This window comes from Dromiciops gliroides, chromosome 3, assembly GCF_019393635.1.
Source record: "Dromiciops gliroides isolate mDroGli1 chromosome 3, mDroGli1.pri, whole genome shotgun sequence".
Classification (NCBI taxonomy): Eukaryota; Metazoa; Chordata; class Mammalia; order Microbiotheria; family Microbiotheriidae; genus Dromiciops; species Dromiciops gliroides.
Window position 1 is genome coordinate 533,729,066 of NC_057863.1, and position 288,358 is coordinate 534,017,423.

At 40.7% G+C, this 288,358-nt stretch overlaps 7 protein-coding genes across 13 annotated transcripts in view; 3 read left to right on the forward strand and 4 right to left on the reverse strand.

Moving 5' to 3' along the window:
• Positions 1–337: 337 nt before the first annotated feature.
• ALG9 (ALG9 alpha-1,2-mannosyltransferase) lies at positions 338–155,933 on the reverse strand. The gene is made up of 15 exons (XM_043995048.1): positions 155,800–155,933; positions 151,392–151,530; positions 146,763–146,897; positions 142,549–142,619; positions 141,243–141,331; positions 139,308–139,443; positions 133,491–133,578; positions 132,353–132,458; positions 95,242–95,364; positions 92,760–92,914; positions 88,529–88,658; positions 86,336–86,483; positions 74,993–75,122; positions 43,089–43,219; positions 338–6,340 (listed from the first exon to the last, which is right to left on the reverse strand). The coding sequence occupies exons 1-15, from the start codon at positions 155,931–155,933 to the stop codon at positions 6,217–6,219; spliced, it is 1,839 nt and encodes a 612-aa protein (XP_043850983.1). The 3' UTR covers positions 338–6,216.
• A 5,682-nt stretch (positions 155,934–161,615) lies between these two features.
• On the reverse strand, positions 161,616–167,800 carry FDXACB1 (ferredoxin-fold anticodon binding domain containing 1). Its single transcript, XM_043991152.1, has 5 exons — positions 167,579–167,800; positions 166,540–166,696; positions 165,187–165,390; positions 164,870–165,028; positions 161,616–164,083 (listed from the first exon to the last, which is right to left on the reverse strand). Exons 1-5 carry the CDS (start codon positions 167,748–167,750, stop codon positions 162,898–162,900), a joined length of 1,878 nt encoding a protein of 625 aa, XP_043847087.1. The 5' UTR covers positions 167,751–167,800; the 3' UTR covers positions 161,616–162,897.
• On the forward strand, positions 167,664–172,318 carry C3H11orf1 (chromosome 3 C11orf1 homolog). 2 transcript variants are annotated; one of them, XM_043991153.1, is made up of 4 exons: positions 167,664–169,279; positions 170,232–170,462; positions 170,896–170,959; positions 172,020–172,318. In XM_043991153.1, exons 1-4 carry the CDS (start codon positions 169,187–169,189, stop codon positions 172,184–172,186), a joined length of 555 nt encoding a protein of 184 aa, XP_043847088.1. In that variant the 5' UTR covers positions 167,664–169,186; the 3' UTR covers positions 172,187–172,318. The 2 variants fall into 2 exon arrangements, with proteins under 2 accessions (XP_043847088.1, XP_043847089.1); XM_043991154.1 differs by having other exon boundaries at positions 167,664–167,957.
• Positions 172,319–206,535: 34,217 nt separating this feature from the next.
• Positions 206,536–209,982, reverse strand: CRYAB (crystallin alpha B). The gene is made up of 3 exons (XM_043995216.1): positions 209,646–209,982; positions 208,109–208,231; positions 206,536–206,885 (listed from the first exon to the last, which is right to left on the reverse strand). The coding sequence occupies exons 1-3, from the start codon at positions 209,841–209,843 to the stop codon at positions 206,682–206,684; spliced, it is 525 nt and encodes a 174-aa protein (XP_043851151.1). The 5' UTR covers positions 209,844–209,982; the 3' UTR covers positions 206,536–206,681.
• Positions 209,896–270,436, reverse strand: LOC122749041. 4 transcript variants are annotated; one of them, XR_006355656.1, is made up of 4 exons: positions 269,774–270,436; positions 230,397–230,532; positions 230,232–230,280; positions 211,795–211,860 (listed from the first exon to the last, which is right to left on the reverse strand). XR_006355656.1 is itself a non-coding variant. In XM_043995212.1 (3 exons), exons 1-3 carry the CDS (start codon positions 270,433–270,435, stop codon positions 209,965–209,967), a joined length of 822 nt encoding a protein of 273 aa, XP_043851147.1. In that variant the 5' UTR covers position 270,436; the 3' UTR covers positions 209,896–209,964. The 4 variants fall into 4 exon arrangements, 3 of the variants coding, with proteins under 3 accessions (XP_043851147.1, XP_043851149.1, XP_043851148.1); XM_043995212.1 differs by lacking the exons at positions 230,232–230,280; positions 230,397–230,532 and adding an exon at positions 209,896–210,031 and having other exon boundaries at positions 211,768–211,860; XM_043995214.1 differs by lacking the exons at positions 211,795–211,860; positions 230,232–230,280; positions 230,397–230,532 and adding an exon at positions 209,919–210,031.
• Positions 210,369–212,627, forward strand: HSPB2 (heat shock protein family B (small) member 2). The gene is made up of 2 exons (XM_043995215.1): positions 210,369–211,336; positions 212,093–212,627. Exons 1-2 carry the CDS (start codon positions 211,243–211,245, stop codon positions 212,545–212,547), a joined length of 549 nt encoding a protein of 182 aa, XP_043851150.1. The 5' UTR covers positions 210,369–211,242; the 3' UTR covers positions 212,548–212,627.
• The window catches only part of DIXDC1 (DIX domain containing 1), a 32,522-nt gene continuing 14,435 nt past the window's right edge, over positions 270,272–288,358 (forward strand). For all 3 annotated transcript variants that reach the window (XM_043995209.1, XM_043995210.1, XM_043995211.1), the window contains exons 1-8: positions 270,272–270,411; positions 273,088–273,200; positions 275,501–275,649; positions 278,057–278,146; positions 278,241–278,294; positions 279,222–279,272; positions 282,830–282,934; positions 283,279–283,332. In XM_043995209.1, coding sequence (XP_043851144.1) covers positions 270,389–270,411; positions 273,088–273,200; positions 275,501–275,649; positions 278,057–278,146; positions 278,241–278,294; positions 279,222–279,272; positions 282,830–282,934; positions 283,279–283,332 — 639 coding nt within the window. In that variant the 5' untranslated portion in view covers positions 270,272–270,388. The remainder of the gene's footprint in view (positions 270,412–273,087; positions 273,201–275,500; positions 275,650–278,056; positions 278,147–278,240; positions 278,295–279,221; positions 279,273–282,829; positions 282,935–283,278; positions 283,333–288,358) is intronic.

A 288,358-nucleotide genomic window follows, 5' to 3' on the forward strand; every position in this document is an offset into this window, starting at 1 on the left:
AAACCACTTAATAATTGGAAATTAACCATACTCTTATGTCTATACAGACTGAACTTTTATATTAAAAAACTATAGAAGAGACTGGGACTTTAGGTATTTAGGCATATCACTTAATACTACTACTGCCCTTAATTTCTCTCCAGCTAAAATAAAACCAGATGGTGATGGAAGTTCCAAAGGGCTTCTCCCTGAACCCTTCTGGATATTTTTTTTTTGCTACCTGATTCTCTGGAAGCCAGTTCCATATAATGGTGAACAGTCTTCTTTAGCTTCTAGTTTCCAATAAGGAATTAAAGCCTAAGACCAAAGCAGAAAGCATCACCTCTTTAAAAAAAAATTCAAACCAAGAGGATTTATTTGACTTTCATTTCACAATAAATACAATAAGAATACAATGTAAACAGTGATACATGAAACAACAAAACAACCAGGACCAGGGAGAGGGCAGCACTGGACAATGTCCTTGCTTCCACGCTATTCCTCTTGTTTCCTGATTTCATTTGCAATATGAATCACACAGTTTAAAACATTGGGAAGATTAAAGCCAGAACTTGTTTAGATTCAATGACATACCAGAGGGCCTCTAAAATCCAATGATACTGTACAGAAGATGCCTGTCTATTACAAAAGATTAAAGCTAGACACATGTCTATTTGAATCCACCAAATAACATTAAATCCATTTACTCAAGACATTTAGTGGAAGAGCATAAGAATACAGCAATACATAGAATTTTAATGTGTCAATGGAGGGACTGTCAGATTAAACTCTGTCTCCCCTGTGCTGGGAAAAAAAAAACCCAAACTATGATTATGAGAATATGATGTGAGAATTGCAGTTGCCTAATACCAACCTGAATACTTTAGGCCCCATACAAATCCTCACCTTCACTATACTCACATTAAATGCATAGCTGAGCACCACCTGTCTCCCCATATTCCTCACCAATGACCAGCCCTTCCACCCCTCCAGAATTGTGCTAGTTTTCAAGATGCTTTACTTTTTCCGGCCTCAGACACTTAACACTTACTAGCTGTGTGACCCTGGGCAAGTCACTTAACCCCAATTGCCTCACTTAAAAAAAAAAAAAGATGCTTTACTTTGCATCCCTAGGAGCAGTATAATATAATGGAAAGAGTACTAGTCTGGATAGCTAAAGCTTTGGGCTCTAATCTGAGCTCTGCTGAGGTGTGGGACTTTGTCAAGTCACTTCGACCCTCATTTGGTTTTACTTTTCTCTGCTATTAAATGAGTCTTGGGATAGATCATCTTTAACATTTCTTCAAGTATAAAGAGTTTATAGTTATGAGGATTGTGTAGAACTCAAAGACTTATCCTTTCCCCAAGTCTAGGAAAAATGACCCAGATAAATTCACGAGATACCACCTTGGCTTAAAATGAAACAGTTTGCTTCTTAGTTTGGTGTTCAGTTAAGCACGGGTATGGTGGGAATATTCATTAGCTATGAATATTCCAAAAGGTTAAAATGATCTCTCTTACTAATGTTTAGAGGACATGAACAGATTTCAAAAGTATAAATCCATGCTAACAACAACCATGTTCCAAATTACTAAGAAAATGAAAATTAAAACAACTTTGAAGTTTTACCTTACACCTAGCAATCTGGCAAAGATGATGATAAAGGATGGAAATGTCCATTATGGAAGGGGCTCTGGAAAGACAGGCACCCTTATACACAATTGCTAGAACTGTAAAACTGGTCCATCCATGCTGGAAAACAATTTGGAATTATTTGATAAAAATGACCCAGAGATCTCACTCCTGGGCAGATATCCCGAGGAAAATAAAGGCAGAATTGAGTGGTCTCATATATGCCAAAATATTCATAGCAGATTTTTTGTAGCTGTGAAAACTGAAAACAAATTCAATGCCCATCAGTGGGGAATGGCTGAACAATCATGTAATATATCAGTATAACAGAATGTTATTGCACCATAAGACATGACAGATATGAGGAATTCAGAGAAGCACAGAAATATTTGTAAGAATTGATGGAAGGCAAAATAAGCTGAACCAGAAAAGCAGTTTATATTACCATAATAATATAAATAAAAGAACATTAAAATAAAACTGGATGCTAATGTCAAGCCAAATCAACAATAACTTATTAAGCACTTACTATGTGCCAGGCACCATGCTAAGTTCTGAGAATACCAGTACATGCAAAAAGAAAGACAGTCCCTGCTCTCAGAGAGTTTACATTCCGAAGGAAGAAGACAACACATAAAAGGAGGTTGAAAGAGTGGGGAGGAAAGGTAGCAAGAAGCTAGTAACATTGAAGTATGGATTCTGAAGTAGAACCTGAAAAGGAAGAAAGACATTCTTGGCCTGGGCACTTTTCTTAAAATGGAAGTTCTAGGAGGAATCATTCAATTAGAGGAAGAAGCCACAGGGACAGTGTAATTGTAATGATCAGTCTTAGCCCTGGAGAAAAGATAAGGAGATACATCTCAAACTTTTCTTTGGAGAGGTGGAGAATTATGGGTATAATTATGGGTATATGCATACACTGTCAAACATGGTCTCGGTTGGTTTTGATGAACTCTTTCTTTTGTTTCAAAGAACAAAGTAGGGAATGGGAGAGTAGAGGAGCATATATGAAAATGGTGTGGTAAAAACAAAAGCCATCAATAAAACTTATAAATTAAATTATGTGAATGCTTTCATATCAGATTAAATCTACCAGATATAAAATAGACATTGAATATAGGTGCGACAATGTTGCTCTAAGCCACAAAGTCAGAAATTAAAATTAGGCTGTTAGAGGGCTTTTGTGCAAAGAACAATTAATTATTCCATCAGAAACAGGTCCTCATATCTATCAGTCCTCAATCCAAAAATATAAAACAATCAAAAGCCTTCTCTTCAATTATGCCCAACAATCTTCTCCAATGCAATAATAATACCCCCCAAAAAATACCCAATCTACAGAAACAATTTTTTTTTTTGTCATCACCGTGAATGGATCAGCCACCCAGAAAAGTAGCTAAGATTCTGCTGCACATTGGTTCTCTGTCTGAGGAATGCTACTCACCCTGGTTCCTGTCACACTTCTCCCTTCTTCCCTACAAACCTGTTACAAAGACATGGATGTCTTTCATTTATCTGTGCCTTGTAGCCCAATTAGATTACAAGCTTCCTGAAGCCAATAACTGTTTTAAACTTATCTCCTTATATCAGGTACCTCTAGCACTATACTTTGCACACACCAGGTACTCAATGGATATTTGTTGGTTTGATTATATTAATAGATCTACTACAGAGAAAAATGAACAAGTATCAAAAGGAAGGGCCTGATGTTTCTGATGTATATATCTTAGATTAGGCTTTTTGCATTTTATACTTCTTCAAGCAGACTAAAACCACTCTATACCTCCATCAATCATCGGTATAAATTAATATGGCCCTCAAAAATCCACCCCCTTGTGACCAACCCTCTGATAAGCTTCCCCCAATTTAGCTATGCTGGTTTTCAGATGATGAGAGTAGTCTGCTGCTAGAACCACACTTTCTTAGCTAGGAGTTCCTGCAGGAACTTGGCCATGTGAGCATGACCTTTGAGAACTGAGGGTTATCTCCTGGCCCAGATGAAACATCAATATATTATGGTTGTGTTTTTTTCAATTTAATTCCTCAATCTGAACTGCTTAACTTAACTAGCAAATGTCTACACATGTAACACATGTAAGTGTTGCAAGGTCTACACTGCATCTCCCTAAGTGGCATCCATCAGTAGCCAATCCTTTAACCTTTTCAGTAATGTTGGAAGAAGGCAGAGGCCTTACCTTAAGGTCCTGATGCTTTCACCTCTTGGCCAGGCCGGTATGGTGCCAGCATAGCCAAAGAAATTTAAAGTTAGGAGCCACAGAAGCACCTCAAGGGAACCTACACTCAACTCCTTCCATGTCACTTGTAAGTCTTATCTATTCTTCTAGCTAGACCTATTCTTTTTTTTCTTTTATAAACTTATTTAATGTGTTTTATGCATTAACAAAAATGATTCTGAGAAGCTTTACATTGGTTTCACCAGGCTGCCCAAGAGGTCCATGGCACAAAGAAGGTTAAGAACCCCTGCTCTACATTCCAACCCCTCTCACTTGACAGAGGAAGAAACTGAGGCTTAGAAAGAAGTTACTTGTCCCAGGTCACTTGGCTAGTTGGTGTCAGAGACAGGACTTGCACTCTGATCTTTTAACTCTAAATAAAATGAATGCTCTTTCAACTATATTCTGTTTACTCCTTTCATTGTATTGGGCACAGGGCTCTGTATAGAGAAGGACTAAGTCCTCCAAGCAATGTATTTCCTTGGAGCATGAGGCATCTATCTGCCTCATTGCCTTCTTCACTGAGGAGGATTTGAAACAAATGCAATTAAGGTTAAACCTAAAAAAGAACTTCCACACGGATGGAGTTGGTCTATGATGGGGAAATGGGAGAAGGAAGGAGACCTATTGTTTCTTAATGCTTCTGCTCCGTCTCAGATAGTCTCTGAAGTAAGCAACCAACTGTTCCTTCTCTCAGCTCTCTTTTCCTCTCCTAAGTTTGGTCCTGCTGAGAAGTCATTCTAGTTCTAGAAATTTCAGAAAATTAATTTACCTCAATTGCAGATACTGGAAACTATCATTTGTAAAGATTTTTTGGCACCTTATTTAAACCTAAATGTTTAGGTCCTGACACTGACCCTTGTGGGCCCCAGTAGAGGAATTTGACTCAATAATGTCCTCTTTGTTCTCCTGAGACAGGGGAGCCCATGGCTAGTGAGGGAGCAGCCCAAACAATACCAAAACAGACACTCCCACACACCATGAATATAGCCTGGAAGGAACAGCTTTGGCCCAGCAATCTGAGTCATGCGCGGCCCCACCCAAACTCACACCCAAATAAAATCACCTCCTTAAAATGGAAAGTTCTAATATTCATCTGAACCCACTCCTATCTAGATCTTTCTGGCTCTCTCCAGTTTTCTGGCTCTGCTTCTCTGAGTGCCATATACAGGCACCATCCTTGCTCCACCACCAAAGCACCCTGAATGGATTTGCTTCCCAATGGAATTGCTAGAAATGCTCTGAAGACTCAGCTCTCACCTCAGCTTCTTGCTTCACACTCTTCCCCTTCCTCCCCACCCTGCTCTTTTCAGAGTTAGATGCTTTTTCTTTCTCTCAGAGTCTGTCGGAAACTCTGTCTCTCAATCACTTCTTCCAGAATCTGTTATGGATTCTACAAAATACATTTCTTAAAACGATAATATGGGGCAGCTAGATGGCGCAGTGGCTAGAGCACCGGCCCTGGAGTCAGGAGTACCTGAGTTCAAATCCGGCCTCAGACACTTAACACTTACTAGCTGTGTGACCCTGGGCAAGTCACTTAACCCCAATTGCTTCACTAAAAAAACCAACAACAACAACAAAAAAAACCCCCGATAATATACAGAAAATGAAGAGCAGGCACTTTTCCCCAAATATTCCCTATTCACTTAGCATTCAAGGGAATGTACACTGCTTCAACTTATAGAAACTCCATGAATTCACACTTTAAAAGGGAAATGAAAAAATGGAAATTATAGGTAATTACAAAAGAACAAAAATTATATCATAGTTCCAAAAAAGTTTGTCTCCTTCCTGAGCTACATCTCCAGGACGGACATCCTGGTCTAGTGAAGTACTTAACAGAAGTATGGTTTTGCTGGGGGGAACAAAGACATATGGATAGGTGTTTGGTTGTTCCAATTCCCCTGCTGAGAATAAGCAGGAGGAAGAGTGCTGGGAGATGCCAAGCAGCAATGGGTGGAGAAGCCCCAGAGTTGCTGAGTATTTCTCTGGTGCTCAGCTAGAGTAGAAGAGAACAGATGAATAGAGCCAACCAGTCCACAGCTTTTCAAATCTTCCTGATAGCTCTGTTCTTTTTTCAGTCTCATAAATAACTCAACAGAAGAAAATACACTTACAGGTATCATATAAGTCTTCCACTGCCATAACCCATGTTGCTCTAGTTCACACAACTCTAGAAGCAGAGCAGAGATACAGGCAAGAACTGAAAGAATGGAATTAACTTTGAATAGCCCGAGGCACCTGGATTCCAGTATTCTTGTTGGAAAATCTTTATTATGAATGTTACAAGTGATGATTGGAGGAAATGATGCCCGTGGAGCCACTAGTTAGCAGTAATGGCTGGTTCTTTGGGACCACAAGTGTGCTGCTAACCACCAGTCTTCTTCCTGGCTTGCTTTCCTTTCCGGGGTTTGAGGATGGTGTAATTTACATACACTGTATGCTTTTCTGACAGGAAAGGAACATAGAATGCTCGCAGTAGTTTTGAAGATCTGAAAAATTAAAAAGGGAAAAATAAGGAGAGAATTTTATTATTTAATAGATTTAACAAAAGTGACCAAAAAAGATTTTCCAGTGGTAGCCAAGATGAGTGTGGGGGAAAATATCAATAGACCACTATTAAGCACTTACTATGTGCCAGGCTCTAGGAACAGAAAGACAAAAATGAAACAATGCTTGTCTTCAAGGAATTTTCTTTCTATCTGGATAAAACAATGGACACATATGCAAAATAAAAGGTCCTGTGGGAGAAGGAAGCCACTAATGGCTGGAGGGATCAGGGCATGCCTCATGTAGCTGGCACTCAAGCTGCACTCTGAAGGAAGTGAGAGGGGATTCCAAGAGGTGGAAGTGAAGAAGGGAATGGTCTAGGCCAAGGCTGGCAAGAATAGAGATGGAGTATTTGGGGGAAGAGAGAATTTGGCTGGACCACAGAGTTCATGGAAAAGAGTAATGTGTGAGAAGGCAGGCCAGAGCCATACTGGGGAGGGGTTAAGGGCCAACAGAAGAGTTTGTATTTTATCCTAGAAACCATCATCTTGGGCTTTTATGAAGCAAAACAAGACAGTACCTTGGTCAAGAATACATTCCCAAGGGGCGGATAGGTGGTGCAGTGGATTAAGCACTGGCCCTGGATTCAGGAGTACCTGAGTTCAAATCCAGCCTCAGACACTTGACACTTACTAGCTGTGTGACCCTGGGCAAGTCACTTAACCCCCATTGCCCCACAAAAAAAAAAAAAAAAGAATACATTCCCGGAGCAGGAGCAGAGTTTATTACCCAACAAGATGGCGTTAAGTGACCTAATCAAGACCTGACACTTCACCCACCCACTCCAAAAAACATCCACACCAAGAACTCTGTTACCTCTTTCCAAAACAGCTTTGATGGGGCTATACTACTTTTGTATAAGGCTGTTCCACAGAAGTCCTAGATCAAATGAAAAGGTTCATAAAGACTAATATAATTTCATGACATTTATATGGTCAAGGCAAAAAGAAGCTACAGATGTCCAATCCTCAGTTGGCACAAGCCTCTGGCTCTTACTTTCCTCAGGAATTAAGGGCACCTGTGTGGTGAATTCTGTAGGGCGCTTTTGAGTACAGGACTTAAAATAAAAAGTCTCTAATCACTTTGACACTAGACTTTTGCAACAGCTTCCTAATTGGTTTCCCTGCCTCAAGTCTCTCTCCTCTCCAATATATCCTATCCTCAGCTGCCAAAATGATTTTCCTAATGCATAGATCTTGACCATGTCACTCCTCAGTCAATAAACTCCAGCAACTATTTACTTTTTATGGGCTTTGACTCTTAGGTCAGGTATTATATCACCTTTCTCATACTTATAAAATTTCCATTTTTATGAGTTTTCTAACGCACAAAATTATTACATGAAGAAAAAAAAATTCATGGAGCCTGGGATTTAGACAGTTTGGAGACCACTGGTGTAGGGTACTGAGAAGTTAAGTGACTTGCTCACTTAACAGCCAGTGTGTCAGAGTCAGGACTTGAACCCAGGTCATTTTAATTCCAAGATCAGTCCTTGACCCAGGATACTACAATGTCTCTCACCCTGCACACAGTAAATACTTAATATTTATTTTAATTGAGCTAAATTGGTCAGGCAAGGTGGTACATGCCTATAAGCCTTGCTACTGGGAAGGCAGAGGCTGGTGGACTATTTGAGCACAGGAATTCTGGGCTACAGTGTGCTAAGCCTAGCAGATGTCTGAATTAAATCCAGCATAATATGGCGAGTCCCTACGTGTGATAACCCATCCCAGGCCAGAGCAGATCAAAACTCTCAACGCTGATTAGCTCTGGGACTGGACCCATGATAGACTGCTGCTGTCTAGCCTGGGCAAGACAGGGAGACCTAATCTCAAACTAAATTGAATTCTTGAAACATAAGGAAAACTTGCAAACTGTTTTTTTTTTTGGTGAGGCAATGAGGGTTAAGTGACTTGCCTAGGGTCACACAACTAAGTGTCAAGTATTTGAGGCCAGATTTGAACTCAGGTCCTCCAGGGCTGGTGCTTTATCTACTGTGCCACCTGTCTCCAGCAAACTGAATTTCGGACGAGTTTCCGAAGAGTGTGAACACATCAAAAGGGACTTCTACTAGTAAATAAATAATTAGTAATAATGATAATAATGATATCGTACCACCTTCTACATTAGTCAATGTTTCCTATAGTAATCATTTCTGAGAAAAACCAAATTAGAGAACAACCTTTTCTCTACTACACCGAATAGGATGGATGTTCTACTGACTATTCTTCCTTCAAATCCCAAACTAATAAGTGTTAGTGTGGTATCTGCATTGGCATCATAACCCCCAAGTCTGGCAGACTACTGCAATAGCCATACACAATCCTATCAGGTTCAGCCCCTAGACTTCCCAGTTTGAGAGCTGACAGGAGTCTCTACTCAATCAGAACTGCATTTCTACAATCAGCAGCTCAGAGGCTTTAACAGAGAAAACTGGCTCTAAAGAGTGAACGACAAGAGAAGATTGAGCTCTTATAAAGACGGGCTTTAAACTTGGGAGATCAAAACCAAGGGAATCAAGAGAAGGAAGTACTTTTGTTTGTCCAGAAATTATCTGTTCTATCTGTGCTACGTGGCTCAGAGAAGGTCAGAATGGAAGGCAGGAAGCCAGTGTAAATACCTAAAAGCCAAGTGTAGGGCACATGACTAGAACTGGGCATTTCACTGAAATGTCATACTCCACAAAACACAAATCAGTACAAAACATAATCAGTACCTTGTCCTGATCAACTTACCAGGATAGGAAAAGATCAGGCTTGTAATGGCCAAAAGACCCCCAAAACAACCCCAAAACCAATTTCAAAAGATTACACTGGGTTGTTTATGGGATTTGTTAGGTGTAGGGCACTTTCAAGGTCCAGGGGATACAAAGAGATATAAGACACGATATCAGAAGATCTGGGTTCAAATTTTGGTTATGCCACTTATTATTTGTGTGACTATGAATAACTCACCAAATCTCTAGAAACCTGTTTTTTTTCCAACTGTCTCAGTCCTATGTACTCTGCTCTAAATAATAATCTGAGAGGCCTGGTTATTTATATAATAAATATAAAGTTGCAGATGCCAACCAAGTACTGGATGAGTATTATAGATTTCAGAGAAGTGATCACTAAGACCTTAAAATGGTCCAAAAAATCTTTGCAGAGGAAGGAAGAGGAAGCAGGAGGAGGAGGAAAGTGAACTGGAACATAAAAGGGGTGGTGGGTGGGATATTCCACGTGGGAAGAACAGCATGGCCAAAAGCATGAGGCAAGAATGTATATGATGTATTTAGGGAACAATGAGTATATCAGTTTGAGTGGAAAGTTTCCACGGGCTAGTTAGAGAGGCAGAACTTAAGCCCCTGGTGGGCTCTATATCCCTAGTGCCTAGCCTAGTGCCTTACCCATAGGGCTAAGAACAAGGACTGGGCATATCATTTCACTAATACAGGGAACTTCTGGATGAAGAAACTTTCTCTACCAATGAAGGTCAGCACCTTCTCAGGAACTTAGACTCTTAAACAATCTTGCACATTGTGGGTAATTATAAAACAGATGATGAACTAATAGGCGGAAGGAGAAACATCCTTTGGGATATTGTCAATATGGGAATTTGTTTTGCTTGACTATGTTTACGTGATGAAATAGTGTCTTTTTTTCAGTGTGTATGTGGGGTGGGAGGAAGGAAAAATTAGTGCTTGCTCATTTGAAAAAAAAATGTTAATACTTGGATTGGAGGAAAGCAGGAACTAAATTGTAGGAGGGTTTGAATGTGAGATTCAGTAATTTAGACTTTATTCTATAGGCAAAATAAAAACTACCCTTAATACTACCTTTCCCTGATTCATAATTAGGTAGTTCTAAAAAGCACACAAGACCTTGAGGGGTAGAGAGGTTACATATTTTAGACAGACAGCCACACTAACAAAAGATAGACATTCTATTCCCATTACTAGAATAATTTAAGCAACAAGAATGAGATCTTTTGTCCTTAGCAGTAAATGACAAATGGCTAGGCAAGTGCTTCTCCAGCCTCCTGAGCATGTAGCCTTGGCTAAGAAGCTATCCCACCGAGGACAGACTTTGGATTTGACTTAGACATGTCAGGACCTCCTCACCAGAAAGAGCAAGATCAGGTCTTTCTCATCTGGACCTACTTAGTCAGGGAAGAAACTCATCCTCACTATGAACTCTACCACCAACCCTTAAAAGATTTGGCCCCGGGCATTGTACTTAATAACGAAAAGGAAAAGAAACTTCTAAGATCCAAACATAAGGTTATGTAAGAGACAAAGATGTAGGTGGGAGGGGGAAAAAGGGGAATTCGAGGAGGAAAGCAGAAGATGTCTATTTGTCTTCTTATCTCAGATCTGAATGGAGCAGGCTGGCAAACCAATTTCACATTGTTTTACTCAGGCAACTTCAACCTGTGACCCATAGCAGGCCAACACTGTCTATCTTTAGCACATGAAATCACCAACTTTCACCAGAAGAATAAGTGAGAGAAACACTGGGCCTGCTTAGCTCCCTTCCCACCTCTGGGCTGGAATGGGAGTCTGTGTTGGGTTGTTTTGTTTTGTTTTTTAATAAAGAACAAATTAATTTGAATTCTTCATCTCTGACATGGCAGCTGGCATTCTGGAAATCTCTCTCACCAACACCTTTGATATACTATCTAAACACTGACCTTTTCAGTTTCTGGTGAGTGGTAGGGTTGTTGTGAAAGAAGGGAAATCAAATTGATTATTTGCCTTCATGAGGGAGATAAGGGTCTGGCAGCTAAAATAGCAAGTTTATAACGTAAGTATATGTACACATACACAAGGTTGTATGCATATGCCTCCATGTATTAAAAAGAACAAAACATGTGCCTGTAGAACTAATACAATCAATGGTCTGAAGGTTTAAGAATCTTACAACACAAAAGCCAAAGTCCAATCGTGTTGGGGGAGCACAGGCAACCCAGACCAAGGAGATATGAAATACAGCCCCGTCTCATGGGAGCTAAGACACAGACCCTCCCAGTGAGAGAGTCACTCATGCAGTAGATGGAGGGAAGATGAAACAAACTTGGACAAAGCAGTTGCCTAAACAGCATAATTAGCTGATGGCTCAGAATGTTTTCTAATTCAATTACCCGACCCATTTATCAGGGCTGGGGAGCATTCTGCTGTGGAGATTGAAATCTGCTCTTGCTGACGTCAATGGAAGACTGGCTGCCAGTCCCCGATGTCTCCAGTTCAGCAGGCACGAACAGATCTGGTAGGTCCATTTTTCACTTAAAAAAGGAAACAGATCTAACACATTTAGAGAAGAGTTTCTTTGATTATTTTTTTATTTTTTAATTTATTCTTCCAACATTTAATAACCTCTGTGAGCCTGTAATCTAAAACCACTGCCAGTTTTCCTCATGCTACTCCTGCTTATGTGGCTTTGTGAAGGCAGTGTGTTCATGCCACTTACAATTCACAAAACTGAACCCTGAGAGTACTCCTGGGTTTGGAAAAAGCGTCCACTTTCTCATTCAGGTCTCAGGTCACAGCTTACTCCACAGTCCCTTGCCAATAAACTGGGAAATCTCAAAAAGAGGTAGACCTGATCAAAAATGTCATTGGTGAAGTTTGGGGGAGTACTCTTAAGGAGCTGGGTAGCACAGTACATAGAGTGTTAGACGTGGAGTTAAGAAGACCCAAGATCAAATTCAGCCTCAGACACTCACTAGCTGTGCAACCCTAGCCAAGCCACAACCTCTGTCAGCCTCAAGTTACTTCAACTGTGAAAAGGGGATAATAATAGCATCTACTCCCCAGGGTTGTTGTGAGGATCCAATAAGATGATATTTGTAAAGTGCTTACCACAGAGCCTGGCACATATGAAGTGCTTAATAAATGTTCTTTCCCCATACATTTTAATGAGGGGAGGGGACAGGGAGAGGGAAGATCACACCTAAAAGAGAGCTAAGGCATGGTGGTCAAGTCCAAAAAGGCAGAAGCAGAGTTGAAAGAGACATGAAAGATGGCTGGTCTGGGCCCTCTATCAAAGTGGAAGTTCCAGAAGAAGGGATCCCAAGGGATGTTCTGGGATGAGAAGGCTACTGGCTGAGCCATGGTGGACCAGTCTGGAGGATCAGAAGCAGGGGCAGGAGAGCATCTGCTGGTCTTTGTCACTGTCATACACCAGCTTCCAGGCCACTCTCCCACTTTCTCCATAATGTCAGCACCTCAGCTCTGATGTCTTCTCTGCCCTATCTCCAGTCATCACAGATCTCATGCTGTCCATAAGCCACACCTAATTCAGAAGAATTTGGTTCCCCACATGGCATTCAAGAATGGGTCTTCCTTATTCCACATCTCTGCCCATGGAATCCATCCAATGACCTCTCAACATTTTAATGCTCTCTGAGACCCTCTCAACTTAGCAAATTAAACTTATTTCCAACTTTCCCTTATGTTACTTCACAGAATTATAAAGAGCTGGAAGGTACCTCAGAAGTCATTTAGTAAGTAAAACCCCCTTGTATTACGCATGAGGAAATTGAGTCCAAGACAGAATAAGTGACTTGCCCAAGGTCACAGTAGTAGTAACTAACAGAACCAAAATTTTAATCAAGTCCTGACTGTAAATCCAGTACTCCTTCTACTGCATCAAGTCTAATATTAATGTAGCACCCATTCTGGGCTAAGTCTTCTAACTCAAACTGACCATGACAGGTTGGGTGCTCAATGAGAACCTGCTCCCTGGCTTCCAGGGGGTAGTCCTGTGGCTGACTATGCCCAACACTCCAGCTCACAAGTACCCACTGCTTTACTTCTCATTAGTAATCAGCCAGTAGACTTAATTTCTGGCAAAGGCATTCACTCAAACAACACAGCAAGAATAGTAGTTACAAAGCCCTTTCTCCAAAGCCGTGTTTAGGGAACCCAACTGGTCAAAGTGACTCACAGTTCTGAAAAAGCAAGGCCTCATCATCTGATTTTTATTAGGAGGGGGTTCATTACATTCACATCAAGGCAGGGCATGCCAGAGTATTGATATAGGTGATAAACAAGTCACTCTATTGCTAGGATGGGGAAATAATGATGACAATGATAACAGCTCGAAGATTTGCAAAGTACTTTGTAAATATCTCATTTTATTCTCAGAATCACCTTTGATGTTAGGTGCTATTATTATCTTCATTTTACAGATGAGGGAACTGAGGTGGACAGAAGTTAACTGACTTGCCCAGGGTCACATAAGGAGTCATAGGCTAGATTTGAACTCAGATCTTCCTGACTTTGGTCTAGCCCTCTATCCACTGTGCCACCTAACTGCCCTCATTCCTCATGAGGTAAATTTCATTGAATAGGTTGATTCAATGCAAGACTGGGCTAGGTAAGACACTCAGCCATTGAGCTTTTCATAGATCACAGCATCTCTGCTGGACAGGTTGACTCATGGACTTCCCACTCTTGCAACCGCAGTCTCTACCCTATGCCTCTGACATTGAATATTATTAGCATGCTCTCTTCTTCTGAAGAATAATTGGGTTCTTTTAGTAAAACCAGTAAGTAACATTTAACCAAAGATTGGAGACTTGGCTCTGAGATTTGCCACCCTAACTCATGCTGGAGGTTGGAGAGATGTAGTCTTTCCTGTATGACCATTTTCCCTAGTTAGAACATGGATTCTTGGGGGCAGCTAGGTGGCACAGTGGATGAAGCACCAGCCCTGGATTCAGGAGGACCTGAGTTCAAATCCAGCCTCAGACACTTGACACTTAATAGCTGTGTGACTCTGGGCAAGTCACTTAACCCTCATTGCCCTGCCAAAACAAAACAAAACAACAACAAAGAACATGGGTTCTTCATTGAGGGACCCCATCCTTACTTATGGTGACCATTTCCTAGACTGTATATGAAGAGTCTAATGCCCATGGGCATCCACAGACAAAGGTATGAAGGTAGTCTTGCCCTGGGGCAAGTTCATTGTTTCTGGTGGTCTTTTCATGGGTAGTTAAGTTGCTCAAATCTAAGATCCTTTCTTGGGTATAAAATGCTTCCTTTAGGGGCACTTAGGTGGTACAGTGGATAAAGCACTGGCCTTGGATTCAAGAGGACCTGAGTTCAAATCCATCCTCAGACACTTGACACTTAACTAGCTGTGTGACCCTGGGCAAGTCACTTAACCCTCATTGCCCTGCAAAAAAACAAAAAAACCAACAAAAAATGCTTCCTTTAGATCTGAAAGGACTTTCCCTTTTATATTTCAGCTTTGCTGAAGCCTCAGTGAAGTACATTCTTACACTGGGGTTTAGCCTTAGAAGCTTGCCATTCATTTTTGGCTATATTCCCAAGCAACTCAACTCTGGGGAAGACCTACTTCAGCATGCTAGGTGGCTTCTCTATGGGCTCCTGGTCACTTTAACAATGGCACTAATAATACTTAGAACATCCTGGACTCTCAGTTTGTCAACTTCCTCAACTCTCATTACAACCATCTTTATTTGTCTTTGGCAATACACAAAGGTAGTTAAACTTCAGACCAACCATCACTCACAAGTGCTCTAACAACAAGATCCTGAGATCTGAAATTCCCTCCTTTGATCCCCAGTTCATGTACTACCTCCCCCAAAGTATCATTATCTCTTTTTTTTTTAGTGAGGCAATTGGGGTTAAGTGACTTGCCCAGGGTCACACAGCTAGTAAGTGTTAAGTGTCTGAGGCCAGATTTGAACTCAGGTACTCCTGATTCCAGGGCTGGTGCTCTATCCCCTGTGCCACCTAGCTGCCCTCCATTATCTCACTCTTATGTTTCAGTATCACTGTAGTTTTAGGTACCTTGTTTTAGGTACTCTTCCTTTCAGTCTGTCTCCTGCACCTAATCCAGATTCCGGTCATGGTTATCTATTGATCCTCCTCTCACCAAGGATATTATCTTTTCTTTCTCAATGATTTAGTGCCTGGCTCACAGTCTTTCTCTCCATCCTAATTCCTTTTATTCTGAGAGATTTCAACAATCATTTTTAAAATTAAAAAAGTTTTCCCCCAAATAACAAGCATCTCCCCTCTTTCCCTCCAACCTCCCTCCCCATGCTCAGAAGAAAAAAAAAGAAAAAAAGAAAAATCCTTGCAACAAACACACATTGTCAAGCGAAAAAAATCACCACATGGCCATGTGCAAAAATATGTCTCACTCTGCATATCTAGTCCATCACCTCTCTTTTGGAAGCGAGTAGCATTCTAAATCATTGACCCTTTGGAACCATAATTGATCATTGAATTGAATATTTCAATTCCTCCCCCCAGACTGTTCATTTTTATATCTGTTCCCAGTTCTACTCTCTTCATTCTACACCAGTTCAAAGTGAAATTCAAAAGATGAATATGAGGCAGAACCTCCCAGAAGTGTTTTAATTTGCATTTCTCTACTAATGATTTGGGGCAATTAGGTGGTGCAGTGGATAGAGCACTGGGTCTAGAGTCAGGAAGACCTCAGGAAGTCCAGCCTCAGGAAGTCCACACTTCATAGCTGTGTGACCCTGGACAAGTCACTTAATCCTGTTCACCTCAATTTCCTTATCTGTAAAATGAGCTGGAAAAGAAAATAGCAAATCCCTACAGTTTCTTTGCCAAGAAAACTCCAATGGGTCACAAAGAGTTGGACATGACTGAAATAACTGAACAACAACAAAAAGTAATGATTTGGGGAAATTTTTATACGCTTGTTGATTACTTGGATTCCTTCCTTTGAAAACTGCTTGTTCATATCCTTTCACCTATCTATTGTCTTATAAAATCTTAAAAATTGTCTCGGCCTTATAAATGTGAATCGGTTCCTTAAATGTCTTGAATTTAAGACCTTTCTCAGGGAAGTTTACTTTAAATATTTTTTCCAGTTACTTTATTTCCCTTTTAATTTTAGGCACATTAAATTTTTTTCTTTAAAAACTTAAAAATTTTATCTAATTGTCCATTTTATCTTCTGTGATCCTCTCTGTCCTTTTGTTGTCCTTGAAGATCCTTCCTGACCCATAGATATGAAAGGTAATTCCTTCTTTGTTCCTCTTATTTGCTTATGATCTCTTTAACATCTAAGTCATGCATCCATTTGTAGTTTATCTTAATGTGTGGTATGAGATGTTGGTCTATGCTGAATTTTTTCCAAATAGGAATCCAGTTTTCTAAGCATTTTTGTCACTAATTGTCTTTTCCCTAGTAACCGGTGTCTTTGGGTTTATCAAACAGTATGTGTGCTACTGTGTTTGTTTGCTTCTGTACCTTGTGGACCTCATCTGTTCTACTGAATGTCCTCTCTTTTTTGACTGGTAGCAAATCATTTCATGATAACTGCTTTGTAATATAATTTGAGATCTTCTGATGAGTACTCTTTCCTCCCACTTTTTCATTATTACCCTTGTGATTCTTGACCTTTTGTTACTCCTTGTAAATTATATTGCTGTTTTTTTCTAATTCTATAGAATAATACCTAGGTGGTTTTGTGGGGGAATGAATATATACATTAATTTAGGCATGATTAACATTTATTGTACTGTCTAGACCTGCTCATGACCAAATAACATGTCTCCAATTATTTAGGTCTGTCTGTGCTTTTGCAAACAGATTTTTATGGATAAATTCATATAATTCCCAAATGTCTTTCTAGCCCTTCCTGCCAAGTTTTGTTAGTATTTCACAGGAATGCTGATTATTTGTGTGGATTTATTATAAGACAAATCCTGCAATTCTGATGAATATATTGCTTCAATCAATTTGAGGTGACTTTTTAGGGGTTTGTAGGGAAATATAAATTTTTAAAAATAATTAACTAGTATTCATATAATACCTTATGTTTTTTTGCAAAGTGCTTTACAACTATTATCTCATTTATCATCATAACAATCCTGGGAGATAGGTTCTCTTATTATCCTCATTTTGCAGGTGAGGAAACTGAGACAGACAGTGGTGAAACCCAGATTCACAAAGCTAGGAAGTGACTGAAACTGGATTTAAACTCAGGTCTTTCTGACTCCCGGTCTAGTACTCTATTCACTGTGTCCAAGCTGCCTATAATCATCATATCACCTTGCAGCAAGAGACCATTTTGTTCCCTCTTTGCCTAGGTTTATTTCCTTAATTTCCCTTTCTTATCTTATTGCTGTAGCTACCATTTCTAGGACTACATTAAATAGCAGTGGTTAAATGGGCATTCTTGCTTTACCTTTGACCTTATGAGAAAAGCCTTTAACTTTTCTCCATTATATATTTGTTCTTAGTCTTAGATGTTTTTTGCCATATTAAGGAAGGGTCCATTTATTTCTAGCCTTTCTAGTGTTTTAAATAGAAATCGACGTTGATTTTTCAGCATCTATTGCAGATGTGTATGTGTAGGGAGAGGACAGGTTATGAAGGACTTTGAATATCAGAGGATTTTATATTTGATCCTGGTGGTGATGGAAAGCCAATGGAGTTTATAAAGTTAGAAGGGTGATATGGTCACTTTAGAAAGATTACTTTGTCAGCAGAGTGGAGGATGGACTGGAGTGAGGAGAGACTTGATGCAGGAGGACCCACCAGCAGGCTACTGGAATAGCGCAGGTGTGATCTGATGCTTAAACCACTGTGGTAGCAGCGTCAGAGAAGAGGGTATATATGAAAGATGTTACAGAGGTAAAATAGACATTGGCAACAGATTGGATAGGGGACGTGAAAGTGGAGAGTCAAGGATGACGCTATTTCCCCTTGAATTTAATCTATTTATATACCATTATCTTTAAATATGTATCTGTTTATGTGTAATTGTATTCAGTCTTCCTTTAATTGGTTCAGATGAAGGTGAGGTTCGCGAATGATCATTTTCCCCCAACACTTCTTCTGTGTTTAAATAATCTTACCCACCTCTAGCCCCTTCCTCTTCTCTTATCCATCAGAGTCTCCTATCCCTCTCATTTCTGATTTCTCCAGAGACCATGAAAACAAGGCAAATCCACCTACAGGTGTATCCACTGCAGTATATCATGTGCACCTTTCTCTATGACCCTTTAAGGTATTTGGGTTTTAAGAAGAACTCTATTATCTCTCTATTGGTATGTAAACAATCCATCCCTACTTATTCCCTGTTCATTAAACACATATGAGTGGGGCAGCTAGGTGGCGCAGTGGATAGAGCACTGGCCCTGGATTCAGGAGGACCTGAGTTCAAATCCGGCCTCAGACACTTATTAGCTGCATGACCCTAGGCAAGTCAATTAACCCCAAATGCCTCATCCAAAAAAACAAACAAACAAAAAAACCCAATAACACATATGAGTACCTTTCTATGTTTATTTTGGCTTTTACATTTCCATTTCTTTTTTTTTTCTTTTTTTTTTTTGTGAGGCAATTGGGGTTAAGTGACTTGCCCACGGTCACACAGCCAGTAAGTGTTAAGTGTCTGAGGCCAGATTTGAACTCAGGTACTCCTGACTCCAAGGCTGGTACTCTATCCACTGCGCCACCTAGCTGCCCCTACATTTCCATTTCAAAATGCATACTCAGTTCTGGCCTTTTCATCAAGAATGACCAGTGGCAGCTAGGTGGCACAGTGGATAGAGTACCAGCCTTGGAGTCAGGAGGACCTGAGTTCAAATCCAGGGCTCAGACACTTGACACTTACTAGCTGTGTGACTCTGGGAAACTTACTTAACCCCAAGTGCCTCACCAAAAAAAATTATTATTAAGAATGACTGGAAATTCTCTATTTCACCAAAGATCTATTCCTCTCCTCTCCTCCCCTCTCACAGGATTATATTTTGCCAGATAGGTAATTTTTTATTGTAAACCTTTGTCTATGGCCTTTTGGAATAGTGTAGTCTAAGCTTTTCTCCCATTTAAAGTGGAAGCTGTCAAGTCTTCATCTGTGAGACTCACTGTGGCTCCTTGGTACTTGAACTCTTTCTTACTGTTTGCTTGTAAGTATTTCTTTGACCTGGAAGCTCTGAATTTTAGCTAAGATATCAGGATGTTTTCACTTTGGGGTTTCTTTCCAGAAGTGACTATATTCTATTTTCAGTGTGCCCTCTGTTCTAACAATTCTGGGAATTTTTTATTTGTAATTTATAGAAATATGGTATTCAGACTTTCTATTGGTTTTGATTTCCACAGAGTCAAGCATTTTTAGATTCTTTGATCTGTTTTCCAGGAAGGTTGTTTATGACAATAATTTGTTATATTTTCTTCTTTTTCTCAATCTTTTGGTTTTATTTTCATGTATCTAAGGTATCAATTCTCCTTGCCATTGTTTCCTCCTTAGCTATTGGTTTGGTGTTTTTTTTTGGCAAGACACATTTTTTTCCCCACTAATTCCCTTGATATCTTTGAACTTTTGTTCTTCCACATGAACTTTATTATATTTTCTAGCTCTTTAAAATATTTTTGATAGTTTGATTGGTATGGCGCTAAATAAATAGATTGATTTAGGTAGGGTTGTCATTTTTATTATATTGGCTTGGCCTACCCATGAGCAATTAATATTTTTTCAATTTTTTAGATCTGATTTTATTTGTGTGAAGTGTTTTATAGTTGTGTCCATATAGTTCCTGGGCTTGTCTTGGCAGGTAGACTCCCAAGTATTTTATATTGTCTACAGTTATTTTATTTTATTTATTTTAAAATGTAATAAACATTTTTATTTATAGGTTTGGGTTCCAATTTTTCTCACTCCTTTCCTCCCTTCCCTCCCTGCTCCCTGAGGCAGCAAGCAATCAGATATAGGTTATACATGTATGATTCTGTCTACAGTTATTTTAAATGGGATTTCTCTTTTTACCTCTTCCTGCTGAACCTTGTTGGTATTACATAGAAATGCTGATGATTTATGTGGGTTTATTGTGTATCCTGCAACTTTGCTAAAGTTGTTAATAATTTCAAGTAGTTTTTTAGTTGATTCTCTAGCATTTTCTAAGTATAACATCATATCATCTGTGAAGAGTGATAGTTTTGTTTCCTCATTGCCTATTCTAATTCCTTTTTCTTATTGCTATAGCTAACATTTCTAGTACAATATTAAATAACAGAGGTGATAATGGGAATCCTTGTTTCACCCCTGATTGTACTGGGAAGGCTTCTAGCTTATCCCCATTACAGATAATGCTCACTGATCTCTCTGACCTATTTATTAAGCCCTAGCGTCCCTCTTAAGCTCCAGTTCCTCATCACCAACTTCCTGTCAGGTATTTCAGAGTAGATGTCCCGTAGGCATCTCAACTCAACATGTCCAAAACAGGATTCACTATCTTTTCCACCAAGTCATCCCCTCTTCTGAATTTCACTATGCAACCTTGGTGTCATCTTTAACTTCTTTCTTGCTCACCCTACACATTCAATCAGTTGCCAATCTAATCAATTACTTCTCTACAACATCTCTCACACATGTTTCAATCTCTCTACTCACACATCTACCCATGTTCAGTTTCTTATCAACTCTCACCTGGACAGTTATAAAAGCCTTCTAATTGATCTCCTTGCCTCAAGTCTTTCCCCACTCCAATCCATTTTCTACTCTGTAACGACTGGAATGACTCCACCTGCTGGAGACTTACTGTAGAAAAGCTCCACCATGAAGTCAAGGTCTCTGAGGGCAAGACCATATGTCTTTTCTTTGGCGTCAGGAAGTGACGTTTGCTTGTGGGAGGAAGAAGGGGGAGCCCGGTGCTCTGACTGGGGCTCTTTTTCCTGGGGACTCTGGCAGAGAGGGGAGCTAGAAATGTGCTCTCCCTTTAATAGATAGATGAATGTAGGCCTTTCTCTCTCTATTTACCAAATTCTTATTCTCCTTAATAAATGCTTAAAAGTCTAACTCTTGCTACAGCTTATAATTTATTGGCGACCACTCATTAGATATTTTAGACAGACTAGTTAGAATTTTAGCCTTTAACAGATGGCTGACCACGAAGAGGAAAGCTGAACCTCACTCTTCTGATCTTCCAGTTGGGTAAGAAATTTCCCCTACCCTGTCCCTTTAAATTGCTAAGTACTGGCGTGCTGGCTGGTTTTTTCCCTTTAAATTTTCAAATGGGCTTTTTCAACTCCCTAATTACCCTATTTTTGATTTTAGTCTGTTTAACCAGACAAATGGGAGATAAGATCATGTTAATGCTTTGTTTTTGTGGATTTTTTATTTTTATTTTTGTTAGAAGAGCCAGCAAGGTGCTCACACAAGAGAATATCTCCCCCTCTCCCAGCCATGCTTTTTCAGAGAAACCTCTAACTCCTGCACTTTTTTCAAATTCTAATGCTGGTAGGACCCAACCTCTAGAAGCCTTTAATCCCCTAGCAGTGGAGGAAGTGGGGGAAGAGGAACCCAGGCCTGAGTTCAAAGTCAAGTCTGATTCAAATTGCCCTGGTCCCTCCCTTCCTCTCCAGACCCCACCTTCTACTCCTCCCATGGCCAAGCCCCTTGATTCCCCTGCCCAGGAAGTCCAGAGATCTAATGCGCATGCGCAGCTTTCTCTAACTACATTTGCAGCTTCAGGCTCAGTCCTTCCCCAGCTTGGCTGTGCTTCTGAGACAACCTTAGAAAACCCTTTAAATTCCAGATATGCTCGCTTTGTTCATAATTTTGCTAATCTGCTTTTGTCTTTAATTAGTAACCTTCTAAAGCATTTGTATTATGAAAAGACTGAAACAAAATATAGAGGGGTTAAAGAAGAAAAACTTAAGCTGAATAAGAATGACAATCATAGTTCAAGACAACTTCTTTTGCCATGGAAGGGTACATATTTTACAGAAATGTAGAAGTAAGCAGCAAGGTATTGATATGAGTATTGGGGATTTTAGATATCAGAATCAAAAGTGTTCTAACTTTACTAAGAGTATTAATGGCAGTTCAGAGGTTACATAGGTTTTCTATGCTATTACATATACATTTTGAAATTAATGGTATGGGTTTATTTTCATAAAAATTTTCATGTTTTTGAGATTGTGTTTTATACTTAGGTTTTTTTTAAAAAAAGAGAATATTTATAAAAGCTTTTTATAGTCATGTGATCAAGTTTATATTTTATAATACTCTCATAAATATTAAGTTCATATTCATTTAGATTTCCCTAGTTTGAATTTCATTGTCTTTTATGCTTTCATGTGTATTTTCTTCTATTCATTCATCTATTTAATTTTGAAAAATGCAAGATGGTTTTGATTTCATAATACAATGTTAATTCTAGGAGTATTGTGCTCCCATATTCTGAGTTGTTTGTTTTTGTTATTTTTTTCTCTCAACTGATTATTTGATCAAACTCTTTAAAGCATTTCCCTGGCAAATTGGTTGCCATGGCAAGTGTAAATTGATTCTGGAAGTATTATTTTTGATAAGCATATTCCAAAAAAAAAAAAAGAGGGGAACATTTGTAAAAGTTTCTTTTTTTCAAAAAAAAAGTTTTCGTTGAGATTGTGTTGTGCTTTAACTTGTATTTAAATATGTTCCGATTTTTCACAAAAGTAATTGTATACTAAGTAAAAAAAAAAGGTATTATTTGAAATTGTTGCAGAATTGCATATTATATTCTGAGTCAAGGTACATTTACATTTTTTGAGATCATTTATTATCCTCAATTTTAAAATCCATATGAGACTTGGATTATGGGAACTTATCATTTAAGACATTAATTGCCTTTATTCTGAGTTATCAGATGCCAGTTGGCCAAGATGCCATCCAATCACAAGAGCAATACATGCAAGAGCAGACATTGAACTGTCACATGAGGGGAGACATGCATGAAGTCAAGGTATGGCCGAGGGAATGGCTTTTGACAAATGTTGAGGTTGGATCCTCTTGGTTTAATATTTTATTTTATTTTTCCTCACAATACTGTACAGATGGCTGGAAGTTTTGATCCCACTCACCTCTTTCTTCACCTGGCTTCTATGCCCCCTCCTATATGCCTGATGCCATGGACATCTCAATCCCATGCATCTGATTAAGTCTGACTCAGTTTCCTCCAATATGTTCGGTGGCATGGACATATATTCCATCCACCTATTTTGCTCAAGTGTGGGAATGCTCATATCCCATCATTTCTCTGTTCTTTTATGGTAACCCCCATAATTATCTCAGGTATCATGATAAATACAGTATTGAATTTGGCCTTGACATCTGTTACCAATTATATTAGATTTTTTAATTTCTCATAATGGCATGAGGACAATTAGGCAGATAATGCAAAAAGTGATGAAACAAAGATAAAAATTATTTTTAGAAATTAATATGGTAGCAATTGTATTCTCAATTTACCCTCCATAAGGGGGGACTATAGTAATATTAATTTTAAAGAATGTTTCAAGGGGCAGTTAGGTGGAGCAGTGGATAGAGCACCGGCCCTGGAGTCAGGAGTACCTGAGTTCAAATCCGGCCTCAGACACTTAACACTTAATTAGCTGTGTGACCCTGGGCAAGTCACTTAACTCCAATTGCCTCACTAAAAAAAAAAAAAAAAGAATGTTTCAATTTTTGTTTTATTATGTTTCATGTGTAACAACTAAGATTCTGAATTCCCTTGGACATGTTTTTGAGAACTTTCATTGTTTGATTTGATTATTGACAAAGCTATTTTAAACTTGTGTTAAGCTCAATTTTGTAGGACATTTTCCTGGCTGATTACCAGCATCTACACATCAACCCCTGAAAAGACTTCCATTCCACGACTACACCTAGAGGACATCTGAGAAAAGACTTTCAGAGACTTTAAATGAAAAGTTTTGTTTTGTTGTTGTTGTTTTTTCTTTTTCTCTTTCTGTTATAATATACACCATCTGTAACATGTACTCTCTGCAGAGGCCCTCCCTTTGCAAGACCAATGTCAAAGCGCCAGTTCATGAGGACAAAAAAAAAAACCCGCCCCTCTGGACAAAACTTTCCTCTCTCCCTTTTCTATATTGTTAATAACATATTGTTAGTTAGCATAGGTTATTATATTCTGTTATTTTTGACTATTTCATCAAGGAAACACCCCATTTCTTTTTTTTCTTTTTTTTTTTTTTAGTGAGGCAATTGGGGTTAAGTGACTTGCCCAGGGTCACACAGCTAGTAAGTGTTAAGTGTCTGAGGCTGGATTTGAACTCAGGTACTCCTGACTCCAGGGCCGGTGCTCTATCCACTGAGCAATCTAGCTGCCCCATTTCTTGAAGAAACAAAGCGGGGACTGTAACGATTGGAATGATGCCACCTGCTGGAGACTTACTGTAGAAAAGCTCCACCATGAAGTCAAGGTCTCTGAGGGCAAGACCATATGTCTTTTCTTTGGCGTCAGGAAGTGACGTTTGCTTGTGGGAGGAAGAAGGGGGAGCCCGGCGCTCTGACTGGGGCTCTTTTTCTTGGGGACTCTAGCAGAGAGGGGAGCTAGAAATGCGCTCTCCCTTTAATAGATAGATGAATGTAGCCCTTTCTCTCTCTCTTTACCAAATTCTTATTCTCCTTAATAAATGCTTAAAAGTCTAACTCTTGCTAAAGCTTATAATTTATTGGTGACCACTCATTAGATATTTTAGAGAGACTAGCTAGAATTTTAGCCTTTAACACTCAGCTACCAGCTATTTTCTGAAAAACTAGGTCTGAGCACAACTTCCTCAATAAATTTCAATGGCTCTTTATTACCACCAAGATCAAATGTGAATAGTGTTTTGTTGATCCTTTAAAATAAAGCTCTTCCAACTCACAGCTATGGGTAGGAGAGGTATCTTAACCAAACAAGGATTGGAAGCAAATGACAAAACATAAAATAGATAACTTTGATTACATGGAATTGAAAAGCTTCTGCATAAACAAAATTAGTGTATTTAGGGTAAGGATAGCAGTTGATAGGAAGACATTTTTGTATCATATTTATCTGATAAGGGTTTAGTATCCAAGACACATAAATAATTAATGTGTATATACAGATACAGATATAGATATAAAAAACAAAAGTAATTCCCCAAATAGATAAGTGGCCAAAGAATATTGATAAATAGTTCTCAAGATAACTGCAAACTATTAACAACCACATGAAAGAACGTTTCAAATAACTAGAAATCAGAGAAATTCAAATCATGAGGTTTTACCTTATACCCTGCAAATTAGAAAAGATGACAAAAGAATATGAGAATAGTCGATGCTGGAGGGGTTGTGGAAAGATGGAAATAACCATCTGGAATGCAATTTGGAATTATACAAAGTGACTAAAATGACCATATCCTTTGACCCAGAGGGTTTATTACTAGGCCTATAATCTAAGGAGGCCATTGATCAGCAGAAAGTCCACATATATGCCAAAATATTTATAGCAGCAAAGAATTGGAAACAAAGTAGATGTTCACTGATTGGGGAAAGGCTAAACAAATTGTGTTACATGTATGTAATGGAATATTACCAAGCTGTTAAGAAATGATGTAGTTGATAAATATAGAGAAACATGTAAAGATCTATACAAGCTAATGCAGAATGAGGTAAGTGGAGCCAAGAAAACAATATATACAATGATAACAATAGTATAAGTGGAAAGAACCACACACACACACACACACACACACACACACACACACACACACGAATGTTGCAAAATTACAAAGAACAAGCATGATTCCAAAAAAAAGAGATGTAAGAAGACAGTCCTACCCTTCCCCTTTGCAGAGGTAGGAGGTCCATGAATGTTGCATAAGGCACATGTTTTCATCAGCTATGCTGATTTTTTTCATCTCCTTTTTAATGGTTTTGTCTTTTTCTGTGTTTTTTTTTTTACTGGCTATTACATATGCCTGGCACATTCCTATCCTAACCCTGGACTCTTAGAATCCCAGCTTCCTTAAGACTTCATACCACCTCTTCCATGAGTCCTTTCTGAGTCCACAGAGCTGTTAGCATCATCTCCACCAAGGTTACCTTCCATTTATTCTGTATTTATCTTGCAAGTTTTGATTATACTTGTTGTCTCCCCTTCTTCCCTCATTAGAATATAATTTCCTTGTTGACTGATCCCTTCTTTCTCTCCCTTTCCAAACTGCACAATGAGTTGCTCTCCAGTCTCATTCTTTCCTCTCTTACCTCCAAACCTCTGTACAGGTTATCCCCATCCCTGGAAGAACTCCCTCCACAATTGAGTCTATTGAAATATTGCTCCCTGAAGTTTCCCTTTCTCTGATTCTCTCAGGAAGAAATAACCACAACCCCTCTCTAATTTCATACCTCTTTCTGTTTGACCTTTCCTAAATACCTGAGATACTCCAACTTGTCTTATTTTTTTTTTAAATTAAAGAAAGATTTTTATTAAGCAGGGAAGAAAAGAAAAATTTAACATGCTGCATGCTGAATAGGACACCACGTAGCTATAGCCAAGGAGTAGATTGTGTGGATTTATATACTTTTTTTTTTTTTAACAGGGCAATGAGGGTTAAGTAACTTGCCCAGGGTCACACAGCTAGTAATTCATATACATTTTAAACAAAGGCAGTTAAGGAATTTTGGAAGAAAAGGTGGGCTTTGTCAGTGGGTTCCATCCAACTTGTCTTATAATTATTTCTGTGAGTATCTTACTCACAGAAAGTGAGTAGTGCTTTAAAGGCAAAGATTCTGTTGATTTTCCTCACTGTCTCCAGCACCTAACAGAGTGTGTTGATGTCACTGGCAGCTACTGATGTAAGTACAGTTTCAAGGCAGAAACCTTCTACTGACAGCGAGATGGAGTCAGTTTCACCTTCACAGCAGTGTATATAAGAAATTGGGTTTATCATTTTTTTAAGTGTCTGTAAATCACAAGTGTAAAACACTGACTGCTGACCATTAATGCCCATTAAGCACTGCAGTGTGCCTCTTTACAAAGTGAGACTGACTGGCATTGCCATTCAAGATGGAGGATCTCAAGGGAAAGTGGAAGGAGCAGAAGCTGATAGAGGGAAAGGCAAGGGGAAGCAGAAGAAAGTGGCACACTGGTAAAAGAACTGCAAATTGCAGGAAGCCAGGCCTTTTCTCTCTTGTCTCAGCATATGTGACTAATATTCAAACAGCATAAATGAAGGAAAGGCAGGGGGAAGGGAGTGCTATTGTGATTGACACATGAGGGAACAGAAGGGAGCATTTCAATTACTGGTTGGGAGACAGAACTAATTCTATCGAAAGGACTCCAACACTCACTCGGGCATTCTGAACTGTTGGCATAGAACCAAATTCTGTCAAAGGGGCATAATCTTACTTCCCACCTGGGTAGTGAGAGCTGCAGATGGGAACAGCTTGCTGGACTATTCTGTGAACCATATGTCTATTTCTTTGAGAAATCTCCTTAGGTAAGAAATTGTTCAGAAATGAGCCAACACATGTGGGAAAATGCATCAAGAGCTATCCTAACTTGGTTCTTTACAGTGGGATCTGCATAACAATTTCTTCAAATGTCTTTGGAGCACTGAGACAAGGGGCTTAGATGCTACTACCCCTCAAGTTGCCACACCGTTCTTAAATGGCTACAATTGCCATGGCCTGGCCACATGATTCACAGCTGAGTGTCAGGCATCAAGGCAATGGGATTGGGGAAAGGTGACAGGGAGAGCTAAAAAAAAAGTACAACCCCATGATTTTATATTCATTCTCTATGAAGTACCTTTGTTTCCAACCTTAGGACATCTTTAAAATCCACTTGATTAACAAGTTCCCTGAGAACATACATCCATGTTTAGAAAACCTCCACATTTTTTCCCCATAAAAATCATTTCTCAAGGCAGAGTGGAGAAAAGGCAGTTATTCACCTGGGCTCTCCCCCAAACCCCTCTGAACACCTTTAAATAATGCCATAAAACAATTCCTGGAGTGGCGGAACACACAAAAGGGCAGGGTGAAATCATTTTCCAGCCAAAGACAACTTAGAAGGTCAGCAGGAAAGATGTGCCGCACCTGGGTGGGAGTGGGGCACGGTTCAAGTGCAGGCCTTGCTGGCAGGCCAGCCCCCAGCAAATGAGGAACAGGCCTTGGGAGCCACTTAATCAGCAGCAGCAGCTACTTCTGGAACTGTCAGCCCCCAGATGGTAAGGGGGTTGAAAAAACGGTCAAAATGAGATTACAGGGGTCTCTTTGCTAGCACTAAGGCAGGACTCTGTTGCTTTGCCCATATTTAGATATGGGTCATAGTTCTCACTGGCAGTCAGTCTCAGAGAGTTGAGGAGCTAGTGTACAGCAGAGTTTGTGGCCACAGTGGAGCAAGGACCCTCGTCACAGTTCCAAAGCAGAAAAGAGTGCTTGTGGTTGTAAACACACGTCTCCTTAGATCATACCACCTTGGAAGAACTGAAAACATATAGGTTCCTGGAAGTATTTTTGAAAACAGCTGCACAAAACCCCTGAAGCTTGGGACAGTGTGTCCTCCAACCTGGAAGCAGAGCCCTACTTTAACAAAGAGTTAAAAGTTAAGAAATTGGCTAAGAAAATGAACAAACAACAGGAAAAAAAATTTTGACCTTAGAAAGTTACTATAGTAACAAGAAAGATCAAAACACACACTCAGAAGAAGACAACAAAGTCAAAGCTCCTCCATCCAAAGCCTCCAAGAAAAATATGAATTGGTCTCAGGCCATGGAAGAGCTCAAAAAGGATTTTGAAAATCAAGTAAGAGAGGTAGAGAAAAAATTGTCATGAGAAATGAGAGGGGTACAAGAAAATCATGAAAAAAAAGTCAACAGCTTGGTAAAGGAGACACAAAAAATACTAAAGAAAATAACAACTTAAAAACAGATTAGGCCAAATGTGGAAAGAAGTACAAAAAGCCAATGAGAAGAATGCTTTGAAAAGCAGAATTAGCCAAATGGAAAATAAGGCACAAAAAATTTTTGAAGAAAAAACTCCTTAAAAAGTAGACTTGGAGGGGGCAGCTAGGTGACGCAGTGGATAGAGCACCGGCCCTGGAGTCAGGAGAACCTGAATTCAAATCTGGCCTCAAACACTTAACACTTACTAGCTGTGTGACCCTGGGGAAGTCACTTAACCCCATTTGCCTCACTAAAAAAAAAAAAAGTAGAATGGGGGTGGGGGGGGTGGGATCTAGATGGTGAAGTAGATAAAGCACCGGTCCTGGATTCAGGGGGACCTGAGTTCAAATCTGACCTCAGACACTTGACACTTACCAGCTGTGTGACCCTGGGCAAGTCACTTAACCCTCATTGCCCCACAAAAACAAAACAAAAACAAAAAGTAGAATTGGCCAAATGGAAAAGGAGGTACAAAAGCTTACTGAAGAAAAAAATTCCTTAAAAATTAGAATTGAGGGGCAGCTAGGTGACGCAGTGGATAGAGCACCGGCCCTGGATTCGGGAGGACCTGAGTTCAAATCCGGCCTCAGACACTTAACACTTACTAGCTATGTGACCCTGGGCAAGTCACTTAACCCCAATTACCTCACCAAAAAATAAAAAATAAAAAAAATTAGAATTGAGCAAATAGAAGCTATTGATTTTATGAGTAATCAGGAAACAATAAAACAAAACCAAAAGAATGAAAAAATAGAAGATCCAGGGAGGGGGCTATAAAACCATGCATATATGCCCTTTGACCTAGCAATACCACTACCAGGTCTGTATCCAAAGAGATAAAAAACAAAAAGGGAAAGGACCTATATATACAAAAATATTTAAAGCAGTTCCTTTCTGTTGGCAAAGAATTGGAACTTGAGGGGATGCTCATCAATTGGGGAATAGCTGAACAAATTGTATGTGATTATGACAGAATACTATTGTGCTATAAGAAATGATATGCAGGGTGCTCTCAGAAAAACTTAGAAAAATTTACATGAGCTGATGAAAAGTGAATTGTACTGTGTACAAAGTAACAGTAATATTGTAAGATGATCAGCTATGAATGACTTAGCTATTCTCAGCAATACAATGATCCAAGACAACTCTGAAGGACTTATGATGAAAAATGCTATCCATCCCCAAAGAAAAAATTGATAATATCTGAATACAGATTGAAGCATCATTTTTTAACTTTATTTTTCCTGAGGTTTTCTTTGTCTGTTTTTTCTTTCACGACATGACTAATATGGAAATGTTTTGCATGGCCACACATGTACAACCTATATTGAATTGCTTGCCTTCTCAATGGGGGTAGGAGAGAAAGAAGGGAGGGAATTTGGAACTCAAATTTTAAAAATGAATGTTAAAAATCTTTTTTTACATGTAATTGGGGGGAAATAAAATGCTAAATAAGTTAATAAATGTAAAAAAATAATCATTCCTCTTTGCATCTTCAGAATTTTATTCATGAAGGTTTCCATCCCTCTTGGGCTGACTTATCCTATAAAATATTAAACCATGAGCTCTCATATGCCAATTCTTTGTACCTGGTGAAATCTCCTATACCAAAATCTAATGTGTATGTCACTCTGGACTGATCTCCTCCCTCTCTCTGATGAAGTTATCACTGTCCCCAGAGTTCCCATTCTCATTCTGAAAAACAAGGTCCTCCTTTGTTGGTCAGAATCATGTTAGGAAGGGAAACTGCTCTGCTTTACCATTCTGAAGGATGATATTATCATTCTGTCTAGTCATGAAACTATTAACTACTTTGATTTTGGCAGGGAGAACTCCCACAGAAATCCAAATCCTTCATGTTTCCTGACTCTATTATGACTTATGATCTATTGCTCAAACTTCTCAATTTCTTCTTTCTGTCTGGTTGGTCTGTAGTATAATCTGATATTGCTTCTGCTTCTACCTCCATAGATGTTCACCCAAATGTTCTTTATGATACAACTCTTCTTTAGTTTCTAGATTTTCTCATGAGCATGTAGTTTCCTGATACTTAATGTTATTTTGTTCCTTCTGTTTTTATTTTTTTTTGTTTTTTGTGCAATGAGGGTTAAGTGACTTGCCCAGGGTCACACAGCTAATAAGTGTCAAATGTCTGAGGCCAGATTTGAACTCAGGTCCTCCTTAATCCAGGGTGGGTGCTTTATCCACTGTGCCACCTAGCTGCCCCCTACTTTGCTCCTTTTGAATAAGGAAAGCATTTGTGTGTGTGTGTGTGTGAGGCAATTGGGGTTAAGTGACTTGCCCAGGGTCACACAGCTAGTAAGTATTAAGTGTCTGAGGCCGGAATTGAACTCAGGTCCTCCTGAATCCAGGGCCGGTGATCTATCCACTGCGCCACCTAGCTGCCCCGGAAAGCATATTTCAAAGTTATATACCCATCATAAAATTTCAATATTATATATGATGTAAAATCTGCCTCTTTGACCTGGAATCTTGTTTCCCTCCCTGTTTCCCCAAATTTGTGCACTTGCATACAGATATGTAAGACTATAGGTTTGCTTATAGGCTGATTCCTTGGATTTTGTCTTCTCTGAATTCTAGACAATTCTATTGCTGTTTTCTTTCCTAGGTTTTTCCTGCTTCCTTTTTTAATCTAGCTGCTTTGATTATGTATGAGCAAAAAATTTTTAGTTTTTGGCTCCCCTTCCTCCTACCCTTTCAGTTGAGGACTTTACCTCATATTTATCTAAAAATAGTAATAATTATAATAATACTTATGGTCATTTGCTGAGAACTCCCCATTTTCTACCCTTCTTTCTCATCTCATCACTCAGATGCCTTCTGTCACAATCTCTTCCATCATCCCTGTTTCACATGAAGAGGTGGCCCTTCTTGTCACAGCAAATCCCTCTATATGTACAGGTGATCCCATTCTATGCCATCTTCTCCAGCAAATGGCCTCTTCTGTCATCCCTGCTCCCTCACTTATCTCCAGCCTCTCTCTGTCTACTGGTTCCTTCCCTAATGCCTACAAATATTCCCACATGTCTCTCATCCTCAAAAAATCTTCACTTGATCCATTTATCTTCACTAGCTATTGTTCCATAAACTCCTTGAGAAGACAGACATCTATAAAGGGAACTCCCACTTCCTTTCCTCTCATTCTTTTCTTAACCCTCCATAGCGTGGCTTCTGATCTCATTATTCCACAGAAACTGCATTCCCCAAAGTTACTGTTTTCTCAATTGCCAAATCCAATGGTCTTTTCTCAAGCCTCGTCCTTCCTGACCTCTCTCTAGTCTTTGACGTAGCTGATCACTCTCTTATTTGGGGGGGGGGCAGGGCAATGAAGGTTAAGTGACTTGCCCAGGGTCACACAGCTAGTAAGTATCAAGTGTCTGAGGGCGGATTTGAACTCAGGTCCTCCTGAGTCCAGGACTGGTGCTTTATCCACTGTGCTGCCACTCTCTTATTCTTGATACTCTCTTCTTTCTATGTTTAATGACATTCCTCTCTCCTGGTTATCTCCTATCTGACTACTGCTCCTCAGTCTTGGTTGCTGTATCTTCATCCAGATCATGCCCACAAACCGTAGTTTTCCTACAGGGCTCTGTCCTCCTTTCTTCTCTCTCTATACTATTTCATTTGGTGATTTCATCAGCTTCCATGGATTCAAATATCATATCTCAGCTGATGATTCTAAAATCTACTAGTTCTGCCATAACCTCTTTCCTGATGCAGTTGGGCTTGCATCCCAACTGCCTAGTGGACATCTCAAATTGGATATACAGTAGAAATCTTAAACTCAACATTGCCAAAACTAAACTCATTATATTTTCCCTCAAACCCTCCCCACTTCCAATTTCCCTATTACCATTGAGGGCACCACCATTCTCCCAGTCTCCTAGGCTTTCAACCTCAACCTCAATTTCTCACTCTTATCCTCCATGTCCAATCTGTCACAAAGCCCTTTCAATTTCACCTTTGTAGTATTTTTCACATTTGTCCCCTAACACTGCCACCACCCTGGTGCAGGCCCTCAACACCTAATGCCTAGGCTACTGCAAAGGCCTGTTGGTTGGTCTCCCTGCCTCAAGTGTCTTGATCTAGGGTTCATCCTCTGCTGAGGTGCAAAAGTTATCTTCCTAAAGTGGATTAAGGAGGACTGGGAAAAGCTTCTTGTAGAAGTTGGAATTTTACACAGAGTGTGTAGAGGGGAGTACTAAGGTTTCTCCTGGTTTTGACCATGTCACTACCCTATTCAATAAACTCCAGTAGCTTCCTATCACCTCTAGGAAGGATCAACTATAAAATCCTCAGGTGTTAAAAGCCCTTCATAACTTGCACGTGTGCGTGCACACCTCCACACCCCCATACTCCTTTCCAGTCTTCTTGTACCTTACTCCTTTTCACATACACTGTGATCCAGTAATACTGTACTTCTTGCTATCGTTGTATAAGACACTCCATCTCCAAATTCTGGGGGTTTTGACTAGCTGCCCTCCATGGCTAGAATTCTCTATGTCCTCAACTCCATCCCCTGCATTCCTTCCATGCTCAGATAAAATTCCAGCTTCTCCAAGAAGCCACTGCCAGTCCTCTTTAATCTTAGTGCCTTCCCTCTGAGATTATCTCTAATTTGTCATAGACAAATATAGACAGACAGCTAGGTAGATATAAGGATTTCTATAACCTATGCAGAAACAAGATTAGATATAAGCATAATTATAGCAATCTATGTGGATTTGTGTGTTTTCTCCTCTATTAGACTTCAAACTCCTTGAGATCAGGAATATTTTTTTGGCCTTTCCTTGTAGCCTGTATTTAACAGTGATTGCTAAATGCTTCTTGACTTGAGTAGTTAAAATTTTATTTTCTTTCTTATTATCTTCTCTGCCCCTTGATTGGTTAAGAATTCTCTGTATTAGCTACTCTTGTAAAATGGTAAAACTCCTTTAATTATCGTTTATTAAAAAGAATGTGACCTTTCATATGTAGGTCATATCCATTTGTAAAATTATTGTGGTACATGCTATAAATAGTCTAAGCCTATTTTTTTTCTTTCTTCCTTTCTTTTTTTTTAGTGAGGCAATTGGGGTTAAGTGACTTGCCCAGGGTCACACAGCTAGTAAGTGTTAAGTGTCTGAGGCCGGATTTGAACTCAGGTACTCCTGAATCCAGGGCCGGTGCTCTATCCACTGCGACACCTAGCTGCCCCCTAAGCCTATTTTTTTGCTCAACTAACTGCATTCCAATTTTTCCAGTAGTATTTGAGGAATAAGGAGTCCTTCTTCAGGTAATTTATGTTCTTGATTTATCAAGCACTATTACTTCATGAAAATAGTGGAAACAAAACCAAATCTTCAGAAAACTTGGCTTGAGACCCAACTGACCCATGTCACCCAAGAAAGCATACATAACTGAACCTGGCAGGAGGAATTTGCCAATATTTCCATAACAAGCTATTTTCACCATCAGTGAAAGAAGAAAGAAAGGTATTATCACTGAAGAGGAAACATGGTGCCTTAGAAAGAATACTGGCTCAGTTCCCTAGGTTTTGCTACTAGTTATGTGTACCACAGCCAAGTTATGTTAACCCCTCAACTTCATTTTCCTCAGCTATAAATGGTGGGAATAGTAGTTGTGCTACCTGTTTCATCAGGTCATTAGGGTGGCTAAATGGGATAATGGTTTAATTATAAACCATGAAACATTATATGAATGTAAATTATTATTATTAATTCATGAGTATGCTGGGGTCTTTTGAATTTGATTATGGGAATAGAGAAGGTCTCCCTCGAGGAAACTGAGAAATCATATGGCTCCTCAATATGCCCTATTTCCATCCATTCAGTGTAAAGAGCACTTGACTTGGATTTGAAAACTGAACAAGTCCTAACTCTACGTCAAATGTCTAAAACTGGGGCAGCTAGGTGGTGCAGTGGATAGAGCACCGACCCTGGAGTCAGGAGTACCTGAATTCAAATCTGGCCTCAGACACTTAACACTTACTAGCTGTGTGACCCTGGGCAAGTCACTTAACCCCAAATGCCTCACTTAAAAAAAAAAAGTCTAAAACTGAGCTTCTCTTTTCCATGTAACCCACTTACCTACCAGCTATGTGAATGTAGACAAGTCACTTAACTAAATGCTCTGAGACTTCATTTCTTCATTTATAAAATGGTGATAATAATACTTTCCTTGCCTACTTTTCAGGGTTATTGTGAAGATCAAAATGAGACAATGTATGTATGTAACAGCATTTTGAAAACTGTGGAGTCCTATACAAATAAAATGCTATTATCATTATTATGAATCTGCAAGGGCTACTGCTTATTTAAGGCCCAAGTTCTAGTCTCAATTTGTTAACTAGACAAGCCTAAAGTTCTTTCGGACAAGGCCAATATACCCTAAAATAGGGAAATTTAAATCTTACACTCTATAGATCCAGAATAAAAGCAAAAAGCAGGGGACCTGAAAAAGAGCTAGTCTCCTTCTCTACAGGAAGGTAGGAGGAAAGTAATTGTTCAGAGAAGCAACAGCATCACAATTTGCTTCAGTAAATACAAGTAGACTGGAGTACAGGAACCCAATTCTAGTGTTATGGAAAGGCATTTCTCTCCAGACACCAGGAGCCATATATTCCCACCACTGTTAGAGACTAGTTCACCAGCAAGCTGGTAATTTATTGCAACACTCCTGCTTCACTCCTCCCTGGGGAATCTCAGAGTTGGCATTACGTCCGCCCACTTGTCAAGCTATTTTATACAAGTAGCAATTATATCAAGCTTCAAAGGAAAAAAAATACTGTCTTATTTTAGAATGTATGTAATGCAAGACAGCCACAGAGTGACAAATGTGCCTAGTTTTTAAAGTGATACTGTCAACTAGTTTAGATTTCCCCCCTCAAAAAAAAAAAAAAATTACCAGCAAACTACAGTGGCTTATCCTAGGAGTCTGGATGGCCTTTATAAAGTTAGATAATTACAGGCATGGTAGAGGTGATGAGGAAAGGGATGGGGTAATCACCTCCAGCATCATAAAAGATGGGGAAATGGTCACTGGTGCCATATAACTCTAGGTTTCACTCAATCTTATTGCATCTGTAGTCTCTAATGCTCTAAGAAAGAGAGTGGAGCCTTTAATCCAGTTTGACTAGAACAAAAAAGATGGGGCATTTAGGCCACCACTCCCTCTCCCCAACCCAGTTGTCCTAGGGAAGTTGCTCCAACAGGAGACTGGGACTTCCTTATTCTCTATTTATTCTCCTAACAATTCCAGCAGAAAACAACCTTCTTACATTTGTGCTAAGCAGAAACTCCTGCACCATTTATTCTCCTGTCCAATAATTTTGAGGCTAGTTGTTACCCTTGAGTCCAGCAATGAATGCTAAGGACAACAAAAAGTCTGTTTTTACTTTTTAAAAAAATTTATATTGGTAGGAATAGGAAAATCAAAGATTGGCTAGAACCACTGTTAGGGGAAGATGGGCTGTTGAGTGTGGAATGGAAGGCACAACTACTCAAGTCAATCTTATATTGCTTCCATTTTCTTTATCAAGGAAAACTATCTTCAAACTGGAGAAAAAAGATGAAAACTGAATAACAGGGACCTAACACTGAAATAAAGAAATGGTAAGGGATTATCTAGCTGCCTTCAATGGATTTAAGCCACCAAGGTGTTATCACCGGTTATTATCAAATAAACTACATTCTAAGATAATGAAAGAACTGAGGATAGGATGGCTGAGTCACTGTTGGTGATCTTTGGAATATGAGAGAGAATATAGAAGCAGTGCCACAAAACTGAAGAAACGTAAATCTTCTTGATTTTCAAAAAGGAGCAAGGGCAGAGATTTTCAAAGAACCAGCATGGGTGTTTGAATCCAATTCCTTGAAAAATGCAGAAGATATTATTATAGGGTGATTTTTGAGCATTAATTAAAAAAGGGAAGTCCCAACCACTAAGAATCAGCATGGATGGATTAAGGACAGATTTATCAGACTAGCCTCATTTGCCCCCGAGATTTTAGTGAGGCATTTGACAATGTCTTATGATATCATTGTGAACAAAAGGGAGAGATATGACCTTGGTGATGGTCTCATTATGTGAATTCAGAACCAGATAAATGCTTTAGTACATCCTTCGACATCTTAGCTGATGGAGTAGAAAGTTGGTGAGCAGAAAGAAGACTAGAGATGATGCCATAAGAGGACTGTTTAGTCTAAAGAAAGAAAAGATTTAGGGCAGAGATGTCAAAACACATGGCTGTGGCCAGAACCAGATTAAAATGTAACTGGGAAATATTTAACAAAATAAATACAAATTAAATGGATTATAATGTTACTATGTGGTTTTCTAAATTAATATGCAATATGCAGGAACCCTTAGGAATGATTTGCCCCATTTCTATCTGAGTTTAGTGCCACTGTCTTGGGGTGAATATGATAGCTATCTTCAAGTATCTACAGGACTGTTGTGTGGAAGAGGGATTAGACTTGTTCGACTTGGTCTTAGGTGGCAAAATGAGGGGTAATGAATAGAATTGGGAAGATCAATGAAGAAAAACTTCCTAACTCTCAGAGCCATCCAAAAGTAGAATGGGCTGCTTTGGAAGGTAGTAGATTTCTCATCACTATAGGCTACAAGTGGCAGCTGGATGATCACTTGTAGAATTAATTCCTACTTAAGTAAGGATTGAATCATATGACCTTTGAGGTCCTTTCCAACTTAGAGGCTCCTTTGTTCTAAATATTCCTGGTTACAAACTCTGGTTCCTAATTTCTGAGGACCACTGTTACTAATCATCGAACCTGAATTCCTTCCCATTCATGAGGCCAGAACCGACTCTTGTTGGATCCATTGCAACACACAGAACAAGAATGTGAACAAATTAAAACTTTTGAGTAAACCACATTATGAATATAGATTGTGGGAAGTGATGTTCAGCTATCTATTCTTCATTTTAATAGTCCTGATTAAAAAAAAAACAAAAATAAACCTGGGGCAGCTAGGTGGTGCAGTGGATAAAGCACCTGCCCTGGAGTCAGGAGGACCTGAGTTCAAATCTGGCCTTAGATACTTGACACTTACTAGCTGTGTGATGCTAGGCAAGTCACTTAACCCTCATTGCTTCCCTCCCCCCCAAATAAAAAACTACCTCCTTATTTAGGCACCATCATTATTTTAGAATAGTGTCATTTCATAAAAAACAAAGTTAAATACATAGTAAGAAAAATCATGAGGACATTTCCTGTTTACCTTATATATATACTATTCTCTAACTCTGCTCCCATTGCTCATGTTATATGCAACCCTCCATGAGCTAGGGAAATTATCTAGCCTCTTCTATCCCTTTAAAATCCAACTGAAGTCAGGGGCAGCTAGGTGGCGCAGTGGATAGAGCACCGGCCCTGGATTCAGGAATACCTGAGTTCAAATCCAGCCTCAGACACTTAACACTTACTAGCTGTGTGACCCTGGGCAAGTCACTTAACCCTAATTGCCTCACTAAAAAAAAAAAAAATCCAACTGAAGTCTCACTTATACCATCAATTGAGCCCCATATTCTTCATGAAACCTCCTTATTCCAGCTTATCTCTCTCTTCTCTGAACAATGCTTATAGTTGGAAACACCCCCATACCCTCACACCCCCCATGAAGTCATGGTTTGTGTCTAATAGAGGGATTCACAATATGGGGTCCATGGAAAGATTTCAGCAAGTCCAGAAACTTAGATGGGAAAAAAAACCCATTTATTTTTTACTAACCTCTAATTGAAATTCAGCATTTCCTTCAATTATTTAATAATCTGTGAAGGGGCTCATATACATCACCAAACTGCTAAAGCAGTTCATGACAGAAAAAAGGTTAAGAACCACTGGGTTCATTTTGTTTTTCCTAGGGGTAGCTAGGTGGCACAGTGGATAGAGCATTGGCCCTGGAGTCAGGAGGACCTGAGTTCAAATCTGACCTCAGACACTTAACACTTACTAGCTGTGTGACCCTAAGGCAAGTCATTTAACCCCAAGTGCCTCACAAAAAAAAAAAGACTGATCAACTGATGGCTGAAGTTGTGACACCACCCAGTATTTGGTCTACAAAAATCCAGACATTTTCATGCTGGCTCCTTACAAATTCAAAGTTAATGGTGAGGGCCACTGATTTGCATTTAGAAATGCATACAAATAGGCCACATTTGAGAAATTCCTTTCCTAAAAACAGCCTAGAATTTGAAATATGAGAAGCTTCTTCAAACCTCCTCTTTTCCAAACCAAGAGCAGAAAAAGAGTTTGCTGTGGCACTATCTAACAGAGAAGTATGTTTTGTATATGACTATGGCAAACCAGTGCTAGGGTTGTCTCTACTTGTTACATAAGCTGCTGTAGTTCTAAAGCCACAGTTATCTCTGTTGGCCTCAGGAAGAAGGCTATAAGCCATTCTAGAATCCCCAAAGTACTCAGGAACTCCACAGATGCCACCAAATTGTAATAGTTGGGCCAAAGTCAGCCACAGAGATGTCAAGATACATGGCAGATAAACAAATTGTCATTATATCATGTAGGATCCAGGATTATAGTATTTTGTTGTTTGTTGTTGTTTGTCCTTCTTTCTCAAAGATTACCATGACATCAGGGAGATGTCATGACTTGCACTGAATTGGATATAAGTGAGGGAGGGTTGTGCAAGGTTACCAACCTTACTTTCTCTTCCAGAGCCATCTGGGTCCAGTGGCAAGATACACATCAGGACTACTGGAGATGGCCCTGGATGTTTGAGGCAATTGGGGTTAAGTGACTTGTCTAGGGTCACACAGCAAGTAAGTGTCAAGTGTCCGTAGCCAGATTTGAACTCAGGTCCTCCTGATTCCAGAGCCTGTGCTCTATCCACTGTGCCACCTAGCTGCCCTATTTTTTGTTGTTTGTATACGACAGGTCAATGCATGCCATCCAATACCAAGTAGAAAAAATGCAAAGAAAACCAGTACAGAGAACAGACAGGCTAGGCCATCTGGGGAACCCATAGGAAGCCTGGGCCAATGACTTGCACCTCCTCCAACAGGTTTCTCCTTTTGAACTTAGGATGTGTGTTCACTGAATCTTTGCCTTTACTGCAATATATGGGACCCAAAATGTCTCCATGAAGTGTACTACTTTTCAGTGACCTTCTCTGCCCTTCTATCTATCCAAACAAATGTGGCAGACCAAGTAGACCAGGAATCCCACACATGCAGGTGTGGGAAGGGGTTCCCAGTATTTTTATGGCATTATTTTATGCAGTAAGTGGCTGCTCACTTTGTGTCAACCCACAGCAAAAGCACTTTGTGGAGGATGTGGAGATAATAGAAGATACATCTCAGTTAGAAGAAGAAATCCATAAGAATTATACTCCTAATACAGAATGAAGCCTGAAATAAATTCTTAAGGGAACTGGAAGAAAGGTACCCAGGATCCCTTAGTTCTAAAGGTATGGCCTGCACAAAGGTCCAGTTTAATTTCTACTCTCTGCTAGCTCCTAAGGGAAGCAGTTAAGTAGTATCTCTGAGAAAGGGTACTCAGATTTCAGGGATTCCCAAATATGTTCCCTTAAATACTTTCATCCAGGAGGAATGAGAGAGGTCCATATAGAAACCTAAAAAAGTAGCACTCAGTCACATTATGTGTGTACATTGGCCCTGTGTAACTAAGGAGTTGATGAAGAGGTAACCCATATAAACCATTCCTTATTCTGAAGGCTTTAAGATCTCCAGCGACCAAATGCACAAGTGTTTTATCCCTCCCCCTCGTCCTGTGGCTCTCCATAGATATGCACTACCTGCTGGGCCATTTTGCCATCAACGGAAAAATAAATACCCTTCACTTCAAACTTCAAAGGTGATCTATCTGGCTCAAATGTGGAGAGGAGCAAGAGATCCTCCAATGATACTTCCTAACCTCATTCATCATTCAATTTTTTTTTTTTTTGCTTTGACCATGGCACTAATCAGCAAACTGTCCAGCAGTGTCTTTCATTATAACACAGATTGTGGCTGGAGTCCAGATCCTGCTGCCACATCAGCACAAGAGGATGGGCTAGGCCTGGGGCCTCAGGCGACTTTAGTTTCCTTAACTGTAAAATGAGAACATGACACTGAACAAACTTAAGGTGCCACGTAGAGTAGTTTAACCCACCACCCAAAAGAAAACAAAGCACACAGAGCTTCTGTGAGATCTGGGTCTTACTACAACTAGGTATGTGGGAGAGAATTATAGCACGCATTTCCTCTACATGGACACAGCTGCCTAGACACTGACTGTTTCACTGAGATGAGACATGTAGACACTTGCCTCATCTGCCCCAGGAAGAGAGGGGGTTTGTAGGACTGCAATGAGGGTCAGGATTCCTCATTTGGGAATCCACCTAAAACTCTCACCACACATCCCCTATGGCATCACGTTTCTACTTCTGAGGTTATCTAAGAAGGACAGTTTCTGAGAAACAGGTAGATAGTCAGGAGAGACCTGGCTCTGAATCCTACATGTAACACTTACTAGCTGTGTCAAAGGCTGTCTCTCTCTAAGCCTCAGCTTTTTCATCTGTAAAATGGGGCTAACAACAGTACATACTCTAGATGCTGCTTTGAGGATCAAATGAGATTGTATATGTGTGCGTATGTATATACATGCATATATGCATGCATAGGTGTGACTATGGGGGAGTCACATCATATTTCAACATCCCCACATACAGCTCTAATATTACATACATAATTATAGCTGGCAATCTGCTTGGGTAGAGGGAGTTTCCACAATGGGAGTCCCTCCCCTCCCAATTTTCTTTTTAAACCTGAACCAAAATTAAAAACAAACAAACAAATAGAAGGGGGAGAAAAGTGTTAACTAGTTATCTGGATTTCCTTTGGCAACTGTCTGCTCCTTTCTTTCCCTATTTTGCTGATGGTAAACCATACTTCACATTTTCTTGATCCGAAAAAGGAAGCTGAACCAGGAGAACATTGTACACAATATCAACAACACTGTGTGATGATCAACTGTGATAGACTTGACTCTTCTCAGCAATGCAATGGTCCAAGATAATTCCAAAGGACTCATGATGGAAAATGCTCTCCAAATACAGAAAAGAGAACTGTGGAATCTGGATGCAGATTGAACCATACTGTTTCTACTTTGTTTTTGTTTTTTCTTTTTTGAGGTTTTTCCCTTTTGTTCTGATTTTTCTTTCTCAACATGACTAACACAGAAATATGCTTAATGTGATTGTACATGTATAACCTATATGAGATTGCTGGCTGTCTTGGGGAGGGAGGGAGAAAAATTTGGAACTAGAAATCTTATAAAAACAAATGTTGAAAATGATCTCTATATGTAACTGGAAAATAATAAAAATACTTTTATGATTAAAAAAAGGAAAAAAAAGAAAAAGGACACCTTCATTTATATTTCCAAAGCTAAAGAAAAGGAATTAGATAAAGATAAGAGGAGGTGACTGGACACATCCTATCAGAAGAGGTTAAACATCTGGCTCAGCAATGTGAGTCAAGGACTGAAGATAAGGAGGACCTGGACTTGAATCTTAAACCCAGTCATCTAAACTAGTTATCTAAAATGTGGGGTATAAGACCAGAGGGCAGGGGGAGAGGACACAAAACCCTTTCAAGGAGGGACAATAATTGGCAAAATGCTTGGATTTTTTTTAGCACAACTCCTGAATAAATACATCCAATTTTTCCAACAGTCAATGACAGTGGGTTTATGACACAATGAGTTGTAATGAATTATTAATTTTATAATGAACAAGCTTGGCCCTGAATAAGACATGAAAAAACATACCTTTCTCCCCTTTTTGCAAAGGGAAAGGGTGTCTATGGAACACAGCATGTAATATCAGACTCAATGGATATATTAGTTTTTTAGAACTAGTATTTCTTTCTTTCCTTTTTTTTTAACCCCCCCTGGTAAACACTTCCTTCTTTGATGGTTAAAGTCACATACCTAGAAGTATCAAGGAATGGTTTGTAAGCAAGGATGATCCACTCTTCTCTGTTGGATGAATACCTTGGCTCCCGAGGTGTTTCTGATACTGTATCTAAATCCACCAAATAATGGCATTTGCTGATGTCAACCTGGAATAGAGACAAGATACAATTCTTCAACAAGATTGTAAAAGGCATGGGGGCAGCTAGGTGGCGCAGTGGATAAAGCACCGGCCCTGGATTCAGGAGTACCTGAGTTCAAATTCGGCCTCAGACTGTAAAGAATTAATTGTTATTTGAGGTTTTTATGCCTCAGGGAGCACTGGCACCTCACGTCTACGTGGGCCTGGCAAAATTATAATGATTGGAAGCCTAGTGAGGGCAGTCATGTGACTGTCACAGTAGCCATCCCATTGGCTGGGACTGTGTGGGGGTGTTTCTAGGTTTGGGGGAGGAGAATTGGGCATTCTAGGTGGAAGCTGGAGAGCGACAGGCATTCTGCTGCGTATTTTCAGCTGATTCCTGAGCCGTGGTATTTTTCAGGTATTGTAATTTCCCTTTCCCCATTTTTATTTCCTTTCCCTTGATTCTACTGATCCCATTTGTGTGTTTTTTTAAGTTCGTTCTTGTTAAAATAAATCTTGTTCTGTTTTGAGGGAGGCTGCCGGTCTCCTTCCTTGCCCCAATATTGCGGCGAGCCGCTTAGCTAGCACTCCCCAATTAAAAATTGGTTCCCACAAGACACTTGACACTTACTAGCTGTGTGACCCTGGGCAAGTCACTTAACCCCCATAACCCCGCAAAAAAAAAAAAAAAGATTGTAAAAGGCATATAATATATTATCAACTGAATCCCAGAGGTTTCCAAAGGGTGTCAAGAATGAGAATCATCCACATCCTCCATAATAATAGACTGACACAAAGATCACAAATGTTCCCTCAACCATATGAACTTGTATTGGATTATGATGGGTTAGAAACCTGAAGAGGATGGATGTATATGTTAAGCCAGTTAAATGGGCTGGCATATTCAGCATGGGGAGACCTCTGGCTTAGCTTCCCTCTGGAAATGCCTACACGTGCAGAGGACTCCCAGCCACCACAACAAATGTTACCATGCTTAGAATTATCCTAAGTCAATGTGCCTACCCCAACAAACACATCATTGCCCTCTCACTTCCAATTCATCCAATTCCAATCTTACTACCAAGTCCCCAGAGGAGAAGAGGTGGAGGAATAATGACTAAACACAAATGGCTCCCTAGGTGTGAGGGAAGAATCAATTAGACAACACAGTTCACAGGTGTGTGCACTGCAAACCCCACACAGCTTTTACTTCAGAAAACGAGTAGGGCTCAATGAAACAATATCACTGCCATCACAGCATCTATAATGACACAGGTAAAGGAAATAGTGCCCCCTGGCCCCCAATACATACTAAGCACTGGCCAATCACCAGTGCTCACAGAAGAATATGAATCCAACTGAAATTCTACATTTCTTTTTAAATCTTGTGGGGATTGTTATTTCCACAAAACTCATCAATTTAGAAGAGGATACTCTCCAAAAGCCCTATGACTCTTGAGAAAGAGGGAGGGAATAAGTGTTTATTATGTGTCTACTATATGCTGAGTACTATTGCTGTACACTTTACAGATATTATCTCATTTGGTCCTCACAGCAAATCTGGGAGGTACATGCTATTCTCATTTTACAGTTAGGAAACTGAAGTTAACAAAGGTTAAGTGACTTGAGCAGGGTCACACAGCTAGTAAGCATCTGAAACCAAATCCGAACCCAGGACCTCCTGACTCCAGGCCCAGGGCTCTATCCTCTGTGTCAGGTATCTGCCTCTAAAAGGTAGAATGGCAACTGAGAGCTGGGAAACTACCAGCCCTGGTTTAGGATTCGTAGGAGGATTTGTTAAGGCAGCAGTGTCTCACTGAGACGTGGAAGAGGTAAAATCATAAGAACAGGGCTTTCCAGAGTTCAAACTAGAGGTCTTTCTGGAATTTAAGAGAGAAGCCCTCCTGGACTGTCACCTTCGATTTAGGTGACGATCATTAGGAAAAGTGGATGGAGGACTTGATTTTCTCTGGCCTAGCAGTGAACTCTGTCTTTCCCATCCTCTTTCCCCCTTCCCTCCAGCTCCCAGCAATGTTCTCATCCTCTCACAGCATTATTTATATGTAAATAGGACTTCAGTCTCACATCTGTCTCTACATATGGGCTATTCCTCCAGGGGAGAGAAAGCACACTGAGAATTGACGTCAGAACCAATTCCATTCCGCAGAACTCTCTAAAAATGATCCTTTGCATAAACACTCCTGGCAGCAGTTTTTATTGTCTGAACACCCACTCCAGGGCTCCCATGCATTTTACAAACATGAAATGAGTTTAGAAAAACTTCCCAAGAGCCATGTCTGTCCAATCAAATAGAGCCAGCAAGAGGTAGGGACATCCTGCATTGCTGCTCCCCTATTCCTGTGGATGCCTCTGAAATGCTAAGCTGATATTTCTGCCCTTAGCTCCAGCCCAGCTTCTTTAGATTACAGTCGGTGAGGGTAGATGTCTAATCCAGTTTTATACTTGACCATGGCAGCTGCCCAATTACAGGTGTGACTTGCCATGCTGCAATATTCTAATCACTCCAAGTCCTCAAGCCACTCGGACCGATACTATCTAAGATGACAAAACAGATCATCTGGGTTTAGCATAATCAAATCAATCAATCAATGGCTATTTACCAAGTGATGCCCACATGTTCTTCAAGAGAGTAAGGCACTGAAGAGAATACAGAGGAAGGAAATATAAGGCATGGTTTCTGATCTCAAGGGACTAACAGTTATACTGCAGAAGCAAAATGGACATATTAAAACAGACTAATTAATTGTTATAGTAAGTGGTAATGAGTATAAATGCAACAGAACTATGAAAACTCAAAGTTCACTAGAAAAATGGACATCATTTCGTCCAATTCCTTCATTTTATAGATGAAGAAAATGAGGCCAAGAGGGGAAAAGCAAAGGCCTGTGCCTCATAAGGAGGAATTTCTTAGTCAATTCTCTTTCCACTACATCATACATCCCCCCAGTGGCTTAAAGCTCAACTCAAAAGCCTCTTTCATTAAGCCATTTCTCTAAACCTGTTCCTCTGTCTCTTTCCTTATCTATGATCTCATGTAGCACTTTATTTTACACCTTTGTAATGCACATATTATCGTCTGTTAGTTACCTGTGTAAATATCTAAACTGTCTGTGAGACTATCAGCTCCATGAGGGTACATGGTGTGTGCCCAGCTAGACTCTATCTCCTCCCAAGACCTAGTTCATTGCTTTGCTTTATAAAGCAGGCATTTATCAAAATGAACTGAGTGTTGGGAAAGGTTTTGTGGAGAAAATGGAAGTATTCTGAAATGAAGCAATAGAAGAAGGGTATTCTAGGTGGAAATATAGCATATCTAAAAGCAGAGGTGGAAAAAGCATGGTGTCTATCTATTGGTGGGTGAAGTGACAAAATCTAACAAAAATGAAAGTTATATATGGGTTATGAGTAGGGGAAAACAAGATCAAAGGTGAGGATAGATGATGGAAAAGCTTGAACATCAGCAAAGGGGACTGAACTTTAGCAATCAATCAATCAATCAATCAATCAACAAGCATTTATTAGGTACCTACTACACTCCAGGCACTGTGCTAGAGACAGAAAGACAGTCTCTATCTTCAAGGACCTTAAATTCTATTGCAGAAGACAACATGAACATATAAAGGAGTATTGCATGATGCACAAGCAGGGCTCCCCAATGGCGAGGGCCCTCCCTTCTAAGGTCACCTACTATCTATTTTCCATATGTAATGGGTCCTGCCCTCTTGGCCATGTATCTTGTATCCCCATGATACATACAAAGTAGATACAGAGCAACCTTCGAAGGGAAATAACTAGCATTTATGTGGGGAGTGAGAGATAGTAAGGAGTTCAGGATGACAACTGGGTTTCAAGCCTGTGGCACTGGGAGGCTGATGGTATTCTCAACAGTAATAGGGAAGTTAGTAATGTGCAAGAGTTTAGGTGGGAAAGATGAGCTCTGTTTTGGATATGTTACGATGTCTACTGGACTCCAGTTTGAAATGTCCAATATGCAGCTGGAGATGAGAAATTGGAAGTCAGGAGAAAAGTCAGGGCAGGATGGATAGATTTGAGAATCATCAACATAGAGATGGTAATTAGAGCTATGGGAACTAATGAGATCATCCAGTAAGGTAGTATTGACGGAGAACAGGAGCCAGGACATACATGATCCAGCAAAGGAGGATCCAGTAAAGGAGACAAGAGGAGTAGTCAGAAAGGTAGGAGGAAAACCAGAAGAGAATAGATAGCATCCTGATAACCTAGAGAGAATCAAGTATCAAGAAGGTGAGAGTGATCATCAGTGTCAAGGAGAATGAGGAAAGAGAAAAGGTCACTGGATTTGGCAATTAAGAAATCATTAGGGGCAGCTAGGTGGCACAGTGGATAGAGCACCGGCCCTGGAGTCAGGAGGACCTGAGTTCAAATCCAGCCCCAGACACTTAACACTTACTAGCTGTGTGACCCTGGGCACTTAACCCCAATTGCCTCACAAAAAAAAAAAAAAAATTAGTAACTTTAGGGAAAGGAATTTCTTTTTTTTAAAACATTTTTATTTAAATTTTTGAGTTCCAAATTCTATACCCCTTTCCCTCCCTGAGGCGGTAAACATTCAGATATAGGTTATGCATGTGCAATTATGTAAAACATTACCATATTAGTAATTTTGTATAAGTAGATTTGAATAAAAGAAAAAATGAAAAAAGTAAAAAATAGCATGCTTCAGTTTGCATTCAATCAATATCAGTTCTTTTTCTGTAGGTGGATAGTATGCTTCATCATTAATACTTTGGTATTGTCTTGGATCATTGTATTACTGAGAATGGCTAAGTTGTTCACAGTTCTTCATCAAATAATATTGCTGTTACTGTGTACAACATGCTCCTGGTTCTATTAACTTAACTATACATCAATTCATGTAAGTTGTTTCCAGATTTTTCTGAAATCATCCTGCTTGTCATTTCTTATAACACAATAACATTCCATTACAATCATACACCACGGCTTGTTTAGCCATTCCCTAATTGATGGGCATCCCTTTGATTTCCAATTCTTAGCTACTACAAAAAGTTGCTATAAATATTTTTGTACAAATAGGTCCTTTCCACCCCACCCCTCTTTTTTTGGATGTCTCTGGGATATAAACCTAGCAGTGGTATCACTGGATCAAAGGGTATGCACAGTTTTATAGCCTTTTAGGCAAGTTCCAAATTTCTTGCCAGAAAGGTTGGATCAATTCACAACTCCACCAACGGTACATTAGCATCCCAGTTGGGAAAGGAATTTTGGTGGAATGATAAGGTTGGAACCCAGATTATTAAGAAGAGAGCAGGAGGAGAGAAAGTGGAGGCACTTATAACAGACAGCTTTTTCAAGAAGTTTAGCCACAACAACAACAAAAGAAGTTTAGCCACAAGGGAAAGAAGAGATATAGGATGGTAGTTGGTGGGGATGAAAGGATCAAGTGATGTTTTTTTAAGGATGGAGGAAGACATGGGCATGTCTGTAGGCAGTAGGGAAGCAGCCAGACTTAGGCAACATTGAAGATAAGCAAGTGATAAAGTGGATATAACAGAGGGGACAATCCACTGGAGGATATGAGATGAAATGGGATTGCTTTTTCAAGTGAAAGGGTGAGTGTTGGTAATAAGTAAGGCTATGTCTTTATGTGAGAAAGGGGTAAAGGAGGATATAGTGGCAGAAGGTATCTGAGTGATAGGAGATGAGGAAGAGGTGGGAAGAGGGAGCTTAAAGCAAATGGCCTCATTTTTTTTTCTTTTTTTTTTTGCAGGGCAATGAGGGTTAAGTGACTTGCCCAGGGCCACACAGCAAGTAAATGTCAAGTGTCTCAGGCTGGATTTGAACTCAGATCCTCCTGAATCCAGAGCCAGTGCTTTATCCACTGCGCCACCTAGCTACTCCTGTGGCCTCAATTTTTAAAATAAAACATGAAGTGAGGTTCTCTGCTGAGTGGGTGGGAAGGCAAAAAGGGTAACATGGGAGGTTTGAGAAGGGATGAAAAGATTGAAAGAGCTGTTGTGGAGAATGAGATAGTGAGTTGATAAGGGAGGTACAGAAGAACTGCATATCAGCAGTGAGAGCCCAATTGAGATTGTACAACATAAATTTGTAGTGAACCCAGTGAGAATGGTTGTGTGATTTTTGTCACCAACAATCCATAGCATTTGTGTAGGAGTGAAGGTGATGAATGTTGGGAATGATCCAAGGCTAAGGATGGGTATGATGTAATCAGCAATATGATAAGGGAGTCAGGTACTCAAGAGAATAGTACAGAGTTAAATTGATTCACCAAGAGGTCAATATGGGGAAAAGAGGAGAGAGTGGCTAGTGCAGGGGAGATGGCCTGGGAGAGAAGTGAGGGTTCTAAGGACTGGAGGTCATGGTAAGGACAAAGAGTAGGAAATAGCCTCACAGAGGGAGCTCTGGAACGAATGTCACAGAAATATTGAGCAGACTAAGAACTCAGAAAAGACTGTAAGGGTAATGGGCATAAAAGCTGAACTAACAGAGAGCTGAGCTGACAAGCTGGGCTAAGAGCACTGCAGGACTACAAGGACACTAACAACCCGGCTTCTTGGATCTCCCTTCTCCTGATCCTGCTGTCAGCACAGCTGCCTGAGCTAGAGGCCTATCTGTTACAAAGAAGAAAAGAATACGGATTTACATTGAGGCATCAATCAGCTGGAACAACAATGACGCAAGCTGAAGTAAAAATAGATGCCTGATGAGGGGCAACATGGAATCCAGGGGAGAGCATACAGAAATCATCTCTGTATACAAAATAGATCTCATTTCCCGTAGAGCACTATAAATTTTTCTGCGTACAAAGTACAGAACCCATCAAGGTTTTTTGGGGGTTTTTTTTGGAGGGAGGGAGGATGGTAGAAGGGAGCTAAGGAACCAACCACAACTAACTGTCCTTTATATAATCACCAAAACAAATAATAGGATCACAATGGGAAACTATGAGGCTATGATAAATAACAGAAATTGTATCCCCAGCTAAATGTGTTATTTAGTCATAATTGACATTATAACTCCCTGGAATAAACTAAGTACTTAAAAATGCTTTAGTCATCTTATTCAACAGAATTTAATGATGACTGATTTTTAACAATAATTTAATGCTCAAGAATCAACCATCATTTGGAGTATGTTTGTGTGTATGTTGTATGTGTGTGTGTGTGTTTCTAAGGTATCCAACTAACTTTGATTCCCTGAGGCCTCATGCAATGAGGTCTAGAAGTTTCCTACAGGACGGTCTTCATGACTGGACACAAAGCATGGAACAGCTTTAAATCTTGAGCTTTTGGGCATCATGAACACCTGTCATTTTTCTCTTCTAAAACTGATGGTATTTCTTCCATTATATCACATAATTTCAATCAAGAAATTACAGCAAATTCTGCAACAAATATCTCTGTATAACCAAAACACTTTCAAACTCCAGTCAAGTGCTCAGTTATTTTATTTTTTAAAAATGTTTTATTACTGCTTTTAAAAAAAAATAACAGTGGGCCAGCTAGGTGGCACAGTAGATAGAGCACCAGCCCTGGAGTCAGGAGTACCTGAGTTCAAATCCAGCCTCAGACACTTAACACTTACTAGCTGTGTGACCCTGGGCAAGTCACTTAACCCCAATTGCCTTGCTTAAAAACAAAAAACAAACAAACCAACAAAAAAAACACTGTTGCTTCCCAAAGTCTATACCCTGGCTCTGCCCTCATAGAAACTTTCCTCGTAACAAGCAAACCTTGTCAACATATTGGCCATGACTGAATATACATGTCTCATTCTGTCACCTCTCTATCAAGAGCTGGAAGGCATACCATCTCATCAGTCCTCTGGTGTTAGGAGTGGTCACTAAAATGATCCAAGTTCTACAGTCAGTATCTTTTTCTTTTATATTACTGTGGTTACATTGTTCTTATTTTACTCTGCATCAGTTCAAACAAATGTTCCCAAGTTTCTCTGAATTCTTCATATTTGCCATTTCTTACAACATAATAATACTACATTATGTTTGCATATCAATATGTTTAGCTGTTCCCCGTCAAGAGGCACCTGCTTTCCTTCCAGCCTTTGTGATGAAAAAAAATGCTGCTAATTTTTATGTAAGGGAGGATGTTCCATGTGTCCACCTCCATGTATTCTCAGGAAAATATAAAAAGAATAAGGAAGGGGGTTATCTCCCTGCCCCAACTGATAGCAATTGTGGAATCAATCAATCAACATTCTGTGATGACATAACATCATCACAAAATGTAAAGTAGAAATTAAGGAATTTTCCTGAACAAACATGAAAGAATTATATGCCTTATAGACGTTGGATAAAGGCAAATTATACCACATAGGAAATATCTAAGAACTGTCAGAGAAAATCAATCATGCCCCTTGGGCCTATGCATAAAACAGCAAGTTAGGGGGCAGCTAGGTGGCACAGTGGATAGAGTACTGGCCCTGGAGTCAGGAAGACCTGAGTTCAAATCTGGCCTCAGACACTTAACACTTACTAGCTGTGTGACCCTGGGCAAGTCACTTAACCCCAATTGCCTCACCAAAAAAACAAAAAACAAACAAACAAAAACAAACAAACAAAAAAACCCAGCAAGTTAGCTTAGGGGTTCCTCAGTCCAGTGATGGAGGATTCCAGTTTGGGAGCTGAAAACTTGGTGATCAAGTTCCAAGCCAGAGCTAGAAGTGGAGAGCAGGTTCTTAAAAGGGAACATTTCTTTTTCCCTACAAATACTGGATATGTTATCTTATATATAGACCGGTAACAGAGACAATACATCTAATCAGGAGCAGAGAGATACAAGGACTGGTATGGATAAGGAGAAATAGTCACTTGAAGGCAGAGGAAGCTTCAAGAAGCATGATCCCTCACACTTGAAAAGAGTACTATCTGTGCATTTAAGAAAGAAGCTTTGGACTTAAGAAGTTTTCCTCTATTAGAATTTAAACTTCTTAAGGGCAGGGATCATTTTGCTTGTTTGTATTTTTATCCTTAGTATTGTGTCTGGCACATGGAGGCACTTAATAACTGCTTTTGCCATTCATTCATTCATTCATTCATTCATTCATTCACTCACTCACTCATTCACGGAAGGGAAAACCAAAATACATAATGTTTTGCTTTTGTTCCTGGGAACTGATGATGAAACATGCTTCCCTCCCTTTAGAGGAGGCCACAGACTGTGGATACAATCCATATGGTATCGAATGAAGTCATTGTTTTGCTTAACTCAGTCAACAAACATTTATTAAGTGTTCAGTCTTCAACAGGCACTGTGCTAAGAGTTGGGAATAGAAAGAAAAGCAAAAATCACTGTCCCTGTTCTCAAAGAGCTCACATTCTGCGGGGAGAGTAAACATGCAAACATGCACATACAAGCTATATAAAGTATAAATGAGTGGTAGGGAGTGCCTTACCTCCCCCTCAGAGAGTGGGGAGAAGTAAGGGGAGACCAGAAAGGCTTCTTGCAGAAGGTACAGGGGAAGGGAATAAACATTCATATAGCACCTAATGTATGCCAGGCACTATGCTAAGTGCTTTACAAATACTTCATTTGATCCTCACAACAACCGTGCTAGGTAGATTTTGTTACTATACCCATTTACAGAGGAGTAAACACAGGCATAGAGAAGTGACTTGCCCTGGGTCACACAGCTACTAAGTATCTGAAGCCAAATTTGAACTTGGATCTTCCGGATTCTAGGTTCAGCATTCAACCTAGCTGGCAGGATTTGAACTGAATCTTCAAGGAAGCCAAAAGGTGAAGGGAAGGAGGGAAAGCATTCCAGAAATGGGGGGCACAGAATCAGAGGATCAAATGTCACGAGGGAGGTACAGTAAGAAGACCAGTGATGCTAGATCAGAGTACATAGGTAGGAGTACAGTAAAAAAACCAAAAACTGGAAAGGAAAATATTGTCAAGGGCTTTTAAAGAAAGGATTTTATATCCTACAGGAAACAGGGAACCACAGGAATTCAGACCTGTACTTAAAGATCATTTTGGCTATGAAGTAGAGAGAGGCTGGCCTGGAGGAAAGAGAACTGAAGCAGGGACACTTGTTTTTCTTTGTTGTGTGGGAAGGTTCTATACAACATGGGAATTTGTTGGGAGGTGACAGTACTGTTAAAAAAATCAACAAAACATGTTTTAAAAATAAAGAATGTGACAACTAAGTGATTTCCCTATGGCTTGATATGGAATTAAACTCAGCTAATCCTGTTTCTTAAGACTGTGTTCAGCACTCTATCTCCAGATGTGGAGATTTTAGAACTCAGAGAATCACATTTAGGTGAAAATGGCAACAATTTCAGATGGATATATCCAGCAGTATGCTGACATTTTCTACTTATTCTCAATTCATGGATTTGATAGGATAAAAATACACATATATGTGTATGTATACACATACATACATACGTGTGTGTGTGCTTGATGTCTGGAAAAAAACTTAACGATTAGAGTGGTCTAAAAACAGAATGGCCTTCCTCAAGAAGTGGTGGGCTCAAGGGAGGGGGCAGCTAGGTGGCACAGTAGATAAAGCACCAGCCCTGGATTCAGGAGGACCTGAGTTCAAATCTAGCCTCAGACACTTGACACTTACTAGCTGTGTGACCCTGGGCTTAACCCTCATGGCCCGACCAAAAAAAAAAAAAAGTGGCGGGCTCCTTCTTTTCCTACCAGTCATTAAGCAGAAGATGAACAACCACTTGTAGGGTATATCATAGTGGGGATTCCTTTCATATACAAGTTGGGAGACAGTTGCTGGGGTCCCTTCTGACTTTCAGATTCTGGGATTCTGTGAGCACAAGTCTGGAGTCAATGAATCACTGTATCACACCACAAATACAATAACTGATGTTGAAAATGAAGACCCAGTATAAAAGATACTTAAAATGAACTTTTATTTGCAAATTGTGGAAACAACCTTATTACTTTATAGTTGCACTGTCTGCTTTCTAAGAATGAAAATACATTTTTAAAAAATTTCATTAAAATAGTAACAAACTTATAAAAGTTCAGAAATTTTTGAATACTTTCAGCCCAACAAATATTTTAGTCCCTAATATATGCGAATATATACCATGCCTGATACTTTTATGAAGATTAAATGAGATATAACTGTTCTCTTGAACTTTGACACTGAAAGCATATAAATATTAAATAAGATATGGCCACCACCCTCTTGGAACTTATATTCTGACAGACAGATATAATACAAACACAAATAACTAGAATGTTATGCAAAGTGTGAGAGAGGATGGATCATTATTGACTTAGAGGTGGAAGAGAATAGAGGAGTGTAAGTAAAAACTTAATGAAATAAATGGCATTTGAGCTAGACCTTATAAAGCAAAGCTTCTTAAACTGTGGGTCACAACCCCATATGGGGTCATGTTACTGAATGTGGGGGTTGTGAAAAATTTGGCAACAGTAAAAGGTTATGTATATGTATTTTATATACTTATATACCCAGGGTTGCATAAACATTTCTTTGGCAAAAAGGGGTCGTGAGTGGGAAAAGTTTAAGAAGCCCTGTTATAAAGGATGGGTAGAATTACAAGTGGAAATGGAGAAAAGTGGGAAGAGTGTGGAGGCTGAGCATTCCATTCCCATTCCAGGCATGAAAAAGGTGTGGAGGCAGGACACCATGGGACATTTCTGGACATTTACTTACTACAGTAAGTAATCCAATTTAGTTAATGCATGACTCATTTGGAATGGAGTAATGAGAGAATAAATTAGAAAGGGAGAATGAAACCAAAAGCAACATGTAAGGTAATTAGTGGAGTGACATGATCAAATATATGCAAAAAGAAAAATCAATCTGTCAAACACATTACTGTATAGTCTGAAATTTTGTAATAAATGTTTTTGTAAGAAATATATAAATCTCTAGTCCCAAATCAGCATAATGAGTTTTCTAGAGATCCCTAAAATTATGTTACTTGAAATAATGTAGTAATGCCAATCTGAAAACTGAAAACACAACTCAGAATAATAATCTTTCCCTAAGTCAAATCTTCCCTCAAAACAGAGTAATGACCTATTTATTTAGAGGTCAAATAAATTAATGCTTAGAAAAACGAGACTGACAAGAAGGAAGACCAGACATTTTCTCTAGTAAGAATAACAACAACAACAACAATAATTGCTAGCATTTATATAGTATTATGTACCAGGCTTCGCAAATATGATCTAATCTTCATGACCCCTCAAACCTCTCCAAAATAAGAATAATATGTAAGTGATAAAGCAATTTTGGTTCTCTCCACAACCTAGGACACTAAGAACCCAAAAGAGCTAACAATTCAATAAACAAATAGCAGAGGCAGGTACTTGCTGCTAGCCCCTAATGCACTCATTTAGCAACCTCTCTACCCCACAGTTCACAATGCTCTGGAAAGAATCAAAAAGGCAAAGTTTGCTCAGGTTTTGAAGCAGCGTTCAATGCCAAAACAGAGCTTAGCCAGAGAACTGAGTTGCTGAGGGAACTGGGGGGCAGGAGAGGTATGGCTGTGTGGCATTTCACTAAGTCTGAGGGAAAGAGGCCAGAATCCAACTGGGGACCATACTAGCACCCTACCCCACCCACACTGGAAGATACTTAGGACACAGACTAAGGATAGTGAGCCATGAATTTCCCAGCATGGGACAAAACTTAGATGGTTTTGAGGTCTGGGCCCTAGAGAAATCACCATCAAAGAGAAAGAAGTCAGAAAGTGAGCAACAGGGGATTATGAAAGGGGAAAAATGACTGAAAATGCCAAAGATTTAAGGAGAAGAAAACTCAATTAAAGATCTTGCATATAAGCATTTAAACCAAAGGAGGAAATACTGATATTAGAAGGAAATGTGGCTTCCAGATGAAGCAAAAGAGTAGAGACATTTTTGATTAAATACTGTAAGACAAAGGAAAATGAATCAATACCTAATGAGGCAGAGGATCCTGTGGATTCTCAAGAGAATATGTAACCAAAACAGAATGTTCCTCAATGGTTAAAAATAGAAATAAAAATTGTGGGAGCAGAATTTATGGCCTGCATAGAAGAAATAATTGGCAAAATAGAAAAACTAATCTGTGGTAGCAAGTTTTCCCAAATTAACAAGAGAGAATAACTGATTGGGAATGCAAATATCGAGAAATAAAGGACAATATAGAAGAAAAGCAAAAGGCAGTAACATTAAAAGAAAACATGTTCTTCATATAAGCAAAACATATTCATCTTGAAGACAGGATGTGCAGAGACAAGTTAAGGAATATAATTCTCCCAGAAGAACATAAAAAGTAAAAAAACTTGAATACCATAATACAAGAAAATTGTTCAGAACTTTTGAACACAGAAAACAAAGTGCCAATCAAAAGAATCCCCCCAAACAACAACAAACTATATGCTACAAACTCCTAGATACATAGTGTTATATTTAACAATTACACTGACAAACAACAAATTCTGCAAGTGTCGAGAACAAAGATCTTTAAATATAAAGGGAAACAAATTCAAATAAAACCCTCTGGGAACCTCAAGATAGAATGGAGTAATATTCTCTGAAAAGAAAATGAGCTTAAGATACAACCCAAAGTGACCTATTCTGCAAAACTGAGCCTAACTATTAATGAAAAAGGAGGCATTTGAAATATTCATAGTAAGAGAACCAGACCCAAAGAAATAATTTGCTTCTCAAACACCTCAGAGAATAGTAACATAAAAGTAAATAAATACAACAACCAAGGATAACAACAACCACAAAATAATAATTGAAAGACCATTAAGGGACTTCTTTCTAATGAAGACAAGGATGAAAGTAGAAGTCAAATAGAAGTGTTGGTAGAGAAACAAGCTGGAAATACTATGGACTAAACTTCACAACACTTCACCTACAGGTGGATCAAGGTTTTTTTGTAAGGCTAAATTATAGAATGGGAAGGCACATAAAAAGGAGGAAGAGAGGAAGAAGACAGAGGAAAATATGTGATGTATCCTAATCAAATCAATGACGAAGAATGAAGGGAAAATAACTCTTGTAGATTTTGGAAGAGGGGAGCAAACAGGAGAATGGAAAAGATGGCAAAAAGGAGGGATCAAAAAAGAAGGAAAGAAATCATGACAACTTATTCAGTGGCGGGAACGGGTACCACTGACAAATGCCCTCTTGGGAGAAGAGATATAGTCTATAAAGGGAGACTGGGATGTCATAGGCATAATCTAAAGGGATCATTTTTCTTGCCTTAGAAGAAGGGGAATCAGACAGAGCTCAAGTGATACTCAGAAGACTGGGAGGGTATAGATCTGGAGAGATTTGAAGGCAAATGGGGGGAAAAGTGATAATGGGGAGGGCAAAGGTCAATAATGAACTACACAATCAGGGACAAAGGACCTACCATATCAGGGAAAAATTCCTACCATAGAGCAATATCCTCTCTATCACCTGTAACAATTTATGTATTTCTAAAAGGAAGGCCAACACAAAAAAGGGGTCTGGGGTTAAGATCTATAAGGCAATAACACCTTAGAATAACACCTTAATTCCATGAGGAATAAAGAGACTAGAGAAAGACTAAATAAGTATAAGGGACATGAATCAAAGAATAAAAATCTAGAATAGACAGAAAGAAAGATAAATAATGAAGAAAATGAGAATTGGATATCCTTTTTAGAAAAAAAGAGATTTTTAAAAACTAATATCAAAATAAGTTTAAAAGGCTAGGGAGGAAGCTTTTATTTTACCTACCCAGGAGGGGAGAAAAGTGAAGAATTAACTAACTAGTTAAAAAACAAATAAGAAAAAGAAACTGATAAGTGCCAAAATTAGGGAAAAGAGTAATAAATAGGAAGGGGTAGTGTTTAAAGGTGAGGAGAAGAAAGTTAGTGGAAATAGGGTTACATTAAAAAAGATTAAGCTAAACAATTGAAGAGACACAGTACTGTGTTTAGAAAATGAGAGAGGGGAAAATCCTAATTTGAAAAAAAATAAAGACAAATGGAGAAAAATTATGAACTTAAATCCCATAACTTTCACTGTAAATGGACTAAATAATCCAATAAAATGAAAAAAATGACAGACTGGCTAGGAAAACAAAACCCCACAATCTGTTCCTTACAAGAAACATATTTATAAATAAAGATATACAGAGAATAAAAATGAGGAGCCAGAAGAACAGTTTGTATCAGATAAATGAAAAAAGCAGAAGTAACAATCTTGTTATCAGACAAAGCAAAAGCAAACATTCAAAAGATTGATAAAAAAGACAAACAAGAGAACGGCGAAAAAGAACCATAGACAACAAACCAATATCAGTATTAAAGTTACATGCTCCAAATGCTTTAACATCTAAATTTAATAAGTGAAAGATTAACTGAATTAAAAGAAGGCATAGAAGTAAAATAATAATAGCAGGAAATTTTAATATCTTTCTCTCAATTTTAAATAAATCTAAACAGAGAGATAAATAAAAAGGGAAAACACAGAACTCAACAAATTGCTAGAGAAACTAAAACTAAAAGATTTATGATATTTTCTAAGGGGGAAGACTAGAATTTATACATATTTCTTAGCACTAATAGAACTCTTACAAAAACTGACCATGTATTCAGGCATAGAAATATTGCTGACAAATGCGGAGAGACAAAAATAGTACATACATGATTTAAAAGTCACAATACAATGAAAATAGTAGTTTAGGGAGTATGAGGAAAAGTCATATACTCAAATGGAAATTTAACAATGAAATCCTAAATAAACTGGAACCAAAAAAGAATTATATAAATAATAAATAAAATTTAAAGCAGGTTCTTTGAAAAGACTAATAAAATTGATATATCTTTAGCCAATTAAATTTTTTAAAAGAGGAAGAAAATCAAATCAACAATACAGCAAAGTGAAATCACAAAACCAGATAAGATAAAAAGAATTATCATAACTTATTATATACAGTTATGAGCTACCAACATTGAAAACATAAAAGAAATAGAGGAATACCTTCAAACATGTAAAATATCCAAACTAACAAAAGACCAACACAGGATCTTAAATAATCCAATTTCAGAAAAATAAAAAGAACTAGTTATAAAGGAACTACCACTAAAAAAAAAAAAGCTCCTACTCCTGATGGAAATGCTGGAGAAATCTATCAAATTTTAAAGAACAATTAGTACTAAGACTTCAAAAATATCAAAATTGAGAAAGCACTCTACCATGTTTCTTTTGTGTACCAAATATAGTTCTAATATTTAAACCAGAGAAGGATAAAGTACAGGAGAACTACAGACTAATGTCATTAATGAATATAGATTTAAAAACTTTAAATAAAATCTGGGGGCAGCTAGGTGGTGCAGTGGATAGAGCACCAGCCCTGGATTCAGGGGGACCTGAGTTCAAATCTGACCTCAGACACTTAATACTTACTAGCTGTGTGACCCTGGGCAAGTCACTTAACCCCAATTGCCTCACCAAAAAAAAAAAAAATTAATAAATAAAATCTTGTCAGACTTTAGAAATTCATCCAAGAAATCATTCATTATGACCAAGTTGAATTTATGCCAGGGACGCAAGGATGTTTCAACATTAAGAGTAAAAAATCATGGAAAGGTCTACATGAACTGACACTGAGTGAGGGATGATGCAGTCAAGGAAACAACATATAACAAAGACAACATAAATGAAAAGAACCACACACAAAAAAATCTAAAGTGAATGTTGCAAATTTTAATAATAAATATGACAAAGGGCAGCTAGGTGGTGCAGTGGATACAGCACCGGCCCTGGGGTCATGAGGGCCTGAGTTCAAATTCAGCCTTAGACACTTGACACTTATTAGCTGTGTGACCCTGGGCAAGTCACTTAACTCCAACTGCCTCACAAAAAAAAAAAAAGAAAAGAAAAGAATAAACATGACAAAAGAAGAAATTTGAGAAGAAGTCACCCCTCTGCAGATATGGGATGTTCACAGGTGTTGTATATTGCACATATTTTTAGACTTTCTCAACATATTGATCAGTTATGCTGATTTTTTCCCTCTTCCTCTACTTTTTATCTTTAAAAAGCACTGTTATATGGAATAGCTCTCTGAAAAGGGAGTGGAAAAGGGTACTAAAGGAAAGTATGGTGATGTAAAAAAAATCATCAATAAAAACCTTTTTAATAAAAGTACATTAAATTAAAAACAAAAATGAGCAGAGTTCCATGGACCAGGAATCAAACTTTGATTCCCAGCCTAGCTCTGGCCCTTAACTAGCTGTGTGACTTTGAGGAAGTTTTATTACTTTTATTATGTCTCAATTCCTTCATCTATTAAAAAAAAAGGTATTGGGCTATATGTTCCTTTAAGCCCTATAATTCTATAACCTAAAATAAATCAGTTGAAACAAGAATAAGAATTTCATTAACAATTGAAAATAAACCTCACTAGTATTCATTCTATCCTCCATACTCCTGATCCTCTCTATCGCTGATAAAAACATTTGCAAAAGCACTGGATTTAGCATAAAAAAAAAATACACATTCTAGATAGAATCTACAATGATCCATGGCTATAGATGACTTTGTACCTTACTTTTTTCCATTTGTAAAATAAAGGTGATAATAACTACTTACAAGGCAAATGAGATTACCTATTCAGGACTCCTTTGAAACCTGGTGTGAAGAAACTACTAACACCAAAGTATGATTATTAGGACACTGGCAAATGTAGTAAAGGTTACTGGCAATTTTATGGGCAGTTGGATAATGTTCAGAGGCCCGAGGGTTTTTTTTGGTTTCGTTTTGTTTTGTTTTGTGTGAGGCGATTGGGGTTAAGTGACTTGCCCAGGATCACACAGCTAGTAAGTGTTAAGTGTCTGAGGCTGGATTTGAACTCAGGTCCTCCTGACTCCAGGGCCAGTGCTTTATTCACTGTGCCACCTAGCTGCCCTGGCCCAAAGGTTTTTGAAATCTATCTATGAATCTGTCCTCAATTCAGACTGGAAATACTGCTCTATCCATGGATAACGGGGAGCTTAGTTCCCCTTCTGTCCATCTGAACCTGATGTTCAGGTTGTGCAAATATATCCCATTTTAAGGAAATATAATATATCTATTATAGTACATAATTTTAACAGAATATTATTGTACTCTAAGAAATGATAAATGTGGAACAGGTAGGTGGTGCAGTGGATAGAGTACCAGCCCTGGAGTCAGGACAACCTGGGTTTAAGTCCTCAGACACTTCCTAGTTATGTGATCCTAACCTCAATTGCCTCAAAAATTAAAAAAAGAAAAACAAAACAATGAATGTGAAAAATTCAGAGAAGCATGGGAAGACTGACATGAAATGATGCAGCAAGAGGTTAGTAAAACCAGGAAAACAATATATATGATGACAATAGCAATGTAAACAAGAAGAAAAATAACAAAATCCTAAATGTTGCAGAATTATAAATACGAAGATTAGCCCCAGAGAAAACTAACCTCCCTCCCTCACTTTGCAGAAGTAGGGATCTATAGATGTCAAATATCTGCCAGACCTGGAATCAAGAAGACCTGAGTTCAAATCTGGCTTCAGATACTAGCTATGTGGCCCTGGACAAGTCACTTAACCCTGTCTACCTTAATCCACTGGAAAGGGACATGGAAAATACTACAGTATCTTTGCCAAGAAAACCCCAAATGGGTTCACAAAGTGTTAGACACTACTAAAATAAATGAACAATAAAAATAATCAGGAGACCTTTTTGGAACAAAATTTCTTAGATAAATATTTATATCTGATCATACCAACTGACTATTGCCTTATGTTTAAAGATCAAAATGACTTTACTTAAGAAAAAAAATCAAGTTCTCCTTAAATCTACCAGAACTTCAAGTTGAAAAGTCCAAAAATCCTTTTCTACAACCGGCATCATCAGCAATTCAAAAATCAAAAGATTGGATTAGACTTCAATCTGACTTAAGAGTTATACCAAAGAGATTATTTTGGTGTTTCTTCAGCTTTAATCATTCTTTCTTGCATCAAAAATAACAAAATTGTAGGGTGACATTAAAGCATGATCATGAAACAAAAATGTGCTTCATTTCATTAGTCACAGGCTACATATCAGCCAGCTGTCGAAGCTAAAAATATGCTGCACTTAAAAAATTTGTAAACCATAAGGCCATAAGATATAAGACAACACTGAGAGAAATGTGCCTTCTTTCTGGTTCTGACAGTTATGCTTTAAAGAATGTTTAAACCCTTCAGGACTTTCCTCCCCACAAAAGATAATCTTATTATAACTTACTGATAGCAATGTTCTGATTATGGCTTCTACATCACCTAGTCCTGGAATTCCAGAGTTGTAGAGGGCTTCAGGTCACCCACTCTGACCCTTACCTAAAGCATCCATTTCTAAGTTACCTAATTATAGAAACCTCGATTGAAAAGGGACCTGAAATTTGATCTTTCTAACCTAGCCCCCTGCCTGAAAAATAGTCCATCTGCAACACATCCAAATGGTCCTCCAATGCTTTCAAGGGTAGATAGACCAGGGAACTAACTACATCACAAGCTAATTTCATTTTCAGACCATGTTACTGCTTAGCAAGTTCTTCCTCCTCTAAAACCCACTGGTCCACATCCTCCCCCCCAGCACCAAGCAAGATGAGTGTAATTCTTCTTCCATCACTCCCATCATCATGGTAACAACAGTAACAACAACTAGCATTTACCTAGTACCCCAAAGTTTTCAAGGTACCTTAAATACACCTCATGTGAGCATCACGATAACCCTGAGGTGTAGGAACTATGGGATTTTTATTCCCATTTCACAGATAAAGCTGGGAGTGGTTAAACGACTAACCTGTGGGCAACAGTTAGTAAATATTAGGTGGGATTCGAAGCCAGACCATTTGGGCTGTAAGTCCAGCACGCTACCTATTGTCTACATTATATCAAAAAAAGGCATTCTGGGGCAGCTAGGTGGCGCAGTGGATAGAGCACTGGCCCTGGAGTCAGGAGGACCTGAGTTCAAATCCGGCCTCAGACACTTGACACTTACCAGCTGTGTGACCCTGGGCAAGTCACTTAACCCCAGTTGCCTCACAAAAAAAAAAAAAAGAAGAAGAAGAAGGCATTCCATGCCCATCAACTAGGGGATGACTAAACAAGCTGTGGTATATGATTGTAATGGAATATTATTATGCTATGAGAAATGACGAGCAAGATGATTTTAGAAAAACCTGGAAAGACTCATGTGAACTGATGTATAGTGAGGTGAGCAGAACCAGGAGAACACTGTGCACAGTGACAGCATTATTGTTCCATGAGCAATTGTGGATGACTTAACTACTCTCGGCAATGCAATGATCCAAGACAATCCCAAAGGACTAATGATGAAGCATACTATCCACCTCCAGAGAAAGAACAGACGTTGATCGAGCACTGAAGCATACTGCTTTGTGCTTTCTTTTTTTTTTTTCACTAGAGTCATTTTGTATAAAATGACTAACATGGTAATGTTTTACATAATTACACATATATAACCTATATCTGGTTGTTTGCAGCCTCAAGGATGGGAGAGGGGAAGGGGGAGGAAATAAGAAAGGGGGAGGAGAAGGAGGAGGAGGAGGAGGAGGAGGAGGAGGAGAAGAAGAAGAAGAAGAAGAAGAAGAAGAAGACAAAGACGACTATGGCATTCCAGGGGCAACTAGGTAGCACAGTGGATAAAGCACCAACCCTGGATTCCAGAGGGCCTGAGTTGAAATCTGACCTCAGACACTTGACACTTACTAGCTGTGTGACCCTGGGCGAGTCACTTAACCCTCATTGGCCACCCCCCCCTTGCAAAAGGCATTCCTTCAGATATCTGACAGCAGTTATAATAGCTGAACTTTCTTGCAGTTGTTCAGGAGTTCCAGAAAATCCAGAGACCCTGAACATTGAACCACACTTGGAGCTTCCCAGATTGGGGACAGAAAGCAGCAACAACCATCTTGAAGTTTCAAAACTACCCCTGGTGGCATGCTCCTGCCCCTTTGGAGATTCAGAATCACAGCTCTAACTTAAAAAGAAATAGCAATAGAAGTATTTTAAGATGAGGCAATACTTAGACATCCATTTTGTCTTAGTGAGGGAAAATGAACTTGCCTGGCCAAGTATGCCTGCTCCAGTGAGTGATTTGGTTGAATTAAATTGTTTATCAAATCAAAGCAGACTTGGCTGTAAACATTTGAATACTTAAAAGGAGTTAGAAATACACAAAGAGAAAAAGGATCTACCTCACATATATGGGCAAAAGAGCTGAGGCCACTCTTTTTTTTTTTTTTTGTGACTTGCCCAGGGTCACACAACTAGTAAGTGTTAAGTGTCTGAAGCCGGATTTGAACTCAGGTCCTCCTGAATCCAGGGCCAGTGCTCTATCCACTGTGCCACCTAGCTGCCCCTGGGGCCACTCTTAAGAGATCAAACTGGAAAAATGAGTTAGGAAAAAGTTCATTCCTGGTCACCTTTGTAAGACTGGAAATGAATATGGTACCAAAAGATTGGAAAAGGGCAAATGTTAAGCTGATTTTCAAAAAAGGGAAAAGAATAGAGTTTGCAAAACAACAGACCATTGAGCTTGGCTTTGATTTTTGACAAAATTCTAGAACATACTCTTAATATGATGGTTTATGAATACCTATCTAGAGAAAGAAAGCAGTGATAACAAAGCTAGCATGGTATCATCAAGAACAGGTCACAACACCAGATGAACCTTGGCTCCTTTTCTGACAGGGTTATTGACTAGTAAATCAGGGGAATTCCACTGGTATACAGAGGTGAAGTGACAGGACATAACTCTTTAGGCAAGGTTTATCACCAAGTGCAGAAGCACTTGGGGTGAGAGACAGCACATCACCTGTCAGAAATGGCAAGTTGGCCAGTCTATTTGTATCTTGAAATGCATGAAACTGAGTAAAGGACAAGAAGGCTATCAAGGCAGGAAGAGATTAAGTTATTAAGAACTTTAAATGCCAAAATATTTTACAGTTGATCCCAGAGGTAATCTGTGGAGCCACTAGAGTTTACTGAGGGAGAAGGGAAGAGAGGAGAGGGTAGTGACATGGTCAGATCTTCAGCAGATGAGGGAGAGATGGGTTAGAGTGAGGAGAGATGTGAGACAGGGACATTAGGTAGAAGGCTATTACACAGTCCATGTGGGAGGTGACAAGGGCCTATGTTAGGGGTGTGGCTATATGAATGGAGAGAAGAGGCACACACAAGAGAGGTTGTGAAGGCAGAAATGATAAGATTTGCTAATAGTTGAGATATTAGGGATGAGTCAATGTGCAGAGTCAAGGATGATGCCAAGGTTATGATCCTTGGTGAGTGGGAAGGTGGTGGTGCCCTCAATATTAATAGGAAAGTCCAGAAGAGGGGAGCGTTTGGGAGAGACGAGAAGTTCTATTTTGGACATGTTGAATCTTAGATGCTTACGTGGCATCTAATTCAAGATGCTTAACAGGCAGTTGGTGATTTGTAACTAGCTCAGAGGAGAAACAAAAGCTGGATATACCCGTGTGAATCATTTATATAGAGATAATAATTGCACCCATGGAAGCTAATGAGATCACTATGTGAGATAATATAAGGCAAAAAGAGGAGAGTCAAGTTCAATATTCTCTCCTCTCTCAGCAGTCAAGATACGAATCTTTCTCAGTTCTCCTCCTACCTTTCTTCCATATCCTTTGCTGGATCATTATCTGTCTTCCATCTCCTATGTACTGGTACATGCCAAAGTGCTATCTTGGGACTTCTTTCTTCTTTTTTACATTCCTTACCAGTGACAGCAATTGCTCCTATGGATTCCATGCACATGACTGCCAAATTTCTATATCCAGTTCTAGTCTCTCTCTTGAGCTCCATTCTCATATCACCAACTGATAGTGGACACTTCCAATTAAAGGTTCCTCTTGTACCTCAAAACTAAACACACACAATATGGAACTTATCATCTATTCCCTTAAACCTATTTCTCTTCCAGAGACAGTGACCTCTACAGAAATAGGAAACTATCCGTGTATGGCCCTCCTGTCGTGGACATCCCCTCCAACAATACAGACTGGCAACTTGTTAAGAACTTCTAGTCTTGGGGAGCTTCCTGTGGCACTGAGAGAGGGTGACTTGCCAGTACTCACACAGTGAGTATGAGTGATTAGCAAGACCTAAACCCCAGCCCTTCCTGACTCCCAGGCCAGCTCCCTCTTCACTGTGCTGCTGCCTCTCAACAGTGTGATGGCGGTAGGCAGAAAAGCTAATGCAATCTTAGGTTGAACTAAGGGAGACAGGATGACCAAGGCAATATCAGTCTCACTGTCTTCTTCCATGGTCTGACCACATCTGGAGTGCTGTGTAGTGTCTAAGCACCACATTTTAGTAAAATAAACTCTAAGATACAAAGTGTCCAGAGGCAGGCGAGCAAGACGGTGAAGATAAAATGAGAGCTAACATTTGTGTCACTTTGAGGTTTGTGAAGCACTTTACAAACATGATCTCATGTGATCCTCACAACAGCCAAGGTGGTGGGTGCTCTTATTAATCCTATGTTACAGATGAGGAAACTGTAAAGAAGCTAAAGAGTAAAGCATAAAGAGGATCCGATGAAGGACACGGGGACATTGGGCCTGGAGAAAAGACCTAAAATGGACAAGGGAGCTCTCTTCAAGTATCTGAAGTTTTGGCCTGTGGAAAAGCTTGGATGATCACTTGCTGGAGATGCTGTGGAGGGAATTTCTAGACCTAGATAGCCATCTACCGTTGCTTCCAATTCAGACATTCTGTGATCCCTGCTTTCCCTCCACCAATCCCCCCCCCCCAATATTTTCTTCTTCTGGCTAAATATTCCATTTTTAAAAATCAATGCAGTCACGTCAACTTTCTGAACCTCAGTTTCCTCATTGGCAAAATGATGGAAGTTAAGTCAATAATACCTGTAAGGGTCTAGGACTCTATTGCAGATGCAGCACAAACATACCATCTCAATGAAGAAAGGGGTCTGGATGATACAGCTCATTATGGTAGAAAAATGCACTCTGGGGATGGATGAGGACACTGCTGCTTAATCACAAGTAGCTAAGAATGTAGCCAGAGCTAGACAAGCACAGTGCTAGATTTCCATCTCTAGTCATCAGGCCCCTCCAGGATACTGATGACTATAGCCTATGTCTGAAAGGAAGCTTTTAGCTCAATAAAAGACCTGATTAGAAACTGAAATTAAGGGATGGGGGCAGGCTGAAATATAAACATTCCTATTAGGAGCTAAGTGATTCGTGCTTTGGTTGCCTCTCTAAGGTGCCACCCCAGGCAGCTATTAAATTTAAAAGAGCCTCTAAGTAATTTATAGAGCCTAAGAGATTCGTGAGACCACTCAAAAGACAATATATTCAATAAAACTGGAAAAAAAAAGAATTTCCCCATTCCCAGTCCAATGATTTCTATATAAAGTATTTTCTAAACTATGAAGAGCCAAATACATGCAAATCATTGTCACTGTTATGATGCCATTCATCATGAAGTGGCTTCACTCTTCTCCGGGGATGTCTCCTGAATTCTGAAAAATAGTTGGGGGGTGGGGAGAGGTGCTATGAAATGTCTGCAAGAGAGAAGTCTTCAAATATGTCTCTGTACTGTTTATAATTCAATTCAAAAGCATTTCTCGTGCCTTTTAGAAATGCAGTCAGTCCTGTGCTAGGCACTGCAGAGGACTTATGGAAATTCTATTGCCCGGTCCCTGCCCTTAATAAATTCACAACTCAGTTGAAAAGAGAAAATTTACACACGGGAAATGATGATGGATCAAAACAGAGAAAGAGAGTCAAGCTCTAAGAAGGCAGAGCGGAAAGAGGACTTGAGAGAAGATCCAGGTTCTAGTTGCAAGTCCCATAAACTAGCATCATGGTTCTGGGGAATTTGACTTCGGTTTCCTCATCTATGAGACACTGGGTGTGATGATTTCTAAGGTTCCTTCTTCCTATGATTATATGATTCTTTTTATCAGTTAGAGGAAATGCTTCAACTCTACAGAGCCAAGGGCACAGGTGACTGATTATATTCCAAATGGAGAAAACAAAAGCAATTTAATCGATAAACTAATTTATATGCCAAGAGATAGGAAAATTTCCAGCAGGGGAATCAGTCACAAGAAAGTTGGATCTACAACCTCACTCCTAAGTGATTGACTTCTTGCTAATATAAGAACATAACACTTAACCAGGTTTACATAATAGAAAGGAAATTATTCTCTTATTAGTTGTCACAGATTCAAAGAAGTTTAGAATTGCAAAGGAACTCAGAGATCAGGGAGTCTCAGCCTGACAGATTTAATGACTTGTCCATAGTAACTGTTCATGAGTGTCAGAGGTGAGACAAGAACCTTGGTCTCCTGACTCCCAGATCAGTCTTTTTGCTACACTTAAGTTGCAGGGTAACTGTTCCCCTAGAAATGGAGAACTAGGGTTTAGGTCTGTCAGTCAATAGAAAAGGACATTTTCTAGGTTGGCTCCCATGCCATGGGTTTTCTAAACTCAAACATTCACAGTGACATCAACTTTGAGAATATATTGTTGTAGGCGGTAAATATTATCTTCTCAACAGTGGGATTTCCAAGTATATTAAACATGGGACCTCCTGTCTTCCTAGCAAAGGTGAGGGAATATGAATGTGCATCCTATATGTATATGTTTGTATGTGTATGAGAGTGTATTTATTATATGCATATGTATATAGAGATATACATATACACAGAAAGAATCATATATGGATGGCTCTACATCTCTATAGATATCAGTATATAGAGGCAGTAGATAGATACTGTGTGTGTATATATATATATGTCTATCACACACACACACACACACACACACATATATATGTACACAAATATATGGGGAGAGAGAGAGAGAGAGAGGAGAAAGAGAAGCTGGTTAGCTCTTCTAAGGACTGTACCTGTAATTTCATTAATATAAGGAACTCCCAGGGGCAGCTGGGTGGCACAGTGGATAAAGCACTGGCTTTGGATTCAAGAGGACCTGAGTTCAAATCTGGCCTCAGACACTTGACACTTACTAGCTGTGTGGCCCTGGGCAAGTCACTTAACCCCAATTACCTCACCAAAAAAATAACATAAAATAAAAAACCAAACTACATCTTGTTCCTTCTTAACATTCTCTAGAAGAAGGCAAAGGGTAAGCTATAACTTGTACAAATTGTGAAATAAAGGCCAATTCAGACAAACAACTTTCCATTTTAGCTGTAAGCAATGAGTTGTGGCCAGTCTAAGCTAGGATCACAGTGTTGAGGCCAAGGGCCAGATAAGACTAAGAGTCAGATGAAACCTGCTATCAGTCTGCCAAGGAAAGTCAGAGGGCAGCAATGCCTATTCCTGATAAAGTTACAATAAATTAGAAGAAGGATCAACTGCAATGAACATCTATCTGGTATATGCTAAGTTACCACAGATCTGACTGGAGCAACACTACTTGACTATTAGTAATGATGCTGGCACAATTTCTTAAGGAGCTAATCACATTAAATTTAAAAGCTAATTTGGAAAAATGAATCATTGTTTGTGTAGAATTCAATAGTAAGACAGCAAATGTCTCCTCTGCCTTACAAAGTACAGTGTGAATAGCCTGTTGAGACTATGAGCCACAGAAATCAAAGACAATTTTGAACAAAAAAAAAAACCCAAAAAGAAAAACAAAAACACCACAACTTTAAATCATAAAGATGTGTGAGTAAGTCACCAGGACAATAGGTCTAGCTTGATTTCTCATGATGTAGAGCTTTCTGTCTGGTATTCTTGCTTCCTCCAGTCAACATTTTGGGGCTATGAGACTTTATGTCAAGAGTTCCCAAATTGGGGAACTTTTAAAATATTTTGAAAACTGCATTTTCACATTACTGATTTCCTTTGGTTTTGTTTGTTTGTTTGTTTTCTGCGAGGGGCAATGGGTGTTAAGTGACTTGCCCAGGGTCACACAGCTAGTTAAGTGTCAAGTGTCTGAGGGCGGATTTGAACTCAGGTACTCCTGAATCCAGGGCTGGTGCTTTATCCACTGCACCACCTAGCTGCCCCCACTGGTTTCCTTTGTAAGCCTAAGTATCTTACACACAGAAAGGGGTTCCTAGGATTCACTGGACTACCAAAAAGGTCCATGACACACAAAAAAGGTCAAGACCTCCTACTGTAAAAACTGAGTAAAACCCAATATCCTGAGTATCCTGGGGGCACAATAATAATAATAAGAGGTAACACTGATATAGTGCTAACCATAGGCTAAGAGCTTTACATTATTGCCTCATTTTGATCCTCACAACAACCCTGGGAGATAGGTTTTATAACCCCCATTTTACAGATAAGGAAACTAAGGCAAATAAAGGCTAAATGACTTCCCCAGTATCACACAGCTAGTAAACACCTGAGGCTCGACTGGATCACCCTCATTCCACACCTAGGACTATGCACTGTGTCACCTCCTGGACTTAGGAAGCCCTCAACAGAACATGAAACTGGACAGTGTCTGGGGTCAGGAAGTGTGATGGTCAGAGCTCAAGGACTTGGGAACACAACCAGGCCCATCACAACTTTTACGGACAGGTTTTTCTACAATCAGCTTTCTCTCAACTTTAGTTTTCCAACTGTGGCAGGGAAGGGAAGATATGACACACCTTTACACCTGGGCATCTATTACACACTAGATGCTTAGAGGATAAAACCATCTGAAATCTCATCAGCATGAAGACTGATCCAGCTTTGATGGCCAACACCTCAGCACCCTCAGGTGCCTTTCCCTTCTGGTTGGAGGGCAGCGCAATAAACTCCTCCAAAAGCCTTCCTTTCGAGAGGGCATAGAACTCTCCAAATAACTTTATTTTCCTTTAACTTCTCTGCTTGGTCTCTATGCCATGAACATCTTCCTTTCATCCTCATGAAAGGGGATAGGTGTGGGGGCTTGTCAGCTACTCTTTGTGTACTGTCTTTTCCATTAGATCATAAGCTCCTTGAGGGTGGGGGGGGTGTCTTTTTTTTCTTATTTATACCCCCAGTGCATAGTATAGTGCTGGGCACTTAATAAATGTTCACTGATAAAAAAAAAAAAGAACTCATTTACATTTACACTGATCATCCATTCCAAGTTCTAGGTCTTCTATGCCTCCTCAGGCGCTCTTTTTCCATGTGGAGGTTCAAAAACGTTCCATTCAAATGTATGGTATGTAGTCCAGGTATCTCTTCATTGCTCCCCAAAATGGGCATTGTGACATAAAATGGTATCAGGACCCAAAGCCTTCACAGTCTCTCAAAGCACTGCACAGTTCGGGGCATCCCCTTCACACTTAGACGTGACATTCACTTTCCTCCTGCTCCTTTAAACAAGTCTGAACCCCCCTACTTTAGTGGTCTACAAAATGGGTTACATGGACCCCAGGGGGGGATCAGTACAACCATTCGATGGAATACAGGAAGAAGACAGAATTTATATGTATATTTGTTTTTATCTAAAAAAAGAAATTGTTTCATTAATATTAAAAATATATAGTCTGAGCCTAACTCAGACTATACCTCAGTCATATATCTGAGGAGAGTTCATGAGGTAGAGCCTAGGAGAAGAGTGGAAGTTTCATAATGCAGAAAGGTTGATAATAGTGCCCTTAGTCATTCATTCATTTTTAGCATTTTGCAAAATATCCATTTGCATATGTTCAGGAAAGTGGATTTGTGGATTATATTACTGATTTTTAGTTAAACTAACCCTCACAAAATGGCTTCACAAGATTGCTGCTAAGAAACTGCAGATTAAAAATAATACTAATAATGAGAGCAGAAGAAAACAAGAAAATGGGATCCTAGTGAGATCTTTGTCAGCCAAATTACAAGGTAAAAGAAGTGACAGTTTCATCAGATCTGCCAAGAAATTGGCCAAAAAAAATTATCAAGGTTACTTGAAATTTGGATTTATATCCATTTATATTAACAATTAAACTCACCCTTTGTGAGCATATTGAGTCTTCCCCCTAAATTATTTATTTATTTGTTTGTTTTTGGTTTTGTTTTTGGTGAGGCAATTGGGATTGAGTGACTTGCCCAGGGTCACACAGCTAGTAAGTGTTAAGTGTCTGAGGTCACATTTGAACTCAGGTCCTCCTGAATTGAGGGCCAGCACTTTATCCACTGCGCCACCTAGCTGCCCAAGCATATTGAGTCTTAAGACATAAGCTAACGATAGAACAAAGCCATCACAATTGGCAGGACATTTAAAATCCAAGCTTTTGTTACCAAAAAAAAAAAGTTGAAGTGTGTCATCCAGAAAAACTCTCATGTCAGTATACTTTAGAAACCTGAAAACAGATTTTTGAAATGTTTAAAATCTTCCAAAGAAGGAAGTACAGTGGGTTTTGAACTTGTTTCTTAAAAGCATAAAAATTTAACATCTTCATATTAGTTTTATCATTAGTTTGTTTTAACCACAAAACCTGATCTCTGGAAAGAATCTGATGATCTTAGAATCACAAGACATATTTTCAGCTGGAAGGGGCCTAGAAATTATCTAGTTCAATTCCTTCATTTCACAGATGAAAGAACTGATATGCAGTCATGTGACTTGTTCAAAGCTAACCAGGTAGCAAGTAGAAGAGCCAGGATTTAAAACTATTTTCTGACTCTAAATTCAGGGCTCTCTCCACTATTCTACACAACTTCTTACATCAAGACACAAATAAACTACCCTAAAGTAATAGGTTTCAAAGTCTAAAGCTAAAGGAATACAGCTTTTGGAGGTATCTTTTTTTTTTTTTTAGTGAGGCAATTGGGGTTAAGTGACTTGCCCAGGGTCACACAGCTAGTAAGTGTTAAGTGTCTGAGGCTGGATTTGAACTCAGGTACTCCTGACTCCAGGGCCAGTGCTCTATCCACTGCGCCACCTAGCTGCCCCTGGAGGTATCTTTTTTAACACTAAAGCTTTTGGTGATTCTGAACTTAACATCTTGTAGAATGCTGCATAATCCATCCATACAAAGTTTGTCTCAGGCCCATGAATTAAAAGTGACCACTTTCACAACCTGATGAAGGTCTCTCTCTTCAGGATACAAGGATTTTGTGTATCATTGTCTATCTCTAATCCAGAAGATGAAAAGCAGCACGCTTTCTTAGTTGGGAGATTGGAAATGCCAGAATTTTACAATTTCCACAGATAACACTCAGAAACTTAACAGAAACAGTTTTTTGGAGGGTGTGTGGCAATGAGGGTTAAGTGACTTGCCCAGGGTCACACAGCTAGTAAGTGTCAAGTGTCTGAAGCTGGACTAGAACTCAGGTCATCCTGAATCCAGGGCCGGTGCTTTATCCACTGCGCCACCTAGCTGCCCCAACATTTTGACATTTAGGCTATGAGATGCTTCTATAACAGACCACTTGCCAAAATATGTGCTTTCTAATAATCTGATAGAATAATTTTTCCTTTTCACCAGGATCCAGGAGGAGTATTATTTTTGCTCTTCTTGTCTCTTTCAGCACTGGAACTTAAAAGGTATAAGGTGTCAAACAAGTCATCTATCTTCCAAAGAAAAAGAAATGAAACACGGATGACTATCATGAGTCAAGATAAGAAGAGGAAGTTTAACAAAGCACTAATACCAAAAGTATCCCAGAAAAAGGACCCATATGTACAAAAATATTTATAGCTGCTCTTTTTGTGGTGGCAAGGAATTAGAAATTGAGGGGTTGCCCATCAATTGGAAAATGGCTAAACAAACTGTGGTATAAGAATCTAATGGAATACTATTGTGTTGTAAGAAATGATGAGGCAGATTTCAGAAAAACCTATATATGAATTGATGCTGAGTGAAATGAGCAGAACCAAGAGAACATTGTACACAGCAGTATTGTGTGATGATCAATTATGATAGAGTTAGCTCTTCTCAGCAATACAATGATACAAGACAATGCCAAAGAACTCATGATGGAAAATGTTCTCCACATCCAGAAAAAAGAACTGTGGATTCTGAATGCAGATTGAACCATACTGTTTCTACTTTTGTTTTTTGTTCCTTGATGTCTTTCCCTTTTGTTCTGATTCTTCTTTCACAACATGACTAATGCAGAAATATGTTTAATATGATTGCACACATATAACCTATATCAGACTGCTTTTTGTCTTGGGAAGGGGGAGGGAAGGGAAGGAGGGAGAAAAATTTGGAACTAAAAATCTTATGAAAACAAATGTTGAAAACTATCTTTACATATAACTGGAAAGTAATAAAATACTTTTATGATTTAAGAAACAAACAACAACAAAAATGAATGTTGAAAATTATCTTTACATATAATTGGAAAAAAAAAATACTAAGAGAAAAAAAAAGTGTCCCAGAGCAGCCACCATGAAAACAACATTGAGTGGCTATTCAATCCCCACAATCCAAAGTACAATATAGTAAGTCAAAGGCAGAACCTAATAACCTAAAGGTCTCAAGTACCTTTTAGGAGACAAAGGGATGACATAAGGGTTTCAGAATTCAAAATAAGTAAAAGATTGCTCCAAGAGAAAAAAAGTGCACCCCTTTCAAAAGCTTACTCAACTGAGAGATAAAGACAAGGCTGTATGTTTTACAGAGAACAAATTGAGGAACAAGGCAGTTCAAAAACAAAGTGATGATGTTTATACAATGGAGGTTTCTTTGTATAAGCCTACATGCTAAGAAATCCCCATTTCATAAACACTTTAACTTTAGGAGTTTAGGTCTTTTCAAAGGAGTAAAAGGAAAATGTTGCCCTTACATATCTGGATGTTTCTTCTTGGTTCTGGTCATTCATGTCAGTGGGAACAATCCGTGTGGCCATTGGTCCCTGGGCAAAAGGTTTCGGCAACTGGCCCCTGAACTCTGATGGAATGAATTGGAGTTGCCAGCTGCCAGAAACACAAATAGAAAAGAAAAATAAGGAAAACACATTGCAAAATTCACTTTAAGTAAGCAAAAAGAATCAAGTAAAAGGATTGCACTTGGGGAAAATAAACATTCCTGCCATGTTCAGCAATGATCAGACCACATATGTGTCATGCCCAATTCTGGGTACCAGAATTTAGGAGAAGGATTACCTGTAGCACATTCAAACAAGGCAGGCGAAAGCACATGAAATCATGCTATCTAAGGACTGGTTAAGGAAATGGGGACATGAATAAGTTCAACCATATGCAAATGATCACAGTATAGGCAAAGAGAACTAGAAATCTTAATTCAAGGAAATAGTTTCAACTTCATAAGTTTTACTGCTACCTGTTGTTTGGTTGGACTGGAATTTCATTGGTATAATGAAGTCTCAGTGAGAAAATTCTCTCTAACAATATATATATGCAAAAGATTAACGGGAATTATAGGCTGTATATTTATTTAAAAGAACAGATTACTGTGAGAAAATGCACAAACCAAAATGGAAATGTGGCAGAGAACATCTGGGTAAGGATCAATGGAAAAAGAAACAGAAGATTCTGTAGTGGGAGTATAAAAAAGGATACTCAACCAAGAGGAAGAAGTGGATAATGAATCTGAGAAAAATGCCATGGATCTGTCAGGGGTACATAATATAATAGTGAAGCTACATCCATGATAGAGGCCTTCAACATACTGAACATCTGCTGGAGTCCTTTCTCAGCTAATAGCTGAGCAGACAACAGAGTCTGCAAGTGCCTTAATGATCATTTCATTGTTCAAAAGACGTAGCAGTAACTAGTGGAAATGCTATTCCAGATCTTGCTGTGATCAATAAGGAGAAACTGGTTGCTGGAATAAAAAAGAAGAAAGAAGAAACCTTGCCATCTTCAGGTTTGTTGTAGATAAGGAAAGGAAGCTGAGGGAGAAATAGGACTGGTGATTTCACTGGGATAAGGAACAGCTCCGAGTGAGTAAAGTCCATCTACCAATAGAGACTAGATCCTGCTAGGCTTAGAGCCTCAGCAAGTTGCCTGGGACACTGAGAGGCTAATCGAATTTCCAGAGTCGCACAGCCAAGTCAGGTCAGAGCAGGGAACCTGAGCCAATGTGTCCCTGCCACTGAGGCTGGTGCTCCATCCACTACACCATGCTGCCTCTCTAACTTTTCTTTCTTTTTTTCTTTTTTGCAGGGCAATGGGGGTTAAGTGACTTGCCCAGGGTCACACAGCTAGTAAGTGTCAAGTGTCTGAGGCCAGATTTGAACTCAGGTCCTCCTGAATCCAAGGCTGGTGCTTTATCCACTGTGCCACCTAGCTGCCCTGCCTCTCCAACTTTTGAAGAGATTTGTAGAGAAGATGGAAACAAGAGCAGATTAAGGATAAACCCAGAAAAGGCACACAATCCACATACTCCTGTCGAGAATGTTAAATCTCAAAACAAACTGAGGCTGGCAGTGAATGGGAAGGCAAGGGACAGAGCAAAGACTGGATGGAATTGCTGCTTGCAGTGTCGAGAAGATAAGAAGGCAGAACAATCTTTGGTCTGGGAATGGAATAAAAATAGCTAATAGGTCACTGAAGTTCAGTATTCTCTCCACTTTCCTTCCAGCAGTTCTTCTTGGCTTATCTCCTTTGGAGCATGATGCCTTCACGCCAGCCACCCTCTGGTATCCCTCTGCTTTCCAGATTCTTCTTGTGTGTTGTCTTCTCCCATTAGATTATAAGCTTCTTAGGGCAAGAACTGTCTTTCTTTTTCTTATTTGTATCTCCTGTGTTTAGCAAAGTGCATGGCATATCGTAGACACTTAATACTGAACTGAATTGACTAAGGAGCTAGTAAGAGAACACTTAGTTCTCTGCAATTACTTTATCAGGCTCTTATGAGGCCCAAAGATGGGGAAGAGCTCATGGATGTCCTTGCTGAGCTGCTGGAATAGGAATGAGGAGGATATAGCTGCACTTGAGGCAAAAAGGGCTCCCAGCCACTCAAAGCAGTGAATTACTCCCCACACTATAATAGTTAATAGCAGATGTAGGAAAACCCCAGGATGCTCTTACTAATGCTGGTCATCAATGGAGGAGGTGTGTGAGGAGGCCAGGCCTGGTGCTTGAAAAGGATGTGTTACCAGCAGAGCCCACATGGCCAGAGGAAGGAGAGTGAGTGGTACATTCCCTACAAAGCTGCGTGGATGCAGAAGTGTGAGTATGGGGGACAGGGCTGTGCTCAGATCCAGATTTCCAGGCAAAACCTGAGGGTGTGTTAGAGAGTCTTTGAGTGTGGATCCCTACAGGGCTTGCCTGCAGACACGTCAGAGTGTGAGGCAGTAGCAGAAGCAGGCGTGCCAAGGCTTCAATCTACGTGCAAAAATGAGAACAAATGAGCACATCCCAGGCCCTGCTGTTTATCACCAAACAAGTCAAGGATCTGAGGACAATGATGATGCAGCCTCCAAAGAAATAAGCCATCTACCTGATGTAGTTTAGAGTCTCTATGAGGAAAAAAGAGCCAGAGAGCATCAGAGCACATGCATAAATCTATGTCAAGCTGTCAAGGAGTAGAAGATTGAACTGATTTCAAAAAAGAAAAGGTAGATTTTTTTAAGATATAGGCCAGTGAATGTAACTTTGATTCCTCAAAAAATTCTAGAACACATGATCAAAGACATGGTTTGTAAATATTTAGGAAGAAAAGCAATGACTATTAAAAGTTAATGTGGGGGTAGCTAGGTGGCGCAGTGGATAGAGCACCAGCCCTGGATTCAGGAGGACCTGAGTTCAAATCCAGCCTCAGACACTTAGCACTTACTAACTGTGTGATCCTGGGCAAGTCACTTAACCCCAATTGCCTCACACACACACACAAAAAGTTAATGGGGGGTAAAAAAATTAATGTGGGGGCAGCTAGGTGGTGCAGTAGATAGAGCACCAGCCCTGGAGTCAGGAGTACCTGAGTTCAAATCTGGCCTCAGATACTTGACACTTACTATCTGTGTGACCCTGGGCAAGTCAATTGCCTCACCAAAAAAAAAAAAGTTAATGTGGGTTCATGAAGAAGCCATGTAAAATTAACTTCTTATTTTTTAAAGGGTACTGGACTAGTCTATCAAGGAATATATCATGTGAGTGATTTCAAAAAGATACTGGAAAAGCCTTCAGGAGGTAGGTTTCCACTAAGTACTAGAACCAAAGGGTAGTGATTAATAGATTGCTACAAACTTGGAGGGAAGTCTCTAGTAGAATATCCCAGAATTCTGCCATGGATGCAGTTTTATACAACATTTTTATCAATGATTTGGAAGAATGTATGAATAGTATGTTCATCAAATTTGAAACTGTCATGCAGGGAACTTTCATGGGGGTCCAAAAAATCTAAATGGATTAGAACATTGGATCAAATCTAATAACATGAAATTTTATATGAATGAAATTAAGGTCCTACGTTTGGGTTCAAAAAAATCAACATAAGTTGGTATGACTCAACCATCAATCTTATCAAAAAAAGACCTAAGGGTTTTAGTGTATTACAAGTTCAATGTACATCAACAATTTGACATGACAGCTAATAATACTAAGCAAATATAACAGTGCATCAAAATAATACTATTCAAAATAGAAAAGGCGATAAACTGACCATATTCTTTCTTGGTCTGACCACATTTAGAGTACTGTGATTAGCTCTGGACAATGTATTTTGGAATAGAAACTGACAGCTTGTATTCTATCTAAAGAAAAGTGACTAAGATGCTAATAGACTGGGAAACTAGGCAAATCAGGGTCAGTATGAGAAATAGACAATACTTAGCCTAGAGAAGAAAAGATTTAGGGAGAACATGATAAAGTATCGTTAAATATTTGAAGGATGGCTCTGGGCCATTTGCTCTTTATATTCTCTCACTTAGTGACTTCATCTGTTCCCATGGGTTTCATTATCATCTCTATGAAGATGATTCCCACATCTATAAATCTAACCCTTCTCTTACCATTAAGCTCTTGTATCACCAACTGCCTACTGAACAACTGTATATCCTGTAGGCATATCCAATGCAGAGTGCTTTCTTTCCACCCAAACCCACTTCTTTTCCATTACTATCAAGGGCACCACCAACCTTTCAGATTTGTAACCTCAATGTCCCCCTTGACTCCTTACTCTCTCTCACCTCACATATCCAATTAGTTGCCAAGTCTCATCTATTCTACCTCCACAACATCTCTTAAACCTATCCTGTCCTTTCCACCCACATAGCAACCACACTTGTTCAGAACCTCATCAACTCTCCCCTGGATTACTGTAATAGCTTCCTAATTGATCTCTCTGGCTCGAGTCTCTCAGTAACCCAGTCCATCAGCCACAGAGCTGCTAAAATGATTTTCCTAAACCACAGATCTGACCACTTCACCCTCCCCACTCAATAGACCACAGTCTACCTATTATTTCAAAGCATTTAGTCTTTCACAACCTAGCTCCAACTCACCTTTTCAGCCTTATTACACAGCCTATGGTCCAATCAAATTGGCCTTCTCCCTGTTCCTCATCTACAGCCCCTAATTTCCTGCTTTCAATGTCTTTGAATGAGCTTTTCTCCATACCCAGACTGCACTCTTTCTTCAATTTCACTTCTCTGAATCTCTAGTGTCTTAAGATTCAGCTCAAGTGTCTCCTTCAAGTGAAGCCTTTCCTGATTCTTCCAGCTACTAGTGCCAACCACCCCCTCCATCACTTTGTAGCCATTCTGTAGGTATATGATGTTGTTTCCATTGTTAGAATGTAAGTACCTTAAGGGCAGGGGCATAGTTCATATTTGTTTTTGAATCCCTAGTAGCTTTCAAAATACCTAGCATATAGCAAATACTTAATAGGTGTTTGTTGCCTGACTATTTAACTATCAGTAGAAAAGGGATTCAATGTGTGAAAGCTGAAGAGAGGCAGATGTCAACTGATATAAGAAAACATTTCCTAGTAGTTAGTACAGCCTAAAAGTAGAATAGACTGCTTCAAGGGATCACGGGTATGGGATCATAGACTGCAGAGCTAGAAAAGACCTTACAGGCCATTAAGTCTAATCCCTTCATGTAAAAGATGAGGAAACTGAGGCATAGAGATATTAAATGATCTGCTCAGGGTCTTGATGGCTCCAAGTCCAATACCATGTTCATTCACCATATCACACTGACTATAGTATGAGCCCTCCATTACCAGAGGTCTTCAAGTGGAAGCTGGACACATGGAAGGGGTTATTTAGATAAGAGTTGTACTAGATGACCATTGAGGTCTCTGGAAACCATGACTGGTGATTTTGATTTGCCGAGAGAAGAGCTGTCTTCAAATGTTTGAAAGGTGGTCATGTAGAAAAGGCATTAGGCTTGTTTTGTTTGGCTCTGTAGGGCAGAATCTCATGACTAGGTGAAAGCTAAAGGAAGGTAGATTTTGGCTCAACACAGAGAAAAATTGCTAACAATTAGAGCTGTTAAAAAAAAAAACTGGAATGAGTTGCTCTGGGAGGTAATAATTTCCACATCCCTGTAATGGAGGATGGATGACCATTTGTCCAAGATACTGCAGAAAGGATTCATGCATCAGGTAGGGTTTGGACAAGATGAACTCTGAAATTCCTTATAACTCTAGGATTTTTATTCTAAAAATCCAAATAACTAGTATCAGTGGAAAATGAGATCATAAATCAACTCAGGGCCACTAAGTCTAAGATCCCAAGGTCATTCTTTTAACATATTCCACTGCATCTCATGAATATAATTTGCAAATTAATCATCATATTCTTAATTCCACAGACCTAAGATCTAGCACTGAAAAAATGTAGCCTTAAAAGTTCTGAATAACCACATTAGCAGAAGGAGTTCCTAAAATTGCACTCATTTCATATCATAGACTAGGACAAAGAACACGTCAATAATAAAGAAAATTCACTATACGCCTAGAGGAATAAAATTAGTATTTATTAAGCACTTACTATGCACCAAGCATTGTGCTAAGCACTGGAGATACAAAGAAAGGCAAAACCAAAAACAAACAACCTAGTCCCTTACTTCCTCAAGGAGCTCTCATTTCTTTTTTTTTTTTTGCTGGGCAATGGGGGTTAAGTGACTTGCCCAGGGTCACACAGTCAAGTGTCTGAGGCCGGATTTGAACTTAGTTACTCCTGAATCCAAGGCTGGTGCTTTATCCACTGCGCCACCTAGCCGCCCCAAGGAGCTCTCATTTCAAAGGAAAAAACTTACAAACAGCCTCTACTCCATCAAGGTTATAATCAGTGTTTTGTTTCTAACTTTTCTTCAAAAGGACCTTTAATTAATAAGCTTCAAAATATGAAAGTAACAAGTTTTGCAGGAGGGGAAGGGCAATGAGGGTTAAGTGACTTGCCCAGGGTCACAGGGCTAGTAAGTGTTAAGTGTCTGAGGCTACCCTGGGCAAGTCACTTAACCCTCATTGTCCTGCCCCCCCCCCAAGTGTCTGAGGCTGGATTTGAACTCAGGTCCTTCTGAATCCAAGGCCAGTGCTTTATCCACTGCACCACCTAGCTGCCCCGCTACGTAGCATTTTTAATAAAGTATTCTCTTCACAATAACATATTGAAATAAGTAGCATAAGTATTCAAGTTCTATTATCTATTTTTTTAAAAAGATGAGGAAAATGAAGCTCGGAAGTGAGTAAATTGTCCATGATCACAAAGCAAGTAAGTGTCAGAGCTGGGACTTGAACTCAGAGTCCTGCGTTCTTTTTTTTTTTTAATTTTAATTTTTTTACTTTTTAGTGAGGCAATTGGGGTTAAGTGACTTGCCCAGGATCACACAGCTAGTAAGTGTTAAGTGTCTGAGGCCAGATTTGAACTCAGGTACTCCTGACTCCAGGGCCGGTGCTCTATCCACTGTGCCACCTAGCTGCCCCGTTCTGCATTCTTTAAGTTCTGAGGTCTTTCTACTATGCCACATTGTCTATTGAGTATAATTAAAAAAATAAGATATCAGCTGCTGGATAAAACTGCTGGAAATAGTACTCAAAAGAAGAATTATATGACTCAGACTTCCCTCATGCACATTTCTTTTTTTGCCCTAATATGACTCGGTAGCATTAGCAGTATTAGCAAAAGGAACTCATAGACTCATAATCACTTTTTATCACATGCAATATAGACAGAAGAAGGGTGATCTGTTAACAAGATTCAAGTCACAATTTCCAGAAATATACAAATGACTTTACGTCAGCTAAAGAGGTAAAACTGCTTTCATAGACATCTCCTAGACCTGATGCTACCAGGCCCTTTACAGGACTGGATATGTTTTATCTAAGTACAGAAATAAAAAGGAAACCATATTAGGAGCTAGTTTTCAAGAAGCTTTTATGTAGGACCTAATCTGTTTTCCCAAGATCCTAGCCTTGGATTTCTGACTAAAAGGCTGACTGAACAGTCATATAACCTAGCTCCCACAGACCTAAATTCCGCAAAAACCTGAAATTTGCACCAAACTTAATAATGGTTAAACATTAGTCAGTTCAAGAATCTAGGAGTCTCCAAAAAAAAAAAAAAGAATCTAGAAGTCTCAGGATGAGACCAAGCAGGGCTGATCACTCTACCCAAAAGAATAGCAAGGGGTAGAGCCTGGCCCTAGCACAAAGGCCCAATCCAGGAATTCAATCTAGAAAGATGAGTAAATCAAACAACATATTGACCAGTATAAAAAATGTATATAGACCTAGAGGTCTCTAAAAATCCAGCCAAGGAGAAAGTAATTCCCTAATAATTACAAATGGAAGCTCATAAGGAAAAATGGATTTTCCATAAGAACTACATAAATGGGGGCAGCTAGGTGGTGCAGTAGATAAAGCACTGGCCCTGGATTCAGGAGGACCTGAATTCAAATCTGGCCTCAGACACTTGACACTTACTAGCTGTGTGACCCTGGGCAAGTCACTTAATCCCAACTGCCTCACCGAAAAGAAAAAAAAAAAGAACTACATAAATGTCTAGAAGAAATGAAGCAAAAGGAAAAAAATGAAATAAAAGTTCTGGAGGAAAGAACTGGAATGAGAATAAGTAGTTTAGAAAAGGGTAAACCCTACCTCAGTAACAAACTGCCTGAAAACCAGAATATTCCAAACAGAAAGCAATGAGTCAGTGTGAAAGCAAGGAATATTATGTTAAGGGCTAAAATTCTAGCTAAACTGTCTAAAACATTTAATGAGTGGTCGCCAATAAATTATAAGCTTTAGCAAGAGTTAGACTTTTAAGCATTTATTAAGGAGAATAAGAATTTGGTAAAGAGAGAGAGAAAGGCCTAGATTCCTATCTATTAAAGGGAGAGCACATTTCTAGCTCCGCTCTCCACCAGAGTCCAGAGGAAAGAGAGTGAGCCCGAGCGCCAGTCTCTTCCTTCCTCCTCCCACTAGCCCGCGTCACTTCCTGACGCCAAAGAAAAGACTCCTGGTCTTGCCCTCAAAGACCTTCGCTTCATGGGCGGAACTCTTCTACAGTAAGTCTTCAGCAGGTGGCGTCATTCCAATCGTTACAGTTAGATCAAAAGTTTGAAAAAAGAATGTCATGGAATACTATTGTGCTGTAAGAAATGATGAGCAGGCAGATTTCAGAGAAACCTGGAAGGTCTTACATGAACTGATGCTGAGTGAGATGAACAGAACCAGGAGAACATTATACACAGTATCAACAACATTGTGTGTTGATCAACTGTGATAGATTTGACTCTTCTCAGGATTACAATGGTCCAAGATAGTTCCAAAAGACTCATGATGGAAAATGCTCTCCAAATCCAGAAAAAAAAGAACTGTGGAATCTAGATGCAGATTGAACCATACTATTTCTATTTTTGTTTTGTTTTGTTTTTTGAGGTTTTTCCCTTTTGTTCTGATTCCTCTTTCATGGCATGACTAATGCAGAAATATGTTTAATGTGATTGTACATATATAACCTATATCAGATTGCTTGCTGTCTTGGAGAGGGAGGAGGGAGGGAAGGGAGGGAGAAAAAATTGAAACTAGAAATCTTATAAAACAAATGTTGAAAACTATCTCTACATGTAACTAGAAAATAACAAAATATTTTTATGGAAAAAAAAATTTTTTAAGTTTGAAAAAAAATTGAAAACATAAGAAAGTTGACATGATAAACAATAGAACTAGAAAACAGGTGAAGGAATGATAATTTAAGAATCACTGGCCTCTTTCAAAACTATAGTAAAGGACAAGGCCTGGACACTTCAAGAAATGAGATGAAAACTGTCCTAATCAACTAGAGCCAAATGTCAAAGTGAAAATAAAAACAATTTACCAATCAGCTACTAAAATAGAACCCAAAAGGAAAAATCCTTAGAATGTCATAGCCAAAATTCAGAACTCCCACATCATAGAAAAAGTACTACAAGCAACTAGAAACTTTGAAAAACAAGCACAAGAATCCACAAATACCAAGGAAAGTAAATTTATTTGAGCAATTCATAGGAGACATACAATATAATGCTAATGTTTGTTTGTCTTTTGTTCTCAAAGAGGACCGTGACATCAGGGTGATGTCATGACTTGCACTGAATTGGATTTAAGTGAGAGAGGGCTGTGCAAGGTCACCAACCTCACTCTCTTCTCCAGATCCCTCTGGGTCCAGTGGCCAGATATAGATCAGGATAACTGAAGATGGTCCCAGATGTTGAAAACAACTGGGGTTAAGTGACTTGCCCAGGGTCACACAGCTAGTAAGTGTCTGAGGTGAGATTTGGACTCAGGTCATCTTCACCCCAAGGCCAGTGCTCTATCCACTGTGCCACCTAGTTGCCTATTAACATTTAACATGGAGAAAAGAAATAAATATCTCTTGAGAACCTTAGTGTCTTCAAGGGTAAGTCTGAGGAAGTTAAATGAGAAAAATTGAGGCCCTGGGGATGAACTGGTTCTGTTCTGTGGGTAAAAGGAATACTAAAATTGTAAGAAAGAAGCAAGAAGGGGCAGCTAGGTGTCACAGTGGATAGAGCACCGGCCTTGGAGTCAGGAGTACCTGAGTTCAAATCCGGCCTCAGACACTTAACACTTACTAGCTGTGTGACCCTGGGCAAGTCACTTAATCCCAATTGCACCAAAAAAAAAAAAAAAAGAAAGAAGCAAGAAGTAGAACATGTTATTTCTTATAATTGGGGTGTACAAATATACAAACATGGAGGAAACGGTAGGAGACGTAAGTATCATGTGAACCTCATTCTTATTTGAAGCAGACAAAAGAGAGCAAGAGAGAGAGGGGGAAATAACAAGACTAGATACTAAGGACATGGGAAATGCCTGAACAAATGGTGGTATATGAATGTAATATTATTGTAAAATAAGAAATGATGAAAGAAAGTATTTCTGGAAATCCTGGGAGTATTAACTGAGACAGAGTGAAGTGGGCAGAACTAGGAGAACAATTTAAACAAGGACAACACTGTAAAGAAAATAATTTTACACAGCTTAAGCATTGAGATCAATGCAATAACCAACCGTGTCTCCAGGGAAACTACTATGATAAAACATGTTGGAGACCTTCTGACAGAGAGAATGGACACATGGTGCAGAAAAAGACACAGATTTTTAACCTGACTGCTGTGAAGATTCGTTTTGCTTGCCTATGCTTGTGTGTTGTTATTTTCTTTTTGTCTCCAAACTTATTTGGGGGCAGGGAGAGTTAGCAATAGTGATGACCCTCCCCCAAGGGACACTGAAACATTATTTTAATGCATAGAAGAGAATGAAGTTCAGAAGGAAAGCAAAAGCAAAAGTAAAATGTGAAAATTATAGATTCTGTTTTTAAAAAGCAAACAACATAAAATGGTGATGCAAGAGTATCCTTTTTTTGTGTTCTGCTCTATGGAAATGTTCTCTGTTATGTTTTTAAGTTCAGAAACAACATTTATATTTAAAAAATAGATCCCAACCCCATGTGACACAAGATAAAGCAGGGAACATAACTAGACCAAACAGAAGCACTTGGCTCCAGAAAAGCCCAGTGCACTGTTGGTGAAGACACAATAACTCATTTCTTATTGGGAGGCCTGCAGATATCTATATAAAGGTTTGACAGTTGATTCTAGCCTTTGGCCAAAGTTGCAAAATAAAGAAAAAACTAAGGACACAAACTAGCAGGATTATCATTTCTACTCCCCAATGTAAGAAGTGGGTTTAGGGAAAGGAGATTGCAACTTACTTCTCAGGTAGCAGAAAGCTGCTGGGATATCGGTACCACTCTTTGCCCACACAGACATTCACCGGCCTCCCCTCTGGGACTGTGTGGATAGTGGGATCAGTAGCAATTCTGTGGAATTCAGGATACAAATCAAGGGGTCCATGATACCCTGAAATAATTATCAGAAAAGGGAAGATAAAAGAACTGATAGTATCTGAAAACAGATAGAAACACATAAAAATTTTTTTTTCCTCTTTGACAATTCCTTAATCTGAAATTTTGGGGTTTTTGACTGTTTTCTCTCACAACTAGCTAATATGGGAATTTTTCCATGACTACTGTAATGACTGGAATGACGCCACCTGCTGGAGACTTACTGTAGAAGAGCTCCGCCATGAAAGGAAGGTATTTGAGGGCAAGAGCATGCATCTTTTCTTTGGCGTCAGGAAGTGACGCTGGTGGGAGGAGGAAGGGGGAGCCGGGCACTCTGCCTCTCTCTCTTTTCCTGAGGACACTGGTGGAGAAGGGAGCTAGAAATGCGCTCTCCCTTTAACAGATAGATGAATGTAGGCCTTTCTCTCTCTCTTTACCAAATTCTTATTCTCCTTAATAAATGCTTAAAAGCCTAACTCTTGCTAAAGCTTATACTTTATTGATGACCACTAATTAGATGTTTTAGACAGACTAGCTAGAATTTTAGCCCTTAACACTACTCATGTATAACTTATTTTGAATTACTTGAGTTCTTGGGGTGGGAATGGTGGGAGGAAGAGAAGTTGGGACACAAAGTTTTAAAAAATTGATTTTAAAATTTGTTTTTACATATATTTTGGAAAATAAAATTCTATTCAAAACAGAAAAAAATAAATAAAAGGACATGTACCAAAGGTGAAAGAGAAACACCTAACCAAAGACTAACGGTACAAAATAACTCAAAGATATGATTAGAGCAGCAAGAAGACTAAAGGCATGGCTGAGCTGAGGATTATTGTGGGAAAATGCATTTATTTACATTGTTGTCATCATTACACACATTGTTCTCTTGCTTCTGCTTACTTCACTCAGTATCAGTTCATATAAGTCTTCCCATGTCTTTCTAAGTCCCCATATTCAACCCATTTATTACACAATATAGCCAGTGTTTACATAGCACTTCAAAGTTTGCCAACCACTTTACAACTGTCCTCTCATTTTATCCTCACTACAACCCTGGGAGGTGGTCACTATTATTATCTCCATTTTATAAATAAAGAAATGGAAGCACAGAGAAATTAAATGATTTGCTCAAGGCCACACAGCTAGTATCTGAATATGAACTCATGACTTTCTGACTACCATTGTTTCTGTTGTTGTTCAGTCATTTCAGTTGTGTCCAACTCTTTGTTACCGCATTTGAGTTTTTCTTGGCAAAAATATTGGAGTGGTTTGTCATTTCTTTCTCAATTACAATGGACTCCAATGACAACATTGTTATCCATTGTACTACCACAGTTTGTATAACCCTTTCCCAACAAACGGATGCCTACTTTGTTTCCTATTCTTTGCCACTATTAAAAAGTGCTATTATGAATAAAAAAAAAGAAAGAAAAGGGGAGATACTGCAAAGCAAGATTCAAAATTTAACTGTAATACATTTTAAATTCTTACTGAAATTCCTCAAGCAAAGGAAGAGTTTGAAGATTCATGGTAGGCAGACCTGCTCAGCAAATGCCTCTTCCAAGGGTTAGATGTTAACCTAACATATACCAATTAAGTTCATTTTGCTAAAAATCCTTTGCTCTCATGCCTTTTTCTACCCCACCTTACCTTTTGTCTTGTATTAAAATTGTGATTTCTAGAAAGAATGTCATCATAAGAACTCAGCCTCATATTAGCATCTTCCATTTTGAAGCTTTCTTAATTTAATACCATCCCCTTAAAAGAAAAAGTAGATGTATGTAGAGAAACAATTTACAGCTAATCATACTAAAAAGAATTCACAATCCTCTCTTCTATTAATATTAAGCCAAATTACTCCCAAAGTGCAAAAAACCTGGACATTAAAGTAATCACTATCAGAGGTGTCAAGGAAGATATAAGAGGAAGCTATCCTCACCCAGGGAAGAAGTTTCCTCTTAGCACAAGCCATAAACATATCAAGTTACCATTCATCAGCTAAAGTTTTAGATGATATATCTCATGGACCCAATTTAAGTTGTTCTCCAGAACACTCACCTCTGAATAGTGCCACAGACCGAGAAAGGGATAGCAGCCCAAAGAGGAACACGGTCCCTAAAGCCAACCAATTAGAAGAAACCGTGTAATGTTCTAGGCGGTAGCGTTGAAACACAAAGTGATAACATTTCTAGAAAATAAAAATATTTTTGAAAATTTTAATAATATTTAATTTTCCCCCTAGTTACATGTAAAGACAATTTTTAACATTAATTTTTTTTGAAGTTTTGGGTTCCAAATTTTTTCTCTCCTTCCTTCACCTCCCCCTCTCCCTGAGACAGTAAGCAATTTGATGTAGGTTATACATGTTCAAGCATGAAAAACATATTACATTAATCATGTTGTGAAAGAAGACCCAAAGGAAAAAAAACACACACACAAAAATACAGAAAGTGAAAAACAGAATACTTTGATGTGCATTCAGACTCCATCAGTTCTTTCTCTGGAGGTGGATAGCATTTTTTTATCATGAGTCATTTGGAATTGTCTTGAGTCATCATATTGCTGAGAATACCTAAATCATTCACAGTTGTTCATTGTACAGTATTGCTGTTACTGTGTGCAATGTTCTCCTGGTTCTGCTCACTTCACTTTGCATAAGTTTATGAAAGTCTTTCCAAGTTTTTCTGAAATCTGCTAGCTCATAATTTCTTATAGCATAGTCATATTCCACTATAATCAAATATTACAATTTGTTCAGCCATTCTCCAATTGATGGGCATCCCCTCAATTTCAAAAATTTTTGCCTCTACGGTGTAATGATTGGAGTGACGCCACCTGCTGGAGAGTTACTGTAGGAAAGCTCCATCATGAGGAGAAGGTGTCTGAGGGCAAGCCATGCACCTTTTCCTTGGCATCAGGAAGTGACATTTGCTCGTGGGTACTGTCTATCAAAGCTACCAGCCAATTAGCTTGGAGCTGTGTGTGCATGTGGATGGGATGTTCCCAGTTTCACAGGAGGCTTGTGGGAGGAAGAAGGGGTGAGGCTGGCTCTCTCACTCTCTTTCGTCAGGACTCTCATGGAGAGTGAAGCAGGAGACGCTGGCCCTGAGATAGACAGCTGAATCTAGGCCTTTCTCTCTCTCTTCACCAAATTCTTATTCTCCTTAATAAATGTTTAAAAGTCTAAACTCTTGCTAAAGCTTCTAATTTAACGGCGACCATTCATTAGATATTTTAGACAGTAAAGCTAGAATTTTAGCCCCTTACAATGGAAAGAACTGCTACAAATATTTTTGTACAAATAGCCCCCCTCCCCTTTTAAATCTCTTTGGGACACAGACCTACCAATGGTATTGCTGGATCAAAGAGTATGCACAGTTTTATAGCCCTTTGGACATAGTTCCAAATTGCTCTCCAGAATGGCTGGATCAGTTCACAACTCCATCAAAAATGCATTAGTATACTAGTTTTCCCACATCCCCCCTCCAACATTTATTATTTTCCTTTCCTGTCATATAAACCAGTCTGATAGGTATGAAGTGGTACCTCAGAGTTTTTAATTTGCATTTCTCTAATCAACAGTCATTTAAAGCATTTTTTCATATGACTATAGATAGCTTTGATTTCTTCATCCGAAATTGCTGATTCATATCTTTTGACTACTTATCAACTGAGGAATGATTTATAATCTTATAAATTTTAATCAGTTCTCTATATATTTGAAAAAATGAGGCCTTTTATCAGAGATACTTGCTGTAAAATTATTTCCCAGCTTTCTGCTTTTCTTCTAATTTTGGATGCATTGGTTTTGTTTGTGTAAAAACTTTTTAATTTAATGTAATAAAAATTATACATTTTACATCTAGTAATGCTCTCTATCTCTTGTTTGGTCAAAATTTCTTCCCTACTTCATAGATCTGATAGGTAAACTATTCCTTGCTCTCCTAATTTTCTTATAGTATTACCCTTTATGTTTAAATCATGTACCCATTTTGATCTTAGCTTGGTATACAGTCTAAGATACTGGTCTATAACTAGTTTCTGCCATATTGTTGTTGTTGCTGGTTTTTTTCATTTTCCCAGCAGTTTTTGTCAAATAGTGAGTTCTTGTCCCAAAAGCTAGGGCTATGATGGTCAAATTAACTACTGAGTTTTATGTACCTATCTATTTCACTGATCTACCACTCTATTTCTTAGCCAGTACCAGACAGTTTTGATGATTACTACTTTATAATACAGTTTGAGATCTGATACAGGTAGGCCACCTTCCTTCACTTTTGTTTTCATTAATTCCCCTAATATTCTTGACCTTTTGTTCTTCCAGATGAACTTTGCTATTATTTTTTCTAGCTCTATAAAATAATTTTTGGTAGTCTGATCGGCATGTCACAGTATAAGTAAATTAATTTAGGTAGAATTGTCATTTTTATTGAAAAAAGATATTATTGATGAAGAAATGATATGTCCCCATGATATGAGTGTCATAAAAACTCATCTGCCACCTATGTGAAGTATAAAAAGAGGCTTGACAGATTATTAGATCCAAGGATATATGGAAATACCCCATCTTCTTTTTGTTTGTTTGTTTGTTTGTTTGTTTGAGTTTTGTTTTTTGTTTTTTGTTTTTTTTTTTTTGCAGGGCAATGAGGGTTAAGTGACTTGCCCAGGGTCACACAGCTAGTAAGTGTCAAGTGTCTGAGGCTGGATTTGAACTCAGGTCCTCCTGAATCCAGGGCCGGTGCTTTACCACTGCGCTATCTAGCTGCCCCCATACCCCATCTTCTAAGAAATGAAGGAACATTTCCAAAACTGTCTATACACTAGTATCAAAATATGATATCTGTGATTATCTCAGTAGTTTGGCAGAAGCAAAGACTTTCTCTAGGCTCATGAAAAATTTCTTTTAAAAATATTTGAATTAATGAACATATTCATTGTGTTTTTCCTCCATACCTTGAGGGTTTTTTTTTTAAATATGAATTGGTACTAAACTATTGGTTCTAAACTGGACTGTTCAACTTTAGACTACCTTCTGCTTTGAAATTTTCTAGCTCCACAATCTTTGGCCTAAAACTCATATAGACAAGATGGGACAGAATGGGATGGGACAGGAAAGAAATAAAGGAAGGAAGGCAGGAAGGCAGGAAGGAAGTAAGGAAGGAAGGAAGAAAGAAAGCATTTGACAGGATATCAAGGAAGTGCTTTTAATTATCTCCCAAGACCATTTACAAAGTATTAAAATGATATTAAGGGGACGGCTAGGTGGCGCAGTGGATAAAGCACCGGCCCTGGATTCAGGAGGACCTGAGTTCAAATCCGGCCTCAGACACTTGACACTTACTAGCTGTATGACCCTGGACAAGTCACTTAACCCCCATTGCCCGGCAAAAAAACCCAAACAAACAAACAAAAAAATGATATTAAGACACATGGGTCACATATTTATATATAAGACATATGTGGATTCTGTTAACTGTTCATGAGTACTATTTCTTCAGGATCTTCCCATTTTGATTCAGGTATACTACTACTTATCATATAATGAGTATTTTCTTTCATTTATGCTAAAAAAGGAGGTGGAGAAGAAAAGAGAAAAAGACAGAAACAGAGAGAGATAGAGAAAGGAAGGGAGGAGGGAGGAACAGAAGGGAAGAATATGTTCAAAATAGTGATATCATAGGCTAAAAATGCCTAAGGAAAATAAATAAATTTTATTTTAAATTTAAATCTCCATCTGAAGCAGGTGTAAAGAATGACCAGGAGCCTAAAGATGTCATGAAATAGTGGGCACAGCTGAAATGTTTTAAAAATGCACTGAAAAAAAAATGCACTGAAGTGGAAAAATATTTTGAGTTCAGGGAACTATTCCTGATATAAGTTTTAGTCCACATCACCCAGTGGTCTTCAATGGCTAGTTATTTAATACTATCACAAAATGTAGACTAAAATTCTACTCAAATCCAAATGTTTTAAGGAGAGATATTCAACTAGCTATGCTACCCGATCATCATTTAATCGGGATCTAATTCTCTTTAGTGACTTAGAAAATGTCCATAAAGTAAACTGAATCTATGTTCTGAAATAAAAGGAAAGTTATTTATTTGTGGGGGAAAAAATCATCAGCAAATTACAAATAGCTAACCAAACACACACAATTACCTATATAGTTAATTATACTATATGGATGAAATTATCTTAGCTGTAAAGATTCTACAACTGGTTGTTAAATTTCTATGATAAAGAAGTTCAAAAGGAAACTCTTTAGGATTTCTGTTTCCCTGACACTCACCTGAAGTGCAGAAAGAGCCACAGCAGCACAAAGGCAAATAAGAGGGTATATGGGGAACAGAAATCTCTCCTCTTTGTGAGGCTGAGCAAAGAAGATAATGATCCAAATGTACATTGGAGACAAGGTAAGCCAATAGGGACGGCCTAAATTCTGAACTGTAAGAAATAGAAAAAAAGCATATTTCACTATAATAGAAAAACTGCAACCTATCTAGCCTTTGTGTCCCCCAACTCTGGATTTGGGATAGTGTGGCTCTGTCCTTAGCCATCCTGTATTCACTCACAAAATGGTCCGAGACATTCATACTCCTCTTAACCATGCAAGGAAATATCAGCTAATAAGGGAATCCTATTCTGCTGCTTTCTAAACAGACTGGATGTATATCACCAGACCCAAATGGTTTATGGGTTGTTACTAAAATAATTCTACCTTAGATAGAGAAAGAAAAGCCTTTTCTACTAAGGGGTCCTGACACTAGAGGCCCCTAAGATTATCTGCCACAACCTAAAATTTCTTTAAGTTTTAATCCTATGAAATAGAATATTTTATAGACTATGTTCTAGGTAACACGCTTCCTCCTTTAGCAATCAGTCTTCTTTATTACACCCAAGTAGCTGTAAAGAAGAGTCACAGACCACAGGTTAAAAATAGAAGGAAATGATGGGGGAACCAGCATTCTCAAACCCATTAGCTATAGTTTTTTCCCCAACAAACAGCCACTGACAAGTAGCTTGCTGCAAAGCAAGAACAAAAACAACCCTGGTAAATCTTCCTCTCCTTGCCTCCTACAATACCTTTCAACTCCAAATCCCTAACTGGAACCAAAATTTTAAAAAGAAAGCATGTGCAACTACTAAAGGGATTTAATGATCACTAAGGCTCAAACCCCTGCTGGAAAGTTCCTGTGGTTAGGTACATGAGCACTGAGTGATAAGCTTGCAACCCCACAGCGAGAGCATCTCCTCCTGTGCTTGTATTAGTCATAATGAGCAGTGCAGCAGGAATTTTGTGTAAAGCCTATAAACACAGTGCCCTCTGCTGCCCACTAGATTTATTTACCATAAGCTGCCGAGGGAGTTAGCCCTGTAATCAAGGGCCATATCTGAGTAATACCTAATTGACAATTTTTAGGATGTCAATACCTTTACCAAAGAGTGTAAGCTCCTTCAATTTAGGACAGGGTAGAGACTGTCTTTTGCCTTTCTTCATACCTTACTTTGTCCCAGGGGCTGGCCCACAGTGAGATGCTTGTTGACTGAGTATTCAGGGATAAAAATTCTTAAGCTACAACACCAGTTGTTTTAAACTTTTGTCTGCAACTATTTTAAGATATTAGGCTATGTTTTAGATTAATACCTTGCCATTTAACTATTAAATTGGAATTTTCTCAATTGTTGTAGTATGTCCCAGCATAAATGAACCTAACCTCAGCAGGTGAAAATTCTTTTGTGCCATAATAATCATTTCTGAATTATGATTTTATGTTTTACATATTTTTTTAAATGTAAATTTTGCCCCCTGGGGTTGATTTCATGTTCTCCTATCCCTAGCAAAAGTAATGTAAACACATTTTTAACCTGGTCAGTTCTTTATAAGCAATTTACAATACAAAAAATAAGTACAATGGAAGCATTAGCTGACTGTGAAAAAAAATCACTCATAACCCTTCAGAATCAGGAAAACAAATCTAGAATGAATTCTCTTCCCAAATTAAGAGTTCTGCTTAAATCCGACCCTTCTAAAAAGAAAGCCAGAAGCACCCGATTAATTGATAACCTGAATTAGGACAGTGGTGCAAAAACAGCTGCTGAGAAGCAGAAATAAATGACTAGGTAAACTCTTACAGTGCCTTACAACCAAAGTGGTACTCCAGAGGACAGCATCAGACTTAGGAGCAGCTCCTCCTAATTCAGCTCTCCAGTTATGGGGAAAACTGGGTAATTTTTTAACTCAGCAGAGGCTATTTTCACCAACATTTTTGCCTCCAATATGGCTCATGAGATGTACTCCACCCTTTGAACAACATATTCTTCATGGGACAAAGGACTCTAAAGATTGTGTTCCCCTGAGATCTTGCAAATGCCTTTTCCGGTCTAGCTGGTTAGCAAGCCGGGTAGGCTTCCTTAACTGTGAAGATGTAAGGTTCTTCCTGTAGTCATTGAGCATGGTGGCAATTAATGGGTTACCCTCACACTGTGGGTTTCTGTAGATTTTTACTGATGTGGTTTCATTTGCAATAAATTAAGAAGACCTTCAGATAGTTCCTGCATGTCTAGTGCAGCCTTGCAAACACAGACTGCAAAAACAGACCAGCCTTCCATTTCCCTAAGAACATAGTGAATAAAAGAAGGGAACTCTATTTTTCCTTCACAGTAAACACTGTCACCCCAAGTAACTATTTACAAGGCTGGCTAATGTTTTCTAAGGCACAAGTCTTCCTGCCACCAGGCAGACTGGAATCTTTCATAACTCCACCACTTACCATGAAATCTCTGCAACAGGGTCTCCATGAGGGAAGTCAGTGGTAAGACCAGGAGAGCCAATACAAAGGCCACATTGAAATTCAGAAACCCGTTAATTAAATAAAAATACCAGGGTTCTGTGCCTGAAGGAAAGAGAGACAAGGGACTGTTAGGGTGAGCCCTACAAACAGTAGTGCAGAGGCTTAACACACCATGCTCTGTATTCATTAAAGGTTGGTCATCTGCTAACTCAAGTAACTAGCAATTTACAAAGTACAGGGAGAATAAAAACAGAAAATGGAAAAAAAAGAATGAAAACAGTGCTTGTATACATATAAATGATACACCTAAACCTCAAATGACAAAGTGGGGGCAGGCATGATCAATTGGTGAAAACAGCTGGCTATCATCACTACCACTGAGCCTTACACTATGAAAACCCTAGGGGTTTTTTAAGCTCAACCAACTAATTCTCTCTCTCTCCCTCTCTCTCTCTCACTCACACACACACACACACACACACACACACACACACACACACACACCCATAACAATCACAAATTTGCTTGTTCCTCAAAACATATCAATCAACAAACATTTATTAAGTACTTACTACCTGCTAGATAGTAGGGACAGAGAGACAAAAAATGAAATTATCCTGCCCTCAAGGTGCTCACATTTTATGATGGTAACTAGTACATGCAGAATAAACAGAAAATAAATATAAAGCAGTTAGATATAAGATAGTGAAGGAGGGAACTAGCAGTTGCAGGGATCAGGAAAGGTTTCCTGGAGAAGGTGGCTTTTGGGCAATATCTTCCAAGAAATAAGGGACTCTTGTAAAAGGAAAATAAAGGAGGAGGAGGTGGCAAGGAGAGTGCCCTCAGGGCATGGCAGACAGCCAATCTTCCCTGGGAGCTGGGAGCCGGGAGATGAGGAAAGCATTAGAAATCTCAACTGGGCTACACAGGGTCACAAAACCCTCTGCTTTCATCTTCTGGTCCTGGTTTCATCCTGTCATACTTAGAAGTCAATTCTCAGGTGCCTCACTCTTGTTTTTCCTATAATGCAGAGGGGTGTTATGTGGCCATTTATTTAATAAACAAAAACATTTCTTCCTGCTTAGGATCAACTTCAGTGTTAAGTTTCACTCAGCTACCTTGAAGATCAAGAATGAAGTAAAATGATGGAAAACATAAATCTCACTCTCAGTTTTGACTCCTCAACTTGAGATGCTTAAGCCAAAAATGATTAAGAGTGGCAGCTCCCTCTGCACATTTAGCAATTTTCCCTCTGCTTCTCCCCTCCCTGTGATTATTTCAATCAGCCAGTAAATGACACACACGGGTCTTAATCATTGTGCTGTTGTGACACCCACCACGCACCACAGCAATTTCCTGCAATCAGCACTGCTTAAAAGGGTAATCAGGAGGCTGAGGAGCACTCAGGAAAACCTGACATCTTTGCAGCTTGCACAGCAAAATAAGACTGGAAACTAAACTCAAAATGTCAGAAATGTTTGAAAAAGAAGGAAAGAGAGAGAGAGAGGGAGGACTTCGGTTCCAACAAATGGACTAGAGCCTCAGCAATAAGGCCTCCTGCGGGAGCCTGAATTCACTGAGGACAATGAAATCTTATGTCCTTAAGAACAACCTTTCAGACTAAGGAAGAATAACAAATGAATGTAGTTTCAAACAGAAATTCACTCTGGGTTTCTGGTAACATTTTGCTAACCTGTTTCTCTCAAAAGGGAGGCACTAGCTCCTCGACTGGCCTACCTGACTGCTACCTTCAGAATTCTGGAAACCTGTAGGCTTTGAAGAGAAACCATGAAGAAGAACAAAGGGAAAGTGGGTCTGTCTTGGGACCTACTATTATCTATTATGGTCAGTAAGCCTTAATGGACACACTTGGTCATTATCATTTCACAGCATTCAGTTTCAATTGTTTCTACTGCTGTGAAATGATATTGCTTGCTTGGACCCCAGAGAAGAAATGTGAAAATGCACTTCCTGTCCTTCTTTGAAGAGGTGAGGCGGGGATTATGCATGAGGAATACCGTTAGATTTAGTTGATAAATTCATTGGTTTTCCTGAACTGCGTTTTCCCCCTCTTTTAAATTTTGTATTAAGGATAGCTGTCTGGAAGGAGTAGGGAGAAGAGATATGTTGGGAAATGTGGATCATGTAAAAATAAAAGATATCAATAGTTTTTTGGAGTCTGAATAGCTGGGAACCCTTTTTTTCTTTCCAGTACTTGCAAATATGTTTGGAAGTCAATGGAAACTTTAAATAAATATAATGGATAAATATTTAGGAAAGAAGCTCTTTAGGGTTCCACAAAGATTTGTCTCCATCCCAACCCGGCTTACCTTCCATTTTGCAGATTAACATTATAATGTAGACAGTACTTTGAGATCCTGCATCAAAATTACTAATCACTAAAGCCAACTGTCCTTATTATTAGGAACTCAGACATCAGATTCACCACTAGGCCATCTGTGAACATTACACAACCAAGTATTGCCTTGCTGAAGGATGGGGAAAAGGGAGAGATGAGCCAAGAGAGAATAAGGTTCAGCCGAGGCAGTCTTAGAAATAAGAGCAAAGGTTATAGAAAAAGAGAGCAGTTAAGTAAACTGCTACTAGAAGGCTTTCCCTGCTTTGATGAGACACTTCCCTGAATAGAAAAAGGGAGAATTTTTATCTCTGGCCAGGGAAGTATTCAGAAAGTCTTGACGCAGAGCCACACAGATTTTGCGTCAGAGTGGTAAGCCAAAGGCTTCCCTGATGCGAGGTGTAATGTAAAAATGAGACGGGTGCAGAGCCTCTCCCCTATGAATTACCAATTCAAAGTCATGCAATCACATACCATCTTGACAGAAAGCACCTCAATTTCTCTCCCTTCCTAAGAGCTAATGGGGATCTTGAAAGAGTTTGCTAAGATAAGAAAAAGAAGTCATTCCTGATGTTTGCTGTGCTGGGTGGAGGAAAGTCATTACCCGTGACTTAGTACCACAGGGACTAAGTGACATCACGTCACTCTTACAAATGTCAAGTTTGCACAGTAAAGAGTGGAAAGTCATCTGACATAAATGATTAACAAAGGCCTCTTGAACACCTTTTACTGGCAGATAATTTTAAGTAAGCCCAAAGCAGGCTCCACACACTTTCCCTTCCACTGCCCTCAGAAACGTCAAATTGCATGCTGGGGGAGGGAGACATTTACTGCCCAGAGTCGTGACCTTTCTTAAACTTCCACTCCTATAACATTCTGGCTCAAAATAAAAACCAAAGTAGGCAAAAAGAACGTGCAATGGGACAGACCCCTTGAGTAGGAGCAGCTGTTGTCCTAAATTAAATATCATTCTGTCTTGCCCTGGTTTTTTGGTTTTGGTTTTTGTTGGGGGGGAGGTAATGTGTTCTTTTATCTCATTTTTATTGATGTCTTTGGTTTTTACATCACCTTTATTTCCAAATATAATTCTCCCCCATCCCCTGACCTGTGAGCCATCCTTTGTAACAACAAATAAAAACAGGGAAAAGGTCATCTATAAAATCAACCAACACATCAACCATTTCTGACAGGATATACAATATTTGACAAACCATAGCCCCCACCTCCACAAAGAAGGTCCATTTCTTCCATTTTTTTCTGGGGTCAAGGTTACTCTGGCTTTCCTCTTAAGCCTTTACACCACAGCCTGTCAGTCAGTCAATAAATATTTAATATTCAGCCAGTGAGGGGCAGGGAGGTGGTGCAGTGGATAAAACCCCGGCCTTGTTTTCAGGACGACCTGAGTTCAAATCTGGCCTCAGACACTTGATACTTACTAGCTGTGTGACCCTGGGCAAGTCACTTAACCCTCACTGCCCAGCAAAAAAACCCCAAACAAACCAACCAACAAACAAAAAATATTCAGCCAGTGAATAAGCATTTATTAAGCACCTCCTATGTGTACTAAGTGCTAGGGATACAAAGAAAGGTAAAAGATAGTCCCTGCCCAGAGGAGCTCACAATCCAATGGGGGAAGGCAATATGCAAACCACTATGCACAAGCAAGGTACATACAAGCTAAGTAGAGATTTTAGCAGGGGCAAGTCAGGAGGGGGAGATGAGAAAGGAGAGCACAGAGAACATGCCTGGAACCAAGAGATGGAGGGTCTTGTTCAAGGAACAGCCTGGAGGCTGGTGTCATTAGGTCGAAGACTATGTCTTGGGGAATAAGGTATAAGAACATTGGAAAGGTAGGAGATGGCTGGGCTCTGAAGGCCTCTGAAAGCCAAACAGAGGATTTTATTTTTGATTTTAGAGGTGAAAGGGTTCCACTGGAGTTTGAGTAGAGCAGTGACATGGTCAGACTTTGGCTTTACCAAGTCACGTTGGTAACTGAATGTAAGATGGAAATGCACTGGGAAGAGACTCATGGCAAGGAGATTGGTCAGCAGGCTACTGCAATAATCCAGGAGTGAGAGCCTGCACCAAGGCAGCAGCAATATCAGAGGAAAGAGGCATATGTAAGTCATGATATGAGGAGCCAGATATAGTGGAGTCAAGGATGATGCCTAGGTTGGGAGCCTCAGCGACTGAAAGGATGGTGAAATCCTCAAAAGTAATAGGGAAGTTGGGGCAGCTAGGTGGTGCAATGGGTAAAGTACCAGCCCTGGATTCAGGAGGACCTGAGTTCAAATCCAGCCTCAGATACATGACACTTACTAGCTATGTGACCTTGGGCATGTCACTTAATCCTCACTGCCCCCTCCCCCCTCCCAAAAAAAAGTAATAGGGAAGTTAAGATGAGGGAGAGTTTGGGGATAAGATAATGAGTTTAGTTTCAGGTATGTTAAGTTTGAGAGGTCCAGAGAGCAGAGAGCAATAGAGAGAATCATCAGCATAAAGATAACTTAATCCATGAAAGCTAATGACATTGCTAAATGAGGAAGAAGAGAAGAAGAGCTGGGACAGAACTTTGAAGATTAGTAAATAATGATTTGGTTGAAGATCCAGCATATGAGACTGAAGAGTGGTCAAATAGGAAGGAGAAGAACCAAGAGAGAAGAGTATCACAAAAACCTTAGAGAAGAGAAGATCCAGGAGACATGGGTGACTCACAGTGTCAAAGGCTACAGAGAGATTAAGATGAGGATTGAGAAAAATTCACTAAATTTGGTAATTAAGAGGTCATAGTGAATTTGGAGAGGGCAGTTTCAATTAAATTATGAGGGCAGAAACCACACTAGAGAAAGTTAAGAAGACAGTGAGAAGAGAGGAAGTGGTGGCACCAACTGTAGACAAGCCTTTTCAAAGAGTTTAGCCACATGAGAAAGAGAGATATAGAATCATAGCTAGCAAGGATAGATGAATCAAGTGAGGGTTTTTTGGAGGATGGGGGAGATATGAGCATGCTTCTAATACTAGGGAAACAACCAGTAAACAAGGAGAGATTGAGAGAGTGGGGATGGTCAAGGGGGCAATCTGTGTTAGAAAAAAGGGTGGAATTAGGTCACTTGTACATGTCTCCTTTGGCAAGGAGAAGGGCCACGTCATCAAGTAAGATAAGTGAAGGTGGAGATACTCTGAGAGAGATGAAATAGAAGAGAGATGAGTTGAAGAGGAGGGGAGAAGCTCTCCTAAATGGCCTTCATTTGTTTGGGGAATTACAAGGTAAGGTTCTCAACTGAAATATCTGATCTATAGAAGGTTTAAACAAGGATAAAAAAGTTTGAAAATGTCACTGTGGCAAGTGGAATAATGGGAATTTAGGGAAATGTAAAAGGATTGCCTTGCTGCAGTGAGGCCCATTTAAGATTCCATAACATAAATTTGTAGTGGACCCAGTCAGCACAGTTTCATTCAGCAGCACATGAGTAGGAGCAAAGGTAAAGGATGGAATGAGTGAGTAATCGGCTGAGGTTTGGTGGGATAGGATTAGAGGTAGGGTAATGAAGCAAAGGACTCAAGAGAAAAGCACAGTGTAGAACTGAACTAGTTCACTAAGGGGATAAGATGGGGAAGAGAGGAGAGGCTAGCAAGCACAAGGATGATGGCCTGGGAAAGAACTAGGACATAGAGGGATCTGAGATCATGGTGAGAACAGAGAATAGGGTTTGGAGTTGTGAGGTAGAGGGAAAAGGTAGAATGACATATATGTGATCAGATAAGGGAACTGCAAAGTTCACAAATATGTAAGGGGAGCATTTGTGTGTGATAGCAAGACCAATAATATGACAATTTCTGTGTGTGGCTGAAGAAGGATAGAGAAGTAAGTCATGGGAAAGTTGAGGAACTAGGAGGTAAAAGTGTTTGAGGGAGTATCAACATGTACGTTGAAGTCCCCTAATGTTGTTTGTCCTTTGGGGTTTTTTTGTTTGTTTTGGGTTTTTTGTTTTTTTTTTGCAGGGCAATGAGGGTTAAGTGACTTGCCCAGGGTCACACAGCTATTAAGTGTCAAGTGTCTGAGGCCAGATTTGAACTCAGGTCATCCTGAATCCAGGGCTGGTGCTTTATCTACTGTGCCACCTAGCTGCCCTCTTGTCCTTTCTTTTTGAATAGGACCAACATCATGGGATGCTGTGTTGACTTGTGGATGAATGGATTTAAGTGAGGCAGAGCTGCACAAAGTCAACAGTCTCACTCTTTCTTTCTGAGTCATCAAAGTCCAGTGGCAGGACAAAAGTCAAGATGACTAACGATGGTTTTCTCTCACAACCTGGCTAATGTGGAGATGTTTTCCATGACTACTCATGTATAACTTATATTGAGTTGCTTGAGTTCTTGGGGTGTGTAACGATTGGAGTGACGCCACCTGCTGGAGAGTTACTGTAGGAAAGCTCCGCCATGAAGGGAAGGCATCTAAGGGCAAGCCATGAGGCCTTTCCTTGGCCTCAGGAAGTGACATTAGCTCGTGGGTACTGTCAATCAAGGCTACCAGCCAATTAGCTTGGAGCTGCGGGGGGGGGGGGGGCGGGGATGTTTCCAGTTTCACAGGAAACTTCTGGGAGGAAAAAGGAAGCACTGGGTTCCTTTTGGTTCCTGACCTCGCCAAGGCAGTTCGGATGATGGGATCTCTTAGAAATAGTTAGATTTCTACCTTTCTCTCTGATCCTAATGCTCTTTAATAAATACTTAAACATTTAAATACTCTTGCTAAAGCTTATAATTTATTGGCGACCACTCATTAAATATTTTAGACAGTATAGCTAGGATTTTAACCCCTTACAGGTGGGGGGTGGTAAGGGAGAGAGGAAGAGAAGTTGGAACACAAAGTTTTTTTTTAAATGATGTCAACTTGTTTTTACATGTAATTCAGAAAATAAAATTCTAAACAGAAGTTTAAAAAAAAAAAAAGATGGCTGATGATGGCCTGGGATATAGTGAATAACTGGCATCATTAATGCCTGACCACAACAGCTGTCTTCATGGCCATTAGCAAAAATTGTTCTTATTTGCCCATTCTTCTGGGGAAAGTCTTCACATGGCTGGGGTAAGCATCCCCAACTCATCAACAGGTTTAAGGCCTGTCAGTTATTCTCAACCTGGTTTAGTCAATCTGCTGAGATGGTTGTTTGGAATGTGGTTACTGTGCATGCCACACCTTCTTAGAACCATAAGTGAGAGTTGGGTGAATCAGGTTTACACCAAATGTGGATGAACAGCCTTGAAAAGAGCTTAGCAAGCCCTCACACAAAGGTGCTAATCCTCCTGAACAACCTATACACCCCAAATCTCAGAGTATGAGTGCAGGAGATGGGAAAGATAGAAAACCTCTGTGAGAGGAATTCAACTTGATGAGGAAAGAAGAGAAATGGTAGGTAATAGCTAACAGAATTTTGAATGAATGGTACATATGGACTGAGTGAAATCTAAAGGAAAGGTTACTGAGTGATGAAGGTAAAGAGAGAGCCAGGAAGTGGCAATAAGAAGCAAGGAACATTCCAACTTCCCCACCATGACCAGTGAGTCGGGGGAATAAGTGCATCAGTGTAGAAAGGGCCAGTATTAGAATAAGGTCAAAATGGGTACATGATTTAGACATAAAGGGTGATACCATAGGTAAATTAGGAGAAGAAAGAATAGTTTACCACTCAGATCTATGGAGAGGAGAACAATTTTTATGACCAAACAAGAGATAAAGAATATTATGATGGGGCAGCTAGGTGGTACAGTGGATGAAGCACCAGACCTGGATTCAGGAGGACCTGAGTTCAAATCCAGCCTCAGACACTTACTAGCTGTGTGATCCTGGGCAAGTCACTTAACATTCATTGTCCCCCCACCCTGCCCCGCAGAATATTATGAAATACAAAATGGATGATTTGTGTTACATTAAATTAAAAAAGTTTTTGTACAAACAGAAGCAATGCAGCCAAAATTAGAAGGGAAGCAGAAAGCTGGGAAACAATTTTTACAGGCAATGTTTCTGATAAAGGCCTCATTTCTAAAATATATAGGGAACCAAATCAAATTTATAAGAATGCAAATCATTCCCCAGTTGAGAAATAGTCAAAGGATAAGAACCGACAGTTTTAAGATGAAGAAATCAAAGCTATCTATTGCCATATGAAAAAATGCTCTAAATCACCATTGATTAGAGAAATGCAAATTAAAACAACTTTGAGGTATCATCTCACACCTATCAGATTGGCTAATATGACAAAAAAGGAAAATGATAAATGTTGGAGAAGCTGTGGAAAAATTGGAACACTAATGCATGGTTGGTGGAGCTGTAAACTGATCTAACCATTCTGGAGAGCAATTTGGAACTATGCCCAAAGGGCTATGGGACTGTACATACCTGTTGACCTAGTAATAGCACTACTAGGTCTGTATCCCAAAGAGATCATAAAAAGGGAAAAGGACTAACATGTACAAAAACATTTATAGCTGCTCTCTTTGTGGTGGCAAAGAATTAGAAATCTAGGGAATGCCGATCAATTGGAGAATGGATGAACAAGTTGTGGTATATGAATGTAATGAAATACTATTGTGCTATAAGAAATTAAGAGCAGGCAGATTTCAGAAAAACCTGGAAAGACTTAAGTAGGCTAATGATGAGTGAAGTGAGCAGAACCAGGAGAACATTGTACACAGTAACAGCAACATTGTGTGATTATCAAGGTAGCTTAGGAAGACAGAAAGAGAAGCCTGCTGACACTGGGTTGGGAGCTGCCTAGGAGCCTGACGCAGGAGAAGCAACACCAGCTAGTGGTCTTGGAGGTAGAGAAAGGGGCAGCAGCAACATCAGCCAAAACACCAGCTGGAGCACTCAGGGCACAGGGACAGTAAGGGGACTAAACACCTGATCAGAAAGAGATTCCAGGGGGACCCTATACCAGCACAGGGTACAGGATCAGACTCCATTTGGCATCTCCTTCACCCATTACCTAGTTGCATATCATGATTCCAGGGCAAAGAAAAGTAACTACAGTTGAAAGAGAATAGAGGCTCCACCTTGCTAAGGACCAGAGCATAGTTTAGGAGGACAGTGACCAGATCTTTCTCTGGATCAGGGCATTTTGAAGGTATCAAAAACTTACAGGCCTCCAGCCCTAGTTGTGAAAGCAGCATGATATAAAAATCATAAAGTCAAATACCACCCCTACCCCCGCCCAACACTAGGGATGAGGAGAGACCAACTCTAGCATAAAGTCCAAAGTCCAGAAATAAGCTAGAAAAATGAGCAAACAACAAAAAAATAATCTGACCATACAAGGCTACTATGGTAACAGGGAAGAAAACAATTACTTTAAAACATCTACAAGAAAAGCCTCAAAGGGAAAAAAATGCATATTGGGCAAAAGTTCAACAAGAATTCCAAGAAGAACTAAAGAGAAAATTTTTTTTTTTAAAGAGCAAAACCAAATGCTCTTTAAAATCAAATAAGGGTTGTAGAGGAATAATTGGAGAAAGAAATGAGAGCAGAGCAAGAAAATTGTGAAAAGTAAATTAACAGCTTTGTAAAAAAGGCATACACACATAAAAAAAATAGTGAAGAAAAAAATATCTTAAACATCATAATTCACCAAAAGGTAAAGGAGGTACAAAAGTTCACTGAAGAAAAGAATTCCTTAAAAATTAGGATCGGGGGGCAGCTAGGTGGCGCAGTGGATAGAGCACCGGCCCTGGAGTCAGGAGTACCTGAGTTCAAATCCGGCCTCAGACACTTAACATTTACTAGCTGTGTGACCCTGGGCAAGTCACTTAACCCCAATTGCCTCACTAAAAAAAAAAAAAATTAGGATCGGGCAAGTGCCAGGCTAATGACTTTATGAGACTTCAAGAAATAATAAAGTGGGGCAGCTAGGTGGTGCAGTGGATAAAGCACCAGCCCTGGATTCAGGAGGAACTGAGTTCAAATCCCACCTCAGACCCTTGACACTAGCTATGTGACCCTGGGCAAGTCACTTAACCCCACTGCCCCGCCCCCCCCCAAATTTAAAAAACAATAAAGCAAATAAAAAAGAATGAAATAAAAAATGAAGAAAATTTGAAATATCTCATTGGAAAAAAGCTGACCTGGAAAACAGATCAAAGAGACATAATTTAAGAATTTTTGGACTACCTGAACACCATGATAAAAAAAAAAAAAAGAGCCTAGACATCAAATTTCAAGAAACTATAAAGAAAACTCCTCAGATCTTAGATCCAGAGGGAAAAATAGAATTTGAAAGAATCAACCAATCACCTCTTGAAAGAGATCCCAAAATGAAAACTCCCAGGAATATTATAGCCAAATTCCAGAGCTCCCAGGTCAAGGAGGAAGTATTGCAAGCAGCCAGAGAGAAACAATTCAGATATCAAGAAGCAACTGTCAAGATCACATGAACTTTAGCAGCTTCCATATTAAAGAATCAGAGGGTTTGAAATATGATATTCTGCAGGGCAAAGGAGCTAGGATTACAACCAAAAACAACCTATCCAGCAAAACTAAGGATAATCCTTCATGGAGGAAAATGGATACAAAATCTTTCAAGCATCCCTGATGAAAAGAATAAAAAATATGACATTCAAACACAAGACTTAAGAGAAGCATAACCAGATAAATATCGGTGAAAAATCATAAGGGATTCAATGAGATTAAACTGTTTATATTCCTATATGGGAAGATGATTTATATAACCTCTAAGAATTTTATCATCAGTAGGGCAGTTAGAAGGAGTCTACATAGAGGACATGAGTGTGAATCTATTATAGTAGGATGAACTCAAAAGAAAAATGGAAGGATGAGAAAGAGGACACTGGGAGAAGAGGAAAGAGGGAGGGAGAATGGGGAAATTATCTTACATAAAAGAGGCATGCAAGGAAGAGTTTTTAATGTTAGAGGGGGAAATGGAGGGGATGGACAATGTTTGAACCTCATTCTCAATGGAATGGGTCCAAAGAGGAAAGAACACACACACACACAGAGTTGGGTATAGAAATTCATCTCACCCAAAAGTGAAGTAGGAGGGGAAATGGCTAAGAGAAAAGGGGAGTGGGTAATAAGAGGGAGGGTAAACTAAGGAAAGCATTGATCAGAACAAAACAGACTTGAAGGGAGGACAGGGTTAAAAAAAAAAAAAGAAGAGTAAATAGAAGAGAACAGGATAGAGGGAAATATCAAGTTAACAATCATAACTGTGAATGTGAATAAGATGAACTCATCAGTAAAGTAGAAGAGGATAGCAGAATGGATTAGAAACCAGTATCCAACAAATGTTGTTTACAAGAGACATACTCAAAACAAAAACACACACAGAATTAAAATAAGGATTTATATAGCAAAATCTATTATGCTTCAGCTGAAATAAAAAGGACAGAGGAAGTGATCATAATCTCAGACAAAGCAAAAACAAAAAACAGATCTAATTAAAAGAGATAATCAGGGAAACTATATTTTGATAAAATATACCATGGACAATAAATTAATATCATCTAAGCTCTTAAAGGAAAAGTTAAATGAATTAGAGGAGGAAATAGTAAAACTATACTAGTGGGAAACCTCAATTTACCTTGTTGCAGACTTGGATAACAAGAAGAAAGGAGATGAAAAGAATTTTTAAAAAATGAGAAATGACAGACCTCTGGAGAATACTGACTGGAAAGAGAAAAGAGTGTATCTTTTTCTCAGGTGTACATAACACCTTCACAAAAACTGATCATGTATTAGAGCATAAAAACTTCACAAACAAATGCAGAAAAGGAGAAATATTAAATGAGCTCTTTGAGGACCATTAGTGTAATAAAAAATTACACTCAATAAATGGCCTTTAAAGCATGGATTAAAAATTAAGTAGAAACTAAATAATCTAATCCTAAAAATGAATGGGCCAAAGAATAAATCATAGTAACAATAAATAACTTCTTTTCAGATAACAATGAGACCACATACCAAAATTTGTAGGATACAACCAAAGCAGTACTTGAGGAAAATTTCATATTTCTAAATGCTTACAGATATCAATGAATTGGGCACACAACTAAAAAACTAGAAAAAGAATAAATTTAAAATTTCCAATGAAACACCTATATAGAAATCCTGAAAAATCAATGGGGAGATTATAAAACTAAAAGTTAAAAAAAAAAACCAGTGAAGTAATAAATAAAATTATGAGCTGTTTAAAAAAAAAGTTAAGCCATTGGCTAGTTTGATTTTTTAAAAAAAGAAATAAAATCAAATTGTTACTATCAAAAATGAAAAGAATAAATGCAAAACCAATGAAGATAAAATGGAAGCAATTATTATAAATTATTTTGCCCAATTATACTCCAAAAAACCCATCCCTAACAATCTAAATGAAATGGATGAATATTTAGAAAAATATAAATTGCCCAGATTAAAAGAACAGGAAAGAGAGCATTTAAATAACCCCATCTTAGGAAAAGAAATTGAACAAGCTATAAATGGGCTCCCTAGGGAAATAAAAAACCAAGAACCAGATGGATTTTCAAGTGAATCCTACCAAAACATTTAAAGAATAATTAATTCCACTATTATATAAATTGTCTGAAAAAATACATATAGGAGAAATCCTACCAAATTCCTTCTGTAACAAAAATATGGTTTTGATACCTAAATTAGGGAGAGCAGAAGGAAGGAAGGAAGGAAGGAAGGAAGGAAGGAAGGGAGGGAGGGAGGAGGGAAAACTATAGATTAATTTCCCTAATGAATATTAATGAAAAAACTTTAAATAAAAAACTAGCAAGGAGATTATAGTAGTATATTATTAGGAAAACTATAATCATAAGTGACCACATCAATAACAAAAACAATAAAAATCCTATTATTATATCAGTAGATGTAGAAGAAGCTCTTGATAAAATACAATATCCGTTCCTATTAAGAACACTAGAAAACAGGAATAAGAGGAGTTTTTCTTAAAATGCTAAGTAGTATCTATGTAAAACCAAGAGCAAGCATTATCTATAACGGGGATAAACCAAAAATTTTTCCAGTAAGATCAGAATTGAAGCAAAGATGTCCATAACCACCATTCATATTCAGTATTGAATTCAAAATGCCAGCTATGGGCAGCTAGGTGATGCAGTGGATAAGGCACTGGCCCTGGAGTCAGGAGTACCTGTGTTTAAATCCAGCCTCAGACACTTGACACTTACTAGCTGTGTGACCCTGTACAAGTCACTTAACCCTCATTAACCCGCAAAAACAAACAAACAAAAAGGGGCAACTAGGTGGCGCAGTGGATAGAGCACTGGCCCTGGAGTCAGGAGTATCTGAGTTCAAATCTGGCCTCAGACACTTAACACTTGCTAGCTGTGTGACCCTGGGCAAGTCACTTAACCCCAATTGCCTCACTAAAAAGAAAGAAAGAAAGAAATGCCAGCTATATCAATAAAACAGGGGGGAAAGAAATTGAAGGAATAACTATAAGCAACAAGGAAATAAAACTATCATTTTTTGCAGATATAATGGTATATTTAGAGAACCCTAAAGGGTCAACTAAAAAACTAATTGAAACAATTAGTAACTTCAGCAAAGTTGCAGGATATAACATAAACCCATACAAATTATCAGCATTTCTATATATTACCAACAAAATCCTGTAAGAAGAAAGATAAATTCTATGTAAAATAAATTCAGACAGTATAAAATACTTGGGAATCTACTTGTCAAGACACACAGAGGAACTATATAAACAAAACACTTTTCACACAAATAAAGATAGAATATTAATTGTTCATGGGTAGGCCAAGCCAATATAATAAAAATGATAATACCACCTAAATCAATTTACTTATACAGTTCCATACTAATTAAACTACCAAAGAATTACTTTATACGACTAGAAAAAATAACAGAATTCATCTGGAGGAACAAAAGATCAAGACTATCAAAGGAATCAATTAAAAAATAATGTGATGGGGGCTTAGCAATACTAGAATTCAAACTATATTACAAAGCAGTGATCATCAAAACAATTTGGTACTATATAAGAAATAAAGTGTTAGATTTCATAGAAATGTAATAGACAGGGCAGCTAGGTGGCACAGTGGATAGAGTACCAGCCCTGGATTCAAGAGGACCTGAGTTCAAATCCGGCCTCATACACTTTACACTTCCTAGCTGTGTGACCCTAGGCAAGTCACTTAACCCCAACTGCCTCACAAAAAAAAAAAAAAAAAAAAAGAAATGTAATAGACTAGCTACACAATATATAGAAGCAAATGAGCAATGTAGCCTAGTGTTTGATAAGCCCAAAGATCCTAGTTATTGGGTCAAGAGCTCAGTCTTTGACAAAAACTTCTGAGAAAACTGGGAAGAAGTCCAGCAGAAACTAGTCACAGACCAATATCTCATACTGTATACCAAGATAAGCTCATAATAGTTACATGATTTAGACACAGTGGATGATATCATAAGCAAAACAGGGGAGCATGGAAGAAATTATCTGTCAGATCTATCAATATGGGAAGAGTTATGATCAAATAAGAGATAGAGAGATTCACAGGAGGTAAAATGGATAATTTTGATTATATAAAATTAAATTTAAAATTTTTTCCAACAAACAAAACCAATACAGCCAAAGCTAGAAGAAAAGCAAGAAACTGGGAAAATTTTTTACAGTAAGTTTCTCTTATAAAGGTCTAATTTCCCAAATATATAGAGAGCTGAGCCAAATTTATGAAAATGGGAGTTATCTCCCAACTGATAAAAGGTCAAAGGATATGAACAGGCAGTTTTCAAAGTAAGAAAACAAAACTATCACTAATCATATTTTTAAATGCTCTAAATCACTAATAATTAGAGAAATACAAAATAAGATAACTGAGGTACAACCTCACACCTATCAGACTTGCTAAGATGACAGAAATAGAAAATAACAAATACTGGAGGGGGCGTGGGAAAATAAGTAAACTGATACACTGTTGGTAGAGTTGTGAACTAGTCCAACCATTCTGGGGAATCATTTGAAACTATGCCCAAAGATCTATAAAACTGGAAAATCTTTGACCTAGTAATACCATCACCACTAAGTCTATACCCCAAAGTCTATTCCCCAAGGAGATCAAAAGAAATGGAAAAGGACCCATATTTACAAAAATATTTATCATAGTTCTTTTTTGTGGTGGTAAAGAATTAGAAACTGAAAGAATGCCTATCAATTGCAGAATGGTTGAACAAGTTACAGTATATGAATCTGATGGAAAATTGTTGGGCTATAAGAAATAATTAAGGGGTTAGTTTCAAAAATACTTGTGAAGAAGGATGGAATCAAGATGGTGGAGTACAGGCTGGGACCCAACTAAACTCTCCCAAAATTCCCCTCCAAACAACTTAAAAATATCACCTCAAACAAACTATGAAGCAGTAAAAGCAACAAAAGGTCAGAGGGAGACATTTTCTAGCCTAAGACAACTTAGGAGGCCCAATGGAGAGGTTTGCAACAGCAGGCTGAATGCAGGACTAGAGTAAGGCAGGAGCACCAGTGGTGGGCCTTGGAGACATCTGTAACATCAGCAGCAGCTCAGGACTTCCCAGACCCAAGATGGTAAAAGTGTCAGACCACTGGTCAGAAAGAGATGACATCAATTGGGGAATGGCCAAAAAAACTGTGGTACATGATTGTAATGGAATATTATTGTGCTAGAAGAAATGACAAACAGGATGATTTCAGAAAAACCTGGACTTACGACTAATATGGTAAAATATTTTGCATAACTGTACACGTATGACCTATATCTGATTGCTCACCACCTTAGGGAGGGGGGAGGGTAGGGAGGGAGGGAATGAGAGAAGGATAGAATTTGGAAATCAAAACTTTAAATAAATAAACCTGGATTTACATGAACTGATGCATAGTGAAGTGAACAGAACCAGGAGAATGATGTACACAGCGACAGCAATATTGTGTGATGAAGAACTGTGAATGATTCAGCTATTATCAGCAATACAATGATCCAAGACAATCCCAAAAGAATAATAATGAAGCATACAATCTGCCTCCAGAGAAAGAATTGATATTGATTGAATACAAAATGAAACATGTTATTTTTCACTCTTTCCTTTTTTTTCTTTTGAGTCTTCTTGTGCAAAATGACTCATATGGATATGTTTTACATAATTGCACATTTGATTGCTTTTCATCTTAGGAAGGAGGAATGGTAGGGAGGAAAGGACAGAATTTGAAACTCAAAACTTTAAATAAAAATGTTTAAAATTTTAGGGAAAAAAGTAGAATCTGTCAAATGGGAAGTACAAAAGCTCACTGAAGAAAATGATTCTTTAAAAATTAGAACTGGAGAAGCAGCTAGGTGGCGCAGTAGATAGAGCACCAACCCTGGATTCAGGAGGACCTGAGTTCAAATCCGGTCTCAGACACTTAACACTTACTAGCTGTGTGACCCTGGGCAAGTCACTTAATCCCAATTGCCTCACCCAAAAAAAAAAAAAAATATATATATATATATATATATAGAATTGGGCAAGTGGAAGCTAATGACTTCATGAGACTTCAAGAAACAATAAAAGTCAAAAGAATGAAATTATAAGAAAAAGTAAAATATCACATAGGAAAAAAGTTGACCTAGAAAATATATTGAGAAATAATTTAAGAATTTTTGGACTACCTGAAAGCCGTGATTTTTTTAAAAAGAGCCAATTTAATGAAATTATAAAGGAAAACTCTCCAGGTATCTTTGTTCCAGAGGGTAAAATGGATATTGAAAGAATCCACCAATTACCTCCTGAAAGAGATAGCAAAATGAAAATTCCCTGATCAAGGAGTCAGTATTCCAAGCAGGCAGAAAGAAACAATTAAAATATCATGAAGTCACTGTCAGTATCATACAAGCTTTAGCAACTTCCACATTAAAGGAACAGAGGACTTGGAATATTATATTCTGGAGGAAAAAGGAGCTAGGATTACAACCAAGAATAACCTACCCAGTAAAATTGAGTATAATCCTAAAAAAATGGATATTTAATGAAATAGAGGACTTCAAAGTATTCCTGATGAAAAGGCCAAAGCTAAATAGAAAACTTGACATTAAAATAAAAGACTCAAGAGAAGCATAAAAAAGTATAGATGAAAGAGTATATAAGGGATTCAAGGGAGTTAAACTGTTTACATTCTTATATGAGAAGATGATATACATAACTCCTAAGAACTTTATTAGGGCAGTTAGCGTGAGCCCATATAGACCAAAGGCAGTTAATTATGTTGAGATGATCTCCAAAAAGCCAATATAGTGGTAAGAAAGATGGATGCTCTGGGAAAAGGGGGAAGGGATAGGTAAAATCAGGCAAATTTTCTCATATGAAGGAGGCTAACAAGGAAGGGTTTACATAGTGGAGGGGGAATGGGGGTGGGGGTGGAGGCAGCAGAAAATGCTTGAACCTCGCTCTCCATTAGAATTGGTTCAAAGAGAATGGAACATACACACATATATGTAAATACATACATATATACACACTCAGTGGAGGAAAATGGGATGGAGGGATATGCAGTTAGAGCATAACTGAGAATGTGAATGGGATAAGCTAACCCATAGAATGGAAGCAGACAGAATGGATTAGAAACCAGAATCCAACAATATGTTGTATAAGAGACACACTTGGGACAGAAAGACGCACAGAGTTGAAATGAAAGGCTGGAGCAAAGTTCATTATGCTTCAGCTAAAATGAAAAGGGAAGCAGTGGCAATCATGATCTCAGACAAGGCAAAAGCAAAACTAGACCTAACTGTAAGAGATAACCAGGGAAACTACATTTTGCTAAAAAGACATAGACATAGACAATGAAGTAATATAAAAATTTTACAGCAAGTTTTTCTGAGAAAGGCCTCATTTCTCAAATATATAGGGAACTGAATTAAATATGTAAAAATAAGAGCCATTCCCCAATTGATAAATGGTCAAAGGATATGAACAGGCCATTTTCAGAAGAAATCAAAGCTATCTATAGTTACATGAGAAAAATGCTCTAAATCACTACTGATTGGAAAAAAGGCAAATTAAAACAATGAAGTACCACCTTGCACCTATCAGAAATGACAAATACTGAAAGGAATAGGGGAAAATAGGTACACTAATGTACTGTTGGTAGAGTTGTGAAATAGTCCAAACATTCTGGAGAACAATTTGGAACTGTGCCCAAAGGGCTATAAAACCATATAAACCTTTTGATCCAGCAATGCCACTACTAGGTCTGTCCCTAAAATTAATAAAAGGAAAAGGACCTATATGTATAAAATATTTATAGCAGTTCTTTTTATGGTGGCAAGGAACTGGAAATTGAAGGGATGACCATCAAATGGGAAATGGCTAAAGACACTTGCTCCCTGGAAGGAAAGCTATGGCTTTCTAAAAAGCTTTCTAAGAAGTTGGCAACAAAGGTCTGTATAGGTGAAGCTATGGTTTTTCCAGTAATAACATATGGCTGTAAGAGCTGAACTATAAGGAAAGCTGAGCAATGTAGAATCAACACTTTTGAATTGTGATGCTAGGAAGACTTTTGAGAATCCCTTGGACAGCAAGATCAAATCAGTCAATACTTAAAGAAATTAATTCAGGCTATTCACTGGAAGGTCAAATCCTGAAGCTTAAATACTTTGGCCACATAATGAGTGGACAGGACTCACTGGAAAGACCCTGAGTTGGGAAAGATTGTATGGAAAGGGAAAAGAGGACAGCAGAGGTGACTAGATAGTGTCATGGAAGCAACAAACATGAGCCTGGGCAGACTTCAGAAGATAGTGGACAGAAGGATAGAAGGGCCTGGCATGCTACAGTCCATGGGATCACAAAAAATTGGACACAACTGAATGACTAAACCCAAAAAGAACAACTTGTAACCTACAGTTATGGCGTACTATTGTGTTATAAGAAATGGCAAGTAGGTGGTTTCAGAAAAAACATGGCAAGACCAATGAATTAATACATAGTGAAGTGAGAAGAACCAGGAGATCATTGTGTGCAGTAACAGTAATATTGTAATGATGATCAACTATGAAAAACTTGGCTACTCTGATCAATATAGTAATCTAAAATAATTCCAAAGGATTCATGATGAAAAAATGCTATCGGGGCAGCTAGGTGGCACAGTGGATAGAGCACCGGCCCTGGATTCAGGAGGATCTGAGTTCAAATCCGGCTTCAGACACTTAACACCTATTAGCTGTGTGACCCTGGGCAAGTCACTTAACCCCATTTGCCCTGCGGGGAAAAAAAAAGAAAGAAAGAAAAAAGAAAAAATTCTATCTATCACCAGATGAACTCAGTGCAAATTGAAGTATAATTTTCTCTTTTTTTGCAATGTAGCTAATATGGATATACATTTTGCATGATTTCACATGTATATTTAATGTCATATTGTTTGCCTTCTCAGTGGGTAGAGAAGGGGTGGGAGGGAGAAAAATCAGAAATTCAAATTTTAAAAAGAAAAGAATGCTCAAAATAAATAAATAAAAGAAAAAATACCTGAGTAGACTTATATGAACTGATACAAAGTGAAGAGAGCAGAACCCAGAGAACAATCTACAAAGTAACAGCAGTATTGTAAATATAATCAACTATGAAAGACTTAGTAAGGCTGAGCAATACAATAATCTATCATAACTCCAAAGTACTCATGATATAAAATGTTATCCACCTCCAGAGAGCAAACTAATGAACTCAAATAGTTCATATTGAAACATTTTTTATTGTGCTTTTTTTTTTTCAAGTGAGGCAATTGGGATTAAGTGACTTGCCCAGGGTCACACAGCTAGTAAGTGTTAAGTGTCTGAGGCTGGATTTGAACTCAGGTACTCCTGACTCCAGGGCCGGTGCTCTATCCACTGCACCACCTAGCTGCCCCCTATTGTGCTTTTTTTTCCCCAGAACATGGCTAATGCAGAAATATGTTTTATGTAACTTTACATGTATAATGGGTATCATATTTCCTGCTTCCTCAATGGAATGAGAATTAGTGGAGGGAGAGAGAGAATTTGGACCGAAAATACAAATTAAAAAATAAACTGATGAAGATATTCTCCCTCATAAAGCTACATTCTAGTTAAATGGCCTCTAAATCTTTGCTCAGGCTGTCTACCATACCTGAAATAATTTCATGAGCCTTTCCTGACCACCCCAATCATTAAAGATCTTCCTTCCAAAATTACTTTTTTTACTTCGTACATATTTTGTGTTCACTTATCTGTGTACATGTTGTTTTGTTCCAATAGTAAGCTCCTAGGCTGCAGGGATTGTTTTGCTTTTGTCTTCATACCTCTAACAATAATAGCTAGCATTTATATAGCTCTTTAAGGTTTGCAAAGTGGTTATCTCATTTATTCCTCATAACCCTGGGAGGTAGATATTATTATCATTTCTATTTTATAGATGAGGAAATTGAGACAGAGATCATAAGTGACTTACCTAGGGTCATGTAGTTAGTAAGAACTCTAACTCAGGTCTTCCTCATTCCAAGTCAGGCACTTTAATCACCACATAACCTATCTACTGTCTTTCCCATCTAGGACAATGCCTGGCATTCACAAAAGGTTCAATTGATTTGCTGCAGTGAATCACTTGCTCTGTCCCTAAGGCCAAATCTTTCCCCAGATCTTAGAAATGTCATGTCTATATTCTTTCTTTTATTTGCCCAGCAGCCTCTCCCTTCTCCAAAATAATCTCCATATTTTTCCCAATTCAATTCCAGGCTTGCCATAGTGACCATGTCTCTAATACTTAGAAGCACTCCTCTGTCACCTCCCAAACTCAACTTTGTACCATGTCCTTCGGTCTTTGGCTATTCTCACCCACACTTCCTGGTTTTATCTCTTGTTATAAGTCCAATTCATTCCCTCTGTTCAACCTTTTTTGTTTTTTGGGGTTTTTTGGTGAGGCAATTGGGGTTAAGTGACTTGCCCAGGGTCACACAGCTAGTAAGTGTTAAGTGTCGAGGTCAGATTTGAATTCAGGTCCTTCTGAATCCAGGGCCGGTGCTCTATCCACTGCGCCACCTAGCTGCCCCTGTTCAAACTTTTTAATACCTCATATTTCTTTTACAGTACATAATGTGAAGAACCTTTATTCATTTATTAATTAACTCATTCATTTAGCAAATATTTATTAAAGTAGCATGCTAAATATAAGGATATACAAGATAGCATTCCTGACTTTAAAAATCTTATGGGGGCAGCTAGGTGGTGCAGTGGATAAAGCACTGGCCCTGGATTTGGGAGGACCTGAGTTCAAATCTGACCTCAGACATTTGACACTGACTAGCTGTGTGACCCTGGGCAAGTCACTTAACCCTCACTATCCCACCCTCCCACCCCCAAAATCTTAGAACCTACTAAAGGGGAAAAGATTCATATAGAACATAAATCACTTTTTACTTTATCAAGTACTTTCTAATTACAAAAATATTATATGCCTGCCAAAGGTCACGTACCATTTTGGAGTGATGAAGTTCTTTGCCAAATTGTTGAATAATACTAGCTCACACTGATGTAGCACTTTATGATTTACAAAACATTTTCCTGACAACAACCCTGAGAAGAGAATAGTGTGAGTAATAAGAGGTTAAGTAACTTACCCAACGTCAGACAAGTTGTGTTAAAGCCTGAACTTGAACCTAGATCTGCCAAATCCAGTGCTTTCCCCACTCTGTCACATGGCAGGTCCAAAATCAATTGTGATTAGTATACAAGTATGGAGGGAAAAGAAAGAGGAAATCTGTATCTTTCCTCTTTTGACACAAGTCACTCTATTTTGGAAAATGACCTCCATTTCCACTAAAACCAAGGACTCACATTTGATTTGTAATGAAGATAATCTAGATACCTTCCCAATAAGATCAGGAGTGAAACAAGGATGCCTATTATCAATATTATTCAATATTGTATTAGAAATGCTAGTGATAGCAATAAAAGAAGAAAAAGAAACTGAAGAAATTAGAATGGGCAATGAGGTAATAAAACTATTTCTGCAGACGATATGATGCTATACTTGGAAAAGCCTAGAGAGTCAACTAAAAAGTTAGTTGAAACAATAATTTTAGCAAAGTAGCAAGATATAAAATAAACCCACATAAACATTAGCATTTTTATATATTACCAACAAAGCCCTGCAAGAAAAGACACTAAGAGATATCCCATTTAAAATAACTGTAGACCTTATAAAAAACCTGGGAGTATATCTGCCAAGACAAATCTATGAACGACATGAATATAATTATAGAACATTTTTTAATAAAGTCAGATTTAAATAATTGGAGAAATATTAATTATTCATAGGTGGTCAGAGCCAGTACAATAAAAATGACAGTCCTACCTTATCTATTTATTCAATGCCATCTCAATTAATTACCAAAAAAGTTATTTTAATAACTAGAAAAAATAATAATAAAATTCATTTAGAAATAGTATTTTATTTTTTCCAATTATATGTAAAGATAGTTTTCAACATTCATTTTTATAAGAGTTTGGGTTCCAAATATTTCTCACTCTTTTGCTCCCCTCCCTCTTTCCAAGATAGCAAGCAATCTCATATAGGTTATATATGTACAATCATGTTAAATATATAATAAAATTCATTTGGGAGAACAAAAGGCCAAGAATATCAAAGGAACTAATAAAAAAAAAGTAAAGGAAGGTCTAACAGTACCAGATCTTAACCTATATTACGAGGTAGTAATTATCAAAACTTTCTGGTACTTGGGGGCAGCTAGGTGGCACAGTAGATAAAGCACTGACCCTGAATTCAGGAGGACCTGAGTTCAAATCCGGCCTCAGACACTTGACACTTACTAGCTGTGTGACCCTGGGAATGTCACTTAACCCTCACTGCCCTGCAAAAACAACAACTATCTGATACTAGCTAAGAAAGGATCAGTGGAACGGACTAGACACACAATATACAATAGTCAATTATTATAGGAACCTTGTGTTTGGCAAATGTAAAGACAAGCTCTGGGGACAAAAACACATGATCTGTTAAAAATTGTTGGGAATATTAGAAAGGAGTCGGGCAGAAATTGGGTATAGATCAACATCTTACGCCATTTACCAAGATAGGGTCAAAATGGATATGTAGCCTAAATATAAAGACATATGTCATAAAAAACTAAAATTTAGGGGGCAGGGGCGGCTAGGTGGCACAGTGGATAAAGCACCGGCCCTGGATTCAGGAGGACCTGAGTTCAAATCCGACCTCAGACACTTGATACTTACTAGCTGTGTGACCCTGGGCAAGTCACTTAACCCCCCTTGCCCCGCAAAAAAAAAAAAAAAAAAAAAAGACAAAAAAAAATTTAGGGGGCAGCTAGGTGGCACAGTGGATAGAGCACTCCAGTTCAAATCCGGCCTCAGACACTTAACACTTACTAGCTGTGTGACCCTGGGCAAGTCACTTAACCCCAATTGCCTCACTAAAAAAAAAAAAAAGTAAGCAGAAAAATTTTATAGACAGTTTCTCAGATAAAGAATATCTCGATATATAGATATCCCAAATATATAGAGAACTTTATCAAACTTAAAAGAATATGAGCCGGGGCAGCTAGGTTGCGCAGTGGATAGAGCACCGGCCTTGGAGTCAGGAGTACCTGGTTTCAAATCCGGCCTCAGACACTTAATACTTACTAGCTGTGTGACCCTGGGCAAGTCACTTGACCCCAATTGCCTCACTAAAAAAACAAAAAAACAAACAAAAAAAGAATATGAGCCATTCCCCAATTGATAAATGGTTAAAGGATTTGAATAGTCAGTTTTTCAAAGAAGAAATCAAAACCATATATGGTCATAGAAAAATGCTCTAAATCATTATTGCTTAGAGAAATACAAATTAAAGTCACTTTGAGATATCATCTCACACCTATCAGATTAGCTTAAATGACAGAAGCAGAAAATAACAAATGTTGGAGGGGAAGTGAAAAAATTGGGACACTAATTAATCCACTTTTGGTGGAACTGTGAATTGATCCAACCATTTTGGAGAGAATTACTATCCTTTGACCCAGCAATACCCCATCAGATCTGTTTCCCAAGGTGATCAGGGAAAAAGGAAAAAAACCTATTTGTTCTAAAATACTTGTAGCAGCTCTCTTTGTGGTGGCAAAGAACCATAAATTGAGGGGATACCCACCAATTGAGGAATGGCTAAATAAGTTGTGTATATGATTATGATTGGAATGATTGGAATGACGCCACCTACTGGAGACTTACTATAGGAAAGTTCTGCCATGAAGTGAAGGTCTTTGAGGGCAAGACCAGGAGTCTTTTCTTTGGCATCAGGAAGTGACGTTTGCTTGTGAGAGGAAGAAGGGGGGAGCCTGGTGCTCTGACTGGGGCTCTCTTCCTGAGGACACTGGTGGAGAAGGGAGCTAGAAATGTACTCTCCCTTTAATAGAGAGGAATTTTGGCCTTTCTCTCTCTCTTTACCAAATTCTTATTCTCCTTAATAAATGCTTAAAAGCCTAACTCTTGCTAAAGCTTATCATTTATTGGCGACCACTCGTTAGATCTTTTAGACAGACTAGCTAGAATTTTAGCCCTTAACATGATGGAATACTACTGTGCTATAAGAAATGATGAGGTGGTTGATTTTAGAAAAATATGGAAAAATTTGCATGAAATAATAAAAAGTGAAAAAAGCAGAACCAAGAAAATGTACACAATAACAGCAACATTGCTCAAAGAATAATTGTGAACAAACAAGTTATTCTGAGTACTATAAATACTCAAATCAACTATAAAGGACCTATGAAGAAAGATGCTATCTACCTCCAGAGAAAGAACTGATAAACCTAAGTACACATAGTATGGTATGGAGGAAGGGAGACAGTTTGAAACTTACAATGTAACAAAAAATAAATAAAATTAATTAAAAAACAAAACAAATAAAATATTTCTACATTTTGCATTTTATTGTAAGTTTTTTTTTAATATTGTATAAACATCTATTAGTGACTAAACAAAACAAAACAAAACAAATGTCTCTACCTCTGCACTTATACTGCTAGTACCCTAGTTCAGGCACTTTACCTCTTGCCTCCATTACTGTAATAGCCTCCCATCTGGTCTTCCTTGTGCCAGTCTCCCCACTTTAATCATACACCTGAGGAAGCAATTTTCCTAATACATATAACTCTAACCATATCACTCCACTGTTTTGGTTTTTCTTTTGCAACGGGGTCCCCCTATGTTGTCCGAGCTAGAAATGCATGTCACTCATGGGCCCAACCCCACCACTGAATGGCACTAGAACTTTAACCTGCTCTATTTATGACCAGAGTTTGTTTGCCCCTTCTTAGGTAGTTCAATGGCCCCCTACTTTCTGGGGCACAGCATGTTGGCACCAGACTTAGTGTGGACAATCAATCAATTTTAATGCATTGTAGCTCAGAACTCCTGGTCTCAAGTAATTCCATAGCCTCGCCAGGAGGAGGAATGATATGCACATGCTATTATACCTGGCAACTAATCAAAAAAACTTCACTGCTACATAAAGGAAAAAAGATAAACTTCTTAGACTTACATTTAAGGTTCTCCATAATCTGACTCCAAACTACCTTTCCAGTCATTTTATATTCTGTATCCCTCTGTGAACTCCCCAATTCCAGAAAAACTGGACTACAGCCAGTCTTGTCTTCCCCTCCCTCATCTGTTCATTCACTCAGGATGTCTCCTATTCTGAGAAAATACTCCTGCATTCTTTTACCAATTAGAATCCCTGAAATCCTTTAAGACTCAGCTCTTCCTTCATGAACCTTTCCCTAATTGCCACGCCCTTCCCCCTCAAAAACCACCTTCATCTCTCCCAAATTTCCTTGTATCAATTTGCCTGGAGGTTTATATCCACATCTTCAGCCCTGGGTCTGCCACTGTCCTGACTGATGGATGCCTCTCCTGCCCCACTGTATCAGAAAAGCTCCAGCCATATCCCAATTCACTCCATTCTCTCCAACATCTCCTTCATTCAGAGAATGATCAGCTCAGCACTGACAGTTTCTGAATGGGGTGTGTCAGTCTTCCCCCCTGGTTGTTCCATCAGCCATCCCTGCTTACTATACTGTATTATAACTCCCTCTACCCCATAAGATTATGAATTTCTTGAGGGAGGGGATTGTGTTGTCCTTTATCTCTGTATCTTCCCTTGAACCTAGTAAAATGTCTTATACACAGTAAATGTTTATAAATACTGACCGAATTTTGGTTTCACTTTTCAGAGATACTTACTGGGTGACCTTTCCAGCATTCACTGACCCTAGAAAAATAAGGACCCCGCTATGATCTCTCCAGTTCTCCCCCCAGCAAAGCACTGATTCAATTGAAGAACTGAGCTAATGCTCAAAAAAGAACAGAACTGCTAATGCCTCTGCTTTCTCCTCAGATATACCACAGATGCCTAACAAAGTAAAACCAGAGGAAAAAAAGAAAAAAACAGAAACTTAAAACAGAATCTAGGCCTCACTTCCAACCCTTCCCTACTCTTTTCCCACTTCTAGATTTAATAACTAATTATTCAGTCAGAAATACTAGACAAATAAGTACCTTTGGTGGAATTTTTATGAGAATTACTTGAATTACTGAAAATAATAGAATATCATTTGCCAAAGTGGAGATGCCCAATTTTCAAAATTAAGCTCAAATTAATGTAATTTATTCATCCCCACAAAAAAACGGATACTGTATTTCCAAAAGGCTCAATGCAAATTGTTCTCTAATGTGCACTCTGGGTCTAAGAGAATAGTCTTCCTCCTATGTATTTTTTGTGGAACCAAATAAAACCTTACAAGCAAATTTATCAAATCAAAATAAATTATTAGGAAATAAAAATACAGCAAGTATACCTGGTGAAAGGGAGACACCCAGTGGCAGAAATCTAGAATCATGGCTTTCCCCTATAGCTCAGAGCCAAGGAAAAGGTATTTTCTAAGTCTCGTCACCTCGGCCCCTTTCTCTGCCCAGTTTGCTTCATTTGAATTCAGCAAAAATTACTAATTAATTGATAAAGTACCTACTGTGTGAAAGGCACAATTCTGGGCCCTGGGGATATGATAACAAAAACAAAACTGAACCTTCCCTCAAAGTGTCTACATTATTTTTGGAGGAATACAAAACATACACAAGCAAGTATAGCATGAGGCAACTGGAAAAGAGAGGGAACACTAGCAGCTATGAGAATCAAGATAAGGCTTCATAGAGCAGGCTGTCACCTAAGCTGAGCCGAGAAGGAAAAGGAGCATGAAAGACACAGACGGAGGAGTCCATTCCAGGCATCAAATGCCAAACCTTCAGAAGCAGGAAAGGGGGATGCTGAATACAGGGAACAACCAGTAGGTTGATTAGACAGGAGCATTGTGTATGAAAGCTAGGATCATGAAATAAGGCTAGAAAGACAGGCTGGGGCCAGGTTATGAAAGGCCTAAATGCCAGGTAAGGCACTGTATTTGATACTTAGGTATGGGGGGGGGGGACATCGAAAGTTTCTGAGCAGGAGAGGAAAGCCTAAAAAGATTATGAGGCAGTTATAGGGAGGACTGATCAGAAGGAGGAGAGAGTGGATGCAGAAAGAGCATAGGAGCTGCGGAAATAGAAAGAAGGGGACAGATGCAAGAGAGGCTATGGAGATAGTAGAGATAAGACTTGGCAATTAATTGCTTAGCCATGATAGGTTGAGTAAGGACCATCACCAGAAGATCCTAACTTCAGAGCTCTATCACCCCTTCAATTTATTTTAATTTTTGTCATTTAAGCAAAATTCACCTTCTCTCCTTTCCATCTCCCTAACTGAAAGCCTTTATAACAAAACCTATGGAACAAATACATGTAATCAAGCAAAACACATTCCCCTATTGGTCATGTCCTAAAATATATGTATTTTAATCAGCACTTGGGAGTTCATCACCTGTCTGTCAAGAGAAGGGTATCATGCTACATTATGAGTGCTCTGGAATTACTACTTCTCTCAGTCTGAAAAATGAAAAAACTGAAGCCTAGAGAGTTAAAATACTTGCCCAGCATCTCAAAAATAGAAAGGGTTCAAATTGAGAACCTCTGGCTACAAACCAAGAGGTCTTTCTTTCTTTTTTTCCCCCCTAAACAGCTTATTTTGGAGACACACACACACACACACACACACACACACACACACACACCAGTAATCTAGAACACTAACAATGACATTTTAGATTCAAAGCCAGAAGTGTTCAAACAGGCATGTACACACAAACATTTAAATTGTACAAGCATTAAGTTTTACTTAGGTGCTTCAGAATCCTCATTCTTTTTAAAAAATCTAACAATAATTCCATTTGTGGAGTTTCTTTGTAAAAGAATATCATCTTCAACTATATGATTCACACCATGGCACCTAAGCTTATATAAATTAAATGCACTATTTTGACCAAAGCTTACCTACATACACATATGGATACTCATACTTGATATTAGCCACTTTATGCTAGCCTAGGCATGAGTCTTTTTTAAAAATTTAGTATCTACATAGAAAAGGGAAAAGGACCCACATGTACAAAAATATTTATAGCAGCTCTCTTTGTGGTGGTAAAGAATTAGAAATTGAGGGAATGCCCATCAACTTCGGAATGGCTGAACAAGTTGTGGTATATGAACGTAATGGAATACTATTGTGCTGTAAGAAATGATGAGTAGGCAGATTTCAGAAAAACCTGGAAAGACTTAAGTGGACTGATGCTGAGTGAAGTGAGCAGAACCAGGAGAACATTGTATACAGTAACAGCAACACTGCGTGATGACCAACTGTGATAGCTCTTCTCAGCACTGCAATGACCCAAGGCAATTCCAAAGAACTCCTGATGGAAAATGTTCGCCATATCCAGAAAAAAGAACTATGGATTCTGAATGCAGATGGAATCATACTGTTTCTACTTTTTTGTTGTTTTTTTTCTCTTTTTTGAGGTTTTTCCTTTTTGTTCTGATTCTTCTTTCACAACATGACTAATGCAGAAATATTTAATGTGATTGTACATATATAGCCTATATCAGATTGCTTTATGTCTTGGGGAGGAGGAAGGGAAGGGAGGGTGAGAGAAAAATTTGAAACTAAAAATCTTAAGAAAAAAATATTGAAAACTATTTTTATAAGTAACTGGAAAATAATAAAATGCTTTTATGATTAAAAAATAAAATAAAATTCAGTATCTGAAGAGCAAACCTAGCTAATTCCCTTTTAAATTACACACATGGCTATTTTTTTTAAAATAGCATCCATGTTAATAAAATGATGTGCAAAGAACTATAAAGGTGACACATTAATAAAACCAGTTGCCTTAAGGCAATTTTTACATCACTATTAACACAATTTTGATTCATTCTTAGAAAAAGTTTGGTCAGACCGAATTTACATTTACAAAGCAGTAAGTACCGTCACCAGTAACAAAGGCAAAACTGTGTTCCACTTAGCACAGAGCAGAGAGATGGAGTGTCCTGTGTACACAACAGCAAAGAGGCCAGTGTCACTAAAGAGCAGAGTACATGGAGTGGAGCAAAATATAAGACTGGAAAGGTAGGAAATGGGCAGGTTATAAAGGGCTTTAAAAACCAAACAGGGGGAAGCTACATGGTGCAGTGGATAAAGCACCAGCCCCGGATTCAGGAGGACCCGAGTTCAAATCCAGCCTCAGACACTTGACACTTACTAGCTGTGTGACCCTGGACAAGTCACTTAACCCTCATTGCTCCACAAAACAAACAAACAAAGGATTTCAAATTTGATTCTAGAAGCAACAGAGAACCACCAGAGATGAATGAAATGTGGGGAGGAAAAAGGGGGAGGTGATATGGTCATGGTCAAAATCAACTTGAGAGTCAATAGTCAATAAATATTTATTAAGCACCTACCATGTGCCAGGCATTGTGCTAAGCACTGAGGATACAAAGAAAGGAAAAATACATTCTCCGTCCTCGAGGAGCTCACAATCACAAGATGAGGCAGGGAAAGCATCTGCAACCTATTGCTATAGCCCAAGAGAGAGGTGATGAGGGTCTGTATGAGGGTGGTAGCAGTGTTAGAAGACAGCTAAAAGATGCATATGTAAGAGATGTTCAAAGGATAGAAATGACCAAACACCTCAGCAATAGGTTGGATATGTGGCGTGAGAGAGGTTAAGGAACTGAAGATGACACCAAGGTTGTGACCATGGAGGACTAGATAGTGATGCTCTTGATATTAATAGGCAACTTAGGATAAGGGGAGGGTTTAGGGAGAAAGATAATGCGTTCAGCATTGGACATGCTGAGTTTAAGAGGTCTACACAACATCTACTTCAAGATGTCCAAAAGAGAGTTGGAAATGTGAGAGCAGAAGTCAGGAGAAAGGTGAGGGTTGGACAGAGATCTGAAAATCATCTGCACAGAAAAAATCATTGGATCCACAAAAGCTGATGAGATCATTATGTGAAGTAGTATTTACAGAGAAGAGGAGCCAGAAGAGAGCCTTGGAGGGTACCCATGGTTAGTAGGCATGATCTGAATGAAGATCCAGTGAAGGAGATTGGGAAGAAACAGTCAGACAGACAGGAGGAGAACTGGGAAAAGGCCATGTCAAAAAAAAATATCTAGAGAGAAGAGATTGTGTCAAAGGCTGCAGAGAGGTAGAAAAAGATGAAGACTGAGAAAAGGTCATTAGATCTGAGATCACTCGTAACTTTGGAGAGAGTAGTTTCAGTTGAATGATGAAGTTCAGAAGTCAGACTGAAGAGAATTAAGAAGAGAGAAAGGAAGTTAAGAAGTAGAGGTACCAGATACAAAGAGCTTTCTCAGTGAGTTTAGTTGGAAGGAAAGGAGAAATATGGACAAAAGCTAGCAGGATAGATGGATTAAGTGAGGGTTTTTTTGAGAATGTGAAAGACATGGGCACGTCTGTAGGCAGTAAAGAAACTGCCGATAGAGAGGTAAAGAAAGAAGCTAAGTGGGGCAGTTAGGTGGCACAGTGGATAAAGCACTGGCCCTGGATTCAGGAGTACCTGAGTTCAAATTTGGCCTCAAACACTTGACACTTACTACCTGTGTGACCCTGGGCAAATCACTTAACCCTCATTGCCCTGCAAGAAGGAAGGAAGGAAGGAAGGAAGGAAGGAAGGAAGGAAGGAAGGGAGGGAGGGAGGGAGGGAGGGAGGGAGGGAGGGAGGAAGGAAGGAAGGAAGGAAGGAAGGAAGGAAGGAAGGAAGGAAGGAAGGAAGGAAGGAAGGAAGGAAGGAAGGAAGGAAGGAAGGAAGGAAGGAAGGAAGGAAGGAAGGAAGGAAGAAAAAGAAAGAAAGAAAGAAAGAAAGAAAGAAAGAAAGAAAGAAAGAAAGAAAGAAAGAAAGAAAGAAAGAAAGAAAGAAAGAAAGAAAGAAAGAAAGAAAGAAAGAAAGAAAGAAAGAAAGGAAGGAAGGAAGGAAGGAAGGAAAGGAAGGAAAGGAAGGAAGGAAAGGAAGGAAAGGAAGGAAGGAAAGAAAGAAAGAAAGAAAGAAAGAAAGAAAGAAAGAAAGAAAGAAAGAAAGAAAGAAAGAAAGAAAGAAAGAAAGAAAGAAAGAAAGAAAGAAAGAAAGAAAGAAAGAAAGAAAGAAAGAAAGAAAGAAAGAAGGAAAGAAGGAAAGAAGGAAAGAAGGAAAGAGAGAAAGAGAGAAAGAGAGAAAGAGAGAAAGAGAGAAAGAAAGAAAGAAAGAAAGAAAGAAAGAAAGAAAGAAAGAAAGAAAGAAAGAAAGAAAGAAGATAAGTGAAAGAGGAGGGATGATAACAAAGGAAATCTGCTGGAGAATGTAGGATAGAATGGGAAAGAGAGGTTTGTCTTAGCAAGAAGGGTTCCATAGGTGGAAAGAATGCTGGGCCTGGAGTCAGGAAAACCTAGGTTCAAATCCCACCTTAGATACTTACTAGCTATGTGTCCCTGGGCAAGTTGATTAATCTCTGTAAAATGGGAGATAACAGCACATATCTCCCAAGGGTTGTTGGGAAGGCCGAATGAGATAATATTTATAGACACTTAGAACAGTACTTGGTACATAGCAGGCACTACGTAAATGCTTATTCTCCCCTCGCCCCACCCCCACCCCCACCCCCGTACCAACCTCTTCAAGTGAAACAGTGATTAAGGAGGAGACAGTAGTGGATAGCATCTGAGTGATGTGAGATGAGAAACAAGGGCTTGGCAAATGATCTGGTTTTTTTTTTTCAGTGAAAATCTCGGCTAGGAGGGTGCTACAGAAGTTTTGAGAAGAGATGAAAAGGTTTAGAACAGCCACTGTGATGATCAGGAGAGTGAATCAGTTAGGCAGGTGTAAAAAGACTGCCTTGCTATAGTGAAGGCCCAGTTAAGATTATGGAATACACAATTAAGGAAACTGAAGCAAACAGAGGTCAAATGACTTGCCCAGGGTCACAGATTTGAATTTAGGCATTTCTAACTCTGGGACTAGCCCTCCATCCACTGGGTCACCAGCTGCCTCAAAGAGTGATATGGTCAAAGGCATGTTTTAGAAATGTCAGTTTGGTTGCTCATAGCAGGATGGACAAAAGCCTGAGGATGACCAAAAAATTCTCAAAAGAGGGACTATAGATTATCAATTACTATGAGAGAATATTATGAATCAGTAATAAAAAAAGAAATGAAAATTGAAATAGTTTGTGGTTTTATGTCACATCCATCAAATTAGCAAAAATGATTTAAAAAACAGACATAGGCAACACCGGCACCCTCATGAGGATAAGCACATAAAGAAGTTGTTGGTATAGCTATGAATTGATCCATTCATTCTGGAATAAAATTTGTAATTAATTACCAACCATCCCATTCCAGGGCATATATATCCCTAGGGAGTTAATGGCAAAAAATTAAATTAAATTAAAAATTTCCATATTAAAAAAAATTCGGTAATACATTTATAGTAGACACACTCAAAACAGTTTTTTGATTTTCTCCAGTTTTATTCAGTATATGAGAAGCAAAAGCAAATGATAGAAGTAACATAAGGCTGAGGCTTGGCAGGGCAAGATCTTCAACAGGATAATGGGGCATGGGACTCAAGAGAAGAGGACAATGTCGAGTTGAAGAGGTTCACCAAGGGGTCAAGACGGGTAAGAGAGGACAGTGTAGTTAATTCAGGGGTTTCGGTCTAAAAAAACTCTGAAGGATGGGGGGAGTGGAGGTTACAGTGAGGAAAAAGAACAGGGTTAGGGGATTCAAGGTAGAGGGAGAAGTGGGATGACAATCTATTATTATTAAAGGAATTTCAAGTTCATGAACATGAAAGTGGAACATGTATGGGTCATGGTAAAATGAAGTATATGACCATTTCTACAAATCGCTGAGGTGGGGTGTGAGAAAATAATTATTAATAATGGATTTTGGGGGAGCCCCAATGACCCTACTCCCACTCAGGAACTCTGGCTGGTTTCTCAGAGCCAGCCCAGAGTCAGTAGAAATGCAAAAGGAATGTAGATTTACTTTCCTGACTTCCTAAAAGAAGTTAACTCACCTTGGCGACCCCCCAAGTCCTGTTGATCAATTGAATTGAATGATACTGGCCAACTGGCTTGTATCAATGTGCAGTGACCCACCTCTACCTGAGAGAGGATAAAAATCCTTGGGCAGAGGGGTAGTCGTGCTCTCTCTCTCTTTGCTTTCTTGCCAAGCCTGTGCCTGATACTGACTTACCTTACCCCAGAGCTGGCTCTTCCCAACCCCACTTTCCTGGAATTCTATGCTGGGTTTATACACAGTCAAATTAATAACAAATGCTTGCTGCCAAAACTAGTGCAATAGCCTCTAATTTATAAGTAGCAATATATTAGAAACCCCAGCTAAGTTCCCCAATAACTTAGAACAGAGACAGGCTTCCCCCCAATATTTCAAATGACACAGAGGTGAAGGAGTAGGTCATGGGAAACTAAATTGAGGAAGTGGGAAGTTAGGGTGTTTGATAAAGTATATATGTATGCTGAAGCTGCATAGTGTAAAGGTAGAAGCCGAAGGAAAAAGACTGTAAAGAAGAAAGGTCTGAAGGTCTGTAGACAATAGTCAAAGAAATCTTTATAGCATGACAAATATGGACTGAATGAAACTCAAAAGAGAAGAGGTTCCTGAATGGTGGAGACAGAGGGAGAGCCTGGAAGTGGCAATGGGGAGCAAGGAATATTCCAATTCACTCACCACAATCAGAGAGCTGGAGGAGATGGGTAAACGTACAAGCTGTGCTAGAAGAGGTGGTCAAACAAGTTGTGTCATCAGGTCAGAGCCTGGTCCAGTCAGTGCAAAAAGACAGAAGGATCAAGAAAGGAAAAGGTTTAAGATAAAAGCTAGTTTGCTATCAGTGATGCAGATATTCCAGGGAGCACAGTGGAAAAGGTGGGTAGTTTTACAATGGGAGGCAAGAGGGTGCAGGGGTTTGGCTGAGGGGAATGGGAATAAGGGAACAGTCAGTGGGAGACAGACAACAGAGTTTTAATGACGGTGATCAAGAGTTCATTGTCACTGAGATGGGGAGGATATGACAGGGTGGAAGTATATTAATCATTGAGAAATGAGTTCAGGTAGGAAGCTGGTTTGGATTGGATCATAAGGCATCAGTGTGTTCTAAGTGGAAAGCTGGGAGAGGAGGGAGGGTACTTGGAATGAAATGAAATGGCTTCTTAAGGAGGTGAAGGAATCTTCTCTCTCAAGCAAAGTAAATCCAGTGGCCAGAGAAGGTGCTAGAGGAATATAAGTCACTCAAGGAAGAATTAAATAATTCCCATGATGGCCTCACTGAGAGCAGAAAGCATGAATTTATAATGAGTCATGTAACTCTACATGCAAATGATAGGGGTGATCCAGAGTTGAGAGTTGGCATGATATGAATACTCCTGACTTCTGAAAGGGTGTTAAACGGTTAATTCTAAAGTTAAAGACTGTTTAGAGAGGAAAGCAATGATGGAATTGGGGAACAAAAAGGGGTTGAGGTATCAGAGAAGGCAGTGATGATAAAGAATAGATTTAGGGGGCAGCTAGGTGGTGCAGTGGATAGAGCACCGGCCCTGGAGTCAGGAGTACCTGAGTTCAAATCTGGCCTCAGGCACTTAACATTTACTAGCTGTGTGACCCTGGACAAGTCACTTAACCCCAAGTGCCTCATTAAAAAAAAATAGATTTAGGAGGGATAAGGTAGAGAAAAAGATTAAAGGGTAAAAGGGTAGGAAAATATTTTTCAAGAGGGAATTCTAAGAGTTTATATTCATAAACATGGTATAGTTATGGGTAATGACTAGAGCTTAATGGTGATCATTACTGGGAGTGGAATAAAGATGTAGGTCATGAGGGATGAAGAGACTGATAAACTAGGGGACCAAGATGTTCCAAGGAATATGAATATGTGTATGTGTGTATGAGTACATGTATATATATATATATATATATATATATATATATATACACACACAGAAACACATATATACATACATACGTACTTTTTTTTTTTTGCTGGGCAATGGGGGTTAAGTGACTTGCCCAGGGTCACACAGCTAGTAAGTCCAAGGCCCGTGCTTTATCCACTGCGCCACCTAGCCGCCCCCATACATACTTACATTAAAGTCCTCAAATATCAGGGCAGAAGCGTGGGTGGAGAGGAATACTGTGAGTAAGATTCTGAAGTCCTTCACGAAGGAAGGAGAGTGACCCCGGAGGCCAGCAGATTACAGCAACAAGGACTGGGATCAGGTGATACTTATCAATGCAGTGAACTTCAAAGGAAGAGAGGTTGCTGAGTGATGGCAACAGAGGGAAGATAAGGAAGTAGCAATGGAAAGCAAAAAAGTATACACGGACTCTTCTTCCTGGCCCAGAATGCTGAAGGACACAGATGTTTGTGAGTAATGTTCATTAAGCACAAACACCAGAGGCCAATGTTCCTCACACTGAGACCCTTCAAGAGTAATCCTTGTTATCACCACCATCAATCCCTTTAGTCATCAGCCTGCTTCAGTGACAGGAACAGATTATGAATACCAAAGCCAGTTTCTTTTCCCCCAAATTCAGAAAAGGGCTCACCTTAAAGCCTAAACAAATATGTCAAGGGAGGACCATTCCTTTAAGCCAAAACTGGCCTTACCTAGGCTGAGCTAATACTGCCTTAGCTATACCTATTCTTCTTTTCAGATAGACAAGGGTTCAGCCCTCTCTACAGCTTTCCCAAGCCTCCTCCCTTAATCTCCAGCACATGAATTGTATTCCAATATAATTGGTTTCCTTTCTATTTTATTAGATTCATCTATAAATATTCTGAGAAGGGTTCAGAGGCCTCACTGGACTGCCAAAGTGTCCATGACACACAAAAATGGTTAAGAACACCTGCTTTAGATGGAATTAATGAAAATTGTATAACAATGTCAATAGACTTTGCACGCACAGCAAAATCCTCAAAACTCTAAAGCTGAAGGTAAGAGAAAGCAGAACAAAAAGAGTCTCCATGGGGACCCAAAGACCTGTCAAGTCCACAAGGCTTTACCAAGCTCCTGTTGTCTGTAGCTCCCACTGTGATGAAGCCATCAAGAAGCCACCCTGGAGATATTCCCGCCCTGTTTTTCAATAAAGTCAGAAAAAGAACAAAAGCAAGATGCCATCTCTACTCAGTCAAGAGAAAGGAAGTAAATCCTAGAGCTCAGCTGCGTGAAGCTAAGCCTTGAAACTTCTCCAAATTCCTTAGAACTTACCATAAAGATCAGGTCCGTGGGGTGTAAAAACATTATACAAAACAATGTTGAGAGGTGCGACCACCAACTTCCCATAGTAGTAGCTATCAATGACCACTGTAGGCACCTAGAAAGAAGAGATTCAATTCAGTTTAAACCAATTAAAAAACAAATACTGGGGCAGCTAGGTGGCACAGTGGATAGAGCACCAGCCCTGGAGTCAGGAGTACCTGAATTCAAATCCAGCCTCAGACACTTAACACTTACTAGCTGTGTGACCCTGGGCAAGTCATTTAACCCCAATTGCCTCACTAAAAAAAAATTAAAAATTAAAAAAATGAAAATAAAAAACAAATACTAAGAATACAATACTTACAGAGCACTGTGAGTGCTTGGCACACTTATTTACTTAAGAGTGGCTGGCTGATTGGGAGAGGCATAAGAAAAACAAACTTGTTGCTCACAGAGCTTACAATCTTATAGGAAGACAACAACAAATACACAGAGAAAAACTGTACAAATAAATTAAAACAGGTAAGTGCACACAGAAGGCTGGTGTGTCTTGAAGGATTTAGTATGTCTTAAAGCATTTCCAGTGGCAAAGAGAATTAGAGGGAGGGAGCTATTCTAGGCTTAGGGAATGGTGTGCACAAAAGCAAAGGGGCAGAAACATGGAGAAGTAGACAGGAGATGTGGAGCCGTCGAGTGCGCTGAAGCTAAGAGAAGTGGAAGGGAGTAATCTATCTGGATGGAAGGGTACCAAATTTTAGAGGGCTTTCAATACTGAGCAGATTAGGTACAGAGACTGCAACCACTATAGCTTTGCCCTACACTGATGCTTCCTAATTTAACTCATTTTCTCTTTTATTCCACATTTTGTAGCCATTGACAAAAACAAAATACACAAACATGATCACATGTGAAAGTATAAACTTCCATTATTTACATCTTAAAGTAGATATTAACAAGAAAGTGACAAAAGTTCTACTTGTCCCATCTCACCTCTCATGTCTTTTTTTGGACTTTTGTCACTGCTTTATTATTTGAAAAGTACCTAAATTAACTTGACGCAAAATTCTACATTATCCTCCCATTCAAATTCTTCATGTTCTCCAAGTTTTCCATTTAACACAATTAAATGTAGAAATAAAAGACTCACCAGAAAGAGGATTATGGCCATTAGTGACCAATGAAGAAAACTCTTCCACCTTCGTTTCATGACCAGCAAATCAAAGGCAATAGGTAACCTAGGGACATTCAACAGAAAAACAGGAATTGAGCAAAGCAACCTTGAAGACTATCAATAATAATAAATAGAATTTGAGATTGATAAAACACTTCCACCAGACAACTCCAAGTGCTAGGTGGGGCAGGCATTACTATCCCAATTTTACAGTTGAATGCAGTAAAGTCCAGAGAAGCTAAACTGCCTGCCCAGGGCCACACAGCCAGTGTCTGACTGAGCCAGGACACAAAACACGGTCTTTGGCTCCACCACATTGTTCTTTCAGAACACCACATGAGAGATTAAAAAATCCAGATAACTGATTAGATTCACAAACACTTCACACCAAGTTAAGAAAGTAGAATTCCTTTAAAAGTTATGATGCAAGAAATAAAACTGGTACATGAGTGGTCTATTTCTTTAGAGCCCCATGTGACTGTTTCACAAGGGTTCATAAGGAATATTAAATTATGTGATGGGGGGGTAGCTAGGTGGTGAGGTAGATAAACCACTGGCCCTGGATTCAGGAGGACCTGAGTTCAAATCTGACCTCAGACACTTGACACTTACTAGCTGTGTGACCCTGGGCAAGTCACTTAACCCCCATTGCCCTGCAAAAAAACCAAAAAACATGATTTTTCTCTAAAACATGCCTGAAAAATTATCATCCAGTCACTGCTTGAAGACTATGTATGTCAAGGAAACGTGACCTCCTAGGGCGGCTTGTTCCATTTTTGGAAGCCCCTAATTGTCAGGAAGTTAGATAGTCATCTTTTTTGTTTAATGTTTTTATTTCATAATAATAAACTTAACACTGTAGTCTAGCCAGCATTCTGCAAGGAAAGGGGAAATGAAATCCAAAGAGAATTGTAGGAAGTGAGAGCACAAGGATTACAGGGTAGGAGAACAGATCGGAGGTTCCCTGCCCAGCTATACAAGAATGGTGTAGTGCTTAAGACAAAAAGGGAAAGGAAAGGAAAGATTTATCAGGTTGTCCATAATCGGCAATGGTGATCTTCCTGGTCTTGCCATCATAGGATCTGAAGCGTACATGGCTTCCCCAATGTTCATGCTTTCTTTTACCTGGTCAAAGACCACATTTTTGACATCCCACCAATTAGTCTTAGCAATAGAGATGAAAAACCAGGAAGCATTTGTGTTTGCCATGAACAAGATGGTTAGGACCAGTGTGCTTCAGGATGAAGTTATCATCAGCATTAGTTCTCCCCATACATGAGCTGGCCACCACTGCCACTTTGGCCTGTGAAGTCACAACCCTGGCACACGAATCCAGAGATGAACTTGTGAAAGCAGGCTCCCTTGTAACCAAATCCCTTCTCTCCAGTGCTCAGAGTATGAACATTTTTCTGCTGTTTTTGGAATCTTGTCTGCAAATAGCTTGAAAATAACTCCATCCAGGTGGTCATTTTTAGCAGTGAAGTCAAAGGGCATGACAGAGTTGGCCATGGCCATGGATGGCTGGGCTGGGAGCAGGGGTAAAGGCAGGGGCAATGAGGCCTGGTGTTCAGCAGAACAAGCAAAGCCAAAGGCTCCTAACATCCATAATGCTTCTCATAGACATCTCCCAGAGCACCTCCAAAGCAGAACTCATTATCTCTACCTCTAAGGCCTCCCCTCCTCCAAATTTCCCTAGTCACCCAGGTTCACAAGCTCAATGTCAGCTTCAACTCCTCACTCATATTCACCTCATATATCCAATCTGCTCATTTCTACTGTTTCTATCGTCACAATATTTCTTGCATACGTCCCCTTCTATCTACTCACACAACTGCCACTTCGGTGCAGGTACAGGATCTCATCACCTTACACCTAGACTACTGAAATAGTCTGATGGCTAGTCTCACTTCCTCAAGTTAAGTCCACCCTCCACTGGGCTGCCAAAGTGATCTTACTGATCTGCATGTCTGATCATGTTACACACACCCCATTCCGTAAACTCCAGTGGTTCCTCATCACCGCCATGATCAAATAGAAAATCCTTTCAACAACCTTCACAACACGGCCCCTTCCTACCCCTTCCGGTATTCTAACACTTTGGGGCCATCTGCAGTCTTCCTGCTGTATGTCTTGCCAGTAGACCCAGATGGCACTGGAGGAGCGAGCAAGGTTGGTGACTTTGCACAGCCCTTCCTCACTTAAATCCAGTTCACTGCAAGTCATGACATTACCCTGACATCATGGAGAACAAAGGACAAACCACAAACCATCTAACACTTTACTGGTGTCCATGCACCCTGTGATCCAGCCACACCTGTCTCCTTGCTGTTCCTCCCATACAACATTCCATCTCCTAACTGTAAACCTTTTCTCGGGCTGTCCCCACGCCTGCAACACTTGCCCTCTTCACTTCCACCTCTTGGCCTCCTCAAATCTTACCTTCTGCAAGAGTTCCTCCCCGCTCGCCCACCAACTGCTATAGTTTTCCTTTGAGATTACTTCCTTATCTGTCTGTCTATTTTTCTTTCTTTCTTTCTATCCCTTGTTTAAATGTTGCCTCCACCATTAGAACATAAGCTCTTTGAGGGCAGGGACCATGTTTTTTTTTTCCTTTTCTTTGTATCCCCAGAGCTTAGTACAATGTCTCTCACACTTCTTAAGTGCTTAATAAATGCTTGTTGAATGACTGAACTCCTTTTTGGGTATGTTACAAAGAATGGTTTTCTAGGTAGGAAAAAGGGGAAGTGATAAATTTATAAATAAACATAACCTAAAAACAAAAGATTTCAATACAATTTTTTTTTTAAAAAGAATGAAAATTGTGGTAGCTATGTGGTGCAGCTGTTAGACACTGGCCCTGGAGTCAAGAGGACTTGAGTTCAAATCCAGTCTCTAGCTGTGACCCTGGGCAAGTCACTGAATCCTCTCTCCAAATAAAATTTTTAAAAAGGAATGTTAACTCATTGAAGGTATGGACTTACTCAAATTTGTATTTATATTCATAGTCCTTGTTGTTTAGCTATTTTTATATAAGAGTGTTTATTTATTTATATATTTTTATAAAAGAGTGTTTGACTCTTCATGACCCCATATGGGGTTTCTTGGCAAAGACACTAGAACGGTTTGCCATTTCCTTCTCCAGCTCATTTTACAGATAAGGAAATTGAGGCCAACAGGTTAAATGACTTGCCCAGGGTCACACAGCTAATAAGTGTCAAGTGTCTGAGGCCGGATTTGAACTCAGGTCCTCCCGAATCCAGGGCCAGTGCTTTATCCACTGTGCCACCTAGCTGCCCCCAACACAGTTATTTCTTAAGTTTTTGTCTCCCTCCCTGATCTTTGACAGTATTTTTTTATAGTACTGATTGAATCTCTTTTCCAGCACTTTTGGTTCCTAAGGGCTCATTTATCTGCTTCACTTCTTCCTTCTTCCACCCAACTATAGAAATCCTTGTCCAAAGCAAGCTTCTGTTGTTCCTCTGAGCTTATTTCCCTGGAGTATGTATCCCGTTAACTTTCATGACTTTTACAATCACTTACATGTTAATGATTCTAAAAAATGAACATTTTACCCATGTCTCAGTATGGTTTTTCAAGGACATCCATTTCACCACCAAACTCAAATGAATTTATTAGCTCATCAATGTGGATATGCACTCCAGTGATATAGACCACAACTCATCCATCCTACCCCTCCTTCTTTTTCAATCCTCTATCTCTTGGATTACATTCTCTACTGGGGGGAGGGGGGGGGATTCTACCAAGTTCTTTATGTGTTATGTGATACAGCACACTAATACCAGCCAGGTGCCTCTCTAATGGCCCCTGAGTGATACAGATTTTAATTCTTTGGCGACCCACAGCCATTCAGCCATTCAGTATTCAAACACTGCTGGTATTAAAAAACAGGGCTTTGGGGGCCAGCTAGGTGGCATAGTGGATAAAGCACTGGCCCTGGATTCAGGAGGACCTGAGTTCAAATCCGGCCTCAGACTGTGTGACCCTGGACAAGTCACTTAACCCTCAATGCCCTGCAAAAGTGGGGGGGGGGGGGCTTTTGCTTCTGGGAGAAACATAATGTCATTAAAGTAGCTTTCCAATTTCCCCAAACCATTACACACACACACACACACACACACACACACACACACCCCTACCTCTCTCTCTCTGCTGGAGGAATTCCATAGGCTGCCTATCTAACTGTATATCGAAAGCTGCACAATAGCTATTCTTCATCTGCTTGGGGTTTTTTCTCTTGACAGAAAGTTGGCCAAACTCTTTGAAGTAGCTTTGGGTATCATCTAGGAGCCTCTGTAATGTTCAGGGGCTTGATGTAATCAGGATGATCTCATCTGCAAACAGATGCACTGAAGGACCTCACCATCTAACACAGAACAGTACTTCAACTTGGGCTTTGCTGCACATGCTCCCTGACAGTGGTGACCTCCTCTGGAGAGCGTTCATCTCCCTGCTTTATGCCTCACTTGATGTTTATGACCAGGAGGTCACTGAACTAGAATGTCTACAAGAAATCAGATTCCCACAGAAGTGAAATATCCTTCCCACTCCCCTTCCTTCCCCTCCCCCATAGATGCCTCACACTCTTCCCCCATCCCTCATAGTCTTTTCTCTCACAGGAACCCCTCATTAAGCACTCATCCCCCCAGCGCAGCCCCAAACCCACACAAATCCCTATCCCTCTCAAGTCAAATCTAAGTTACTCAACCTGGCATTTAAAACAGCCCATCAACTAGGCCTACCTCACCTACTGTCAGCATCTTAACAAATCAGATTGGACTCACTGGCAAGGCAGGCATTCTTTCCATGGCCACAATACACAATACTTACTCCTATCTCCATAACTTGGCTGGTATTGCTCTCCCTACTTGGAATGTCTTCCCTATTCCTTTCTGCCCAGAAAAATTCTAAATTCTCCCTGAAGTTCAACTACTCCATGAAACCTTTCTAACCCAACTCAAGGAGTTTTTCAACCACCCAAGGAACTTTCCTTTATGCTGAATTTCATCAATACTTCTGTTTAGTCTCTACGTGATTATGCATTTGTTTATATAAAAGCCTTGGAACTGTCTTCTAGAGAAGTGGTGTCACACTCAAATAGAAGTATATCCCTTCAGGCTACAGAGTGACTTAGAAAACCACAAATTAACATTATCTAAGCTTTATTGTATTTTTATTTTGTTAAACATTTCCCAATTATATTTTACTCTGGTTTTGTTTGGAGGCCAGCCAGGAGTTTAAGAACTCTGGTCTAGGTATTTCTTGCTTTACCAATTATACAGCAAACTCGTGGAGGACAAAGACTTTTTCTTCTACTTCTTTTGTATCCACAGTACCTTAGCACAGATATCAATATAGGACCACGGCTAGATGAATCCCTGTTCAATTTACTATACCAGGCAGAAGGGACTGGTCAGATCTAGCGGCATTGGGCATGCTCCACACCCTTGGCCTTTTCCTGACCAGAGTGTAAGCTCCACTGGCATCACTTTTGTTTTTGTATCCCCAGTGCCTAATTTACAGGCTCCAGCACATGCCAGCACTTAGAAAATGTTTTTGAACTGAACCAAACTGGCCTTCTGAGGCTCATAAAGGTGAGTCCCAAATTAAGTCCTCCTCAAGATGGCAGCCACATTATAGATCCAATTATTTTCTACAGACTTCTATACTGCCCAGAATGATTGCAGATAACTTAGCATTGAGAGTCAAAGTGTGATTGGTGATTGGGGGGCGGGGGGAGGGGCAGGTGGGAAGGAATTTGACTTAGCTTCTTACCCAAGAGCGGCACTAAATGGCCAGCCAAGGATAGCCCCAGCGGCTACTGCCAGCACAGCAATGGAAGTCTTATCCATGAACCAGCCGGTCATAGCTATCACGGTTGTGTACATGCAGAAGCTGCTAGGCAGGAAAGCTGAAAAAGTATGGAAATGTTTCAAAAACAACAATAACAACAACAAAGCCTTAGGACACTTTATCAGAATCTTCACTGAGGTTAAATGCTATCACATGCTGCAAGGTATCAGGGACCAGAAGAGTTTCCTTTATGCTGGCATGTTAGACAAGGCCACACTAACACATGGCCAGTGAGAAGCACTTGTTCTTTTTTTTTTTTTTTTTGGCTGGGCAATGGGGGTTAAGTGACTTGCCCAGGGTCACACAGCTAGTAAGTGTCAAGTGTCTGAGGCTGGATTTGAACTCAGGTACTCCTGAATCCAGGGCCAGTGCTTTATCCACTGTGCCACCTAGCTGCCCCCATCACTTGTTCTTTTAAAATGCCATTTCATCAGCAGTTAACTCTTTCCTGATTTATAAGCACCAAGCACAAAAGAGGATGTAACTAAAGGACAGCTCACATGAAAGCCCAAGACTACTGGACACATCCTACAATTCACACTCACTGTGTCCCAGGAACCTGCAGGATTGTTCCCAGGTTTCATGTGCACACCAGGATCAGGGCTTTAAGACAACTACAGCTGTCAGAGAGAGTTTCCTTCTGCCAGTTTTCTTAGGCTGCTCTGGTCCAAGGGCCTTTGCAAGGGCATCCCAATGTCATCTTGAATTCACTGATACGAACCCTTAAACTTCTGGGCACTCTTCTCACTCATTGCCATGTCAGAAAACTGGGCACCTCAGCCCAGAGAGCCTCTAATAATAGCACCATGTCATATATAAGAGGTCAAAGGGACCTTACAGATCAGCTAGTCCCACCTGCTCCCTTGGAGAATAAGGACACTCAAGTCCACACAGAGGAAGGGACTTAAATGAGTGTCTCACAGGTATAAGTGCAGAGCCAGGTTTAAACCCAGGCAGTATGCAGCTGCAGTCAGTGTGTGGCTGGGAGACAAACTGTCTCCCTCTGGCTGGGGAGCAGCATCTTCCTGACACAAAGCTAACTCCACCAGGGCATCTGTTCAGTGTCTGAAGTGAAGTCTGCTTATATTTTGCTCCACTTGGCAACGAAGTGACGTGCCACAGTGCTCCTCAAAGAACAGTTCCTGCCTCTCCTGCTGTTCATCTCCTGCTCCACCTATTCCTAGGGAAGTAATAATCAGCATCCAATTCCAAAGAATTGAATGAAGAAGCAGGGAACTCAGCCAAAGGCTCAGGGGCTCCATGTTCTAATCCTGCCTCTGAATGAAAAGATAACTCATGCCTTAATGTTCTTAATTACAATATACAAAATCAAAGTTAATCCTGGCACCTCCACCAAAGGCTAATCTTGGGAGTAACTCATAAAGTGGCTGTAAAATACTCTGAAGGGCAGATTTTTTTCCAGAAGAAGGTGGCATAATATTGGTGACATAGAGGGCTGACAATTCCATTTGCTAATACATAGAAAGAAGGGTGGGGAAATCTAAACAAACCCAGGTGGGTTGATTCCAAATTCTCTAAGCCAAAGCCCTGATTGTAAACTAAAGCTCTAAAAACAAAAACAAACAAAAACTATGGCTCTGGTTTGTTACATTCATCTCAAATAGACTTGGAAAAAGACTTTAGAACACAATCAGAGACAAGTTTTTTTCTGGGAGAAAGTGGAGAAACGCAAATGTACTTTCTTACATCCCAATAGCAGAGGAAAGCCTGAGGCTAATTTTATGTCGTAAAGAATCTTGTGGCCTTGCTTTTTAAACTTTCACTAAGACAAAGGGCTCCCTTTCATGGCAACTACAAAGTCTCTATATATGTGCCATCCTTTTGCCTCTTTCCTACCTGCTGATGAGCAAAACATCCCAGTGCTGAGGACTAAAAATGCCAGCATCAATCGACTCACGTGGAGGCCAAACTTCTTGCACACAGCCCTGTGTGCAAGAAAAGAAGAAAAGGAAGAAGAAAATATCAAACATGTCAGGCCTCAGGAACATCTGCTTCAAATAAGATAAAAAACTGCTACACTGATTACTGATGATCGGAATTAAAATGTAGAGCAGTTGTGACAAACTCATCTAAAAGGGAAAGTTCATGTGAATATAATGGATTTTCTGAGAACTAAAAGACAGGAAAATAAAGGGCTTAAATAGAGGAGAGAAAAAAAGATTTAAGATTCTCCTCTAAACACTAGCCTTCTAAGATCCCACTGAGGCTTTTATCAGTCATTAAACCATCAAATATTGATATGGAAGGTACTGTTCTGGTGTCAAAGAAGAGATAAACCCTTCATTGTGGCACCTACCTGCCTGCCAACACTGGGGATAAGGTGTGTGTGTGTGGGGGGGGGGAGTCATAAGCAACACATGTTAGAGATTGTTTAAAAAAATGTAAGCCTATAACAGGACTTCTTAAACTTTTTCCACTCCCAATCCTTTTCTGCCCGAGAAATTTTTATGCGACCCCAGTTATACACATATATAAAATAGCCATGCATAACCTTTTACTGTTGCCAAATTTTTTGTGACCCCCACATTCAGTTACAAAACCCCAAATGGGGTCACAATCCCCAAAGAAACTTTGGCCTATCCTACCAAGGAAATAAAAAATCCTTACACTTCTAGAACACATAGCAGTTATAAAGCATATTCACATACATTATACCACTTGGTCCTCCCAACAAATTTTTAAAGGGGATACCAATATTATTATCCCCATTTTACACACAGAAACATGGAATGCCAATGTGGCAGGGGTGTCCAAGGCCTCCTCCATAGGGAGCAAGAGCCTCCCTTAGATTAAGGCTCAGAAGTTAAGTGACTTGGCCAAGGTCACAAAATTTATAAAGAGTCCAGGTTTCACCTCAGATCCTCTGACTACGAGTGCAGTGTATATGGACAAACAGAACTAAAATGATCAGCATAATAACCAGCTATCTGAAAGCTTCTGGTAAGAGAAACAAGAGCCACAAGTACTCTTTAACCAAAATAAACTGCTTATTTTAAATTTAAAAACCACATCACAGACAATAGCATCGGAGGGAGGAAAAGGAGTGAGGGCAAGTTTCAGCCAGTGCCATATCAGGATGAGAATGAATTCTATTTGGCCTCCTACACGGTGATTATCTACGAGCACAGTTTTCTGTACTTACTTATAAAAGTAAAGTTCACAAACAGAGCTCACAAAAGCCAGGATACATCGCAAAAAGTAAAACACGAGAACCTAAAAGAAATCCAGAAAAGAAAAAAAACAGAAGTCACAAACATAAGCTAAAACAATTGGAAAAATAAAACTGAGAAAATAGCTAGGATAATATGGGTTAAGTCAAATAGCTTCTGAAGTATTCACATGGTTATATTTGCTATACCTTAAAGTATTTTTAAGCTGCTCGGAATGAAACTATAAATTTAAATAAAAAGCATAATTAGAATAACATGTGCTTATAATGTTGAATATCATCAGTTTTCTTTTTTAATACCATCAGTTTTCATTCACTATAGCAAAGAATCCCTCTGACTAAGAATAACTAACATGTCACATTTTATAAAGGACATTGACCAACTTGAGCTCCACCCAGGATGATGAGAGGACTGGAAACCAGGCCATAAAAAGATTCATTGAAGACCATAGGGATAGTTAGCTTTTTTGTTTTTTAAAAGGAATAACTAGAAGGGTCAAGGTTATTGTCTTCAAATATTTAAATGGTTGTAATGTAGAGTTCAACAAGCATTTATTAAGAATCTACTAAATGGAAGACTCTATATTAGTTTCTATGGTTACAAAGACAAAAAAATTAAATATTCCTTGAAATCAGGGGCAGCTAGGTGGCGCAGTAGATACAGCACTGGCCTTGGATTCAGGAGGACCTGAGTTCAAATCCAGCCTCAGACACTTGACACTAGCTGTGTGACCCTGGGCAAGTCACTTAACCCTCATTGCCCCACAAAACAAAAAAACAAAACAAACAAAAAATATTCCTTGGAATCAAGGAGTTTCCATTCTACCAGGGTACTCCAGCATGCACATGATAAGTAAACACTAAGGATACATTAAGTAAGCACAAATTGTTTGGGGGAACAGAGGAGATGGCACCAGCCACTAGAGGGATCAGGAAACAGCTGAATCCTGTATTCTAAGGGGAGATGGTAAGAAGAGAAAGCATTTCAGGCACAGGGGATGGCCAGGGCAAAGACATATAGGGTAGAGATGGAGAACCATGCACAGGAAGCAGAAAGTGGGCCAGCTGGGCTAAAATTTGAGTATGACGGGGGAGTAGAGTAAAATAAATCTGGAAAAAGAAACCAGAGCCAAATTGTAAAGGGCTTTAAAAAGCCCTTAAAGAGAGGAAGGAAATGGGTTTTGCTTGACCCAACAGGAAGACATATTATAGTGAGGTAGATTTCAACTCTACATAAGAAATCCACAAACCCATTTGAAGACGTGAGGTCCTTCCTGGTCCTCCAAATTATTAGTACCTTTCCCCTGGAGTTATCTTGTATGAGTTTTACATATGCCTATATTTACGCGCACTCTTTCCCCATTAAGAAAGTAGCGACCATTTTGCTTTTGTCTTGCTATCTCCAGTGCATAGCAAAAGGACTGGCACATAGTAAGTGCCAGTTTTGTTTGCATTTAGCTGTTTGCTGATTGATTGAGAACCAAATCCCCGACATAATAAAAACACAAAGTAATAACTGTCTCTGATATGGGTTTACTTCAAGTGGTCTCGAGACAGTACATTTTTTTTTAGTGAGGCAGTTGGGGTTAAGTGACTTGCCCAGGGTCACACAGCTAGTACGTGTTAAGTGTCTGAGGCTGGATTTGAACTCAGGTCCTCCTGACTCCAGGGCCAGTGCTCTATCCACTGTACCACCTAGCTGCCCCCGATTGTGCCACCTAGCTGCCCCAGTACATGTTATTTTAAAAATAGGTTCACAGTTCTGGCAAAATTGCAAAGCTATTCACAAACAAAAAGCAAATTTTAAAATAAATTCTCAAACTGTTAAAAGCAAAAATGCAATAAAATTAAACAACCTCCAAATATACTGGATGGTAAGACTAGGGAAAAATTACAAGCACTGTGAAGCGTCATAAAAGATCTTACATTACATCCAACACTTCCCTATCACAAAACACTTAATAATAGCTCTCACAGAGTTAAAATTATTTGGTAGGAAAAGGAATAATGAATTTGGAATAGTGTTCAAATCCCAATTCTTCCATTTACTACTTAGGTGGCATCGGGTGAGTCACTTATCCCCTCTGGGTCTGTTTTCTCAGATATAAAATGAAGAGGCTGAACTAGACGGCCTCCCTAAAGGCCTTCCCCAGATCCAAATCGATGGTCCTCTGCTCAGAAATAGAGGGTGTTCATCAGAGTAGTGGGAGGATGGAAGGGAACATCTTCAGTCTGAACAGCGTACGGGTGAGTAGAATAGTACTGAAGAAGGAAGAAGTACAAAGTGGTTGAAGCCAGATTTCCACTTAAGACCTTTCCGTAGCTAATAATCTTGTTTGTGTTAGGGCTCTGACAGGAGTCTATACATTAAGAATCAGAGGTAGCTGAGCACGCTAGCATCATATTTCAAGAAAGGCCTCTATAGACACGATCGCTCCAAAAAACATCCAAATAACGCCATAGGAAAATGCCCGGAGCAGCAAAACTCACAGAAGAACGTGCTGAAATCATCTTCTAACCAAGAACGGCTTGGAAGGTCAGGAGGGAGGGGCTGTGCTGATACAAGAAAGGCCTCTATAAATTTTTCTAAGGGGCCCCTAGTAACTGAACCCCGCCCCCCCATAGGGCAAACAGGCAGTTTCCCACAGCATTTAGACATGTCAATCACAAGATCAACAGAGGACTGAGGCCTTCACTTCCAGAAAATATGGCAGGCAGGTGGAGTCTTCAGGGACTTGCAGAGAACATTCTACGATTGTGCTTCTGCCAGTGACAAATGATAACTATGGATGTACTTGTTGCAAAATAATTGAGATTCTCCAAGTTATTGGGGAGAATGAAGAGTTCCTTGAAAGAATGGAAGAAAGGATACACCAGGGGGAAAAACAAAAACCAAAAAGAATTAGAGGTTAGAGAATAGAAGAATTTGGATGCAGAAAAGGAAGGGAAGAGCCCAGAGCGATTCTTTGGAACAGTGTACAATCACGATGCTCTTCCCACAGAAGGCAGGGCTGCATCCTCTGAGGAGACACTGCATGTGCCATAAGGAAGGATGATGAAGATGCACAGAAGAGGAGGAGGAGGTGGATCATGATGGCTGGCAGCACCTTCTGAGGTGGTTCTAAGTAGTCCTCATGTGAATGACGATGGGCACAGTCTTCCTGAGGCTAAATCTGGTACAAAAGAGAAAACCTACTGAAACCTGTCAAGAGCTTAGCAGAAGACAAATGCTATCACCAGAGAGAAGCCAGATGGCTTTGGGAGCACTCTAACATGCTTCTAGATCAGAAATAGGAGACAGCAGGAGAGCAGTGATCAGCTGGAGAAGATGACAGATGAGGTGGAATTGAAATGTTTGGTCTTTTAAGGTTTCCTCTAGTAACAGATCTATAACCCTGTGAACCCAATAAGAAGAAATTTAACAGGGAGAAAAGTAAAATCCTATACTTGGGCTCAAAAAAAACCCCAACAGCACAAGGACAGGACAGAGAACCCTGGCTAAATTAGTTCCTGTGAAGACGTTTCAGTGCCTTGCAAGCTCAATGAGTCAAACATGTGACTTCATAGTCAAAAAATACTAATGTAATCTTGTTGCTCGGTTATGTCCAACTCTCCATAAGCCAGGAGACCATATGATGCCAATGGGGTCAATGGGATTTTCCTGGAAAAGATACTGGAGTGGTTTGCTATTTCCTTCTCAAGGGGATTAAGGCAAATAGATTGTGACTTGCCCAGGGTCACACAGCTAGTAAATGCCTGAGGCCACATGTGAACTCAGATCTTCCTGACCTCAGGCCCAGCATTCGATTCACTGCTAGCTGCCTCAATGTAATCTTAGCTTACAGACAAGAGAGGTGAGAGTGCCACGATGCCCTGCCCCATTTATGTTTCATAAAGAAACTGGAAATGCTTAGCCTAAGGAAATGGCTTATGGGGAACCCGAACCAGCCTCCATCCCATTTAATCTTTCCTATGCAAAGCAAGAATCATTTTTCCCAAATACCACTATTCTCTACATCATTATCATGCACTTACCTCAAGGCCCTAGGGCCCAGCACTTAATTACAGAACCCTTATTTCTACTTACCTAAAACAATGCCTTAAGTTTTTGGTTAAAAAACAAACAAACAAAAACTCAGTTGTTTTGACCATCAGAGACAAATACTTCAGGCTAGACCTAGTCTTACCTTGTTAGTTTGTAGAACTTTTGCATGGAATGCAGCTGGCAAGGCATGAAGCCACAGGTAAGCATAGGATCGGATTGCATAAGCTGGGGAATATTCCCACGTCTGGAACCCATTCCCATAAACGAGGTAGTGCATCTGGAATTCCAAAACAGAGCGATGAATTCATTGTTTTGCGAACCAAAAATCATTTTCATGAGGATATATGTTAGCAGAAAGAGCTTCTTGGTAAATCTATGAACTAGGGGCCAAAAAATCTAAAAGTCTATGCGGAATTTTGGTAGCTAAGTTTTAAAGAGGAGCCATAGAAAACCAGGTTTAGAAAATAATAAAATGACCTAAAATTATGGAACATCCTGCTTTGGGTGCTCAAAGACCCTTTAATTATTTTATTAACATTTTTAATGATTGATTTTGATATAAACACCCAAATAAATTTCTATATGAAGTACATGGCATGAAAAAAATTTATTGTTAACAAAAAAAAGATACATCCTTTCATTCTGATAGTGTAGTACAAACACTGACCATTGTGTTTGATCAGAATTTTGTTTCCTTTTCATATTGCTTTTTTTACCTTGTTGCAGTTATCATTATCTTACTATCAATTTAACAGCTCATCGGTTAGAATGGAGAAGCTCCAATCCTAATATTGTCTCAGCAGCAAATAAACCAACCTTTCACTCTCTGGGGCTTTTTTTCTTGGAATGAAATACAACGAGGGTATTACAAGCCAAAACACTAGAATCTTGCAGTTGTAAATTCTAAGTTTAAAATTCTAATATGCAAATTGTTACTTCATGTAGCTGTAATGTCATTGTTTTGGGTACTCGAGCCACCCATATGTATCATAATCCATTTATACTTTCTGATCTTCCACAACTTTTACCTATAACTTTCTATGATGATAATGATGATGATAACAATAACAACAATAGCCTACATCTATATAACATTTGTGTTTTACAAGGTATTTTGCATACATTATCTCATCTGAATCAGACAGTTGAGGAAACTGGGACTCAAAAAAGTTAAGTCATTCTGTTCTATTAGGGTCTGTTCTAGCCCCAGGCAACTGCCTAGTGGCTCATTTCATAGGTGGAAGACACCTAAATATACAAAGTACTAAATAAAAATCCCTGAATAAATTTTAACCTGTTGGCTACACCCATAGCATACTGCAAAGCAGTTCTTAACCTTTCCTGTATCATGAACTCCTCTTGGTTCGTGTTTGTCCTTTATTCTCCAAAAGGACCATGACATTGGGGTGATGTCATGACTTGCACTGAATTGGATTTAAGTGAGGAAGGGCTCCAGACCCATCTAGCTCCAGTGACAAGATATCTATCAGGACAACTGGAGATGTCCCTGGATGTTTTAAAGCAATTAGGATTAAGTGACTTGCCCAGGGTTACACAGCTAGTAAGTGTTTGAAGTGAGATTTGAACTCATGTACTCCCAACTTAAGGGCCAGTGCTCCATCTACTGTGCCACCTAGCTGTCCTAAATAAACTCCTCAGATGGTCAAATGAAGTCTATGGACCTCTTCTCAGAATAATGATTTTAAGTGTATAAAATACATAAAATTACAAAGAAATCAATTTATTGAAATAAAGATGTAATTTTCTTTTCAAGTTCATTGAAGTCTATCCATGGACCCCAGGTTAAGAATCCTTGCTTTAGAGGCAGTAGGTTGGTTCAGGAGATTTAAGAGTTAAAACAGAAATCCAAGCTAGGAATAAAATTTGACATCTTTGTTCTTTGTAGGAACTTAGGACCACCTAGGGTTTTAGGGAGGGTTTCTCAAAAATTCAATCCAAGGCTGTTTTCCTATCAGTAGTCATAAAATTTAGATAGATAACCCCCTGGAAAGACTCATTCCCACAGTAATTGGTTGCTATACTGGTATCGATGTAGATTTAATTGCTTCTTGCTGTATTTGCCAAACAAGAAGGTGTCTCTCTCGGTTTCCCCACTTAGAACTTCAAAGATAAGCATCCAACTTGCCTCAAATAGCCCCATAAGCACCTGAGATGACAGAAAATACCTTTCACATCCTCCTTACTGGCAGACCTCAAGTAGCTCGGATGGAAAGAGGTTGATTCCAACCCCATGCTTCTTATCCCCTTCAATAATTACAATGCTCAAAAATTCCAAAAGCACTGATCTGGAAGTAGAGGTCCGAAGGTCATTATGCCTTGCTTCCCCACCAATCACTACCTTAGAATCCTCCCAAAGTGAAGGCACATCCTTACCCACACTGGAGATGGGACTTTTCCTATTCAAAAGGGGAAGCTCAGCTCCCATCTCTGGAGCTTTCACACAACCCCCATGTCCAGAGGAATTCAGAGGACTTGAGCCTCCCTCCCATCTCCAGCCAGCTGGAAAGAATACCCCTCGATAAATTTCATTTGGACATCTAAATTTATGTAGGAGTTTTCTCCTTTTTCTGTTTCTAATGCATTTGCTGGTAAATCACAAACATAATCACCCATTTGGAAGGAAAGGAAGGGAATAAGCATTTATCTAGTGCCTGGTAGGTGCCAGAGACTGTACTAAGCACTTACACAAATATTATCTCATTTAATTCTCACAATTCTTATTATCCCCATTTTACAGTTGAGGCAAGTGAAGTAGAGGTTAAGTGACTCACCCAAGGTCATATAGCTAGTAAGTGTCTAAAGCCAAATTTGAACTCAGGTCTTCCTGACTCCAGGCCCAGCACTCTATCCACTGTGTAGGAGAGAGAAACTAATCAAGTCTCCTCGTTTTAAAACTCCTACAACTAACTCACAACAACAGCCCTCCGTCACTTGGCCTGGATTACTGAAGTGCTGAGTCCTTCACAGAGGATTTACCCAACATACTAGAGCCTTCTAGGCCTTTTACTGTTTTGTGGATAGCAGGGTAATACTAAGCCTGTCACTATATCACTAGGGCCTCTATCTCTCATGATCCATGTCCATTAGTCTTGTCCACAAGTCATCTTTGGAAATAAGCAGCAGCCCATTTCCCTCACGCAGTACTGCGCATATACCTCTCATATACTTACCATGGATTTCCACTGCCCTTGGGGGAAACTTCAATCTTTACTCTTCCAAAACTGCAGTGTTCTATCATTCAGAGCTGCACATCATCACTGGCATAATACTTTCTTTTAATGTGCTTTGGCAACAGAGAGTAATTTGGGATCATTGAAAGCCCTAAGAAATTTCCCAAATACAGTCTCGCTTGTCCTTCTTTATTTTTAGGCATGGCTCACTGTACATCTGCAGTTCCCGTCTAAGATAGATGTGACTAATGGCTCCCTATCCAAACATATCTGAGCAAAATTCATCCTTCATCCATTTGCTCTTTCCAATACAGACTGCTAGGTCCATTTCTGCTGAGGGGCCATGGGTCTTATCATGGAGGCAGGCCCTCAAGTATTCTAGGGCTCAAAGCAATCAAGCTCAGTGTCATGCACAAAATTCTCACAACTCAGAAGGAATTCACCTTCCATTTTGACACCGAAGAACAGTGGCAAGTATGGATCTTTGTTCTACAACTTCCTGATATAGATAATATGAGGACTACTGAAAGAAATTATCTCTGCTGTTGCATTCATCAAGAACTTGCATGCAATCTTAACATATGCATGGGAAAGAGGAGGGGGGAAGGGGAAAAGCAAGCATTTGTTAAGCGCCTACTATGTGCCAAGCACTGTGCTTGACACTACAAATACTGTCTTATTTGATCCTGCCAACAATTAGCAATAGTGCTAATATTATCCACATGTTCCATTTGAGGAAAAAGCAAAAGTGTCCAAAGCCTGATTTGAATGTAGATCTTCCTGAATCCAGGCCCACGGTTCAATGCAGGTTTCTACCTAGCTCTTTCAGGTCAAAAGCTTTTTTGGTGATCAATAAACAATAAACAACACAAGAGGATCTCCATACCCTGAAACAATGGAACATTAGATAGAATGCTAGGCAAAATGAGGATACTAATAGCAGCTAATTCCTAAGGTGGTTGGGAGCATCAAATGAGATAATATTTAGAAAGCACCTAGCAGCACATGATAGGAGCTTTATAAATGCTAGTTATTATTATGTCAATCAATGTGTTACTATGAAAATACTGTCTCTTGTAGACAATCTTCTACAAAGACCGATCTGTTTTCTGATCATATTTTCATTCTAGATACCCTAATGAATGCATAAGACTGTGACATTGTAAAAGAATAAAGTAGACATAAGTGTTGGTAGTTATTGATGTTGTCTCAACTGTTTTTTAAAAGTACCATCTTTTCTCCCCACCCCCATTCTTTTAAGATATCTTTAAAATCCATCCCAAAGTGTAACTTCCAGCATGGATCTCCTCTCTTTGTTTTTGGTCAGGTCTTACCTCTGTGCCTGAATTCTTTTTGTCATGTGCTATTTCACTGGGTACTAAATATTAGTGTCCAAATGAAATTATTTTCATAATATTCACATCACTTTTTCATTGTGAATAATTCTGTAAAACAATCTTTCCCATAATAAAGCACCATGCAGCCAATCAAAAACAAAGAAACATTCATGTATCCCCTATACCCACCCACATACCCAAAATACTCTTCAAAATTTTTTTAAAGACCAAGAAGTAACTTACTGGTTCCCAGTAGTTGAATGTTTCATCACAGTCAGAAATATTACTCAGGAGAGCAGCACAGAACCGAGCTGAGATCAAGCACTTAAAAGCAGTGGACCCTTCAGGTGCCCAGACTTGTCCTGCTTTACTCCCGGATGGCCTGCCCAGGAGCAAAGGATAGGTATCAGGAAGGAACTACTAGGATGGGAAAAAAACTAGCAAGAGGGAAAGGAAAGGAAAGCAAAAAATGCAACAAAGCACTGAAGTTATTACAAAAGAAAAGGCAAAAACAAAAAACAAAAACCCTCAAAACCTTTTTGTTTCTTTCTCAATAGAATGCATAAAACCAAAATTAGGACCTCAATCCTTTTACTTCCTGGTTTCAATATTTAATTTAGAGACAAACCAATAGCTGCAATTCCAAAATACTCACTCACTCAATAATTAGTCCATGAATTAAGAATCTGAAAAGAAAACTATTTCTTGGAAAACTAAGTTAAAAAAAACTCAGCGTACAAATACAGAACAGGAAAAATCTGGCTTAGTAATAACAATACACATTTAAACTGCTCCCACCCCTGTGAAATAGGCAGCAAAAAGCAGAGTGGGATTCCAGACTCGGCCTCTTGACTCCAAATACAGTTATCCTGCATACAGAGAATAATAATAGCAGTTCTTGTGGAAAAGGATGTTTCAGTTGATTGAAAACCTACTGAATTAACAGTGTGACACAGCATCCAATAAAACTAATTAAATTCTAGTCTACATTAATGACGCAGTAGCCTCAAAGGTCCTTCCACCTTCAAACCTATGTGGAAGAGCAGACTGTCTACAAATCAAGAATATATTAAATTTAGTTCTGAACATTAAATGTTAGGAGGAACACTGACAAACTTGAGCACATCCCGAACAGCATGACCATCCTGGTCATGGAACTAGAAATCACAGCCAATGAGGAATGAGAGAAGGAACTGTGGACTTTTGGCCTGAAGCATAAATAGCACAAAGGGGACACAAGGGCTATCTTCAAAAATCTGAAGGGCTGCCATCTAGAAGAAAGATTATGCTTATTTTGTGTAGAGCCGGTGAACATAATTCAGAACAAGAGTAGGAAGTTATAGAATGGTAGATGTCGGTTCAATATGAGAAAGTACTTTCTAACCATCAAGAGCTTTCAAAAATGTAATGGATTACTTTTTTTTAAAGCAGCGAGCTCCTCATTACTATAAGTGTTCAAGCAAGGGTTGAGCGACCACAAATGGGTGAAGCTGTACATGGGAAATGAAGCTAAATGTTCTCTAAGTTGAAATAGTGCTCAGAAAACTTTACTTTTGGGTTGAACTACCTACCAACCTCTCGGATCCACCAATGCTACTTTAACATATAGTAACCTCAATTTTTCCTGTCTTTCTTACTCCTTGGTAGTATTTCTTGTGTGTGTGAGTGTGTGTGTGTTTTCTAAGACCAATTTTACTCATCTATTTGATATTTTCTAAACATTTACTATAAGAGGCAGCTAGGCAGCGCAATGGATAGAGCACCAGCCCTGGATTCAGGAGGACCTGAGTTCAAATCCAGCCTCAGACACTTGACACTTACTAGCTGTGTGACCCTGGGCAAGTCACTTAATCCTCACTGCCCCGCAAAAAAGAAGAAAAAAAAATACAAGATTCTAACATCTACTATAAGCAAGGTGCTGCAAGAAATATAAAGATGCATGAAAAAAATCCCTTTCTTCAGGAACCATATAGTTTAGTAGAAGAGATAAGACATACACATGAATAATAATAGTACAAGGCAATATGTGGTTATAGAAGTGGAGTAACAAAAGAATAGTATTCTAAGAATTCACAGGAAAGAAGAAGAAAGTACCATTATCTGGGGTCTTCAGTGAAGGCTTCATAGAAAAGACAATGTGAACTGATCCTTAAAAGGTGGAAGCAGCATTTTAGAAGACAGACATGGAGGAAAAATATTCTAGGTGTGGCTGTATCATAAAGTTACAGAGATAGGAAAAGACATATCATGCAAAGAAATGGAAAGTAGTCCAATTTTAACTAGGGAAGAATTATTGATTGTTATCTTGGGAAACAAGCTCAAGAATCATGTAGTCCAGACATGTCAAACATACTGCTCTCAACACTCCCAAGGGCACCAGCAACCAGATTAAAATATAACTGGGGAATATTTAACAAAATAAATTAAAATGCAATAAAATATGAATAACTTTTGAAGTAATTGTGTCTGGAGCTCTGAGTGTTAAATCTTTCCTCCACCATCTTGGCCCCGCCCTCCCTTTTTTAATATGAATAACTTTTTTTTAACAGGACAATGAGAGTTAAGTGACTTGCCCAGGGTCACACAGCTAGTGTCAAGTGTCTGAGGCTGGATTTGAACTCAGGTACTCCTGAATCCAGGGCTGGTGCTTTATCCACTGCACCACCTAGCTGCCCCAATATGAATAACTTTTAACAATTGTTACTATGTGATTTTCTAAGTCAACATTGCCTGCAGGAATTCATTCTTAATTATGGTTAGCCTCCTGTTTCTATTTGAGCCTGACACCACTGATCTAGTCTAACTCCCTCATTTTCCAAATGAGGGTACTGAAGTCCAGAAATATGATTTGCTTAAGGTTACATGATTTTAATCTGGGCTAGAACCCATCTCCTGACATCCAGTGTCCTTTCTGCTACATTTTCTTCTGACGTTCAGGAAGAAAAAAACAATAAATCTAGTGAACTCTAAGATCAAAAATTCCCTTCCGTGTCAGTCAACAAGCATTTATTAACCACTTGCTATGTGTCAGGCACTGTGCTAAGTACTAGGGATACAAAGAAAAGCAAAAACAGTCCCTAACCTCAAAGAGATCACAGTCTATCTAATGTGGGAGATAACATGTAAATAACTAAGTATAAACAAGACATATACAGAGTAGATGGAAGATAACCTGGTAGGAGTAAGCAGCAGCAGCTAGGAAGTCTGGGAAAAGACTCCTGCAGAAAGCCAGAAAAGTCAAGGAAAGTAAGACGCTGAAGTGAGGTGTCAGAACATTCCAGACCAGCTAGAGACGGAATGTTAGCTATAGGGAAAATTAAGATAGGCAATGGACTGCTATGCTCCTAGAGTTGGAACCAATGAAGTTCAATCCAGGAATGTACAAAGAGAAATCTAATGTAAGAACAGAAAAAATAGGAAGGGGACAGGTAATAAGGAGCCCTAAATGACAAATAGAGAACTTTATATTTGATCCTGAAGGCAAAGGAAATAACTGGAGCTGACTGAGCAGGCCTTTGCTCTTGACAATTCAAGGTGGTAGCTGAGTGAAGTCTGGATTTGAGTGAAGAGAGACTTGGGGTAGTTAGGAGGCTACTGCAATAGTCCAGGTGAGAGGTGAGGAAGGCCTGAGCTACCCCTGTGGCTGCTTAAGAAGGCATTCAAGAAATGTTGTCAAGGTAGAAAAGACAAGATTTAGCAACAGACTGGATGTGTGGGGTGAGCGTGAATGAGAAGTCAGTGATAACTCCACGGAAGGAGGAAATAGCTGACACTGGCATTTCTTGAAGTAGAGAAAGATGCTGATGGAAAAGTTCTCTGATAGAGAACCCAGATGCTGACAGAAAAGAATTGATCATCTCAAGATTTTACTCTTCTGTTGAAGGTCTACTTTGCCTTCAACACTCTGTACTCTTGTCAAAGTCTTGAACCTAACAAAGCAAATGCCAGACAATCCCCACAGCCAACTAACCATTTCCTCCCTCAAGTCCTTTGCTCAAGGAACCCACCTGGCCTTTAAGTGGCTATAGAGTTAATCATTCTAGTATTCTAATATTCTGCCACTGCAGAGCTGCGAAATGTGCCTCCCATGCAGAAAACACACATCTCCGAGCCTCTGACCCCATGCCCAGACATCTCTTTCAATGAATGGCAAATTGCTCAGCTCCTGGATTCCGGGTTTCCTGGACCACCCCACCCCACCCCCGGGTCAAGAGGGTGCACGAGAAAACTCTGGCACTGCCCTGGTGCCATCTGAAAGCTCCGCCACTGACCACCTGGGTAGTCCTGGACAAGTCACTCTCTGGGCCTCAGTTTCCTGGTCTGTAAAAGGAGGGGGCGGAACCAGTTGGGCAATCCCTACAGTCCTTAAGAGCAAGGATCGCTCCGGACCGGTTTGCTCTCGTGTCCCACCCCCGGGAGTTCAGACGCCCCCTCCCCTTCTTCCCTAAGGCGCCCGAGTCTGGCAGGTGGTCGCGACTCCGGCCTCGGGAGGTGGAAGGGAGAAAGGGAAAGGTGGGAGAGTAGGGTACTTTAGGGGAGGGGGCGGACTCAGGAAAGGGTGGCCGGGGGAAGGGATAGAGAAGCCGGGGCCGACCGCAGGATCCGGGAGAGAGGTCGCCCGGGCACGCCCCCGCCGCGTTCCCGCCCTTACTCAGCCCGCTGATCCGAGGCAGTTGTCGCTTCTCGGCCGGGGGGCTCCTCTCGTAGTTTGGCTGGGTCTCCACCGCCACTGCCACCGCCGCCGCCGCTTCCCTTGAGCCGCTGCCTGGCCCCCCGAGCCGCCATAGCAAGTATGGGCAAGAGAAGAGGCTGTGTCCAATGAAGTCCGCGCTTTTGACGCCATGGCTCGTTTGGGCGAACGGTGGCCGCCGAGGTACGAAATACCTCACAAGGACAGACGCGATAGAATGCTGTGTATTTTAGGTTATTTGAAGATAGTTTTCCCATGGGAAAAGAGGAATGACCCCCAGACTCATACCTCTCCCATAATTTCTAATCTGTGCCTCAAACATTCTTCCCTTCTCCATCCTTTCTACTTCTCCACTACCTAACACTGTCCCTCTAAATAGCCCCCTCCACCCCTATTCCTGGATTCCCTTAAGGCACATTTGATTCGCTATACACTCCACTTGCAGAGCCGCGGACATAGTGCCTGCTACCCAGGAGCCTACACCTTCCAGCTACTTGCTTGACCGTTCACTCGAGGTTATTGGGGGCAAGCCTATTTGACACAAAGTGTACCCTTCATATTAGTGGTAAACTTCATGAGCAGAGCTGCTGTTGACCCCCCAGAAGACCAGCAAAGGAATGCCTGAGTTTGAAGCCGATGTATCAGAGATCTGAAAACGGGAGTGTGTCACTCTAATATGTTCAGTAATTTGTCATGCTTTGGTTTCTCAAGGGAAGGACCCTTTGGCTATCAGCTACTAATCTCACTTTTCTTGTGCGCTATGTTCGTTCCATCTTTCTACTTTCACTATCCTGTGGATTTTAGTGTATTTTTAAAAAGCAACTTTTCAGTGAGTTCTAAAGATGAGGGACGATGAGCAAAGGAACATGTCAAAACTTCCCAACTAATGAAGGTGCAAGAGCAGTGAAGAGACTTTCTTAAGAAACGTCTATACCCAATGCCTGAGAACTCTGAATGTTCTCCACATCCAGAAAAAAAGAACTGTGGATTCCGAATGCTGATTGAACCATACTGTTTCTACTTTTTGGTTGTTGGTTTTTTTTTTCCTTTTTTGAGGTTTTTCCCTTGTTCTGATTCTTCTTTCACAACATGACTAGTGCAGAAATATGTTCAATGTGACCTATATCAGATTGCTTTCTGTCTTGGGGAGGGAGAAGAGAAGGGAGGGAGGGAGAAAAATCTGGAACTAAAAATCTCATGAAAACAAATGCTGAAAACTATTTTTACATGTAACCGGAAAATAATACTTCTATGATAAAGAAAAAAGAAAAAAAAGAAGTGCCTATACCTCCAAATCCCTACACCCAAGTCTAAGTTCTTTCTCTAGTATGTACCAACAGAGCCATAACCAGTGGGAAATTTAGAGGGCACAAAAAGCTAACCCACTCATCAGTAGAAGAAAGCCGCTGTGGGAAGCAGATTTTTCAGGGTGTTCTTTTTTCAGATGCTCATTATGAGCAATGCCATAATATAAGATGATCAACTATCCCATAAAATGTTTCTTGTTCTTATTTGTTGTAAACCCAAACCAACTCTTATTTGTCTCCTAAGAGAACCCAAGAGCCTTCCTTTTACTCATCTGTAACTTCATTTTGCCTCCTGACTTCACTCATAGCATCAATCCTGGTACTGTTCAGTGTCTTCCCCCAAAATTTGCTTACTTAGTGTATATTTCATGCTGTCTTCCCAAAAGAATATAACCTCCTTACATTCTGCCATAAAGGTAGAGAACTTTTTTGTGTGTGTCTTTTATCCCTGTCCATGCACAGTACCTGGCACAGAAAAGGCACTTAATACTACATTGATGGAATGAATAATGAATGAAAATGCATTAAAGACTTACTATGTGCTAAGCAGTAGAGATACAAATAAAAAAGTAAGATAATCTCTTATAAAGGAGCTCACATTTTAATATGGGAGACAGTGCATACAGAAAGCTTCAGCTGCAAATCAGCTGCAAATCAGTAGTGGTTAGGGTATAGTGGTAAAGCAAATGAAGCAGAGGTACAGAATGAGACGTTCAGTTTCAGAGGTAGTCACTGTGTTGATTTGTCTTCTTTGACTACATATATTTGTTACAAGGGAGGGAGAGTAAATGGTGTTAGAGATGTAAAAGAAAACAGCATCAATAAAACATTTTTTAAATGCACAGAATGGGGACAGTTAGGTGATGCAGTGGATAGAGCACCAGCCCTGGATTCAGGAGGACCTGAGTTCAAATTTGACCTCAGACACTTGACACTTACTAGCTGTGTGATCCTGGACAAGTCACTTAACCCTCCTTGCCCTGCCCACCCCCCCACCCCCACCCAAATGCACAAAACAAAAAAGTATAGAAGGGAACATGGAGCAATTTTCTTATCCTCTTCTTAAATATATAAATTTTAAAATATATATACATAACAAGGTGACAGTTTCTTATACTATCCCCATTTTTGCATAATAAAATGTGTGAGAAGTCTATAAAAAGGTTTAAAATAAAAAATACATGAGAACCTATCCACATATTTCTATATCTTTCTATATACATATACAAACATACATTACTGTTCTTCAACATAATTACCATAGCTTCATCTTTTGCTATATATTTAGATGTGACTAATAGTACTTTCTAAAATGTAAAACAATACTTTGATATGTGGCTGAAGCTACAACTTCCAAAACTTAAATTCTTAACTCTAACTTTTAAATCTGATTGGCCTCAAAGCCATCAAAAAGCCCCATAAAAGCAAGGACTTTCATTCATTTAGTATCTGCCATATTACCTAGCACCGTGCTTTCCATTTAGGAAACATTCATTAAGTACCTATCAAATTAATGAAAAAGGACAATGATTTCCTGTTGCTATAGTGAACTTGAGTAAAGCAGGCTATCTAGCTATTTCACTCCATGCTTTTCTAAATAGGGATGCTCAGAAATCCAGGATGTCCCTGTTTACTTTAGCAACATGGCAGCCAAGGGTCTGGAACTAGTACATGAATACGATTTTAATATTATATTAAGACAGTCAAGTCTCTGCTGTTGGCTTATCAACACAAAAGAGACTCGTCTTAATAAACAATTAAAATCCTTTGTACAAAGCTTGTTCCATCCAGTTTGAAATGTGCAGAAGATGATAAAGGAGTGAAACTTAGGGAAGAGATTGAGGCAGGTCATATGGATACAGTCTACACAGAATTGGCAATCAAACTACAGAGCCCACCAAAAGAGTGCATAGAGAAGAAGACTCAGGACAGAGCTTTCATCCTGTCTCTGTACTTTTGCAGTGGCTACCCTCCACACCAGGAATACCCTCCCTCTTCACACAATTCCCCTTTTCCTTCAAGACATAGTTCAAGCACTACCTCCTACATGAAGCCTTTCCTGATCCTAGCTATTAATGCCCTCCCTTCTTTACCTTGCGTTTATTTTGTATTTATTCTGTATATATTTCTATATGTAAGTTCCTTCAGAGTAGGAATTAATGCATTTTTTAATTTGCATCCCAAGTATCCAGCAGAGAATCTGAAACATAATACTGTAGGTAAGTAATATTTGTTGATTGATATCCTAACCCTGGAATATGTGCCTAAGGACTCAGAAAAGAATCTATCATACAAGTTAGTGGGTGATAGAAGAAACCAGGAAGAGATAGATTTAGAAAAAGATGGATTGACCAGGGCAAAAGAACTGTATTGGTATAGTGTTACAAAAATAAAGTATCAAGGAGAACACAGTCAATAGTTTCAGAGTGAGATCTAGAATGAGAAAAAAAGCCAAAAGATATGTTTCATCTAATAAACTATAAGTAGAGATTTTCAGTTTATTTTGTTTGTAGAATAAAATGTATGTTTCTTGTTTCAATATACCATATCCTTTGGCATTCACTAATTCCTAGGTTTATCTTTTTCTAAATTTTCAAAAATGTACACTATCTATACATTACTTAACTCATTTATTAAAATCACAGAGTCAGTCACTGACTTGAGTAAGTTATTGATTTGGAACTTATCAGTATATTTTAAGTTAAAACACAAGATGGGGGCAGCTAGGTGGTACAGTGGATAGAGCACTGGCCCTGGAGTCAGGAGTACCTGAGTTCAAATCTAGCCTCAGACACTTAACACTTACTAGCTGTGTGACCCTGGGCAAGTCACTTAACCCCAATTGCCTCACTAAAAAACAAAACAAAACAAAAAACCCAAGATGAAATAAATTAAGATTTTAGTCCGGGAGTCTGGCCATATATGCTTCAGAATTCACTATTAGGATCCTAATCACTGAACTATATGAGAAAATGTTTTAATGAAACAGCTCATAATATAATATATATACTTTTTATTACTACCAATCACTGTAGGTCTGAGAGTGACAAATATCTCCAAGCCAAATTCAATTTAACTTAACAAGTATTTATTCAATATCCATTATGTTCTGGGCTGTAATAGTCACTAGGAGGGGCAGCTAGGTGGCGCAGTGGATAGAGAGCTGGCCCTGGAATCAGGAGTACCTGAGTTCAAATCCGGTCTCAGACACTTAACACTTACTAGCTGTGTGACCTTGGGCAAGTCACTTACCCCCAATTGCCTCACTAAAAACCAAAAATAGTCACTAGGGATATGATGACAAAAAAAGTCCTCGACCCAAAAGAGCTTATGTTCTACCCAAATACACATGTACATGTGTATATATACAAACACAGACACAAAACATATATACAAAGCAAGTAGTTTTCAGGAGTGGGGATGAATTAGGAGGTAAAAAAGAATATAATCAGGGTTACCAGCAAAGTCCTCCTGTAGAAGGGATCACTTAAGCTGTACTTTAAAGGAAGCTAGGGATTGTATGAGGCAAAGGGGAAGATATTGAACATTCCAGGAAGGAGGGATGGCATGTGCAAGAACATGGAGATGGGAAAGGAAAGGTTTGTATGGGTAACCGTAGGCAGCCATTTTATGTAGAAAGATAAATTCGTCAGATTATGAAAAGCTTTAAAAGGCCAACAAAGCAGTTTGTATTTTATCCTGAATGTAATAAGAAGTTCCTAGAGTTTCTTGAGCAAAGGAGCAACAATCAAACCTATGCTTTTAAAATATCAACTTGGTAGCTACATGGGTGATAGATTGGAACAGGAATAGACTAAAGGACAGGGAGGCCAGTAAAGAAGCTGACTTCACCTGCAGGTAAGAGGTGTAATAAATTAGGGTGTCATCCAGTTCTTTTGTCTTCTATTCTGTGACTAGTAGAGGATTATGTGAGTGTAGAGAAAGGCATAGATGCTAGAGATGTTGTAGAATAGACTTATCAACTGACTTCGCCTTTCTTTATCCCCCTAGCACTTAGTACAGTGCCAGGCACAGCCTACATATTTAATAAATGCTTGTTGACTTGACTTGTGAATGAGCAGGACTGAAGAATCAAGATGACTCCAAAGTTGTAAACTTGGAAAAGTTGTAAAATTGGAAGGATGGTTGTGACCTTGACAAAAATCCTCGGCAGATGGGCAAAGATGACAAAAGACAGGAATAGTTAATGCTGTTGTGAGAAGATAGGCACACTATCTAGTTCATTATTAGTGAATCAGAGCAACCATTTTGGAAAGCAGTTTGGAATTATGCAAATAAAGTGACTAAAATGTCCATATTCTTTGACCCAAAGATTCCACTGCTGGGTTTATATATCCCAAGGAGGTCACTGATAAGAAGAAAATCCCCATATACAAGACAATATTTATAACAGTACTTTGCCCATCAAATGGGAAATGGCTCAACAAACACATAAATGTAATGGAATATAACTGTACAGTAAGAAAAGGCAAATATGATGAATACAGAGAAGTATGGAAAGACCCAATTTGATGCAGCATGAAGCAGAGCCAAGAAAAAATATATGCTTGATACAACAATGTAAATGGAAAACACAATCATAAAATGATCATAAGTGAATGCTGCAGGACAGCTAGGTGGCACAGTGGATAAAGCACCGTCCCTGGATTCAGGAGTACCTGAGTTCAAATCCGGCCTCAGAAACTTGACACTTACTAGCTGTGTGACTCTGGGCAAGTCAATTAATCCCCATTGCCCAGCAAAAAAAAAAAAGAGAGAGAGAAAAGTGAATGCTGCAAAAGTACAAATAAGTATGACCCCAAAGACAAATGAGAAGATATTCTCACCCTTCTCCTTTTGTTCATTGCACATTTGTACACTGCATATCTTTTCAAATTTCTGTAATGTATTGATTACATTTTCTGATTTTTTTTCTTTATAAAAAAATTGTTATATGGCATGACTCTCTGAGAAAGGTATGTGGAGGAATACTGAGGGAGATTCTGATGATATAAAAAACCCCCAAAATTATCAATGAAAATATATTTTAAAAATAGAGTTAACCTGTTCATTGGGAAAAATAAAATAGGAGTAGAAAAAAATAAATAGGGATTTTGAAAGAAGGGTAAGCTTTTTTCAGGGGAAATGATTTCTGATTTAGAAAGTTTAATTTAAGATGCCTATGGAACAAGGAAATGAAAATATTCATGAGGTAGTAGGTGGAGCAGGTTCAGGAAAGAGGTGATATATATAAATTTTGGAGTCATTGACAAAGAGATGTTAACTGAACCATGAGGTCTGATGAAATCACTAAGACAGAATGTACAAAGAGAAGAGAAGGCCCAGAATAGGGTTGGGAAGTTTCCAAAGAGAACAGGACATGGTTTTGCTGCTATAAAGACTGAAAAGAAATAGTAAAACAGGTAGAACCAGGAGAAGACAATGTCAGAAAAACAGAGACAGAGTGTTTAGGAGGAGGGAGTGGTCAGCAGCATAAAAAGCTAGAGAACTCAAGAACAGTGACTGAAAAAAGGTATTGCATTTAGGAGCTAAGAGTTTTGAGTCTTCTTGGACACAGCAGTTTCAATCAAGTGGTAGAAACAGAAACCAGAATGCAATAGGTTGAGATGTGAATGGCTCAGGAAAATAACTGCTGGGCAGAAACTGAGAAACAGTCTTTGATGTAGAAAGAACACATAGTATTCTTTTCAGCTATGCCAAAACTTGTAGAAAATGACATAATTCCACAAAGCTACCTCACTGTCACATGTAAACACTGCTGTATTTCAGTCCTAAACCGGTTTTGAATCATTATTGCCTGTTGGTGACTTAGAGCTCTGTCACAAGTCTGGTAGGTCAGTCTATAGCAAAGGCTGACCCGTCCAGTTTGGGGGTGCTGGAAGCGATTAAGGAGCTGGATGGATATGATCATATCCTGAGACACAGCTCGGGCCAAAGTGTGAAACTCTACTTCATCAAACCCTTTCTTCTCATCTAGCCAAAAGCTAACATCATGTACATAAGATGGAGGATAGAGGGAAAAAGTCTTAAAGGGTTCCACTTTTCCAGGGACAAAATGACCCAGAAAACGTTCGTCGAAGGTCCATAAAATTCTCCAGTCAGGGATCCCCCACACCAGCATGGCTAAAAGATCCAGGTTCACAGATGCAAATACAAAATCCAAGTCTTTGTGTACTTGGCTTGTAGCAGATGTTATGATAGACCCAATAACCAGACCAACAATTTCATCTGGGCCAAAATTGGGAGGCTTAACACAAATCATGTAGTTTTTTTTGTTCTTCTTAGGCTTAAATGTCAGAGAGCTGCTCAGTTCAGGGCCATTTGGCAATCTCTGTGTCAGAAGGCCACATAGAGAGCCTTTCAGGTGTCCCAGGAAAAACTGCAGAGAGGAATCATTCATTTTTTTATTAAACCCATGAATAAGTAAAGTCTCATGAAATGCTGGCAGCGTGAAAGGTGAAATAAGGCATTTCCTAAACACAGGACCACTGAGGATGTGCAGAGACCCTGGGAAGAAGTCGGATCCTTGGATGATATCCTGTGCATAAACTAGAAGGGAAGGTCTGAGATGGAACTTTGTTGGGCTTTGGATTTTCCTCTGGATCTTTTGTTCTCTGTTCCACTCAGTGTCTTTCTCAAGATGGAGCCTTGAAAATGACTCCAGGAACTCCTCCATATCACATCTTGTTTCACCAACCAGTAACTCAGAATGTGGAATTTTCTCTTTTTGGGAAACGATCCAAAAGGAAGCTGATGGAGTGTCAGAGCTCCAGGCAATGTGACTATCACAACCTTTCTCTGGAAGCAAAGGAGCTGGGCATTTCAGCCTTTGAAGTGACATAGTTTTACCAAGCTCAGCAATCAGCTTTTCATTTATGATCTTGACAGGATGACTTGAATTTGTTTCAAGGAAACCCCTGTTTGATACAAAACAGAAATCATTCTTGGCTGTGTGAATTCTCTAAGGCCATAAGTTGCAGAGAAGGTGCTGATCAGCACTGAAAGAGGACTATTCCTTACCTGGGAGTTCTGTCATAAAAGTATTTTATTATTTTCCAGTTACATGTAAAGATAGTTTTCAACATTGGTTTTTATAAGATTTTGAGTTCCAAATTTTTCTCCTTCCCTCGATTTCCAATTCTTTGCCATCACAAAGAGAGCTGCTATAAATATTTTTGTATATGTGGGTCCTTTTCCCCTTTTTTTATGATCTCTTTGGGATACAGACCTAGTAGTGGTATTGCTGGCTTAAAGGGTGTGGCACAGTCAGGAAGTTCTCTGTATCAGTGAAATCACAGGTCTAGTTCCTATAGCCCTATCTTCCACTATAAACAAAAATGCACTGATTTAGAACCCCAGCTACTACCTTCTGTGTGATAAACTAAAAAATGTAATTACTGAGAATCTGGGGAATGCCAGATTGGCAGTTTTAAATGGATCATAATCATCACTAATCATTTAGCATCTGGGGGCAGCTAGGTGGCACAGTGAATAAAAAGCACTGACCCTGTATTTGGGAGGACCTGAGTTCAAATCCGGCCTCAGACACTTGACACTTACTAGCTGTGTGACCCTAGGCAAGTCACTTAACCCTCATTGTCCCACAAAAAAAATATCATTTAGCATCTGTAGAATATAATTTCCATCAAGTTAATTGGTACACATTCTGAGATGGATGGTATTTCCAGAAAATAAGAGATTACCTGTTTATCTTCCCTACCAGGGCTTCTGGTACAGAGAAGGAAAGCCAATGATCATCCAATCTAACTCTGCAGATCATGGGCTGGGATTCTTGAAAAGGTAAGCTCCGGGTGAAGACATGGTTCAAAGCACCTTCAACATGGAAGGCCTTGTTCTGACTCCTAGCAAAACACAACACCTTAAGTATGCACTGAATAATGGCAAAAGGGAATACATATTTTCAAGGGACTGAATAAAAAAAATGTCAGAGAAAATGCTATAACTCAGTTTTTAACTGAGAGGTGAGAGAAAAGGCTTGGGTTTCACTAGCGTGTGTTACCTGTATCCAGTGCACTTGTACCCTGGCACAGCATCAGAGTTGAAAGGATGAATGCTGCTCAAGATGAGTCCTCCTGCGGCTGCCATAGCCACTACTTGCCAACTATTATGCCATTCTCTCCTGGGACAATCAGCTGGAGTTCCGCCTTGTCCTCTGCACAATGCTACATGGACCTCCCCTTTCTCTGCAAGGACATCAGCACAGCTACAGGAAAAGAAGAGTTATTCCTCAAAAGCAATTAGAAATAACCATGAGGGGCAGCTAGGTGGCGCAGTGGATAAAGCACTGGCCTTGGATTCAGGAGGACCTGAGTTCAAATCCAGCCTCAGACACTTCACACTTAACTAGCTGTGTGACCCTAGGCAAGTCACTTAACCCTCACTGCCCTGCAAAAAAAAAGAAAGAAAGAAAGAAAGAAAAAGAAAAGAAATAACCATGGATACCACTAACATACCCAGATTTTAAAACTTTTTTTCCCAATCTTAATAGTATTTTTTTTCCAGTTACATGTAAAAAGACTCTTTTAAGGATGGAACTTTTAAGAAATCTGGCTACCACTGAATGAAAATGAGAATAAAATCAAAATCTGCTTAGAAGTTGAAAAGTATTTTTCAACCAGAAGCATTATGTTCATACTGGGAGTACCACTGTCTTCAACACTGCTGTAAAATGTGATTAGAGGGTCCCATTTTCCTAATCATTTAAACCAAGTATTTTTTTTTTAATTTCCTAGTAGTAATCCTATAGAGGGCAGGTAGGTGGCACAGTGGATAAAAGTACCGGCCCTGGATTCAGGAGGACTTGAGTTCAAATCCAGCCTCAGACACTTGACACTTACTGGCTGTGTGACCCTGGGCAAGTCACTTAACCCTTATTGCCCAGCAAACAAACAAAAAAGAAAGAAAGAAAAGAAAAAACTCACTCTTAAATGCTACACTGCACTATTAATCTCTCCAGCAAGATTACAGAAGTCAAGTCCCTTGAACACCTCATTGTTCCAGAATTCCTCCCCACCTGAAATATTCTCCCCTTAGATTCCACATACCAAATGCAATGCTTCCTTCAAGGAAATCTGACAGTACTGTATAACCCTGAAAGGACTGGACTAGATCAGGTCTTCTTAAATTTTTTCTACTTTTGATCCCTTTTCACCCAAGAAACTTTTACACCACCGGGGTATATAGGTATATAAAATAGGTACACAAAACCTTCTTACTGTTGCCAAATCTTTTGCAACTCCCACATTCAGTTACACAGTTTAAGAAGCTTTTGCTCTAGAGACTGGGACCACTGTCGCACACTTTTCGTGCTGTCTACAAAGTACCTGGTAAAAAGGGCTGGGCCCCACCTCACCTCTGGAAAAACCTGGCCAGGAGCTGCCTGTTCTTCGCCACTCCAGCTTTGCGTCCGCAGTGAGGAAAGTTGAAATAAATGCGATCAAACTTCCAGCCATCCGCTGCAAAGGCATCTGCCAGCTGGGTGCAGTCCACTCCAAAGCGCACCTCAGCACCTGGGGAAGAGGGAGGAATGTGTGGGGAGTGTGATAAGTGGGGAGCACGGGGATGGGGGGGTCACCCGTAGCTTATTTAGAGTCATTCCGGGGCAGCTAGATGGCGCAGTGGACAGAGCACCGGCCCTGGAGTCAGGAGTACCTGAGTTCAAATCCGGCCTCAGACACTTAATACTTAACTAGCTGTGTGACCCTGGGCAAGTCACTTAACCCCAATTGCCTCACTAAAAAAAAAAAAAAAAAGAATCATTCCTCCAGCTTCCTAGAAACCATTCCATTTCATTCAATAAACATTTATTAAGCACCTTCTATGTGCACACGCCGTGCTATGCGCTGGGGATACAAAAAAAGGCAAGACAGCCCCCGCCCTCGAGGAGATCATAATCTATTGGGAGAAACAACGAGCAAATATATATACACACACGTATATATACACACACATGTATACATACACACATATGTGTATATGTGCACACATATATGCATATACACACATATACATACACACACACACATATATATACATACATATATATATATATATATATATATATATATATATATATATATATATAAAATCGAGCTATATACAGGGTAAATAGGAAATAATGAAAAGAGGGAAAGCACTGGCAATTCAGAAGGGTTAAGAGAGGCTTCCTGTAGGGGATTTCAGCTGGGACTCAAAGGAAGCCTGGGAGGTCTGTAGACGCAGCCGACCTCAAACTCACTTTGGGGGGGCGGGGGTGGGGGATGGACTAAGCCCCGGCGTCAAGGAGAGGAGAGACAAGAGCCAGGTGACAGCGGGGGCGGAGCTTCGGGGAGGAGCAGGGCCTAGCTAATTGCAGTGGGGGCGGGGCTTTGATGGGGGCGGAGCCCCACTACCTCGCTCGCGCAAGCGTTGTAGGTTCTCCTGGAACACTGGATCCCCGATCAGGGCTGTGGGTTCCTGGGGACAGGTGGCGATGAGATTAGTGCCGGGCCCTTGGAACTCGCTCAAAGAGGCGGCGAAGGAGAAATTCCCCTCCCCAACCAGTAGGAGGCGGCGAGCAACCATGGTGCTTCAGCTCTGCGCCACTCACCCGGTCCCGACCAAAGCACGTCATCTGCCACTTCCCCTTCCTGCCGCCGGGCCTCTCCTCCCCAATCGCCTAATGATGACGCGCATAGCGTCAGGTTGCCATGACAACTAATTGTTGGTCCTCCGAACAGGTTGGTGGTGGTGATGACCATGACTGCAAATATGAGGAACTTTCCTCCGAAGGTAAAACGTCTCCTTTCCTCGGTACTAAACAAGCGCAAGCTGATTCGTCAGCACTCTGTGACGTCACAGGCAATCGCCAATACAGGAACTTGTCTGGCGACAGATCCTAGGCGAGCACCCCCATCACCAACCTTCTCGCCACTAGCCTTACCATGGGACGCATCTTAGATTTAGTTGGGGAAAATCTCTCATTCTAGAGACCCCGAGAAGCTGGGTGACTTGCGAGGGTCATACTGGCACTGGGGACAAAGCTCTGCAGTCTAACCCAGGTTCTCTGAGCTCCACATCCAGCGCCTTTTCCACGACGGACCGTGAATGGTCCATCAGCTTGGACCTTTCCCAGGAATTTAATCCTAGTTCTGCTATTTGCCACTTATTGACAGGGCGAATCTTGAGCAAGACATTTCGCATCTAGGCCTCTGTAAGATAAGGGAGGATTGGAATCCAACCCAGCCATTAGTGTTTTCTCTTTTGAAATTACACAGTCTAGGGGCAGCTAGGTGGCGCAGTGGATAAAGCACCGGCCCTGGATTCAGGAGGACCTGAGTTCAAATCCGACCTCAGACAGTTGACACTAGCTGTGTGATCCTGGGCAAGTCACTTAACCCCCATTGCCTTGAAGAAAAGAAAAAAAGAGAAATTACACGGTCTAACCTCCTAAATACTTAGCATTTGCTTCTTTGTGTACCTGTTTTCTCCCAATAGGACGTAAGCTCCTTGAGGGCAGGAACTTTATTTTTTTTTAATTGTCTTTGTAGCTTCAGCTCTGTGGAACAGTACTTTTCACATAAATAGTAGGCACATAAACATTTGTTCAATTGGATAGGATTAGATGACCCTCCTGCCCTAAGTCCTTTGATCCTCAGGTCTACTAGAGAAGGAACTACTGTTCAGTTCAGCACTCTACCAGCACAAGACTAAGAGGATAAAAACTTAGTTATGGTTTGAAGTCCAGGGCCTCTGAACTTTGGATCATTGCTCACTTCAGTTATCCTGCTGCCTGGTGATATCAGCACAGCAAACTTCACAAAGAGGGGCCAATGACCTACTTGCTTGGTCTCACTATCCAGTGTATCTTCAGTTCCATCAGCTCTGCCTTAGGTATTGGCAGTGGCCGCCTCATCATGGCCACAGAGATTCCATCTGGACAAGAAGGGTGAAGATCCTCATTTCCTTTGGGTTGATATTCCGAAATCTAAGTTTGGTGACCTGTCAACCCCATAGAGATTATGGAAAAGAGAATTCAAGGCCTCCTTTGCCCTTCTGAAAAAGTTTCAAGGGAGCCATTACTATACAGATCAACTCTCTCTAGCTCAGACCAGGTATTTTCTTGTGTTTAAACTGGGAATGATCAGACTTAGGAAGAACATGATAACTGTCATCAAGTTTTGAAAGGGTTGTTATGTGAAAAAGGAAATATATTTGTCCTCCTTGGGAGGAGGCAAACTAGGAACAATGAGTAGAGGTTGCAGAGATATAAATATAGGCTTGATGTAAGAAAAAATTTCTGGGGGGCACCTAGGTGGCACAGTGGATAAAACACTGGTCCTGGATTCAGGAGTACCTGAGTTCAAATCCAGCCTCAGACACTTGACACTTACTAGCTGTGTGACCCTGGGCAAGTCACTTAACCCCCATTGCCCTGCAAAAAAAACCAAAAAACAAACAAACAAACAAAAAACAAAACTAATTTCTGTTGGCGTTTTCCAAAAGTACAATGGACCAATTTGTGAGGTAATGGGTTCCCTTGATTTGAGAGCTTTAAGGCTGGATGACCACTGGTCAGTATGTTATAGAGGAATTCTTTCAGGTGCAGTTTGGACTAAATGACTTCTGAAGTCCCTTCCAACTCTGAAATTGCAAAATTCTATTTTTCATGTCACATAAAGCAAAATGTGCTAAAAATGAAAATCCTTTGTTCCTTATATTCCTGGATTCTAAGTTAGCCACATCAGTTAACTCATACTCTATATTGCATTTCTGGGGACCTAAGATTTCCTAGAGCCCTGTCCAATATAATCAGCTAATTGGCATCTACTTTTTGCTGCCTGTGAGGGTAGGTAGAGAAATAGCTACTGGTATATGATAGGTCAGGAGTAAAAGTGCAACTGCCTAATGAATTGCAGCAAACTTTGTCAGAAGCCTGGACCTTAGTTGAACTTAATGTCTTTCCAAGAAATGCATCCTATCTCATTGTGTGGAACAGATAGTGAAAAGAAATGGAATTCTGTTACCTGGTTTGTGCAATGGTTTCCTTTTCCTGCCCTTCCCCAGAAATTATCCTTTTCCTGCTTTCTCACAAATCCACAATATGGCTGCCTAATGCATGCAGATGGCCATGGTGAAGTATGGACAGACTGGAATGATATGTCCAAGTTTTTCCAGTATGGATGGAGATGTACAACCAATGAAAATTCTTACTCCAACCGTACCTTAATGGGCAACTGGAACCAGGAGAGGTATGATCTTCAGAAGATTGTACAACCAAAACCTCTGCCTTCCCAGGTAATGCTCCTTCCTTTTCTTCCTTTGGCCTATTTCTTTAACAGAAAAGACTGTATGGTTGGTTTTAGTAGGCAGAATATACAAGCCTGCCACTCCCTAATCAAATTGGACATTACCTTTCCTTTTGATAAATGACACAGAAGATGCCATGCAATTCCTCATTAAGCTAGATAGGACTTTAAACCTATCTACTAATTCTGTCTCAATATTGTTCACTCATTCCTAGAACACCAGTGTCTCCTAAATGAGAGTAGATTCCCCCAAAACCATATTGAATGCATAGACTTGAACTTCCCTCATGGGAGGCTTTGCTGTGAAGTCTCTAGCTCATATAAGCCAGAGCAAGGTCTATTACTACTATGCCATGGAGGATTCTATTCTTTGAAACTTGGCTACATAATTTTTACTGCAATCCCTCTGTTTTCCTTTCTAGTTTGGTCATTATTTTGAAACAACCTTTGCTGACAGCTACAAAAAGAAGCTACCTCCACCCCGAAGTAGGTGCTTTAAGGTGGAGAGCAGGGTTGGGATGGGGTGGTAATCACTGTTCCTAGCTATTAAAAATAAGCCCAGGGAGGGGGCGGCTAGGTGGCGCAGTGGATAAAGCACAGGCCCTGGATTCAGGAGTACCTGAGTTCAAATCCGGCCTCAGACACTTGACACTTGCTAGCTGTGTGACCCTGGGCAAGTCACTTAACCCCCATTGCCCTGCAAAAAATAAATAAATAAATAAGCCCAGGGGCAGCTAGGTGGCCCAGTGGATAGAGCAACGGCCCTGGAGTCAGGAGTATCTGAGTTCAAATCTGGCCTCAGACACTTAACACTTACTAGCTGTGTGACCCTGGGCAAGTCACTTAACCCTAATTGCCTCACTAAAAAAATAAAAATAAAAATAAGCCTACTGTGGGGCAGCTGGGTGGCGCAGTGGATAAAGCACCGGCCCTGGATTCAGGAGGACCTGAGTTCAAATGTGACCTCAGACACTTGACACTTACTAGCTGTGTGACCCTGGGCAAGTCACTTAACCTTCATTGTCCCACAAAAAACAAACAAACAAAAAAAATAAGCACACTTCAAATGTGTGTTTTAAGATGTTTCCCCTCCAAAATCCACTATTTCTATAGTTCCCCAGGATTCTTCCAGCCTATTTCTCCACTGAGTTACTGTGGGAACCCTATCCTATCCTTACACATTGTTTCTTTTTATTGGAATAGCCAGTTTTCCACTTTCCCTGTTGTGAACAGACCTAATTGCACTATAGTATAGAGGAAATATGTTGAATTTGATGTTGGGAGAGACCTGGGTGTGAATCTCAAGTTTGACAAGTGTGCACATGGGGCAAATCACTTTACCCTTTCTTAGTATGAATGTTCACTTCTATAAGATGGGGATAGTACAGTCTGGTTTTTACGTGGCTCACAGTTATCAAGAGTATCGATAAAAATAATGTGTGTAAAACATTTCATCATTATGCAAATATCAGCTAGTACTATTATTATTAGGACAATCCCTCTTGTTTAAATGATGTCAATTTTTCATTCTTACCTTTCCCTGCAGGGTTTAAAAAAGAGCCTCACTGTTTCCCTGGACATCAAACTGAGCTGATTCCTCCTCCATACAAAACTAGTGCTACAGGAAAGACAGATTACATGGTGAATTATTCAGTACCTCAAACCAGGGAAGACCTTGGCTGTGTATGGGGTCCTAAAAATGGTCAATCCTAAGGCACAGGCATTAGGGAAACAGGACAAGCTCCTTTGTTCTAGAGTAAAATATAACTGGGAATAGTTCTCTATTCAACACAGCTAAGAGCTCTGCTTTCTGTAACATAGTAACTCTTCTCTGAATTAAAAATAAAGTCTCTAGGAATTGGAAAATAATTTCTGTTGGGGTTTTTTCCTTTCTTAACCTAAGGAGTCAATGTCACCTTTCAGTTATTGACATGTAGGTGTAATACTAGTTGTTTCTCCTTCATTTCCAAGAGGACCAATGACATCACAGGGTGATGTCTTGACTCAATAAGTGAATTGGATTTAATCGAGGCACAGTTGCACAAAGTTATCCGACTTGGGAGCAGCTAGGTGGTGCAGTGGATAAAGCACCAGCCCTGGATTCAGGAGGGCCTGAGTTCAAATCTGACCTCAGACACTTGACACTTACTAGCTGTGTGACCCTGGGCAAGTCACTTAACCCCCATTGCCCTGGAAAAAAAAATAAAGACAAAGTTATCAGCCTCACTCTCTCTGAAGTCTAGTGGCAAGTCAAAAATCTTGAATGGAGATGGCCCAGGATGAAGTGGATGATAACCATGCCTGAGCAAGCTCCTAAGCCCCTGCTTCAGCCATCTTCATGGGGGTTATAACAAATTGTTCTTATCTGCCCATTCTGCCAGAAGTCTTCACATGCTTGGGGTAGACATCCCCCTAACGCACCAACAGGTTTGAAGGTTGTCAGTTACCCCTCAGCCTGGTTTAGCCCATCTGCCAAGATAGTTTTACTTGGGTGTGGCAACTCTTCATGTTACAGGATCTCAAAGCCACAAGTGAGAAGTAAGTGACAAGTGGACACCAAAGATGGATGGGCAACCTTGAAAAGGGCTCAGCAAGTCCTCATACCAGAGGTGTGTTAGTCCTTTCTGCATACTCCATATACCCTAATACTACTCTAGGAGTGTGGTAAGAAGATAAACTCCGTGGTTCCTGAAGAATGTCATTATTCCCTAATCCAGGATGCTTACATCTCAACTCTCTTTGCAAATAATAAGTTCCCAAATGATTTAAGCCCCAGTATTCTTCTGCAAGACATTTTTAAAAGAAATAACATGAAAGGCACATGATATATCATTTCCCTGAGTATCCCCTACAGAGCACCAAGACAGTGGATGAAACTTCTTTTTTTTAATAAAAGTATTTTATTATTTTCCAGTTATATGTAAGGATAGTTTTCAACATTTGTTTTCATAGGATTTTTAGTTCCAAATTTTTCTCCCACCTTCCCTTCCCTCCCTCCTCCCCAAGACAGAAAGCAGTCTGATGTAGTTTATACATGTACAATCACATTAAACATATTTCTGCATTAGTCATATTGTGAAAGAAGAATCAGAGCACAAGGGGAAACCTTCAAAAAAGAAGGAATTCTTTTTTTTTTTTTTAGTGAGGCAATTGGGGTTAAGTGACTTGCCCAGGGTCACACAGCTAGTAAGTGTTAAGTGTCTGAGGCCAGATTTGAACTCAGGTCCTCCTGACTCCAGGGCTGGTGCTCTATCCACTGCGCCACCTAGCTGCCCTGGAAATTTTTTAAAGTGCCAAAAGTAGAAACAGTATGATTCAATCTGCATTCATAGTCCACAGTTCTTTTTTTCTGGATGTTGAGACCATTTCCTATCATGAGTTCTTTGAAATTGTTTTGGATCTTTGCACTGCTGAGAAGAGCCAAGTCTATCCCCATTGTTCATCACACAATGTTGCTGTTACTGTGTATAATGTTCTTCTGGTTCTGCTCATCTCACTCAGCATCAGTTCATGTAAGTCCTTCTAGGTTTCTCTGAAATCCACCTGCCCATCGTTTCTTACAGCACAATGGAATTCCATTACATTCATATACCACAACTTGTTCAGCCATTCCCCAATTGATGGGCAGCCCCTCAATTTCCAATTCCTTGCCACCACAAAAAGAGCAGCTATAAATATTTTTGTACATGTGGGTCCTTTTCCCTTTTTTACGATCTCTTTGGGGAAAAGACCTAATAGTGGTATTGCTGGGTCAAAGGGTATGCACAGCTTTATAATCCTTTGGGCATAGTTCCAAATTGCTCTACAGAATGGTTGGATCAGTTCACAGTTCCACCAACAATGCATTAGTGTTCCAATTTTTCCCACAACTTCTCCAACATTTATTATTTTCCTTTTTTGTCATATTAGCCAATCTGATAGGTGTGAGGTGGTACCTCAGAGTTGCTTTAATTTGCATTTCTCTAATCAATAGTGATTTAGAGCATTTTTTCATGTGGCAATAGATAGCTTTGATTTCTTCATCAGAAAACTGCCTGTTCATAGTGGATGAAACTTCTAATGATAATTAGAATTAAAGGTTGCTGATAGTCTACCTCAGAGCAAGATACTCTCTTTCCCATAGTGCTTGATATCAGCAGGGCTTTTCTCTGCAGAAGAATAAGTAACAAATTTGTAGAACTTCACTCTATTTTAGTCACCATCTCTTTGCTTCTTTTTTTTTTTTTAGCTTTGTCTCTTGTACTCTATAAAAACTACTATTTCTTCCTGTTTACATTTTTTCTATCCTCAGGGCTCTAAGCCTTGGAACTAGACATCTTGCAATATAAACTAGTTCTTTAGAGACAGAGAAGCATATTTCTCCAGTGTTTTCAAGTGCAGAAAATGGGATGGAGGAAAGTTATAAGCTTGATGTGTATGTAGGTTTGAGAGTTAGAGACAGTGATGGAGTAAAGATGCTGCTTGAATTTCTTTTGTTTTCAAATAAATAAATATACAGTGCAGAAAACTTTGGGAACACATTCTGAAAGATCATTTGCTTTGATGCAGATGGGAGGTAAGGCTACACCCCATCCTGGAAGCCTCTCCACCCTCTTAAAATCAAGGAGAGAATAAAGGAGCGTCTTATGCACAAATCTGATGAAATGAGAGAATTCTCTATGTGTGTCTATACTCTTGTCTTACTCATTATTCCACAAATGCCTTCCCTTATTGGCTAATAGAACAATTTTCCTGATCTGGTCCGAACTTTAATCTTTTTATTCAAATGTTACTACAAAACATCCAAAACAAAGATCATGTAGGATGGGAGAGATCAAAATGTAAGCATGAAAATAGCAAATAACCATTCCTTTGATTTTGCTGTCCAAAACACTCTTCCCTGGCCACCATTCCCCTATAAATGCTAATCTTCCCCTATTAGAATATAAGATCCTGGGGCAGCTAGGTGGAGAATTGGATGGAGCACCAGCCCTGGATTCAGGAGGACCTGAGTTCAAATTCGACCTCAGACACTTGACACTTACTAGCTGTGTGATCCTGGGCAAGTCACTTAATCCTCATTGCCCTGCTCCCCCCCACACCAAAAAAAATTTCCTTGAGAGCAAGGATTGTCTAGGTTACTTGTTTGCATTCCCAATCTTAAAACAGTGCTTGTCCCATAGACTAAATGCTTAATAAATGCTTTTTCAGGGGCAGCTAGGTGGCGCAGTAGATAGAGCACCAGCCCTGGATTCAGGAGGACCTGAGTTCAAATCTGGCCTCAGACACTTAGCACTTACTAGCTGTGTGACCCTGGGCAAGTCACTTAACCCCAATTGCCTCACTTAAAAAAAAATGCTTTTTCAAAACTTGAAAGGCTTACATGAACTAATGAAAAGTGAAGTGAGCAGAACCAGGAGAACATTGTTACATAGTAACAGCAATTTTGTATGAAGATCCAACTGTGCAAAATTTAATTATTGTCAGCAATAAAATGATCCAGGACAATTCCAAAGGATTGGTGATGAAAAATGTTATCCACATTCACAGAAAGAACTGGAGTCTGAATGCAGATTGAAGCATACTATTTTTACTTTAAAAAAATTTTTTTTTCCCTTTGGGTCTGTCTTCTTTCACAACATGACTAAAATGGAAATGTGTTTTGCATGATTTCACAAGTATAACCTATATCAAATTGCTTACCATCTCAGGGAGGGGAAAGGTGAGAGAAGGAAGAAGGAAAAAATTTTGAAAATAAAAAATGTTTAATTAATATTAAAAAATATCTTTACATGTAATTTGAAAAATATTATTAATTTTTTTAAAAATGCTCTTTCATTAATTCAAGTAACATTCTTTTGTTTTTTTAATGAACGAGCATTTACTTTCTCTTTTATCTCCCCTCTACTGAATAAAAGGAAAAACAAAACCTTTGTAACAAATATGAATAGTCATGCAATACAAATTCCTAAATTGATTGTCCAAAATTGTATATCTCATTCCTTATATTTAGCCCATTGCCTCTTTGTGAGTAGATGGATAGCATTCTTGATTATCAGCCCTCTGGAATCATAGTTAGTCATTGCATTGATACTTATTTCATTGCATTCTTAAATCTTTCAAAGTTTTTTTGTTTATTTTTATAATGGTAATATAGTACAAATTGTTCTCCTGGTTCTGTTCACTTCACTCTGGCTAAGTTCATACAGGTCTTCCCAGATTTCTCTGAAACTATCCTCTTTATCATTTCTTATGGCACAATAATATCCTATAATAATTTATCATAATCCGTTCATTTCCCCAACTGAAGAGTACCCCTTTTGTTCCAATTCTTTGTCTCAACAAAAAGAGCTTCTGTGACTATTTTTGTACATGTGTATCTTTTTACTCTTTTTTTTTAAAGCAGGCATAGTTCAGTTTATTCATTGTTTATTTTTTTAAAAAACATCTTATGTGGTTGCCACAGGAGCTGCCTGGGTCCTCTGGACAGAGACCCGAGTGTGAGTCTTCACAAGATGGTCGGCGAATTCCTGATAGGGAGACTTAGTAAACACAGTCTCCTTCCACAGGTCTGTGGTTAGGTAGCTGTATGTTTTGGAGATGGCATCGAAGGTAGCTTTAGCAAAGTTGCCCAGAGTAACAGTACAGCCCCTTGCAGAAGTGTAGCAGTCATCAATTCCAGCCATCATCAGGAGCTTCTTAGGCACAGGAGCTGAGACAATGCCAGACAATGCGGGGATCAGGCAGGGATCCGGCGCACCAAAACTGTTCCACAGCTCCCAGTGACCTTGCAGGGCACTGTGTGAGGCTGGCCAATCTTATTCCCCCAGTAGCCACATCTCACAGGAATGATGGACAGCTTGGCCAGAATGATAGCACCACGAATAACTGTGGCTATTTTCTTGGAGCACTTGACACCCAAGCCAACATGGGCATTGTAGTTGCCAATGGCCACAAAAGTCTTGAACCTGTTACATTGTCCAGCTCTAGTTTGTTTCTGAACAGGCATGATCTTCAGAACCTCATCCTTCAGTAAAGACCCCAGGAAGAAATCTATGATCTCAGATTCCTTGACTAGGGGGCCCAGCTTGGTGATAGGAACTCACTACTTATCCTCAGCCTTTCCTCCTCGGGCCCCACGGCCTCGGCACTGGCCTTGACTGCAGCCCCCACTGCCAAAGCCACCATGGAAGCCCCCTCAGCTCCTGACTCCGGGGACCCCAGGGCCCCCAACTCCTCCTGCAGCACCAGCATCGTCTGCCATTTGGTGTTCATTAGAAATAGAAGCGATCTTTTTACTCTTTTGTGGGGGGGTGGGGGGGGAAGAGAATGAGGGTTAAGTGACTTGTCCAAGGTCACACAGCTAGAATGTGTCAAGTATCTGAGGTCGGATTTGAATTCAGGCCCTCCTGAATCCAAGGCCGGTGCTTTATCCACTGTGCCACCTACCTGCCCCACTTTTTACTCTTTTTAAAAAAATTTCTTTGGGATACATTCATGTAATATTTAAAGTTCATTGTGTATGTGGAATTATTAGACCATATATCATTATATCAATTTAACTGCATCTAAAAATAGTTTAGTTCTTCTTTTGGAAGGAAACTGCCAAAAGAATGAGTCCCCCAAATGGTAATTTGTACTAAATGTAGTCAATAACAAAGAGCATTTGAACAAAGACATTCATAAAGATAATAATAGCTAGCACATGTTTAAAAGCATGAGTAAGATTCTAAGGTGAGGGATGGAGTCAGGATGGAATAAAGAAAAACAGGAACAAGAGCATGGGAGTGAAAATGTTTAGGATGTATATAAGAGATAGAGAATGGGGAAATAGAATAATATAATGAAAAAAATGCTATTCTTAGAGTCAGAAGATACTTCATCTGTGAAATGGAGATAATGCTTACAATAATTATCTTAACGAGTTGTATTGAATTAAATAATATCTATAAAGTGATGTGGGATGGAATTAGGGTCAAATTGATTGTGAGTCGTCCCAAAAGAATTACAAGACTCAGTGACTCAGTTTCCCAAGTTTTGTTGCAATACTGTGAGTGATCACAGGGCGAGAACCAGAATATTGGAAAGGTATCTCTCAAATAGTGAAAGAAAAGACAGTTATATTTATAGTATGGATAAATTGACTATCAGTCTCATTATAATAATCTCTACTTTAGGGAGGTACAGGGGAGGGCCTATCCTAATCTGGAGTTCCTGGGGTCCTCAGCCAACCCCTGAAGCAAGTACCTTTTTTTGTGGAGGTGTGTTTTGGGGGTTTACACGTCATAAGGTGAATCTGGGGACAAATTTGGCCTTCTCTGTGCATGTCTCTTTCTGGTTCCCATGCTTAGTTTCGAAACATCTTCATTTATCATTTATTCCTAGTTTGGGTTTCTATAGCCTGTCAATGTATCATTGTTATTGTCTTAGGCCTTCATGGCCTGCCTCCCACTGTTCCTGTTATGGGTACTGATTACTGTGGGTAAGAGAACTTAGCATCCTGACTTGTAAGTTATCCATTAACTGTGGTCTGAATCCCTCTTAGAGCTCATATCTGAATTAGAGCTTGGGTCTTAGGTTTTTCTATTAACCCTTTTTGCCTCCTACATAAAGCACAAGCTTTAAATAAAATCTTAGAGACAGTATGGTATATAGTAGATAGACAGCTAGCCTTAGAGACAGGATTATATAAATTCAAGTACTGCCCCTAACCCATACTGTAGTTGCTGGCTGTGTGACTATGAATAAGTCACTTGACTCCTTTACAAGCAAAGACTAAATTGCTGATGAGTTGCCAATCTGAATTGGTAGAGGGGGTTTCCATACTTTGAGAACCCCGCAAGCTATTTTTTTTACTTTACTTCCTGTTGCCACTTCATTATCTCCTACTCACTTTTCCACCCCACTACAATCTGCTCCTGAACTCACCATTCAAATGGAACTGCTTTTTTCTAAATTTACCAATGGTTTCTTAATTGCCAAATGCAGTAACCTGTTTTCATTCTTAATTAACCCCTTCCCAACATAATCAATTTCTTGCGGGAAATGCTGTGGGGGATGGGTTTAATTGATCAAATTGATCATGAGGCTTCCCAAAGAATTACAAGACTCAGTTTCCCAAGTTTTATTGAAAGACTGATGACCACAGGGAGAGCACCATGGAGATAAGTGTCTCCAATAGGGAGAGGAAAATTGTTATATTTATAGTGAGAAAAAGTAGGCTATCTCCTCATTATCTTAATGTCCTTCTTAAGGAGGCACTTGGAAGTTTCTTATCCTAATTTGGACTTCCTGGGGTCCTAAGACAACCTCTGAGGCAGGGATCTTTTTCCTTGGAAGTGTGTTTTGGGGGTTTACACGTGATAAGGTGAACCTAAGGACACATTTGGTCCTTTCTGCACATGTTCCTAAATTTGTCAGGCTCAGAGGGTCTCTGTGTTTATGATATCTCTTTACTTAAGATCTGGTTTCTAGGTGTCCTGTCATCTAGGAATATTAATGGCTATTAATGGTTAATGGTCCCTGGTTTACTGTCCAAGCTTCTGTTGATAGTATTGGTTGGTAGGTGATGTGGGCTGGAATTTGGGGTCAAATCGATTGTGAGTCATCCCAAAAGAATTACAAGACTCAGTGACTCAATTTCCTAAGTTTTATTGCAATGCTGTGGGTGACCACAGGGAGAGAACCAGAATATTGGAAAGGTATCTCTCAAGTAAGGAAAGGAAAGACAGTTATATTTATAGTATGGATAAATTGATTATCAGTCTCATTATAATATTCTCCACCTAGGGGTGTTTCAGGGGAGGGCTTATCCTAATTTGGAGTTCCTGGGGGTCCTAAGCCAACCCTCAAGGCGGGTACCTTTTTCAATGGAAGTGTGTTTTGGGGGTTTACAGGTCATAAGGTGAATCTGGGGACAAATTTGGCCTTCTCTGCACATGTCTCTTTCTGATTCCCCTGGCTAGTTTCAAAATATAATCATTTTTCATTAGAATTTCTATAGGTTGTCTTTTTCCTTTATTGTTATTTTGACCCGACCCACTCTGGTAACATAAATTATCCATTAACTGGGATCTGACTCCCTTTTAGAGATAATATCTGTTTTGGAGCTTGGGTCTTGGGTTTTTCTATTAACCCTTTTTTGCCTCCTACATCAGTAAGGACTGAACCTTCTAGTTACAGTTCTGTTGATAAGAACACAAAACTTAGTTTCTGTTAACTTTTTTTTTTTGAGATATTTTATTTTTTTTTATTTTTTCCGTTACATGTAAAGATAGTTCTCAACTTTTGTTTATACATGCTTTACAATTTCAGATTTTTCTCCCTCCCTCCCCTCCCTCCCCCCTCCCCTAGACAGCAGGTAATCTGATATAGGTTATATCTATATATCTCTATACATATACATATAGATATATATATATACACACACATATATATACACATAATAACATTAATCCTATTTCTGCATTAATCCTGTTACAAGAGAAAGAATCAGAGCAGTGATGCAAAACCTCAAAATGGAAAAAAAAAACAACAGCACCCAAAACAAAAGAAATAATATGGTTCAATCAGCATCCATACTCCACAGTTCTTTCTTTCTTTTTTTTTCTTGGATTTGGAGATCCTTTTCTATCATGAGTTCCCTGGAACTCTTCTGTACCATTGCATTGGTGAGAAGAATATAGTCCATCACAGTAGGTCAACACTCAATGTTGATGATACTGTGTACAATGTTCTTCTGGTTCTGCTCATCTCACTCATCATCAGCTCACGTAAGACCCTCCAGGTTTCTCTGAACTCTTCCTGCTCATCATTTCTTACAGCACAATAGTATTCCATTGTATTCATATACCACAACTTGTCCAGCCATTCCCCAATTGATGGGCACCCCCTCAACTTCCAATTCCTTGCTACCACGTAAAGAGCAGCTATAAATATTTTTATACATGTGGGTCCCTTTCCCCCTTCCATGATTTCTTTGGGCAAAAGACCTAAAAGTGGGATTGCTGGGTCAAAGGGTATGCACAGCTTTATCGCCCTTTGGGCATAATTCCAAATTGCTCTCCAGAATGGTTGGATCAGCTCACAGCTCCACCAACAATGCATTAGTGTTCCAATTTTCCCACAGCCTCTCCAACATTTATTATCTTCCTTTTTTGTCATTTTAGCCAATCTGATAGGTGTCAGGTGGTACCTCAGAGTTGTTTTAATTTGCATCTCTCTAATCATTAGAGATTTAGAGCATTTTTTCATATGGGAATAGATAGCTTTGGTTTCTTCATCAGAAAACTGCCTGTTCATATCCTTTGACCATTTCTCAATTGGGGAATGACTTGGATTCTTATAAATTTGATTTAATTCCCTATATATTTTAGAGATGAGGCCTTTATCAGAAACACTGGCCTCAAAAATTGTTTCCCAGCTTTCTGCCTCCCTTCCAATTTTGGATGCATTGCTTCTGTTTGTACAAAAATTTTTTAATTTAATATAATCAAAATCATTCACTTTGCATTTTATAATATACTCTATCTCATGTCTGGTCAAAAACTGTTCTCCTTTCCAAAGATCTGATAGGTACACTATTCCTTTCTCTCCTAATTTACCTATGGTATCACCTCTTATGTCTAAATCATGTATCCATTTTGACCTTATTTTAGTATAAGGTCTAAGATGTTGGTCTAAGCCTAATTTCTGCCATACTATCTTCCAGTTTTCCCAGCAGTTTTTGTCAAATACTGAGTTCCTATCCCAGAAGCTGGAGTCTTTGGGTTTATCAAACACTACATTACTAGTGTCATTTACTACTGCATTTCCTGAGCCTAGCCTATTTCTCTGTTAACTTTTTAGGTACTAGTGATAAGGACTCAACCCTCAGTTTATCTGAGTCAGAACCCAGTTAATGGATAACTTACAAGTAGGATGCTGGGTTTTTGTACCCACATAAATCAGTACCCATAACAGGAACAGAGGGATCTAGGCCGAGGAGACCTGAAGACTATAACAATGATAAAATGACAAGGGTATAGAAATGCTAAAGAAAAATGGAGATATTTTGAAACTACTCATGGGAAACTGAAAGAGACATGCGCAGAAAAGACCAAATTTGTCCCCAGATTCACCTTATGACCTGTAAACCCCCAAAACACACTTCCACAGAAAAAGGTACCTGCCTAGAGGGTTGGCTTAGGTCCCCCAGGAACTCCAAATTAGGATAAACCCTCCCCTGTAACACCCCTAGGTGGAGAATATTATAATGAGAAGGACAGGCCCTCCCCTGTACCTCCCCAAGGTGGAGATTATTATGAGACTGATAATCAATTTATCCATACTATAAATATAACTGTCTTTCCTTTCTCTATTTGAGAGATACCTTTCCACTATTCTGGTTCTCTCCCTGTGGTCACCCACAGTATTGCAATAAAACTTGGGAAACTGAGTTACTGAGTCTTGTAATTCTTTTGGGACGATTCACAATCAATTTGACCCCAAATTCCATCCCACATCAAAGTGATTGACTCAAGTCAATCTCCAACCTATCTTTCACACCACTGTCAAATTGATTTTCTTTTTCTTTTTTAAACAAAATTTTATTCATATCTTTTGTTCTTCCACCACCTACATTGCCCACTGTATTCTTCCCCAATCCCTTCCTAGAAAGTCATCCCTCATAATAGAGGTTCTCAAACCTTTTAGTTTCAGGCCCCTTTTACACTCTTTTTTTTTTTTTAATTTTTTTAGTGAGGCAATTGGGGTTAAGTGACTTGCCCAGGGTCACACAGCTAGTAAGTATCAAGTGTCTGAGGCCGGATTTGAACTCAGGTACTCCTGACTCCAGGGCTGGTGCTCTATCCACTGCGCCACCTAGCTGCCCCCCCTTTTACACTCTTAAACCATTGAGCACTTCAAAGAATTTTTGTTTCTGTAAGTTGCATCTATTAACATTTACCATGTTAAAAATTAAAAGTTATATTTCAAAATATATATCCATTTAAAATAATAAACCCATTATAAAGTAACATTTTTATGAGAAAACTAATTTTCAAAACAAAAAAATAGTGGAAAGAGTATTGCTTTACATATTTTTGCAAATCTCTTTAATATCTGGCTTAACAAAAGACAGCTGGATTCTCATCTGCTTCTGCATTCCATGTATTGCAATTTGTTGGTGTTCCTTCTGTATGATATGATTATGGATTTGAGTCAGATTAAACTCTGAGGATGGGGTCTGGAAGGTACCCAGCCCTGCCCCAGTATAGTTCGTTTAGAAGTTTATTGCTTATCAAATTCTCACCGTCTCCTTTAAGTTTTATAGCCAATTAACAGTATTTTTACTTCTGCTCAGTCTCCCCACTTGTCAGCTACATATTAGTTTTGTCTGCAATCCATCATGTGTCAGAACCCCAGTCCCTGTTGAGTCCCTGGGTCAGGGAGTTAGCCCACCAATTCAATACTCGGGACTCAAGAAGAAAGGACAGGGCTCGCCACAGGATGCAGCAATTGAGTTGAGACCAGATGTTAAGTGACATGTCTCTTTTTCTCAGAGCAGAATCCCCTTGGCCCTGGGGTCCCAACAATGGATTATTCTTTTCTTCCCAACATAACCGAAGATAAATTTTAACCCTGTCATCCTTCTAGAATTAACACGACTACAGAACAATGCTGAAGCACCTGAGTGACTCTTCCTGTTATTCAGGTTGAATATTGTATGGAGCAAACTGCCTCAGTTTACCCAAATAACTCGAGGAGACCACCAAGTCAAGCAGAGACAGATTTATTACATCCTCATGAGGACGGGCAAAACCCAATTACACATTGAAGTCTTGCAAAGATATGCCCAATCCTCTAGGTTTTTATAGTAATCTTGAAAAGGACTGTCCCCACGTACACCTAGGGTGGATGAGCTCACAATCTAACATCCAATCCTGTCTCATCCAAGGTGCGTGTTCAGCTCGTGATCAATGTATGGAGACATGCATACGTGTTCCAGGAGCAAGGGGGAAAAGGGGAGGGGGAACAAGGTCAAACCAAAGGAAAAGGAAACAAGGGAGTAAGAGTCAGATGTTTCAAATCTCACAGTTCCCACTGACTCCCCTCTCCAGGCCCCTGTCTCTAAAGATAAGGATGACAGGGTTAAAATTTATCTTCGGCTATGTTGGGAAGTCAAAGAAATAATTGGCAATTAAACTTAAAGGAGACAGTGAGAATTTGACAAGCAATAAACTTCTAACAAACTATACTGGGGCAGGTCTGGGTACCTTCCAGACCCCATGGTCAGAGTTTAATCTGACTCAAATCCATAATCATATCATACAATATCTTTAGAGACAGGGGCCGGGAAAGGGGAGTCAGTGGGAACTGTGAGATCTGAAACATCTGACTGTCACTCCCCTGTTTCCTCTTCCTTTGGTTTGACCTTGTTCCCCCTCCCCTTTTCCCCCTTGTTCCTGGAACACGTATGCATGTCTCCATACATTGATCACGAGCTGAACACGCACCCTGGGTGAGACAGGATTGGATGTTAGATTGTGAGCTCGCCTAGTGTGCCTGGGGACTTCCCCTATAAAAGGTCAAGGCATGTATTAGCTAGCTCGGCTCAGGTATTGAGCTTGCCCATTCCTATGGGAATGTAATAAATCTGTCTCTGCTTGACTTGGTGGTCTCCTCTAGTTATTTGGGTAAACTGAGGCAGTTTGCTCCATGCCCTAACTTCCCAATTCCTCAGTCTATTCGGCTCCCATTCTTCCACTCTACATCAACAACAGGAAGGGAGAACCATGCCCTTTGTGAGAAATTATTATTAGTAACCAATATCTTGGAGATTCGGAGTTCCCTGTTCTTCCTCTAAAGTCCTGACTTTCAGTTTTTCCTGAAAAACATTACTAATAATGAGATTGTATTGACTCTTATCTTGATCAGACCCCACCCAGCCTTGCAAGGAATTTTAGTCTAAGGTGGAAAAGCCTACTGTATTCTACTCAAGCTGGGGTGGAGACAGATCTTTTTGTCTAGGTAGGGGAAAGTTGGGGGTGGTCTGAGTAGAGATAATGTCTTTAGTCACTCAGCCCCAATTTGAAGAGGATATAGATTTTTTTAGTTGATAGTGGTCTGATGGGTAACACTTCCAGTCCTTCATTTTAAGATAGCCCACCTCCAATCATGTTAACCAATTAGATTTAATTGCTGTTTAATAGACCACCACTTGCCCAAAGGAATAAAAATCTAAAGTAGCCATATGGCCTCTTTGATCCAACAGAAGATAAGGAGCCATTTTTGTAGATCTCTTGCAGATAATGATTGATAAAATTGATTATAATTTACCCAAAATTTTGTCTCTCAAAATTATTTTATTCATCATACCTTGAATTTGCCATCACCCAAAAGTGTTTCATTTCCATGTTCAAGAACTCTAAATTAAAAAAAAAAACTCTAAATTTTCTTTTTTCTATCATAGTCTTTTCTCTTTCCACCTTTCTCTATGCCTTCCCCATAAACATACTTTTATATCCTCACCTTTATTTGATCATAGTTCTTTATCTTTCTTTTTTTTGGTGGGGCAATGAGGGTTAAGTGACTTGCCCAGGGTCACACAGCTAGTAAGAGTCAAGTGTTTGAGGTCAGATTTGAACTCAGGTCCTACTGAATCCAGGGCTGGTGCTTTATCCACTTACCTTTCAATTTCTTAATGCCTTATTCTCCTGAAATCTACTCTTCATCTTCACTGTACTCTCCAATACTTCCATTTTTCTTTTTTCCATTTTTCAATACCATCCTAGATCACCATCCCTGCTTTGACTACATTATCCTCCTTTCCCAATCCCAACCCTTTGGTAAACCAGTTCAACTCTGTACTACCCTTTTCTGTTAAGATCCCTTGTTCCTTTGTCCTTTTGATGACTGTGCCTCACCAAACCCCAGCCATAGATAACTCTCACCATCTACCTCTTTTTTCCTATTCATGTGTTGCTAAATGGAACTGGAGAAAATTAGGAAACTGTGTTGACTTGGTCAAAAGAACATTTATCGGGGCATAGGTGCACAGTGGATAGAGTACCAGCCCTGGAGTCAGAAGGACCTGAATTCAAATCCGGCCTCACACACTTTACACTTACTAGCTGTGTGACCCTAGACAAGTCATTTAACCCCAATTGCCTCACCAAAAAAACAAAACAAAACATTTATCCTAGCTAATCTAAACTGGGCCCTTATTGCAGCAAGACAATCCTCCCCTAACTGATTTCCTGTTCCACTTACAGCTGCTATTCCAAACTATTTCTTCCCAAGCCTCCCAAGTCATTCCCTTCTCCTATCTTCTATGCTGAGAGCCTCACTACAAAAACTTTGGCCAGTCACTGAGCATGCCCTCTCCCCTCCTCATCTCAGATCCCTCTGACAGTATCCTCCACTATCTTTGCCCTCACTCTAATCTCTGATGATGAAGTGGCTTTCATGTGCCAAGGACAACATGTACTATAAGTCCCATAAATCCCATCCCCTACTATTTTCTCTAGCAGCTTGTCCTCAACATCATCATCGTCATTCCCTAATCTTCAGACTCTTTCTGTTTGCTGCCTCCTGCCCTGCTGCATACAAACATACCAAAGTCTCCCCCAATAGAAGTGTAGTAAGCTCTACCTCTCCCAGAAGCAGGCTGGTTACAACTCCCTCCCAGGGTTCTATGGTACCTGAGAGATCAGAGGGGGGTCTCTCTCCTTTATTGCCATTGACCAGCCCCCCCATAGGCTGTGCTCCTTCCCCACTGTTAGATACCAGTGAAAGCACCCCAGTTCCACTTACCCATTTGATATCAAGTAACTTTTACAAAGGGACACCTGCCCTTTGTAAATACTTTGTAAAGCATTAGTTCCACAAAGTATGTGTCTAGATTTGCTATGACTTCCAGGTAAGTCCTCAACTCAGCTACCACTGTCCTGAGTCCCAAAGGTCACTCCTCAGGGCTTCAGTGCTGGGCTGGCTGTAAAACCCAGCCTAGACTCCAACTCCCCGATTTCTGTCATTTGCTTTTCTGACTTTTTCTTTTAACTCATAAGACTGGAGAATCCACTCCCTTCACCTAAAACGAAACAAAACTTAAAAAAAGAACAAACAGAGAACAAGGACTGAAGCCCCTCCATAGGGCCTCAGGGCTACCAGAGGGTTCTGAAGGTCCCAAGGGGCTTCTTCCCTTACAGCATTGTCCCTGTGTGAGTGAGCACAGTTCAAGTAGAATGGCCAAAAGGTGAGGCTCATGCTGGCAGGCCTTTTGGAGACATCTCCAGTTCTAAATATACATCCAATAGAAGGCTCCTCCTAACCACATGGCTAGCATAGTGGAACCAGTTACAAGATGTCCATGCCTGGTCCACAGTGTCTCCAGGGCACTTTCTCTCCATATCACATTTCTCTGCTAGGAGCATGTTTCTAAGAGTTTCCTTTCCCTGGGGCTCTATGTTTGCACCAGACCTCTATTACATTAATAAAGAAGATAAACAGGGCAGCTAGGTGGCACAGTGGATAAAGCGCTGGCCCTGAACTCAGGAGGACCTGACTTCAAATCCAGCCTGACACGTGATGCTTACTAGCTGTGTGACTCTGAGCAAGTCACTCAACCCTCATTGCCCCACAAAACAAACAAACTGTTAAGGGCTAAAATTCTAGCTAAACTGTCTAAAATATCTAATGAGTGGTCGCCAATAAATTATAAGCTTTAGCAAGAGTTAGACTTTTAAGCATTTATTAAGGAGAATAAGAATTTGGTAAAGAGAGAGAAAAAGGCCTAAATTCCTAGCTATTAAAGGGAGAGCACATTTCTAGCTCCGCTCTCCACCAGAGTCCAAAGGAAAGAGAGCGCGAGACTGAGCGCCAGTCTCTTCCTTCCTCCTCCCACTAGTCCGCGTCACTTCCTGACTCCTGAAGAAAAGACTCCTGGTCTTGCCCTCAAAGACCTTCGCTTCATGGGCAGAACTCTTCTACAGTTAGTATCCAGCAGGTGGCGTTATTCCAATCGTTACAGTCCCCCCTGTTGTTCCTCAAGAAACAAAATGTTTCCTTGACGGAACAGTAAAAAGAATATAATAACTATTGCTAGCTAATAATATGTGAACAACAATATAGAAAAGGAAGAGAGGAAAGTTTTGTCCAGAGGGGCGATTTTTTTTTTGTCCTCATGAACCGACGCTTTGACATTAGTCTTGCAAAGGGAGGGCCTCTGCAGAGAGTACATGTTACAGATGGTGTATATTATAACAGAAAGAGAAAAAAAACAACAAAAACAACAAATCAAAACTGTTCATTTAAAGTCTCTGAAAGTCTTTTCTTAGATGTCCTCTAGGTGTAGTCGTGGAATGGAAGTCTTTTCAGGGGTTGATGTGTGGATGCTGGTAATCAGCCAGGAAAATTTCCTACAAAATTGAGCTTAACACAACTTTAAAATAGCTTTGTCAATAATCAAATCCAACAATGAAAGTTCTCAAAAACATGTCTAAGGGAATTCAGAATCTTAGTTGTTACACATGAAACATATAATAAAACAAAAATTGAACCATTCTTTAAAATTATAATATTACTATAGTCCCCCCTTATGGAGGGTAATTGAGAAGACAATTGCTGCAATATTAATTAATAAAAATAATTTTTATCTTTGTTTTATCACTTTTTGCATCATCTGCCTAATTATCCTCATGCCATTATGAGAAATTAAAAAATCTAATATAATTGGTAACAGGTGTCAAGGCCAAATTCAACACTGTATTTATCATGACACCTGAGATAATTATGGGGGTTACCATAAAAGAACAGAGAAATGATGGGATATGAGCATTCCCACACTTGAGCAATATGTACTGCCCATACAGTATGCCAGGCTTAAAATAGGTGGATGGAATATATGTCCATGCCACCGAACATATTGGAAGAAACTGAGTCAGACTTAATCAGATGCATGGGACTGAGATGTCCATGGCATCAGGCATATAGGAGGGAGCATGGAAGCCAGGTGTAGAAGTGAGATGGGTGGGATGAATACTTCCAGCCATCTGTACAATATTGTGGGGAAAAATAAAATAAAATATTAAACCAAGAGAATCCAACCTCAACATTAGTCAAAAGCCGTTCCCTCGGCCATACCTTGACTTCATGCATGTCTCCCCTCATGTGACAATTCAGTGTCTGCTCTTGCATGTATTCCTCTTGTGATTGGATGGCATCTTGGCCAACTGGCATCTGATAACTCAGAATAAAGGCAATTAATGTCTTAAATGATAAGTTCCCATAATCCAAGTCTCATATGGATTTAAAAATTGAGGATAATAAATGATTGCAAAAAATGTGAATACATCTTGACTCAGAACACAATATATAATTATGCAACAATTTCAAATAATACCCCTTTTTTTTACTTAGTATACAATTACTTTTTTGAAAAATCTGAACATATTTAAATAAAAGTTAAAGCACAACACAATCTCAAAGACAACTTTTACAAATGTTCCCCTCTTTTTTTTTTTTTTTGGAATATGCTTATCAAAAATAATACTTCTAGAATCAATTTACACTTGCCATGGCAAACAATTTGCCAGGGAAATGCTTTAAAGAGTTTGATCAAATAATCAGTTGAGAAAAAATAACAAAAACAAACAACTCAGAATATGGGAGCACAATACTCCTAGAATTAACATTGTATAATAAAATCAAAACCATCTTGCAATGTTTCAAAATTAGAGATGAATAAATAGAAAAAAAATACACATGGAACAATAAAAGACAATGAAATTCAAACTAGGGAAATCTAAATGAATATGAACTTAATATTAATAAGAGTATTATAAAATATAAACTTGATCACATGACTATAAAAAGCTTTTACAAATATTCTCCTTGTTTTAAAAACTAAGTATAAAACACAATCTCAAAAGCATGAAAATCTCTATGAAAATAAACCCATACCATTAATTTCAAAATGTAGGTGTAATAGCATAGAAATCCTATGTAACCTCTGAACTGATACTATTAATAATCTGAGTGAATTTAGAACACTTTTGATTCCGATATCTAAAATCCCCAATACTCATATCAATACCTTGCTTCTTACTTCTACATTTCTGTAAAATATATATACTTCCATGGCAAAAGAAGCAGAGTCTTGAACTATGTTGATTGTTATTATTCTTATTCAGCTTAACTTTTTCTTCTTTAACCCCTCTATATTGTCTGTCAGTCTTTTCACCATACAAATGCTTTATAAGATTACTAATTAAAGACAAAAGCAGGTTAGCAAAATTATGAACAAAACGAGCATATCTGGAATTTAAAGGGTTTTCTAAGGTTGTCTCAGAAGCACAGCCAGGCTGGGGAAGGACTGAGCCTGAAGCTGCAAATGTAGTTACAGAAAGTTGAGCATGCGCATCAGATCTCTGGACTTCCCAGGCAGGGGAAGCAATGGGCTTGGCCATAGGAGGAGTAGAGGGTGGGGTCTGGAGAGGAGGGGAGGGACCAGAGCAATTTGAATCAGACTTGATTTTGAACTCAGGCCTGGATTCCTCTTCCCCCACTTTGCCTCCAGGTGCTAGGGGATTAAAAGCTTCTAGAGGGTGGGTCATTGCCTCCAGGCATGCAAAATTAAAGCAACAATTAGTGTTAGAACTGGGAAAAGCTGCGGGAATCTCTTCAGGTTTCTCTGAAAAAGCATGGTTGGGAGAGGGAGAGATATTTCCTTGTGTGAGTAAGTTGCTGGCTCTTTTAACAAAAATAAAAAGAAAAATAGAAAATCCACAAAAACAAAGCATTAACATGATCTTATCCCCCATTTGTCTGGTTAAACAGACTAAAATCAAAATAGGGTAATTAGGGAGTTTAAAAGGTCCATTCGAAAAAATTTAAAGGAAAACACAGCCAGTACGCCAGTACTTAGCAGTTAAAGGGAGAGGGAGGGGAAATTTCTTACCCAACCAGAAGATCAGAAGACTGAAGTTTAGCTTTCCTCTTCGTGGTCAGCCATCTGTTAAGGGCTAAAATTCTAGCTAAACTGTCTAAAATATCTAATGAGTGGTCGCCAATAAATTATAAGCTTTAGCAAGAGTTAGACTTTTAAGCATTTATTAAGGAGAATAAGAATTTGGTAAAGAGAGAGAAAAAGGCCTAAATTCCTAGCTATTAAAGGGAGAGCACATTTCTAGCTCCGCTCTCCACCAGAGTCCAAAGGAAAGAGAGCGCGAGACTGAGCGCCAGTCTCTTCCTTCCTCCTCCCACTAGTCCGCGTCACTTCCTGACTCCTGAAGAAAAGACTCCTGGTCTTGCCCTCAAAGACCTTCGCTTCATGGGCAGAACTCTTCTACAGTTAGTATCCAGCAGGTGGCGTTATTCCAATCGTTACAAAACAAAAACAAATAAAGAAGATAAACTTGAAATCTTTATTAAAATTATTTAAAGGGGGCAGTTAGGTGGATAAAGCATCAACCCTGGATTCAGGAGGATCTGAGTTCAAATCTGGCCTCAAGACACTTGACACTGACTAGCTGTGTGACCCTGGACAAGTCAGTTAACCCTCATTCCACTGCCCCCCAAAAAATTTATTTAAAATTTAAAATTTATTTTAATGCAATTTTTTTTTCCTTTTCAGCTCCCAGTTCTCTCCCTCCCCTCTCTACCTCTCACCCATTGAGAAGGCAAGAAAAACAAAACCTGTTACAAATATGTATAGTCAAGCAAAATTAATTCCTACATCAATCGTGCAAAAAAACATATGTGTGTATATATGTGTGTAAACTTCAGTCTGCACTCTGATTCCATCACCTTTCTGTCTGGAGGGAGATAGGCAATTTCATCATAAGTTCTCTGGAACTGTGGTTGGTTCCATTCTATTGATCAAAGTTTCTACACCTTTCAAAGTTGTTTGTCTTTGTTATATTGTTATTATTGTATAAATTGTTCTCCTGGTTCTGCTTACTTCATTCTGCATCAGTTCATATAAGTCCTCTCAGATTTTTCTAAAACCACCCTCTTCAAAATTACTTATAGCACAATAGCATTCTATCATATACATATATCATAACTCATTCAGCTGTTCCCCAATTGATGGGTATTCCCTTAGTTTCCAATTCTTTGCCACCACAAAATAAATGTTATAAATATTTTTGTTCAAAAATCTCCTTTTCCTCTTTCTTTGATATCTTTGGGTTATAGACCTGGGAGTGATATTGCTGAATCAAAAGGTATACACAGTTTAATATTTTTTGGGACATAGTTCCAAATTGCTTTCCTTGAATTGCTGAATGAGTTTCCAGTTCCACCAACAGTGCTGTTAATGCACCTGTTTTTCCCCCAGTGCCTCTAGCATTTATCATTTCCCTTTTTTGTCCACTTTGCCAATTCAGTGAGTATGAAGTGGTACCTCAGAGATGTTTTAATGTATGTTTTTCTAATTGTTAATGATTTAGACCATTTTTTCAAGTAACTATTGATAATTTAGATTTCTTCTACTGAAAACCTACCTATTCATATCCTTCAACCATTTATCAATTAGGGAATGGCTCTTATAAATTTGAATCAAATACATTTAATATCTTAATTGAGGAGAGTAAATTTGCTTCAGAGATATCAATGAGACTTGTTTAAATGTGAATCATGACCAAAATTCAGCTGGAATTGTATAACTCAGTTATATAATTAAGGCATAATACTTCATTCATGAGAGGAAATCCATGAATTGAAAGGAGAAAGTATGATAGAGATCATTTGAGAGAAATGATCTTTGGAGGGAGAAATAGAGGCTACAAAGTGGTAATAATACAGCCGACTCACGACCAAATGGACCATATTACACACTTGGCTCAAAGCCATGATCTAAACAAAATCTAAACTACCAGTAGTAACTTGAAAAAATATTCTAGGGGGAGCTAGGTGGTGCAGTGGATAGGTCACCAGCCCTGGATTCAGGAGGACCTAAGTTCAAATCTGACCTCAGACACTTGACACTAGCTATGTGACCCTAACCCCAAATGCCTCACAAAAAAACAAAAGCAAAAATATTCTAAATCATTAAGTGATGGAGACTTCAATTACACTGAAATCTGATGGTCTCTCTCTACTAAAAGCAGAATGACCTCTCTTAAGGATATTTCCATTCTCAAAAAATAGAGGAAAATGAGCAACAGGCACTATCATTCTGCAACCTAATCTTTACCAACAAGAAGAAACTCATTCCTCAAGTAGAAAGGATACAAACAACTTTTGGTAAAAATGAACACATGGGGGCAGCTAGGTGGCACAGTGGATAAAGCACTGACCTTAGATTCAGGAGGATCTGAGTTCAAATCCGGCCTCAGACACTTATCACTGACTAGCTGTGTGACCCTGGGCAAGTCACTTAACCCTCATTATCCCACAAAAAAAAAGAAAAAAGAAAATGAATACACAATCTTAGAGTTCTTGATAGCTATGAGATAGAAAGCCACACAATAATTGGATAAGCAACTATATTTGGGATTTGTGGATTTCAAAAAGTTCAGAGAACTTTTCGAAGCATTACATGGCTTATGATTCTAAAGTGGGAGTTAGTCAAGGGATCCTGCCAAAATTGAAATTTACCATAAAAGCAAGCAATCCCAATAAGAAAGAAAAGATGGAGCCATCTAAAAAAACATAATTGTACAAGGTTCTCATCAAGCAACTTAGATTTTTAAAAGATGTTCAGAAGGTGGAAATAAGGTACAATAACCAGGAATGAATTTGAAAAAATAGTAGAGCTTTATGATCATAGTGTCAGGGGCACCAAATCTAAAAATGAGCTGAGGCTAGGGATTAATGCCAAGATCTCCTCCCAATAAAGAACTTTTTAAATATTGTTAGAATCATGAGGAAATTCACAGAAGGAATAGGACTACTGCTCAGGATAGATGGGACAATAGTAAAGGACAATAGAGAAAAAATGGAAACTCAACTTTTTTTTTTTTTTAGTGAGACAATTGGGGTTAAGTGACTTGCCCAGGGTCACACAGCTAGTAAGTGTTAAGTGTCTGAGGCCGGATTTGAACTCAGGTCCTCCTGACTCCAGGGCCAGTGCTCTATCCACTGCGCCACCTAGCTGCCCCTCAACTTATTTTTATAAGAATAGAATTGAGAGTTCATGACAGCTAAAATATGGTACAAAACTGAGGGTTGCCTTGTAGAGAGAGGATGTTACCACACAGCATAGTAAAGGCAGGAATATGGACTCTGCTTGCTTTACAAGTAAGTCAAAACACATCTTGGGAGCAAGGTGTATAACCCTAGACCCTAACTCCATGTAACTCCTATGGGGTATTTTTAAGCAGAATTCCTAAAATGGGTTTTAGGGAAACAGGTGCAAAATCCAGGATTAAATGAAAATTATAAGTAATTTTCCAACCCTAAGCCAGTTAGCTGCCTGGGATCCTGGACCTCAAGTCAACACCAAACAAAGGCATTCGAAAGATTAGCCAAAACAATTAGCTTTTGTCAGATGCCTCCCTGGACCTTGCAGCTCATAGCTTTGGCCATGCACCAAAAGAACATCAACTTATCCCTCTAAAGGAGGCTCTTTATAGTTATTGAACCTTAGTACATTAGAACAAAGAGCAACAGATTGTCCTGAAGAACTGAAGTCCAGCAGATGGTAGCAGAGAGCAATTTAGGGACCATACAATCAGTGGAAATGCCCAGCAAAGACAACACAAGAGAGTGAAGATACAATGCAGACAATGTCATACAGAGTAGAGAATGGTGCCATGACACCAAGTGGAAAGCAGACAGTATCACAATGACATCATCGGAGGAAATAAGCAGGTCTGTATTATCAAAGGTATGTTATGTTTGCCACATGCATGACCTACCCACATGGATTCCATGCCTTTGTGCATTATACACATGTGCCTGACCACGCACATTTGTGGTGTATCTCTTCACATATGTTCTGTGGCTACACATGTTCTCTATGTGTTTGTCTTCCATATGTGATACCTCATCGCGGTGCTGTCTTTGTGTATTCCCTCTCCCCACTGGTTGTGTGGTAGGTAACCTGTGGGAAACTGTACCCCATCTATGCCTGATGGGGGTCTTTTCTTGACACTTTGCTACATTCTTTGATTAAATGCATATTTTAAAGTTATTTGTCCTCTGGTTGATATGTAAAGGTAAATTTTTTGATCATTTCGGGATCATAAGGTATGATTTTACATTCTACAGAAATGCCTCAAACCTGGAGGAATTTTTCTGAAATTCAAACATGAGGGAGGGTCCCAGGTGCTACATTTTACATCTGTTTTCTCTACCAAGGAAAACAACCTTCGTACCAGGAAGACTAGAACAAAAATTGTTCATAGGAAAATGAAATCCAAGATAAGTGAGGAGATAGAGAGCATCTGCTATACTCAATGAGTTTGGGTCACCAGGTCTGAATGAACTACATCCCAACATGGCAGATGTGATACCTAGGATGTTAATGATCTTAAAAAAAAAAAAAAACCCTCTTTGGGCAGCTAGGTGGCTCAGTGGATAGAGCACCGGCCCTGAGTCAGAAGCACCTGAGTTCAAATCCAGACTCAGACACTTAACACTTATTAGCTGTGTGACCCTAGGCAAGTCACTTAACCCCAATTGCCTCACAAAAACCCAAAACAAAACAAACAAAAAAAACCTCTTAATGAGAGCAGTTGTTCAGATATGAAGTCCGATGGACCAGGGCAAATAATCTATTGACTGCCACAGTTAATTCCATAATGCCTAGTCTGTATATGGCACTTCACACAGTGTACATATAAGATATGTTTGCTATTTAGGATTTTTATAATGGCAATTGCCATCCCTCCTTCATGAATGTAATTAATATTGGTTGCTAGAAAATATATAGATGCCTATGCAGATTTATATCATTTATACACAACAGTTTGGGGCATGTTCTTTCTCTGCCTTTACTTCCCTGGCCTAAATGTTTGATTTACCACAAAATCATTCATTTGAAGAGGCATTTGCCAGCAAGTATAGGAATTCATGGGTAGGAATAACCTGATCAATTCTCTCTCTTTTTTTTATAGAAAAATTCTGTAAACCTAAAAAAACCCAGCACTAATACAACAGGAAAATGTTCTGATTCTTATAAAAGAAAAGAAGGGACAAGGGTCAGCTAGGTGGCACAGTGGATAAAGCACCGGAGGACCTGAGTTCAAATCTAACCTCAGACACTTGACACTTACTAGCTATGTTACCTTGAGCAGGTCACTTAACCCTCATTGCCTTGTAAAAAAAAAGAAAAGAAAAGAAGATACGTGTCTCAGACTAAGGGCAGGCACTGTATGTTTGTGAGATACAGAATATTCCAGACCCTGAAAATTTAAAGTTGAATATCACCTAAAGGACAATGGAGGAGTACACGGCATACATGAATATGTTGCACTATATTACCAACAAAGAATTGCATAGGAGAAGTTACATAAATGATGTAGTTAGAAATTGGTATGACCAGAAGAGAAGGTGTTCAGTCATGCAGAAAGAGTTAGGGATAATCAAAGAATAAACCTCATGCCATGCTGGTATCCATGTAATTTTTTTTTTCTGGGCTATTGGGGTTAAGTGACTTGCCCAGGATCACACAGCTAGTAAGTGTTAAGTGTCGAGGCTGGATTTGAACTCAGGTCCTCCTGAATCCAGGGCCGGTGCTCTATCCACTGTGCCACCTAGCTGCCCCTATCCATGTAATTTTAAGAAATTAAGAAAAAGGTTCAAGAATTCTGGGTAGATACCCTGTGGCAAATGTAGGGGAGGACATGGCCCAGAACTGAACAGGATGAGGTCACAGATGAATTAGAAGAGTTCTGTTCACATCCCACTTAAAATTAATCAGATACTACCTGCCATTGGGCAAGTCACTGATGGTCCCTAGACCTCAGTTTCTTCATGTATATGTAACCCAGCTTTTGAGGATGCCTAGTTTGCCTAATGTAGAGCCCATTGTGCCCTCTTCCACATGGGTGGGGTAGTCTTCTTCCTTTAATTGGCTGGATGGGTCCTTAAAACTAGTGAGAATGATAGGTGAGACTGAACATATGCCATCTTTTTGGAAGTACTGAATGGGCTCCAAGAAATGGACCTGGAGTAATTTCTGCTTTGAGTAATTTGTCCTCAGTTTCAGGTGCTGGAGGTGATCCTTACCAAGGATTGTAGGCAAGGTGGTGAAGCAACTAGTCAACTCAACATGGAAACCCTGAGAAACAAGTGTATCAGGCACTGTGCTAACAAAGAAAGGCAAAGTCAACCTGACTTCAAGGAACTCACAATCTAATGGAGGAGATAGTGTACAAACAACTATGTATAAAAGATGTATACAGAGTAGATAGGAAGCAATCTCAGAAAGAGGACAAAAGTACTGGTGGGCAGAAAGGACTGGGAAAGGCCTCTAATTGGAGTAGGATTGGAGTTGAGATTTGAAAGATTCCAGGGAAGTTAGGAGTTGCTATCAAGGAAGAAGAGAATTCCAGGTATGGGAGAGAGCCAATGAAAAGGCACTGTAGTAGGAAGATAGAGTCATATTCAAGGGATTGCAAGAAGGCTGGTGTCACTTGGTCATAGAATAAGTGGAGGGGGAGTAAAATATAAAATATAAAATATAAAAAGGGGGGGCAGCTAGATGGCGCAGTGGATAAAGCACCAATCCTGGATTCAGGAGGACCTGAGTTCAAATCTAGCCTCAGACACTTGACACTTACTAGCTGTGTGACCCTGGGTAAGTCACTTAACCCTCATTGCCCCCCCCAAAAAAAAAGGTAGGAAGGGGGCCAGATTGTTACAGACTTTAAAAGACAAATAGAAGACTTTACATTAGATCCAGGAGGTATCTAAGGTTTCTATTTCATCTATGAAGCCTTCCTCATCTTTCCTGTTGACACTGCTCCCCCCACTTGAAGTTACTTACCATTATATATGTATATTTTTAGTTTTTAATCTATTTTTTAATTTTAAAAAATGTTATTTCCTTTCTATCTCCCCTTCAATTAAAAAGAAAAATGGGGGGGGGCAGCTAGGTGGCGCAGTGGATAGAGCACCGGCACTGGAGTCAGGAGTACCTGAGTTCAAATCCAGCCTCAGACACTTAACACTTACCAGCTGTGTGACCCTGGGCAAGTCACTTAACCCCAATTGCCTCACTTTAAAAAAAAAAAAGAAAGAAAGAAAAATGGAACCCTTGTAACAACAATTCATAGTCAGGTTAGGCAGATTCCTGAATTGGCCATTTCCTAAAAGTATATGTCTTAGTCTTTCCCTAAAGCCATCACTCTTTGTCAGCAGGTGAGCAGCTTCATCATCAGTCCTCTGAGTGTGTACAAATTCTATTTCCCCAGTAGGAAATGAGTTTCCTGAGAACAGGGATGATTTCATTTTCCTTTGTATCTCCAGTGCCTAGCACTGTGACTTACACATAGAAAGTACTTAATAGATGTTTTTTGTTGGAAGAAAAAAAAAAAAAGATCACTGGTAACTCCACAGAGAATTGAATGCAGATAGAAGCCAGACTGCCAAGAGTTTAGACAGAAATGAGAAGAGAAGTAGAGGTACCATTTGTAGATGACTTTCTCAAGGATTTTAGGCACAAAAAAAGGATCATAGTCTGGATGAATGGATCAAGAGAAAATTTTTTAAGGATGGAAAAGGCATGGGTTTGTTTAAGGTCAGCAGGGAAGCAGCAAATAGGGAAATATTGAAAATTAATAAAATACTGAGATACAATAGGGGAAAGACTGGAGGAGATGGGATGGCATAGGACCAAGGTTAATATAGAGGGATTAGCTTTGGCAGGGACAAGGGTCACCTCTTCACATGAGACAGAGGCAAAGGAAGAGATATGGGGAAGACATGAATAATGTGCAGTGAAGAGGAAAGAAGGAGAAGTTCTTGGTAAATGGTGTCAATTTTTTCAGGGAAGTATGAGGTGAGGTTCTGAGCTAAGAGAGAGTCCCATGGGAGACTTGAGAAGGGATGAAAAGGTTTGGAAAAGCTGCTATAGTAAGTGAGATAGTAGACTGATTAGGGAGGAATAAAAGTATTGCCTTGATTCAGTGAAGGCCCGTTTGAGATTGTGTAACATAAATTTGTAATGGAACCTGTCAGCAGTTTCATGAAAACATTGATCATTAAGAATCAACATAGGGGGGCAGCTAGATGGCGCAGTGGATAGAGCACCAGCCCTGGAGTCAGGAGTACCTGAGTTCAAATCCGGCCTCAGACACTTAACACTTACTAGCTGTGTGACCCTAGGCAAGTCACTTAACCCCAATTGCCTCACTAAAAAAAAAAAAAAACAACAACAAAACCCATAGGTTTATTAGCAATATATCCTGACAGAGTAGCCTCATTATTGTTGTTTTTTTATATGGTTACTAGGCTATTGAATGATAAATCAGGGCACTAGTATAGACAATTTACTAGATTTCAGCAAGGGATTTGACTCATCATATCTTTGTGGATAAAATGGAGAGCTATGGGCGAGAGTTGCTTGTTCTTTATTCTCAAAGAGAACCAATGACATAGCTAGGTTAATGTCTTGTCTCAGGCATGAATTAGATTTTAGTGTGGCAGAGCTGCATAAAGTCATTAGCCTCACTTTCTCCTCCAGTCATCAAAGTCCATCAGCAAGACAAAAATCAAGATAACTGGTGATGGCCCAGGATGCAGTGGGTGACCTTGGTCTTTCTAAATTAGTTTTTTCCAGGTCTCAGTTTGTCCAAGGTAACACCCATCCAATGACTAAGGGCTAAGTAAGAATTAGAAGATAAGAAACAAGGCAAAAGATGGCCTAATTTACCACCACAAAACATTGCTGTTGTTGCTCATCCTTCATTTTCTTTTCTTTTTTTTTTTCTTTCTTTTTTTTTTTTTTTTAGTGAGGCAATTGGGGTTAAGTGACTTGCCCAAGGTCACACAGCTAGTAAGTGTTAAGTGTCTGAGGCCGGATTTGAACTCAGGTACTCCTGACTCCAGGGCCAGTGCTCTATCCACAGCACCACCTAGCTGCCCCTCATCCTTCATTTTCAAAGAGGACCAAACTAATTCATACTTATAAGTGAGGCAGAGTTGCTCGAAGTTGTCAGCCTCATTCTTTCATTGATGTAGCCTAGAATATATTTGGTTGGGTGACTGGCACGTTAATCATATTTGCATATTACACAAAACTAGGAGCTATAGATAACTTTGGATAACAATTGGAATCCTAAAAAATCTCAACAGGCTGGAACAATGTGCTAAATCAAATAAGATGAAATTTAATAGGTGTAAATATAAAGTCCCACATTTGGTTAAAAAATTCAACTGAACAAACAGAATGAGGGAGCTTGCCTAGACAAGTTGTTCCCGAGGAAAAATCCAAGGGTCTTTGCAGACTTCAAGCTCAATATGAGTCAAGACCATAATGGGAGCCAAAAATACTAATGCCATATTGGTCCGTATGAATAAGATGTTTAATACAAAGAACATAGTAGTCCCACTTTGCTTTGCTCAGTTCAGACCATATCTGGAATATTCTTTTCAAATCTAGGTACTACATCTTAGAAAAGAATTGATAAACTTAGAACAATCTAGAGGAATAAAGCCTGGGTGGTGAAGGACCGCACATATGTGCCATACAAAGATTTATTAAAAGAACTGGAGATGTTTTGTTTAATTGGGAGACAACTTGAGTATGGCACAATAGCTATCTTCAAGTGTTTTAATGTCTGTCTTGTGAAAAGGGGATTAGATTATTCAGGTTGAACCACCCTAGGAACCTCAAAATTGGGTAGTCTCACCATCCTTAAAGATATAATCAGCCTTGGTCCTCACATCTCATTAGTACTCTCTGCCCCTCTGATTGGAGGGCAGAAGCAGGAATTACTAAACCTCTGTTTAAGGAGGGGCCCCGGCACAGCCAAGGACCAAGGCCCATTTCTCTGGATCACATGGACTTAATGATCTCTCACCAGACACCATGAATAAAAGACTTCGGTCACAAACAGAGCGGCCAGAAGGGCAAAGGCAAGAAAGACATGGTGGAAGCTGAATAAAGCTTTATTAATACCTCCACAGAAAATCACTCTGTCAGTCAATAAACACTTATTAAGCACCTACCATGTGCCTGGCACTGTGCTAAGCACTAGAGATAAGAGCTTATAGTCTAAAGGGGGTAAAATAACGTACAAAAGAAAACTGAAAAACACTAGAGGAAGGTGAAAATGGTATGAGGCAGGGGCATGGTGAAAAAGTCAAAGAAGTTCAAAAAGAGTGTAACTGGGTGGAAACAAGGAGATTGCTGTGCTGGGCTGTTCTAGTAAAGGAAGTAGAGTCTCTAATCTTGGAAGTTTCAAAAGGTCAGGAAGGCACCATGACATTCTGCATTCCAGTTGGTATTTGCTTGAAGCTAAAAAAAAAAAGACAGAGAATAACGGAACTTCTGATACACCTTCTCAGAACATAAAAGAGGCATTTAAACTGGGAAACCCAACTAAACAAGTCAAAACCGGGGGTGGGGAGACAAATAGGAATGGTTGTATGACCCTGTTCATCATACCTCTCCACCATTGCTATATCTGAAAGAAGGTAGGATATCAAAGGCTTGTAAAAACATACACTAAAAAAAGGTGATGAGGGGAGCTAGGTGGCACAGTGGATAGAGCACCGACCCTGTCACTTAACCCTCATTGCCTCACTTAAAAAAAAAAAAAAAGGTGATGAGAGAATATCAATAACTACCAGCCTATATGTCTACTTTTCCATCTCTGCAAATTTTTTGTTTGTTTGTTTTTTTGTTTTTGTGGGGCAATGAAGGTTAAGTGACTTGCCCAGGGTCACACAGCTAGTAAGTGCCAAGTGTCTGAGACCAGATTTGAACTCAGGTACTCCAGGGCCGGTGCTTTACTACTGCGCCATCTAGCTGCCCCTATGCAAATTTTTTAATGAAAATAATCTATACATATATTGAGGGTATGCTCAATGAATATATTAGAAGGGAAAAAGCAGACTTTGGCAAATGATTTTTTCCATAAAAGTATTTTATTATTTTCTAGTTACATATAGAGATAGTTTCCAACATTTGTTTTTATAAGATTTCTAGTTTCAAATTTTTCTCCTTCCTTCCCCCCCTCCCCCCTCCCCAAGACAGCAAGTAATCTGATATAGGTTATATATGTACAATCACATTAAACATTTCTGCATTAGTCATGCTGTGAAAGAAAAATCAGAGCAAAAAGGAAAAACAACAACAAAAACAACAGAAATAGTATGGTTCAATCTGCATCTAGATTCCATAGTTCTTTTTTTTCTGAATTTAGAGAGCATTTTCCATCATGAATCCATTGGAACTATCTTGGACCACTGTATTGCTGAGCATAATCAAGTCTATCACAGTTGATCAACACGTAATGTTGATACTGTGTACAATGTTCTCCTGGTTCTGCTCATCTCACTCAGCATCAGTTCATATAAGTCCTTCCAGGTTTCTCTGAAATCTGCCTGCACATTGTTTCTTAAAGCACAATAGTATTCTATTACATTCAGATACCACAACTTGTTCAGCCATTCCCCAACTGATGGGCAACCCCTCAATTTCCAATTCCTTGCCACCATAAAAAGAGCAGCTATAAATATTTTTGTACATGTGGGTCCTTTTCCCTTTTTTATGATCTCTTTGGGGAAAAGACCTAATAGTGGTATTGCTGGGTCAAAGGGTATGCACAGCTTTATAACCCTTTGGGCATAATTCCAAATTGTTCTTCAGAATGGTTGGATCAGTTCACAGTTCCACCAACAGTGCATTAGTGTTCCAATTTTTCCACAGCTTCTCCAACATTTATTATTTTCCTTTTTTGTCATATTAGTCAATCTGATAGGTGTGAGGTGGTACCTCAGAGTTGCTTTAATTTGCATTTCTCTAATCAGTAGTGATTTAGAGCATTTTTTCATATGGCAATAGATAGCTGGCTAATGATTTTTTACAGCCAATCACGTTGTTATAGTTGCTCAGTTGACTGAAAAGGTGGAGAGAAAATAAGATCTTATCATATCTACTGTTTGTTAACTATAAAAAAAAAGTTTGTTTCCTTAAATGCTCTCTTTGAACAAGGTAACTCTCATACATATATTAACATCCTGCTGGATTATTCCTTGAAAGATGTAACAACAGAGATAAATTTGTTCATAACCTTATTGTTAATCACAAGTAAGACATAATGTGGAGATATCACATTTGCCAAAGTTGTTTGTCCAGTTCAAATTCCAAAGTGAAGAGGGATTCCCTAGATGGTGAAGTCTTCCAAATGGTCTTATTTGTGGATGAAATTGTGTTGACTACAGCAAGTGAAGGAACATTGCAGAGCCTTCTAAATGAAATTCATAGTTCACTTAGAAGATTTTGGACTGTTTAACAACATGTGAAAAACCACATGGTTGAAAGACAATGGTTCTCAAAGTTTTTGGTCTCAAGACTTCTATACTCTTAAAAATTATTGAACTTTTAAATTTATTTTTAATTGAACCCAAAGAACTTTGTTGGTATGGGTTATATCTATCAATATTTACTATACTAGAAATTAAAACATCTAAACATTAGTATGAAAATAGTTTTGATCTACAGATCCCCTAAAAGGGTCTTGGGGACCTCCAGGAGTCCCCAGACCACACTTGGAGAACTGCTGATCTAACCCATACTATAGAGTTGAATGGAACAACCTACAGAACCAATCTGTCAGTACATAGATCTTGTACATACACTATGAATGGAAAGTGGACTGGGCCCAGAATTGAGTCAGAAGAGGCAAGTGGGCCGGGTTATATTTGGAAAATTGTGCAATACTTTTAATGACTCCAAGCTTCTCCTGGAAACAAAGGCCCTCTCTCTCTCTCTCTTTTTTTTAACATCAATATAATTCCAGTCATGCTGTATGGCCACAAGCCATGGAACATTCTCGTCTCTGAAGAATGAAAGTTGAATATCACTCAAAGGGCAGTGGAAAGGTTGTATATGATGAGCATGAGTAGGCTGCAAAATATTGCCCACAAAGAATCAAGCAGAAAAAGTGGCACAGAGGATGTCATTAAAGAGATATACAACCAAGTTATGCAAATCACACAGTGAGAGTAAGGGACAGATAGTCCATGTGCCCCACTGATAAGCCATTTCAGGGATCCAGAGAAAGTTGGCCTCTCTCTTCTCCCCCCAGCAAATAGAACCACCATGGAGAATTTATGAGAAGATATGAAGAAGAATTATCGATTGGTTTCATGTTAGTTATGGATAGCTTGTGATCTGCACTCCCAGAATGGAAAAGAAAGATCAGGATACTTCAGTCTTCTAGATTATTCATTATGCCTTTAGTAGCTAGCTACTTAGAGCTACTTAAGGGTGTATGGAGTGTTCAGGGAAGACTAGCATCCCTGGTGTGAGGACTGCTCATCTACCTTTGGTGTACATTTGTCACCCAACTCTCATTTGTGGCTCCAAGAAACTGTGGCATGTTCAGCAGACACACCCTTGTAGAACTGTCTCTGCAGTTGGGTTAAACCAGGATGAGGCCTCAAACCTGTTGGTGAACTGGGGGATGTCTACCCCAAATATGTGAAGACTTCCCCTGGTGGAATGGGAAGATGAGAACAATTTGTTCCAAAAGCCACAAAGATGGCTGAAGTGAGAGTTATAGAGTGATTAGAGCTTGGTCAGACATTCAAGGAAAACTCCAACATCATCTACTATATCCTGGGCCATCACCAGTTGTCCCCGACTTTTGTCTTTTCACTGGACTTTGATGTTTCTGGAAGAGAGAGTAAGGCTGATGATTTTAATAGAACTCTGCCTTACTTAAATCCAATTCACTTGTGAGTCAAGACATCACCCTGTGATATCATTGGTCCCCTTGGAAAACAAAGATGAACAGCAACAATAGCAACAGCTACTTAGAGGTTATATTCAGGAGAGATTGGGGTGATAATTTTCTAGGTCCTGGTTTTTTGAAAACCAGAAAGACAACTTTGCACCATCTGATAAGCCTCATACTCCTGCCTGTACACCCCCATCCCCTTTTGCCCCACCATAGAATAACAGAAAGAATGCTTGACTTGCAGTTGTCATGAGCTAAGTTCAAACCCTGCCTCAGAGATTTATTGGTTGTATACCTGTGGGAAAGTCTACCTTTCTGAACCTGTTTCCTCCTCTGAAAAAAAAGGGATAATAATATCCATCGTACTTATTTTATAGAACTGCCTTAAGGATCAAAGAAGGTAATAAATATAAGTTGTGTTTTGCAAGTCTTGAAGTCAAAGATCGTCATTATTATCTATGGTCCAGGCAAACTGGGGTCTCAGTTCCTTGAGGATAAAAATGCTGGAGATGACTTCGGAGGTCCCTTTCAGATGTGCCTCCTCACTGCAGGACCCCCTCCCATCTCTGTGATTTCTTGCCTCAGTGCTTATGCCCACCAACACTGTCTCTGCCTATTTAAATTCTAGCTTTCAAGACCCAGCTCAACCACCACTTCTTCCATGAAAGTTAATCAGACCAAACCCAGCTGGAAAACTTTGCTTTCCCAGACTTTCTGTAGCATTTTCTTTGTACCTGACTTAGCCACTCATCTTGTTCTAGCTTCTATTATTTGGGGGGGGGGGCAGTGAGGGTTAAGTGACTTGCCCAGGGTCACGCAGCTAAGTAAGGCCGGATTTGAACTCAGGTCCTCCTGAATCCAGGGCCAGTGCTTTATCCACTGTGCCACCTAGCTGTCCCCTCTATCTTCTATTATTATGTAGGTATGTATTGTCTCCTTCCTACCAGACTGTAAGTTTCATAAGGGCAAGGGTTGAATCCTATTCACCTTTGTATCAGTCCTAGCACCTAATACTGCTGGATCGCTCTGCTCATTATTGTGTGCTTAATAAGGTGCTTGTTGAACTTATTGAATGATAAGTAGAGGTAGTTTTGTTGGATCTACTAGAAAATCTTAGCTACAAATTAAAATGTATGTCCCTAAATCTCATGGTAATAATTATACCTATTCTCTGCAGATAACTAGATGAGCCTCTATTAGAAATGCTGAGATACCGTGGACATTCAAAGATTAGACAATTGCTTGTTGCTGAATCATTTTATTGGCCTAGTAATTTGGGCTCTGCCCTCAGCATAAATAAATAAGCATTGGCACCAGTCATAAGGAATTGTACCCCTACTGGTAAAAGAGCTTTTGTGCAATAGAAACATTTTAGGGGATTGGGGCCTCTACTTCCGTGGGGCTGCAGTAACAGCAGGCTTCTCCTCACGAGTGATAGGAATGGTGCGCTCAGGGCCAGCAGCCTGTTTCCTTGGTCCATTCACAGTAAGGACCCCATCAGATGACAGAGATGAGGTGATGGAGAGTGGGTCCACATCAGCTGGGATCCGGTACTTCCTATGGAATTCCCGGGAGATGAAGCCATGCTCATCCTGGCCCAAGGTAAGGAGGGACAAGGGTAGAAAGAGAAAAGGAAAGGGAAGTAGGGTCAAGAAGAGAAAACACTAGGGCAGCAGCACCACTTGCCCATAACCTAGTCACATTTTCACTTCTCCTTGTTCCACACTGCCCCCTATTATTGGGGTAGGTGAAGCACTTCTGAAGTTAGTTTAGTCTGGGGATTCCCTGGGTAGGTTCCTCTTCAGGAGAAGCACCGGGAGGTTTGGACCAGCCCTAATATTCCTCAATTCCCAAATCCATGGTGGATTGGGTTGTTTCTGAGTTCTCCTCAGTGATTACACCCAGGGCTAACCTTGGCATGTTGAATCATAGACAAAATCTACAACTCATCTGGTCTGCTTGACACTGAGAATGACAGAGAACACAAGGGACCAACAGGTTCCACCTATATATTTTCAGTTTGATCTTGTATCATTCCAACCCAGGAGTATGCTGGAGCCAGATTGAACCAGCTCTCAAGAGCTCCCAAGAGCCAATTGTAAAATGTTCAGTGTGGGTCTTTACATCTACAAATAAGGGCTTGTTTCTTTTTTTTTTTTTTTGCCTGCCTGGATTTAAGAAAGTGATAGAAAAAATGTTAATAATTAATAATTCATTTTCCCCCCTGGAGAGTTGGATGTTACCAGCACATCCCTGATTCCAACCCAAACATTTGGGCAGAAACAGACTCTACTGGGGTATGTTGAATGCAATTTGCCTCAGTGCCTACAATCTGGGATTAGTTACCAGGTAATAAAAGAGAAGGTGCATCAAAAACATCAAATTCTCTAGGAATTGATGTTTATTTCTGGATAAGGAAAGACTGCATGAGTCTTTAGTATCCAAAGGACAAGGCCTGGGCTAATCCCCTTATAGTCTCTGACCCTCTGAAACTTCTTTAAGAAGTGGTCTTCTGTCTGGTAAGTCTCATAGGGGCTTAACATTTAGGGGGTTAAAACTGCTCTGAAACTTAGAGCAAGAGACTCAGAGTAGGAATGGATTCCAAGAGGAATGATAGGTTCCCAGATTACCTTGACGACCTCATGGTTTCTAACTAGGATATACTCACTTCCCCAGCTCCAAGAGTTTCAGGAATCCTTCCCCCCATACTCTTCCCGCCCCCCCCCCAGTTCCTCCTTCCCCTGACACAGCAAAAGAGTGACCATTAGGAGCAAGGGGGGAGGGTAAGGCTGCCAATAAGGGACAGGCCAGATACCTGGCGTTCTTCATGCTTTCCATGAACTTCGATCACATCACCCAGCACTTTGACCTTGAGCTCCTCTGGAGAGAAATGCTTCACATCCAGGTTTACTGAAAACTTGTCCTTCTCTAGTCTCATCTAGAGATATTAGAGAAAGTTCAGATGAGGAGAAGCCAAAGAAGTTAAGATATTCATTCTCTCTCTCTCTCTCTCTCTCTCTCTCTCTCTCTCTCTCCCACACACATGCACACACGCACACGCACACCTTTTGCAGGGAGCACTGAGAAGCCAAAAGATAAAACACATCTACAGACCTATTCTATCCAGGAATCCTTCCTTTTCCTTCCTTCCCCCACCTTCTACCCAAGCCCCTGGGAAAAGACCTTTCCTTAAAAAAAACAAAAAAAAAACCCCCAAAACCCTCTCACAGCTCTCTGGCTAAAGGGAGCCTTGACCACCAACCCTCAACTGATCTTATAGGCCTGGGGAGAAGCCAGGACATTGTCAAAGATGCCCCAAGTGTGAGCCAGGATGCCCATAGTGTGTCTACACTAAACAAAAGATAGGCCAGGCTAGAATTCTCATATTCAAAAACCTACTCCACCCCTCTCAGTTTGCCAAATGCAAACCTCTAAGCTCCTAGATATTTTTTGCAAAAACAAAGGCCTCTTCTGCCCGCTCCTCAGGACTGCCAAGTTCCCCACCCACTTAATCTAGAAACCACCCAGCTTGTCCTTTGAATGCCCTTGCCCACTCACTCACTAGACTCTTGTTTACTCATACTTCAATATTTTTAAATGAAGGTGTTGTTTGTGACACACCTCTTATCTGCCAACCTAGTCTATTCACCTTCTCTCTCCTGTCCTCTTCCAAAACAGAGAGCCTGAGTCTTGGACAGGGATCCAGAATTTGAGCTAGGAACTAAAAAGATGGCCTTACCCCTTCCTCATATTTAAACCCAGGTTAATGCACCCTCCTAACCCAAGGAAACTCAACAATTACTGCTAGGAGGTTGACAGGCAGGAGGGAAACAAGATTGCTTTTTATGGTCTTACACAGGAAGCTAAGAATAAGGTCAAGGAACCCTGAATCCTGGAAGAAAGCAAATGCAACTAAAACAAAACCAACACAAAATTGTCAGAAGAGGGCTGTAACAGAATAGGTGATCAAAGAATGCTAGGGCTACTTTTTTCTAGATACTTTAAAGCAAAAAAGTCGCCCCTTTCTAGTAAAGCCAGATTAGGGACAGCTGCCCATAACCCAGGAGGCAAATGAGATGACCTCAGTAGGTTCAAAAGGATTTTATTAATAGGATATTTTGACCCTGTCCTTCATAGAGAGCATAAAATAAATTGGAACAGACTTGCTGAGAAACTGGTAGTGACCTCATCTTCCTACACTACCAGGCACAGATGCTTTAGACATCTGTATTGTAGCTGGGTATGAGATATTCTCTTGGGAAAGCTGAAGGTAGGAGCTTAAAGAGATGGACTGCACCAAAAAAATGATGCCCCAAAGAAGCTGCCTGTTGCTTGAGAGAGGGAAGACTTACCTCTGAGAGCCCAGTCTCAAGCCAGCTAGGTGTCCGCAGGAAAGAGGGTCGAAAGTAGAAAGGACTCAGGGCAGTAGAGGTAGGGAAGAGGTCGGACTCCAGCAGATGCTCTCCAAAGAACTGGTCAAAGAGTCGGCTGGGTGAGTGGAAAGGAAATAAGGGGCGTCGGATCCAAGGGTGGTGGATTGCGATGTCCATGGTGGCTAGAGGAGTTTGTGGGGTATGGCTGGCTGGGCAGCTCCTTCAGCCCAGGCTCCAGCGGGGCTCTTATATACCCAGCACCCGTGAAGTTTCTGGAATGGTGATGTCAGGAGTTTTATTATCCCAGTTCATGGAGGACTGGTGATCGGGGATTTGGCTGTGACACACACCCAGTACTCACCAAGCTAAGAAAAGAGAAACACAAACATGTCTGAGCTGGCAAGTGACTAGTCCTGGCCTCCAAATATGGGTGCTTTCCACGCCCCTTGTTCCACCTCCCCCCCCCCCACCCGCTACCCCTAAACACTCTGGTTCTCCCTCCCCTCTTGCTAAGGCAGAGCCAGGAATCCCAAGCAGTTTGCCCCTCCCCCTACCATTATAGTCTCACATGCCAGGGGGATCAGGCCAGCAACTATCTTGGGCCCAGGCAGAGACTGGCAGGGAAGGAATCTGCCTGGGCTGGGTCCCAAGGACATTAACTCTTTGTGACTACTTGAACAAAGAAGGCCAGTGGCCACAGCTCTGTCATTGTCCAGACATGTGTGTGTTGCCCTAGGTAGAAGGGAGGAATGAGGGGAAGCCTTTGACATCTGTCATTCTAGCCAGAAAGGTCTCCTGCCTTTTCAGTGATCTGAGAGAAGAAATAGGGTAGCGGATATTGGTGGGGAAAAACATGCTGACAGAATTACAGAATTTTAGAGCTAAAAGGAATGGCAGAGCAGGGAATAGAAGAAGCCAGGTTTTGAAAAGGAATGAGACCACCATTAACACCACAGTCTCTTCTTTGAGAGGCAAGACTGGTATAGCAGATGCACCTTGGTCTTGTCAGGAGAAAAACCTGAGTTTGACTCTTGCCTCATACACTTACTAGCTCTGTGACCTTGGGGCAAATCTCTTCAGTTTGGGGGGCCTCAGTTTCCTCATCTGTAAAATGAGGTTGGATAGGATATTCTCTAAGATTCCTTCTAGTTTGAACTGATGCTACTTGATACTTAGTTCTCCAATGACTAGCAGATTAGGTTTAGGAAGATTGCAGAAGGATTTGGGGCTCTGTCATCTGGGACAGAGGCAGAGTCTAGGAAGAAGACTCTGGTAAGGATGAGTCTCCTGCCCTCCTTGGACCCGAATCCAGTTCACTCAACCCAGCTGAGCAGCTGAACAGCTGAGCAACCGGATCCGAGAGGGAATTGGAGGGGGGAGGGAAGGCACAGTCCACAAAGTTTCCCTCCCCCTCTCCCACCAAGGCTCTGCACTATTTTTGGGCAGTGCCGACCCCGCCCCAGCCCCAGCTCCAGCCTTCCCGGGGTCCTTTCCAGAGTACTGGCTATTCATCCTGGCAAGAGGGGCCCGCTGTGTCCGAAGGGGCTGATCCGTGGCTGAAGGTCTATCCGAGGCCATGTCGGGTCGCTCCGTGCCCCACGCCCACCCGGCCACCACCGAGTACGAGTTCGCTAATCCGAGCCGTTTAGGGGAACAACGATTTGGGGAAGGTACAGGACTGACGCCGCCCCTCCTCCCACCTCCATTGATTTGGGGGGCTGCTCTCCCAGCCCTCACTAACCATCACCCTCCAACTTGAACTAAATTGACCTCCTGAGACTGATCATCTCTCATCCAAGACTGACTTTTCCCATCTGGGTTATTGCCTCATTCCCTTACTGACCCCCATTACCGTCATCTGACCCAGGGGGACTCTGCTGGACAGACAGCCGTACAGTCCTTAATTGGTACCTTCTCTCATTTCACATCTTGGCTTCAGCTATTCTTCTTTGCCTTGTCTCCAATCCCCCATCCTATTTATTATAATTTTTGCGTCTCCCCTCTCCTCTCCATTTCACTGGAGTGAAGAGGCAAATCTGGAGTCAGAGGCAAATTTAACTCTGTTACTTGCTACCTATGTGACTTTGGTCCAGTCACTTACCTGTCCTGTGCCTCGGTTTCCTTGTCTGCAAAAACGAAGAGGTTGCTCCCAGTGTAACTTTTAGACATCACTGTCTGGGGCTCAGTTTCTTGTCTGAAAAGTGAGGAGGTTGGACTCAATGGCTTCCATGGCCCCTTTCCAGCTCCAGATATGTGGTCCCTCCTCTTTACCTCCCCTCTTCTCCCCATATACCTTTCCTTCTCTTTGACAGGTCACTTTCCTTTTGCTCTTCCCCGCCTTTCCTGCCCTATACCTTTCTCTTCTCACTTCCATTCACCTTTTATTTTCCTCTATCACCTTTTCTTTTTGTTTATCTATCCCTTAGGCCTGCTCCCAGAGGAGATCCTGACTCCCACCCTGTACCATGGCTACTATGTCCGACCACGGGCAGCTCGAGCAGGGGAAAGCAGTGGAGCAGGGGCCTCGGAGCTCCGTCTTAGTGAAGGCAAGTTTCAGGCCTTCCTAGATGTGAGTCATTTTACCCCAGATGAGGTGACGGTGAGGACCGTGGACAACCTGCTGGAGGTGTCTGCCCGGCATCCTCAGCGCCTGGATCGACATGGTTTTGTGTCTCGTGAGTTCTGCCGTACCTATGTCCTGCCTGCTGATGTCGATCCCTGGCGAATTCGGGCTGCACTCTCCCATGATGGCATCCTCCAACTGGAGGCTCCACGGGGAGGAAGACATTTAGACACAGAGGTCAATGAGGTCCACATTTCTCTGTTACCGAGGCCTCCTGACCAAGAGGAAGAAGGGGAGGGTGACTTGATGGGACTCTGATTATCCCCAACCTGGCACCAAGCAAGTCCTTTTCTATCTTAGAAGAAGGGCTATTGCTGCATGGTGATGAGAGCAGCTGCCCACCAGCCTAGAGGCAATTGTATCTCGTGGGGAAAAGGAAGGAGAAGAGAAAGGGAGAAGGGGGAAAAGGAAAGGGGCAAGGGGGAATAGGGAGGGTGTGTGCATGTGTGTGTGACTGGGGTGGGGGGTGGGGGGTAGTGGTGATCCAGAATGGAATGTCTATCTAGTTTGGTCACTTGGAACATGTGATAGTCTTGTCATTCAGCTGTGGGTAGAGATGAATAAATCCAAATTCCCAGGGCCCTGTTTGTGTTCCTCCCTGTTCTATGGCCTGGAGAATAAGACTAAGAACGAGAAAAGAAGGCCTAGACAAAGACTTCAGACCTCCTGGCTGGACAGAGTGCTCATAATTTGGATATGCTGAGCTCAACGCCAGACTGAGCTCACAGCTGGATGCTGTGATTACAGCAGGACATTGGCACTGACTCCTAATCAGATTCCTAGCTCTGATTTTCTCACAATACAACAAAAGCCAGAGTGATCCTGGTAGGGGGTGAGAGCTATGCCATCCAAACAAGCCAGAGGGCATTGTCTGGGCTGGTGATTAGAGATACAAAGACAAGGGTCTCCAGACAGTCTGGACTTTTCAAGGTGGAACTTGGGAGGGATCGGGAAAGAAAAGAACAGTTTTGTCTAGGCAGTGTGGCCTGGAGCAATGTCCAGCAGTTGCTGGGCACCTACTTCTATCAACTAGACAGAGTTCCCACATTCAAGGGACTGAATATATCCAGGGAGCATGAATACTGGAATGAATGAATGAATGAATGAATGAATGAATGAATGAATGAATGAATGAATGAATGAATAATTGAAAGAAAAGAGCATTAAGCAAGGAATCTTGCTCCACAATCACCCTTGGGTCCCAAAGTGTCCATAGCAGTCACATATCGTGATGCTGGAAGGATCTTTAGAGATCATCTGACTCAATCCTTCATTTTATATATGAGAAAACAGACTCAGAGACTTAAGATTCTAAATTTGGAGATGGACAAGACTTAAAAGTCATGCAGACCAATACTGTCATTTTACAGATGAAGAAACTGAGGCCTATAAAGGAAAAGTGACTTGCTGCAGATCATGCAAGTAGGAAGAGGCAGAGCTAAACCTAAAATCCAGGTTTCCTGGAACCTAATCCTAATCCCATTTTCAAAAACTTTTTAAAAATGTTTTTCAACTAATAATCATTCGTTTTCTCTTCCTGCCACCTCCCTTGCTTTATAACAAATACGCATGATTAAGCAAAGCAAGTTTCCATATTTTCCATGTTCAAAAATATATGGCTCAGTCTTCACTTTTAGTCCATCACCTTTCTGTCAGGAAATAACATGTTTCATCACTGGTTCTCTGGAACCCTGATTAGTCATTGTGTCAATCAGACTTCTAAAGTCTTTCAAAATAATACAACACTTTTACATGGATTCCTACCCTCTCTTTCAGGCCTGGGAGAAAATATTTGACTTTAATACCTGAAATATTCCATAGCAGGAAACAAACTGCTCCATCAATTTCTAGTACCATCTCTACCACTTAAGGAAAGGACCAAATATGAACTGGGAGAGTTAAGGGAGGGCACTGTCTAGGCTCAGATTTCAGGGCTGGTGTCTACAGAAAAGCTGGTTATTGCTTTCTTGGGGAGACAGGGCGGAGGGAGGCCCCAAGTTCATGGAAAGGGAAACAGTTGGGTTTACAGGATAGCTCTGGGGACCTCCTAGTCACTCTTCATTCAGTCCCTGAATAGGCAACACACACCCAACAACTTCCCCCCAAATTGTCTCTACTATCAGCCTGTCATGGATAGCTGAAAATTCTCCATTGGAAATTAATTCATTATCTCCAGTTAACATGTAAGGTTAGCATAGTAGGTACCTTGATGTGATTGATTGATTCTTCAGTAGCTGGAGGATCAGTGATCTCATCAGTGCTGGGTTCTCCCCCTAATACTTCCCCATCCTATGCAACTCTTGTCCCTGCGTCCCCATAATTTTGGGGGGGTGGGGCAATGAGGGTTAAGTGACTTGCCCAGGGTCACACAGCTAGTAAGTGTCAAGTGTCTGAAGTCACATTTGAATTCAGGTCCTCCTGAATCCAGGGCTGGTGCTTTATCCACTGTGCCACCTAGCTGTCCCCCCTCCTCCCATAGATCTTTAATAGAAGTTCCATACAATGGGTTGAGGGTGTTCTCCTAAATCACTTGACATTGATACAAACCAAACATGAGGGCTGTCCAGCAGTTGTTCCCTGTTCTTGTTATTGGCCAACCCATCTTTTTTTTCCCCCCTGGTCACTCATTTCTCTGGTGGCATCCTTTACCCTCCTTCTTTTCCTCAGTTCTTCATTTGTAATGTGTTCTGGCCTGCTCATACCTTCCATTTGATTCAATTCAACATGCATTTATTAAGCAGCTACTATGTGCATGGTACTTTCCTAGGTGCAGGGGATACAGATAAAACACTACCTGCCCTCAAAGGACTTACATTCTACTAGGGAATACAATATATTCATTAGTAATTAAATGCAAAAAATAATGTAATTTAGGGGGCAGCTAGGTGGTGCAGTGGATAAAGCAATGGCCCTGGATTCAGGAGGACCTGAGTTCAAATCTGGCCTCAGACACTTGACACTTACTAGTTGTGTGACCCTGGGCAAGTCACTTAACCCTCATTGCCCCGCAAAATAAATAAATAAATAAATAAATAAATAAATAAATAAATAAATAAATAAATAAATAAATAAATAAATAAATAAATAAATAAATAAATAAATAAATAAATAAAAATAATGTAACTTGTAGGGGAGGATAGAGAAAACTAAAAACCAGGGGATCAGGAAAGGCCTTGTGTAGGGAGTAGCACTGGCTTCACCTCAGCTCTGAAGGGAGCAAGGGGTTCCAAGAGTTAGAAGTAAGGGGCGGGGGGCAGCCAGTTTGACTGGCACAGTGGCTAAACACGGGTCCTGGATTCAAGAGGACCTGAGTTCAAATCCAGCCTCAGACACTTGATACTTACTAGCTGTGTGACCCTGGGCAAGTCACTTAACCCTCATTGCCCCACAAAAACCAAAACAAAACAAAACAAAACAAAAACAGAAATAAGGAGGGAGAGATTTTCAGGCATGGAGAACAGTCTCTACACACGTATGGAAGGGGGAGATAGAATGACACATTTGGGAATAGCAAACAGACCAGTTTGACTAGAATATAGAGTCCCTGAGGGGGATTTATATAAAATCAATCTGTAAAAGGTATACTGGAGTCATGGGCCTTTTCTCTGCTGTCTGAGTGATCCCCAGCTTCAGTTCATAGCGTTTCTTGACTTGAAGCCATTTTTAACATCGATGCCCTTCTTCCCCAGTAATTCCTTCACTCAAAAATATTAAATACTTACTAAATCCATATAGTTATGACATGGGGAAAATAGGGTAGGGGGTTTGGGGTAGGGGTTAGGAGTTTGGGATCCTTAGGAATTCCTCTTTTTTTTTCTTTTTGGTCTTTTTTTTTTTCTGGGCCAATGGGAGTTAAGTGATTTGCCCAGGGTCACACAGCTAGTGTCAAGTGTCTGAGGCCAGACTTGAGCTCAGGTCTTCCTGAATCCAGGGCTGTGCTTTATCCACTGTGCCACCTAGCTGCCCCGAGAGTGTAATTCTTTAAAGAGGAATTCCTGGGGGCAGCTAGGTAGCGCAGTGGATAAAGCACAGGTCCTGGATTCAGGAGTACCTGAGTTCAAATCTGGCCTCAGACACTTGACACTTACTAGCTGTGTGACCCTAGGTAGGTCACTTAACCCTCATTGCCCTGCCAAAAAAAAAAAAAAAAAGAATTACACCCTCTTACATACAAAAGCAATTAGAAAAAGATAGTAGTTTATTTAGGGGCCGGGGAAGGGAAACCAAGAGAGAAATCCTTGGACTTCTTCTCATGGGGAGAAAGGCATGGCATAGAGCATGGCTCTGAGATACCAATTTCCTTGAGCAGGAGACAGGCAGGTACTTTTATAGAGGACTGATAGGGGTGATCATCTGACTGTGGAAAGTCCCCTTAGTGAGGGAGGACTACCCTCCTCTGGTGGTGGCTGGGAGAGTTGGGTGAGGGGTGACTTTGGATCTCAAGCCATCTCTCTGCTCCTCCTCCCACCACAAAGGCAGCAGCCACACCTAATCTTATCTCCCCAGGGGCGGAGACTAGAATGAAGGGTGGGGGTCCCCAAGCTAGCTCTGCTGAGATCCGGTTTCACTTATCTCTTTAGGTGTGTCTGTCCTTTGGATTAGTTTCTCTAGGAGAAGTTCTGGGGTGCTCCGGGCCCACAACAATACCATTGTAGAGGATACTAAGAAGTATAAGACATCATCAGAGTATCATAATTTTGTGTTTTTGTTTGTCCTTGGTTCTTTTTTTTGTTGTTTTAAGTGAGGCAATTGGGATTAAGTGACTTGCCCAGGGTCACACAGCTAGTAAGTGTTAAGTGTCTGAGGCCGGATTTGAATTCAGGTACTCCTTACTCCAGGGCCAGTGCTCTATCCACTGCGCCATCTAGCTGCCCCTATCCTTGGTTCTTGAAGAGGACCATGACATCGGGAGGTGATGTCATGACTTGCAATTAATTGGATTTAAGTGAAGGAGGGCTGTGCAAAGTCACCAACTTCACCCTCTCCTCCAGAGTCATCTTGGTCCAGTGGCAAGATACATATCAGGACAAGAGGAGGTGGCCCCAGATATTTTGAGGCAATTGGGGTTAAGTGACTTGCCCAGGGTCACACAGCTAAGTGTCAAGTGTCTGAGGCTAGATTTGAACTCCTGACTCCAGGGCCAATATTCTATCCACTGTGCCACCTAGCTGCCCCTAATTTAGTGTTGTAGTACTGTATAGTTTACAAAGTGTTTTCCTCAATCAACCCTGTATAGTTGGTAGAGTAGAACAGCTATAATTTTCCTGTCTTTACAGATGAGAAATCAGGTTCAGAGAGATTAAATGTGAGCTCAATAGAATTGAGTTCAAATTCTGCCATAGTCACAGTGACACTGGGCAAACTAACCTTAATTTCCTTAGCTCTAAAATGGGAATAACAACAGCACCTACCTCACAGGGTTTTTGTGAGGATCAAATGAGATAATATATGTACAGCTCTTTGGAGAGATATAGATACATATACATATTCACATATATACATATACTCAATATATAAATGTAAATATATCCATATATGCGATATATAAATGTAAGCTATAATTATTCTTATTTCATAGAAATTTAAACTGAGGCTCAGAGAGATTAAGTGATTTGCCCATAGTCACACAGCTGGTAACACAGGAGCCAGGATTCAAACCAAACCTGGGTACTCCAAAACCACATCTTTCAATTATATATACCAACTAATCCTGGTCTTTAAACTCTAGACCTCGGGGCAGCTAGGTGGCGCAGTGGATAGAGCACCGGCCCTTGATTCAGGAGTTCCTGAGTTCAAATCCGGCCTCAGACACTTGACACTTACTAGCTGTGACCACGGGCAAGTCACTTAACCCCCATTGCCCTAAAAAATAAATAAATAAATAAATAAATAAACTCTAGACCTCAGGGCACATGTCTTCAGTGCTTGTTCCTAGACTTAAGATCTGGGGTTCAAGAAACAAAGCACTGCTTGCCTCATCAAGAAGATAGTAAGCTAAGCAAGCCTGGGTGATGGTAGGAAAAGTTAAGACTAGATGCTCTGCCTTCTCAGAGGCATCATCTACAGGGTGGAGGACACTCCCCCAGGGACTGGAAGCTACCATCTTCCTCCATCTCAAGTTTCTCTGCATGGGATTTTGTAGTCCAGAGCTGAAGGTTTCATCAAAGGGGCTCCAGACTCTCAAGGATGAGACAATTCCCACCTGAGGCCAGCCAAGTGTGTGTGACCCTATTCCCTCCTCTCCTGTCTGGGAATGGGCCCACCTGACAATCCTTCCAGCAGGTGGCATAGGAAAGCCATCCTGCTCTCTGTGCTAAGGGAGAAATCTGACACTGACAGACTGCTCTCTGGGAGCTGCCACTTGTGGCTGGACAGGAAACCAGGAAATGCACCATCCTTTTATGTGGAAAAACACCCTTGGGGACAGAGCACCATGGGAAACCAGCTCTGCTGTGGGAGAAGCTGGTGAGTAGTGGGCAGAAGGAGATTATCATTCTGTTGATAATCACTGTGGGTGGAGAGGGACGCCTCAGCCCGGGCAAGAGGCACCAGCAACTTGGTTAAGTGTCTTGCAAGAGAAAGCCAGCAGAGAGACGGGCTTTTGCTGCCTCCCTCTGCCTGGTACCTCCTGGCTCCTGTGCCAGCACCTGCTGTTGGACTTATTTCCTGGGAGAGCCCAGAGAAAACAGTGAGTTGGTGTTCTGGGGCCGAGCTGTCTCCATAACAGGCAGAAACTGACTGTCTGCCTTCCAGTCAGTCCCTCCCTGTTCAGTGCTAGGAAAAAAAATCAAATCCTGGTTGTTTGTTCTTGCTTTTTCTTTTTCTCCTATTCATTTTCTTCTTCCTGTTCCCCACTTTCTTCCATGTTTCTTCATATTAAGGTAACCAAGTTTTGGAAAATGTAAAAAAAAAATGACAGAAGTAAGAGGGAAAGGAGACTATTTGGATAGTCATAGAATACACATATAGACTGAGTGCTGGATTTACAATCAGGAGAGATCTGGGTTCAAATCATACCTCTGACACTTATTAGTTAATTCGATCATGGATGGGCAAGTCTTTTCACCTGTCTGAAACTATTTTTTCATCTGTAAAATGGTGATAATATTTCCGTAGAATGTATCTCACAGTGTTTTCTGAGGGAAAAACTTAAGTCACTATGTAAATGTCAATCATATTATTATTTTTGTATTGTTAGATATGCACACATGTACACACATCCAACATCGAATGGATGGACATGGCAAGACCCTGCTAGAGTATGGTGACTGTATGTCCCACATTTTCTAGGCTAGTCATGATTCTTAAAAAAGAAAGTATATTTTTTGTTTTGTTTTATTTTGTTTTTTGCGGGGCAATGAGGGTTAAGTGACTTGCCCAGCATCACACAGCTAGTACATGTCAAGTGTCTGAGGTCGGATTGGAACTCAGGTCCTTAGAAAGTGTACTTTTAATAAGGCTTTTAAAAAAAAAAGGATTCTTCTTCTCTCTCTCTTCTCTCTCAAGTAAATACCGTCGTCATATCATCATATCTACGGATCATCTCTTTTCTAAGGCCCCACCCTGGCTGGTCAGTCTCCACCCCAGTTCAAAGTAATAGGGATTTAATAGGGATCTCTGTTAATAAAAGCCTCCATAGAAGGAGAAGCTGTGGTCTTTACTTCCTTTTTCCATTTTCTTACATTATTAAATGAGACAATGCTTCCTTTGGTCTAACCTAAATTCATTTTGTCTTTTATCTTTGGTACGCATAAATAAAAGTTACTCAGTGTCCTCTGAGTCTGTTAAACAATCCTTCAGATCTCTGAAAATACTGCGAAAGAGACTTGGTTTTTTTATTTGTGAATTTAGTCAAATGCTCTGATTGGGGTGTGGCCTATCTCTGTGATCTGGACATCCTTGTACTATGTCCACATGGGAAAGGTGGTGATGTCACCCACTTGGACTGCTGATATCATGTGGCCTGGACCTGTATAATCTATGATTGACTTCCTTACCTTCTCTCCACTAGCAGATTAATTAGGTTTTTTTTTAACACTGGAAATATCTTCCTTTATTACAATATATAAAAAATATGAGCTTTAGTAAACAAGGTCATATACTTTCTAGTACAACTGTACAACACTACATAGAATAGGCTCTCAAAGGGGACTCCTCAATCCATTGTGGACAATGCTGACTGGGGAGGGTCCACAGGAGGTTACAACCCCATGGGATCTGTATGATGTCCTTGGGAATAGAGAACTGAGCAGGAGGCTGCCAATCCCGGCACTGCTCTGTTTCTGAATTCCTCAGCAGTGGTGCCCAACCTGGAAGAGTGTGGGAGATGGGAAGTGCAGGGGATTAATCAACTTTCTCCAATTTCCCAATGATTGGGAAGTCACTTTGGTTTTTTTTTTTTTTTTTTTTTGGCCGGGCAATGGGGGTTAAGTGACTTGCCCAGGGTCACACAGCTAGTAAGTGTTAAGTGTCTGAGACCAGATTTGAATTCAGGTACTCCTGACTCCAGAGCTGGTGCTCTATCCACTGTGCCACCTAGCTGCCCCTCAGGGCCAGCGCTTTAACCACTGCGCCATCTAGCTGCCCCCTGGGAAGTCACTTTGAATATTAAAATTCTGGAATCTATGATTTAATGGATTATGGTAGGATGAAGCTATGTATAATCGAGATGAATGCACAAGACAGCTTCTGGATGAAGGAGTTGGGAATAGGAGTGAAGGGGCAGAAGGGAAAACAAGGAAATGGAAACAGTTTCCATTCTTCATATCCACTTTGGATAATGGATAACGACCTAGGATTCTGCACAATGTAGCAATCTCAAAATGTGTTGAAAATTCCCTGATTTCTAAAGCACTGAAAACAACATGGCTTGGAAGCCCAACTTAGAACTTTTTTCCTTTCTTTTCATTTTTAAAGAAGGGACTAAAGATCTCTGAGGAGACTGCTAGTCAAGCAGGTGTGGGCGGCTTTGATTAGGACTAGAATTTCAGTTACAAGACTAAATATCGGTGATAACCTCTGAAGAACTTAGACTGACTTTCCTGGATCCAGTGGTACCAAGTAGACAGAAGGGCTCCATCAGGGACCCCAGGGATCCAGAAGAGAGTTATAAGAGAAAGGTCTGCTGTCCAACGTGGCCAGAGCAGCTGAGTCAGGAAGCCAAATCTGATCCTCCAGCTTCATGAACAGAGTGCCTCTGGAGAGACTCATAAAGGTTAAATATTTCTGACTTTCTCTGTTAATTAAAAACAAGGGCAGGGAAGAGGACAGGGAAATCACCATTTACAGAAGAGGCTGAAGGAGACTCCAATCCACCCAGCCCTGGGTGTGACAGTCTCAGATGAATATTCTCAGTAGAAGACCCAGGAACAAAGTTCCCCCCAAACAAAGCCACAGGGGGTCCCTGAATTCAGATACATGCTACTCAGGATGACAGCTCTCCCTTCCTGGCTCCTGGGATTAGTCAGCCAGACAATCCCAGAATAGCTCTGAGTTAGGCTGCATTCCTGGCAGGTAGTGAGTGGCCTGGTTGCCCAAGACTGTATTTTGGGCTCAATTATGTCAGTTGTACCAAACAACTTTCCAGAAAAATCTGTTTGGGATGTATCCTGCACTTCACAATGCTAACTGACTTGCCTGCCTTTGGGACAGCCAGTCCCTGTTGGGAATTGGGCCACCAAAGGGAGGAAAATACAGGAGTTTCTATTTTTCTTGGGCTTCAGAATGCTAAGGAGACCCCAGCCCAGGGCATGTGTCTCTGGCCATGAAATTGGCTGGGAATCCTGGAAGTACAAACTCCTTTTTGTGTGAAAGACCTGTTCATTTGGAGGGTGCTACAGATTCCTCCCTATTCCATCTAGTTCTGGAGACACTCGCCAGACTCTGAGTAAGAGGCTGAGAACTCCTGACAGGAAATAGCACATCCAAGTCTATCTCAGGAAGAAAAGAACTGGCATGGCAGAAATAGCACCAGACCCAGTGTACAATGTATAACATACACCCAGTGTACAATGGGACTGACTTGTGTCCCCTCCAATGATAAGAGCTTGCTTGGGACAGGAGTTGTCAGACTGGCAAATTGGGGGGGAAAAAGTGCACTGGAGGGCATCTGTTTTCTCCTGACAAGGAGGGGCCTTTAGGCAACATGAGCCTGAGGGATTCATAGATGAAAGGAATACTATAGACACAGTGTATCTGGATTTTATCAAGGCATTTGATTCAAGATATCCTGGGCTGAATGATAGGTGGATTCAGAACTGGTTGAATGACCAAATTCAGAGTAATGATTAATAGACTAATAACAACCTACAGAGATGCCTCTAGTGGCCTTCTCCATAGCTCTGGATTCTATTCCATTCATGTTCAGCATTTTTACCAACAATTTGAATAAAGACAAAGGTACGTGTGCATACAAAGTCTGTAGATGACACAAGATAGCAGAGATAATCAGTACATAAGTTGATAGTGTGAGGAATAAAACTAAATCACCTTATTTGCCCCCCAGTGTGTGTGTGTGTGTGTGTGGAAACTAGCCAGGATTTACTTATATTAGAAGCTTCAACAACAGTTTAGGCATTGAGCATTTTTAAAAGTATATTAGAAGTTAGTAAAGAGGGAGAACACATATCTCTGAAAGAATGGAAAAACCTAGCTCAGATCTATGCTCATCATGCTATCAAAGAGGAAGAAACTCCCTCAGTTTGACTGGAAGCTCCCTGTAGGACCAGAAAAGAGGTGGTCCCCGCATCTCCAAGCTAATTGACTGGTAGCATTCACGTCCATTGATTAACATGACTTGAAGGCGGTCCATGAATTGTGAGGCAACTTCTGGGATGCCAATTCGACCTTAGAAACCTAAGAAAGGTCACCTAATGCTTTCTTGGCAGAGGTGGCACCTCTGGGTATCACAGTAGATAACTAGGTGGTACAGTAGATCAAGATCTGAGCCTGGAGTGAGGAAGAGCTGAGTTTAAGTGTCACTTCAGACAATTACTGTGTGAACTTGAGCAAGTCATTTAACTCTTGTTTACTTCAGGTTTCTTGTTAGGATCAAATGAATTGATATTTGTAAAGCACTTAGCACAGTGTCTGGTACACAGTAGGTCCTATATAATTGCTAGATATTGTTATCATTATTAATATAATTAAGATACAATTAATCTACAAGCATTTATTAAGCAAAACAGTAGGGAGACAAGGAAAAAACAAAAACAAAAACCCCCCAAAACCTCCCTGCCTTCCAGGACCTTACAATCTCATGGGTGAAAAAAACATATACATAAATTAGTACATACAAGTTAAACACAGAGTAGATGGAAAGAAGCCTTAGAAGAGAAGGCAGTGAAAGAAGGTGATCTAGCAGTACCAGATCTCAAACTGTATTATAAAGTGGTAATTATCAAAACAATCTGGTACTGGAAGAGAAATAGAGAGGTGGGGGGCAGCTAGGTGGTACAGTGGATAAAGCACTGGCTCTGGATTCAGGAGGACCTGAGTTCAAATCTGGCCTCCAACACTTGACATTTACTAGCTGTGTCACCCTGGGCAAGTCACTTAACCCCCATTGCCCTGTAAAACAAAAACAAAAATGAAATAGAGAGGTGGATCAATGGACTAGAATATGTATAAATTTATACTATAGTAAAAGACCATAATAATCTAGTACATGATAAACCCAAACATCCGAGGTTTTGGAACAAAAACTCATTATTTGACAACAACTGCTGGGAAAACTGGAAAAAACATGGCAGAAACTAGGTATAGACCAACATCTCACACTGTATACTAAAATAAGGTCAAAATGGGCACATGATTTATACATAAAGGGTGATGCCAAAAGCAAATTAAGAGAGCATGGAATAATTTATCTGTCAGATTTATGGACAGAGGAAGAATTTACGACTAATGAAGATATAGAGAGCAATACAAAATATAAAATAGATAATTTTGATTATATAAAATTTAAAAGCTTTTGCACAAACTAAACCAATACAACCAAAATTATAAGGAAAGCAGAAAACTGGGAAAGGATTTCTGAAACAAGTATGTCTGATAAAGGCCTCATTTCTCAAATATAGAGAAGTGAGTCAAATTTACAAAAATACAAGTCATTCCCTAATTGATAAATGGTCAAGGAATATGACCAGACAGTTTTCAGACAAAGACATCAAAGCTATTTATAGTCATATGAAAAAATGCTCTAAATTACTATTGATCAGAGAAATTCAAATTAAAACAGCTCTGAGGTATCATTTCACACCTATCAGAGTGGCAAATATAACAAAAAAGGAAAATATTGGATATTGGAGGGGATGTGGGAAAACTGGGAAGCTAATCCACTGTTGGTAGAGTTGGTTTTTGTTGTTGTTGTTGTTGGCAGAGTTGTGAACATTCTGGAGAGTAATTTGGAACTATGTCCAAAGGGCTATAAAACTGTGCATACCCTTTGATCCCGCAATACCATTACTAGGTTTATATCCCAAAGACATCCCCAAAAAGAGGGAAAAAACCCTCTTTGTACAAAAATATTTCTAGCAGATCTTTTTGTGGTGACTAAGAATTGGAAATCAAAGGAATCCCCATCAATTGGGGAATGGCTAAACAAGCTATGGCATATGATTGTGATGGAATATTATTGTGCTTTAAGAAATGACAGAGTGGTTTCAGAAAAGTCTGGAAAGACTTATATGAAGTGATGTAGAATGAAGTGAGCAGATCCAAGAGAATATTGTGCACAGAGATAGCAATAATGTTAGATGAAGAACTGTGAATGACTTAACTATTCTCAACAACAGAATGATCAAAGAAAATCTCAAGGAACTATTGATGAAAAATACTATCCACCTCCAAAGAAAAGACTGATATTGATGGAACAGACTGAAGCATGCTATTATTTTTCACTTTCTTTCATATTTTTCTTTTCTTCAAGTTTTCTTGTACAAAATGACTAATAGGATGATATTTTCTATAACTGCGCATGTATAACCTATATATTTTAAGGAAGCCATATATTCTAAGAGCCAGAGTTTGGGGGAGAAAGCATTCCAGGTACAGGGGCAATGAATACAAAGTCAAAGAGATAGAAGATAGAGTAGCACATTTGAGGTACAACATGTAAAGTGGTATAGCCTCACTGGAGAGTTCATGGAGAGAGATGATCTGCTAAAAAACAAACAAAAAACCATAAAAATCCAGAGGGGAGAGAGTATTCAGGAAGAGAAGGGTAGTCAACAGTGTCAAACACTGTAAGAGGTCAGAAAGGATGAGGATTGGGAAAAAGACCACTCAATTTAGCAATTACTGGTAATTTTGGAGAGGGTAGTTTCAGCTGAATGATGAGGTTGGAAGCCAGACCACAAAGAGAAAGAGGAAACATAGGGGCTCAGTGCAGATGGCTTTTTCGGGGAGTTTAGCTGAGAAGGGGAGGAGAGATGTAGAAGCATCCCCTTCCCAAGAAGGCCATAGCTTCATCAAAAACTGAAGTAAAGGAGGAGAAAGTGGGGGGGATGTAAGGTAACAATAAGGAAAGATAAGGGAAGAAACTTGACACTAGCTATTTGATCCTGGGCAAGTTGCTTAACCCTCATTGCTCCCACCCCTTCCCCCAAAAAAGAAGAAAAGAAAAAAAAAAGATAAGGGAGCTGAAGGCCTCGATTTTTTTAGGTGAAATATGAGGTGAGGTTCTCAGCTGAGAGGGTGGAGGGAGGGAATGCTGTGGGAGAAGAGAATAGAAGGTTTGAGACAGATGCTGTGATGAGTGGAATAAAGAATAAATTAGGGGATAGAGCACGGGCCCTGGAGTCAGGAGGACCTGAGTTCAAATCCAGCCTTAGACACTTAACACTTGCTAGCTGTGTGACCCTGGACAAGTCACTTAACCCCAATTGCCTCAGTTCTCTCATCTGTAAAACGAGCTGGAGAGGGAATTGGCAAACTACTTCAATATCTTTGCCAAGAAAACCCCAGTTGGGGTCACAAAGAGTCAGACTGAAAACAACTGAACAACAACAGAAGGATTTCTAGCTATATAGTGAAGACCCAGCTGAGATTATAGAACAAATTTGTAGTGTACATATAGTCAATATGGTTTCATGACTTCCTCCAATTCTGCAGCACATGAATAGGAGTGAAGGAGCCAGATGGTGAGCGTCATCCAAGGTTGGGGTTTGGCAAGATGAGAGAAGTGAAGAGAAAAGGAAGGAAGGAATTTGAAAGCAAAAGATTTTTTTTTCTTCAATAGTTTGAGTCGTGTCTGACTCTTAGTGACCCCATTTTAGGGTTTTCTTGGCAAAGATACTGTGGAGGGGTTTGCCATTTCCTCCTCCAGCTCATTTTACAGATGAGGAAACTGAGGCAAACAGCGTGAAGTGACTTGCCCAGGGTCACACAGCTGGTGAGTATCTGAGGCCAGATTTGAACTCAAGAAAAAAAGTTTTCCTAACTTTAGGCCCTGCATGCTATGTATACACTGTACCACCTCACTGCCCCTGAGCAAAAGATAGTAGAGTTGAAATGGTCCTCCCAGGGATGAAGACTGGGAAGGGAGAAGAGTGTATTCAGAGCTGGGATGATGGCCTAGGAAAATAACAACTCTCATAAATATAGTCCTTTGAGGTATGTAAAGCTCTTTATGCATTATCTCATTTGATTCTCCAGACAACCCAGTGAGATAAGTGCTATTATTCGCTCCTTTTCACTGCGGAGCAAACGGAGGATGAGAATTGAAGTGACTTGCCCAAGATTACACAGCTTGCTAATAAATGTCTGAGGCAGGGCTCAACAGAGGTCTTCTTGACTCCAAGTCTGATGCTTTATCCACTTAGCCACCTAGCTGCCCAGAGGGAAGGAGAGTTTAGAAGTAATTAAGAGGTCAAAGAATAGGACTAGGAATTGGGGAAGGTGGAAAGATAAAGTACCATTGACAGGATAAAGAAATTCCACAGCTTTTTAACATAAGAATGGAAAACTTATGGGTGAAGGGCTGATCAAGATTATATCAAGATCAGGAATGTGTGTAGCTAAACTGTGGAGTGGAGGAGTAGGTCAAGGGAGTTGATGTGATTGAGGGAACACCATCAGGTAGGCTGAAGTTCCCTATTATAAGGGCAGGGGTTGAGAAAGTAGAGCGAACGTCTTGGGGTTCTATGGATAATAATACTATTAAAGCCACCAGGATCTGGATTAGGTGATATACCTGGGAGGGAACCTAAAAAAGGAGAAGTTGATGAGTAAAGGGCCTGGAGTCAGGAAGACCTGAGATCAAATTCAGCCTCAACCACTTACTGTGTGACCCTGGGCAAGTCACTTAACCCTGTTTGCCGCAGTATCCTCATCTGTAAAATGGACAATGAACTGGCAAACCACTCCAGTCTCTCTGCCAAGAAAGAGTTGGACATGACTGAACAACAACAGCTGGGTAAAGGAGGTAGAGGCAAAATTTATGTTGAGGATGAGCAAGGAGTATTCTGAGATCCGGAAGTTCTCTAGAGGCTGGAACAATGGGCAGCATTTAATAGGATGAATTTTGGCAAGTATAAACATAAAGCTCTGATGTCACCTCCTCTATCAGTTCTACATTTAGACTTAAAAAACAAAAAAACTTCCCAAGTACAGGATGGGGATGTGGTTAACCAGCAGTATAGGAAAAAGACGTGGGGGTTTTAAGAAACTGTAAGCTAATGTTGAAGAAAAATAAAAATTATTAATGCTAATAATGCACTCTTTGATTTAGACTCAAATCTGACAAATAATTTTATTTAAGTTTAGTTAATTCAAACCATTTCTAGCTTGGAGAGAGAAATGTCTAAACTGGCTTAGTCCCCCATGCCCTGTGACATGATTCTTTGCCCCAAAACAATTTGATATAACATTTATAGGAAACTAGTAGAAGCACAATATCATAAGTTAAAATACAGAAACATTCTAGTTCCTTTCTGCACCACTCCCTTATGGACTGAAAAGAGCTCTTTTCTGCAATCTATATCTTAAACTTGAATGCAAAAGAGAACACCCTCTTAGGTGAGTCTGGGCACCAATCACTTCTGGTGGTTGGATATCTTATCTAGACTAAAGTTTGGTTATCACCATTGATCTATTTCCCTAAGAAAGACCAGAGGTCCAAGAAACAATGCTTAGCTTCTGTTCTATCTACTTTCCTAAAGGGAAAAATCTGGAAAAAGGTTTTAGCCTAGAGAAATATGCTTTCTTAATATTTCTAGAGAAACTCAAAGGAGGTTTTTAATGTTTCTACACTAAATATGAGTCTATCACATAGTGGCCCCCAAGCCTAAACTGCATTAATAGGAGTCTAGAATAAGGGAACTGATTTCCCACTGTGCTATGGTCAATGGAACCTCTAGTATCGTGTTCAATTTTGGAATGACATATTTTAGAAGGGACATTTTCAAACTGAAGCATGTCTTGGAAGAGTTATCACTAGGATGGTAAGCCGACTTGAGGAACTAGGAAAACCTCAAGAAGAAAGGACTCAAGTGAGAGTCAAATTAAATTTCTTCTGCTTGGCTCAAGGAGAGTGGGGGAAAAGTCACATTTCAGTTCATCATAAAGATTATTCATCAATAAAGAAACATGTATTAAGCACCTACTGTGTGCCAGGTACTATGCTAAGTGCCAGGGATACAAAAAGAGGCCAAAGACTTGCCCTCCTGGAGCTTACAGTCTAATGGGAGAGACAGCATGTAAACAAATATGTACAAAGTTGGCTATTTACAGGGTAAATCAGAAATAATTAACTGAAGGAAGGCACTAGAATTAAGAGGGGTTGAGAACGACTTCCTGAAGAAGGTGCCATCAGCATCATCACCACCACCACCACCATCTCTTTTTCTGATACCACCCCATGCTGTGAGGTGGCCCTGGATTCTCAAAAGCAATACCAGCAGAACACAAGCTTGGTAAAGGGTCCTGCCAAGTAAAAAATGCTTCTAGTCAGGACCCATCTAGCAACAGATGGTATTCCTTGAAGATTGTGGTTTTGTTTGTTTATTGTTGTCCACTACCAATTCATGATCACTACCTACCAATGTGGGGTGTGGTGTGGGAGAAGAGGGGTTGCAATCTCTTCCGGAGGGTGTACCCATGTCAGTGAAATGATGTATCTTTGGATGTAATGAAGGAGAATGCTGCTGCTGCTGCTGAAGAATATTTCTCATCAGCCAGGGGTAGTATGGCACAGTGGATAGAAAGTTGGTCTCAAAGTCAGGAAGATCCAGGTTCAAATCTTGCCTCTAACACACATATTGGCTGTGTGGCCTGGGCAAGACACTTCTCAGCGCCCTGGTCAACTCTCTAAGAGTAGAAGTTGAAGAGAAGGTGTCACCTTCAAGAAAAAGTTTCCTCACCCAGGAATTTTCTATACCAAAAAAATCATAGTCTAGTTTCTATCCCTTATGCTGTGCATAAATGTATAGGGCTAGGGGAGTGGAGGAGGAATGTGGGCAAAGGTATAAAGAAAGGGAATTGTGCACACTTAGATAACACATGTCTTCCATCACAGGAGCTGCCCATCATCTTTCCACAAGAAAAAGAAAAGAGGTAACTTGGGGATTGGGAAAGGGGGCTCTAAGGAGACCAGGGGAATGGGGGGATAGAGAAAAAAGGGGGGGAAGCACATTTGGAGAGGGCATAGGGTTAAATAGAGCAGTGGGAAAGGAAGCTTTGGAAACAACATGGGGAAATTGTTTAATAAAGAAAATCTGTAGAGTTGAAACCACCACCCTAACTTTGTTCCTCCCCTTAGGATATGGTAGTAGGGGCTTATTGCTGTCAGGAGTTTGGTTGTTAACCATTTGGGTCCCTTCCCTTCAGGGAACCAAGCAAGAGGAAGAGCAGAGAAGCAGCAGCAGAAGAGTACAAAGGTAATATAATAGCACATTCCTGTCCCAATTCCAAAACTTGGGGAGGATTCCAACAAGGATCTTTACACTCAGGATAGATGGGACTCAAGCTTGGTAGAGCCTGCTGGTTCAGTTCCTATAGAAGCAGAATAAGAGAAGATCAGTTTAACTGGCTCTTTTGGGGGTAAGGCACAAGATCTAAACTCAATCCCCTTCCCATTCTTTACAGGGCCCCGAGACAATGGGACATACCTATGAGCTGGTGTCGGAGTTGCCCAGATCTGGAGAAGAGAGTCGAGGCCCTCAGACAGAGGACAGCAGCTTGCATTATGCAGACATCCAAGTGTGCAGCCGTACCCAGCCAAGATCTGCCCGAGAGGTGAAGCACCTACAGATAGAGAATGCCACGGAGTATGCAACCATTAGATTTCCCCAGGCCACACCCCACTATGACAGCAAAAATGGCACCCTTGTGTAAGCCCTGGGTATGAAACACTGTGGACCGTTGAGAACATGGGGCAGCCCCTATCCTATACCATCAGAGACAAAAGTCCTACACTTCTACAAGAGATAATCTGATGCCTTTGGGGACTAGGTGGCAGCCTCTTTTTCTTTGTCAGTTTCAAAGCGTCTCTGGGCTTCCTGGAGTTTTAATACCTGGCTCCCTTTCCGGGTCTGGCTATATGTTTTAAGAACAGAGCTATGCTGGTATCAGAAAGCCAAGGTTGGATGAATCTCCACCAAGTAGGCTCAGTTTCCAAGGGCTTGGTCCCTTCCAGGAAAAATACAAAAAAAATGTTGGTAACTCTATAAGCAACTGGACAAAAGCCTGATTGCCACCTGGGGGTAATTTGATCTAGAGGAAACCCCAGAAACCCGAGAAACAACCCCTGAAGATGCTGCTTCCTGGGGCTCAGGTTCTCCTTCCCACCATGGGAAAGCACAATGTCCACGCCCGTTCTGAGACTTGCGGCCCCTTTTCCATCCACTCGTGGAAAGTGAACACAGAAGCTCCTCCCTTGGACTTTAGTTCATACTGATAGGAGGGGCGATCCCATGGTGGAAAGGGGAGCATCTCTAGAGAGAAGGGGGAGGAGTGGGAACCATTAAGGAGGATGGGTGGAGGTTGTCCATGGGATTAGCTACTCGTTTGCAAGGCCGGTTCGAGCCTTCCGTGTCCCGAGGGCCGGCCTTGGCAATACGGAGAAAGGGGGTCTACGGGGTGAATAAACCGATGTAGAACACGCTGCGTGGAGATTTGGTGCCTTCTCGGGGAGAGGGGGGGTCTTCCCGGTAGTAGTTCTCCTCCCTCCCCAAACAAGGATTTAGCTCCGAGGGCTAGGGCCTCGGGTCAAGGAAGGAGCAGGACAGGGTGGAGGGGGCGGGGACAGAAAGAATGTGGATGGAGGGGCGGAGTGATCAGGCTGGGGGCGTGGTCTGAGGCGGGGCTAGATCAAGGTCGACAAGAAGGCGGGGACAGGTCCGCCCCTAGGGCCTAGGAAGAAAAAGTGGAAGGAGGGTAGGAAGGCGGAGGAGGGGTGGAGGAAAGGGCGGGGCCTGAAGGGGAGGGGAGGGGCGGTATCCGCGTCGCCATGGCAGCGGGAACGCGCCGCGCCTCCCGGAGTCTCAGCCTGGGCCGGAGCCCAGTCCGGAGCAGGCCCTGGCCCAGCGGGGCTGCCGGGACCGCGAGCCTAGCCCTGTGTGCCCAGGTACGGGGCGCGTAAGCCGGGACATCGAGTCTGGAAGGACGCTAGGCCCAAGAACTCCTCGTCTATAATATGGGAATACTCTGCTCCTTTACACAGTGTTGCTGAGGGGAAAGAGCTTTGTGAATCTTAAAGCACTCTGGAAATGTGAGTTATTATTATTAATAATTTTTAGGAAATTAAAGTTATGGGGAAAGGGTAACAAAGAGACATGGAGCAGGTGGTGACACTGCAGCCTCGAGGTGGCACTGTAGCACACCCCCAGTGCCCAGGTAGTGAAAAGACAAGGGAGAGCCTGCCTGGGCATGGACGGGAATGAATGAATGAATGAATGAATGAATGAATGAATGAATGAATGAATGAATGAATGAAGCATTTATGAAGTGCTTACTATGTGCAAAGATGAATGAATGAAGCATTTATAAAGTGCTTACCATGTGCAAAGCACTGTGCTAAGCCTGATGATACAAATAGAAAAATAAGACAGTCTCTGTTTTCAAGGGGCTCAAGTTCCAATGGAAGGAAGGGAGAAAAAAGGGCTAGAAGGGGAAAACACGTGGGAGGAGGGTCTGCCCTTTTCCAAGACTTTGGGGGTGCTGAGCTTGGTGTAGAACACAGATTTAGCAGAGCACAGCACTTAATTCAGAGCTTTGGAGTCCTGACCAACCTGTCTGGTAGTGTTAAACTTCTTTTTTTCTTTGGGCCAACTCTTATTCACCTCTTTCATTCCTACCTGGTCACTGGGACTATAATATTGCTTTAAGCAGTGGGCAGGCTGTCAAAACAAGGCCAGGGCACAAAACAGGTAGCTGTAGTGTTGTCTCTCTGCCAGACTTCAGGGCCTGTAGGGGGAAGATACTTTTTTTTTTTTTTAAGGCTGGAGAGTTGAAATTCCATGACTGAGAAGGGTAGGAAGAAACCAAGACTTGGTAATATTTACAACCCTCCTTGACTTTCTACAAGTTTGTACAAAGTTGTAACTAGAAATACTTGTTCAAAGCTATAACTAGGAATTTTTGTACCTAGATTAAGAATTACAAATCACTGGGGCAGCTAGGTGGCACAGTGGATAGAGCACTGGCCCTGGATTCGGGAGGACCTGAGTTCAAATCCAGCCTCAGACACTTGACACTAGCTGTGTGACCCCGGGCAAGTCACTTAACCCCCATTGCCTGCCAAAAAAAAAAAAAGAATTACAAATCACACCTGGGGCAAGCAGCATGCAAAGCTCCCTTAGTTGGGGAGGGAGACAGAACATCACCCTATGGTGGGAAAATAGAGACCCTGGGACACTGGCTTGAGGTAGCTACTATGAAGGATTATAAACGCCATCCTCATTGGGTTGTGGTTTTCCTGCCTGAATTATGGCTCTGCTTTCAAATATGTGTATCTCTTGAGGGTATTATCTTAGAGAGTCACATCTTCTTTCTTTCTTTCTTTTTTTTTTTTTGCTGGGCAATGAGGGTTAAGTGACTTGCCGAGGGTTACACAGCTCATAAGTGTCAAGTGTCTGAAGCCGGATTTGAACTCAGGTACTCCTGAATCCAGGGCCAGTGCTTTATCCACTGCACCACCTAGCTGCCCCACATCTTATTTCTGTAACTGAAGGATAGGTATGGGAGAATATAATACTTTTTTGGGCAAATAGACAGGAATCTTTATTACTATTACAGCCTTTGTTATAGGGTGATGACAGTGCCAAGGGTGTTCAAATCTCTGTGGAGCAGGCCTGTCTTCATCACTTTAAACTGAGCTGCTTGCTGATTAGGCCCCTGCTGGTAAGCTATAAGTAACTCGCCTTCAGTTTTAAGGAGAGGGAAGCTTCTCCAGGAGAGGTGGTTTCAGTTAATTTCACTTTCCAACAGTTCCTAAACTGTTTTATCTTCCCATATCTTTGCAGGTCTCTCTGTCTTCCATTTCCTTGTCTTTGATTCCTGAGGGTGCCTTTGACTCAGCCACATCAGGGCCACAGAAGATGGGGACCCCAGCGATCATGGGGTACTGTAACCCTCTGCAGGCAGGAGAGCCATTGGTAAGTTTCTGATATGTCATTCAGAAAAGTGTGATGATGTCATGAGGTTTGGGGCTCCTGTACAGTTCTCTACCTGGGGAACTCTAGACCAGATTTTAGGCTCTTGGGTGGAGTAATCACACACCCCCTTCTACTAATGTTCCACATCTGGATTGTAATCTCTTTCTCTTCCCACTGGGTTGTTGACTGTGGTAAATCTATCTGCACTGCTTGGAATCATTAAGTTAGGCATGGAGTGGAAAGTTCCATTTATTCATCAGAATCAAAATTTTAAAAAGAAAAGAAAAGAAAAATCCATGTGTATTTTAGACTTAGTCTAGCAAGTTTAGAGGGGAGTTGAACTGATGAGGTGAAAACTGACCAAGTAGTAATTTGGTCACTAGTTGCAAGGATGACCCAGTCTCTACAGGAAGGGATTTGTGTTATTAATATCGTAAAATTATGCCTCATGAACCCAGGCAATCTAGAGGTGGGAAGAACAGATAGGTGAATTGGGATAGAAATTTGTTCAGATGTTGCACACATACTATCCACAAGATGTCGCTGCCCTTATCTAATTTTTATACAGAAAGCTGACTGTCCTGAGAATAGCTGGTGGCTCATTTTTAAAAATTAGTATTAAGTATGCTGACATATCAGCTTGAGTACATTTTATGGAAAACATCAGCATCTAGTGGTTTCCTTTATTGGTTTTCTACACCGCCCCCCTCACCATTTTGCTTCTTCCTTTCCCACCTATCTATTCATTCTATCTCACTCACCAGTCTATTCTTTGTCACCGTATCCTATTTCCTTATGTATTCTCATTTTACTACTCATTTTGTTTTTCTATTCTTGCGTCGTGTGTGTGTGTGTGTGTGTGTGTGTGTGTGTGTGTGTGTGTGTGTGTGTGTGGTCAATCCTCCACTGTGCTAATGGAAGAGAGCAGAAACATAATTATCCCAACTTGCTAGGTGATCCTAAAACTATTTATATTTGTTTCGTTTTTGTTTTTTGTGTGTGAGGCAACTGGGGTTAAGTGACTTGCCCAAGGTTACACAGATTAGTAAGTGTCAAGTGTCTGAGGTCAGATTTGAACTCAGGTCCTCCTGACTCCAGGACCAGTGCTTTATCCACTGCGCCACCTAAAACTATTTATATTTGATTTGGTAATACAAAAAAGTAGACATATATATGGATACATTTATTTAGATATTCACAGTACTCACTCTGTGTGACTAAATCTACTATGAATATGCATCAATGCAACAAATATTAATGAACACCTTCTTTGTGCTCAGCATTCTGTTACATTCTTCTAGGGTATGAAAGCAATCAAAGACATGATCATTGCTCTCATAATCTAATGGGGGAGACAACAGCACCCAAAACAATGGTGAACAATACAAGATGGAAGATCATAGCCTCACAGAAGAGGAGCATAGATTTAGAACTGGAAAGGACCTTATAGGTTATCAAATCTAAGCTCTTAATTTTATAGATGGAGAAACTGAGACCCAGAAAGCTTAAGTGATTGCCCAGAATCACACAGCTGACCCTTAAATGCTAAAATTGAAAAAGTGTGGTAGAAGTTCATAGGAGAGGGGACAGCTAGGTGGTACAGTGAATAGAGCACCGGCCCTGGATTCAGAAGGACCTGAGTTCAAATCTGGCCTCAGAGACTTGACACTTACTAGCTCTGTGACCCTGGGCAAGTCACTTAACCCCCATTGCCCTGCCACTCCCCCCCCCCAAAACCCTAAACAGAAGTTCATAGAAGGGTAAGAATGAGGATTACAGTCATGAGAGAAGGCTATAGAGCAGTCAATACCTGAGTTGTGCTTTGAAGGATAGGCAAGATTTGCATAGGCAGAATGGAGAGAATACATTATTTTTTTAAAAATTAATAAAGTATTTTATTTTTTTCCTGTTACATGTAAAGATAGTTCTCAACTTTTGTTTATACAAGCTTTCCAATTTCAGATTTTTCTCCCTCCCTCCCCTCTCTTCCCCCTTCCCTAGACAGCAGGTAATCTGATATAGGTTTATATATATATATATATATATATATATATATATATATATATATATATATATATATATACGCACATAATAACATTAAGCATATTTCTGCATTAGTCATGTTATAAGAGAAAAATCAGAGCAATGACGAAAAACCTCAAAATAGAAAAACATCAGCACCAAAAACAAAAGAATGAGTATGGTTCATTCAGCATCCACAGTTTTTTTGTTGTTGCTGTTGTTTTTTTCCTGGATTTGGAGATCCTCTTCTATCATGAGTTCCCTGGAACTCTTCTGTACCATTGCATTGGTGAGAAGAATATAGTCCATCACAGTAGATCAACACTCAATGTTGACGATACTGTGGACAATGTTCTTCTGGTTCTGCTCATCTCACTCATCATCAGCCCACACAAGACCATCCAGGTTTCTCTGAACTCCTCCTGCTCATCCTTTCTTACAGCACAATAGTATTCCATTGTATTCATATACCACAACTTGTCCAGCCATTCCCCAATTGATGGGCATCCCCTCAACTTCCAATTCCTTGCCACCACATAAAGAGCAGCTATAAATATTTTTGTACATGTGGGTCCCTTTCCCCTTTCCATGATTTCTTTGGGAAAAAGACCCAAAAGTGGTATTGCTGGGTCAAAGGGTATGCACAGCTTTATCGCCCTTTGGGCATAATTCCAAATTGCTCTCCAGAATGGTTGGATCAGTTCACAGCTCCACCAACAATGTAGAGAATACATTATTTTCGATGGGGAAACAACATGATTGAAGATAGGAATGAGCACAGTCGATTTGTATATTATTTGGCATAGCTATGTCAATCTCCATCCCCATATAATCATATATAGATAGAGATGCATGTGGGCCTTAGGATGCTTTATTATAAAAATATGGTAGTAGTAGGTATTTCTGGCAATATGGCAATAATGTGAAACTTTCCATCCTCTGACCCCTCTCCCAGGCAGAGCAGCTGGTAGAAATGGCATAGAGGCTTCACTTGTGTTGAATTGCAGATACTTCTGTACCCTCTGGCTTTGCCACCTCCAAATCATTGTGCAAAGTTGGTCATAGTCTTCTGTCTTCACATTTCGCCTTGTTTTTGGCAAGTTGTGGAAATTCCCCTCCATATATGACTATAATATCACTGGAGGGATTTAAAGGTACTTCTACCCTTAAGGGTTAGACATGCAATCAGGCCCAAAGCTCAGCAGGCAAAACCTCAGAAGCTCTACTTTCTAAGATGAAGTACTGTAGGCATCCTGAGTGCTCATAGGGATGAGCTAATCCTGGACTGTAACAGCTCACTCTTGGGTTGTAGAGAACCCTTTGTATTCTGATCAGCTCACATTGCCGCAAGTCTTTTTCTCAGACAGCATGAACTTAGTGACAGGTTCTAGCTTGAGGAATGCCCTGTTTCAAGGATGATGACTTCATCACAAGTAAATGACAGCAGCTGTATTAACAACAACTTCCTCTGTTGCCTGATTGTTTCCTGCCCAGTGTTATATCATTGTGTTCCAAACTCAAGATCAAAGGGCCACGACTGGAAGAACAGTAGTGAATGTAAGTCTTGACTTTGCCTTCACCAGGAATTTGGGTAGAAATTGCAAAGAAGCAGGTTTTGGCTTCATGTAAGGAAAAGCTGCCAAATTAGCACTATCCCAAATTGGCATGGGTTGCCTTGAAAGGTAGTGGACATATTAGGCTGAGTCCAGGTAACTATTTGATGGAGATGCTATTGAAGACATTCCTGTTTAGGTACCAGTTGGACTAGATGATTTCTGAAATAGCTTCTAGCTTCAAGTTTCTCTGATGCTTTGTTGTCTCCACGATGGTAGAGATTCCCTGGTTTAGAGATTGAAGCTCTTCCTTAGCAATGAATGTTTTCTATTTATTAGCAACAACTAGAATTATTAGAATCATAATATTTTGGAGCTGGAAGGTATCTTAGCTGAAAACAAATTCAACCAGGTTAGCAAAACATCCCCAACAAATGGTTATACAGTCTTTGCTATAGTTATAGTGAAACTCATTTTACACTTAGATATCTTGAATTTGTTCCTTCAGTCGTTATTATTTTTTTGTTTTGTTTTGCTTTTTGCTGGGCAATGAGGGTTAAGTGACTTGCCCAGGGTCACACAGCTAGTTAAGTGTCAAGTGTCTGAGGCTGGCTTTGAACTCAGGTCCTCCTGAATCCAAGGCCGGTGCTTTATCCACTGCGCCACCTAGCTGCCCCTTCAGTTGTTATTATTAAGAATTTACTAGGTGTAAGGTATTGTGCCAGACTCTGGGAATATAAACACAAAGTGAAAAACAGTTCTTGATCTCAATAGGCCCGTCTTCAATTTTCACCCATTGTTATTCTTTTTTAAAATTCAATTTGCTTTTATTTTCTGGTCCAGATTGTCTCCCTCTCACCTCCTACCTCCCCACTGAGAAAGCAAGAAAAACAAAACCTCTGTTATAAATGTGTATCCTCACATTGCTGTTAATTCTCCTTCTGCACAGCAGCCCAAAACATACTGAAAGATCTATCCTTTATTCCCTAACTCTTCTTTTCTCCAGGCTAACCACCCCCACTTCCTTCACCCAGTCCCTGTAAGGAATGATGTTAGTCCTTTGCTTTTGATATGTTCCAGTTTGTCCATATTCCTCCTTTCTAAATAGGGCATACAGAATGGAATACAGTACTCCAAATGTGTTCTAACCAGGACGGTGTACCAGAACTATCACCTCCTTAAGTTTTGGACTCTGTGCTTCTTCATAGTCTGAGGTGTTGACATACCAAACTTGGAGCTAACTTAAACCTCCTGCTCTTTGTTACATGCCATCCGTATCCAAAACTTGTGCAATTGATTTTTTTAATCCACCTCTAGAAGTGTACATTACAGACTAAAATCTAGATCTGCCAAGCTTTACCGTAGGATTATAGTTTTTAGAGCTGGAATAGATCTTAGAAATGTTACTGTTCTTCAGTCATTTCAATTGTGTCCAACTCTCAGTGATCCCTTTTGGGATTTTCTTGGCAAAGATACTGGAGTGGTTGCCATTTCCTTCTCCAGCTCATTTTTCAGAGGAGGAAACTGAGGCAAACAGGTTTAAGTGACTTCCCCAAGGTCATCCAGTCAGTAAGTGTCTGAGGACAAACTTGAAGTTAGAAAGATTCCAGATTTCAGGTCTGTGCCACCTAGCCAGGTGGTTTGGACTATTTCCCTCATTTTATAGAAATGAGATAACTTGCCCAAATTCACATAGATGGTAAGTAGCAGAGCCATGATTCAAACCCAAGCCCCACTACTCTCACATCATTTTTCCTCCCAATAGGCCATACTGACCTCAAACTGACCAGCTTTGTGACCCTGGGCAAATTACTCTGGGCCTCAATTTCCTTATCTATAAAATGGAGATTAGAATGGTTGCATTACTTACCTCATGTGGTTGTTATAAGGAAAGTGCTTTATAAACCTTTAAAATGCTATCAAAATGTGATACCAGGATGTAGGGCAATGAGGGTTAAGTGACTTGCCCAGGATCACACAGCTAGTAAGTGTCAAGTGTCAAGTGTCTGCGGTCACATTTGAACTCAGGTTCTCCTGAATCCAGGGCTGGTGCTTTATCCACTTCGACACCTAGCAGCCCCCAACCTGAACTCTGTTAATAGAGACCTGGGTTTAGAGCCCAGCTCTGACACTGGCTAGCTCCAAACCAACCCAGACTCCTTCTGGCCTCCCTCCACCCCCTCCCTCCACACACATACTGTTCAGCCTCCTTCTATGTGATGCCTTTTCTCATTACAATGGAAGCTCCGTCTTTGAAGGCAGGGACTCTCTTGCTTTTTGCTTGTTACATTCCCATGTTTACTTAGCACCGTGCTTGGCACAAGTAAGTACTTAATAAATACTTGAACCGCCAAGTAATTGATGAAAATATAAAATGGGGAAGGCACATCTTGGTTCTTTGAATACTACCCAGGAGAGAAGCAATGGCAAAGAGAAGTGAGACTGCAGTCACACTTTAATAAGGCACACAGAGCATAGATGTACAGAGACAAGAAGCAAAAAGGGGGACAGAGATAATGGCATGGGGACAGAGAATGGAGAAGGGGAGAGGCACAGACAAGCACTTGACAAAACCATGGATTAGAGCTGGGAGCGCTCAGCCTCATGGACCCAATGTAGTTGGAGGAGTGCTGGGGGCAGGTGTTTGAGCTCTCACTTTTATAGGTTCTTTTTTGTGGGGGAAGGGGACAGACCAACTCTTATCTGTGCCACCTTAGGGTTAGTTCATCAACATGCCCAAATCATCTCACAATTGTCAGTAAAACTTTAAAGTTAACAAATCCACTTGGTGTTCTGCTGGTCTTCTTGGGGATGTCTGGAGCTTATCTGAGATTTCCATATCATAGGACCAAAAGGCTCTGACTGCAAGGCCCAAGTGGCATTTCCTGATTTTAGCCTCTGGGCTTGGGATGTGATTTTTGGTAAATATACAGTTTGCAAATTATGGGATGTTCTGTAGGTTCCCTTTTGCAATCTTATTATTACTTTATACTGGCTACTTATAAACTTACTATACTGACTGGGGGTGGGATGGGGGAGTTCAGAGGGACCAGAACAAGGTACCATTTTAACACAACCCTTTATCTAGCTAGCTAGCTGGGTGATCCTGGGTAGAAAAGTTTACATCCGTGAGACTCAGCATGCAACACAAAGCAGGTGACACAATATAGTTCTTTCGGTGCCTGGTGTTTCCTCTCTCTGAGGGCAGGATGACTAATAAACATGAGCAATCAATCAGGCATTTATTAAGTGTCTGCTATGTTCCAGGCAGGAGTGGATAAAGTCCTGGGCCTGGAGTCAGGAAGATTCCTCTTTCTGAGTTCAAATCTGGCCTCAGATACTTATTAGCTATGTGACTTTGGGCAAGTCACTTAACCCTGTTTGCCTCAGTTTCCTCATCTGTAAAATGAACTGGAGAAGGAAATGGCAAACCGTTACTCCAGTATCTTTGCAAAGAAAACCCCAAAAGGGGTCACAAGGATCAGGACACAACTGAACAACAACAACAATGTTTAAGGCGCTATGACTAAGGCTAGGGTTTTAGGGAATGGAAGGAGGAAGAGAATAAGCATTTATATAGTACCTACTATGTTCCAGGACTGTGTTAAACACTTTTCACAAACATCATCCTCACAATAACCCTCAGAGGTAGGTGCTATTATTATCCCCATTTTACAGCTGAGGAAACTGAGGCAGAAGGTGGTTAAGTGACTTGCTCCCAGGGTACCACAGCTAGCAAGTGTGAGGTCAGCTTTGAACTTTGGGTCTTCCTGACTTCAGGCTCAGTGCTCTGTCCAATATGCCAATTAGCTGCTTTAATGTTAAGTCAAGCAAAATTCCATTTTGTACTAGAGGAAATTTTTTAAATTCCATGGGCCTTAAATGCTTTATCTGAGGCCCTACCAAAAGTTCCATTTTCCTGTGTTTAAAATGTAAACCCTCATTTTGGATGCCTGAGTCAGCCTGGGTCTCTATGGTGCACTGCTCCAGAGGAAGCAGTGTGTTTTTCAGTGGAGAAGGGGTACTGGACCAGGGCTAGAATCCTGACCCTGGACCTTAGTGCCTAAAGTCCTCAGATAGCTCACTTCTCTTTAAGCCTCAGTTTCCTCGAACTCCAAAGACATCAGAGTCCCAACATCACCAGTAACTAATGTCCTCGATTTCCTCTTTCCTCCCAATATCACTTTACTGGATTTATTTTTTAAAATCTTATTCTCTTCTGTCTTTTTGTTCCTCTGTCCTACTCTCTTTGTGTCTTAGCCTTATAGTCTCCAGTCCCATCTGGAAAAAAAAGGTTACTGTGCTTAGTGTGGAAAAAAAAATTAAAAAGACGAGTGGTTCACTCCTTTCCCCACCTTCCTCCTGAGGTTTTAGTGGCCTTGACATCTTGGGCGGGGGGGGGGGGGGGGGGGGGGGCCTGCCTGCCGGGCTCTCCCTGTGATTATGGCCGTGGCTGCTCCAGCCCCTCCATCCTGAAGTTGTTTCTATAGGAACAGCTCGCCCGCTTCTCCACCAGAGGCCCCCCAAATGAGCATGCCCAGTGCAAGGCTTCACTTTGGCTCCTGTCTCTGTTTCTAGTAAGTGGCATGTCTGGGACTCCAGAGAGATCCCTGTGAACTGAGTGAAGAGTCTTTGTGTTCAGAGAAGGAGGAGGAAGAAGAGGAAGAGGAGGAGGAAGAGGAGGAGGAGGAGGAGGAGGAGGAGGAGGAGGAGGAGGAGGCTTGGTCTTGGGGACTAGATCCTGGAAAAAGCAAGGCGGGAACAATGCTGGCCTGCCTGACCAGGGGGAATTTCCTGGATATTCTGCAGGAGGGCTTCACTGAGGTAACTGCCCTCTTCCCACACTTCTGGCCTTTCCTTTCCTACCTGTCCACTCGGCTCTTTCGCCCTCCACCTCCATCCTCTGCCTGGCCAGCATTGTATACAGCCTGTGATCCCTGGTGGGGATGGGCTGGTGGAGAAGTGATACAAAAGGGAGAAACCCAAGTCTCTTCTGGTTTCTTTTCTCATCACTTGCCAGTACTCAGAAGGGCAGCGTTTTAAAAAGTTACCTCTCCAAAGAGGCAGCCCTCCACTTTGTATGGTATTTCTCCAAACACATTCTAAAGGGTGCCTCTGAATTTTCTCGAGGAATCTGTGAATCTCAGGGTCAGTGAAGCCGGGCAGAGGACACTGTAGTGGCTTGGGGGAGGGGGAGGTACACTCAGGGATGGTATTTTAAGGTATTAGAATTTCAGCTAGAGTAGAAAGAAAGAAAAAGAGCATCTGAGAATTGTAAGAGGTCCCTGGGAGGGACTTTGGCTGTATTTGTACCTTTGGATCTGGAGATTTCTTCGCCACCTGGAAAATACAGTTTCCAAAGGAGAGCTCTAAGCAAGTTGTAAGCCTGGGTGCTGGGCACTTTGCAAACTTTAAAGCATTATATGTCAGTTGTTAGTATTCCATTTTCATCTTTACGTGTGAATGAATTAAACAATATAAGAATAAATCTACAGATAAGCCTACTTTTCAATACTGTTGTTCAGTGATTTAAAAAAGTTATTTTATTCACCCGATGCCCTCAGTTCATTCAATATAAAACAATAATAACAGTTGGAAAGGCACCTAAGCTCAGACTGTTTTTCCATCAAAAAATATGAGTAAAACAAGATAAGAAGAATAAGATGATCATGATATTTTTTTACTAGCTGGAACCGGGTCCCTTTTAGCCCCTAATTAGAAATTCTAAAAACAACAAAAAGTAGGGTAAAGAATATGAATACAGGCTTTAAGGGGCACCTTCCGATAAGAAGAAACAAAGAGGAATTGGAATCTGTTTTCTTTTGGTATTCTCAATAGTTCTTTTTTCCTTCCAGAACCAGGAAGTTCTGGCTTATATTTTCCTCTTTTTTCCCATCCCATTTGCCCCAGGGATGCATCATTACTTCTGAGTGTGATCTCCCTCATTTGCCCCATTCAGTGGGGCCCCCACAGGGATACCCAGGATTCCCTTGACACAGCTGCATTACAGGCCTCCTTCCTTAATTCCTGTTTCCAATTATGAATCTCTGCAGCCTGACCTTCCTCAAAACCTTCCCCAGCCTTGGCCCCTTCCTGTCCTTCTTGTCTTGTTTGGGACACAGAAGGAAGAAAGCCTTTCTCTAACCTACAGAGAACTTTCTAGGTCTCTGGTATTGGTGCTTCATGACAAGGAAACAAGTGGGTGAGTGAAGAATGGGGCCTGGTCCACAGTCCCTCCACTCCAAACCTCATATCTTTGATTCTTTGTATTAGCCCTGCGTACAGAACCCTTTTTGATGAGTTACAGCATAAGCTTTTTAAATACAGAAGCGACGGAAAGCTACTAGTTTTAAATACCCGCAGTGTCCCTTGGCACCAGTTCTGAGACACCCCCTATCCCCCTTGCACCCTTAGCCTGAGACTAGGAGTTCTGACAGGCCTACTGATTCTAATGTACAATAACTAACTCCCTCTCAATCAGTGCCCCTAGCTAGTTGCCATATTGTTCATCTAAGAGAAACAAACAAGCATGGAGGCAGTCCTAACACATGCCTTATGCTTAGCTCACTGTGAACCCCACTCAGAGAACCACTGTATGTTCAGGTGTACGATCAAATGAGATAGTGTATGGAAAGTCCTCTGTGAACCTTAAAGAGCTATAGAAATGTCAGCTATTATTATTTTTATTGTTCTATTCTTCTTCTGGAGGCTCCCTGAAAGCCTCTTGGGAACAATTCTCATAGCAGACAGGGATGATATATACTTCATCTTGTTCCCATATGGGTCTGGTTTCTTCGTCTACCTCTATATTTTAATAGCTTTTCATTCCATATAGCTTGGAGATTAGGGATATTTGGTATGGTGATAGCTATGAAAAATGTTGTTCTTAAATTTTTACAGATCAGTTCTCTGTGTCTGGGCAACAGTAGGCAAGAGGTATTATTATTAATTATCTAAACCTCCTATTTTTCAATTGCTATAATTTTGTTCCCAGATCTTTCATCAAGAGGGCCAGGACCAGGCCGTAGACTTGGACATCTTTTTAGTGCCTTTGTGTTGCTTTCAACAGTCAGTTAACACATGGCAAAGAGACTATAAGGACTCCCTCGACTCCTTTGCCCTTCTCTGTGTATTTTCCTTCCTCTAACAGTGATCCTACTTCTGTCTTGATTTATGACCATCCTCCCTACTCTCAAATCCCAAGCAAATTTAGTGACCCTGACAAGGTCACAACATTTATTTGCTACTACATGACCATGTTACAATCCCCCCTCTCTCTCTCTCTCTTTTTTTTTGGTGGGACAATGAGGGTTAAGTGACTTGCCCAGGGTCAAACAGCTAGTAAGTGTCAAGTGTCTGAAACCGGATTTGAACTCAGGTCCTCCTGAATCTAGGGCTGGTGCTTTATCCATTGCACCATCCAGCTGCCCCCACGGTCCTCTCTTGAACCCATTTACTGATTGCAGTGAAACAGGGCTGAAATCTTATTCATTCTTTATCATGCAGCCACGCTAAAAGGGCCTAAGTAAGGTCCCCGTGTCAAGACCACACTTCAGTTTCTCTGAGACACTAAAGGTTAAAAGATGATCAAAAATTGCTCATCTTCTCAATGGGTGAAGGAGGGGCCGAAGAGAGGGAGAGATTTTGGAACTTCAGAATTAACAACAAAAAAGAATGTGAAAAAATAAATAACGTGAACGCTTATCACAAGTCCTTGAACACTCAAACCCAGGAGCTACTGTGTAACTATGGCAATATTCTCCAGACACATTAGGAAAAGAAACCCACATGTAAATGAATCCTGTCTATCTAGGTTTGTTTAAGGTCAGTCCCACTTAGAAAGAACAGCAAAGGCTTTTGGTTTTTGAGTTAATTAACAACTTTCCTACTGTCTTTTGGCTGTGAAAACGGAGCCCTAGAGTTCTCTAATATGTACTCAGGACATGTCCTTTGGGCCGGTACTCTGGCTTTTACTTTTCTCCATTTAATACATACATAGTCAACTCCTGGGCATGATCCAAGCACATCTAAAGCTGTCCCAACCACCTGGTTGCTTTAGAGTTGGACTGTGATCCCACTCTTTATGACAGGGAAACTGTTCCCCGAAGCAGGGCTGTAGGGTCCTAATTATATAGGTGGATGAGAAAGCTGCTGCTGCTACTTCCAAGAGAAGCCTGCCCTTAGAGGCAAGGTCTCCTCCACCCAGCCGCCGGACTGGCACAGACATCAGGGCACTCCCCATGGCAAAATGAGATTGTGCCACATTTCCTGAGTCGGAGAACAGAATGAAGGCGCCAGTTCCAACAGACCGATGGCCTAGGGATTCTGATTCTCCCTGCCGGTTCTGCCTTTCATTTTTTTTCTCCAGCAATGTAGATAATTTGCTTCATAGACTACCCACTTGTTTTGGTGGGAAGTTGCCAAACGCTGCAGGTCTAGATGATTCGATCCTGTGCTCCTGGCCAGGCCATGCTTTCCCCCACTTGACTTCTGCTGCCACACTTTGGCATTTTTTATTTTTCTGTCACACAATTATTTGTGAGTCTCTGTGAATATGGTCTTTGGTTCATTGGTTAACATGGATTTCCACCAGTGATATTCTCAAGGGTAAGCGTTCTTAGGAAGGCTCTTGGCATATGTGCTACAAGGCAGATATAAGACAACAGCTTGGTTTTGTAGACAGGCACCCTCTACTAACCCACCTCCTGGTCTGGCAAATGTGACATTCCCCCAAGTCAGTGGGCTTGAGGCAATGTTCATCTCTTGAACACCTGCTAGAGAAAATAAATGCCTCAGAGCACTAAATTGGGAGGTGGAGGGAAGGTGTGTGTGTAGAAGAGATATGGTAGTTTAGAGAGCTTGCTCATGGTTAAGAGTATTCCTGAATGAATGGGGGCAGCCAGGTAGCACAGTGGATAAAGTACCGGCCCTGGATTCAGGAGGATCTGAGTTCAAATCTGACCTCAGACACTTGACACTTACTAGCTGTGTGACCCTGGGCAAGTCACTTAACCCTCATTGCCCTGCAAAAAAGGAAAAAAAAGTATTCCTGAATGGATCCCTATCTAACCAGAGTGAGCAGAGAGTTTTCTCATTGATTTATAAAAATGGGAACGTAAAGCAGTTCTCTTTTGGCTGAGCCTCCACCTTCTTACATATGGGCTGGCAGAATTTCTTTAGCAGGTTTCTCCCCAAGGCGGAGAGCAATATGGATCTTTTACTAAGTCCCAGCTGCCTCCATGGCCTCTTAAAAGCCTAGTGAAGACCTGTGTCTGGTCTCAGTCCCATAAAGGGGAAATGGAATGAGTGTGAGAAGGGGCTCAGAGGCAGCAGCTGCTGGAGTAAGCATCTTTCCTAAGTGCTAAGTGCCTTGTGTGTATTACCAGGTAGAAAGGCCTTCACATTCAGCCAACAGGAGAGTCCTGATATTCTGACAAAGAACTTGTCCTCTTAGTGCTCTGCTGTAGAAATTTGAAAGTCTGATTAGCCTTTGGTGTCACTGTGCACCCCTCTCCCCAACTTTTTTTGCTTCTGGCTAAACTACCATGCTCTCTCCCCACCCAGACCCACTGGCTCCATTCCCACAGGGGCTGGTGCCAGGAAAACAGATGCTCCCTGGCAGGAAGCTACCAAACAGCTTTATTTCATTCTCTGTAAGTGATGGGGCTGGCCAGGCACGTACAGCAGTGATAGCAATCTCATGTTTCCCAAGTACCACTCGGCCGGGCAGTGTACACTCTGGTAATGCTTCACGTATTGTGCCTGGCTGTCCTGGCTATTGTGGTCTGGACCATACAGAAGTGTTTTACAAGGGATACTGGGGAAGATTCCCAGGACCAGTTAGAATAGTGGAGGATAAAGCAGGGGTCTAAATAGAATATAATGATTCAAACTGACACTTAGCTCGAAAATCTCTCTCTTGGAATCTTGCCAGCATTTCCATCTCTCTTATTGTATACCATGGTAGTGACAGTGGATATAATCTGAACTAGTACAAAAGGCTCCCTTATGTCCATGTTAAGTGATCAATCAACAATCATTTATTAAGCACTTTTACATACCAGACACGATGTTAGGTGCTGAGCATTCAAAGACAAGAATGTCACTGTCCCTGCTCCCAAGAAGCTCACACTGGATCAGAGGAGACAATATATACACATACAGATCTATTCAGAATGAATACAAGATACAGATGTGCTAGTTTAGGGAGAAAGGGAACTGGCAGTTGGGAGGATCAGGCAAAGCATCATGTAAAAAAAAAAAAGTGTATGAGCTGAGTCCTGAGGGAAGGAAGGGATCCTATGAGGCAGAAGTGAGGAGGGAATGAATTCCAGGCCATTTTAGTTAGACTGAAGTGTGTGCGAAGGGGAGTCACGTATAAGGAGGTTGGGACAGGAAGATCGGGACCAGGTAAAGCCAAAGAGAACAGCTGGTATGACCACTGAATTTTTGGTGATATTTGTGACTCATGTAGTAAATAGCTTGCCATCAGTACAACTTCAAAAACCTATTTTTACAGTTGCCTCACTTTTGTTTGATTATGCTTAAGGTATCTCCTTTAATCACATCATAAAGCTATTATTAATAACAAATCACATATAGCACTTTTTGGTTTACAAAGCATGGTGGGGGGGGGGCAATGAGGGTTAAGTGACTTGCCCAGGGTCATACAGCTAGCAAATGTCAAGTGTCTGAGACTGGATTTGAACTCAGGTCCTCCCAAATCCAGGGCCAGTGCTTTATCCACTGTGCCACATAGCTGCCCCTACAAAGCATTTTACTCACAACTCCCATTAGGAGTGGTCACTCCCATTTTACAGATGAGGATACAGAAGCTGAGAAAGAAGTGACTTGACAAGGTGACAGAGGAAGTAGTGCCGGTCCTGGCACTTAAGTTCTTTGATGCCGGTTCCAGTGCATTCCTCACTATATCACTTCTCCATTTGTGGGTACCACCAGCACTTCAAACTCAACATGTGAAAAAGGGAACCCCATTCATTATCTTTTCCCCTAAAACCTCTTTTACCTGACTTTTTCTGTCTGTGGTACTACCATTCTCCCTCAGTTAATCAATATACATTTGTTAATTGGCTACTACATGCCAGGGATGGGGCACAAAGACAAAATGAAGTAGTCCTTGAACTGGAGCTTATTATATATGGGGAAAAAACCCATTTGTAAATAAGTCTATGCAAAATCAAATGGACAGTAAGCTGGGGGAGAGAGCCTGGCAGCTAATGGGATTGGTAGGGCCCCCTGTAGGAAGGGGACAAGGGATTCTAAGAGGCAGAGCTGAAGAGGGAGCACATTCCAGCTGTGGGGGGAGAGGGGTCACCAGGGCAAAGGCCTGGGGTCAGGAGAAGGTCTATGAGGAACAACAGAAGGCCAATTTTGTCCAGCCCAAAGAGTGAAAGGTAAAGTGGAGCCAGGTTGTGAAAAATAGAGGACATTGTATTTTATCCTAGAAGGAACAGGGAGCCACTGGAATTTCTTGAGCAGGGGAGTGACATCGTCAGACCTTGCTTTTAGGAATATTACTTTGGCAGCTGTGTTGAGTATAGATTGGATGGGAGAAACTTAAGGGAGGCAAACCCATTAAAAGGTTTTTATAGTTGTCTAGATGTGAGGTAACAACGACCTTTACTACAGTCATGGTCATGTGAGGGGAGAGGAGAAGGGTTCAAGAGAGGTTGTGGTGACTCCAGATGAACCAAAACAGGGGCCTGCCAGAAGACTGAGGCTGGCAGAGAATGCAGAGATGTCTAAAGGTCAGAAATGGGTAGATGGGAAGTGAAGATAAGACCTACACAAAATTAATACTAGTCACACACTGTTAGAAGAAAAGGGGAAGATTAAAAACAGCAATCAAAAATAAAAATGCTTGCCTTAAATTAAATGGGTGAAAGCTCAAATATTTGGGTCAAGAGCAACTGGGTGGCTGTCCATATACAATTTTAAAATGTAAAATGAAGATTTTGAAAGATAATCCTAATTTGTGATAAATGTAAAATAGCTTTTGAAAAAAAATGAAAGAAATAAAACTTCTAAAGACCAAAAAAAAAAAAAGGTTGTGGAAGTGGAATAGACAAGATTTAGGACCTGAATAGATATCAGGTGGGCAAGAGGGTGTGAAACTGAGAATGATGCTGAGAATGTAACTGGAAGGATACCTCCAACAGAAAGAGGGACATTAGGAAATGGGAGGGATTAGTTTTGGGGGAATGATGGGCTCTGAGGGCAGCTAGGTGGTACAGTGGATAAAGCACCAGCCCTGGATTCAGGAGGGCCTGAGTTTAAATCCGGCCTCCGACACTTGACACTTACTAAGCTGTGTGACCCTGGGCAAGTCACTTAACCCTCATTGTCCTGCCCCATCCCCCCCCCCCAAAAAAAAAGATGGGTTCTGTTTTGAACATGTTGAGTTTTGGGTAGCTGGGGTGAGGTGAGGATGTTTGTAGGGATATTCAGTTTTCAGTATCCAACAGGCAATTGGTGATGAGGAACTAGAGCTCAGAAGAGACACTAGGACTGGATCTATAGCTCTGGAAGTCATCTACAAAGGGAGGATGTAGGAACTGATGAGGAAACCAAGTGAGAGAAAGTAACTCACCATGAACTCCTTCTCTCCCAGTCTCCTATCAAAACCCCATTCACATGGTCTCCTCTACTCTAATTTCTCCCAGTCTCCAAGCTTCTTCCCTGTGGCCTACAAACAGTGAGAGTAAACAGATTTTTGTAGCCATTTGTCTATGAAAGGAGGAGAGATGAAGGACCATAGCTTGAGAAGATCGTTATAGTGAAATGAAGATTGGTTTGTTGTTGTTGTTGTTGTTGTTTTTAAGGTTTGTAAGCAACAGGGAAGGAGCTAGGAGATTAGGAGCAATTGAAGATTAGAGAAAGAGGGAATGACTGAGAACAAGGTGCTGGAGAAGACTGAAGGGGTAGGACCAGTGGAATGTGTAGAGGGGTTGTCCTCAAGAAAAAGCATCACTTTTTCATTAGAAATTGGAGTAAAGTAAAGGCAAATAGAGTTTTGATATGAGAATAGGAGAGAAGGAGGTCACGGTGAATTATCTCTATCTTCTCAGTCCGATATTAAGCAAGATCTTCTGATGGAAGAGTGGACAGAGGGGATAGTATGGAAAGCTTGAGGAAAGAAGAGATTTGGAATAGCTACTGTGGAAAGTGGGTTGGAGAATCAGTTAGGGAGGGGTAAAAGGGCTGCCTTGTGGTGAGATAAGATAGCATAGTTTTGTAGTATTCCCAGTTCGCATTGCTGTGTGACTTCCTTCAGCATACAGAACTGTTAGGGACTAGATTCAGGACATAAAGGACCATGTCATGTTAAATTGGTTTTATACACACACACACACACACACACACACACACAGTCAAAATTAGGAGGGGGAGGAAAGTGAAACCAGAGCAGGGGCAATAGACTTGGAGAGTATGAATGGGAGGACTGGAGGTGAAGATGAAGAATGGGTTTAAGAGAGTGAGGCCGAGGGAAAGATGGAATGATACAAGTTTATGATTAGACAAAAGGATTTCAGAAATCTTGAAAATGGAATGGCAGTGCTTGTGGATGAGGGTGAGATCAAGGGTCTGGCTGTCCCTGTGTGTGACCACAGTAAAATAAAAGTATCCATCATGGGACTTGAGATAGAGGAACTGGAAAGTTTAGTTAATTTGAAGGAAGCTAGCTCACCATCAACTTGAGGGAACACAGAAGTACCTTAATAAGAGGACAGGTGTTGGGGTGGCAGAGAAGACTGTGATCAGTACCTATACTGATCTCCTTGAGAAAGAGGGATAATTAATGGATAAATGCCACCAGGATGTAGATTGGGAATTATATTTGGATAATGTCAACCTAAAAGGAGGAGCGGGTCTCAAGTGGTGGCAGGTGTGGAAATGACAGTGGGGAGAATGAATCATGCCTGCTCTTACTCCAGGACCAGTATTTGAGGGGGCATGAGAGATGTAACCAGTACCAGAAAGGATGGCCAAGAATGTCTTTCGTGGGGAGCCATGTTTTTGAGTGCCAGAAAATGGAAGAAGCATGAGAAGCTTAAGACAAAGGGAAGGGTGTTAATAAGAGAATGGACATTCCAGGGACATAGTGGGAGACAGACACAGCTGGATTGGAATAGGGGGCATAGGTAGAGGATGGATGGAAAGTGGGGAAGGGGTCTGTACCACAGGGAGCCACAGGAGATGAAACACCTTTTATAGAGGCTCCCGCCATCAAATCCTGTGAATAGTGGAGAACGTATCACTTCTCTTTTAAGAGTTAGGGAAGAAGGGCGATAGGGCTGGGTAGGAAGGCAACAAGCATTGACATAGCACCTACTATGTGTCAGGCACTGTGCTAAAAGCTTTTTAAGAATATAATTTCATTTGATCCTTAAAATAACCTTATCATCTCCATTTTACAGCTGAGGAAACTTGGGCAAACAGGGTGAAGTGACTTGTCCAGGGTCCCACAGCTAGTAAGTGTCTGAGTCCAGATCTGAACTCCAGGCCAGTGCTCTAGCCACGGCTGTACTATCAGCTCCCTCAGGTGATGCATCTGCATCTAGGTCCTAGGCTGGATCCCTAATTGTTGGAAGCCATGTTTCTGGAAGTGAGAGACAGACCTAGTGTTTGGGGCAAGAATCTGATGGCTGAGATTGACATGAATTAGCCAGCTGTGCCTCACGACCAGGTATCTCAGACAGAGGATGGGATACTATGCTTTCCTCTTGTTTGTGATCTTGGGATCATCTTTGATTCTTTTCTCTCTCTCACCTTTCATTTATAATTAATTCGTAGGTCCTAGTCAATCTCCTCAATATCTGTCAGATATCTCTCCTTATTCCCACTGCCAACACGATAGTACAGGATCACATCTGACTGGACTATTACAATAGCCACTACCAAGGTCTTCCAGCCTCCACTTCTTCCCATCCAATCTATCCTCATGCCCCTATCAGAATAATCATTCTTTTACAAAAAGAGTTCTATGAGTCAAAAGTACTCATAGGGTCACAGATTTTAGAGCCGGAACAGTTCTTAGAGGCCATTGTCTCTAACCCCCTCATTTAACTAATAAATAAATTTATGCTGAGGCGGGGTAAAATTAAGTGATTTGCCCCAGGTGACAAAACTGGGGCGTGTGTGTGTGTGTGTGTGTGTGTGTGTGTGTGTGTGTGTGTGTGTATAAGACAGGATCTTAACTCGGTACTTCCTGATCTGCCATCTAGCTTCCTACTACATGACTTAACTTGTCTAATTCCCTATTGATTACTGAGTAAAGTTTAGATTCTTCTGCCTGCTAGTCAAAGCCTCCTTACAACCTGGTGCTTTCTACACCCAGAACTAGCTTTCTACCCTTATTTCCTGCAATTCCTTTGTATACACTTTCCCTTCCTGTCAGACTAGACTACTTTGTCTACCAAACATGTAGATGTGATGTGCCCTAGAGCCTCTTTTTGTTTTATGCAGGTTTCCCCCTATGCCTGTATGGCCTTTTCAGCTGAAATGCTCAAGGAAGTATTCCCTAGTCACCAGTAACTTTTCCTCTCAGACTTCACAAAACACTTCCCATTAACTTCTCAGGTAGGTACTACAGTGATTAGAGAGCTGGGCCTGAAGTTAAGAAAAGCTGAGTTTAAATCTGACCTCAGACACTTACTAGTTGTGAGACCCTGGGCAAGTAATTTAACCTCTATTTGACTCAGTTTCCTCATCTATAAAATGAGGCTAATAATAGCACCTGCCTCCCAGGGTTGTTGTGAGGATCAAATAGATATCTGTAAAGCACATAGCACAATGCCTATAATATAGTAAGTGCTATATAAATGCTACCTATCATTGTTATTATTATTGTTGCTATAAATCCAGTTTTCTTTCTACCTGCCTCTTAGTCATTTGCCAAATACTGTTGGTTCTACATTCACAGCAGAATTTCTATCCAACCCCCTCTCACTAATCACAAGGGTATCACCCTAGTTGCACCTGGACTATTTATTATCCTAACTTCCTCATTAGTCCCAATCTATCCTGCACACAACTTCCAAAATGATTTTCCTCAAATACAAGTCTGACCAGGCCATTGTCTTACTCATTAAATTCCAGTGTCTCTCTCTTGCCTCTAGGATAAAATATAAACTCTTCTGTAGAGTGTTTAAAGCCCTTTGCAACCTGGCCCCACCTACTTGAGCAGACAATCTTCACTTCTCCCCTTGCATTGATTTTATGCCTCGTTGGAATGCACTGCCTCCTCACCTTTCATCTCTTGGGATCCCTGGAAGATTCCCCTTTTCCAGAAGGCCTTTCCTAGAGTTCCCTCCTAGGGTCTAATATATACCTCAAAGTATTCAAAGCATCACTCTTTGCAATAGCATTTGTAGTGTCCAGTTGATTGGGGAATGGCTAAACAAATTCTGGTACATAAATGTTGAATAGAATTGTGCTATAAGAAATCACAAGTATGAAAATTTCAGAGGTATGGAAAGGCTGATGAAGAGTATAGTAATAAGCAGGTCCAGGAAAACAATAAACACAATGACAACAATAATGTTGTCACACAGGGGCAGCTAGGTGATAAAGCACTGGCCCTGGATTCAGGAGGACCTGAGTTCATATCTGGTCTAAGACACTTGACACTTGCTAGCTGTGTGACCCTGAGCAAGTCACTTAACCCTCATTGCCCTGCCCCCCCAAATAATAATAATGTCAGAAAAAAAAGTGCAAAACAAAGACAAACAAAAACAACCCTGAAAACTGTTAAAATTATTAAGTTTGTTCTCAAAGGAAAGATAAGAAAATGCAACTCTCCCTTCTTACAGAAGTAAGAGTCTATGGGTATGGAATGCTACATATACTGTCAGGCTCAGCTGTGTGTTGTTTGGTTTTACTGAACTGCTTTTCTTATTCTTTTTATTTTTTGTGACAAGGGATGGCTCAGTAGATGGGGGTGGGAAGAGGGATATATTTTGAAAGAAAGGTAATGTGAAAACAAAAGAAAGCAACAGTATTGGAATAGGACACTGAAAGGTCAAGAGATTTGCCTGTGGTCACTCAGCATTTGTCAGGCAGGATTTGAAGCCAGGTTCTCCAAGGTTGAACCCCTCTCTCTATTATGTCAGGCTGCCTCTACATCTTATTGTATGCATGCTGAACAAGCTACAATTATTTTCATGGCAGTCATTTTGAAAAAGCTCATGCTGTGCACTGCAAGGTGAGATAATTAAATGTCCAATGAAGTGATGTTTCTTGTTGATTTTGGATATACAATAAAAACCAAATCTACCAACTCTCTTAATTCCTCTCCAAACAGGACCCATGAGCCATCCTTCCGTTTATCTGCAACTTCCTTCTGTCTTCTAATTTCACTTAGTAAGAATAACAAGATCAGATGTTTTAGTTCCATAGTACTGTGTCCACCCGTTTGGTTGCTGGGTAAGGATCTCATATTTAGAATACCAGAAGTTAAGCTAATGTTTATAGAAAGTCTAGAAGCTGCATGTCTTTTTGGCATCCTCTATCCCTTTTCTGATCTCTCTGCCAGCATCCCTGCAGAAGTGGAAGGGACTGCACAGGCCTGGGGGCCACTTGGTATTTTCTTTGGTTTCATGATCGGTAGGTATGCCAAGTACTGAGTTAGGTCACAGCACAGTTTGTATAAGTGGATAAAGAACTGCCCCCAGGTGAATGACCTAAGGCGAATGCATGGGCTTTCAAGCATCTGCTAGGGAGGGGCCTAGTCTATTTGCTCATCAGGTTCTCAGACCTGACAAACCCTACAGCTCCACATGGCTGTTTCCACCTGTGGTCATGAAATACCTCTTTATAAAGCAATGGGAAGACCGTGGGAAACTTCTCTCATTTTGTAGCCTTGTACAAGTGCTGGAGAACCGTCTTCTTTTTATGCCAGTGAAACACTCTCTTTCTTATGCACTTAGATCCACAGAGCCCCATTTCCCTAGATCTGACCCATGCCATGTGGTGCAGTAGTCTGGTCTGGCACCAGGCAGGAGCCCCTAAATGCTAGGATGGCCCAAATGGGCAGCTGGTATTCAAGTGCAGTCGTGGGCCTTGTAAGATAAATCCCACTAATGGGGATGGAGATGTTCCACTGAGTCCAGGAACATTATCTAATGGATTCATAATGTTATGCATGTCCCATTGAGCTCAGGAACATAATCTGATGGATGTCCCCTGCAAGAGGGGTTGTTCCCTGGATGGTCCTTAGAGCAACAGAGATGCAAGTAGGTCAACTCTGCCAGCAGGCGGAGGCAGAGAGGGTGCATGGGCCATATGTAGGTGAAAGGAACAGACTTCCTGGTGAAGTTAACACCATGAGGGCTGAAATAGGGGACTGTCTGTGGATAGTCAGAACTTAGTGGGTGGTTGGCCAGATGACAAAAACCCTGTAGTCCAAGTCTGGCAGACTGGGTCTGGCTCTATTGCCTCAAGCAGCCATCTAACAAACAGCTGCTATGCAACACCTTTTATTCAGGGGTAATGGGAAAAAAGTCTGCCCAGTTACCAGCACCAAGCTAGTCCATAGGATAGGGCAGATACCACTCTAGGTATCAAAAGTAGCATAATACACTGCCAAGAAATCTGGTCAATAACAGATTAAATTCTGACAGCAGTCGGAGGAAAGGCTTCTGCTACTGTGGGATAACAGCACAAGCTGGGTCAAACTGTCTGAGGCCAAGTTTAAACACCTCGGAGTACAACCCTTTGTTATACTTTGTTGGTTGATTCACTCAATAGGGCTCTAACAGGGGAACTGACCCTGTTCTACTATAGAGAGGGGTCAGTACAGATGCAATGGTCCAAAGAAGGGAACTCTTGCTGGCAGACCTAACTTCTCCTTTAACCAGCCTCCTGCTGGTTATCCTAAAGGAACAACCTTGCTGGGTTGTTTCTGTGAGGATACATAGACCCAACAGCACCATCAATCCACTTTAACATAGGCAGAAATTAACTGAGCCCTACTTACCGGGAGAGCTACTGCTGCCTGGATGCCCTACTTGGCCTTACTAATGGATACTCCTTAGGAGATCCAATTCCTGCTAAATGCTCTGCTTGCCAACTCTAGTACAAACAGGTTTAGCCGCTGGGTGGTGGTGGCAACTGGAATAAAGAGACCCAAGACCAAGCTCCTAGTGAAAGAGAAAGGAACTTTGTTTCAGGACATAAATATATCACTATGCATGCACCTTAGTTTGGAGGTGGAGCTCTGGGTAAGATGAGTAAGCACTAAATCTCCCTGAACTCTCCTCCCACACTGCTGGACCTTGGCTGGCTTCCTCTCCTGACTTCTCAGAGCTCACAGAGTTGTAGTCATCTATGGTATTACTCACTGGAAAGCTATCGGCCAGAAAGAAGTCACGTGAAAATAAGGGCCGAGGTTCTGATTGTTCTGATCAACTAGTACCTTTTAAATGTACTCTCATTTCTGGCTGTGCAGCCACAGACAATCAAAGAAGCTCCTATTCATCACACGGCAGAGTGGAACCAGTTTCAGAATGTCTACACATGCTCCAAAGTCTCTTCAAGACACTTCCCTTAGACAATATCTGGCTCTCCAACTTTCTCCATGAGGGGAATTGCAGTAGCCATACCCTGCCTACTCATAAGGACTGGGCTCAGTGGACAGTCCCCCACTGAATCCTTAAATCAAAGATTAAATAATAGCATGGAAATCCACAGTCTTTCTGAGATTGGTTCCAGAGAAATTCATAGATGATGAGTTTTAACCATAATCCTTTTAACCATCAACCAGCCTTTTTGCCTCTTCACCTCTGTATTTTTTTGTAGTAATCAAAACCCATCGCCTACTGAGTTTCATCAACTTCCCTGAACCATAGCCCTGAAAGCTTCACTTAATATTATATAAAATACCTTGCTTCTTCCTCCCAGTCACTTAGCCTCAAACCCTATTTCCTCAATTGCTCACTTGCATTCATTCCTCATATCCAACCTGGTATTCAAACTTGTCGTTTCTATCTTTCCAACATACTTGTATACTGTTATGGGCCCAGAGCACCCCAGAAGTTCTCTGGGGTACATCAAAGAACCTTTTCCTTGAGAAACTAATCCAAAGGACAGACATACCTAAAGAGATAAGTGGAACCAGATCGGACTGAGCTAATTCTGGGACCCCCACCCTGGGGAGATAAGATTAGTTGTGGCCGCTGCCTTTGTGTCCTGAGGAGAGATGGCTTGAGAGATCTGCAGCCACCCCTCACTCAACTCCTCCAGCCACCACCAGTGGGGGATAGTCTTCCCTCACTAAGGAGACTTTCCACAGTCAGATGATCACCCCCATTAGTCCTCTATAGAAGTATCTGCCTGTCTCCTGCTCGAGGAGATGGGTATCTCAGAGCTACACACTCTGCCATGCTTTTCTCCCCATGAGAAGTCCAAGGATTTCTCTCTTGGTTTCCCTTCCCCTGCCCCTAAATAAACTACTATCTTATTCTAATTGCTTTTGTGTGCAAGAGGGTGTCATTCTTTAAAGAGGAATTCCTAAGGACCCCTACCCCAAACTCCTTACCCTATTTCCCCCATGACATATACCATCCTGTTTCTCCACCCACATAGTCACTGCCCCAATGCAGGCCCTCATTACCTCTTGCCTGAATGACTCTAATGGTCTTCTCATCCCATGTCTCTCTCTCCCCACTCCAATCCATTCTCCACTTTGCTGCCAAAGTGCTTTCCTGAAGTGCAGGTCTGACCAGGTTACCTCTCTACTCAATAAACTATTATCTCCTTGATCAAATATTACTGGCTTTTACTACCCTTCCAGTTTCCTTACATTTTACTTCCCTCCATAAATTGTACAATCCAGCTATACTGCCATATGTGTTGTTTCTTGCACATGATCCCCCATCTCCCATCTCCCATCTCCATGCCTTTGCATTGGCTGGCTCCCATGCCTGGAATGTCTTCCCTCCTCCCCTCTGCCTCTTAGCTTCTCTAGCTACCGTCAAGACACAGTTTAGAGCTTACCTTCTGCAAGAGGTCTTTGCTGGTCCAACCCCCCCACCCAGGGGCTACTCTCTGTGTTTGCTCTCCATCTGTTCTGTATATGGTATGTATATAGTGATTTACATACCTTCCCCCTTTAGAATGTGAGCCCCATTGACTGTCTTTTGCCTTTGTTTTTTGCTTTACTTATTACAGTGTCTGGCAAATAGTAAGCCCTTAAATATTTATTGTACTGGATGATTTAGACCAAAGGCTTTACTGGCTGTCCATTTCCACCTATCCAATTAAATGGAAGTGATTAGAAAGGTAGTACTGTTGTCAACCTAACTATAACTGGTGGGACCTAAGTAAGAACTCTCAGTGGGAGACTGGCTTCTGGGCAGTGAACAGAGGCCGTGAGTATTAACCTAACCTTGCAGGATCATTCTTCGGGTTATGTTTAGAGAGAAGAGGACTATATAGTCACTAAGACTTTATGATTTATGTCTAAGAACAGTCTAGGCAGAACTAAACATATTGGGCAACTTTGAGGACATTCTGTTAAGTCTAAAATATAACCCATTCAAGTTACTCTATGGCATTCAAAACAGATGACTATGGGAAGCTGCTGAGATTAATATAGTAATCCATGATATTTCTATTGGGGAGCTTTATCTCATCATGGATCAGAGACTTTGGGGACTTGGGTAGAAATATTCTTTGGTCTGATGTAAAATAATATGCCTCCCTCCCCAATTAATTGATGCAATTGTTCAAGATACATTCAAGTCCTAATTAGAAATACTATGATAGTTAATAATAGCTCCTGTTTATTTAGTACTTTATAACTGACTAAGCACTTTCTTCACAATTACCCCATAAGGCAGGTAATCAAGTATCAATATCCTCATTTAACAGAAGTAGAAACTGAGGTTCAAAGTTAAGTGATTTCTCCAGGACCACTCAGATAGGGAATATCAGAGCTAAGACTTGAGCCCTAGCCTCTTCACTCCATGACTAGTGTTTGGCCTAAACCAATCAGGCTGAGCATCCCAACCAAGGAAACAGAGTTCACCTAATTCTCTGTTGCCCTGGTCCCTATACCTTTCCCTACCTGCACCTCCTAGTTCTGAATAAACCCAGTTCAGAAGACTTGGGTTTTAATTCTGATTCTTCTATTTAGTGTATGTGTAACCTTAGACACGGACACTGCTCTAGGCCTTAGCTTCTAAATTTGTCAATTGGCAGGGTTAAACTACTTGATCTCTTGGCACTAAAAGCCATGATCCTATTTCCTGTTTCCTTTGGGTATATCTTCCCTAGGGTGCTTATAAGTGAATATCCTTTGGCTACTCATCATTTTTGCTGCTCATTGATATCAGCACTGGGATTGCTATCCCAGCTAGTCATTATGGACTGAGTTTTGCAGATACTGCAGATTTCCCCATTTCAAGGTTTGAATCTTAATAGTAAAATGGCTTTTGATGCTTGGGCTCCTGATGGTCGCTGTACTCCCCACAGTGTCCAGTAGATGGCAGCATGTCGATCCTCTGGTATTGTAATCTTAGGGATTTTTCTTCCACAAATACTCCCACAAGAAAAACATAATAAAGATTTAAACTTCGGAAGCAGCAGATGAGCAATTACTAAGATCATCTAATTAAGGGATGTCAGGAGCTTGGAGCTCTGCAGTATTTTAACAAAATTATGCCCTGATGCAATTAGCACTTGAACTTCATTACTAGGTTCCAGATCTTGAACTTCCATAATAGCCAGACGTTGAATCTTGGCAAATCAGCTACCTGACCTTCAGGACGAAGGGAGCAGGTGCAGTATTGCATTATGGCGGAAAGAACGCTCGAATATGGTTCCAGAATCTCCAAGTCAGGAGGGATTTAGGAGGCCAGTGTAGTCCAGCTCCTTGTCTGAACAGTAACCACTTCTACTGCATTCCTGAAAGTGGTCATTGAACCTTACTGTAAAGACCTCTGGTTAAGGAGCACCTTCCCCCTCCTGAGGCAATCCATTCCACTGTGGGATAGTTGTAATTGTTGGGAAGTTTTTCTTTACATTTAACTGAAATCGACTTTGGTTCAACTTCCACAAATTGCCCCTAGATCTGCCCTTCTGACCCCAGTGGAACAAGTTTTATCTACCTTTTCCTTATGAAAGAACTTCAAATACTTGTGGAATAGCAGTCATATCTGTCCTAAGACTCCCCTTCCCCAGGTTAAACATCTTAGTTCCTTGATCTAGATCTCATATTACATAGTTTCCAGGCCACTTACCTTCCCTGTTGCACTCCTTGGAAAATGCTCCATCTTGACAGAAGCCTTAAAATGTGTGCCTAGAAGTCTAAACAATACTCCAGAATTGGTTCCGACTAAGACAAAATACAGGAGGACTGTTACCTCCCTCATTCCGGGCTATACATCTCAATGCAATTTAAGACTGCATTACATTTTTCTGCTGTAAGGTAATGGTGTTGAATTTGTAGTCCATTAAAATGCCCAGATCTTTACTATAGCCATCTTATGCTTGTGAAATTAACTATCTGAACTCAAGGTATTGTATTAACTCTCATTAAATTCAGCCCAGTGTTATAGTCTGTTGAGGGTTTTTTGGGAAGATGAGTCTGGTATCCAACATATTAACTATCCTTTCCAGCTGCCTTTCATCTGCAAATTTAATCAACAAGCTAGCTATACCTTCATCCAAATCCCTTGTAGACATGTTAAAAGACACATGGCCAAGGATAGATCCCTGGAATATTTCACTACAGATCTTAAGACAAGTTGACATCAACTCATTAACATCTACCCTTTGGATATAGGCATTTAAGCAGGCCTGAATCCATGTAACTATTTCACATCTGGCTAATATTGTTCGATCTTGTCTACAAAGATAACACAAGAAACTTTGTAAAATACCTTGCAGAAATCTAGGTATGCTATGTCTACAGCAGTACGTTACTCTCCTAATCTAGCAATCCTGCCACTAAAGAAAACCACAGAATCTCAGAGTCAGAAGGTAATAGGCAATTTAGTCCAAACTGTACCTGACCAAGAACTTCTACAACATTTCCTTCCAGTCTTCACTTGGAGATTTCTAGTAAGAACCTACTCCCCTAAGGTAGCTAACCTCCTTTTTGACACCTTTAATTATTTTTTTAGGCTTGGTGACAATTAAATTATGTTCTACTTTGGATTCTAGCCAGATACTCCTAGTAATATGTCATGTAGTATCTGTTTGGTAGACAGAATCGGATGTGTGAGGTTACCTGTAGGTATTTTCTATAAATGATTTCTGAGTGTTGGACCGAGTTGATTTGCCCCTAGTCTGTCAATCTTCCCATATAAAAGCTGAATTTTGCATGGACCTATATGGAGCCACTCTCTTCCAAGTCTGTAGCACTCTCCTTACTAAAGTCACGTTCTAATCTTATTTCTCACAACACAGAGTCAGATGACTCAGAGATTGGCCAATACAGTACATTTTCTCTATCAAAAAGGCAAAAGCTCAAAGATAAAAATTAGCCTTCAAGGTCCCCTGGCCACAACCTCTAGATCATTTGAGAGAGGGTCAGTAAAAGGTTTACTCTTCACCTTCTTCTCCCATTTCAGGAGGAAATAACCACATCTCTTATATTACCATTTCCTATGGCTCTTCCCATTTTAGCTGACTGATCAATTTCTCTGGGAAGCTTTCTCTGTCTTATCCCAAGATCAGATTTAGGGAATTTAAGAATAGACCAGAAGAGAGAAAATCACTTCTTCAGTGCTTGTGTCAGTTGCAGTGAAATCCAAGTAATAATGAGATAAGGCCATTTCATTTTTATGTAGGCATTGGGTAGATCAGGTCCCGTTAGAGAACACAAAACCATGGATTAAACTGTAGAAATCCTGATAATCAGGGTTCAAGATAGTATCTCTGGGACTAAGAGTGAATTGTGGGTTTCATCTAAGTCATATCTTGAAGGAAGCAATTATGAGAGGAGTATGGATCTGGTTAAATTGATTGGCTGCCATATCCAAGATCAGCCCCTAAGTATCAAACTGTGGACCAAATCTTCCTTTTATGTTTAGGGTGTGGGAGACAACTTGTGAAAAGCAGGCCTGGCAACTGGTTCAGAGGTAAACCTCTGGAGAACAATGGAGGGATTGAAATGACAGCTGTGATTTTATCTAAAAACAAGATTGCTGACTGAACTAAACTACTAAGTCAACCCAAGGGCAAACTCAAGGACATTTGCAGTCATGTGTCATTGGAAATACCAGCTGCTTATCTGTGTATAGCAATTAAGGTCACAGGAGTCAGAGGTGCAGCCTGTGGGTTCATTCTCAACCAGAGATCTTTGGCACACACTCCATTCTCTGATCAAGCTGGGCTGTCTCAGAAGTTAGATGTTCACTTCTCAGGGATGTTGCAGCAGGAAGCTCATCCACTTGGCAGAGAATTGGGATAGATGGACTCTAGGGTCCCTTCCGGTTCTAGGATTCTAGAATTCTCCGTAGCCTTAGAATTTCCATATTATTATACCGTGCAAAGATAATTATGTGGCTACCATGAGGGAGGGTGGGGCGGGGCAGGCAGAGGGAAGAGGAGAGCTAACTGGGCCTCTTCCTTATTCCCATTCTTCATTTTTCAGCAACAGTTACAGACTTATGTGGCATGGGTGAATGCACAACTGAAGAAGAAGCCAGAGGTGAAGCCTGTGGAAGACCTTCGGCAGGATCTTCGGGATGGTGTCATCTTGTCATACCTGATAGAGATAGTCGGTTAGTAGTCCTCAGGTTCTGGGTATGGTGATGTCAGCCCCAACAGTTCAGGAAGAACAGGTCAATTCATGAATCTTTCACCCGAAGTGCCTCCCACAAAGTAGAGAAGATGGACAAACTGAGACACAGAGATTTGCCCATATTTATATCACAAATGGAGTCTAAAGGTCTTCTCAACTATTCTAAATCCCTCACACCTTGGGGTTTTAAGAAAAGGCCTTTCTTTGCTCTTGAAGATCTGGCAACTGTGGCAGGCCTCTGTACCTAGTTATATATTATACTATTGTAGGGGCCAAATTTTAATTGGGGAGTGTTAGCTAGGCAGCACGCTGCAATATTGGGGCAAGGAAGGAGACCAACAGCCTCCCTCAAAAACAGAACAGGGTTTATTAACAAGAACGAACTTAAAAACACAAGAAAGATCAGTAGAATTAAGGGAAAGGAAAAAAATGGGGGAAGGGAAACGATACAACCTGAATAACACCACCGCCCAGGGATCAGCTGAGAACACATGGCTGCATCCAGCTGCATCCTGTCACTTTCCAGCTTCAAGCTAGAATGGCGAAACTCCTCCCTTCTCCTTTCCAGCAGACCCCAGGCTGACCACACACAGCCCCAAGCCAACTGGCTGGCAGCCACATGACTGCCCTCACTGGGATTCCAGTCATTATAATTTTGCCAGGCCCATGTAGGTGTGCTCGAGTGGTGATGACATGAAGTGCCAGCGCCACGGCGACAGCTATAACCAGTGGGTGGAGCACAGTGCCATTGCAGAGGTGCAGGGCCTGAGCCCCAGGCCAGTGCGAGTACCAGGTTTTTAAAAATTCTAGACAAAAGATGGGGTCATAAAACCCTCAATTTAAAATAAAAAACAATTAATTCTTTACACTATGGATATTTCATCATCAACTAGCCTTGCTTGGGGACTTGACGGAAACTTCTTCAAATAGTCTATGAATCAGCTTGTAGTATAACAATGAATTCAGCTGCTTTGCTTCTTCCATTCCAATTTACCTATTCTATGGTGCCTTCACATTTTTTAAAACCTGTGCCCAGGGGCTTTTTTAAACTATTCATGGACATAGTAATGTCAAAAGGCTTCAAGGATAAGCACCAAAACACAACCCATTCTCAAGTCTCTTCTTTTTCCACCCCCATCAGAACCACGCAGACCAAAGCAATTCACTCTCTATAGTCAAACATTTAGTTCCCAAATCAACCCCCTTCCTGATGTCCTCATTCTTAATGTACCTGAGGTGGATACCATTCTTTTAATATAGAATTTTCTTTCTCACAGCTGGAGAGAAGTTGAATGGGATGCAGCTGAATCCCAGCAACCAGCAGGAGATGAAGAACAATGTGGAAAAAGTGCTACAATTTGTGGCCTCCAAAAAGATTCGAATGCACCAGACCTCTGCTAAAGGTCAGTACCATATCACTCATACACAGAGGATGTTAGTTCTCACCTTGGTTCTTTTTGTTTTTGTTTTTTTTTAGTGAGGCATTTGGGGTTAAGGGACTTGCCCAGGGTCACACAGCTAGTAAGTGTTAAGTGTCAAGTGTCTGAGCCCGGATTTGAACTCAGGTCCTCCTGACTCCAGGGCCAGTGCTTTATCCACTGTGCCACCTAGTTCTTGATGGCCATCTTCAGAGCTCCCTAGGTGATACTAGCTTAAGGGTCCTGGGTAGGCTAGAAAAGAACTAGACCTATGTTCTCAGGTTATTATTCTAAGAAAAGAACAGATAAGTGATTTTGGAACAGAGTAGTCCTGAAATCTTAAATGGTTTGAGAGGCCAGTTTTGGCAAAGGGAAAAAATATAGGAATTCTTTGTTCATAATAGTTCAGTTCTGGGTTATCAAGGATGTGAGTGTGAGGGAGAATTAATGGTTAGAAAAGAAATGACAGAACTAATAAGTTGATATTAAGGCTGCCTTATTGAAACTAGAAAAATGAAAGTGTATTTCTGTGCATTTCTCAGTTCTCTTGACTTTTGTGTCTTGTTTTGGTTTGTTTTTTTTTGAGGGGCAATGAGGGTTAAGTGACTTGCCCAGGGTCACACAGTTAGTGTCAAGAGTCTGAGGCCAGATTTGAACTCAGGTCCTCCTGAATCCAGGGCCAGTGCTTTATCTACTGCGCCACCTAGCTGCCCCAGTTCTCTTGACTTTTGACTAAGAATTATTTTAGGACATCAGGATCCAAATTTTGTCATGGCACTTAGCACAGTGCCTGGCATATAGTAGGCACTTAATACACGTTTATTAACTGAGTGGCTGTCATGCACTTGGTCTAGAAGCAGGCTGTTGGTTGGTTTTTTTTCACATTACTGTTCATATTACAGAAGACTTCAGGTGTGAAAAGAAAGATTTCACAGCTTCCTGTCCATGTCCTCTAATAACTCCTAACAGGATGGTAGTCACATGGGACCTTAAGTTTACTTAGGAGAAAATAACACTTCTCAGATCAGCCTAAACTGGTGCTGCCCTGGAGGGGCCTCTGGAAGGGGAAGCCAGAGCCCAGGATCCCCTCGCTAGCACTAAAAGCTTCTGTTGGCTCTTGGAGCAGACTGCTGAGGAGTCTGTGGCTCTGCTGTGATAGAATGATCTGGGGAGCTGGTGTAATTGGTGGGGCTCATTCAGCCTGAGTGATGCTCCACAATTGGCAGTCACTGGCCTTGTTTCAGTTCATGCCATACAAAGTAGAAAAGACCAAGAGTGGACATTTCCTCTCTAGGACTCTCATCAGACCTGTCATAGCACTTTGTTTCTGCATTCTCCCTATTTCTAGAGAAATTGTGTGAGTGGGAAGGCAAGATAGTCACGGTATCCGGATCCAGTCCCCATGTCAAGTGGGCTTAGGAGATCCAGCTCATTGCATCCCAGGGTGTTCCCTCCTCTTCCTATCTTGTGGGAGTGAGTAGTGAGGTCTTTGAGTCCTTTGCCACTCTCCTAAATTCTCTATCCCACAGACATTGTGGAAGGAAACCTGAAGTCTATTATGAGGCTGGTCCTTGCCTTGGCAGCACATTTCAAACCTGGCTCCAGTAGGGTGGTGAGCCACAAAAGGGATTCCAGAGCCCCAGTGCAGAGTCACCAACCACACTCCGCCACCGCTGTGGCACAAGGTGCAGCTGCTGCCTTGGCAGACGTATGTCACGACATGTCACGGTCAGGGAGAGATGTCTTCAGATACAGACAGAGGTAAGGGAAGTAGTGTGCTGTGGGGAACTGCCCTTATCTTGCTGGTCCTTTCCCTTCCATATTACAATGTCCAGGGATTAACACCACCCAGACAGTCCCTGCCTTGTGAGGGTACACAAAGGCCTACAGGGACCTACAAAAATGAGGAAGCACCTCTCTTCTGGGGGCATATTAAATTGGCAGTTACCAAAGAGTTAGGAGCTGTTTCTGAAAATGATTTTTTGGGCTTCATACATTAAATTATGCTATTGCTGTATGTGTTTGCTTATTTATTTATTTTGTCATTCATTCATTCATTCGCCTGAGAGATGGGTGGGATATTTGCTTCTTCTCTGAACCCAACCATATTCCCTAGTGTGAGCCCCAAGGGACACATCATGCTAGAGAAATGCACCATATCATTAGGGCTGTGTGTCTGAGTCATGGCAGAGTTGAGGGGCTGACACCATCTCCCTTCTTGGTTACCTGTCTTTAGAAACAGCAGCATGGATGAGGAAATTGAAAATCCATACTGGAGTGTTCGGGCACTGGTGCAGCAGTATGAGGGGCATCAAGGACCCTCATCCAAGGCCAGCTCCTCCAGGTAACTATTACCCTATGACCTTTTTATAATTATCCTAGCTAAGAGTGGCATTTGGGGGACTTTCAGGGAAGGACTTTGGCCCAAAGGAATGACTTAAAGAACTGTGCCACCCTCAATTCCCTTGTCTTTTTCTCATTGTCAATATTTGATTCTAAAGGAATGTAACTCCTGTGGCTTCCATGGTTGGAGGGCATGGGGCTGAGGGAGGTAAAAGGTAAAGTGATAAACTTCCTCACATTCAAAGATGCCATGTTTCAATGCACAGTTGCAGTGATCATGTTTAGTTCATGGCCATATGAGGGCATGGCTAGAGTGTAATCAGGGCAAAGCCCAAAGCAACAAAGAGAAATAATTCTAGTACTGCATGTCTGAAATTTTTTTTTTTTTAGTGAGGCAATTGGGGTTAAGTGACTTGCCCAGGGTCACACAGCTAGTAAGTGTTAAGTGTCTGAGGCCAGATTTTAACTCAGGTACTCCTGACTCCAGGGCCAGTGCTCTATTCACTGCACCACCTAGCTGCCCCTGAAAATTCTTAAGTGTGGTTTTAAGCTTTCATAGTTCTGTTGCACTGTTTTGAAAGTCAGAGCATGGTTGTAAATGCTGGGTGCAGAATGAGAAGATGGTGGCAGGCTTGAAGCAAAGGGAAGAAATGAGCCCAATTGTTTGAGGGCACCATAGGTTTACAGTGTTTATTGATAGGACTGGGAATTGTGGGTTGGTGAAAATTTGACTGAGCTGATAAGTGTGTGAATCTAGCTATAAAGCTAATATCCTTTAGAGTCAAATGCAGAGGCAAAAATGGGTCACAGTGCTCTAATAAAGCCTAACTGAAGCCCAGTTTAATGGCAAAAGGATTACTTCCTTGGCTAATGAAAGCCATGCTCCTGTAGACACATCCTGGTATATTAGCTTTTTTAATAACTGTACTTTGGTGCTGAGTCATATTTAATTAATATTTTACTATGATCCCTCAGGGCTTCTAAAAAAATATTATAACTGAGTTGAAGTCCTGCCTCTGACAGGTACCGGATATGTGAGCCTGAACAGGTGACTCAATCTTTCAGTGCCTTAGGCAACTCTCTAAGCCTAAATGTGGCAGAAAAGGTGTCAACCTGCATGGATAAGAGGGGGTTTCTTCATTTGGAAGCTCCCTATATAAATAAAATCACAGATTCAACACCCTGCTGACCTAGGGTGCCTTGTAGTGAATTTGTAGACAGGGGAGTTGGGCCCAACTCAACTGTCTTGCTATCCTTTCCATACTATTGTTAAGTAAACTTTGCCTGGCCCACTGTTCCTCATTTTGTTTCTGTGTTTTGGGTTTCTTTCATTTGCTTCTCGTTCATGTTGAATGCCATTCTGCCTTTAATGGACCTTTTTCTGATTTGTTGAAGTCATTTTGAATTCTTTTCAAAAGAAAGAATGTTACAAAATGTTTGCAACACTATTCAACTTGATGTAATTCCCACACTTCCAGAACAGACTCTCAATCAGAGATTGCTGGTCCCTGACATTTCTTTCGAGCCTTTTTGTTTGTTTGTTTGTTTTAATGAGACTATCACTTGGGACAAATTCAAAGGATGTTCGGTTGTACAGTTAGATCTATTGTTTCCTCATTGCCTACATGGCCCTTCACTCTTCAAAACCTCATGTAGCCTGCCTGAGTCAGAGAGCAGAAAAGAGTCTGCATTTCTTCCTGAGAGCACCTGCTGTCTTGTTCTAGGTTTAGAGACCCAGGCAAGACTGGGGGGGGGGGGGGGTGAGACACTGAGAACAAGTGACTCATTGGAAATAGTGTAGAAATGGAAAAATCATCACAGCTTGTTTAAGGGGGAGGCGTTAGAGGAAAATATGCCACATTTACTTTTTTTATTGCTCAATTCTCCCTTATTTCACCTTTCTTTTGGAATCTCATTATCCCCCATTCACTGCCCCCTGCTGGGTAATCAGTCACTTGGTCTTTTCCTCAATGAGCCCCTCTGGGAGGGGAGACCTAAATAATTGCTTCCCACTTCTACCTCGGATATGGAACAGGAGTAGGGGCTACTCTCTGCTCAAGGAGAGGAAGTCCCTATTCAAGGTGATGGGCTCCAAGATGGTTAGAGATTCTTAGAAAGCAGTTTTCTAGAGAGGGTCTAACAGACTAGGATTGACGTGTGCCCAATTCAACGAGGGCTCTGGAAGAAAGGCTGTGGGGAGATTAGGGTGGTGTGGTTGGCAATCCACCACCTCTTAACGCCAGGCCCTTCCTCCTTCGCTCCTCCGGTGAAACCCCCTCCCCGCCCCGTGTGCTGGGGGGGGGGGGATCCACTGTCTTTTGCTTGATAATTTCGGGGTCGCTAACTAGGCTGTGTATGTAAAAAAGAAATTAGTCTTAGTTTAAAAAAAAACAAAAAACAAAAACAACGAGGCTGGGAGGGGAGAGAAGTGTGGGAGTGCCATAGGGAGGGGAGCCTGTCTCCATCTAACCTGGGTCCCAACCCCCACCCCCGCGCGCAGAGCCACGTTCAGGTCTCTATCTGGGCCTCCGTGTCCACGGAGGAAGGATTCAGATTAGGAAAGGCTACAATTTCCTGGCCCGGGGGAGTTGCCCGAGCGTGCCATTTACTAGGACGAGAAGGACTGCATCCTCGGCTCGGCTTCCTCTCCCCGAGATGGAGCCGACCCGCGGCCCCTCCTCCCTCCTCCCCCCTCCCCCTTTTCCTCCCCTCCCCCCTCCTCTCCCAGCTCCTTTCCTCCCTCTGCGCCTCCCTCCCTCCGCCCCTCCCGCCCTTCCTCCCTACCTCGCTCTCCACACAGAGCTCCGCTCCAGTCCGCCGGCCGTGTCAACCTGCGATCGCGCCGGGTGGGAGCCCCGCACCGCCGCCGCCACCATCGCCGCTGCCTCCCGGGGCGAGCGCAGCGCGCGTGCCGGGAGGCTGAGGGAGGGAGGGGAGGGGTCTGCAGGAGCGCGGCAGCGTCGCCGCCCCTGCCAGCTCCGCCGGCACTGGCGGCCGAAGAGCGGCGCGGCGCGGAGCCGCCGCTTTCCTCGGCTCGAGCTCTGAAGCGATGGGTTGAGATGCCCGGGAGGCGAGAGATGCGCACAGCCTCGCGGCGGCGAGGACCAACATGCCAGCGCTAGGGACTGGCTGCCTGCGAGGGGAACCGGCGTTCGCCGAGGCCGAGTTGCCGCTGCCGCTGCAGTGTCTGAGCTGTCGGGAAAATACGGGGGGCTGGGACCCCCGGCTCTCCGTCCTCCAGACCCCTGCCCTGCACCGGGGGACACATCCCCATTAGTTCGCCCTCCTGCCCCTGGCCGGGGGTGAGACATGCCCGCAAGCCGGGGGGATGTGATCCGAAGCAGCCTCCCACTCCGCCTGGACAAGCGGGCTTGCTGAAGCCGGAGCCCGGAGGGGACCATGGGAGGGACGCAGGTCAAATGGTGAGCCGGGGTCACCTTTGTCATCGCAGGCGGTGGGCCGGGGATGGGGGTGGGGCGCAACCGCACCATCAAAGAGCGAGCTCGGAGGCTGGGGGTGGGGGGGGCGGCACCCAGAATATTGGTCTAAAAATGCAGGTTTGTTGAGCTGCAGGCTGCGCCGTGCTGAACTAGGGCCGCACTCGTCTCAGATTCTCGGCCCATCTGAGAATGCGGACATTTCAGCTCGTGGCTGTGCTTGTCTCCCGAGTCCGGAGTCGACTGGGAGGGTCTCTGCTCGAGACCAGACAATGACCTTTGACTCGAGTATGTGGCAGTTAGGGAATGTCACCAGCCACCCGCCGCTTCCTTTGAGGCTCCTGATGGGGAAGGGGGTGGGGAAGCAGGAGGTGTGGACAACCGGCTGGGGAGAAAATGGGAGCATTAAAAGGAAACGGGGAAGTCAGTCATCCCGCTAATAATTAGGACGAAAATACGTCCGACTTGAGAAGCCATGGGCTTCATGTTTCTCCCTGCTGGCGCCTCCGTCCGTGTCCTATCCTTCACTGCCCGCATGCCTCAGCACCTCAAGGGTTCTGCTTCGAACCCTCCACCTTGTCGCTCCCTCCTGCCACCTCTCCCCCTTTGCTTCTCGCACCAGGCAACCTCAGTGGGGGAAACATGTTGTTTTCCTCTGCCTGCTCCGACACTCCTCCGACTCAGCTGGATGCCCAAGCATCCGCCTCCTTCTGCCCTTATATGGGAGACGGCGCACATGGGCGTGGCGAGGGTGGAGCCGAGCATGCGTTGGCATACCAGCCGTGCTTGGAGGGAGGCACATCTCCAGTGGCTCGGGGCTGTGGGGCTTTAGGCACCTCTCCCATGCCCAGACCCACTCTGCTAGCTTCGACACAAGGCTCAAGGTACGTGCCTCATGCTGCCCATCGGCATGCGTACCGAACAACGTGTAATCCCCCAGTGTTCTATGGACAGTCCCCACCCAGCCAATCATTCCATGTCATTAGGGACTCAAATTGTTTCATTTATTATTCAAAAAATATACAAAAGCCAGCTAATGAGGAGCTGTTCCCGAATTTCCAAACTTGAATACCTGTTTCTTTAATATTAGAACCTAAATAATTCCAAATCTGTGCCCCTGTGAAGCAGGGTATTGTTCTAAGAACAGAAGCATCTCTTATTTCTGTGTCCATAAATCATGTTAAGCTTAGATGCCCTACTGTCTAAGTGATCAAAGGACTGATAAGAAAGATTTGGAGAAAGCCCTTCTGAAGGAACAGATCAGACCTGTAGAAATAAGCTAGAGATGACATAGGGACTTTCTTACTAACTTCTGTCCCTAATCGAGGTCATTTCCACCCCAGCCCTTTAACCAGGTGCAGTAGAGAGGATGGGAACACTGCCCCTCAGACTGAATTTGAGATTTAGAAACATTTCCAGATAACTTCTACTCTGTTTGGCTTTTGTTTTTTTCTGGTTTCTGTTCCTGTCTTGGGAAGAATGAAACATTAACTCCTGATCACGGTTGTGAGGATTAGTCTGGGAGACTTCAGGGGCACATTAAATGGGTCAGTGAACCCTAGACACTTTTGCTGTTGTCTAGGTGACGGATTTGGGAAGAATTCCTGAGAGGGGCCTGGGACTGCAGACCCCACAGTCTCTGAGACTGTTTCAGTGCTAATGTTCTCAAGGTGCAGTTCAAATTAAAAAGAGGTTCTTGGGATCTCTTCTTTATCACATAAGAGGAAACAACTGTATTACTTTCATAACTTGTCTTTGTTCACATAGCTTTGGAGGATTAAAAATTGGTTCTCTTTGAAAACCTAAGTGATTCCAGTAACCTCAAAATAAGGAAATTGATTGCCAAGACAATTATCTATTGGTGGCAACTGACAAATTTACTTGTCAGAGTTCTAGTAAACAACTTTTTGCTTGTGGGGCCAAGCTAGCCAAACCAAATTAGTCAGCTCCTTCCTCTGTATCTACCGTTATGAGGTTTTAGGAATCTCAGCTCTGAAAGACACAGTGTAAGGAACTAAGAGGTAAACCATGCTCTGCCTTTCTGACTCCCATACTTGTCAAGCCATTACATGGCTCCATATTACATAACTCATTTTCCAGGTTCATATAAAATGTGTGTTCAAATTCACACCTATGTCTTCTTCCAATTCAACCCTCCACTTAATCTCTCTTTCTTTTCCTTTCTACCTATCTCCCTCCTTTCTCTTTCTCTCTTCTTTCTCCCTGCCCCCTCTCTCTGCCTCTCTTTTTTTCTCTTTTCTTTTGGGGTTAGGCCCACCTTGCCTTCCCTACTTTTACCATTGGAAGTACCATATTTGTCTCTTCTTTCTCTGAGAAGCCAATGTATTTTTGCTTTTATTCCAGTTCCTAAATAAGTCACAAGATGCAGACTGGTATTATTTTCTGAGCTTTGGGGTTGGGTTTTTAATATCCCAAAGCTTTTTAATAAGAAACAGTTGGCCAAGCTCCATGATGATAAAGATCATATTACTGATCTTATCATTTGGGCTTAGAGGAACCCTGTTCACCAGGTCTTTATGTGGGAATGTCTCCATGAGACCAGGTGCTTACAGGGGAATGTGTTTTTGGAGTAGAGGCTGGTTGTAGTTCCTACATAATCATGCATAATAATCATTTCTCTTCTTTCTTCCTCTACCACAGTCTGACATCACCAAGTCCGATCCACAGTGCAAAGAGTGAGTCCATTATATCCCAATCGGAGGAGAGGGCAGATTTTGTGATTATTCCTTCTGAAGCACAGGAGAACAGAACAGGTAGTGCTTATCAACCTCTCCTGGCATTGCCCATTAATCTGGGCAGTGTCCTTTTGAAGAATTTTCAAGGGTCATTTGTGATCATCAACCTCTTCCAGTTTACTAGCCATATCTACTTCCTGGGCTTGGCTACAGCAGTCTTACTGCCCTTTAGGCCACTTAGGAGACTTATATCCTCTTGCTTAGTGTCACCTCTAATGTTCAAGCTGTCAAAAAACCTTGCAATGCCCTGAAGAAGTCTTTTCTCACCTGGCTGCATCCAGGATGCTATATGATCCTATGAATGCCTGGGCTAATTTTTTTTTTTAATTTTTTTTCTTTTTTTTTTTAATTTTTTTTTTCTTTTCTTTTTTTTTTTTTTGGTGAGGCAATTGGGGTTAAGTGACTTGCCCAGGGTCACACAGCTAGTAAGTGTCAAATGTCTGAGGCCGGATTTGAACTCAGGACCTCCTGAATCCAGGGCCAGTGCTCTATCCACTGCACCACCTAGCTGCCCTGCTAAATTTGTTTTTAAAGTTTATTTTTATTTATTTAGTTTTTATTAGAGAATTCCCTCTTCTTCCGTGATCTTCGATTGAGGTCTGAATATGAGCCAAGATGTTACAGAGAACATACAACTAGTTTGAAGTCAGGAGGGAGGAACAGGAATGGTCTCCCTTTCTTTTGTTCTTCCCTGTATCCCTATTAACTACTCCCCTTTCCCTCTCACAAAATACAGAGAAAACAGATTAGAAATCAAACAAAACAGGGGCAGCTAGGTGGCACAGTAGATAGAACACCGGCCCTGGAGTCAGGAGGACCTGAGTTCAAATCCGGCCTCAGACAGTTGACACTTACTAGCTGTGTGACCCTGGGCAAGTCACTTAACACCAACTGCCTCACCAAAAAAAAGGAAAAAAAAAGAAATCAAACAAAACAGATGATACTTTCTTGGGATTTTCAGCCAAGAAGAAGAAATAGGATTAAGGACCTCAGAAATAAAACCTAAATGTCATTCTCCCTTACTCCACCTAACTTTAGTCTTCATATGAAGACAGGAGACATGAATGATATTATAAAAAAGGGCCCTGCACTTGGAGTCAGGAGAGACCCATGTTTGAAACCTGCTTTCAACACTTACTAGATGGGTGACCCCTAAAACTTTCCAAGTCTCAGCTCCTTCTATTGTAAAGTAGAGATCACAATATCTGTAGTGGCTGACCTCACCAGGTTGTTCTGAGTATCAAATGAGATAACATTAGAAATATTTTTTAAACCTTAAAATGCTATCTACAGATCAGCTATCTAGCATCAAGCACCAGACCTGTGATTTTGTTGGTATGTGGAGAGCTCCCAGTGATATCTTAGAGAGGGGCACTGACTGAAAGGTTAAGTGAACTTACCCAGGGTCACACAGGCTGAATGTGTCAGAGGAGCTTATGCCCAGGTCTTCCTGACTCCAAGGCCAGCTCTCTCTCTCTGTCTCTCTCTTACTATGCTATGCTGTCTCATTTATAATTGGGATTACAAGATATGCTCTTAAAGCTATGTTACTGCAAATTAGGGAATTTCTGATGAGGAGTTTGGCCTGGGCACTGTCAATGCCTGCTCTGGGGACATAAAAACTCTTGTGAGGGCAGGAAAGTATTTTTCTGGTTTGTTTCCTGTGTACTTTGCCTCCAGGGATGTATGTTGAAGGCGGGGTTCAGTATTTATGACTGTTGGAACAAAGGAGGATTAAATGATTGTTGCCCAGCTAAAGTTCTGAAGTAGCTAGAAGAAAATGTATTACGTTTGGTAGCCCTTCCATCCACACCGTCTATGAGCAGTCTCCAGGAATCTGAGCTGAGGGACATGTGTGGAATTGAGAACCAAAGCAGCCTGCTACATATGTACCATTCCAAATGGATGCTGACTGGGGAGATATCTTCCCACTTCCCTCTCACAGTGCCAAAAAAGAAATGTGAGCCATTCCCAGGGCAGCAGTTCCCCTTTCTGTGAGAGCATATATGCAGCTCCCCTGAGATTTGAGGCTGGAGGTCATGGAAGGTGCTTTGCTTAAAGCTGTTCTCACCCATTACCTCCACCCTGACCACACACACACACACACACACACACCACACACACACACACACACACACACACACACACACACACACACACACACACACACACACACACACTCCCTAGTGGAGATTCCAGTTCCTGCAGTGACGGCAGGTGCAAGGGGCCCACAGCCCTAACAACTCTGGGAACCTTCTTTCCCAGAAGGTTTCTGTTGTTCATCAACATGAGCCATACTCCCTTTTTTCACTTTGTAGAGGAGACAGATTCTCCATTTTCCCGTGACTGGCTAGCAGGGAGCCCAGGAACCTATCTAGAGACTTCATGGGAAGACCAGCTGCTGGAACAACAGGAACACTTAGAAAAAGAAATGGAGGAGGCAAAGAAAATGATATCTGGACTACAGGTAGCTTGCTTCCTTGGGTTTTCTCCTGATAACCTGCTGATTTACTTGTTTTTCCTCCCTCTGTTATGTCTGCTGGAAATAACTTGGTTTTCATTTTATAGGAGGTCAAAGTTAAACTTGGGGTTGAGAGAGAGGAAGACAGGTAGCAGACAGGAACAGAAACAAGGAAATATTTCAGTTTTCTGACTTCAGAGGCATGGAATTATTTTTTATTATATCTCAGCAGCTAGGGTTTCAGGGAAGCCCTTCCCCTCCCCCAAAAACATGCCAGATTTATGCTCTGGAGAGACAGGTTTCTCTTCCTGCAGGTGACTGCAGGGGTACAGTATGGTTGCAATTTCATGAAAGACACAGTGAACAGTTGTGCAGTTTCTCTTAGGAACTATCCTAAAAGTAGTTTTGGAGCCATCACCCTAGATTCTCAGTTTAATTCCAGGTCAGCGATATTGTCCAGTCATGTACATTACAATTTCACGGATTCTAGATTTTCGTGGCCGGGTAGAGTAGGTTTTCCTTAAGAGAAGCAAAACCCTAGAACATTTTCCATATTCTACCTGCAGGGCCAGTTTAGCAAATCTCCTCAGAGAATCTGACTGACCTACTTGACATAATTCCCACACCGAATGACCCATACTTCATTGTTTTTGTATGTCTGTCCCTGGTTTGGGAGGGGCCGAGAGTAATGTGCTGACGACCCTGAAATTGCCTAGGAATAATCTTTTTCATTTGTGCTGGGAACGGTGCTGTTTCTGAATTGTCAAATATTTATGGACACGTAAACAAAGCCCACATTGTATGTGTGGCGCAAGCAGCAGGCAGGCGGTGGATGGGGTGCTCCCAGCCAGCCGATGACAGAGAAGGGACACAAAAGGTTCCCAAAGAGAAAAGGAGATTGGCATAGTGGCCAAATCCATCTGCATAATGTATGCATTTGGGACTGGGGAAGTCAGGAGTATATATTGCCTAAGAACTGGAGAGGAATAGTTGATTTTTCCATTTTTGATTCACTATTTTAAAGGTAATTCAGATTCTCCCCCAGTACTCCAGGAATAATAACTAATGAAATGTTTTCCTAGGTTATACAATCATACATGGCAATACACCATGGAAGAACTTTGGGACATGCACTTGACACATATTTTCCCCAGGATCATTTGCATTCTGTGAATATAGATATCCATCATTTGGCTCTCAAGAAGGTTTATGTTCCTCCAATAGGGAGAGAGCCACTCGCTGATGAGAAAGTCAGAAAAATGAAGAATCAGCCTGAAAATCAACATTGCAATATCCCCTGCAAACAGAGAGGCTTGTTAATTTAGCGTCACATAATTATGAAGAGAATTGAATTCTGTTGCAAGACACAGCTTAGAGCTCATAGCATCCTCTGGACTTCTTAAAGGTTTCAATGATGGCTAAGTTGGAGCAAAACTGGAGCCTAGATTTCTCACCCATTGATATATCTTTAGTTAAAGCTTGTTAAGGAATTCATTGTTAAAGAGTGAACCATTTTCTAGATGCTCCATAGCCTTTCTACTTGGAACCCTGAAGTTTCAGATCATACTCTTTTAATAAATTCAAATTCTTTTGGGATGCTGAAAAGAAGCCATTGGTCAGACTTAATCTTTTTAATATGGTGAGATGTTTGCTGTAACATTATATGACCTATGTAATCCTTTATCTCATTTGGCAGAATTGTGACCCAGTTTGGTTTTCAAGCACAGTCCACTTCTTCAAACTGCCTCTCTTATCATCTGTAGCTCAGCTGATAATCAATCCCTGCTATATAACTGATCCTTTGATTAAAAAAAAAAGTAAGGTCCAGAGTAGAGGGTTGAAATGAATGAGGACATATGACTTCCATACAAACACATTCCCTACTTTTTCTCTGTAAATCTTCAAAGTAACCTTGGGAAGTTAGAATGAAGATTTTTTAAAAAATCTATATCAGTTAACCTCTCTCCCATCCCTCAGATACATTCCAATTGATTCATGAAAAGTACTTTTCAAAGCCAGCATAAACAACCTCTGTTTTTGGTTCCCTGTATTGTTGGTTAAAGCCAGTTCGAGCAGCTCTGATTTGAAATCCTTCCAACCATTCCTGAAAGCAGGGTTTGTTCTCCAGTTACCTCCTGGGACTGAGAGGGGCTTTTATGGCTGAGGATACAGGTGAATTCAGAGAAATGATAGAGGCTTGGCGCATGGTAGTGTTAGAACTCCAGATTGTCCCAAGATTAGAATGCATCTGCAAGAATAAAGGAGCAGCCAAAGGTATAGAGGACTTTCTACAGAAAGTTGGATTGTGATTTCAGTTTAGGGACTAAGCTTGCTGGGCTCAGTCCTGACTCATCTGACACAAGTCACCTGACTGGAAGGGTCACATTTCATTTTTGGCTTCGTTGATTTTCAGGCCTTACTGCTTAATGGGTCCCTGCCTGAAGATGAACAAGAGAGGCCCTTGGCTCTCTTTGAACCAGGAGCCAACCCTGAGGAGCAACTGGTGAGCTACCTCTTTCACCCTGAGATTTTGTATGTCTCATTCATCTGAGGAGTAGTCTTTCGGCATAAAAAAATTCTTTTTCTCTTATATTTAGATCATAATCCAAAGTCGTCTGGACCAGAGCATGGAAGAAAATCAGGACCTGAAGGTACAGCTATGTATATGTATAATAAACTTGGAGGAGGAACCTGTTTAAAGGATTTAGGGTCAGTGAGGACTGCTTTTCTCAAATAACATTCAAGGTTTCTTAAAGTAGGAGAGTTTCCAAAACTCCTGGTGTGAAGTAGGAGGAAAAGGAATTAGAGGACCATGGGGTTTCCCTTCTTTAAATATCTGTTCTATAGATATAGACTCCTAGACATACACATGCATTATATTTACCATGAAATAATTCTTGTGACCAGTTTCTCAGAACTTAACTAAGTCACTTCTAACCCCCATCCAACCCTGGGCCTGCCCTCAAAGCCCATCCAGCTTGTATGCCTTGGTTGTTGTACTCTATAGGCACAGCCTAAGAGAATCCAAGGTCTCCTCCCCAACATGATGAGGCATTGAAGGAGGACTTTGGGGGAGGAAACATGTTCTCATCTCAATGATAAGTTCCCCAGAAGGCACTGACTGGTCTTTAGGAGCTCTCTGGCCCTTTGCCCAGTATCACGTTGAACTAAAATAATCTAATAATATTGGCAAAACACATATTAACATATCTTATGTTTAGGAAGAGGGATTTAGGTTACTTAAGCAATGACACTTCAGGCCATATATGGAAGGCTTTCTACGGGTAAGATTGTTAAGCATTAAAATGGGTCTGGAATCTACTGGGTTGAAATTCCCTTATGTCCCAAAAGGGTCTGTGTAGTTCTTCAGGCAGCCAAGGGGAGGCTGGAGATGACTCTGTGGACCTCTGCCAGCGATTTTGTGATTTATCATTTACTGCTGACTGAATTCAGCCTTCATTTTGTTTTCTGTCATGAAATGTCCTCATTGTTTTGCTCTCTGTGAGACAGGGGGAGGTGATGCTTCTGAGACAATACAAATGGCAAAAGTCATCTAATCTAACTAACTGTTTTTTCAGAAAGAATTGCTGAAATGCAAGCAAGAAGTCAGAAACTTGCAGGGAATAAAGGTAAAAAGAAATAAACTAACTCTTTCACCTGACTCCCTAAGAGAGAAATTTGTCTTCTGGTAGAGTGGGGAGAGAAATCCAAGCTTCTGTATTAAGCACTGACTCCATCTGTGCAATGGAATCTCTCTGTTCAGATGAGGCTTCTTTTTCTTGTGTACTTCTGGCTACCAGAGTCTCCATACTAGCTTGGCTGCAGCTCTATGGCAACCATGTCCATCCTCCTTTATCTTCCATTCATTGGCCAGAGAATAATTATAGGGCATTGAAGGCCAAGGGCATCTCAGATGGGTGATTCTCTTACTCAGAACTGTTGAGGTTATTGCCACACATGAAAAATGTGGCATATATTTTCTCTTTGTACCTCAGCTCCTCCTACCCGTCTCCCACCCCCAAACAAATACTACATCATGTTTGCGCAGAGTACAAGTTGCATTGTGTTTCTATCATCTGTGGGATGGAGAAAATAAAAGGTAGGTCAATATATCCCCAGATCAGGGAAATGCTGCCCAATATCCATGACTACAAGTGGAAAGTGAGACTGCAGTAAAAGTCTCTGAAGCCATCCTCATAGATGATTTTAAAGGCTCTTTTGTGCATCCTGCATTTTTTTATAATGAGTTAATAAAATAACTATCTCTTCCATATGGAGTGCCTCTTTTCCTACCTATCTATATCTCAATCTTTCAAGACCTAGTTCAGGTGCTATTTTTTTTTTTTAATTTTCAGTTTCAGATTTTCCCCCATCTCTTCACTCCCTCCTCCAGGTCCTTTTCTGTAACATCTTCTTTGATAACTTCAGTCCTCATCGACTCCTCCATTTTCTAACTCCTTTGATTTATTTCTTTTTGTCTGTGTTGCAAAATAAGCACACTCTAATATTGTCTCATTTTCTCTGTATGTACCTCACAATCTGAGAGGTTCTGCCTGCCTGGCAAGAGTGCTAGGTTTGGAGTCAGCACGACCTGGGTTCTTATCCTACCACTAACACATACCGGCTGTATAGCTACGTAGGTCACACAGTCTGCCAGGGCCCTAGCAACTTTACTCCCAAGTTATGGATCTGTATCAGAGCAGGTTGTTTCCACAGCAGAATTCCCTATGTTAATGAATTCCGGTCTGTTCTCCATACTGTCAGTCAGTCGGTAGGCACTTATACAATACCTACTATATACCAGGCACTGTGTGGGTGTTGGAGAGACTAAGACAAAAATGAAAGAGGTCTCAAGGAGCCTCCATTCTATTGGAGAACATGAACATATGAATATAAATAAATGGCATTTTTTGTGGGGGGAGCACTGGCAGCTTAGGGTGGGAGGTGGGAAGGGAAACAGGAAAAGATCCACATGGAAGGAGGTACTTGAGTTCGATTTTGAAGGAAACAAGGGATTTTAAGAGGCAGAGATGTAGAGGGAATGCATTCTAGTCTTGGAAATGAGCCAGTGGAAAGGCACTAAGATCAGAGATTGTGGGATCATAAATGTAGTAGTAGAAGGAAGGAAGGAAGGGAAGGAAGTACAAGGAGGAAGGCAGCAAAAAAGGAAGGAAGAACTTAAGTGCTTTACAAATATTTCATTTGATCTCACAACAACCCCAGCAGATAGGTGCTATAATTATTCCCATTGTACAGTTGAAGGAACAGAGGCAAACAGAAGCTAAGTGAGTTGCCCAGAGTCACACAGCTAGTAATTGTCTGAGGCTGGATTTGAATTGAGGTCTTCCTGACTCCAAGCCCAGCACACTATCCATTTTGCCATTTAGTTGCTTTAAGGGACCTTAGGTCAGTTAATTCAACCCTACCATTTTATAAATGAAGAAACTGAGTCCCAGAGAGGTTAGGGGACTTATCCAGAATTATACAGCTAGTAAGTGTCTGAGGCACAGTTTGAACCAAAATCTTCCTGATTTCAAGTCCATCAGTCAAAAGTATCATGTATGAGAAAGAGTGAGGTCAGTCTAGCTGAACTGCAGAGTTATGTGTGGGAAAGGGAGTTAAGGTAAGCAGGTAGGTGGAAGCAAGAATGTGAAGGGCTTTTAAATCTAAACAGAGGAGTTTATATTTGATTTGAAAGACAATTGGAAGCCACTGGAGTTTACTGATTAGGGGAATGGCAAGGTCAGACCTGCACTTTAGGAATATCACTTTGGCAGCTATGTGGAAGATAGATTAGAGTAGGGAGAGGCTTGAGGCTGGGAGGCCAGTTGGGAAGCTATTCATTGCACTTTTCTAGGCAGGAGATGATGAGGTCTTGAACCAATGTGGTAGCCAAGTGACTAGAATTGGACAGATTTGAGAGATGTGTGGAGGTAGAGACATGTGACAAATGATTGGATGTGTAGAGTGAGGGAAAATGAGAAATCAAACAAGGTGGCAAACCTGGGTAACAGGAAGAATGGTGGTGCTGTCAACAAAAAGGGAAGTTTATGGGGGCAGTTTTAAGTTGGGAAAAGATAGTTCTGTTTTAGACCTGATGAGTTTGAGATGCCTCTAGGCCATGCAGTTTGAAATGTACAGTAGGCAGCAGGAGATTCGGGCTTCCTAGAGTACAGGTGAGAGACTAGGACTGAATATAAAGATCTAGGAGTCAACTACATAGAGATGATCTTTCAACCCATGGGAGATGATAAGATCACCAAATGAGAGAGTATAGAGACAGAAGAGAATAGAGGGCCTCCAAGAGAGCCTTGGGGTACATCCACAGTTATAGAAGAGGAGTTTGAATGATGACCTATCAAAGGAGACTAGGAAGGAGTTGTCAGACAGGTAGGAGGAGAGCTGAGAGAGCAGGTTTTTAAAAGCCAGAAAGGAGAGAGGAACCAGTAAGGGAGGACGGTCATCGGTGAGTGGTAAATACTGCAGCCAGGTTGACAGTGATAAGGATGGAGAAAAGGTCATGGGGCTTAGTAATTAAAAGATCGTTGGTCATTTTAGAGAGAGAAGTTTCAGGAGAGTGATGAAAGATGAAGTTGTAAACCAAACTAAAAAAGATTGAGAAGTGAATGAGAGAAGAGAAAATGGAGGGAGGGAGTAGAGACAGCTTTTTCTAGGAGTTTGGATATGAAAAGGGAGAGAGACACCTAAGGATGATAGGATGATAGGGTATCCCCTCAAAGTTTCCTAAGGGTGGAGGAGATGAGTGTTTTTGTAGATAGCAGGGAAGGATTTAATTGTTAGAGATTTAAGATTAGAATGAAAGGGGATGAAATTTGCTAGAGAAGATGGGAGGAGATGGAATCAAGGGTACTTTGTAATTAAAGGGTACTTGCCATTGGCCATGGCTGGCACAAGGAGAAGTCTCTTCATCAGAGACTGGAGGAAAGGAAAAGAGAATGGTGAATGATGTCAAGGGTTTTGAGATATAGCAAGAATAGGGAAGAGTAAGGCATAGGGACAGATTTCTTGCTCACTAATAGTTTTACCTTCCCAAATATGTTGTAAGATTATTGTGGGCAGAGACCACAATAACCACAAAGCCAAATAGAATGACAGTGCACAAAGTAGACACTTAACAATAACCAAATAATGGAGCATAACCACATTCAAATATAATTTCTCCCAGGATGCTTTGCAACAGAGATTGACTCAACAGGACACATCTGTTCTTCAGCTTAAACAAGAACTTTTAAGAGCAAATATGGACAAGGATGAACTACACAACCAGAATGTGAGTTATGTGAAGAATCTCTAGACTGAAGCTGGGACAGGTGACCTTGTTGAACACAATATGAAGGGCCCCAGACTACCAATATCAGTGTGTGTTCTTATATTACACTGAGTTTATCTCTCTTCCTAGATACACCCAAGGCCATAGGCCCCTCAGCAACTTTGAGGACCCTGAGACACTAGGCTGAAAGTATCTACAGCCCAAGTGTGTCTCTGATGAAACAGGGAAAGGGCCTCTACTATTTTCCCAAGCAACATGATATGCTGTTTAACATAATCAGATAGCTGTATTATCCCGTGTTGGGTTGGCAAGCATTATGCTGAACCTTTTTCTTGTCTTTACAGGTAGATCTTCAGAGGAAACTGGATGAAAGGAGCCGCCTCTTAGGAGAATACAAAGTAAGAATGGAACTAGGGTGGCAAATAATTCCCATCTATCTCTTGGGGAATGAGCTGTTGTTTCCCATTGCTGCTACTGAAAGGAAGAATTGAAGTCATCCATTCCCCCCTTGGCTTTGTGTTTCTTGTTCACTCCTACTTGATTTTTGTCGTGATTCTTAGTTCCTCTCCCACACACATTCTCCAACACTCAACTAATTGGATATGTAGAGTGAAGGAAAATGAAGAATCGAGGATGATACCAAGGTCACCAACCTGGGTAACTGGAAAGATGGTGGTTCCCTACAGGAGGCAGTATGGTATGATAGAAAGAGTGCTTTGCTCAGAATCAGAAGGTTTGGGTTCCAATCTTGTTTCTGCCACTGTCTCATGTTGGGCCCCCATAACCCTGCGAAATTCGGTATTCTCATCAAAAATGAAAATATTAGTTTCCTTATTTAATTCACAAAGTTCCTAGTAGGATCAAACAAGATAATAGATGTAAAAGTGCTTTATGAAAGTACTCTGACATTATACAATATGGTATGGTGTAAGAGCACTGGATCAAAAGTCAGAGGATCTGAGTTCTCCTCACAGCTCTGTTGATAACTAATTGTGGGAGCACTTAGGGTAGATTCAGTTTCCACAACTATCAAATAAAAGGGTTGGACTAGACTGTGTCTTTCAAGTCTAACTTTCTAGAGACTATGAAATGTAAAGTATTCTTACTTGTTTTCCTAAATTTTTTTGCACCTATTTGAATAGCCAGATTAGTGTATCGAGTCAGGGCTCTTATGAGTAATGCTTCTTGTATTTTCTTTTATTGCTCTGCAGTAATCTGAGGAAATAACTGTTACTTTACAGATGACGAAAATTAATTTTCTACTTTGAGTTTATAGTAGAAGAATTTTTTAAAAGCCATTTAAAAGCACTGTGGAAGATTCTATGTGTGTCATCTTAGAATGAGGAAGTTGGCATAACCTGTTCACTTTATTGAGCTCAGGTCTTTTTTTGTTATCACTATTGTGTAAATAAGTAAAGAGGTAGTTGCCTCTTAGACCTGAAATAGGAATTTGGTGAGAGTTCCAACAGTGGGAACTAGATTTGAAACAAGAAGAGACAGTAGTCAGATGCTGGCTGTTAGAAGGTACTGATAGAATGCTTTGGTTGGGCTCCAGAAATGAGAATAGTTGCCACTGGATTCTAGAGAAACAAAAAGAGAAGGCTTGTGAAAGGGCATGACCTCTATCTTCATCCACTTGAAGAATTATGTCAAAGACAGATTAGAGTTATTCTGCTTGGTTCTAAATAGCCAGTACAAAGACAATTGACTCCAGATTCTAGTGTAACACAGTGGAAAAGAACACTGGGTTTGGAATCAGAGGCTTTAGGCTCCAATCCCAGATTTGCTACTTACTACTTGTTGGGTTAGTTATTGGACCTCAGTTTCCTAACTTGTAAAATGAAGGAGTTGGGTTAAATGAGCTTTAAGGTCTCTTTCAGTTTTAAATCCATAATCCTATGATATGCAGAAAACATTTAAAGTACAAAAAGTTTAGATGAGATACAGTTCCTGTACTCTTAAGAGTTTGTTTCACTAAAAAATAAAAAATAAGACGAGGGCAGCTAGGTGGCGCAGTGGATAGAGCACCTGCCCTGGAGTCAGGAGTACCTGAGTTCAAATCCGGCCTCAGACATTTGACACTTACTAGCTGTGTGACCCTGGGCAAGTCACTTAACCCCAATTGCCTCACTAAAAAAAAAAAAAAAGAGTTTGTAGGGGCAGCTAGGTGGTGCAATGGATAAAACACAGGCCCTGGATTCAGGAGGACCTGAGTTTGGACTCAGACACTTGACACTCACTAGCTGTGTGACCTTGGGCACTTAGCCCCATTGCCCTGCCAAAAAAAAAAAGAGTTTGTGCTGGGGCAGCTAAGTGGCTCAATGGATAGAGTGACAGTCCTGGAGAGAGGAAGACCTGAGTTCAAATCCAGCCTCAGACACTTATTACCTATGTGACCCTGGGTAAGTCACTCAATACCTGTTTGCCCCCCAAAAAAAGCCCTTCAGGGCAACTAGGTGGTACAGTGGATGAAGTACCAGCCCTGGATTCAGGAGGACTTGAGTTCAAATCCGGCCTCAAACACTTGACACTTATTAGCTGTGTGACCCTGGGCAAGTCACTTTACCCTCATTGGCCCCCCCCCCAAAAAAAACCCTTTATGTATCACTGCCTTGTGGCAGAGGGGTTTGTATAGCTCAATGAAACTTTAATCTATTATGTGCAGGATAATCTAAGACAGACAGGTCATAGTGGAGCGTTCTGACAAAAGGTGATCCACTGGAGAAGGAAATAGTAAAAAACTCCAGTGTTTTTGCCAAGAAAATTCCATGGAAAACATAGTTGATGGGGTCACAAAGAGTTGGTCACAACTGAGTAACAAGAATCCAACACAGATAGCTATAATCTATGCTACTATTACATGATAAATTCATTAGAATGTTACAAAACCAAGAGCTAAGTGTGATCTGGAAGGAAAGAGACAATAGCCAGAGGCAAGGCCAGTAGTGAAGTGGGGATCAGGAAAGGCTTCCTTGAAAAAGCAGCCTTTGATTGGGCTTTAAGAATGCAGTAACTTGGGGCAGCTAGGTGGCGCAGTAGATAGAGCACCAGCCCTGGAGTCAGGAGTACCTGAGTTCAAATCCAGCCTCAGACACTTAACACTTACTAGCTGTGTGACCCTGAGCAAGTCACTTAACCCCAATTGCCTCACTAAAAAAAAAAAAAAGAAGAAGCTAAAAGGATGCAGATTTTGGCTTAACTTGACTTCATAAAGAATAGATCAGGGGCAGCTAGGTGGCGCAGTGGATAGAGCACCGGCCCTGGAGTCAGGAGTACCTGAGTTCAAATCCGGCCTCAGACACTTAACACTTACTAGCTATGTGACCCTGGGCAAGTCACTTAACCCCATTGCCTCACTAAAAAAAAAAAAAAAAGAATAGATCATGTCAGACTAACCTCATTTCCTTTTATAACAGGGTTACAAGACTGAGCTGTAGGTAGAGCTCATCCGAAGCATTTGCCAGAGTCAAATGGGCAAAAAGGAAAATTGTGAGATAGTGGTTGGATTCCAAACTGGTTGATGACAGGACCAAAAGGAACAGTCATTAATAGATCAGTGTTAACTTTTTTTTTTTGAGGCAAGTAAGGTTAAGTACTTGCCCAGGGTCACACAGCTAGTAAGTGTCAAGTGTCTGAGGCCAGATTTGAACTCAGGTTCTTGTGACTTGAGGGCTGGTGCTCTATTCACTGTACCACCTAGCTGCCCCTAAATCAGTGTTAACTTAAAGGGCTGTTTGTAGCAGAGTGTCTCAGGGATTTGTTCTTGGCTCTGTACTAGTTTTACTTTTTAAGTCAACCATTTGGATGAAGATATAGATGGTATGATTGTTAAATGTGCAGATGATACAAATCTAGGAGGAATAGCAAACCCACTGAATGACAGAGTCAGGATCAAAAAGTTCTCAGCTGACTTGGGCTGAATCTAATAAGATGAAATTTAAATTTGAAGACCTACAACTAGGTTCAAAAAAATAACTTCACGAAGATCAGATGGGGGAAGCATCACTCCATAGCAGTCCATCTGAAAAAGATCTGGAGAGTTTTATAAACTGCTAGCTCACCAATGTGATATGGCAGCCCCAAAAGGTAATAGGATCTTAAGCTGCCTCAAAGGAAGACTGCATTCCAGAACACAAGAGGTAATAGTCCCACAGTATTCTCCCTGGTCAGACCACAGAGGGTATTGCATTCATTTCTGGTTACCACATTTTAAGAGAAACACTGATAATAAGCTAGAGTGTGATAAGCATGAAGAAGGGCCTTGAAATCATGCCACTGAAGGGCAATGTCAGAGTTCTTCAGCCTTCTCATTGTACAGAGAGGAAGCTGAGACCCAGAGATGTCAAGACAAGATTACACAGGTTGTAAGTAGAAGCCCTGGGACTGGAGCCTAAGCCCTCAGACAACAAATCCATCTCTAACTCCACTGTCACACTGTTATCTGTCCTCTGGAGCCAAGCAAGATGACTAATCTCTCTTATCCATGACAGCTCTTCAAATATTTGAAGACAAAGGTCATGTCTCCTCTAAACCTTTTCTCCTCTAGGTTTTTCCTTCCGTCAGTCTTCACTCTCAAACTTACCACTTTTCTTTCAAAGAGGTGGTGCTTGGAAGTAAACACAGTACTCTGGATGGAATTTGGCCAGGGGAATGTACAATGAGGCCATTAGTGTGCTGTAGAGTAACTTTTGGTTCAGATAGAGGTGACCTCTGAGGGTCATTCCAGCTCTGAGAATCTGTGAAAAAGAAATTTCAAATAATTAGAGCCGACCCAAAATATCACAGACTGGCCCAAGGTATTGATTGTATGCTCCTTATCCCTAGCAGATTTCTTTCTTTCTTTTTTTTTTTTTTTTGTGGGGCAGTGAGGGTTAAGTGACTTGCCCAGGGTCACACAGCTAGTAAGTGTCAAGTGTCTGAGGCCAGCTTTGAACTCAGGTCATCCTAAATCCAGGGCCAGTGCTTTATCCACTCCACCACCTAGCTGCCCCAACCCTAACAGCTTTCAAGGGGAAACTTGATAATCAGCTGTTGGAGATTTTGTCGGGAGGGATTTATGTTTCATAATGGATAGGACTTGGGGGCAGCTAGGTGGTGCAGTGGATAAAGCACTGGCCTTGGATTCAGGAGGATCTGAGTTCAAATCCAGCCTCAGACACTTGACACTTAACTAGCTGTGTGACCCTGGGCAAGTCACTTAACCCTCATTGCCCTGCAAAAAAAAAAAAAAAAACCCATAATGGATAGGACTTGATAACTTCTAAGGCCATTTCTAACTTTGTGTGATTAGATGAGCTAATGAATATGTCTTAACAAAAAATCAAAACTGAGAGGAAAAAGGTCAAAGGTAAGGATAGGACTCCAGGTCTCCAAAAGGTAGATGGATATGTCTGCAAGGTTAGTATAAGGTAGCCTGAAGCCCTA

Excerpts from the sequence above, each read along its gene's own strand:
- LOC122749041 (XM_043995212.1), bottom strand. The coding sequence starts at position 270,435 with ATGACAAAGGTGACCCCGGCTCACCATTTGACCTGCGTCCCTCCCATG. Across the intron at positions 211,861-269,773 it reads AGCTCTGTGTGGAGAGCGAG|ACAAGAAACTGAGCCCCAGA; the intron begins GTAGGGAGGAAG and ends CTCACTTTTCAG. Across the intron at positions 210,032-211,767 it reads GAAACCGAGGCACAGGACAG|CTTGGTGAGTACTGGGTGTG; the intron begins GTAAGTGACTGG and ends CTCTTTTCTTAG.
- CRYAB (XM_043995216.1), bottom strand. The coding sequence starts at position 209,843 with ATGGACATCGCAATCCACCACCCTTGGATCCGACGCCCCTTATTTCCT. Across the intron at positions 208,232-209,645 it reads TTGAGACTGGGCTCTCAGAG|ATGAGACTAGAGAAGGACAA; the intron begins GTAAGTCTTCCC and ends TAATATCTCTAG. Across the intron at positions 206,886-208,108 it reads GAAAGCATGAAGAACGCCAG|GATGAGCATGGCTTCATCTC; the intron begins GTATCTGGCCTG and ends ACCTTGGGCCAG.
- ALG9 (XM_043995048.1), bottom strand. The coding sequence starts at position 155,933 with ATGGCGGCTCGGGGGGCCAGGCAGCGGCTCAAGGGAAGCGGCGGCGGC. Across the intron at positions 142,620-146,762 it reads AAGTTCTACAAACTAACAAG|GTTCTCGTGTTTTACTTTTT; the intron begins GTAAGACTAGGT and ends GATTTCTTTTAG. Across the intron at positions 43,220-74,992 it reads AAGAAGAAACATCCAGATAT|GTTGACATCAGCAAATGCCA; the intron begins GTAAGGGCAACA and ends TCTCTATTCCAG.
- C3H11orf1 (XM_043991153.1), top strand. The coding sequence starts at position 169,187 with ATGGAAAAGAGAATTCAAGGCCTCCTTTGCCCTTCTGAAAAAGTTTCA. Across the intron at positions 169,280-170,231 it reads CTCTCTCTAGCTCAGACCAG|AAATTATCCTTTTCCTGCTT; the intron begins GTATTTTCTTGT and ends GCCCTTCCCCAG. Across the intron at positions 170,463-170,895 it reads CAAAACCTCTGCCTTCCCAG|TTTGGTCATTATTTTGAAAC; the intron begins GTAATGCTCCTT and ends TTTCCTTTCTAG.
- FDXACB1 (XM_043991152.1), bottom strand. The coding sequence starts at position 167,750 with ATGGTTGCTCGCCGCCTCCTACTGGTTGGGGAGGGGAATTTCTCCTTC. Across the intron at positions 165,029-165,186 it reads TACAAGTGCACTGGATACAG|GAGTCAGAACAAGGCCTTCC; the intron begins GTAACACACGCT and ends GTGTTTTGCTAG. Across the intron at positions 164,084-164,869 it reads CTGGTAGGGAAGATAAACAG|GGGTTTCCTTGAAACAAATT; the intron begins GTAATCTCTTAT and ends TGTATCAAACAG.
- HSPB2 (XM_043995215.1), top strand. The coding sequence starts at position 211,243 with ATGTCGGGTCGCTCCGTGCCCCACGCCCACCCGGCCACCACCGAGTAC. Across the intron at positions 211,337-212,092 it reads GGAACAACGATTTGGGGAAG|GCCTGCTCCCAGAGGAGATC; the intron begins GTACAGGACTGA and ends TCTATCCCTTAG.